Here is a 243793-nt window from a genome sequence, read left to right as displayed (position 1 = left end):
GTTTTTTCTTGTTAATAGCTAAAATTCCACAAATTGGTACATTCCAAGGCCCCCACCCCCCTGCCCCACCACTGTGATTCTTGTATTGCTTTTGGTTGCTTACTAACTACATTCATTCTGGACATCTTAGTCCTCCGTTCCCCTCATGGGGAACCTGTCATGCCTGTGAACTGCCAGCCACTCTCATCTTTCCCAGGGTGGCTGAGACAGTGAGGGTGAGAACGCTGGGCATGGTGCCTAAAATCACCCCTTCCCTGCCCTCTCATGCTGGAGTCAGCCTTGCTTCTCCCCGTTGGCTCGCTGCAGCCTCCTTCAACAGTTGGATTTGGTGTTAATTGCATTGTTCACATTTTCTGGGTCCTTGGGGGAGTGACTGATTTCGTGAGAACCTGCTCTCTCTGCCCGTCAGTGTGACTGACTTTGGGAACAGTGCAGGCAGGGAGGGGAGGTGGAGGCATGGGAGATCTGCAGGGGCTGCTTTGGCCTAGGTGGGCTGATGGGGCATGGGGGTCCTGAGGCCTGGTTCAAGTTCACATGGTGAGCTGATGACAGAAGCAGAGAAGCCAGACCTCTGGGTCCCCATACTCAGCCTTCACTCACAGCAGCTCCCAGGTTCCTTGCAGAGCTTAGGAGCTCAGAGGCCACAGGGTCTCTGGCTGGCTGAGCCTGAGTCATGTGCCCATTCTGCAGAGGGTGAGGAGGAGGAGCTGGATGGGGATGCTGGCTGGGCAGAGGGTCCCAGGTCTGGAACTCAGCACTTACTGTCATCAAGTCTGTGTGACTGGCAGGAAGCACTGTTTCTCTCATAATTGAGCTGGGAGTTCCTGCTGATTACCCCATAAACCCTCCTGGGCTCTGTGCTGGGCCCACCACCTGGAGAGGAGTCAGCTTGGGCCACAATTCCAGGCCCTAGTCTGGGAGGCATAACTCAGGCCCTTGGGGACAGCCCAGGAAGGGAAGGGCTGTAAGGAGGAGAAGAGGCAGGAGCCCATGGTGAGATTGTCCTAGGGAGAAGTCAGTGCTTGGAGTGGTGTCTCAGGCCCAGTTGCATAGATTCATACCTTGGTCTTTTGCCCAAATTTATGTTCCTCTTCAGGAACAAAACTATGTAACCATGCACTGTGGGTGACTGTATTCCTTGGAAGAGTCTTGTAAGTCCACAAGTCACAGACTGCCCTCAGTGTGGAGCTCAGCTGGCTCCCTGCAGCTGGCTGGGGCCCCTCCCAGTGGGCAGTGGAGCTGGGCCTCTCTGGTCCAAGCCCCCTCCCTGCTATGGCAACCATGGGAAAGAACTGGCACAGATTCAAGATGGTGTCCAGTGAGCCTGGAGCCCTCAGGCCTGGCTGGAGGCTGTTGCTCTTTCCTCCTTTCTTTGCCATGGGCCCTGCTTAGCAACCACTCTCCGCCTGACCCTGCCCCAGCACCTGCCCTGACTCACTGCCCAGCTTATTGTCTATCTGTGGCTTGGGGTCATCGCTCAGACTGAGATCTGAGGGGTAGGGCCTGTCCCTGTCAAGGGAACATGGCAGAGGCTGCTCGTCTGTGTGTCTCCAGTCCTCCCAGCCTCCTCCCCTCTTTTCTTTGCAGAACCCATTCCAGGAGAGATGAATGTGGCTCCTTCTCCTCCACCCTCCACAGAGTGGCAGGCAGGGAGGGGAGATGGAGGCATGGGAGATGTGCAGGGGCTGCTTTGGCATGACCCAGGCTCAGTCAGCCAGAGATCGTAATCCTGGCTGGGTGCGGTGGCTCACGCCTGTAATCCCAGCACTTTGGGTGGCCAAGGCAGGCAGATCACCTGAGGTCAGGAGTTCAAGACCAGCCTGGCCAACATGGTGAGACCCCGTCTCTACTAAAAATACAAAAATTTAGCTGGGTGCAGTGACATGTGCCCGTAATCCCAGCTACTCAGGATGCCCGTAATCCCAGCTACTCAGGAGGCTGAGGCAGGGTAATTGCTTGAACCTGGGAGACGGAGGTTGCAGTGAGCCGAGATCGTACCACTGCACTCCAGTGTGGGCGACAGGGTGAGACTTTGACTCAAAAACAAACAAACAACAAACAAACACCAGAGACCCTAATCCCAGCCACAGCCATTCAGAGAGTCAGGGATGAGGACATGTCTGGGCCAGTTTTCTCTGAGACTTGGTATTTGCTCTCTGGAGAGAGAGGATCTCTTTGTTTTGGATTATGAACCAACCAAAGTAGACTTGGGGCTTCCATACTTTTGTTCTGATGGGAGAATGAAGGCACTGTGGTGGACAGCAGAATCCAGAGAGAGATGACATACCTGCCCATATTCCCGGACTTTCTGGATCCAGCCATGCCTGACTTGGACAATTCAGTAAGTATTCTTCCTTGCTCATGAAGATTCAAGTTGGGTTTCTGACTCTTGCAGTTGGATAATGAGGCTCAGAGTGGCAGGGAGTGGAGGGTCCTTTTCAAGGGATGCCCTTCTACTCCACCACACAGTTCAGATGGTGCCAGCCTTGGGGTGGGCTGTGGACCAGGCAGCCACTGGCAGTGGAAGAGAGACAGGCAGCCCCAGGCCCCCAGGAGTCATGCTGGTGAGATGGTCAGTGGTGGCATGGCTGAGGTGGGGACGGCAGGGCCTGAGGACCTGCAACCTTGGATTTCTTGGAGACATGTTGGGCTGGCACAACTGGGCTGCCACCCTGGGGGTAAAGATCTGCCCAGCCCCCAAGCCCAGAGATACCCAGCCTGATCTAGGCAACCAGTCCTGGGCTCCAGAGAGTTCCTCTGGCCCCGAGGGCATGCAATGTGGGGTGAAGCAAAGCAGAGACCAGGACAGAAGATTGACTTCCTCAGACGATGAAGCTTACTGTCTCTCCACCGCTCATGCCAAGAGCCTGGACATGCAGGTGGGCATGGATAGGAACAGCTGAGTGGGAGTGTCAGTGGCACTGGAGTATGCAACACCAAGTGTGTACGTGCACAAGCTCTAAGTGAGAAGGGCACTAGTGTGTGTACACCAAAGCTGTCTGAGCAAATGTCCACGAAACCACAGGAGGTGGAGCTGAGGGATGCTACATGTGAGTGTGTGCCAGGGGTATCTCTAGGAACTTGGTGGGAGGGGCCCCAGTGTGTGTATGTGCATGTGGGCTTGGCCAGTGTGACAATGGATGTTCCTCGTGGTGGCTGTGAACAGCCTTACTCTGTATCAACCCTCCTTCCGCCCTCTTCTGGGCGATGCCTGTTGCTTGTATGTGGCAGCAGCTGCTGGAGCCCTTTGCAGAGACCTGGGACCTCGCCACGCCCATACACGGGGACCCAATGATGGCTCTTGTGGACTATCACGATGGTGTCATTGCCAGCACGGTGACTCCCCTGAAGACTTTTTCTGGCCAGAGGAGCCCATTTGGCCTCCACAAGGGGCAGGAATGAACATTCTCCAAAGGGCAGCCTCCAAAAATGTCTGCTGAGCATCAGGGTACAAATAGCCCATCTCCCCCACCTGAGGGCGGGCGTCACTTTGAGGTGCGTTCTACTCTGTGTCTCAGAGTCACCATTGGGACTGCGCTCAGTGGCCTGCAGTGGTGACCTGCTTGGCGACTCCCTCACTGGCTTCCTTGCCTTTCTTGTTTCCTGCCTCACTCCATCTGGTACTCCTGGGAACACTTCCCTAACTAAACTCTCGCACCCACATCCTCATCCCAGGGTCTGGCCCTGGGGCGCCTGTCTCCATCGTCCTGTGACGCAGCTTCACCTTCTATCTCCTTGGGCCTCTGACGAGCCCAGGTACCTGGGGTGTTCTCCTTGGCCCCTGGCACAGACAGGCGGCATCTCCTTAGGAATGTGCAAAGGACCTTGAATGTGGTGCCATATGTGACACACCACAGCACAGGGCATGTCGTGGATGGAGGAGCAGGAAAAGCCAAGAGCGAGACAGTCCCAAAGGCCTGTGGGATCCTAAGTCTTTGTGGTGGGAGCTGGGTGTCGGTGTGGGGTGGTTTCGGTTGGGGGCAGCACATGGCTGGACACCATCACTATGGAAGTTTCTGCATTCATTCCCAGGAGGTGGAGCCCCAGAGCACTGAGGTGGCACCAGAGCCATGCCTAGTGATGTTCAGAACAGAGGGCATGCAAAATGATTATTTTGCATACAGAGAGGGGGACATAAGTGTCAGGCTTTGTCCAGAGAGAGATGCTGGCGGGGCGGGGGTGAGCCCCAAAAATGGAATACTTGAATGGGTTAAACCTCATAGAACATCTCAAGGGTGGAAGAAAAGCCCAGGATTAAAATGACGGGTTTTGTCTGCAATTATGAGTGTTGGTGGGTATTGTGTTTCAAGGTGAGAGGAGGGGCTTCCTCATTCTTCAGGGCCTGACTTGTTCACTTTGAGCAGTGGCAGCAGCGAGCCGGCAGGTGGCAGTGTGGGCTCAGGGTGGGGGTGATAGGCGCGGCAGAGCCAGCCTTGGCCTGTCCAGCAGGGACGTGGGCTGGAGAACCAGAAGGATGAGCCTATCTCGTGGTCTTTCCCCCCGCTGCACCCTCCTTCAGGATTGCACCCCACTTTCAAGGCACTTGGGGGTCTAGGACTATATTAATGGACTATTCGAATTTTGGATTGCACCCCACTTTCAAGGCACTTGGGGGCATCTAGGACTATGTTAGTGGGCTCTATTGGAGTTCTGGTGGAAGGGAAATGTGACAGAGGAAGGGGCCCAGGCTCTGTCCGCTAAGAGATCAATAGCCCAAGCCATGGTGTTGTGGAGGGCATGGAAAGGAAGAGGGGAATTCCTGCAGAGGGTGAGACAACAGCTCATTTCAGTTTCATTGCCACTTTCCTCTCTTTCCTGGTGGTACAAACCATCAGGGTGCTACAAGCCAACTCCTGTTAGAGTAAAACGTGTAGTCTCTGAAGTTCCTAGAGTCAGGTCCTGAAGTTGATGGCCCATCCTCATGACGTTACACCAGCCATGTCTCAGAGAAATGATGCTAAGTTTCAGTGAGGTTAAAAAAAAAAAAAAAAAAAAGCAACTCCTGTAAGGCACTGACTATCCAAATATCCACATCAACAGGAAAATGACAAGGCTTCAATGGTGCTTAATCTTGAGAGGTAATGAATGGGTAGAGATTGCTAGCCGGAGGTGTATTTTCATTTTGTTGCTATTTAGTGTTTCCTTTTCTTACAAGTTTCAGAAGGTATAAACCCTACTCGGGAGGCTGAGGTGAGAGGATCGCTTGAGACCAGGAGTTTCAACTAGCCTGGGCAACATAGCGAGACCCTGTGTTTACAAAAATTCAAAATCAAAAATTAGCTGGGTATGGTGGTGCATGCCTGTAGTCCCAGCTGCTTAGGAGGCTGAGGTGGGAGGATCACTTGAGCCCAGGAGTTCAAGGCTACAGTGAGCTATGTTCATACCATTGCACTCCAGCGTAGGCGACTGAGTGAGACCCTGTCTGAAGAAAAAAAGAAAAGAAAAAAAGGAACCCTTATGCACTCTCTGAAAGTGTTACTTCTTGCTACATTTTATTGATATGATGTATTTATTTTGAACACAGAAAAGATACATTGTTGCTTATTCATTGCCTAGTCCAGGAACAAGAAAAGCTATTCAGCTCCATCTTTCAAACACTGATGAGTAGGTAGGAATTTTTATCCCTTTTTTTCCCCCAGCACTCTCTGGAATTGCAGAAGCAGGATGTGTTTCTTAAAAGAGTCTCATTCCTGGAGTGCATTTTAAAGGCTATACAGTACAACAGACAGATATTTTTTGCCTAGAAAACAGTACACCACTAAGGTGGTCAGAACTGCTTGTAAACAAGTCCCTCCCCCAGATGGAGTCTGGGGCTCCAGGAGGCTGCACGCAGGATGCTACAGAACTTCTGGGTGGATTCCTTTCAGCTCCGCACCAGAAGAAATGCTATCTCTACAGAAAATAAAATTCAAGATTGCCATCCTTGCCACTCCTCTGCTTAAGAAAGAGATTACTAAATAGTCTTAGCCCTTCATTGGAGGAACGGAAACGTGGGGAAGCAGGATAGGGTGCTGTTTTTTAACGACGAGGGACAAGAGGTGGGAGGGAGGCAGAGTGATGGCCGCTGGCGATGCTAGCAGGGACACTGCTCAGAGATGCTTGGCTGCCACCCTCGGTGGGCTGGGTCTTCAGGAATCACCTCTGTTACCTGCGTGGTCTTTGATGGAAATCGCTGGGGTTTCTTGGTCAAGATCTGAGCCAGCCTTTCTGCAGCCAGGCTGACCCTACAAATCCCCTTCTGTGGCAGCAAGGCCGAGTAGCCTTCTGGTCCTCTTGTGGTGGCAAGGTGGTATTTATGGGGAGCATATCCCCTTCATTTTGTCTCTGCAAACACCCACGTGGGCAAGGCCAGAACACAGCCACTCACCATCCCCAGCTATGAGCAGCCACCTAGAAGGACAGCACCAGCTCCGGGGTCTGGCTCTGACCCATTCGCGTGCAGGCCACAGTGGTCGGCCAGGCAGGGACTGAGGGAGGGGCCACTTCTCTGCCTCAGAGAGGTGCCCAGGCAGCACTGTGGTGAAGCCACCTGGAGAAGGGCAATGGCCTCATCTTCCTTGAAGACCCTTAGTCCTGGGCAGTGGCTGGACTGATGAGGGAACCGCCGCTGCACACCCACGGAGGGCCCTGCCCATCTACCTGGGGCCTGCAGCGTCAGAGATAGCTGTACTAGCACCACCTGACTGAGGGTACTGGGGTTGGGAGGGGGCCTAGTGGGCTGTGAGGGCCTCCAGGTTGCGCCTGAGACCTCAGACCCGGGTCCCCCACCTTGTAAGTGGCAGGGTGGTGATGTTGTGGCTCATCTGCCCTGGAATCGAGAGATAGGCACAGCGCACAACGGAACCTCACTGGGGCCTGTCCCGCCTCCCAGGAGGACAAGCTGGCCCTGGGGTAGGGGTCAGGGCAGGCAGCTGACCTTGGATGGTCCAGCAGTTTCCAGAGGCAGAATAGAATTTGGGTGCAGCTTGCTGGGCGAGGGTAGGGGCAAACGGGCCCGGGAGAGGGAAGAGAAAGTCCCACTTCCTACTTCGCCTCTCTCTCCGCAGCGCTCTCTACAGAGGCACAACAAACAGGCCGGGAGGAGGGACGGGAGGCCAGGACAGGTCCACGTTCCGTGAAACCTTTGCAGGTGGGTTTTGTGTTTGTGGTAGGCCTGTATGTGCGCATGTTCACACATATGTGGAGCACGTCTAGATCTATGTGTGTACATGGGGTATGTCAGTGTAGATGTCTGTGTGTATACAAGTTTGGTCTATGTGTGTGTTATGAGTCACGTGTGCATCTCTGTGTGTGTGTGTGCACGCCTTTGTGTGCCTAAAGAATGTGGTTCAGCCTGTAGGGACCAGCAGGACCCGGCTGGCTGGGTCCCTCACACAATCCTCTCTGGGCCAGAGGCTGGGGCCTGGGTTGGGGTGGGTGAGCCCTGGGAGCCCCTTGGCCCTGGGCCTGGGCCCGGCAGTGGCAGCAGGCCTGATGGGGGGCTGGCCCCGCACACAGCCTCGTAGGGGGGAAGGGTGTCCATGGAGACCGTGTGGAGGCCACCTTGGGCCGGGGTCCTCTGCTCCTGCTGGTGTCGGCCAGGGCTGTGGCCGCTGCCTGAGTCGGAGGTGCCATCCAGCGTGGGGCAGGAATCAGTCAGCGAGTAGGGTGGCGGTGCGTCCGTGGGGACATACAGCTGAGTGGCCCCTGGCCCCACACACTCCTCGTAGCTACGAGAGAAGAGGCTCCCTCAGTGCCCCACCTAGGCCTTAGGGCTGGGTCTCTCCCAAAGGCCTGGGGGTCTATCTGCAGTGACAAGCTGTCCTGGCTGTGGACCAGGGTGGGCCTTGTCCATGCTGGCTCCAATGAAACCCTGCTACTTCCCTCCATCTCCAGAGGGGGACCTCAGAACCCTGGGACCTGGATTTGGGACCTGACTCAGCCCTCATATGCGGTGTGAGCTCAACGCATGAACACTGAGCTGCCTGGGTCTGCGGTGCCTCGCAACAGCAGTGGCCACTGTCTAGGGAGCATCTCCCCGCAGCGCACTGGGTGTGCAGAGGCTGGGTAGGACCAACCTCAGGCTACCAGACACCCTGGTCTCCAGCCACTCCAAAGTTCCCCTTCTCAGTTTAGGAAAGAGTCCCCTGGGCCCCTCTGAACCCACAGATGCAGAGCAAAAGAGCACCCATTGCCCCGAAAGGACTGGCAGCACCACCCCTGCTTGAGCCCCTGGGGCAGGGGTGAAGGTGGAAGGGCAAGGAGGAGGACACGGGCCATTCATCCAGGGCTGGAGGGGTCTCCTAGCAGGGAATGGTGGAGGTCCTGACCCCTTTCCCTCTTCGAGTACTGATGGGTGATCTGCCTGAGCGGGGCTGGCAGGAGAGGAACAAAAGCCCTCCAGAGAAGAGCTCCCCATGGGGAGGGGGCTGCTTGAGGGCCCTGAGGGCAGTTTGGACACAGCCACTCCTGTGGGCATGATCACAGGCACAGGGCCCTCCTGGGCACAAGCTCTACCTGTCCTTTCTCTTCCCACTGCCACTGTCTCTGGGGTCCTCAGGAGCTGAGGGCATAACTCCCTCCTTCCGGCTCCATGACCCCCCACTTCTCTGAGAGGAACCCATCTTGATCCCTAAGGCCAGTCTCTGCCTCAGTGGCTGCAGGTGAGGCCACAGAGACCCCAGGCTCAGCCAGACCCTTGTTGCCTGGGAGGTCTCGGAAGGTGTGTGCGTGTGTGTGTTCATGTGTGCATGTATGTGTGTGTGTGTGTGTGTTTGGAGGGGGAATCACCTCTGTCTTTGTAGTCGTGCCCCCACCTTCCCCACCCCTCTCCACCCCTGCCTCATGCCTACCCAGCCCTGTCCAGGCACTGGACCCAACCAGCCTTGGGGGTGCCTGACCACAATGGAGGCCTGCAGCTGGGGCATCCCCTCGTGTCTGAGGCCAACCCAACCCTCTGCTCTGACTCAGGGAGAAGTCGGCTCCCAGGCACCCCCAGGGCATCTGTGCACCTCCACCTCCATCAGAAGCAGCCCCACCTGTTCCTGTCCTTTAGATGAGCTGCACCAGGCAGAGGCAGCTGGGGATGGGGGAGGTGCCTGTGTCCTCAGGCTATGGCCTCAGGAACCAAGGGCTCAGGTCTAACCCTGAGCCACATCCCCAGATACCCACAGTATCTTCCTTCCCAGGAAAACCCAGGAAGCAGGGTTATTTGTCCTTATTTCATAAACAAAGAAATGGAGCCCCTGAGAGCCACAGTGAAATGCCTGAGAGCATCAACCTGGGCGGCGTCCAGGATGGGCTCAAACCCAGGTGGGTATGACTGGAAAGCCAGGGCAGGGGAAGGGGAGAGGAGGTCAAACCCCACTGTGCCCTCTGTAGCGTGGCACACGCGTGCTCGCCTGCCTCTGGGCCTTTGCTCATCTGTGCCCTCTGCTGGTCACACCCTCCTCTGTATCTCTGAAGGTCCCAGTTCCTCCCAACCCAAGCACCACACACCCTTGACAAAGGCCGATTTCCTGTGTCAGCCCATCCTCCCTGATCCCCTCCCCTCGTCCTCCTCAGCATGATAGTTATCACCTGTGGCCTCGAAATAGTAATGACACCACTGGTGGGAAGAGCCAGTGCCTTGCTGAGCATTTTACTGGCACTTCTGTGTCATTTTCATGAGTATCCTGTGGGGCAGATATTATTATTATTATTTTATTATAATTTTTTTGAGATGAAGTCTCACTCTGTCGCCAAGGCTGGAGTGCAGTGGTGCGATCTCAGCTCACTACAACCTCCGCCTCCCGGGTTCAAGCGATTCTCCTGCCTCAGCCTCCCAAGTAGCTGGGACTACAGGCGCCCACCACCACGCCCGGCGAATTTTTTGTATTTTTAGTAGAGATGGGGTTTCACCGTGTTAGCCAGGATGGTCTTGATCTCCTGACCTCGTGATCCCCCCACCTCAGCCTCCCAAAGGGCTGGGATTACAGGCGTGAGCCCCCACGCCCGGCTGGGGCAGGTATTATTACATGGACATTTCCACAATGGAGAAGCAGGCACAGCGGGATTAAGTAACTTGCTCATGATCATACAAGAAAGAATTTCCAGAGCGAGTGCACCTGGGGCCATCAGATGCCAGCATATGGGCTTGTCCCCTCTTTACCCCCCAGTCCCTGGTGTTATTTATAGAAACACAATACAGTTTTTTTTCCCTAGGGGGAAGTTGATCCCACGGCCACTGAAATAGCCAAATACTCCTCTGGCCTTCCCTCCCACCCTGAGGGAGACACCCAGAGGAGCAGATCCCCAGGGAATTCAGAACAGCTGCCACGGAACCTCCCCTGAAACTGCAAGGGCATTCCCGGCACGCCTACTCAACAGCCTGAGGAGCTGGGCTTGTCTCTTCCTTTCCTAGCACTTCCAGGTGACATCTGCTAAGTCACACTGCCTCAGTGGGACCTACTTGGTCAGGAGTGGGGAGGAGGTGGCCATGCCCACTGAGCAGATGTTTTCTGCATTTATATGACATGGAGAGGTGCCACTCTTTCCCTTGATGGAGTTGGGGGGTCTTTGTGTCCAGGGCCCCATCCTCTGATGCCCCCTTCCCCACGAGGCCTCCTTACCCTGGTGGAGAATCTGGGTACAGCTCCCTGAGCACTGTGGCATCCATGTCCCCGTCAGAGCTGATGTCCAAGGGTGGGGGCCAGTCCTCTGAGGAGCTGCAGGCATAGCGCATCCTGTGGCTTGAGCGGCTGTATGTGTGCTCGTCCGACACTGCAGGGAACAGACCACCGGCCTGGGCCTCAGACCAGGATCCAGGGACAGTCCTCATGGGTCTGTAGGTCTACCTGGGGCCATGGAGGCTCTGATTCCCCACCTGACCACTCCTCTCCTCACCAAGCACAGCTGCCTTCATCCATCAGTGACAGCTCCAGGATGTGGGTGCCATTGTCGTGTTGGGCATGGGGATACAGAGAGGAAGCAGAGCTGGCCCTGTCCTGGCCAGCTTCCAAGGTGGTGGCAGCCTGCTTTGGGGATAACCTGGCACTGGGCAGTGTGTCATGAGCTTTGGTAGAGGTCCTACTGGGACTGTGGGAGTAAAGGCAGGCCTGACCAGTCTGGAAGTCAGGGAGGGCTTCCTGGAGGAGGGGCTGCTACAGCTGAGTCTTGTCTAGGATTTAACCAGGGGAAGAGGGGAAGGCTGGGAGGAGGGAACTGAATAGCTTTCCAAGGAGGGAGATAAGAAAGAAGAGTGTGGTGTGAACAGGGAGCTTTGAGCTGTGGAGTTGGGCTGGGCATGGAAAATGGGGTGGAGAGTAGCAAGGAACGAGGGCTTCAGAGAACTCTGGGATCAGCCCTCCCACACTCACTTCCCTTTAGGTATCTTGGGGAAAAAAAGTGGCTTCTATGATGAGTCTGGCAGCTCCCCACACTGCATTCTCCTCTGCATTTTTTACCATGCACCAGTACATCAAAAGCTCTGAAAAGTCCTGCAGCTAAAAAACACATTTAACTGTGCCTGTCCAGCATTCGACCTCAGAATCTTCCTTTCTTAGACCTAGTAACACTGTTTAGGAAATGCTGCTGGAGCACAATCCTCTCATTCCACAGCTGAGGTTCTGGGAGGCCCGGTGACTTGCTGGAGGACAACACACAGTGAGTGGTTGGGCCAGAGGGCAGCTGGGTGTCTTGGCTCCTCCTTGCTAAGCTCTCTACAGCCCAGTTTCTGACATGTCTCGTCCTGGATGGGAACAGTGGGAGCTGCAAAGGTGGCTGAGACATGAGGTCTCCTCAGTCCAGGGCTCCCAGGTGCCTCCTCCCCTCTGGGGGTGGGGCTTGGCATCAGGGGCGGAGCTATAACCTTTCTCTGCTGTGAGTGGCACAGTTGCCATCCCCATTCTACAGACAAGGAAGCTGATACTCAGGGTCACATACGTGGTGAAGCATGGAGTTGTAATTTATGCACTCTGTATAACCCCAAAGACTGCTCTTCCCATTCCCCTAAACTCTTTTTCCCACTCTTCATATAATAGTGAGTGGAAGAATCCGGATATGAAATTCTATCTGCAGGTACAATTCCAATTCCAGGGTTATATACCGACACCGAGAAAGCTCTCAGAAGAAAATATTCCAAACACGTTGAGGTGGCCCTGTCCAGATGACAGAGGATCATGACCCTTATTTCTTTTTCTTTTTTTCTTTTCTTTTCTTTTTTTGTTTTTTTGAGACGGAGTCTCTCACTGTCGCCCAGGCTGGAGTGCAGTGGCGTGATCTCGGCTCACTGCAAGCTCCGCCTCCGGGGTCCACGCCATTCTCCTGCCTCAGCCTCCCGAGTAGCTGGGACTACAGGCACCCGCCACCACGCCCGGCTCATTTTTTGTATTTTTAGTAGAGACGGGGTTTCACCGTGTTAGCCAGGATGGCCTCAATCTCCTGACCTCGTGATCTGCCCGCCTCGGCCTCCCAAAGTGCTGGGATTACAGGCGTGAGCCACCACGCCTGGCCTATTTCTTTCTTTATATTTCTTTTCTTATATTGTCTATATTTTTAAGGTTTTCTATAATGAACACACATTACTTTTCTACTAGGAGAAATGAAGTCAATAACATATGCTGTAAAAAAGGAGCTGAAATGCCATTTGTTTCTCCTGTTCAGGGCACCAGCTGAGAGACAGAATTTTTGGAAGAACTTAGGGAAGAAACTAAGAAAAGACAACAGCACACAGCAACAAGGTGAGACTGGAAGTTGAACCAGGGCTGCTGGGCTCGGGTGCCAGGTACCCCTTCGCCCCACCAGCCAGCATTGCCAGGGAAGGGTTTTTGGGTTCACGGAGGGTTCCACCTGCAGGGCAGCAGGTGTGCCTGTCACACAGGGATCCCTGGGGAAAGTCAGGGCTGCTTCCTGGACCTGAGAGGAGTGACTGGGTGGGCAGCGCTGAGGGCTGTTAGAGCTGGAGCAAACTGCTATCTACCCTTTCTTCTTGGGCTGCTTTTTCTTGGACTTCCCAGAGGGGAGCATCTTGGGAAAACTGAGGCTGCCCTAAGGTGCTCAGACCCCAAACCTGAGACATCCAGCTGGGCAGAGCTCCTGAGAGACAGCTGGAAAGAAACCCGCACCCTCCACTCCCATTTGAACTTCCCAAATCCCTTCTTTTCCCTTCTCTCCTGACTTCCCTGTCAGCACAGACCCAAATAGTCCAGGACTCCAGAAGCCCTGCTTCCCACCTCACATAAGCTGAAACCTCCTGTTTACCCCCATACCTTGGTTCATTATTTAACATCACTCCAAGTTCACTGCCCCTTGACAGGCTCTGGGAGAGGGAGGAAGAGGAACTGGCACTCATGAGCACCTGCTGTGCTCAATCTCTATGATCTCATCTACCTCACACCCCACTGTGGGAGGAGAGCAGTGGTTACCCCTTCCACCAGATGAAGAGACCGAGAGTGAAGTCACTTGCTCTAAACCTGCAGAAGTGACAGGAGACAGAGTCAGCCACCAGATCTCTCTTAAAGCTCAAGATGGAACAGAATTACAGAATTTTCTTTTCTTTCCTTCTCTCTCCTTTCTTTCTTCTTTCTTTCTCTTTCTTTCTCTCTTTCCTTTCTTTTTCCTTTTTCTTTCTCTCCTTTTCTTCTCTCTCTTCTTTCTTCTCTTCTCTTTCTTCTCTATTTCCCCTCCCTCCCTCCCTCCCTTCCTTCCTTCCTCCCTCTCTCCCTCCCTCTCTCCCTCCCTCTCTCCCTCCCTCTCTCCCTCCCTCTCTCCCTCCTTCTTTCTTCTTCCTCCCCCACCCCCATCTCATTCTCAAAGATCTGTGGCTCCTCTCTGTGTCTGGCTAGACTACAGAAAGGCTCTGTGGGCAGGCAGAGGGCCAACTCTGTCCTGAGGGCTATGGGAAGCCATTGGGAAGTGGTCACAGTCCTGTCACTTTGGTTGCCTTGTGGAGAATGCCTTGGAGGTGCCAAGCTGGTGGCTGGCAGGCAGGGACAGCTGACATTAGTGCAGTGGCCTGGGAGCAGGTTTTCTTGGAGAAAGAGATGATGAAAATAGCTCACATTTATTGAGCATGTATTTACCCATTAGCCAGGTGCTGTGCTAATTTAGTCCTCACAATAATTGTTTGAGGTGGATCCTCTTGCACCAGTTTTATAGACGACTCGCCTGAGGCAAAGAGAGTCTTGGCAGCTTTCCTGAGGATGCGCATAGGAAGTAGGAAATCAGGCCTCTGTGGACACCTGGAGCCTGAGGTGCCTGTGGGGCTTCACAGGGTGATGTCCAGGGGACTTCTGGGCATGCAGTTCTGGAGCTGACCTGCGGGCTGGAGCTAGGTAAGGGAGGATGATGGATGGTGTATGAGGTGGAGCAGGGAGTGGGTGTAGAGAGAGGACCAGGACCAAGGTGTGGGATCTGAGGGACCTTGACCTATAAAGGGACTGAGGAGAGGAATCCGCAGCCAGAGGGATGGGAGAGAGGCCGGAGGGCTTGAGTCACCAGAGCTGGGGGGCTGTGAGTGTGTCTGACAGGTGGAAGGGGCCCAGTGCCAAAGGTTGGGGTTCGCTGGTGCACTGCCCCTCCCTCTTTTATTATTTATTATTTATTATTTATTTTTTTAGAGACAGGGTCTTGCTCTGTTGCTCAGGCTGGAGTGCAGTGGTGTGATCGTAGCTCACTGCAGCCTGAAACCCCTGAGCTCAAGCTATCCTCCCAGCTTGGCCTCCCAAAGTGCTGGGATTACAGGTGTGAGGCACCGCGCCTGGCGGTGCTGCTTTCATGTTCTCCCACAGCTGCTCACAGTGCGTTTCCCTCTTCCCTGGCACCCTCCCAAGGCTCCCGGCAGCCCCTGCGCATCCTCCAGAAGGCCGGGGGAAGGTATGGGGCAACAGCACCTCTGGGCTCCCTGCCGAGGCCCCAGGAGGTGTCAAAGCTGGAGCTGAGAGCAGAAGTGGGGCAGGGAGGCCGGAACCCCACAGGGGTCACCACCACCACAGGCTGCAGTGGGGAAGCCAGGGCCTGACCCCGCTTGGCAGAGCTGTGACCTCAGTCATCCCACCCACCCCAGGGATAGAGCCGAGGCCTCATTCATTGGCACCAGTCCCGAGGCCACCACAGGCTACAGAGGGGCTGGCCTGCCCCTAGGCCCATCTCTTTCCTCTGCGCCAAGGCCAACCCCTCAGCCCTCTCAGCTTGGGAACTACTGTGGGCCCCTAGCGTGCACTCCAAGATAAGTCATTGAACAAGTTGCTTCTTTGTGCCTCAGTTTCCCAGTCTTAATTTTTTTCTTATTTTTTTAGAGACAGGGTCTCTCTCTGCTGTCACCCGGGCTGGCATGCAGTGGTGAGATCATAGCTCACTGAAGCCTTGACCTGGGCTCAAGGGACCCTTCCGACTCAGCCTCCTGAATAGCTGGGACTACAGACATGTGCCACCACACCTGGATAATTTTTACATTTTTTTTTATAGAGATGGGGTCTTGCTGTGTTGCCCAGGCTGGTCTCAAACTCCTGGTCTGAAGTGATCCTCCCACCTCAGCCTCCCAAACTGTTGAAATTACAGGTGTGAGCCATGGCACCCAGCCCAGTTTCCTATTCTTTATTTATTTTTTATTTTTTGAGACAGAGTCTCGTTCTGCCACCCAGGCTGGAGTGCAGTGGCATGATCTCGGCTCACTGTAACCTATGCCTCCCAGGTTCAAGCGATTCTTCTACCTCAGCCTCCTGAGTAGCTGGGATGAGAGGCATGTGCCACCATACCCAGCTAATTTTTGTATTTTTAGTAGAGACAAGGTTTTGCCATGTTGGCCAGGCTGGTCTTAAACTCCTGACTTCAGATGATCCGTCCGCCTCAGCCTCCCAAAGTGCTAGGATTACAGGCATGAGCCACCGCACCTGACTAGTTTCCTAGTCTTTAAAGGGGGCAACTACATCTTTTGCCTTGAGGATAAAATACAGTGGCTCCTACCTTGCCCATGGAGCGCTTCCTCCAGGCCCGAGCCTGTGTGGGGACGAGTCACCTGTGGGCCCTGCTCTCATGGATGCAGCACAATCACCCCATGACCGAGACACTGAGGGAGGCATGGGTGCAATGCCGAGGAGGTACAGAGGAGGGGGACACCCATCCAGCTCTGCCTGGTAGGCGCGAGGAGAGGCCAGACAAGCTCCCATAAGGAGGCAGCCTTTGAGTGGGGCCTGGAAGGCTTTTTTCGGTTTGAGAAGCCCAGGGAATGGCAGTCAGGGCAGAGGGAAGAGCCCAGGCAAAGGGCAGAGGCTGGAAGGAGCATGGACAGGGGATTGGAAAAGAGTGGGAGGAGCTGGGCAAGGGCCAGGCTGTGCGAGGGGCAGGCGGCAGACTGACCATCCTGGGTCTACCCGGCATCCTCCAGGGCTTGGGGTCCTGGGTTTCTCTTGCAGGGGATGGGCATGCTCTGGGCAGGAGCCCTGGACTCTCCAGGCTCAGGTTGGTGATGCAGGGGTGGGACAGGCCCGTCCTGGCCTGGGAGTGCTTCTGGCTTGTCTCCTTGGGGAGTCCCTGGCTTCTGGGGAGACTTGCAGAGACTGGGTGGGCTGAGCTTTCCACATCTGTTTTATTCATGCTGAACTTTCTCTTTGATCCTCATTGTTGGACAGTGAGAACAGTCCACTAGCCTGCTGTGTCTTTCCTCAACCGTGGCCACTTGTCCGACTTATCCCGGGATGTCCCTCTGTGTCTTACACAAGGTCCAGCCTCCTGCTCTTCTGGTTCTCCTAACAGCTTCCCAGGGGAGCGACATCCAGGTCTGAGTGACACCCACTGTGGCCATGTACGTGTCTGCCGGACACTGCCTTGAGCCCACGGGGCGGCTCCCAGGGGCGTCTCCCCGACACCTCCAGCTCCCTTCCCGGGCAGTGCTGTGCAGCGGGCAGCCTGTGGGTGCCAGGTCAGGCTGCCTGGGCTCAAGTCTGGGATCCACCACTTGCTGGCTGGGCGATCCCACTTGGTTACTTAATCACTCCAGCCTCAACTTTTCGATCTGTCAATTGGAATGATGATAAAAGGGAGGACTTTTATCATCTCACTAGGACCATGGTGAGGATTTTGCAGTGAGATTATGTGCACAGACAGCGCCAGGCACCCAGCAAGCACTCCTTACTCACTGGCCATTACTACCAGGTGCCTGTTCACCAGCTCCAGCTACCCATCAGTCCCCTCCTTAACCAGTTAACTCTGAAAAAGGACAGGAAATACCCCAAACCTGGCTAATCAGGGTGTGTCTGGGAGGGGGAGGAGGGGCCCCAAAGGCCAGGGCTGATCGGATCCAATTCAATCTATTTTAAAAATGTTTCCTATCTTTTCCCCAAGCTTTTCCTGCCTTGGAGGGGGAAACGCCTCAGGTCTGGCCATGGCTCTGGCTCCTAGGAGGTTGGCATCACTTCACCCTGCAGTGTGAAGGGTGCCTACTGTTGTTAAGCACCTCCAAGGTCCTGCTTTTCTTTTCCCTATCTGGTGGTGGCCTTGGACCTAGGCAGAGGCCCCTGAAGGCCTGTGGATGGTGATTTGGGAAGGAAGAGTCTGGCTTTTTCCTGCCATTGAAAATCGTCTGAGAATGGAATGCAATTGAATTTTTTCCTGCTGCCTTAGACAGCTGGCCCCTTCCAGGAGTGACACAGTCAGGTGGCTGCGTTCTGTAAAAAGTTCAGGCATTCTAGTCACATGCACAGATTTGGGACTGGTCACCCAAGAATTAGCCACCAACTCTGTTTAAGGGTGATCCCAACAACTGGGAGACCCTCAGATCAGTTCTATTTGCACTCTGCTGACTCTCACCAGGGATAGTTTTATTCACTCATCATTCATTCCGTAAATTCACCCATTCACTTATTCATATATTCACCCCCATCAACCCATCCCACTGCCCACCTATTTATCTTTCCATTCCTCCACTCAACCCTCCCTTCCATCTCTCCACTCAGGCATAACACTCAATCCACCCATCTATCCATCCCTCCATTTTCTCATTCATCCATCCTTTCATCTACCCATTTATCCATTCATACTCTCCACCCATCCATCTCTCCACCCATCCACTGACTCTTCCACTCAACCTCCATCTATCCATCATCTCACTCCTCACCCATCCATTTTCCTACGAGTCCTTCTCCCTTCTCACCCATCCATTCCTCTCTTCATTCATCCACTCATCTCTCCACCCAACCATCCATCCATCCATCCATCCATCCATCCATCCATCCATCCATCCATCGAGACACCAGATGGACCAGCCCTTGGTGCAGCCTGGACCAACAGTGGCAGGGGAGGAGTGACACACTCTCCCTATGACCTTCAGCCTCACTCTGAGTTTCTCTCTTAGCAGTCATCTGGGCCTCTCATGTCACCGAGAACATTATGGTGGGCGCCTGTGAGCTCTTCCTGACCACCCAAGACTTCTAGGATGCTTTCCCGACCACCCTGCTCCACCCAGGGCAGAGTTGCCAACTCCTTGATGCCTCCTGTGTTGCAATCGCAGTCAGATGAGGTCCCAGGGCCCCAGGGTGGGTGGCAGCTCACCGTAGCCGTGCTCGTACTCTCGGTGTCGATGCCGGCGGTGGTGATGGTGGTGGTGGTGGTGGCGGTGGTGGCGGTGGCGGTGCCGCTGAAGCCGGGCCTGCCTGTCCCTGCGGATGCTGCCCACAATGATGGTGATGCAGGAGAGGATGATGACCACACCTATGACGGCACTCGCCACCAGCACGGGGGACACGAGCAGATGGCTGTGCTCCGAGCTCTCTGAGAATGTGGGGTAGAAGTAGCTGGTGCGGTTGTATCGTGCTACTGTGGACAGAGAGAGAGGACACTGAGCTGGAGCCCAGGCCTGCCACACCCCTTCCTTCTCTGCCCCTGCTGCCCTGTGAGCTGTTGCTCCCTAAATAAATGGAGGAGGGTCTGGGCTCAGGCCCACGGACTCTATCCTGGCTGCTCCTGGGAGGGAGAAGGAGAGCAGCACCTCACTCCGCTGCCTGCAGGAGCCTCTGGTAGTGAGGGCTGACTGTCCCTCCTCTCCTCTGAAGCCTCTGCCCACAAGCTGAACTACCTCACAGATAGGAAACGGGAAGCTCAGAGAGGGCAGTGGACTTGCCCAAGGTCACCCAGCAAATTAGTGGTAGAGCTGAGGCTTGAATCCAAGACTCTTAGAGCTAGACAAGTTGAAAGGTCAACATGATTTTACCAGTGTCTTAGGAAGCAGTGGGGGATGCACAGGGGGACAGAGTATGAGTAACGATTCTGCCGGCTTCAGGCAGGCCTGGGGCTGTGGGCTGAAATTGACCCAGATGCGTCAGGGGGTTGGATCAGATGAGAGAAGGTTTCCCAGAAGAGGTAAGGCCAAGGTGATCTTGGAGGGTGAGGATGAGTTAGCTCAGGGAAGGCAGGGAGAGGCATTCCAGGAGGGACAAAGGCACAGAAGGGTGGAGGGGACTTCCAGGGAGGATGTGGTGTGGTGGGAGCAAGGGGAGAGTGCAGGAACCTTCTCCAGGACTAACAGCTGGATCCTTGAGAGCCCTACGGAAAGAAGCTCCTGGGGACGGGTGACTTAGTCCTCTCACCGGAAAAGATGCTGGGGCCTTGGGAGCTGGGGTCCTGGGGAGGGGTCAGAGTCAGCTAGGGGCAGCCATGGGCACCCACTGCCTCACTTGGACAGTCAGCTCCTCATTAGTGAGTGTCTTGGAGTGTCACTGAATTCCCTCCAACTCAGCCCTGCAACTCAGGATGCAACTTTCTCCTTTCACAGATGGGTGGACTGAGACTCAGCGCTGGTAAGTGACTGGCCCATGGTTGCTCAGTTACTCCACAGCAGAGCTAAGCTAGAACCCAGATCTGGCTTCAAAGTCCAGTGCTTGCTCTCTTGCCCTCAGTGCCTCTCCTGCTCTCAGTGCAAACCCTTCCTGAGGCTGCCAGCCGGATCTCTGAACAGCAGTAGGGAGCCAGCTTCAGACATTCAATGAACCACAGGGTCACGGGCAAGCACCAGGAAGGTCAGATCTTTCGTAGGCTCTGTTCTGAGAGGGGTCCCCTTGCACGTTCTCCCAGAGCCCATGTTCAAGCCCCAGCTTTGCATTTGTTACATATGATCATGTCTGGTTTCCAGGGCTTGTGTTTGATCACTCTCTGTGTCCTCAAACTCAACAATGGGGCTGGGCACTCCAAAGTTTCCTAATGCATGTATTGAGTGAGTAGCTCCAGTCTTGAGACCAGATGGGGAAATGGCAGGGAGGCCTTGTGATGCCTCAGGAGAGTGAGGCCTCTGTCTTGGGTGGTAATCAAGGAGAGCGTGGGTGGCCACCTGCCTGAGTAGCTGTAGGAGGGCTTTTTTCCCAGGTGAGGGCCTGGCCATCTACCAATCAGAGGCTTGACACTCAGCTGTGATCGTTTCTCCTTCCCATACCTTTCTAGCACTGACCCCAAAAGCCTCAATCACACTCAACCTAGGACAGGAACAGGTGGTAAAGCACAAACTCGGGACCTTAGCTGGGGCTAGAAACATGCACTTGGGGCAGGTGTGGCCCATGCTGGTGGCTCTTGCAGCCTACTAGCCTTCATCAGGAGGGAGTGAGATGGAGGCTCTAGTGTCTGGGCCAGTGCGTCATCTCACTCTTGAGAGCCAAGCCTTTGCTGAAGTTCACTCTAAGACGCTCCCCTGGAGAGGCACGCACTGGAGTGAGGGAGCGCCCTAAGGCTTTGGTTGGACATGCATGCTTCCTGACCCTCCGATGTGAGAATGTGGGGTGTGGAGACAAGAGTGACTCCCTCTTGGATGCTGATATAGTTTGGCTCTGTGTCCCCATCCAAATCTCACCTTTAATTGTAATCCCTATAATCCCCACGTGTTAAGGGCAGGACCAGGTGGAGGTAATTGAATCTTGGGGGCAGTTTCTCCCATACTGTTCTCGTGATAATGAGTGAGTCTCATGAGATCTGATGGTTTTATAAGTGTCTGGCATTTCCCCTGCTTGTACTCATTTTCTCTCCTACTGCCCCGTGAAGAGGTGCCTTCCGCCATGATTGTCTGTTTCTTGAGGCCTCTCCAGCCATCTGGAACCGTGAGTCAATTAAACCTCTTTTCGTTATAAATTATCCGGCCTCGGGTATTTCTTCATAGCAATGTGAGAATGGAGTAATACAGATGCTAATCTGCCATGTTGACTTCTGATTAGCCCTGGTCCTGTGAAAACCTCCTGATTCTCACTTTATTTACTGTCTTTAGCATAAGAACATGTCAGCCTTGATGTTATTGCACAAATTATAGGTTATGATGCATGTAGCATTCTTGCCTGTTCTGGAGGGCTGCCTTTAATTGTCTTGCATAGAGCATGTATACCCTTTCCCTGTGATATATAAGCCCTGGGTCTGGGGAGCAACAGTGTGGAGATCTACCTGTTTTGCTGCTCTCCAAGACTACACTTCCATCCTTAAGTTCCCCAAATAAATCACTCTGTACTGACAAATTGGATTTGTCTGCCTCACTTTGGTGATAAGTTAAAATGACATCACACTAAAACTTGTGAGATGCAGGCTGGGCGCAGTGGCTCATGCCTGTAATCCCAGCACTTTGGGAGGGTGAGGTGGGTGGATCACTTGAGGTCAGGAGTTTGAGACCCGCCTGACCAAGATGGTGAAATTCCGTCTCTACTAAAAATACAAAAAAATTTACCCGGGCGTGGTGGTGGGTGCTTGTAATCCCAGCTACTTGGGAGCCTGAGGCAGGAGAATCACTTGAACCTGGGAGGCGGAGGTTGCAGTGAGCAAAGATCGTGCCACTGCACTCCAGCCTGGGCAACAAGAGCAAAACTCCATCTCAAAACAAAAACAAAAACAAAACAAAAAACTTGCAGGATGCAGCTAATGCGGTGTTTAGAGGGAAATTTATGTATGTAAATGTCTACATTAAAAATGTAAAAAGATCTCAAATCAACAACCTAACTTTCTACCTTAAGATACTGGGAAGAGAAGAGCAAACTAAAATCTGAAGTGGGCAGAGAGAAGGAAATAATAAAGATTAGAGTGGAAATTAGTGAAATAAAGAATAGAAAAACAATAGAGAAAGCCAATAAAACCAGAAGTGTGTTTTTTTGTTGTTGTTTTTTGTTTGTTTGTTTTTTTTTGAGACAGAGTCTCGCATTGTCTCCCAGGCTGGAGTGCAGCTGCAACCTCTGCCTCCCAGGTTCAAGTGATTCTCCTGCCTCAGCCTCCTGAGTAATTGGGACCATAGGTGTAAGCCACCACGCCCGGCCCAGAAGTTGGTTCTTTAAAAAGATTAACAAATTTGGCCGGCTGCGGTGGCTCACACCTATAATCCCAGCACTTTGGGAGGCCGAGGTGGGTGGATCACTTGAGGCCAGGAGTTCAAGTCCAGCCTGGCCAACATGGTGACACTCCACCTGTACTAAAAATACAAAAAGTTAGCTAGGTGTGGTGGCACACACCTGTGGTCCCAGTTACAGGTGTTACTACAGACCTTACAGAAATAAGAATTTTCGGGAATACTATGAACAACTGTATGCCAACAAACTGGATAACTTGGCTAAAATGTGCAAATTCCAAGAAATACACAAAGGTAAGGAAAAAGACTTAAAAAGAAACAGAAACTCTGGCGAGGCCTATCACAAGCAAAGAGATTGAATTATTAACACGAGAAAGTTCTCAGCTTCTTTTTCCAGAAAGAAAATCCCAGGACCAGATAGCTTCATTGGAGAATTCTACCAAAAGTTTACAGAAGAAATAATAACTTTAATGCATATAGGATTTCAGTTTGGGATGATGAGAAGAGTTCTGGAGATGGATAGTGTTGATGGCTGCATAGCAGTGTGAATGTACTTAATACCAGCAAACTGTATACTTAAAAATGGTTAAAGTGATAAATTTTATGTTATATATATTTTATCACAACAGAAAAAGCTAAAAAGGGAATAATACCAATTTCCATAAACTTTTCTAAAACATAGAAGAGGAGGGAACACTTATCAACTCATTCTATAAGGCCAGCATTACCCTGATACCAAAACTAGACAAAGACATTACAAGAAAAGAAAATTACAGAACAATATCTCCTAGGAATATAGGTGCAAAAATCCCCAACAAAATACTAGCAAATTGGATCCAGTAATGCATAAAAAGGATTATACACTAGGACTAGATACGATTTATCCCAGGAATGAAAGATTGATTTAACATCCAAAAAATCAATTAATGTAATATACTATATCAATAGACTTTAGGACAAAAACCACATGATCAAAACAGATACAGAAAAATATGACAGAATTGAATTCTCCTTCTTGATAAAATCACTCAACAAACTAAAAATAGAAGGGAACTTCCTCAACCTGATAAAGGGCATTTATGAAAGACTCACAGATAACATGGTGCTTCATGATGAAATACTAAAACCTTCTCCCTGTGATCAGGGTCTAGACAAGAATGTCCACTTTTGGTACTGCTATTCAACATTATATCGGAGATTCTAGCCAGGGCAATTTAGGCAAGAAAATGAAATAAAAGGCATCCACATTGTAAAGGAAGAAGTAAAACTACATTTGCAGATGGCATAATCTTGTACATAAAAAATCCTAAGGAATTCATTAAAAAACTATTAGAACTAATAAATTTAGCAAGGTTGCAAGACACAAGGCTGATAGATAAAAATCAATAGTATATTTATATGGTAGCAATGACCAAACCTAAAATGAAATTAAGAATGAAATAGAAGTAAATTTAACTAAAGAAGTACAAAACTTAGGCTGGGCGTGGTGGCGCACACCTGTAATCCTAGCACTTTGGGAGGCTGAGGCGGGTGGATCACCTGAGGTCAGGAGTTTGAAACCAGCCTAGCCAACATGGTAAAATCCGTCTTTACTAAAAATACAAATAAAATTAGCCAGGCGTGGTGCCAGGCACCTGTAATTCCAGCTACTCAGGAGGCTGCGGCAGGGGAATCGTTTGAGCCCGGAAGACGGAGTTTGCAGTGAGCCGAGATCGCGCCACTGCACTCCAGCCTGGGTGACAGAGCGAGACTCTGTCTCAAGAAAAAAAAAAAAAAAGTACAAAACTTATATTCTGAAAACTCCAAAAGATTTTCAAAAGAAATTAAAGACCCAAATAAATAGAAAGACATCCCATGTTCATGTTTCAGAAGACTAAATATTGTTAAGATGACAATACTCCCCAAATTCATCTGAAGATTCAACACAATGCTGATCAAAGTCCCAGCCTTCCTTGCAGAAACCGAAATGATCTTAAGCTGATCTTAAAATTCACGTGAAAATTCAAGGGACCAAACGTAGCTAAAATAACCTCAAAAGAAGAACAAAGTTGGAGGGGACACACTTCCTGATTTCTAAACTTACTATGGAGCTACTATGATCAAGATAGTGTGGTACTAGCATGGAGATAGACATATAAATAAATGGACTAGAATTGAGAGTTGAGAAACAGACCCTCATATTTATGGTCAGTGGATTTTCAGCAAGGGTGCCAAGACAATTAAATGGAAGAAAGAATAGTCTTTTCAACAAATGGTATTAGGACAACTGAATGCTTACATTCAAAAGAATGAAGTTGGATTCCCTATATAATATACAAAAATTAACTGAAAATGGATTAAAGACCTAAATGTATGACCTAAAACTATAAAACTCTTAGATAAAAACATAGGGGTAAGTTGTCATGATTTTGGATTTGGCAAATGATTCTTAGATACGACACCAGAAGCACAAGAAGCAAAAGAAAAATAGATAAACATCAAAATTAAAAACTAGTGCAGCAAAGGACACCTTCAAGAAAGTGAAGAGACAGTCGGTAGAATCGGAGAAGATATTTGTGTATCACTTATCTCATAAGGGACTTTTACCTAGAATACGTAAAGAGCTATTACAACTCAATAATAAAAAGACAACCCAATTAAAAAATTGTCAAAAGATCTGAACAGACATTTCTCCAAAGAAGATACAATTGGCCAGTAAGCACATGAAAAGTTGCCCAACATCATTAACCATCAGAGAAATGCAAATCAAAGCCACAATGAGATACCATTTCACACCCAGTAGGATGGCTATAATCAAAAAGATAGATAATGCCAAGTGTTGGTGAGGATGTGGAGAAATGGAAACCCTTAATAACTGCTGGTGGGAATGTAGAATGGTACAGCTGCTTTGTGAACACAGACTGGCAGTTCTCAAATGGTTAAACATAATTATGACATGATCCAGCACTTGCACTCCTAGGCATATACCCAAGAAAAATGAAAACATAAGTCCACACAAAAATTTGTACATGAATATTCATGAGTATTATTCATGGTAGTCCCGCAAAGTACATGGTGCACAGCTGCCTCTTTCTCATCCTTTAGAGCTTTCCTTAAAAGTCAGCTCCTCAGACAGGTTGCTCCTGATTGACCTCCACCCCACTATATATCATGCCATGTGTTTTCTTTGAACAGCAGTCATCACAATCCCTAAACATCCTGCTTATTTATTTGTTTACTTGTTTATTAAATTGTGATGTCTTTGGATTCCCTGTCCACCTCATTTGATTGTTAGATCTTTGAAGGCAGATATCCCATCTGTCCTGACTTTTTTTTTTTTTTTTTTTGAGACAGTTTTGCTTTTGTTGCCTAGGCTGGAGTGCAATGGCGCGATCTCAGCTCACCGCAACATCTGCCTCCCGGGTTCAAGCAATTCTCCCGCCTCAGCCTCCCAAGTAGCTGGGATTATAGGCATGTACCACCATGCCCAGCTAATTTTGTATTTTTAGCAGAGACAGGGCTTCACCATGCTGGCCAGGCTGGTCTCGAACTCCTGACCTCAGGTGATCCACCCGCCTCGGCCTCCCAAAGTGCTGGGATTACAGGTGTGAGCCACTGCCCCTGGCCTTGTCCTGACTCTTTTATTGCATGAATCTGCAGCGCCCATCAGGTGCTGGGCACATAATAGGTGCTCATTAAATATTTGTTGGGTGACTGAGTGAACTGCAGAGAACTTAGTTGGCTCTGTGTCTGTCTCTTCATTAGTCTAGAATTCAGTTTCTTCTCTATTTTTTGACTGATTGTGACAGCTTGAGTTTTGGATGAAGTGCCAACCTCTAATTTTTATTCCCTTGGCTACTGTAAACTAAAGCTTGTAATTTTTCTTCAAGACTCACAGAGAAAAGGTGGCAAGGTGAGGCTCTCCTCCATCTTTTTCTTGTAGGCAAATGGAGTCAGTTTAATTTGGCTTGTTTGACCTCAACTTAGGAGAAATCTAGTCCTTGTCTGGTGAATCTATAGCGTACCTGCCACCACTTTCTAAGTCTATGCCAATGGCAGACATTACTAATTGACCATGGTTCTCTTTCCAGTTCGGTTCAGAAGGCAGACTCGGCATCCTTCTCAACACAGCACTCCATGCTGTGACTACAACTGGCTAGAGCTGGTTATGAAATGGAGCTTTTGGCTACCACTCATCTAGCATGATCCCGGTTCTCCCTGCTACCACTCCTGAGCCAATGGCCACTCTGATTGCTCTCTGTCATGCGTCCTCTCACCTTCAGAGCCCAGGGCAGGACTTGGGAGTGTTAGGGACACCAGCCCTCCTTAGGGAGGGTAGTGTGAGGGGTTCACACTGCTGTAGAATAGTGGGCTGGCTCCAAGAATCTTGTCCCCGATGGGGCTCTGGAATGTCTTCTGACCCCAGATGTGGGTTGGGACACACTGGTCACCCCATGATCCCCCATGACCCCTGGCCATGGCAGGGTTGCAGGTGCTTAGATTGCAAACCTAGAGTTGGATGTGCGTGCGTTTGTGTGTGTGTGTGTGTGTGTGTGTGTGTGTGTGTGTGTGTGCGCCTGCCTGCCCTGCACAGCACGCAGAACCTGCCTCTGGGACCAGCCCCATGGGGTCACCTTGAAGATGCCTCTCCCTTCACCTGCGTCAGCAGCAGATGAGAGCCTTGCCCTTGTCTAGCAGCACCAAGCTCATTACCAGCTGGGCGGGAGATGGCATCACCCATGCCTGCAAGATGGAGCCAGCTGGTGCAGGCATCTGCCTGCTTGGACGGCTAGGAAATTAATCTCCCAGTCACCACAACCGGCAGAGGTAGGCGCTGCTTTAAATTATGAGGGAAATTCTTCCAATTTCCATAACAAGGGCCTATTTTATCAAAAAGATAAATATGACTGCAGAGAAATAACATGATGACAATCCCCCTTCCCACCCCCGGTCTCCCTGTCCCCCTGTACCAGCTGCAGCAAGGATAGAAGATGAAACAAGCTTTGCCTCCTTCCTGGACTTTATTCCCAAGCAGTTTCTATAAAGGTGCTCATGATCCAGTGGAAACCTCAAAAAAATAGGCTCTTCTCTGAGATACCACCTCCCCCCCAATGCCAGCATGAGTAATTACCATCTCCTGAGCACCTACTGTATTGTATGCCTTACACCATATGTGGTACTTGTCATGCACCACATTATCTCATTTAATCCTCATGATGGTCTATAATGGGATCCCCCAGTTAACAGGTAAGGAAACAGCCTCAGAGAGGTTAAGTAACTTTCCCAAGGTCACACAGCCCCACAGATAGAGACCTGGGTCAGTGAAAAACTGAAGCCCTGTGCTCTTAGCCAATATGCTATTCTGTGGCTACCAGGCACCGTGCACTGGGAGTTCTGGTTTCTTAAATCTTGTGAAGGGAAAATGCTCTTCTCCCCAAAATGATGTTTTGCTTCTTCTGAGCCACTTGATATATAGCCAGAGCCAGCCATGACCTGGGGCTCTTCAGGATGAAGGTGTATCAACAGCTGAACATTGCGATAAGATACCAGGATTCCAGAGATGGGAGCCTGTGTGTCTCAGGAAGAGATGGGCCACAGCAGGCAGGTGCTTGGGGAGAAGCAAATCATCCAGGGATATGTGAGGACCTCCTGTTCTGTATCTGTTCTATCTCTGGGTATGTCCTAGAGATGTTCTAGATTGCAGGTAGGGACGCTTGGGTGATTTTACTGAGGAAGAACAATGATAAAGATAAGATAGCTCTCACTGACAGCACTTACTGTACATCCATCAGGCTCTAAACTCTTTTCATGCATGCTTCTCTCATTTAATCTTCACAGCAGCCCTGAGAGGTGGAGAGTGTCTTTCCTCCATCTTACAGAGAGGGAAGCTGAGCACAGAGCTGGTTAAAGTGGTGAGCCTGGAATGCTCTTTGCAATTCCTGAACTGGCACTCTCCAGCGCTCTGGTTCCACAGGGACTGAGAACGCCAGGAGGGTGGGGCCTGTCTCTCTCTCTCTTGTCACCCCATCTGCCTAGGATACTGGGCAGGGCCAGTGCAGAGAGGAAGCTCAGGAGCCATTTGAATTGGACCAGGGGCAGTCTGTGACTGGTTGCTTGGTGTGCATGGTGTGCCTGAGTGCATCCCAGGGGAGCTGCTCCCAGTCACCTATTGGCCCATCCTTCCGTCCATCACCCACCCAACCCCCACAGCCCAATCTTGGGATCCACAGACATTTACAAGCAGTGGCAGAGTGTCGGAACAGAGTAGGTGCTTTCAGCCAGAAGAGCAAGTCAGGACTTAAAATTAAAGAGTCCTGGTCTGGAATGGGCTGCCCATCAATGATAAATCCGTCTGGCAAATTCCATTATAGGAGAACCTTGGGGCCCTGCTGAGGACTTGATGCATTTGAGGAATCACAAGAGAGGAGGAGGCTGGAGAGAAGCCTGCTGGGGGCTAAGTTTGGAGGGGCTTGCAGGGACCATACCGTGAGGGGTCTTCAAGGTCACATCAAGAGACTGTCCTTTGGGACAGGTGCAGTGGCTCACGCCTGTAATCTCAGCACTTTGGGAGGCTGAGGTGGGTGGACCACCTGAGGTCAGGAGTTTGAGATCAGCTTGGTCAACATGGTGAAAACCTGTCTCTACTAAAAATACAAAAAATTAGCCTTGCGTGGTGGCAGGTGCTTGTAATCCCAGCTACTCGGGAAGCTGAGGCAGGAGAATCGCTTGAACCCAGGAGGCAGAGGTTGCAGTGAGCTGAGATTGTGCCACTGCACTCCAGCCTGGGTGACAGAGTGAAACACCACCTCAAAAGAGAAAAAGAAAAAAAAAAAAGAGAGAGAGAGATTGTCCTTTTCCCCAAGGGCAAAGAGGGGCATGGTCAGAGTGTTTTAGGAGAGCCTCTGGTTGCAGATGGAGGACAGAATGGGCAGAGGCAGGGTTCGGGGCAGGAGACCAGGGAGGAGGCTGCTGCAAGGGTCCCCATGAGCTTGGAACTCAGGCTAGAGGAAGCTGAGCCCACGGCCTCTGCCCTGCACAGAGGTGAGCACAGAGCTGAGCACGGCTTGGATGAGCACACTTGATGCCACAGAATGACACTGCAGGGAGTTCCTTAGCCTCTCCAATTAGTTGTCTTCTGAGCAGGCTTCAGAGACAGCCGTGGTATTATTCCCATTCCACAGATGGGACCCCAAGTCCCCTGACGAGGCAGGAGCGGTGCCTGGGTCCATGGGCCTCTGCTGTGCAAGGCAGAAGCCAGCTCTGGCTCCTCCAGCTTCTAGTCCAGGGCTGGGACTGGGAACTCCATGGAATCAGAAGGTCCTAAGTGCAAAAAGGTCCTTTTGCAGACCTGGATGTGGGAGTGAGTCTGGGGCTTGCTTCCTCTCTGTGTGGATACCATTGTCACTCTCATTTACAGATGAGGACATTTTGTCTTGGTGAGCTAAAGTTATGTGTTCAAGATTGCCCACCTGGTTTTGTGGCAGAGCTGGGGTTTGAACTCAGGTTTATCTGATAATTTATCAAATAGTAGCACAGAGCAGAAGGAGAGAGCAGGATTTTGTGGGGCTGAGGGGTTTGGGGGTGGGGGCCGGAGAACTGGGCTCTGTTCCTCGTTCTGTCATTCACTGTGTGACCTTCGGCATGCCCGTTGCCCTCTCTGAACCTGCTGGCTGTTTGAAGAGGCACTGATTATTCAACTCCCTCCAGGGTGGGAGGGGAGGGGGCCAAAAACTATGAGGGGAGGGAATGAGATCCAGGCCTGTATCAGGTGGCTTAGATCAGGGCTGGCTCCGGTGTGGGGAACCTGGGGAATATTAAGGGCAGGGAAACTGAGGCAGACCATCACTCCCAAGTCCTTGCTGAGTGTAGCATGGAGGCAGCTCCACAGTCATTCTGTCTGGGTTCAGGGAAGTGCTCTTTGCGGCCTGAAGCTACCTGAGCTGCAGTGACAAAGGGAAGGAACAGAGACGCAAAAGTGCTGACTCAGCACCTTCAGGCTGCCAATCCTGCCCACTCTCTCAGAGATGCTGGTTAGAGGGAGAAGGGGGGCCAAGGACTCAGAACTAATGGATGGCTCCTGTCACAAAAATTCCAAAGACATTTGTCACAGGTCCACTTCCCGGGCAAGTCTGGCCTCATCAGTACACTCTTCCTCCACTGCTGAAATGGACAGGGTGAGGCGTGGAGTCATTGGAAGGAGTGTAGGGAACATGACTCAGGCACCATTTTCCCTCTGTTCACCATTGGCTGGTCCCATCCTCTAAGCAGGGACTTCAAGAAGGGCTGGGGGAGGGGACATGGCAGGGCAGGGCTCATTGGTTTGGATACTTCTGAGTCTCCTCTGCTGCTGTTTTTTTTTTGGGGCAACCTTTTAGCTCACTTGCTGATATCTGTCCTCTGGTCACCAGGAGACTGATAGAGGGATGTTGGAGGTCTGGGGACAGGCCAGGGACATCTCAGAGAGGAGGACACAGAAGGGCTGGGTCTCGAAAGATGAACTAAGCATATCAGGATCAGTAAAGGGAGAGAAGAGCATGGGCAGGAACACAGAGGGGTGAGTCTGTAGGATGTCACCTTGATGGCAGCTGAACATTTGGATCATGGGGTGAGGAAAAGGATACTTGGTGTTCAGACTACTTTTTACAATGAGGATGCATCTCTACAAGAAGTCAACTAATGTCTTGTCATGGTCCATGCCACCTGACATTTGTGGCATTGGGAGCGGGGCAGATTACAGTGGACAGGAGACATGGAAGGTGAAGTCATATACCTATTCATCAGTCCCTATTCAACAATCCTCCATCAATTCACCCAGCCAGCAAATCATCCATCCTCTCAGGCATTTACCTATCTATGCATCTACTCAACATCCACTCAATCATTCACTTATCCATCCATCCATTAATCATCCATCCATCCGTCATTCATCCATCCATCCACCCATCCCCTCACCAATACTCACCAAACACTTAATTCATGCCTGGATATATGCTAGACACTGGGAACACAAATATAAATAAGACTAAAGTGGACCTCTCAAACTGGGGAAAGCAAGAGGTCCCACACAGCTGCCCTGGCACTGTTCCCTGCTCCCACCTCTGCTTCCATCTGTTTAATGTGTCAGAGTGAACAGGAGAGCACTTCACTGCCAAATAGAAGCTTTTCAACCATTGTGTTAAAACGTAACTGGAAAAATACAAGTGACCACCCACAAACCCTTAATGGTTCTATAAATGTAAGATGAAAGCAATTCATTCCACTATTAAGATACATTCTGCCACTTAAGTTTATTTAAATAAACTCACTAAGAGTAACGCACATACTCCTCTGTGTATCTAACTGCCTTAAGTTTACCACCTTGTCATCATTCACTAAGGTTTTAACTCCGGCTTAAAGAAGAACTTATTTATTGGCTGAAAAACTCACTGAAACAATTTCACAAATTACTTTTCCCTATTTCTGCAGAGGAAATGGCAAACTGGTTGACATCACAGAACCAAGCCACATTAGAATTAAACATTCCACTTGAACCCACACCAAGCTCTCATTTTCTTGCTAGAATAATGACTGGACTCAACCTGCTCATATTCTCTTCTCTTCCATCACCATCTAGAGTTGGCTCTTGGGCCATTTTCCACAAAGAACCCAGAGGCTTTTATATATATAATATAATGCCAATGGAGTTACTGTGCATGCCTGATAAGTAGGAGACAGTGGAATTGGGTTGAGAAGCAGATTCTTGGGGGGCTGGCTGGGCCCACCTACTGGCTAGGGGATTTGCTCCCACACCCCAGCTTGCATTTTGCTACTCAAAATCATGGCTCAGAAAAATGACCTTTGACTATAATATGGACTTTCCAGTAAGCTAGTGAATAATTGACATGTAAAATGTTAAATTCATGAATGCTGTGAATTTTCATCAGCTATCCCACCCAGGGGAGAGAGAATATTTACAAAGGATTGTGTGAAGGCCATGTCATCCACAGGCTGCTCTGCACAGTAAAGGTTTTAGTCCTTGGAACAAGTTCAACCAGCCTAGAGCTGTGTTCCTAGGCCACAGTGACTGAGCCTCCTTCCCAAGAATGAGCTTCCTGGAGTTGGGCTTTGCCTTATGCTCAGAGCCTGTGTTGAGGGGACTAGCTTAAGAAGTAGCTTTATCACAGCCAGGAGCAGTGGCTCACACCTGTAATCCCAGCACATCGGGAGCCTGAGGTGGGCGGATTGCTTGAGCGCAGGAGCTCAAGACCACCCTGGGCAATATGGTGAAATCCTGACTCTTAAAAAAATACCAAAATTAGTTGGGCATGGTGGCGTGTGCCTGTAGTCCCAGCTAATTGGGAGGCTGAGGTGGGAGGATCACTTGAACTTGGGAGGTCAAGGCTGTGGTAAACTGTGATTGCACTACTGCACTTCAGTTTGGGCAATAGAATAAGACTCTGTTTCAAAAAAAAAAAAAAAGTAGCTTTATTATAAGCGTGTTGCTGCAGGTATTGTCCACTATACCTCTCAGTATCCCTAGGTAAGGCTCCATGTAAGAAATTTCTCCAAGATATGAGGGCCAGGGAAAGCTTTTCTTTCTCCAAAAGAGCTACTTTCTCCTCATAGACCATGAGAATCATGTAACTGATCCACTTTGCTGTTTTGCTTTGGCCTCCAGGAAGCTCAGGGACACTCTGTAGCTCAACTTCAAAAGGAAAGGAAATCAGTCCTTCTTTGGCTCTCTGGTGCTAGTTAGCATCATTCAACACAGCCAATTTACAAATTCCCTCTGTGATTCAGATTTGGGAGAATGAGCCAACTTATGGTATGTGCAGGTCACCATTACATTACTTGCTGTTGTAGCTGTGAATAATCATCCTGATTTGGGGGTGTTACTTGCATTGCTCTAAAAGCTATTGGGAGAGGATGTACCCAGAAGTGGTAAATGCAGTGTTTAAGAGCCTGGCTTAGTGACACTGACCAGGGTATTTAACACCTATGTACCTTAGCTTCCTCATCTGTAAAAGAGTAATGACCACTCAGAGTGTTTCTGTGAGGATTAAGGGAGATAATTTAGCAGTCCATACATGCAACTATAAAGCTGGACAAAACTGTCAAAGTACCATTGCAGTTCCTGGAAATTGATCAAAGGCATACAACGAACTGAGAAGCACTTAGTATGAAAAAGACTGAATGTCAGGTAAGCACAGTGTGAACCTGTAATGTTCTTGCCTATGACTGCCTCCATACCCCTCCCCACCAGCTCTGCTCCCCAGTCTGTGAAAACCAGCAGCTTCCCTGCTACTGTTGGAAAGAGCCCATCCAAATGGATCACACTTTCTTGTTTCTTTGTCTTATAAAGTATGATCCATATTCAGGAAAAAATAAAAATAACAAAATAAAAAACCAAACCCAAAGCAAAAAAAAAAAAAAAAAAAAAAAAAAAAAAAGAAAGAAAGAAAGAAAAGGAAGATGTATGAATGGATTAATAACTCCACTTAAAGGGCAGAGATTGTCAGAGTAAATAAAAAGACAAGACCTACCTGTATGCTGACTGCAAGAAACACACCTGATTCAAAGACACAAATAGTTTGAAAATAAAAGGATGGAAGGAGATATAGCATACAAACAGCTTGAGTGGTTATGCTGATATCAGGCAAAATAGACTTTAAGGCAAGATATATATTTCTAGAGACAAAGACATTTCATAATGACAAAAAAGTCAACATATTAGGAAGACATAAAAACTATATATGTATTATATATGCACTTAACAAGCCCCTCAAAACATGAAGTAAAAACTGGGAGAATTGAAAGAAGATATAGATAATTCAACAATAATAGTGGAGATTTTAATGTCCCAATCTCAATAACTGACAAAGCAATTAGAAACTCAGCCAGGATACAGAAGACTTGAATGACGCTATCAACCAGTGTGACATTCATAGAAGCCTTCACCAACTGAAGATTACGCATTCTTTTCAAGTGCACATGAGACATTCTCCAGGATAGACCACATATGGGCCATAAAACAAGTCTCAATAGATTTAAAGAGATTTAAATCATACAAAATATGTTCTCTGACCACAATGGACTTAGAGATCCAAAATAGAAAACTATCCGGGAAAACCCCAACTACTTAGAAATTAGGCCGGGCGTGGTGAGCTCACGCCTGGAATCCCAGCACTTTGGGAGGCTGAGGCAGGAGGATCATTTGAGGTCAGGAGTTTGAGACCACCCTGGCCAACATGGCAAAACCCTGTCTCTACTAAAAATACAAAAATTAGCCAGGTGTGGTGGCATGTGCTTGTAATCCCAGCTACTTGGGAGGTTGAGGCAGGAGAATCATTTGAACCTGGGAGACAGAGGTTGCAATGAGCTGAGATTGTGCCACTGCACTCCAGCCTGGGCAACAGAGCAAGACTCTGTCCCCCTGACCCCCCCCCCCCAAAAAATTAAACTACATGCTTCTAAATAATCTATAGGGCAAAGAAGAAATCACAATAAAAATAAAAATATATTTTAGGCTAGGCACTGTGGCTCATGCCTGTAATCCCAACACTTTGGGAGGTCAAGGTGGGAGGATTGCCTTAGCCCAGGAGTTTGACACCAGCGTGGGCAACATAGTGAGATCCTGTATATACAAAAAAATAATAAAAAGTTAGCCGGGCATGGTTGTGTGTGCCTATAGTTCCAGCTACTTGGAAGGGTTAAGTGGGAGGATTGCTTGAGCCCAGGAGTTTGAGATCAGCCTGGGCCACATAATGAGACCCTATATCTACAAAAATAATAAAAATTAGCTGGGTATGGTGGTGCATGCCTATAGTCCCAGCTACTTGGGAGGCTGAAGTGGGAGGACTGCTTGAGCCCAGGAGTTCAAGGTTACAGTGAGCTATGATTGCACCACTGCACTCCAGCCTTTTGAAGCCTTTGTCTTCAGAAAACAAAACAATGTGTGTGTGTGTGCATAACAGAATGAAAAAAAACACAACATAGTATCAAAATTTATGGAATTCAGCTAAAGCAATGCTTAGTGGGAAATCCATAGCTTTAAATACTTATATTAGAAAAGAAGAAAGGAAAAGAAGAAAGGCCTCGACTTGAAAACCTAAGCTTTCATGTTAAGAAACTAGAAAAAGAGTAAACAAAACCCAAAGCAAGTAGAGGAAGGAAATAATAAAGATGAGAGCAGAAATCAACGAACTAGAAAACAGAAAAGCAACAGAGAATATCAATGAAACCAAAAGTTGTTTTTTTGAAAAGATAAAATTTACAAATCTTAGCAGCCTTATGAGGTAGGTGCTAGTAATCTGATTTAATAGATGAGGGTACTGAGGCTCAGGAAGGTGAAGTGACTTGCCCAAGATCGCAGACAATTTTTAGTTGGGGGGAGGGAGACAGGATTTGAACCTGGTTCTGACTCCATAGACCAGGGAATAATATGATATCCTCTCTCCATCCTGGGGAGCTGTGTGTCCCTTCCTTACTCTGGGGCCGTACAGTTGGGCATTGGGGTAAGTGAGTCTGCCACGTGAGGTGCCATGAGGATTGGGAAACCCAGCTATGAAGCAAACCATCTCTAAACCCCATCCTCCTTTTCTCTACACTCTGGAATGTCTGTCCTGCAAAAAGCATCTAGAAATTTCCCCAATAAACACTCACCTGACAATGCACTCAGATTCCTGGTCTCCCCACAGATCCCTTCGCCAAACACCCATGAGGGATTCTGGTGCCACCTGACCTCTGTAAATGTCACACTGGATGGGCACGCTTTTGCCAACTCCTTTAGGCCTTTCTGGTGGGACAGCAATTATGGCTCCTTCACCGTTCACCACGCTGCCCAGGCCCAAAGCCAGAGGCCTACAAAAGGCATGGCCCTGTGGTTTTCGATTCTGGAGCACATTAAAGGTGATAGGATTTTGTCCTCTGATCCTCAGAGATTCCTTCATTCCCCAGAATTTACAAGGGCATCTGGAAAACCAGCATCAGGGTAGCAGTGTATTAAAATTAGTATACCAGGGCTTATTCCAGAAATGCAAGGATGATTTAAGATCAGGAAATCTATTAGCATAGTATGTTACTTCAGTAGGCAGGACGAGAGAAACCAGTAGAATAGGAAAAGACAGTTACCTCTTTGCCATGATAGATCCTGATGATCTCAACTGACTGCCAACATCACACTAAACCATGGAGCTTTGGAGTAGTTTCCCAGCATGAGGTTCATGGAATGTGGATTCCAAAAAACATTACGGGGCATTTGGGGAGAAGTTCTTTATCCCCCACTCCCCATCAGATTGCTTTGCAGGCCTGAGCTATTTTGAGAATCAAACCAGTCCCAGTCCCAGGCCTTGTGTTCACCAACGTTCAGTATCCTGAGAAGGTAAGCAGCTCTAGGGTCTCTGGAAAAGGATCACCCTTCAGCCACCTTCCTTGGGCAGCCAAAGTCCCGAGTTCCTTTGCTGGAGCTGACCTGCTTCTTGGACTAGGACAGAACTCTGGTTAAATAAGACACAGACAATCCTGGCTTCAAGTCCTGGCACTGCCTCTTGCTGGCAGTGCCCACTGAGCAAGTCAGATCTCTAAGCCTCTATTGCCTCATCTGTAAAATGGGAGCAGCAATTTCGGCTATGAGCTAATCAAAGCAAACTGCCTAACAGGATGCCTGGCTCATAATAGGTGCCCAATACATGACAATCAAATATTCAAAATTTAAAGACATTCCCTAGACACAGAACTAAATGTGAAAGACAAAAGAGTAAAGCTTGAAGTGGAAAACATCAGAGAACATCTTCATGACCTTGCATTTCTTAAACAGGACACAGAAGATACTAACCATTTAAAAATGGATACATCGGACTATATTAAAATAAAAAAACTTTGGTTGGAGTTTGGGTTGCAAAGTGGTGGAGGGCTGAGGGCCTGCACAGGGACTGAGGCATCCAGGGTCAAGGTCAAGGTCATGGCTGGAACAAGTGAAAGATTTTGAAAGAAGATTCTCTAAATATATTCATCATTTGCAACCTCCCCCAGGACACTGGAGAATGTTTCTCATGGAGGGATCTGTCTGTACTCGTGCCTGGGAGTGGTTAATAGATCCCGAGACAAAAGAGTTCCTTCTTCACGTCTTTATGGAATCATCCATTTTTTCATGATTAGCTTTTCACTCTAATAGGTTTGTTCTTTGCTGGATGCACAAGAGGTAGTTGCACCATCAATTACAGCAGTTCAGTGTCAAACAGTATTAACAGAGTATAATATGTCTGGTGATGATACTGGAAAACTAATTTTGAAACCTAGGCCTTGTGTTCAATGAGGGGGCCTAAAACAGCCTTTCTTCAAATAAGTGATAAGTAAAAAGCCCCCACAGGATTCCTTTTCAGTTCAAAATATGCAAGCCACAGCAGCTGCTGAATGGAAATGTGTGATATTTACCTAGACTGTCTTTTAATGATGACTCATATTATCAGTGCTTTTGATACCTCTGCTCACCTATGCTTCAGTGTAGGTGTCCCTTGAATACTTCTCATCCTGCAAAGATTTTTTCTTTTTCTTTTCTTTCTTTCTTTCTTTTTTTTTTTTTTGAGACAGGGTCTTCTTGCTCTGTCACCCAGGCTGGAGCCTGGAGTACAGTGGCACAATCATAGCTCACTGCCGCCTCGAACTCTTACGCTCAAGCGATCCTCCTGCCTTTGCCTTCCAAATAGCTGGGACTATAGGTGTGTACCACCACACCTGGCTAATCTTAAAATTTTGTTTGTATACACAGGGTCTTGCTATGTTGCCCAAGCTGGTCTCAAACTCCTGGCCTCAAGCGATCCTCCCGTTTCGGACTCCCAAAGTGCTGGGATTACAGGTATGAGCCACCCCATCCAGACCCATCCTGCAAAGATTTTTGCAGTAGTAGAAGTATAGGTCTTGGTTATTGCAGTACACTTAGAAACAGACCCTCATTCAGCCTTTGTATGTTTTTTTCAGTCTGTTCTAAATCAAAGCCAATCAAAGCCAATGTCAGACAAAGGGAAAGTGCTGTGAGCACCTATGTTCTCCTGCATGTGTTTCATCAGCTTGCCATCCCCACGGCTCTCGTAATAAGACAATCGTGTAGAGCTGGGGCTTTCATTCTTGCACAGTGAAAAATAAGCCCCACTGCAGGAGAAACCCTGGATGTGCTAAGATTGAGCTAAAATTGATATTGAAATGATACGTAAACATTTGTTGAGTCAGATACTGAACTTCAGCCACTCTTGTGGTTACACTATTTAGTTCAGTGTTTTTATTTAATGCTTAGGATAATTTCTAGTTTGAAGGAATTTAAAGAGCACTTCCCAGGTTTCTGAATATACAAATTCAGTAATAAATTACATAATGTCTGGGAATTTGATCATCGTATTATTTTAGATAATTGGATCTTACACTTGATAGACATGCCAGCACACTAGTATTGCAGGTGTAATTGATCATCCTACTCCCTCACAAGAATAATATGGGAGCAATGCCACAGTGCTCTATTCTCACTGTTTAGAGTGTGTTGGTGACATATTGTGTGTGTATAATAGCCACACGTATTCATAATAGTCCTTGAACTATTGGGATCACTGCTGATATTTTAAAGCATTGGAGGTACCTTTTATCTTGAAAAAATATAATCTTTTTGAAAAACTTTAAATTGTTTCATTAGTGATTTTTTTTTTTTTTTTTTTTTTTTGAGATGGAGTCTCACTCTGCCACCCAGACTGGAGTGCAGTGGTGCGATACCGGCTCACTGCAACATCTGCCTCCTGGGTTCAACAGATTCTCCTGCCTCAGCCTCCCGCGTAGCTGGGATTACAGGCATGCACCACCATGCCCACCTAATTTTGTATATTTAGTAGAGACGGGGTTTCTCCATGTTAGCCAGGCTGATCTCGAACTCCCGATCTCAGGTGATCTGCCCGCATTGGTCTCCCAAAGTGCTGGGATTACAGGTGTGAGCCACTGCACCCGGCCCATGAGTGATCTTTTAAATTTTAGTTAACTTAAAATCTGAATTGTTTTTTTGAGACAAGGTCTTGCTCTGTTGCCCAGGCTGGAGCGCAGTGGTGCACTCACATGGGTGAATCTCACAACATAATACTGAGCAAAAGTAGCCAGACCTGAAAGAAAACATACAACTCCATATATATAAAATTCAAAAATAAGCAAAACTAATTTACGGTGACAAAAGTCAAGTTAATGTTTACCCTTGACATGGGATAGTGACTGGGAGGACACATCAGGGGAGTTCTAAGATGCAAGTACAGATGTGTTTATCTTCTTTTTTGAGACAGGGTCTCACTCTGTTACCCAGGCTGGAGTACAGTGGCAAGATTGTAGCTCACTGAAGCCTTGAACTCCTGGACACTAGCAATCCTCCTGCCTTAGCCTCCCAAAGTGTTGGGATTACAGGCAGTGAGCCACTGTGCCTGGCCAAGGATGTGTTTCTTTTCTTTCTTTTTCTTTTCTTTTTTTTGAGACAGAGTCTCGTTCTGTTGCCCGAGTGCAGTGGCACGATCTCGGCTCACCGCAACCTCTGCCTCCTGGGTTCAAGAGATTCTCCTGCCTCAGCCTCCCAAGTAGCTGGGACTACAGGCATCCACCACCACACCCAGCTAATTTTTGTATTTTTTAGTAGAGACGAGGTTTTGCCATGTTGGCCAGGCTGGTCTCGAAATCCTGACCTCAGGTGATCTGCCTGCCTCAGCCTCCCAAAGTGCTGGGATTACAAGCGTGAGCCACCGCACCCAGCCGTGTTTTTTGATATGAATGTGTTCAGTTTGTGAACATTCCTTGAGCTTGCACTGATGGTTGGTGCACCTTTCTGTATGTATGCTATATTTAGTGGTATGCTGGCAAACCAGCTTTCAGGAAAAAAAGGAAAAGAAAGGAAGAAAGAAAAAAAGAATCCCTGATTTGTACCGTTTGTCATTTCCCACAGTGTAAACACTCTCACTGTGGTGAATTTCAAGTTACCAGTGGTTTAGCAACTGGCTCATGAAACTCCTGCTTATTTAGCTATTGGCTCTTGTGAGCTGGTATTTCTACTAAAAACAACAACAAACAACAACAACAACAAACCCTAGAGCATCTCTCTAGGAAAGGAATTCTCAGTTCTTGCTGTAGATGTTCAGAGATTCTCCTAGTGTCTTGGGGCCTACAGGGGAGGGATTGCAACAGGCAGGAGGGGAAAGTTTTGCTGGTCTGACTGTCCACTGCCTCCTAAGTGGCAGGTGGGGACTGGGTTGTGACATTTGTCTTTTTAAAGATGTGCCTTGGGTCACAGTTTTACTTTCCAAAGAGGGCTTCCCCTCTGCATCTTCACTGAGAACAGAGCAGCAGGCTCCCTCCTGGGGCATTTTCCACATTTATGTAGAAAGAGCACCTTACGTGGACTCAGGATGGGAGGTTGAAGTTTCAGCCACTAACATACTGTGTGACCTGGTCCCATTCCTTTCTGGACTAAGTTTCCACATCTGTAGTGTGAGACAGTTAGGGTAGAGCCCCAGGGTAAGACTCACAGGCTTGGCAGATGACCTCTTGCAACCAACCTATGAGGTAGGGAGAATCTATTTGCCTGAGTTACCCCATCAGGTGTTGGTGATGGGGTCAGGCACAAGGCTGGCACCTGGCTGGTCCCTGCTGGAACTTGGCAAATGCAGGTGGGCCACCTTGCCAAGCTGCCTCTCAATGCCAACCTGGGGCTGGTAGGGAAGGGAGAGAGAAGATGTGTTCTCTCCCTGGGCAGTCTGGGGAGAATCCTGCAGGGAAGACTGAGTTAGTTCTGCAACAGTCACTGTAGGATAAACACTCTGAAAAAGAAAGAAAAGAACACATGCTCACTGAGCACCCCTGTGTTCACCAAACCCTCATAGTCACATTGGAAACTAGGTCTAACGATCCCATTTTACAGGTGAAAAAACAAAGGCTCAAAAGATTGAAATACGTTTGCTCCAGCGGTTTTCAAACCTGGGTCTCTTAGCTCTTGCTGTTGTTACTGCATGAGGCCACATTCACCTCCAATCCTCTTCCTTAGGCCCATTCCTAGGGGACACAAGTGCCACCCAGGTATGAAGGCACCCGCAAACTCCTGGGCTCAAGTCATCCTCCTACCTCAGCCTCCCGGGTAGCTGGGTCTACAGGCATGTGCCACCATGCTCAGCTAATCTTTAAATTTTTTGTAGAGACAGGGTCTTGGTATGCTGCCCAGGCTGATCTCAAACTCTTGAGCTCAAGTGATCCTCCTGCCTTGGCCTCCCAGGGTGCTGAGACTACAGGTGTGAGCCACCACAGCTGGCTGGGTTCCTCTCTCTTGTCTTTGAAGCATGCAGGCTGCATGCTTCTGCAGTGACACCTGCAGAGGACAACCAGGCTTTCCCAATCACCTGGGCACAGGTCCAGATGCAGAGCTGAGAATCAGGGTAGCTAATTTAGGGTAGCCCTTGGCAGAGAAACAGAAATGTCCTTACTCATTCCTGTTAGTAGGAAAATCCCTCCCCCAATGCACTTGGCTTTGGGGTGCCATGGGTGACGACCCCAGGGGATCTTGCTTTCCCTGGCAAGACTTCTAGATACAGAAATCATTTTGCCCTTCACCAGCCCAAGACTCAGTCTTTTGACCCTTCCCTTCCCCACATTCCCACACTTGCTCCCTGGGTGATCTCATCCCACTTCACAGCACTGAGCGGCATTCACACACTGACAGTCCTCAAATTTACATCCCCAGCTCCAGACTCTTCTCTGAACCCCACATTCATGTACCCAACTGTCTGCCCTGTATCTCCACTCCAACGCCTGCAAAGCGTCTCAGACAAAACATGTCAAAACTCTGCATCTTGACTCACAGTCCCCCACCAAACCTGCCCATAATATTCCCCATCTCAGCAAATGGCAGCTCAGTCCTTCACGTTTCAAGCCCCAAACGCTGTCCTTTTTGACCCCTTCCTTATCCACCCCAAATCCAATGAATTTGGAAATCCTAACAGTTTCACCTTCAAATCTGATCCCATATTGACACTTCCACTATGAACCTCCTGGTCCAAGGTACCATTGTCATCACCTAGACCACTGTCCCCCCCTTTTCTTTTTTAGACAGAGTCTCACTCTAAGAGTCTCACTCTATCACCCAGGCTGGAGATCAGTGGCATGATCTTGGCTCACTGCAGCCTCTGCCTCCCAGGTTCAAGCGATTCTCATGCCTCAGCCTCCCGAGTAGCTGGGATTACAGGCGTGCCCCACCACACCTGGCTAATTTTTGTATTTTTAGTAGAGACGGGGTTTCACTATGTTGGCCAGGCTGGTCTTGAACTCCTGACCTCAGGTGATCCATCGTCCTCGGCCTCCCAAAGTGCTGGGATTACAGGTATGAGCCACCTGGCCTGGACCACTGTCTTAACCTCCTAATTGGTCTACTTGCTTCCAACTGGGTCCTCCTCTAGCCTCTTCTACTACAACCAGGATGATCAGGTCCCTTCTCAGCTCAAACCCCTCCAATGACTACTTGATTAGATGCCAAAGTCCTCCCATGGCTTCCAAGACCCTACATCATCTGGTCCCTACTGCCTCTGGTACCTTTCCTCTCCTCCTCTTCAGGCACCCTGGCCTTCATGCTGTTGATGGATCAAGCCAAACCTGCTCCTGATTCAGAATCCTCTGCCTGGACCCTCTTCATCTAGACACCTGTATGGCTCCCTCTCTTCCCTCTAGCAACTTCTGTTCCAGTGTTACCTTCTTGGCGAGCCTATGCCCTGACCCATCACCTCACTCTGCTTTTTTTTTTTTTTTTTTTTTTTTTGAGACGGAGTCTCACTCTGTTGCCCAGGCTGGAGTGCAGTGGTGTGATCTCGGCTCATTGCAAGCTCCACCTCCCAGGTTCATGCCATTCTCTTGCCTCAGCCTCCTGAGTAGCTGGGACTACAGGCGCCCACCACCACACCTGGCTAATTTTTTGTATTTTTAGTAGAGACAGGGTTTCATCGTGTTAGCCAGGATGGTCTCAATCTCCTGACCTTGTGATCTGCCTGCCTCGGCTTCCAAAAGTGCTGGGATTACAGGTGTGAGCCACCATGCCCGGCCACCTCACTGTGCTTTTTCTGTCTTTGTAGCTCCTCCCCCAATTTGACATATTAGATATTCATTTGTCTGTTTGTGTCTGTCTCTTCTGGCTATGTTGGCACCATAAGAGCTGGGACTTTGCTTTGTTCAAGGCTGTAACCCTGGCACCCAGAAAGATTTCAGCATGTAGCAAATGCTCAATAAATATTTGTTGAACGAATGAATAAATGAATGGAAGAGGATGCCTGATATCAGGGATGACTGTCCACAGTTTACAATAGGAACCATGATGGAGCGGTGCTGCAGATAACCCAGCCTCAGGCTTCATTCTGGCTTGTGGAACCCATGGCCAGCTTGAACTGGAGGGCGGCAATGCTCCCGCCACAGTGCCGGGCATTTGGCACATATTAGCTCAAGCCCCCACCTCCCGCTCATGGCAGGTAATCCTCATGGTAACTCTCACAGCACCGGGATACCCCCATTTTACACCTGGGGGAACTGAGGCTCAGGGAGGTCAGGTAGTACACAAATGACGTGAGCAAGATTCAAACTCAGGTCTGTGTGCTCCAAAACACAGCTCCAGTTACCCTCTCCTGGGCTGTTGGCGAGAAAGACACAGATCAAGTCAGTGTCCTCAAGCCCCAGTTCCCAGAAAGACCTGCCAACAATTGCAAATTTCACAGATGAGTTAGGTCTTTGCCACCCACTCTCTCTGTCTTCCTCCCCTCCATCCTCCCCCTGCACTGTGACCAGCAGGGACCACCGAGGGGACCTGCCTCCAGCCACCTGTGATTGGCTGGCTCCACCTGCAGCCTCAAAGCCCCTCTACAAGCCATGGAGGCTGATGTTCCTCTGGCCTGCAGCCCTCACTTGCCCTTTGTCCTGGAGGGAGGTCAGGAAGGAGGGGCTTGAGACCTCTCTATGAGGAAAGGGAAGGATCAGATTGGGGAAAATCTAAGTTCAGAGAACAAAGGGAGCTCTGGGGAAGAGCTCAGGAAGCCCTTCCTCGGGGCATGGTGGACACAGGGGAAGAGCCACCCAGCCACTATCAGGCAGGGCTGCCACCAGGGACAGTGAGCTCACCACCAGGGGACAGTGAAATGCAAGCACTTTGCCAGCATAGAGTGCTCTGCAACAGTTGGGGCTATTAAGACTGCATTTAGTCCTCCAGCCAGGTTGAATGCCCTCTTGCCAGAGACCTGAATATGATATGATTGTGCACTGAAAATTAAGATGAGCGGGCTGGGTGCAGTGGCTCATGCCTGTAATCCCAGCACTTTGGGAGGCCGAGGCAGGTGGATCACTTGAGGCCAGGAGTTTAAGACCAGCCTGGTCAACATGGTGAAACCCCATCTCTACTAAAAATACAAAAAATTAGCCGGGGGTGGTGATGGGCACCTGTAATCCCAGCTGCTCGGGAGGCTGAGGCAGGAGAATCACTTGAACTGGGGAGGTGGAGCTTGCAGTGAGCTGAGATTGTGCCGCTGCACTCCAGCCTGGGTGACAGAGCAAGAGTTTGTATTAAAAAGAAATTAAGATGAGCTAGCAATAAAATTAAGATGAGCTATCAAATGCTGAGTACTCACTAGGGTCAGACTCTGTGCTAGACCAGAGAACTGTGAGGAGGGGCAGCTAGGATGTTCAGGGGCCATGAAGTCCTGTGGCAGAGTGGATTCCTCACCCCTGCTGTGGCAATGAAGGAGTAGATTTGGCTCCACCCTCGTCCTTTTTCCAGCTGTGGTTTGGCTAAGATTGAGCCCTGGACAAACTCACTTGGGGCCTAGCCCTGACCCCACCATTTTCTAGCTGTGCCATCTAGACTAATTTCTTCATCTCCTTTAGCCTCAGCTTCCTCATGTGTGGAATGGGCACACTGACCCCTCCCTTGCAGGACTTCTTCAAGGAAGCAAGGAGGCCACATAAAGAAATGATCATAAGGCCTTGTAAATCCTTCACCTGTGATATCTTATTTGATCCTCACAGCAACCCTCAGAGACAGAGCACTGGCTGAAGTCACTCCCTCCATCCCCTTGCTCACTCCAAAGTCACACTTCAGCAAAGGATGGATAATGGTTTCATTTCACAGGCTAGAGATCATTGGGCAGTGTCTGCATGTGTTCCAGCTCAGTGGGAAAGAGTGCTACAATTGATTAGTGATGTCTGCTCTGAGCACAGAAGTGGTGAATTTTGCAGTGTGTGCCATCGTTTGCCCTCCTTGCCCTCAAGTCCTTTCTTCTATTGGTAGCTAGGTCTCTGCAGAGATAACTGTCACAATGAGCAGAGCGAAAAACACCAACATCTGGTCTGAACCCCAAATTCATCTCCAAGAGTCCCTATCTCTCTCTATTTCCCCCTCTCCCTCAATACAGACCTGTGTAGGGAGAAGGTAGCCAAAAGGACAAGACTTTCAAATTTCTTGAGCATCTTCTCAGTGCCAGGCACCAAGCTAGACTCTCCGTGTAGCATGTCAATTTCGAGCACCAAACCAAAAGGGTGCTATTGTTATTCCCATTTTATAGATGAGCAAATTGAGGTTTTTAGAAATTAGGCTGCTTGCCCCAGCTGATAAGAAGCAGGGCCAGGTTGCACTGGAACCCACACACTGTATATCATACCATCTCTGAGGGAGACCCAAGCCCACCCAGAGGCCTTGCCTGGCTGTGATTCCTGCCAGCCTGCAGGCAGCCACCATGAGCCCAGCAGAGACAAGCCCCACTTGACTTCTCTGTGGATGATCAGATGCTACCTCCCACTCTTCTTCTTCCTGCTTTGCTACAGACTTAGTCTCTTCTGGGGCCCCCAAACCCCTCCTTCCTTAGATCTGTTCCCAAAGGCCAGAGGGAGGCGGGCTGCCCCATCTTTCAGGGAGCTCCATGGAGCTGCCATCAGCTGGTGGCAGAAAGAGGTTGTGAAGCATCTGCTCTTGGAGCCTGCATCCTGGGGGAGTCCTGGGCCACCTTTCCCAGCTGGGGCCTGATGGAGAAGGCTCCTCCACCTCCAGCCTTCCTGAAGAGCCAGGCTGGTTCTCCTCCTCACTCAATGCTTGAGGCAGGTCCTCTGAAGGCTGGGAAATGGCTCACAGGCTTGGTATTTGCTGGCAGAGAAACTGATCTCCCTCTTGCAGCCACTTGGCCAAAACCCCTCTGGGCTGCCCTGGGTCAGGGTTTGACTGCCTCCCCCTTTCTTGTTTTTGCCTCCTTCCTCTGCCTTGGTCTTCTCATCTGCCAAATTGAAAGGAGGGAGTTAATAAGAGCTGCTGGCACTATCTCCATGAGGGGCAGGGATGAGCTGAAATGCCTGAAAGTAAGATGGCGTTGAGGGGTGGGGAAGTTGGGGTGTGAGCAGTGCCTAGGAGGGGTCAGCCCAGCTTGGCCGATTAATGCCTGCTGGACTCCTGAGGGGCTGATGGACAAGCCTGCTCCCCCAGGGCCTGCAGCCATGGAAGCTGGCAGACCTGGGTTACAGGTGGGCTGGTGCCGCTCACCTTGCCACCCTGCACTTGGTGGGCATAGCTGTTCACTCTCTCCAGACCTCACGTGCACTGACTCCTAGGGGCAGGGTCTTGCTTGGGAAACGTTTGGGCTTGTTTTATCTTCTGCAGACTTTTCTGGCTACTCTTCTAACCTGGCAGGGAGTAGGGGTGGAGAAGCCCAAATGGGAACAAACTGGGACTCCTACTCCAACTTTCCCATTTTGTGGGGGCTTCAGTATCTTCACATGTACCTGGCAAGCTTATTTTGGGGGCTAAGGAAGTTAAAGGAATTCTGTATGTTTCTAAATGCACAACAGCTCCAGATCTGGAATGAGGAATTAAAAACAGCGGTGTGTGTCCATGTGAGTGCCCTCCTGGGATTTCCGGGTTTCCTTCCTGAGTGTTCCTATGTCTGTTTTGGGGGGTCTGGAGCGCTCAGGGTCCAGCATCCCTCCCAGAACCTGTGTGAGGGCCTCTGGTCTGTGAGCCATGGAGGCTGTCCACAAAGCATCTGCTTCATCTCGACTCATTCGCTTGTTCAGTTGCTCAATAAACACTGAGCACCTCCTATGCGCCAGGCACTGAGCACGGTGCTGCGGGCGAACTGGGAACCCAGGAGGCATGGCCCCTGCTTCCTGGATGTTCACTGTCCACCGGTGGCATGAACAAGTGAACACGCAGAAGAGACTTAATGAATGAGCAATTTCTAGATTGATCTGAAGTGGGGGCCAAGATGGGGGCCAGGTCAGAATGATGATCTGTTGAGCCAATTCAGAACCCCAAGGGTCTCCTTGGGCAGCTGGCAGTGATGGATGTATGATAGGAGGGGAACTGAGATTCATTTCCAGATTTCTGACTTGAGTGCCCCAAACCAATACAGCAAAATCAAGCAAAGCTGGCCTAGAGAGGAAGACAAAGAGTTCAGTTTGGGTCAGGTTGAATCTCAGGTCAGGGGTGGGGGCTGCCCAAGGCAGACAGACAGCAGGAGGAAGAAGGAATAGAAAGCCCAGGAAGAAACTAGGGTGGGAGAGACTGTTGGAAGCTACCGGCCTAGAGGCTGCAGCTGAAAGCGGTGAGGCTGAGAAGGTCTGGGGCATACACAGCGAGAAGGGCGGGGGCTGCACTGGAGCCCTGGGGACCCAGCATCCCAGGGCAGGTGCAGGGAGAATCCCTGCTCTTCCACCACTGCTAAAGGAGACCACGAATGGAAGGTCAGATGGTCTGAGAGGCTGGCTGGAGGACACAGGGAGGACTCTGAGTCAGGGAACCCAAAGCAGGAGAAGTCATCACAAACAGAAGCACCCAGCAGGGGCCAGGCACTGTGGCTCACGCCTGTAATCCCAGCTCTTTGGGAGGCCAACGCAGGCAGATCACCTGAAGTCAGGAGTTCGAGACGAGCCTGGTCAAATGATGAAACCCCATCTCTATTAAAAACAAAAAAAACTTAGCCAGGTGTGGTGGTGGGGGCCTGTAGTCCCAGCTACTCGGGAGACTGAGTCAGGAGAATTGCTTGAACCTGGGAGGCGGAGCCTGCAGTGAGCTGAGATCGTGCCACTGCACTCCAGCCTGGGTGGCAGCGTGAAACTCCATCTCAAAAAAAAAAAAAAAAAAAAGTACCCAACAGGGTGAGACGCAGCTGAGAAATGGAAACCATGGAATGGTTTTAACTACACAGAAGTTGATGGGATGTTGGGGTGCGGGTGCACAAGCCAGACTGGACCCAGACTGAAGCTGATTGTGGGTGCTGGAAGGGGACACCAGGTGCTTCTTGGACAAGTTCAGACTGGACAATGTGAGAAGAATTTGGCAGAGACAATGACAGAGTCTCCATGGAGCCTCGCAGCAGTCCTGAGCTCCTGGAATCCACTGGGCTTGGTGGACCCCTTTGTCTCAGAGATATGTCTGGGTCAAAGTCATGGAGGGATCTGGTGGCAGAGTCAGGGGCTTCAGCTTCTCCCTGACCAATGGCCTCTAGCTCCTCCTCCAGGGTGTTTAATTATGTGTTTATTCACTCAACAAACATTGAGTGCCTACTGCATGCTAGGTACTGGGTCTTTGGGGAAGGGGGAATTTCAGAGATGTGCAGGAGCCACTTCTAAATGGCCTCGAATGTCAGTGACCACACCCTGGAGTCCTCAGGAGGTGGATATGCAGAGGGCTGCCCTGCAGGGATGGCCTCTGTTAGTGAGATGGACCCAGCTTCCAACGGCCTGGGGTTCACCCCAAAAGGTTCTGGAAAGCCCTCCGCACTCAGCATCCCCAGCCTTGACTTTTCCCAGGCTTCTCCATGCTGGGCTGCTCCTGCCTGGCCAGAAGATAGGGCCAAGAACGTGACCATCCCAGCGCTCTGCAGGGCAGGTGTCCCTGGGCTCTGGGGTGCCCTGAATAGCAGTCTCCTCTCCTGGCCTGGGACTCGGGCTTTCCTTTCCTGATCATGCCACAGCAACAGTGACAACAGCAACAACAATTTGTTGAGCCTGTGCTATCCATCACTACCCCTCCTCGGGTACCCAGAACAGCCAGGCCGAGCTCCACCACCCTCTGGACACTACTCTTTGAACAATGAACCCCACAGCCAGCTCATCCCCCTGGCGTGCCTGGTGATGATCTCACCCAGGTGGGACATGCCAGTGTCCCCTACCTCCCACTGCAGCTGTCCCTTGATATCCAAATGATTTAACAATCAGGGCTTCGACTTTTGGAAGAGAGGCCCCCACCCCATGATCCATGTAAACAATGGCACAGATTGGAACAGACAATGGCGAGTTGGGGAGGCATTACCCACAGTGAGCAGGGGAGAGGGGAAAGGGTCCCCCTCTGAGGTTAGGGTCTCTGATTTCACAGACTCACAGTCCTGACTTATCAAGGAGAAGGGACAGGGCAGTCCTGCATGTCTCCCCAAATTATAGCGAGTGGTGGTGGTTTGAGGGGGGCTCAGGGAACATCATGGAAGAAAGCAGGTGGCTGCTGTGGGAGAAGTGAAAGGGGCCCTGGGGCAAGGGTGGTGGCACGAGTCGAGCGGGTGGAGACTAGGGGAGAAGTCGAGGGGGCCGCAGTCTTGGACATCAGGGGTACCCCTGGCTGATTCCATCACTTGGACTCAGGGGCCTCAGGGAGCCATGAGAAGACTGCCGACGGGCAAGATCATATACCGGCTTCCGCGAATGAGGAACTTCATGGTGGGGATGCTCGGGATGGGTTTCCTTAGGAGAGTAAACCCCGAGAAGTGTGTTCTGGGGAACACCAATCCCATGAAACATTCTTTGTGGTTAATGTTTGAGAGGAGCAGTGGGTTTTCTCTTACCTATGGGAGCCTCACAACACACATCACCATGTTGTTATTATTTGTTTTCTGAGACAGAGTTTCGCTCTGTCGCCCAGGCTGGAGTGCAATGGTGCGATCTCGGCTCACTGCAACCTCCGCCTCCTGGATTCAAGCGATTCTCCTGCCTCAACTTCCTGAGTAGCTGGGATTACAGGCGCCCACCACCATGCCCAGCTAATGTTTGTATTTTTAGTAGAGATGGGGTTTCACCATGTTGGCCAGGCTGGTCTCGAACTCCTGACCTCAGGTATTCCATCTGTCTCGGCTTCCCAAAGGGCTGGGATTACAGGCATGAGCCACCACGCCGGCCACACATCACCACATTAAAAGCTCAGGAAAGTCTTGCAGGAGCATAATTTTCTTAACATGACTCCCCCAGCATTTTTCCCACTTACTTGGCCATGGAGTCTTTTATTTGTGTGTGGGTGTGTGTCATCCCATTAACATCCCTCAGAGGAACTCCGATCCACACTTCGGGAAGGGCTGATACAGAAGAATGGGCCAAAGTGCGATTTTCAGTTTTCAGGGAGCATCTTGCAGACGTCAGGGGTCTTCCGTGTTGCCCTCTCCCCACCCAGCATGCCACATTAGCCTCTGGTTGGACCCCCGCAGTTCTTTGGCCAAACACCTCAAGCCGTTCTCTGCAGCTCGACTCCAAGCTCTGCCCTTGCCTGGCCCCAAGTGGTGGAAGGATGCGGGGAGGAAACTTACAGGGGCAGGGACTTTTGAAGGACATGTAATCCTTGGAGCAGAACAGCGGAGCCAGCCTGCCCACGGGCACAGCTCTGACTTCTCGCAGGGAAGGCCCCTCCACTCACCTGCGGAGACACAAACAGGCAGGTGTTGGGGGGCCCATGGCGCACCCACAGCCCCTGCAGGCTGGGCGCTCACATCTCCTGAGCTGTCAACCTCTGCGGGAAAGGATGGTCACTTCTTTGAGAGCACGTGCCTAGTCTGGGCAAGGGGCTGGGGGACCTCTGGGCTGTAGAATGGGGAGAGGGACACAGGGGTAGGGCAAGTGTGTGTTGGGGTCCCAGTGGTGGGGGGTGGTGGGGAGGAGATAGCTCTCTTGGGTGGATCTTTGAGTGGGAATTAGGATCCCAGAGTTCTTCTGTCTCATGATGAAAATGTGAGATCCCACTGCTTCGGACAACTTCAACAGACCATGGCATCATGAGCCACTTGGAACTATCAGGGCTGGGAACACTGAGACCTGGAGAGGTGAGGGGCTAGTTCAAGCTCTCACAGCTGGCTTTTGAAGGGTGTTCATTGACACCTAGCCCAAACCATATTATTATTATTATTATTACCCCAACATAAATAAGAGGAGGATGCTCTTTTCATCCCATTTTATAAACAAGGAAGTTGAGGCTCAGTGGTTATGCAGCTTGCCCAAGGGCACACAGCTTCTAACTACTGGCTGAGACTTGAGTCCAGATCAGTTTGACTCCAGAGCCCACACTGTCAGCCAGCACAATTCTTTAGAAGGCATCTGTATATTAAATTACCGATTCAGAAACAAAGGCCTACAGAATGAAAATGCTTCTTTCCCTCTCTCCCCGCCCCCCAGTATGAACCTGATGAACAAGTGGATGTCTAGAGCAGTGAGGGAGGGCCAGGTCACTTTGACTCCAATTTGCAATGGAGAAAACATTTTAAAAAGGTAACTCATGGCTGGGTGCAATGGCTCACACCTGTAATCCCAGCATTTCGGGAGGCTGTGGTGGGAGGATTGCTTGAGTCCAGGAGGTCAAGGCTGCAGTGGGCCATGTTCACACCACTGCACTCCAGCTTGGGTGACAGAGTGAGACCCTCTCTTTAAAAAAAAAAGGGGGCTGGGTGCAGTGGCTCACACCTGTAATCCCAGCACTTTGGGAGGCCGAGGCGGGCAGATCATGAGGTCAGGAGATCGAGACCATCCTGGCTAACGCGGTGAAACCCCGTCTCTACTAAAAAAAAAAAAAAAATACAAAAAATTAGCCGGGCATGGTGGTGGGCACCTGTAGTCCCAGCTACTCAGGAGGCTGAGGCAGGAGAATGGCGTCAACCTGGGAGGCGGAGCTTGCAGTGAGCCGAGATCGTGCCACTGCACTCCAGCCTGGGTGACAGAGCGAGACTCTGTCTCAAAAAAAAAAAAAAAAAAAAAAAAAAGTAGCCCATTCTCCCATGTTGCTGAAGATCTGAATTGGTTCATGTCTCCCAAGGGACATGAGGCTGTAGGAACAGGAGAGAGATAAGGCTTTTATTTCTAGGGAGTATGGTCACTTGCCTTGCAGAAGCAAAACTGCACCTGTGGGCATTGGTGAGCAGAGATCATGAGTGCCAAGCCCTGTGGGCTTTTGTAGGGCAAAGCTGGCAGCCCTAAAGCCAATGGGAAAAGAGTTTGCCCCTGCAGGGTTATGAGGGGGTATATATCCCTCATCCCTAAAGCAAATTGAGGCTTGCCATCCCTGCTTGGGAGGGGCTAAGAAGAATATGAGGACACCAAGGCTCAGAGAGGCAAAACACTGCCAAGAAGTGGCAGAACTGGTATTAGCACTGAAGGATTAGACTTTTGAGCACAGACTCTCCAAAGACAGTTCTCTGATTCACGTTAAATAGAAAAACCAGTTATTTTGGCCAGGCGTGGTGGCTCATGCTTGTAATCCCAGCACTTTGGGAGGCCAAGGCAGGTGGATCATGAGGTCAGGAGATCAAGACCATCCTGGCTAACACAGTGAAACCCCATCTCTACTAAAAATACAAAAAATTAGCCAGGTGTGGTGGCATGTGCCTGTGATCCCAGCTACTCGGGAGGCTGAGGCAGGAGAATCGCTTGAACCTGGGAGGTGGAGGTTGCAGTGAGCTGAGATGGGGCCACTGCACTCCAGCCTGGGTGACAGAGTGAGACTTTATCTCAAAAAACAAAAACAAACCAGTTATTTCTCAGTGCACTTTGGCTGCATTTCCCTACAAGGAAGACTTCTGGGCACTGGGGCCTCCAGCTGTGGCTCACATTCACCAAATACCTGCATGTGCCTAATGTCACCAATGGTATTGCAACAGACTTTTGAGGTGGGGGACGTCATTTCCATTGTGCAGATGAGAGAACAGGCTCAGGGAAATAACCCATCCAAGGTCACAGAGAAGAGATGGAGGAAGAGCTGTGTGCAGAGGGACTCTGTCACCCCCAGTGCCTCTCAGTTACTGCCAGGGACACCCCCAGAGACTGGCTGCCCTGATGCTCTGGCTGGCTTCTTCCTAGACACACTGGGCTGATCATCCTTCTGGGCTGTTCCCTCTCCCTAGCATGCCATTCCTTCCACTTGGCAAACTCCTATGTAGCTGTCAATACCCAGATCAAGACACCTCTTCAGTGAGGTCCTCCTTGACTGGTGGAGACAGAATGATCACTCTGGCTGTGTTTCTGTCACACCTGGGTGCCCTTCCAGGACAACTCTGGATCTAAATTATTCTAGACCAGTAGCTCCTCGAGGGCATGGAGGGTCAGTGTGGCCTCTGCAAACTAGCTCAGGGTTGGGAACTGAGGGGAAGTTCAAAAGTGCATGGAAACGCTAGAGCAAGCCAACCTCAGCCTGATGCAAGCGCACGACTGAGGGGTGGAGGCTGCCTTTCAAAGGTGCTTGGCTTGCTGAAGAGGAGGATCTCTATGCAAAAAGCTGAGATGCTTCCCAGGCATCTTGTCACCGTCGGTGACCACGATGCCAACAGTAACCCGGGCTGCCACTCCCTGCCTCCTGCAATGCCATCAGCACTTTAAACACAGCCTCCCGCTGCAACCTCCTAGCACCCCAGGCTTGCATCCATTGATTCATTTCCCAAGCACCTACGCGGTGTCCCTCAAAACCCTTGGAAAACACATGGAGGGACTTTGGGGGGGTCCTAAAATAGGAGCTGGACTTTCAGCCTGGCTGCCTGTTTCCTTCTCCCTTCCCCCCACTCCAGGATTGCTGCCGGAGGACCCAGAAGAAAACCACTCCCTGGTGGCATCAGACCCTCTGCTAGGGTAGAGCTTTGTTGGGGTCATCAAGACAAAGGAGCTGGGTGTGGGGGCTCCAGGTAAGCAAGTGCCCATCCTGGTGTCCCGCACGCATGTGACTAAAGTTGCTGTGAGGAGACAGCCATGAGGGGCACAGATGGGCTGGGACTGTGGTTCCTTTGCCAGGGGTCGGGGTCGGGATTGGGGTCGGGGTCGGGGGCAGGCCCACCCCAGCTGCTAGGCCAAGCGTGGTCACCTCTTCCCCTGCCCGCCTCTCTTTGAGCCCAGCATGCGAGGCTCGCTCCTGCCAGTGACTCATCTCCGACTGGATTGTCTGGCTGGGAACTCGAGGGCGGGCGGGTGGCACTCCAGGCTTTGAAGTGGCTGAATGGTGTGTGGCAAGTCCACGTCATTCCCACTCCCCTTCATGTCCCCGCTCCGGGAATATCTCTACTCTGGGCTCTGCTGTGACACTCAGAGTTGGGCAGGGGAGCATGTGGCTAAGGGGAGAGAGCCTGGGTCTGCTGACGCGCCAGTGTCAGGGGATCCTCATGGCAGAGGCTTACAGAGCTGGAAGGCCCCAGGAGCGGCCAGCCTCACACCATGGGCGGCAGACAGAGATAGGCTGTGGGGGTGGGCTGGCCTTGTGAAAGAGGCCACAGGATGGCCACCTGTTTACACAGCCTCTGCTCAGTTGCTGCCACATGCTGTCAGCTTACTGGATCCTCAAAACAAATCCCCAATTCACAGATGACAACACTGAGACTCAGAAGAATAAGGGGCCTGATGAGGTGGTGAGCCCCTGCCCCAAGAGGGTTCCTAGGAGGATTTGAAGCAGGATATTGGCTTGCTCAGCTATTCTCTCTTTAGGAAGGTGGAGGGGGCGCCAGGTGAGGGAAACAGGAGGCGGGGAGCATGGGAGGCTGTGACCAGAGGTGATGGGGCCTAAACAAAGGCAACGGTGACTGCAGAGGAGGGGCAGAGGCTGCCATCACTGGTTCAAGTGTTTATTGAAAGTCTCGGCTGAGTGCAGTGGCTCACGCCTGTAATCCCAGCACTTTGAGAGGCCAAAGAGGACGGATTACTTGGAGTTAGGAGTTTGAGACCAGCCTGGCCAACATGGTGAAATCCTATCTCTACTAAAAATACAAAAAAATTAGCTGAGTGTGGTGGTGTGCGCCTGTAGTCCCAGCTACTCAGGAAGCTGAGGCAGGAGAATCACTTGAACCCGGGAGGTGGGGGTTGCAGTGAGCCAAGATTGCACTACTGCACTCCAGCCTGGGCAACAGGCATCTCAAAAAAAATAAAAATATTTTTATAAAAATAATAAAAATAAATAAATAAATAAAATAAAGAAAGAAAGTCCCTGATGCAGCAGGTTTTAGGTGCTGGGGACAGACTGGTGAGCCACACTTTGACAGTCCCTTTCTGACTAGGACTGGAGATGCAATGGTAATGGTGAAGTCTGCAAGCTAACAGTACAGGAAAAACAGAAGCAGTGTGTGCAGGTGGGAATTGCACTGTTAGATGGTTAGATACAGCGGCTGCAGAAAGCCTTGGTGAGAGGGTGCAGGTAAGCAGAGACTGGAGGAAGCAAGCTAGGTGGGCAGATACCTGGGGAGAGAGGATTCTGGGTACAGGTAGCAGAGAGGGCAAAAGACCCTGGGTGGGAACACCCTTGGTGGGTTTTAGGGACAGATGGATCTGATAGAGAGGGTGAGGAAGGAGGAGGAGTGTAAGGTGATTCCCTGTCTGCCTGGGTGACCGGCAGATGGTGGAGATGGGAGAGATGGTGACTCCAGGTCTTGACAGCTCAGACAGTCACTGTGTCCCTGGCGCTCAGCATGGTGCCTGGCACATAGGAAGTGCCCCGTGACTGCTGAGTGAAGGCATGATGCCATGTCACAGGGGTTTCATGGATCTGCGGGTGTGCATGTGATTGTCTAGAGCCAGAAGGAAGTCAGAAATCCCAGGGACTTCGGTCAGTTGCACTGATCTTGAAAGGACTGCATCTGCCTCACCAAGGCAGGGGCTCACTTGTGAAGCTGCAGTTGGGGGTCCTCAGGCAGCAGGCAACACCTTTCTCCTGTCCCAGGAAGGTCTTCATGTGAGGTGAAACCCAGCTAGTAACTTCCCTAATAGAGAACATACCTTGGCCAGTGTGGATAACCTCATGTTTGTCATATGATTGAATAAAGGAATCTATGAATTTAGGAGTGGGGGAGAAAAGTAATGAGAAGCCAGTGGCAAAGAGGTGGGCAGAAGGCACTGAGGTTTGCAAACAGGTAACTTGGTCTTGATACTAGAAAAGGGATCCAGGTGTTTGGCAGCCTTCAAACTGAGGAGGCCTTCTTTGTTTGTTTGTTTTTTCAGAAAAAGTCTCAGTCTGTCACCCAGGCTGGAGTGCAGTGGTGCGATAACAATGAAACCTCGTCTCTACAAAACATACAAAAATTAGCTGGGCATGGTGGTGCGATCCTGTGATCCCAGCTACTTGGGAGACTGAGGCAGGAGAATCGCTTAAACCCAGGAGGCGGAGGTTTCAGTGAGCCGAGATCGTGTCACTGCACTCCAGCCTGGGACAGAGTGAAGCTCTGTCTCAAACAAACAAACAAACAAACAACTAAAAAAATTAATAACATAAAGACTTTCAGTCCAGTCTAAAGATGACTTTCTGGGGAAAAAAAGAAAAAAAAAGTAAAAAAGACTTTCAGTACAATATTAAGGGGGGAAAACCCTGTTATTTTTTAAAACACACACACACACACAACAGTTTGTAGAATTGTGCATATACCATATACCGTGATCCTTATTTTGTAAAAGAAAAAAAAACTAGGGAATATATTAATACATAGCAAAAGATTAGAAAGGACAGAACACAGACAGAAAGAACACTAATGTGTTCACAGTCATTGTGCTCTCTGGGCAATAGTGGGATTAAGGAGGATTTTTATGCTTTTTACATTTTTAATGATTTTACAATTTATTTCTTACAATGAACATGTATGACTTTAATAACAATCTGAAAAATCATTAAAATGAAGACTCAAAAAAACATTTTGTGCTAACAAAATGAAAAGCAATTAAGTGAATAAGTCAGTGATCGTTAATTCATTAGAAGTTGTGGGGTTTTTGTTTGTCTGTTGTCAAGAGCCAGGGTTGCCTAGGCTGGTCTTGAACTCCTGGGCTCAAGAGATCCTGCCTCAGCCTCTGGAGCAGCTGACTACAGGCATGTGCCACCATGCCGGGGTGTTCTCAAGGAAAAATTTTAAGGCTAATCTAATTGTCTTTGAACATGTCATTTGTTATTGGAAAAAATTTTTTTAATTTACTTGTCATTGAACTCACTGATAAGCTTTATTATAATACTAGAAAAATAATATCCATTGTTTTTAACCTTTATCAAATTATCCTTGGCACTTGAGCAAGTCCTACTTGCCAAATATTTGAGGGAATGGTTTCTGCTATTAACTTAACGTTTTATTTTCAATCAATCTATACACTTGGCAAAAATAATAACAATAATAGACCATATGTTGGTAAAACACTTTATAATTTTGGAAGGCACAATAAGTGCTGGGTACTAGTCTAGGCTCTGAGGATATAGTGAACAAAACAGTCAAAAGTCCTTTCTCTTGCAGTGCTCACATTATATTGATGTGGGCATACAATAGACAAATGAATAAGATATATAGATGTTGGAGGTAATAAGTGCTCTAGAGAAAAATGGAGAGAAGAAGGATAGGTAATGAACAGGGAACTGCTCTTTTAAATCAGTTTGATTACTGTTCAAACAGGAAAACAAAATACGAAGGTGTCTAAAAATTCTATAGCCTGTGGACAATTAACATATTCTTTTTCAGTTCTCAGACATAAAATGATTGAAGATGTACATGAAAGAATCATTCTAATAACTGATTACATGTCATCTAAATTACAATGTGATAATTATCAGTTTTACAAACGCATACAATTAGGATGAGTCATAGTGATGTTTTAATTATTCTATACCTGGCAGAATTAGATAGTCCTTAAACGTTTCAAGCCTCAGTGTTCTCATCAATAAAATGGGAACAAGTATAGTTCCTAAATCAGAGAGCTGGTTATCAGAATTCAAAGAGAAAATGCATACGTTTAGGAAACAGCGTGTGCGCAATGCATGTTCACAATGTTGACACCGCAGGCAGAGGTCCACTGGACATGGCTGTGTGCTATCTGTATATGATTTCTTCATCCTCACACTATTCTGGGAGGTGTGTAACATTTATTCCCATTTTCAAGAGGGAACTGAGGCTTTGAAAAATAAGTCACCTTCCCAGAACCACATGCTATAAACCCAGGCGGTCCGGCTCCAAAAAACTGCTCTCAGCCATGACTCTTGTTTGTGCCTGCTTGCTAATGGACTGCAGAAGCCCTCCTGGCCTCAGTTTCTCCCTTTAGGAGGCTGACAGCAGATGCCCCTCACCCTATCCTCTGAGTACTTCCAGGGCAAGAGTTTCAGACAATGGTCCTCTGAGGGTGTCCGGCTGATTATTCCTAAAGCCTGACAGTAAGGCCTGCATCCCCGTCACGTTCCCCACTGGCTGTGTTCCAAATCCTGAGCGAAGCAGGAGACTCAAGCCTAATTAGTTCCTGATTAACTCCTTTGGGAAGATGAGGAGTGAGGATTTTGGAAGACACAGCGACGTGACCCCTAGTGGGTGAATGGGGAAGGGGAGGGGGAAGCTACAGAGGAAGAAGAGGAGAGAGGGAGATTCCGTGTAGGAGGCCCCAGGTGGCAGCTCATCCTGCCTGTCTCACCAGGTGTACCCTGGCACCATGTGGACATGTTTCCTCATCTGAGATTCCTCCCCCATCCCTGTTCTGGGCAGCTGGGCCACAGGTGGCCAGGGACCAACATGGGTGTGAACTGGACCACTGCTTTCTTCCCATCACTCCTGCCCGCCCACCTGCTCCTTGCCACCTCCAGGATCCCAGCATCCTCCCCTATCCCCTGGGCCTATGCCCTGCTCTGCTCTGGGTCTAAGGTCCCAGCCACACAGACTGGAGCAAATCCCTTCCTGGGGACACCCTGCTCTGAAGTTTGAACCTCTCAGTCAATCACTGGCTCCATTTCCTCCCCGACATCCTTCATTTCTGGTGCCTCATGGCCCAGTTGCCTGGACGAATACATCATAGTCTGTGAAGAATCAAGGCTGGGACCCCTCAGACCCCTAGGCTGTCTCCCTGGTGCTTCTTGCTGCCTGTCTGAACCGTCACCATCGGTGTGTCCAAGCCACCTGACAGCCTGATGGCTCCTCAGGGAAAGCAATCCTCCACCCGGGAGAAGAGGGAGGTGTTAAATTCCCTTGTACAGAGCTCGAGCAATGGGTGGGTGCCCCTCTCTGGGGCAGCGGACACCAGCTAAGGGCAAGGAGGAAAAGGGTGCACCTTACAGTCAGATGCAGCCTTTTCACCCTGGAGAGAGATGGGAGGTAGCAGGGGAGAACTGGGCTGGGCGGTAGAGAGCCTTGGAGGAGGGAGCGTCTGAGAAAGGGTGGGCCCTAAGGAGAAAGTTTTGCTTTGCAATTAAATGTCAACAGCTTGGGGAATTCAAAGGCCTCCTTGGAGGGGGCTGGGAGCACCACTTCAGATTCAGAGGCACTCAATCTCAGCATCTACTGGTGCTGGACACCTCATGACACCTGTAGCCCACCACAATTGACCACTGGCTGCGTGCCAGGCACCAGGCTACATACCCCCACCAGCGTCATCTCATTTAATCCTCCCAATTCACCTTCCCCATGTTCCAGATGGGGAAACTAAGGCTCAGAGAGGTTTGTGTCTTGCTTAAGGTTGTACAGCCAGGAAGTTAGCCAAGCCCACCTTCTGGTTCCAAATCCCTTAAACATCCCGCTCACAACAGACTCCTGCTTACTTTCAGATGAGGAAACTGAGGCACAGGGTGGTGAAGTCTCTCGTTCCAGCAGAGCAGTTATGTTTGAGGAGTGAGTCCAGAGCGGCATGCTCTCGGCAGGGGCTCATCGGAAATCGTGGCTCAAGAGCAAGGATCCCTGAACCCCTGCCTCTCACACCAGTTACTTGCGCCCTCCCTTTCCCAGCCTGCGCCCGGCCACCCACGCCGGCACCCGCCCGAGATGGACAGGGCAGTCCCTGGTCCTCACCGCTCTCCAGCCTCCAGACCGCAGAGCCCGATAGGGAAGGAGGAAGGGCAGCGAGAGTCAGCCGGGTGTGGGGTGGGCCCTGCCCCTGGGGAGCGGCGGCAGTGCCACTCAGCGCTGCGCAGCCAGCCTGAGCTGCCGCCTCGCCTCGTACTCAGCCTCGGGTCCCTCTGACAGCGCAAGGGAAAGTCTGCCCCAAAGTGGGAGAAGGTGCGGAGGGCGCGCTCTCTCTCCCACGCTCGGTGCTGAGACAGAGGCACGGAGACAGGGGCATACCCCAGGCGACCTGCTCGTCGAAGGGTCAAACTTCCTAGCTCAAAGGGGTGCGGGTGGGTTCAAACTCCAAACTCCGTGAAGCCCCAGCCCCTTTCCTCTCCCACCCCGGCCGAGAATGCGCCCTAGTTTTCCCTTCTTGGTTGGGTTGTTCAGGGGTCCCCAAAACCGAGGGCAAGCTGCTGGGGAGGCTGTCTTGGGTTCCCCAAATGGGGTTGATGCTCGTCGGGGACTCGAGTCAGGCAGAAAACCTGGATACCTCCCCTTCCCCGAGGCCCGAGGGCGCGATCAGGGTCAGCCTCGGCTCGCGCAGATCCCAGTGGCCAGCCCAGGGTCGAGGGTCCGCGGGAGACCCGGGATCCCGCTCCGTTCCGAGCGCGCTGCGGTTCCGTTCCGGACCGCGCATCCGCCCGCCCCGCGCACCGAGGCTCCGCGCGGCGCGCCCCCGGGTGTGTCGTTCGCCGGTACCACCGCAGAGCGCGGGGGAATGGGGCCGGGACCCCCCGCCCGCCCATCCCCCGCGCCGCCCAGCCCCACGCCCCTTACTCGGCTTGGCTGCAGCGCTCCGCTCCGTGCGCCGCAGTGCCGGCTCCAGCTTCGGCTCCAGCTCCGGTTCCCGCTCCGGCTCCGGCTCCCAGTCCGGTTCCCGCTCGGAGGCCACTGCGCTCGGGCTCGGGCGTCGCGGGGGGCGCGCCGCTACGCTTCGGCCTGCTGGGCGCGCAGGGGCGGGGCGGGGCGGGCCAGGCGGGGCCAGGCGAGCCGGGCCGACCAGCCGCCCGCGATCCCGGGCCGAGGCAGCGGCGGCGGCGGCTTCCCAGGCCCCGGCCCCGGCCCCGGCCCTGGCCCTGCCCTGCCGCAGCCCCGCCCGGCCGCCCGTCGTCCCCGCGCCGCCGCCCACGCCACCGTCACCGGCCCCGGCCCCCCTCGGCGGCGGCGCGGCTCCCGGGCCTCAGCACCGCGGCGCCGCGGCCCGGGTCACTCCGAGATGCGGGGGGGGGGGGGGGGGCGGGGGGCGCGGGTGCGGGGGAGGGCCGAGCCGCGCCCCTTTGCGCACAGCCAGCCCGACACCCACACAGCAGCAGGCGGGGCAGGGCGGCGAGGAGGCCGGGAAATGCGGGAGGCCGACGCTCCAGTCAGACGTGTGAAGAGGACACACAGGCGTGTGTAGGGAATGACACACGGACGCGAGCGGGGAGCCACTGACACGTGCAGAGAAGGGTAGACAAACGAGGTGTCAGGGAAGGACAGCCAGACAGGTTGGACCGAGGCTAGGCTGGGCATTTGAGCAGGGGACCCCTGTCGCGGGCAAAGAGCAAAGTGCGGGATGGAGAGGGGGACCCAGCGTGGCTGGGCCGTTGGCAGGGGCAGGCGAGCCTGGCAGGGCTTCCCGCTCGCGGTTGCTGGCAGGTGAGTTTTGGGATTCCAGCTAGGCCTGGCCCAAACCTTCCTTCGGAGCCACCAGCAGGCCTGTTTCCTTCACCCCGTCACCCTCCCTGTGCCCCCGTTCCCCGCTGCCCAAACGTCAGGGCATAGAGCTCAGCCCTGGCAGGTGGAAGCCGGCCCCGAGGGGATGCCTGGCTCAGGCCGGGGTTCCAGGCTTCCAGGACCTGCTCTGTCCCCACCCTGCTTTGGGGCCTTGGACGAATCGCAGCCCATCTCTCAGGCCTCCCTGTCCTCATTAGGATATTGCTCCCAATGATTGCACCCCTACTGTGTTGGGGTGCTCGCCAGCATGGAGGAGTTATTTATTTAACCTCCGCCACTTGCCTGGGAGCGCCAGGAGGGCAGCGTCTGGGTAGGGCTGCGGGGGTCTGCACAGAGTGGGCACTCAGTGAATTTGCTGCAGGAATTGATGAAATGTGTTGTTGCTGACACTCTCTGAACCACTACTGTTGATGAGGAAACTGGGGCTTAGGAGGCAAGGGGAGTCAAAAGCTGGGTTTGTTTCAAAACCGAAAGCCTTGTCACTGGCGGGAAAGTGGTCCTCAAAAATAAAGCATGGTGACAAAGGGCTGAACATGTTGATGCTAAACCTTGGGGAAGCAGTGAAGCCATGGGGATGTTGTGGAAGGGAAAGTTGGCCAGGGACTGGCCTTGCAGGGAGGATGGGGCAGAGCAGGCTCCAGTGGAGAAAACAAACCTCACTCGACCCCAGCCCTGCCAGTCATCACGTCTTGGGCTTCCCTGGGGCCAGGCAGGGGAAGCTGCGTGGTCTAGGGCTTGGGTGCTTGAGGACATCTCCCAGCCTCCTCTGGTAACTGTTCATTCTGGGCTCTGCTCCCTGCACTATTTACCGCCCCACCCCGCCCCCACTCCCCGCCCTCCTGCAGGCTGGGGCTGTCACGGGGACATCAGCTCTGAGTAAGGGATGAGGCTAGAATAAAGGGAAACAATTCTCAGAGAACCGAGGAAGGGGACCTGAGAGACCCTTTGTCCAACCTCATGCATTTATTTTATGAATGAATAAATGAAGGATCAGAGAAAGGAGGGGATAGGCTAGGGTCAAAGAGGTAGGATTGGAGGCTCTACAACTCCCAAGCTAGGGCTGTGCCCACGGTATAACCTTGATCTCTCTGAGGACACCTGCTGACCCTTCCAGGATGGATATTCTAGTTGTTGAGTGGTTTTGCCTGTAAGCTGCCCCCTTTGGCAAGACTCTGTGTGTGTTTGTGTGTGTGTGTGTGTGTTGTGGGGGTGGGGGGACCAGGGATAAGTGTGTGTGGCACACTTTGAGTGAGTCCTTGCGGAAGGTCCTAGCCCTAAAGAGTTAATTCCCGTCCACTCCCCTATTTGTGCATCACTGGCCTGGCAAATCTGGCTTGCTCCTCAGACTGGAACCAGGACTGTTTTCCAGTGGTGTTGGGTGTAGCTTCAGGGAGCTGGCTTATGACGGCGTGCCCACCAATCTCTGTGTGTCTATGTATCCATCCACAAATATATATTAGTGTAGGGCACTTGGAAAATACAAAAGGAAAAAGAAGAAAAGAAAATCCAGTCATTGTGAATATTGAGCTTTCCTGTTTTCCTTTCTTTTTACTTGTGTAACTCTACAAGAGTCCTTAAATGGAGTGAGCTTGCTGACTGATATCTCCTCTCCTATGTCACACTTTTGGTGGCTACCTAGCATAGGATCAGATGGTTGTATTGCACATATTTTTTTAACCAGTCCCCTATTTCTGAGCGTTTAGTTTGTTTCCATTTTTCATACTTCTAAACAACACTGCAACGGACATCTTCATGGGGAGGCTTGTGCATGCCCATGACTATCCTTTATGTCTCTAGGTATGTCATAGTTTTGAGGCTTTCTTCGTGTAGGGTCAGATTTGCAGAAGGGGCATCTACTGGGTACCAGGGAGGCACAGTGGTGTTTAGTGTTTGCTTGGCCTAGGGATAGGTAGGGATGCTGGAGGGAAGAGTCTGAGGGAAGAGTCTGAGGGAAATCAGGAAGTGAGATCTCAGGACAGTGAGATGCCCAAAGAGTCCCCAAGTGCTGGGCTTTGGGGCTTGCCCTAGAGTGTGCTTCATGTCACCCCAGCCGCTCACAGGGAATCCCAAAAAACGTCTTTTCTGTTTGCAAAGAACAGGATCCATGATGTCATTCATCCCAAACAGAGCCCATGGCATGGAGATGTTGGAAGGGTCTCTTGGGCCTGATCAGCTTGTACCTCCCTACCATCCTTCCTTCTTTGAAATGTCTTTGCTTTACCCCCTTACAAATTACCCAGTCTCATATATTCCTTTATAGCAATGTAAGAACGGCTTAACACAGCCAGGCTGCCCCTTCTGTCTTCCTTTAGGAGGGAAACCTCTCTTCTAGGACCCTGGACTAGGTCTCCAGGAGCTGAAGTATAAAAGACAGCCTTTCCTCTCCTATCTCCAGGGGCCTTTCTGGGGAAACTTATTTCTGGGGCTTCTTGAAGATCTGTATTCAAGGTAGAGCTTATTTCAGGGTAAGTGGCTGAGCGCTGAGCAGGGACTGGGTATAGAACTTTCTGCTCCTGCCCCCAGCCCAGTCCTGACATCTCCTTAGAGAGGCCTGACAATGTGTTAGTTATGCTACATGCAGTATTTAATTCCATCCTCCCAACATCCTGAGGAGGTGGGTAATATTTTCTTTATATTTCACATGCAGCAGTGAGGTTTATGGCACTCAAGTAACTTGCTCAAGGACACATAGCTAATTAGGAGCAGAACCCAGATTTCTACCTAAACCTGCCCCAAACAAGTTAGGCCAACCTGGTGCAACCAGGTGGGTGGTGTTGCCAGTCACCAAGGAACAGAACACTAGAAGGGAATCAAATGTGAGAAAGGAGAATATGAGTTTGATTATACACATGTTCAATTTCAGGAGTCATCGGCAGGCAGCAGAACTCTGAGAGGAGTCCAGGTCACAAAGACAATCTAAGGACTGAACCCTAAGCCTAGGCAGAACTGATTGATCCATCCATCTACCCACCTACCCATCCACTCATCTATCCTCCTATGGGTCCACTTATCCTTTCTCCATCCTCCTATGATCTATCCGTTTATCCAGCCATTCACCCATCTGTCCTCCCACTTATCCACCTAGGCCTCCTCCCATCTTTCAATCCTTCCTTCCTGCCTGCCTTCCTTCCTTCCTTCCTCTCATCTAACCACCTCCCCATCCTCCTACACATGCATTTATTCTTCCTCCCATTCACCCACTCCTCATCTATCCATTCAAACTCCCATCACCCATCCACTTACCCCGTCTGCATCTATCCACCCATATGTCCCATGCATACTTACTGATGCTCACTACAGGCCAAGAACTCTGCTATGAACTGATGAAAAAAAAAAAAGGATGTGGAAAACAAGGTCCCTGCCCTCTAGGAGCTGGCAGTGTGTTAAAAGAAGCAGATTATAAACAAATGATCCCAGAACAATATATTTTCTGTGCCAGATGTGTGCTCAAAGAAAAAACACTTAACTCAATCTGTGGAGGTCAGAAAAGGCCTCTTTGAGGGTGTGTTTCTTGAGTTGAGCTTAAAGTTCAATCAAGATTTCATCAGATGAATGGGATGCAGTGAGTGAGATGTTCCAGGAGAGGGAATAGCTTATGTGTACAATGATGGAATAGGTGTCAAGAGACCAAGGTGATTCCAGGGACACAGGTAACTCAGAACATTGGGAGCAAAGTTGAGTGTGAATGAATGGTGTGTTATGAGGAAAGACAGGAAAGGCAGGTCGTAAAGGCCTTAAATGATAGGGTGAAGGCCTTGGGAACCATATAAGGGCTTTAAGAGGGGTGGCTTGGTCAGGTTGTTATTTTAGAAAGATCTCTCTGCTGCATGGAGGATAAGTTGGGGTATGTGGGTGCAAGGGGGATCAAATGGTCCAGCCTCTGCAGAGTGAGGACTTAGGATTCTCTGGGTCCAGCCTCTTGGGTCAGCCCAGGCCCCCACATTTGGCCTGGACCCAAAACCACTTCCTTTGCCAAGGACGAAGTCAGGACAGCTGGGCTGAGACTGTGGGCATGAGGAAGTTTCCGGGGCTCTCCATTTTCAGTGACATGCAGTACTCCCAGCAAGGGCTTTAGTCTATGGTTGTCCCTCTTCTGATCTGGGATCTAAAGTCCATTGCCACAGACTTTAATCAATTTCTCACTGGATTCTCTGTCAAGGTCACCACAGAGTGTCTCAGTTCCATGCTCCACTTTTCTGCCTCTACAATTTGCAGCCACCAAAACCCATTAATTTCCCATCAGTCATGCCATGATGTTTCTTCTAACCCTATGAAATCTCCACCCTGGTGGTTTGCAAGTGACACCTGATGGTGTATAGCCTAGGGGGAGCTGCTACAGTGAGTCAGACATGACCCCAGCCCTCAAAAAGCTAGCGGCGGGGTTGGGGTGGGGGTGCGGCAGGGAAAGACAGATGTCCTGTTGGCTTGGACCGATGTCCCAAGGAGCACTGGTGTGGGGAAGGGGAGGCTGCTCAGGCTGCAGAGTTGGGTGAGTTTGGGCTCAAGTCTTTGCTCTGCCACACTGAACGTGTGACCTTGGGCAAGTCACTTTACCTCTTCAGAGCCTCCATTTTTTTCATCTGTGGAATGGGAAAAATAATATTGACCTATCTTCGTTTAGATTTATTTATTTTTTAGAGACAGGGTCTTGTGATGTCTTGAACTCCTTGTCTGGTCTTGAACTCCTTGTCTCAAGCAATCCTCGTGCCTCAGCCTCCCAAGTTGCTGGGATTATAGGTGTGAGCCACTGTCCCTGGCTTAGATTTTTATTTTTTGGTAGTAACTAGTAGGAACCAACTTGGGCCATTTTAACAAAACCTGGAGAATTTACTAGAACTCACGTCTGGGTTCTCTGAGGCCTTGGAGTGAGAACCAGAGAAACAGACAGGAACCTAGGTAAGACTCTGCCTCTTGTCTCTGTGCCTCTCTGCTTAATCACTTAATTTTTTTCTCCCTGCAGACCTTCTTTTTCCACTATTTTGTAAAAAAAGCCCTCACTGCAGCTTGAGAATGAGTTTACAGCTCCTCAATTCTAGCCACAGGCAGGACTAACTGGCCATCTTTCAACCACACGTCCAAATTCCCAAGAAAGAATCTAATTGGTGGAACTGCACCCCTGGTCCAATCAACTGTGACCAAAGGGTGGGATCATGTAGCACAAATATGGCAGCCTGTTTTCATGTGCATTCATTATTCTCAGAGAAGGTAGAACTCATGAGCCTGGCAAAAACCCTGAAGATGTTCCCTATGTCCTCACAGGTTTGTTGGTAAGATTAAACAGGATAACGGATGTAAACATTTGGCACAGTGCCTTGTATATACTGAGGGCTCAATAAATGGTAGCTGCTGTTATTCATTCATTGCTCTATTTAATAAGCATTTATTGAGTGCCTGGTTATACTGGATCCTACAGTAAGTCCTGAGGATGAGAAAGACGGGATGACACAGACAGAGCTTGAAAAATGAGAGTAATTCAAGTAAAGCTATTTCAGGGGGTTGTTGTCAGGATCGAATGTAACAATACATGCAAAGTGTTTAGTGCAGTTCCTGACACACAATAACGTCTCAATAAATGTTGCCTACACATGTTGAATGTCTATTTGTACAAGAGCAAAGAAAAAACATTTCTTATGCCTTTTCTATTTGTTTGTTGCTCCCCTGGCCACAGGACTAAGACATCTTTGGTTACAAAAATAGATTTCAGTGTTCAGAATAATGTCAGCTGCCAGACTGACAGTTTTTGGATGTTGCATTTGAGTCTAATTTAAAAGTTTAGAAAAATAATGTTGGCATCTCCTGAACTCAAGCACTTACATGAATTATTAACAAGAGTTAATGCAGATAAAAATACCCACGTGCAACCTGTGATCATCTTTATTTTCCTGACCAAGAATGAATGAACCTGAACATCTACTGGAGAGTAAATTGTGGTACAGTCACAGGATGAGAACATTCCACAGCAATGAAAGTGAACACATTACAACTACAAGCAAACATATGAATAACTTACAGGGTTGAGCTAAAGAAGCCAAATGCTGTATGATTCCATTTATATAAAGTTCCAAAGCAGGAAAAGCAGATCCATGGTATTGGAGCCCAAGCAGTATTTACCTTTGGGGCAAGGTAGTGACTAGAAGTGGGGGACTTGCTGGTAATGCTGTTTCTTGATCTGGGTGCTGGGTACACAGGTGTATTTTATTTGTGAAAATTGACAGAACAGTACACTTCTGTGCATTTTAATGTAAGTATGTTATATTTTAATTTTCTAAAAAGAGTGTCTTATCTTTATGCATTTGCCCAGCCGAGGCAAGAGAGTTAGGCTTCCGGCTTGAAGATGGAGGAGGAATTTGGGGTTCCAGGCAGAAGGGGCAAAGGGAAAGGAACTAATATTTATTCAGCCTATGGGAGAACTTTCTTTCCAGGCTTAGTAACAAAAATAGTTTCATTTCTTCCAAAAACAGTTTTTATTCTTTTTGTTTATTTTAAACTATTGCTTGAATCACTCCCTGATTAAAAAAAAAAAAAAGGAGACGAATGTATGTTTCCTTTGCCTCTGTTTACTCACTTGTTAAAGAAAACATTATACTATGTATGCATTTTTGGAAGAAGATGGTGTATAAATGAACAAAAATGGTGCAAAAAGCATTTGTAGAAAACCTGTGTGTGTGAGAGACATTTCCACAGTTCATTTCAGAGGACAAAGGGGAAAAGGCCATGGTTCAGGAGGGGTAGTGACTGGCCTGGCCCCTAGTAGATACCCAATACTCTTGTGAAGCATTGGCCAGCAGGGGGATAGGGAGGGAACGCAGGGAGTCATGCGAGGCCTCTGCCTCCTTTAAGTTCCAGAAAGCATGGAGATGTTCTGGACTGGCTTGGGCTCTGGGTCTAGAGGATTTGAAGACCTGAGTTCAAATCCCCCTTCTGCCATTTACTTGCTGTGTGTTCTGGAACAAATCATTTGTCCTTCCAGAATGTCATTCCAGCAGACGAGGTCACCCTCATGCATTTCCTGGTACCTGGGTTTTCTTGACAGCATCTCCAGCCTGCGGTCCCTGCTGCTGAAGTGGCCAGTGCAGTGTAACTGGGGACTTTCAACCATGCCAGCCTCCCTCCCTCCCTCCCTCCCTCACCTTCCCTCCCCTCCCTTTCTTCCTTCCTCCCTCCCTCCTTCCCTTCCCCTCACCTTCCCTCCCCTTCTCTCCACACCCCCCTCACCTTCCCTCCCCTCCCCTCCTCCTCCCCCTTCCTCCTTCCCCTTCCCTCCCCTCTGTTTTTGAGACAGAGTCTTGCTCTGTCGGCCATGCTGGAATCCTGGAGTGCAGTGGCGCGATCTGGGCTCACTGCAACTCCACCTCCCGCATTCAAGCCATTCTCCTGCCTCAGCCTCCTGGATAGCTGGGATTACAGGAGCACAGCACTACACCTGGCTAATTTTTGTATTTTTAGTATTTCACTATGTTGGCCAGGGTGCTCTCAAACTCCTGACCTTAAGTGATCCACCCACGTCAGCCTCCCAAAGTGCTGGGATTACAGGCGTGAGCCACCTGCCCGGCTCGTGCCTCTCCTTTCTGTCCTGGTGCTCTCTCCCAGAGTTCCTGGTGACTCTTGGGAACTCAAGAATGTCTCCATGTCACCTGCACACATCCACAACACTCAGAGGAACAGGGAATCCCTGAACCCAATGTGACGGCTGCGGGGAGGGGGCTCCATTTCCCCTTGCATCTGCGTCTCTTAGGCAGGCACCAGGAGGCTGTCTGAGTCTCTCTGCTATTCATTTTGAGCTGGCCATGATGGACCTGAAATGCTGTGGGGAAGTCATTCCAAGGAGAACAGTAATCGTGTCACCTTAAGGCGGTCTAGCACATGAACAAGCAACCCTCCTGGCCTGGAGCAGCTGAGTTTTTGCACACGGGGAAAGGCAGGGTGGCCTGATGGGCGGTGGAGGCTCATGAATTAGGTCCTGTGGGGAAGAAGTTGTTTTCTCAGCCTCTCTGCTTGGATTATTGCTGTGTTCATTTTCACTGTCACACAATGTACATTCTGCCCCCAAAAGCAGGGCACAGACTGGCCTCACTATAACCTCTCCTCAACTCAGACTCTTGAAAAAAAGACACCTCTCCACACTGCAGCCTCTGAGCTTCCTTAAATCAAGCCACACCCTTGCTAGAACCCTTTAGGGACTTTCCATTGCTGCAGAATCAAGTCTATGTGGCCTTGTAGCAAGATAGTCAAGGTCCTTTCTGATCTAGTTCCTGCCCAGTCTCTGGGTTCTATTCTAGCCACTCTCCACCTCAACTCCTGGGCTCTAGCACCTCTAATGCCCATACCCCCTTCTCTGGAGGCTTTTCTGACCTTGACTCCCTGCAGGTTAAATGAGTAGCATCCTCATCTGAGGTCCGATAGCATTTCAAAATGATGGAAATCACATACGATTTTCTTTTGTGTTTGTGCATACTTGCCTCCTTGTTTGTGAGCCTTTGGAGGGCAGAAACTGAGAGTCCTGCCCTCCAAAGGACTGTGGACTTCAATACTGTGTCCCTAGCTTGATGTGTGGTTCAGGGCTCCAGGAACATTTGCTGCAAAAATGGAGCTGGATCATAAAGATATCAGTGATTGTGCTGGAACAGGAGGCTGCCTCCAGAGGTCCTTCAGGTGTGTAGGCCTGTCTGCCCTTGTGCTAAATGGCTCCAACCTGCCTGCATTAATCCTTTCTCTCTTCCTGTCGCTTCCAGCTCTCCTCCTCCTTCCGTTTGAGATATCCAAGCTTCATGGAAGAACTGAAGTTTTCTAGAGAAAACAATATCCGTGATTGCTAAATAAATAAGCCACATTCATGGCCAATTCAGCAAAACCAGGTTTGGTGGGAATGACTTCATTCTTACCAGGATGTTGCTGGCCGCCTGGAAGTCCTTTAAAAGACAAAATAAAACACCCTTTTAAAGATAATTTTAGACTCGCAGAAAAATTACAAAAATATTTTAGAAAGTTCATGCATACCCTTCACCCAGCTTCCCCTAATGTTCACAACTTACGGAACCACGGCACAATGGTCAAAACCAGGAAATTAACACTGGTACAATGCTATTATTGTACCTTATGCAAATTTCACCAGTTTCTCTCTAGTGTTCTTTTTCTGTTTCAGGATCTGATTCAGGATCCCACATTGCTCATAGCTGTTGTGTTTCCTCAGACTCTTCCAATTTGTGGCAGTTCCTGATTCTTTCCTTGCTCTCACGGCCTCTGATGAGTCGTGATCAGTTCCGCAGAAGCTTTCTGTTTCTAGTTCCTGGTTGGCTTCTGGGTGATTGAAGTTCCTGGAGGCCTTCCTATAGGATGGGTTCGGAATGAGTGCTTCTTTTTCTTTCCTCCTCTCGTTCTCCTTTCTTCCCTTGGGATTCTCCAGAGGAAGAGTCAGTTAGAGAGGAATGCATGGTGAGGAGGTGATTAGTGTGTCTTGACCTTGGGTGTTCGTCTCACTGTCAGAGTTCTGGCTCCCATCTGCAGTTGATTATGCAATTAGCCATGCATGTTGACCTCAGGATAGATGTCGACTCCTTCTTGCTCCTCCTTCACTGCCTACCTTTCTCCATTCCTCCCTCTCCCAAAGTCATCTCCTTTGGTTGCAGGTTAGAGGAGGCTTCAAGCCAGTTAGGCCTGGTGTGCACAATTCCTTGGAGTCATGTGCTCTGAAACATCTCTGGCCGGCCTGCTGGGGGACATGGGAAGTGGATTTGGGAAGGGGGTCTGTGTGCTGAGTCTTACGGCCCTGTTGCATGCGCTTATGGGGTCATGTGGCCCATGAGGTTAGGGACAAGTGCAAGGGACTGAGAGAGAAGTCAGCTGTGGTAAAGAAGGTCCATCAGCTGAGTCCCATCACATTCAGAAAGTCATCCTCCAATGAGCCTGGGCCTTTCTGAGGGACAATGGAAGAAGAGGTGAGAACCAATTCAAATTAATTCATTAATTCAATCAAATATTAATTCATCATTAATTTGACTGCAACAAGCCCTGGTTGGTTGTTATTATTATTATTGTTTTTGTTTTTGCTATCATGATTTTGTTGTTGTTAGGTATGCGGAAATAGGATGAATCAGATGCAATCTGTGCCCTCAGGGTGCTCAGAGAGAGACAGACCACAGAGGATCTCAACCATGTGACAAGGGCTCTGTTGGAGGGATATGTTAAGTTTGTGGTAACTGGGAGAGGGAGTGACTTAGTTGTGACAGGGATGGGCAGTGGATGGGGCAGGTGGTGCTAAAGGATTTAGAAGGGTTAGGCAGGCAAGTAGGGAGGGGACTGGTGCTCCAGGAAGAGGGAAGAGCATTTGCAAAGGCCTGGAGTGGAGAGGGCCTGTGGCTGCTTGGAAGAGCTGCAGACTCCCCACTGTCTCACTCCTTTGTTCATTCATCCATCCACTTGCTCTGGGCCAGGCACTGTGCTGGGCACAGGAGCCACTAAGGTGAGGCCAACCTAGCTCTGCCTTAGGGTCTCAAAGTTAGAGCAGGGAGACAGACAATTATTACAAGAGCAGAAATATACATGGATGCCTTGCAGAGGAGGGAGGATGGTACTATGGTCTAAATGTCTCCCCAAATTCATTTGTTGGAACTTAATCCCCATTGTTGTGGCATTAAGAGGTAGGCCTTCTGGAAAGTGATTAACTCAAAAGAGCTCCGCTCTTATGAATGAATTAGTGCTTTATTGAAGGACTGGAAGGAACCAGCTTAGGCCCTTTTTGCATTTTTGCTTTCTGCCATGTGAGGATGCAGCAAGGAGGCCCTCACCAGACACTGAATGCTGTGCCTTGATCTTGTATTTCCCAGCCTCCAGAACGGTGAGGAATACATTTCTGTTGTTTATAAGTTACCCAGTCTATGTTTTGTTATAGCAGCACAAAAGGCCTAAGACAGATGGGCAGGGAAGTCTTCTTAGAGGAGATCTTCAAGGTTTGACTTGAGAAAGAGTTGGGCAAGTGAAGAAGCAGGGATGGCCACTCTTTACAGGGAGAATAGCATGTGCAAAGGCCCAGATCACTTGTTCATTCATTGGTCACTTGTTTATTCACTCACTCATTGTATTCATTTATTCAACAAGTAGGTAGTGAATGCCAGTTATGCAGTTAAGTGTCTATACTATGCACAGAGACTACAAAGTGAATAATTGGGGTGCTCTCAACCTAAGAGTGTTTCAGTCAGCTTAGGCTAAGTTATGTTGTGGTGACAAACAAACCCCAAATATTGGTAGCTTATGACGATGAAGGTTTATTTTTAGCTCATGTTATATGTTCATTGCTGGTGGCACAGAGAAGAGAGATAGTAGAACCATACATTGGTTCTTAAAGTTTCTGCTCTGGGGTGGCATAAGTCTCTTCCACTTACATTTTATTTGACAGGATGAGTCACATGGCCAAGCTTGATGTCAGTGCATCAGGGATACCAATCCTCCCACAGAGAAGGGCAGTGAATATTTTGACCAATAACACACTCTACCATATGTCTGAGTAAAGGCTAATAACTCAGTCTGACTAGAATGTATGGCATGAGGGTGGCTACAAAAATAAAGAGATTAAGAAGTCAAGGAGAAGCTATATCATGTAGGGCCTTGGGTACCAGGCTAAAGAGTTTGGGTTCCATTGATTTTCAATGGAGAGCCACTGAAGATATGAAAAGTTCTGTTGAGTTTTGAGCAAGGGAGAGTAAGATCTTATTTATGCTTTAGAAAAATCATTTCAGTAGCTTCAGGAAAAGGCCTGGGGGTGGGGGGATTGAGGCTAGAAATAAGAAAACCAACTGAAAAGTTGTGGGAATACCATAGCAGAGTGAATGTTCAAACTAAGGTTGGAACAGTAGAGACGGAGAGGGCTTCTAGAGCTGTTAGGAACAGAATCAAGGGAATTTCATTAGTACATTGTTCAACAGGTATTTTAGAAACAAAGAATGAATGAGACCAGGTGTGGTGGCTCATGCCTGTAATCCCAGCACTCTGGGAGACCAAGGCAGGTGGATCACTTGAGGCCAGGAGTTCGAGACTAGCCTGGCCAAACATGGTGAAACCCCGTCTCTACTAAAAATATAAAAATTAGCCAGTCATGGTGGTGCATGCCTGTAATTCCAGCTACTCAGGAGGCTGAGGCGCAAGAATCCCTTGAACCTGGGAGGTGGAGGCTGCAATGAGCCAAGATCACGCTACTGCACTCCAGCCTGGGTGATGGAGTGAGACTCTGTCTCAAAAAAAAAAAAAAAAAAGAATAAATGAATAAGTAACAGAGTGCCCCTGAACCTTGTACATCAATGAAGTGACCAATAAATTGATCCCTTATAAAATGAGACAGACCCTGATCAAATTTTTTTCATTATTTTCAAATTTTGTTGATGACTTTCAAAAGTTTACTTTTAATTTACATATGGTAATTTTTTTTGGAGTACAGCTTTATGATTTTGACAAATGCATGGACTTGTGTAACCACTACCACAATTAAGATATTCAACAGTTCCATCACCCTAAAAGTCTCTCTAATGCAGCTTCTCTTTGTTAGTCCAATCCTCCCTTCTCCCCAACTCTTGGAAACCCTGATATGTTCTCTGTTGCTACAGTTTTGCCTTTGCAGAATATTGTATAAATGGGATCACACAGTATGTAGTCTTTGGAGTCTAACTTCTTTCAAATGGCGTAATGCACTTGAGATTCACCGAAGTTGTTGCATGTATCAATGTTTCTTTCCTTTTTACTGCTCGATAATGTTTCATTTTATGGCTGTGCCAGAGCTGGTTTATTCACTTGTCTTAGTCCATTTGGGCTATATAACAAAATATCATAAACTGTGTGGTTTGTAAACAACAGAAATGTATTTATCTCAGTTCCAGGGGCTGGCAAATCTAAGATAAAGGCATCAGCAGATTTGGTAGATTGAGTGTCTGGTGAGGGTCCACTTATTGGTTCATAGACAGCACCTTCTAGCTATATCTGACATGGTGGATGGGGATCTTCTGGGGCCTCTTTTGTCAGGACACTGTGTTAGTCCATTCTTTTTTTTTTTCTGAGGCGGAGTCTCACTCTGCCACCCAGGCTAGAGTGCAGTGGTGTGATCTCGGCTCACTGCAACCTCTGCTTCCTGGGTTCAAGCAATTCTCCTACCTCAGCCTACTGAGTAGCTGGGATTACAGGCGTGCACCACCATGCCTGCTAAGTTTTGTATTTTAGTAGAGATAGGGTCTCACCATGTTGGCCAGGCTGGTCTTGAACTCCTGGCCTCAAGTGATCCACCCACCTCCCAAACTGCTGGGATTACAGGCGTGAGCCACCGTGCTTGGCCTTTGTCCATTGTTGCATTGCTATAAAGAAATACTTGAGACTGAGTGATTTATAAAGAAAAGAGGTTTTATTGGCTCATAATTCTGCAGACTGTACAGGAAACATGGTGCTGGCATCTCCTCGACTTCTGGGGGGACCTCAGGAAGCTTTTACTCATGGTGGAAGATAAAGCAGGAGAAGGCACATCACATGGCAAAATTGTGTGGGGGGGAATGCCACATACTTTTAAACAACCAGATCTCACATGAACTCAGAGTGAGAGCTCACTTATCACCAAGGGGATGTGCCAAGCCATTAATGAGGGATCCACCTCCATGACCAAACACCTCACACCAGGCCCCACTTCCAGCACTGGAGACTATATTTCAACATGAGATTTGGAAGAGTTACATATTCTAACCATATCAGGCACTGACCCTGTTCCTGAGCGGTCTGACTTCATAATTTAATCCCACCCTAAAGTCCCCACTTCCAAATACCCATGCATTGGGGATTAGGTTTCAACTTATAAATTTTGGAAGGACAGAAACATTCAGACCATAGCACCCCTCACCAGTTGAGGGACATTTTGTTGTTTCTGGTTTTGGTGTTATAACTTTATAAGAAACTGCCAAACTGTTTCGTAAAGTGGTTTTACCATTTTGCATTCCCATTAGCAATGTATGAGTGCTCCAGTGGCTCTGCAGTTGGTATTGTCAGTTTTTTCCCCATTATAGTAGGTACGTAGTGGCATGTCATTGTGGTTTCAATGTGCATTTCCCTGATGAGTAATGATGCTGAGAATCTTATGCTTATTTGCCATCCATATATCTTCTTTATTTATGCTTATTTGACATCCATATAATCTTCTTTAGTGAAGTGTCTGTTCAAATATTTTGCCCATTTTTAACTTGGGTTGCTTATTTTCTTACTGTTGAGTTTGAGAGTACTTCCTATAGTCTGTATATCCTTTGTCAGGCATATGACAGTCCATGGCTTTTCTTTTTGTTCTTATAATTTTAATTTTGCTCTTTTTAGAGCAAAAGTTTCTAGTTTTAATGAAATCCAACTTATAAATTTTTTCTTTTTATGAATTAAATTCTTGATGTAATCTCCAAGAACTCTGCCTAATTGTAGGTCATGAAGATTTTACCTATATTTTATTTTAAAAGTTTAAAAGTTTTTATGTTTTACATTTAGGTCTATGATTCTTTTTGAATTAATTTTTTGTATAAAATGAACATATAGGTCAAACATTTTTTTCCTGCATATGGATGTCTAATTGTTTCCGCATCATTTATTGAAAATTCTGTCCTTTCTCCATTGAATTATTTTTTCGTCTTTGCCAAAATTCAATTGATCTTATTTGTGGATCTATTTCTGAACTCTTTATTATATTCCACATAGATATATAGACAGATAGATATATAGAATGTGTCTCTCCTTTTGCCAGTACCATACTGACTCGATGACTGTAGCTTTATAAGAAGCCTTGGAATCAGATAATGTGAATCCTTTAACTTTTTTCTCCTTTTCTCAAAGCTGTTTGGCTCTTCTACATTCTTTGGATTTTTATGTGAATGTTGGAATCAGCTTGTCAATTTATATAGCCAGTTAGGATTTTGATTGTGATTGGGTTGAATCTATAGATCAATTTGGATAGAATTTACATTTTAATAATTCTGAGACTTCCAATTCATGAACATGGTATATCTCTCCATTTATTTACACTTTCTTTGATTCCTTCATTAGTGTTTTGTAGTTTTCAGCATACAGGTCCTGTACTTACTTTGTTAGATGGTAACCAAGAATTTCATTTTTAAAAGTTGCATCTGTCAATTTTTAACACATTGTCTCTCTTGATCCATCACTCATATATTTGCTAGTGAGTCTTCACTTACTGTAGAATGCTTATTATAAAGAGAATTTTTAAATCTTGCAAAAGACAAAGGATTTCATAAAGTTGACAGGAGCATTATTGGAGAAATACTCAAATTTACGGAGCCAGTGACAAAGGAAGATCCAGATGAGTTGGGCAAATTAACAAAAAGAGTATCGACAAGGCAGATAAAAAATGACTTGAAAGAGGGAATGATTTAAATATCAAAGGATTATGAGAAGCCTTTGGGAAAACTAATGAGCCTGGAATATTTGTATAAAAATTCTCTTGTGTAAATCAAAGATAAAATACAAGTAAGCTACATTATGTTCCTGTATATTTATGTTGGGAAAATATCAACACTTGAATTATCCTTTCTTTAAGAGTTAGAAAATGGTTGCAGTAAAAATCAAAACTTTCTTATATAAAATATGAAAAATTTAGAATAATTTTTGGTTTTATTTTAAAGTCTCAATCAACCCTTACCTTCCAGTAATTATTAGAAAAATCAGGTCACTATTTTAAGTAGATTCATTTCAATTAGCCTTATAGTTCTTACTCCTGCAGCCAGTAGACAAACCCTGGGTTTATTAGCTGATCCAAATGGACACTCAAAAATATGCCAGGCCTTCAGCTTCAGGAATGGCCAGATGCGGAATCCCAGATTTGGTGAGCTGAGAATTCCTGTGTGATGGAAGAACTCTAAGATGACCCCAAATTATCCCCACCGCTGGTACTCCAGCCCTGTGTAATCCCCTCCACTTGAGTGTGGCAGGACTTGGGACTCATTTATAATGAATAGAATAGAAAAGGTGACCAAGGTGACAGGATGTCACTTCAGTGATTGCATTAGATAAGACTGCAATGTCCTCTTGCTAGTGGACTCTCTCTCTCGCAGGCTTTGATGAAGCAGGTGAGCATGTTGGGGAGGCCCTCAGTTCAACGGGCTGCAAGGACTGAATTCATTCAACTCTGTGGTCTTGGAAGTGGGTCCTTCTCTAGTCAAGGCTTGAGATAAGATTTTGTGGATGACACTTTGATTGTAGCTTTCAGAGGGGATCCTGAAGCAGAGAACCCAGCAATGTTATTCCTGGACGCCCAGCCCACAGAAACTATGAAGTGATAAATGCATATTTTTCTAAGCTGTGAAATTTGTTACAGAGCAGTGGATAAGGAATACACCCTGCTGCATTTAGCCATTTAGCCATTCTTACATAAACCCACCGTACATATGATTCATTTAGTTCCAGTATAAACTTCTCACTAAAGACCCTGTATTAGTCCGTTCTCACACTGCTATAAATAACTACTTGATACTGGGTAATTTCTGAAGAAAAGAGGTTTAATTGCCTCACAGTTCCGCAGGCTGTGCAGGAAGCATGGCTGGGGAGTCCTCAGGAAGCTTACAATCATGGCGGAAGGGTGAAGTGGAAGCAAGCACCTTCTTCACATGGCAGAGCGGGAGAGCAAGAGTGAAGGGGGAAGTGCTACACACATTTAAACAACCAGATCTCCTGAGAACTCACTCACTATCATGAGAATAGCAAGGGGGAAATCCACCTCCATGATCCAGTCACCTCCTATCAGGTCCCTCCCCCAACACTGGGAATTACAATTCAACATGAGATTTGGGTGGGGACACAGAGCCAAACCATATCCAAACCCTATTAGACCCACACTTCTTTCCCTCCCTCCTTCCCTTCCTCCCTCCCTCCCTCCCTTCCTTCTTTCTTTTCTTCTGTTAGGAAAGATTATGAAAGACTTTCAAATAGGAAAAAAAAAAAAATTACTGGGTTTTTTGTCTGGTACACTTTTCTAGGTTATTGCCTTTCATCGTCTTTGAGCTATTTTACAACTCTGTAAGTTGAAGAAAACTTAGATTAATGCAAATTATTCTTGCCCATGGGAGTACAAATGATTATGTCCAACGGAATGCAGTCTATCTTTACCCTGTGGATAGACCAGTTTTATTTCTGTATGTAAGTTGATTTCAGCATTCCTTATTGGCTTTATTGTGGGATTCTCTGAATACTCCTTTCAGTGGGTTGTAACATTGGACAGGTTCTATCATAAACTAACGAGTTAAATAAAACCTTTGATACATATTCATTTTACATGAGTAAAGAGTTATGATTTTTACCTTAAAAAACAATCTTTTAACATTTTCTTCCTCCTTCCCTTCCTTCCTTCCTGTTAACATTGAATAATTACTATGTGCCAAATTTGGTTCTATTACCTTTTCAAGATTTATTTCTTTTGACTTTCACAAAAACTTAGAGTAGGCAGTATATTACCTTATTTTATTTACAAATGAGAAAATTGTGACTCAGGGAGGTTAAGAAACTAACTCTGCTTGTAGGAGAGCACTGACTCATCCAGGACTGCTGACTCTGAACCACCTGGCCTGGGACTGAGGAGTTTCCAGGACACAGGACTTTTAGTACTAAAACGACGAGAGTCCTGGGCAAGCCAGGATGAGCCTATCACCCTGCATAGCTCCAGAAAGCCCAGGAAATGGACTCACCATGTTTAGCTTCAGATGTCCTGTCTTATCTCCCAAGCCCTGCCCAGTACATGCTGGTGTTTTGCTTCAGGGCTGTTGTCACCAAGTTCTTAGTGCTGTGTCTGCAAATGTCCCGGATGACTTTCACTCTTCCCTATGCTTTGCAAAATATTGGCTGCTTTATGTAGTGCTCTAGGGAGGGCTGTTCTAGCTCCTGCCCAATGCCCTGTGTCTATAGGCCTTTCCCTGCTCAGCCAGCAAAAGCCAAAGGCAGAGTTCTGTTGCTTCCTTCCCTGTGAAGATTCACTTCCTGCCCAGAGTCTGATCTGAAAACAAAAGACTCTTGTTCAGCACAGCTTCCTGCGTAACAACATTAAACATCCCCTTGGCAACCATTATACAGGAATATTATAAGATAACTGTGCTTTCTATGCCCTAGGCTACAAGACCACATTGCAAAGTTTTGTGAAGTCTCCTTAAGTGTTGGGGCATACACAGATTTCCTAAGCATCCCAAATAAACTCTGGATGGGCTGAGAGAAATAGGCCCCAGCTGTTTCTCTTATCTTTGAGGAAGAGGAATGTTGGATATTTCTATGCACTGCAGAATCCTATGGAAGTCACTTGGCTGAAAAACCGGGTTTCCCTCATCTCAGAGACTGTAACTGCTCTGATCCAGAAAGTGGCTGGAAATTTGCTGTTAACTCCAAAGGTTAACAGGATTAGACTCCCACCGACGAAATTCAAAGAAATGCTTTCAGAAGTAAGCAAACAGACAGACAAAATTAATCAACCCTTTAACAACAGATTTTCTGGATTCAAGGGTGATGACTTCAAAAACAATTCAGTTAATTCTTTTTTTTTTTTTTTGGACAGTCTCACTCTGTCGCCCAGGCTGGAGAGCAGTGGTGCGATCTTGGCTCACTGCAACCTCTGCCTCTGAGGTTCAAGCGATTCTCCTGCCTCAGCCTCCTGAGTAGCTGGGATTATAGGCAGCTGCCACCATGCCCGGCTAATTTTTGTATTTTTAGTAGAGACAGGGTTTCGCTACGTTGGTCAGGCTGGTAATTCTTAAAAGTCTCTGTTGCATTAATAGTGAACTCAACTTTTTTAAAAAACAGAAAGTTTTAGTGTTAAAAAATGATATTTGGGGATAAATTTTGCTTATCAATTCACTGTTTTCCAGTGACAAAAAAGTGCTTAGAAATCAACATTAAGATAACTTTTTTTGATTATAAAAATAATATATACTACTTATAGGAAATTTGCAAAACAGAATAGAGAAGAAAATAAAAATTTTTCATAATTTCATAACCTGAAGATGGATATCTACTAGAAAAAATTGAGATCTGACTGTAAATAATTCATTGGGTTTTGCTTTTTAGCCTTGACCTTGAATTTAGCTCAAGATCACCACGTCCCAACATGACTTTTAATGGTTGCCCGGTAGTGTTTTGTGGATTTGCCATAATTTACCTAACCAATCTCTTATTGTTGGACATTTACATTGTTTCGAATCTTTTGCTTGTAAGTAACACTGAACTTACTGAGGCAGATACACCCAGTGCATCTTAGGTCCCTAGGAGGTCCTTAGCAATCCCTAGAAGGGGGATTGCTGGGTGGTCTGAGGTTTGGATTGTGAACATCAGAGACTCTACCAGTCACCTTGAAGACAGTAGGATTTATTCGAAGGATTCTTGACCTGGGAGGCGCCTGAAACCAGGGCGCTCAGGGACTGCAGCTCCGTTCCTGGCCCAGAGTCAACCTTCCAGGATTGGCTTGGCGAAAGCAGGGCGGGGCCGAGCAGGAGGACGAGGTGTGGACACTGCGGCAGGGCCACCCGGTGCAGGGAGGGATGGTGTGGTGCACTGTGACTCTCACAAATCCAAAGATCCGATGGCCAAGGTCAGCCGCTCTCGGAGAGCCGAGATTCTTGGTGCTGGCTGGGCTGCTGGAGACAGCGGGTACCCCGTTCCTTCGGGAAGGTGGGGGACTAGGTCCCTGGCTCTCTCTACCCCATCAGAGCCTGGTGCGACGGAGGAGCGTAGCGAGAGCCCAGGCAGGTTGTGGGGCCAGACCAGGTTCTCTGTCAAGGTCCAGAACCCCCAGAACCTGCGGTCCATTGATTGCCAGGATGCCCGGCCGCGGAGCTCGCAGACACCGGCCCTGGCTGAGCATTTATTGACACAGCGCGCCCCCTAGTGGTCATTTGCCATTACCAACCCAACAGCCGCGGACGATGCTCCTTGGTTCAGCCTCTAGCCCCCCAGGTCTGGGAAGTCTGTAGATTCGCATTGTCCTGCGACCCAGGAGGCAACGGTTGAGGGTGGTCTAGGGGAATGGGAGAGTGTCTAGGCCCAACTCTGTCCCTAACTTGCCTGTGTGGCTCTGGCCACATCTCATCCCCGTCTGGGTCTCACCTTGGACATCTGTGAAATGAGGAAGGTCATGCTGGCTTCACAGGTTTGGCCTGGGGGAGGGGAAGGGCTCTGAGCCTCTGCTCCCCTTGCCCACTTTCGGTAGGCTTGGGACCCAGGGTTGGCTGGAGCAGGCATGTGCAGTGTGGTGAGAAGATTCCAGGCCACTGGGTTTGGGGTACGATAAAATGTACAAATTCAGAGGCAGGCCCTCCTCCACTACGAAGATCACTCTTCCTACCTTAGGGTAAACAGGTTCCAAGCAGAGGAGGTGACCAGGGTGGCCAAGAGCTCAGAGCCAGGCCCCCTTGAAGGTTGGAGTGACAGAGATTGTCTCATCTGGAGGTGTCTTGGGGATGGGGAGGCTTCTTGGAGAAGAAAGTAGTGAACAGATCTCATGGGCTCCAGGGATTGGACAACCGTGAGTTCAGGGAGCAGGTACTTCAGACAGGTGGGAAAACAGCTTAAAAACCAGCTGGAAGGGGTGACATTGGCAGGAATGGCTGAGTAAGGAGCACTTCTCCCCGAGAAAAGCAATGAGAATACTGGCCAAAATTGTCAAAACCAACTTTTTCAGAACTCTGAAAACTAATTCAATCCAGGGTGTACCTATTTTTTTTTTTTAAAACAGCTAAATATTGGTAAGAACAGTGAGCTTGATGGCATTGTCCTTTTTTTTTTTTTTTTTTTAATAGAGACTAGGTCTCACTATGTTGCCCAGGCTGGTCTCAAACTCCTATATTCAAGCAATCCTCCCTCCTCAGCCTCCTAAAGTGTTGGGATTACAGGCATGAGCCACCACACCTGGCAGAGCTTGATGGCATTTTAACTTGCCCTAGTCCCATCCCCTTCTCCTGAGACCTGTGGTAGCCTTGAACCCAGTAGATTCATAATCATGGTGATAACCAGCAGCCTAGAGACAAACAGATCAGAACAGGGTTGGAGCTTCTGCAAAGTCTAATTCCCAGATAACTGTCATTATTCAACTTGTCTGGTAGTTCCCTGGAAGAAACTCCACTTGCAAGGCTGTGTTCTTTTGATCTGACTTGATACCCATTCAATACACACAGCCTTTTCTCTGAGGTTATTTGTTGAAAGTAATCAGTGGCAATTGTTTAACGTTGCAGCTGCCTGAGGCAGTGATAGTGACTGGGGCAAATAAGAAGCTAAAAAAAATTTTAAAAGGAAAAGTTAAGGAATGAGCTGTCCATAGAGGCTTTGAAAAGCTTTGGCATATTCCTAGGAATCTATAATGTCCCCTTTTCTGTAAGTTCCTCTGATGATGGTGGTGGTGGTGTGTGTGTGCATGTGTGTGTGTATGTGTATTTGTGCATGCATGTGCATGCTTGTATGCATGTTTATATGTTTGTGCATGTGTGTGTGTTTCACAAGTGCTCTCTCAGCTCTAGAAATGGAAGAATCTCAAAGGTTTTCTTTCTCTTTTTTTGAGACAGGATCTCACTCTGTCACCCAGGCTGGAGTGTAGTGGTGCGTTCAGAGCTCAGTGAAGCCTTGATCTCCCAGGCTGAAGTGATTCTCCTATCTCAGCCTCCCAAGTAGCTGGGACCACAGGTGCCTGCCACCATGCCTGGCTAATTAATTTTTTTTTGGTAGAGATAGGGTCTGCCTATGTTGCCCAGGCTAAAGATTTTTCTTTATTTAGGTATAAAAAAATACAGTACTTGTCATGCACCAGTTTGGCCAATATATAGACATTATCTGTAGAGCAATTACTACAATTATAGAAAATAGAAGGTTACAGGAATTATTTTTCCAACTAAAAAACCTGAATTAATATTGTTAGCCTAAATAACAACCTGCTTATTATGCAAAAACCCTTCTTCTATATGTCTGTGAGAGCTAGAAACTTGTAAGTATCATTAGTAAAAAAATCATTATAAGAAGCTAGTTATTGGTTAAAACAAACAAGTCAGTGTTATCTACAATCCCTTGCAGTGTGAGGGGCTTTGCCTAGAGGGAACCTCGGTCCATGATGAAGGGTGAGCTGGGTGTCTCCTTCTCTGCCCCTCTCTGTTGACTGATGCCACTTCTTCAAGGTGTGTTTGCAGTGAAACGTTCCAGTGGAAGATGCATGGGTGACCACAGAGGTTGGGCAGGGCAGGGCCTTGCCTTCTGCAAGGTGTGCCTGAGGGTCAGTTCCCTGAGATGTGACAACAGCGAGGTGTAAAGGCACATGGCTCGGCTCCGTCATGCAGTCATGAGTGGGTTTGGACATTGTCCAGTCTTGCTAAAGGCCACATCTTGGGTTCCTCTAAACCAAGGGATAAGGAGTAGACAGAGAAAAGAAAGAGAGCATGGACTGGCGACCAGGTGAGGCAGAGAAGGGGAGAGGTCTTCTGCTCTGGGAACATCTGCCCCTTCTCAGGCAAAACTGGAGGGGTGCTGAGGAGTCTCAAAGCAAGGTCTCAGCTCTTCCAGGCCTTCTCCAGAGGGGGTGGGTGTGGAGGTGGCCCTCACCCTGTGATCTGTCACTCCTGATCTCCACTGCCCCTCCAGAATGAATTCACAGTTGCTTCAAAGTTTAATAAGCCATTTCCCTGAATGTGGTTCAGTGCTCAGTACAGCACAGTTACTGGCATGGCAGGCCAGTGAGGTCACTTCAGGACCCAAGGTCAGGAGCTGCCATGGGGCCCCTTCCTCCCTCTTGACAGGCTGGAGAGGGGTTGGGGAGTGGTGGGGCACTTGGAGTGGAGTATGGAGTTGGAGCAGGGCTAGGGCTCCCGAGAGAGGGCATGATGGTCAGTCTCCCTTGGGAATGGGCTGCAGAGAATCCTGCCCCACAAGTCAAGCTGTCCAGGCCTTTGCCTCCAGGCAGATAGGCACCAGGACCTCACCAGCCTTACCAGGGCGTTCAGGGACCCTAGAAAAAGACCCTGCAGCAGTTAAACACAGTCTGTTTTGCTTTGCAGCCTTGGGGAGCCAGAGGAAGTCTTTGGGTTAGATGGCGGTCTGTGGGTGACAGGGTTATGTGGATGTCTGAGCCCAGACAGAACACCAGCCTGGATTTGCCAGCATTTGAGAATAGTCATCACTGACATATATTCCTGGATATTTCAGGAACCTGGAGTTTGCTATCCCAAGGCTGATGAGGTCTCTGGGACCCACGAGGAAGGGGTGCTGGGCTGGGGAGTCACTGCCATTTTTGGAGGCTGTGGTGCCTGGCGTCTGACTGGCCTGGGCTGCAGGGGGTTTGGGCCCCCAGGCCCAGAGTGACCTCGGCCGCCTAATACAGCAGCTCCTCCCGGGGGTCCGAGCCATACAGCTCAGCCAGCATCTTAAACCTGGGTCCCCAGTCGTTAAGGAAGTCGTAATCCACGTCAGAGTCGGATGAGTCGGTGCCCAGGGAGCTGAGGGACTCGGCTATGGACTCGGAGCCCTCGTAGCCGTAGATGTGCAGCGTGTCGTAGGGGGGGCCGTCGCCGTCGTGGTCCGCCTCGTCCTTCTTCACCTCGATCATGGCTGCCATCTCCCCGGGCCCTCCGTGTGCCCCAGGCGCGTGCCTCGGTGGCTTCTGCACCTGCGCATAGAGGGAAGGCCGGGCGTCCAGCGCGGGCCGCGGGGGCTTGGCCCCGCCGCGGCGCACCGAGTTGAGCACAGACACATCGTAGCTGGTGGTGTCCATCTCGCCGCCGCCCTCCTCGTCGTAGGTGACGAGCTGCTCGTGGATCTCCGGCACGCTCTTGCCGTGCGCGCGGGCCTGCTTCCGGAGCCGCCGCCGCAGGAAGATGAGCAGGGTGATCACTGCAGCCAGGGAGCCGAGCGGCAGAGTCAGACAAGGCTGGGGGCCTGGGCGGCCCCCCATGCCCCCATCCCCACTGCCCCCTGCAACCCCACCCCCACGCCCTCCCAGCATGCCCATCCCTTTGACCCCCCCTTCCCCTGCAACCCCATCCTTTTGGCCCCCCTTCCCCTGCAACCCCATCCCCGCCGTTCCCCCATACCCCCATCCCCGCCATCCCCCTACACCCCGTCCCTGCCGCTCCCCCGCACACTCATCCCCACCTCGCCCGACACTCCCACCGCTGCCGTTCCCCCACACCCATGGGCAGGTGCGGATGCTCAGCCTGTGGGAATCTCTGAGGGGTGTGGCTATGTGAGGGTCTTGGATCCCTAAGGAGGGGTAGACCTTGAAGTGCAGAGAGCTTCTAAAATTAGGCTCAGGCCTTCTAGCTTTGAGTTACTGAACAAACTACTATATACATAAGTAAAGCTGGGATGCCCTGGAAGGCAGCCCTGCCCCCCAGCCTCAGTTTCCTTGTCTGTAAAATGGAAATGATGACCTCCCTGCTCTGTTTATATTTGGGAGGATGGTTGTGAGGTCAAATGCAATTCTATTTGTGGTGGGGATGCCATCATCATCATTAATTATTAATAAAGGAGAAATCTCTGCTGGAGAAGTCCCAGAAGTGGGGCATACCGAGGCCACTCTCAGGAGGGCTACAGGCAGGAGAGGCCTGGAATCTGTATTGCAGGTGCCCCGTGGCTATATCCAGGCCTTGCCATGAGTGCCAGGGTGATCTCTAATCACCTGAGGGCTTCCTCTGGAGGATCAGCCCCTGCTGCGTCTCATGGCAAGTGAAATGCAGGATACAGTACATCACTGTGCTCCCCCAGTGGGATGATGCTGGGGGGTGGCCCCACGCTGCCTCCCGGCAACCCTATGGGAGGAGGCTCCAGTTCCTCACGATGGGAACATTCCACCTTCGCTGGCCTCCTCCCTTCCCAGCTTCACTCCCCCTCTGCCTTAGGAGGTATCCAGGGAAATAAACCACCTCCCAAATAAGCCACTTCCACCCCAATCCTCATCCCAGGGCTGCTCCCTGGGAAATCCAAACTAAGGCCTACAATGCTCCTAAAATTTCTGAGGCCCAAACAAGAAAAAAAATATGTATGAAGGCCGGAGGAATTCTATAAAAAGAAAGAAAGCACGTGGAGACAATCTAAACTAGAAGTTTTTAAACTTTCCATTTTAGAACTGGATCCTTTTTCCTTTTTCAAAAATAGGTTTTATGTAAATACATGCCCAGAACAATGCCTGGCACACAGTAAATGCTGAAAATATCTAAGTGGAAGGAGTGACTGTTATGTATAAGTTATTTTAAAGTGATACTGGCCTGATGCATGGGGGAGGAGTCCTGAGTCCCACCCCCTCCTCCTCCCTGGCTCATCCCCCACCGTGAGCACCCAGGTGGTTGGAGCTCACATCCTGCATCCTGCACATGAACTGGCTAAGGGCTGCATTGCAGATTGGAGGCAGGGTTGGGCCTGAACCTCTGGCCTCTACTTTTCCTGTGAAGCTTCCCCGCCTCCCAACACCTTCCATCCCCTTCCACCCACTGTGTCTTCTCCCCACCCTGCCCAGCACTGACCTGTGATGGTGAGGATGCAGAGTAAGATGGCTACCACTGCCTGGATGCTCACGCCCACCTGGGCGGCCATATCCTCGCAGAAGGTGAACTCGCCCTGCTCGTTGCACTTGCACACGGCCACGGTCAGCGTGCTGGTGCCCGTGCGACTTGGCATCCCATTGTCTGAGATGACCACGGGTAGGAAGTGGACCTTGGTATGCTCCCGGTCAAACTGCCCATACTTGACTGTGATGTTGGCCGTGTTATCTGGAAACACCAAGGCCTCGGAGTCAGGCTTTGCCATCTGCACAGATGGGGAAACCTGGCTCCTCCAGGAAGCCCTCCCTGACTGCACCAGCCTGCGTGCTCCCTGGGCTGCTTTTCTGCCCTTTGCACCCAGCGCCTCTTGTTTCAGCCATCTGAGTGCAGGTCTGTTCCTCCACAGAGGGGATATTTTGGGGCAGCTGCTTTGACCCAATCTCCAAGAATGCCTTGGTGAAAGAAGGTCAAATCCTTTGCCTTCTGTATTTGTGGGCAACTGATGCCTCTCCCCTTCCTCTTCCCTAACCCCACTCCAGTAACAGGAGGTTTTCTCTTTCAGCTCAATTAATTAATGCTCCGTTTCAAGCTTTGACAAGCAGTGGGGAAAAATAAAGTTTTAAAAAGTCTTTTAGCATTAGGCTAATTTCTAAGGCAGCTTCTGCTCTCTCTGAAAATCCATTGTTACATTGTTGAAAACAGTAAAAACAATGGGCATGTCCCTTGGGGCACAGAGAAAATGATTACATATAGAATTGCGGGTTTCCCAGGCAGTTTGGAACTGGGAAATGCTTTTGTCCAAATATTGGCCCCGCCCACCTTCCCAGATCCAATCAGTGGTTTCCTGTACCCAAGAATCCCCCAGGGAGCTTTTAAAACATGCTGATTTTCAGACCCCTATGCTCACACACACTTCTTATTCAGTGGTTCTGGGCAGAGGCCAGATAATCTGCCTTTTGCAGGGTCCCAGGAGGTTGTAATGTCAACGACCAGAGAAGGATCCAGGAACTCCCTACTCCAGGATTTACTTAGCTACACAGGCTCCACACACTGGATTGAAAAACCCAGGAATCCATCTTTTCGATTTTGAATGAAAGCCAATTATATTTCATTATTCATAATTACATTTCAGCATTAAGTCTATTATATTTCAAAATAAACTATATGTCACTGACACTTATGGGAGAAACTAGAGATTTTGACATGCAGGATGTTCATGATATAAGTGAATTTGACACCAACAGACTTGTCTCCTATTGTATATGGGTGTCTTTGGGGTGGCACTGAATCTTTCTACTGTATTGCAGATCCCCACTCTGAGATGGGACTGAGGTGGACATTGGAGAGGGGGTGACATTTTTGCCACATTATTTACTTCTAATGACAACTGGGTGTTGAATGGTCTGTCATTGACTGTCAACACATCAGGGCCACCTTCTCCATCCCACAGGAGTCTCCTTAAGGACTGGTCTGTGGTTGATCCCTCAAGTCTGCCTCCAACTTTCAGGGACCCCACTCCCCAGTCTTCCTTAAATGTAGTAATGGGCTGCTGCAATACAGCCATCCTCATCCACCATAGTTTTGCCCATTAGGGACAGGCAGGAATTCCATCCCATGCTAGGTGAAGGATCACTCTATTTAAACCCAAGGGGAATTTTCTCTATTTTTTTGAGGAAATTTCAGAGGCCATGGAAGCTTGCCTACTTGTGGCTGGAATGAAGTCAACTCAGCATCATCACTCAAGTCAGCACCTACTCCTCAGAAGCTCTGATTGGCTGCTAATGACATCACACGGGCCACCCTGCTAATCGTGAGTAATCATTGTAGCTGAATTAAAACAAAGCTCACTGGATCCTTGGGATTTAGGATTTCACATTTCCAGTTTTGACTCTTTGGGAATGACCTCAAAGTTCCATGTTTAATGTGCAGTTTTGCTGACCCATAGAGCCTCCAGTATGGGAGGGGACTCCTTGGCTAGTTCTTGAACTGAGCTGACTGCCTGCATCCTCACATCTGTTCTGTACTCCTCCTTGCAGGCGATGTGGACTTGGGAGTTTGGATGGAGTGTCTCTGACCATTGCATAGACCAATTGTACAATGTATGTGGCAGAAATTGTACAAAATATCTAATGATTTGAAAATCCCAGTGGGAGCCTGCCCTCAATTTGTTGGCCTGGTCTTTGACCTTGGTGCCTCAAGACTCAAATAACCTCACCCCGACCCTGTTAGAGCCAACTGACTGCATTTGTTCTTCTTTTGGAGACAGGGTCTCGCTCTGTCGCCCGGGCTGGAGTGCAGTGATGTGATCATAGCTCACTGCAGCCTCAAACTCCTGGGCTCAAGCGATCTTCCTGCCTCAGCCTCCTGAGTAGCTGAGACTACAGGTGTGGGTCATCACGCCCAGCTGAACTGATTACTTTGATGCCTACCGTGATTATCCGTGAGGGTAAAGTTGTTCTCAGTATTCAAGGTGAATTTGAACTTCACGTTTCGTGGTGTTATGTCCTTGTCTATTGCGGAGATCTGCAGGACCAGCTGGAGTGTGGAAGACAGGAGATAGTCAGTGATGGTGGTGGGGTGGTCTGAGGTTTAGCGATGGAGCCTTTGGGTTTAAGTCCTGACCATGGCTGTTTCCCACCTGCAACACTCACCTATTTAGTTCTTCATAAAGCCACTCTTTCTACTTCCCTGCCCCGCCAATCTACTCCCCATATATTCCCTCTGAGCCTCAGTTTCTCCATCTGTAAAATGGGCATAATGTTATTTTCCTCAAGGCTATTGTACAGGGGAACTCCTGTTGACTCTGTTGAGCAGTTCTGTCCCCCAGCCTGCCCCAGGGTGGTGCTGCCTTCCCCTCCCGCCTGAACCAGACTCACCTGGCCATGGGCAGCGTTCTCACACACTTTGGGCTGGTAGGGCTTGGCAAACTCCGGGGCATTGTCATTCTCATCCAAAACTTCAATGTGGACTTGCACAATGGATTCTTTTCCTGTGGGGGTTCCTGCAGGGGAGAAGACTGTCACCATTATGGGCTCAGCTGATGCTGGCCTTGGGGGGTGGAAGATGTGTGGAAGGAGGGCTGCCCTATGGAGGCCACTTTTTGCAGGAGGAGGCTGTGGAACAGAGGCCCAGGATGGTGTTCTGGACAAAAGGAGTTTGGTGGGGGGAGGTGTTAAATCTCATCCATAAGGTTTACTGAGGTATTACTTTGATTATGAGAATCAAAACGGTAAACCACCTAAGTGCATTAAAAAAAATTGTAATTAAATTCCTAAAATTAAAAATTTAATTATTTGATTAAATACATAAAACATAATAAATTAATCATAAAAGAATTGAAAAGGTAAACAACCTAAGTGAGATTGGGTCAGTAAACTAGGCTACTGGAAAAGACTGAAATGGATGGCCACTGACAATGCCTATGTCACTTACATCTTAAACATATAATTAAAAAAAATTTGAAGGCCGGGTGCTGTGGCTCACCCCTGTAATTTCCTACTTTGAAAGGCCTAGAAGGGAGGATTGCTTGGGGCCCAGAGTTGGAGACAAGCCTGTGAAACATGGTGAGACCCCATCTCTACAAAAAAAATTAAGACATTTGCTGGGCAATGTGGTGCACGCCTGTAGTCCCAGCTGCTCAGGAGGCTGAGGTGGGAGGATCATTTGAACTCAGGAATTAGAGGCTGCAGTGAGCTGTGATCGTGCCACTGCACTTCATCCTGGACAACAGAGTGAGACCCTGTTTCTCTCTTAAAAAAAAAATTAGTACCATGAGAAAGTGGTTCTGGAATAAGGTTAAGTAAAGGTTAAGTAAAAATGTGGAATATAATATCTTACACAAACATTACAATCTCATGTAAGTATAAAAATATGTATAAAAATAAAAATACATGAATGTGCTAATAGTAACTGTCTCTGCATGGTGGCATTGGTGGGAGGAGTATTTTCTTCTCTTTTTCTGTATTTTCTGTATTTTAAACCATTTAAATGTAAAGAGTCTATGAATGGGATTATGTGGAGGAGAAAGAAGCAAAGACTGATCTGGCCAAACATGCAGGAGTCCATTACAGTTTGGGGCAGCAGCTGTGCTGGCAGAAGTGAGTCTGGGTGGGCCCGGCAGGCGCCAGGGATCCTTGGCCTAGCGGGCTCCTGGGTAAAGTGGGAGTATTAATAGTTCTCCTGGAGGGTGATTGTGATTTTCTAATATAGATAAAGGATGCAAAACTCCAACTCTTGCCCCTCCCTCTGGCAAAAATTACACAACTTCTAGAGAACCTCACAATCTCAAAGTTGGAAGCTGCTTCACATTTTGAATTCTACCTATTAACTGGTGCATAAACACCCTCCGAAGGAACATTTCCCAAACAGCCATGATACTAAGAATCATGGGACCCTTGTTAAATGCACATCTCTGGCTCACTGGACCAGAACCTGCAGGGTGGAGTAGAGCTTTATGCTTAATAGGTGACTTGGGTGATTCTCGTCACAGAGACATCTGCGCAGCCTGTTTCATGACAGTGGTTTTCAAACTGTGACATGCATGAGATTCCGATTCAGTGTGGGGGTGAGGCCCGAGATGCAACAAGGTCTCAGGGGATGTTGATACTGCTGGGTTCAAGGACCACACTTGGGCATGGAAGCTCTATAGCATCCCAACCAGCGGGTGCTTCAGCAGGCACTTCTAATACGTCTAGAGACCCCAAATTATTGATTATGCCAGTTTTGGAAGAATGAGGGAAAAGGAAAAGAATCCAGGTGCCCTGGCAGATGTGGCCACTCACCAGTGGAATCCAGTTCTTTGGCCTCCACAGTCAGGTTATACCAGGGGTAGACTTCTCTGTCCAGTTCTTTCTCATTGTAAATGTCCCCCTTTTTTGTGACTCGGAAGAATTGGCCCTTGTCACTGGTCCTGCGGATGGAGTATCTGCCCAGGGGAGAGAGTTTCATGGCTTTCCATTGTTCTTTGCTGAGTCTACACTCCTCAGCATGATGGACAAGGCCCTTCTGCATCTGTCCCCTGCATCCCACTCCATGCCCCTCTCTCACTGCTCATTGCACTCTGCCACTCAGACAAGAGCGGACCTACACAGAGGGATTCAGGATAGCAAGATAATGTCTTTGATCTTAGTTACATTGCCATCACTGGACTGGAGGTGGTACCTGAGACCATCAGATGCACTTTCAGAGCTGAACAGGTGACATCACACCATAGCTGGGACTTGTTTTAGTGATTAATGAAAAGATCATTGGGCAAGAGCCAGGAAGGAATACAAAAAGAGCTGGAAGAGATAAGAAGTAATTACAAAGAAATTAACTTTGTGAAATAAAAAACTTAAAAAGTTCTTTCAGAAATCAGGAAAAATCTATGGAAAGATAAATATATATGTTTTGTGTATATAGGAATAATAGTTGCTATTAATGAGGAAAATCCCAGAACAAACAGAACAGAAGAAATAACAAAAAAAAAAAGAAAAAAAAAAAAAGAAAAGAAAACTTTCCTGATCTGAAGAAAGGCTTGAGTCTACAGATTATAAGATGTCATTGACATCAGGCATCATTGAAAAAAACCCCAATATTTAGGCATATCCTGATGACACTTACAAATTTCAAGGCTGTGTGAAGAAACTGAAAAGAGTCCAGACAGAAAGAAATAATTTCCTTATGAAGAAAGAAAAATCAGATTTGCCTCAGATGCCCCCACAAAATTAAATACTAGAATACATTGATAGTATTTTTGAAGGGAAGTGTTTATAATCTGAGGATTATATGAATACATCTAGATGTTATTAGAAGGCAAGGTTGGGCATGGTGGCTCACATCTGTAATTTGAGTGCTTTGGGAGGGGCTGAAGCTGGAGGTTTGCTTGAGGCCAGGAGTTCAAGACCAGCCCAGGTCTCACCAAAAAAAAAAAAAAAAAAAAAAAAAATTAGCCTGGTGTGGTGGTGTGTGCCTGTAGTCCCAGATACTCAGAGGCTGAGGTGGGAGGGTTGCTTCAGCCTAGATGTTCAAGGCTGTAGTGAGCTATGGTTGTGCCACTGCACTCTAGCCTGGGTGACAGAGGAAGAACCTGTCCCCCCCACCCCCCAAAAAAGGCAAAGAACTAAGATATTTGTGTCCTGAATTTTTTTTTGAAAACTTACTGTATCTAACTAAACATTTCAATATAAAGTAAAACCTGGCATGGGAAGAATTAAAACAAAACTATTGATTTGTTTATCATACATAGAAAAGCAACGGGTGTGTGTATGTGTATAATAGTTTTAACTAGAAAATATAGGTCCAAGAAAACATTTTAAATTTTGCAGACAGAAGTAAATCTCAGTGGTAGAAATAAAAATGGATGCACCTCATCCAAATATCTAGGAGAAAAAAAAATAAAGAAACATAGACTGTATAGCAAAGATGAGGAAAAAGAAAAAAGCCATTAAGTTTGATAAATGAGAAATGTAAAACAAGATAAAAGAAGTAACATCAAACATATCAATTATGATGAAAAATGTAAATAGGTTAAACACAAAGCATTTCAGTTTAGATTAAAAAGCAAAGCCAAATGCATTCTTGTTTTCAAGAGACAACTTAATGCCAAATGACCTGGAAAAGTTAAAAGTAAAGGTTGGAAAATTTGCATTAGGCGAATATGAATAACAGGAAAACAGGACTAACAAATGTAACATCAAGAAACAGAATTAAAGGCAAAATATTTAAGCAGAACAAATTGGCTAATTACATTTGGATGAAAGTTACAAACCATAATGAAGGTAAAATAGTTGCAAACCTTTGTTAACTGAATAGAAAAATTTAAATACATAAAGTCAAAACTTAGATATTCTAGGAAGAAGTGGACACAAATACAATTGTATCACATCACAGAACAAGCTAAAGCAAAACAAAAAAAAAACACCCTATGACTTGTAAATGAAAATAATCAAGTCAATCTCTTAAATAAACCCTTGGATCAAAGGAGAAACAAAAATTATAATTACAGGCTATTTAGAAAAGAATGGCAATGAAGAGTAGTCCCAAAACTTAGGATATGAGGCCAAAATGGAAGAACATATTTTGTCCTTAATAAGAAGACTTAATACCCTTGAAACATTAGCTATACCAAAATTAATATATAAACACTAATGTTTATAATATACAAACACTAGAATTCTAATGTTTAAAAAAACCTGGATACAAAATTTTAAATTTCACAAAAGAAAAAATGAGAGTTGACAAAAAGTTATATCAAATAAAAAAGCAACATGGGAAGGACTTTTATGTATATCTAAGATCTAGTGTAAAGCTATATGGTTTGGATCTGTGTCCCCACCGAATCTCATGTCGAAATGTAATCCCCAGTGTTGGAGGTGGGCCCTGGTGGGAGGTGGATAGACCATGGGACAGAGTTCTCATGAATGGGTTAGCACCATCCCCCAGGTTCTATTCTCAAGATAGTGAGTTATCATGAGACCAGGTTGTTGAAAAGTATGTAACAACTCTCTTCCCACTCCTGTTCTGGCCGTGTAAGACGTGCCTGCTTCCCCAGGACTGTAAGTTTCCTGAGGCCTCCCCAGAAGGAGAAGCCACTATACTTCCTGTTAAACCTCTTTTCTTTACAAATTACCCAGTCTTAACTATTTCTTTATAGGAGAATGAACTTATACAAGCTAGTAGAATAAAACAGAATAGCTTTGCTATAGAATGATGGATAGGACAGAGAATTAGAAGTAGATACAGGTATATACAGAAAACTTAGCATATAATGAAGGTGGGAAAACGATGACTTATCATTATAATATTTAGTAAATGGTGCTGGCAAAATCAGCTATGCATCTACAATAAAATAAGATTGAATTGAATTTATACTTACTATTGCATATTATATGGCTCTAAAAAGTATCTGTTGGAACTATATCATTTTTTTCTAAAGATTGTAAAAGAGAAATTTAGTTAAGATGGAGAGCAAATATCGATGAAATGAGCATGGCATGATCCAAAAAAATTTTAAAACAATCAAACATCAAAAGCAAACAGACAACAACAAACCCACCATAAATGCATCCACATGTTTGTGTGGACACGAAAAGAAAGGAGCAATAGGACCAGGTTAGGCCACGAACATGAGTTATCTGAGAGTGGGGGTTATCAGTGTTTTCTTGGTAGATCTCTGTGCTGTTTCACTGTATAAAATGAACACTTCTTACTTTTGTGGTTTGGGAAAGATAGATTCAAGAATACAGTTTTAGTGAAGGGGCCTCTGGTGTGTCGTCTGATTGGTTGCTTTCTTGACTGTCAGATCTTACCACATAGGACTGGTGAGAGCTGTGGTGCAGAGAATAAGCCTTCAAGGCCGGACAGAGGACAAGTAGCTCTGGATGCCCAGGACCATGCTAGGTGGGGGAGCCCGGGCAGGTCAAGATGCCAGGCTGCCAAGTGCAAGAGCTTGGGCTTCTGGTCTTGCCTCTGTCACTTTCCCTGTAAGTGCTAGGAGAAGCCAGTTCCCCTCTCTGAGTCCTGGCCTCAGACCAGCAGGCATAGGAACATCCAGGCCGGATTGTCCTTATCATCCTCATGGACACACGCCCCCTTACCCAATGCTATGCCTAGCCGCATCAGGGTCCATGGCCAGCACTGTGCCAATCAGAGGCTTCTTCTGGTTTTCCTTCAGCTGGAAGTGGTAGAAAGGCTGCTGGAAAATGGGGGGCTCGTCCACATCTGTGATGTTGATAATGACCTGGGCTCTGTTTCCCGCGGGAGGGCTCATGTATCGGAGGTCGATGGTGGGGTCTGTGGCCTCGACGATGAAGCTGTATTGCTGGATGTATTCATAATCCAGAGGCTGCATAAGAAAAAAGGATGGTGAGTGCCTGCTCTGGGCCAAGCATGTGTGTGGCATATGATCTGCACAGCAACCATGCAAGGTAGTACCAGGATGACACCCATTTTATAGATGAGGGGCCCATGGCCTTGACAAGTGATATTTCTGAGGTCATCAAGACAGCGGCTGGGCCTGGTGTCTGTCTTCAGCTGCTCCCCATTTCATCTCAGCAGCCTCATGGCCATACCCACAACCCTGGCTGTGTGCCTGGCCCTATTTCCAGCGTTTGGGACATGGAATGGATCAACTATGGTCCTGCTCTTAAGGGCGTCACTAGTGGTTCTACCCACAGGTCCTTAAGGACAGGCTTTTTCTTTGTTCTTGAGACAGAATATTGCTCTTGGTGCCCAGATTGGAGTGCAATGGCACGATCTCCGCTCACTGCAACTTCCACCTCCCAGGTTCAAGTGATTCTCCTGCCTCAGCCTTCCAAGTAGCTGGGATTACAGGCACCTGCCACCACGCCCGGCTAATTTTGGTATTTTTAGTAGAGATGGGATTTCACCATATTGGCCAGGCTGGTCTCAAACTCCTGACCTCAGGTGATCCACCTGCCTCGGCCTCCCAAAGTGCTGGGATTAGAGGCGTGAACCACCCGGCCCGGCCGGACATGCTTTTTCTTTATGCCTTTGCTCAAGATCCTTCTCCTGCCCTTGCCTGCCTAGAAAACTCCTACTCATCCCTCAGGAAGCCAAGCAGAAGGTAATCAGATGCTCTCTCAGAAACCCCTCCCAGCAGAGGTAATTGCTCCCTGTTCAGAGCTGCTGTGTATCACTTACACCTGGCTGTACTTTTTTTGTTCATGCATATGTCTTCCCCATTCGCTGAGACCTTTGCTGACACTGGAGGCTGTGTCTGCCTCTCCTTGGTGTTTCCAAGCCCCAGCATGGGGCTGGTTCAGAGAAGGACTCAGGCCCAGGACTTGCAATCCTCTGCATGGCCATTCCAGAGGCATTTTTTATGCCCCTCACAGGACCTCTCCCTCCTCTTCCAGATTCAGTTAATCTGGCTTCTCTGGCTGTCAGCAGCATCCAGTGTCAGTGGCCATCCATGTCACCACAATTATTCACTGTTTTCTTCATGCTGATGGATTTCTACTGGCCAGGACACATGGCAGGCCAGAAAGTGCCAGAGAGGTAATAACTCCGGGGGCAGCCCCCAGTCAACACCACAGACAGCGGGTGTATAAATACCCCAGCTCCTTCACCCTCAGCTTCTCCAACTCTGGGATGTGTTCCACACTTACCCCCCAATGGGTCATTGCTCCTGGGGCTTCTTGGGATCACCTCCCAGATAAACAATTTACATCCAGTCATGGCCTTAAGATTTGCTTCCCAAGTAACTTGGCCTAAGACACTGGATCACAGTCTCCATGAACACATGACCACCTTGGAGCTTTGATGGTCCTTTGATGGTCTCTGGCCCAGGAGCAATGCCCAAGCAGGACCTGTGGGTGCCAAGAGCCCCAAGCCTCACGTTTGACATTGTTGCCATTGGCCTACAAACCTTCATGGGCTTGATGATGCCCTCGTTGTGGGCGGGGTTTGTTTCAATGGTGAAAGCGTCCTGGTAGTCGCCCCGCAAGATGCTGTACTTGGTCATCCGGTTCTGGGGCTCATCTGGGTCCTCAACAAACAGAGAGCCCACAGAGGTGCCCACACGGGTGTCTTCAGGCACGACAAATGTGTACTTGGCTGATGCAAACAGAGCACCCCAAAGGGCCTTGGGTTAATGAGATAGACAAGGCGATTGCCTCTTTCAGCTATTCTAACATATTTTGATAAAAGAAATGGGCATAATAAAATAATCATAAATAATAATACCCCTGGGATTCTCAAGGTAAAGAGGTTCTTCCCTATCTGTATGTCCATCCATCCATCCCTCCATCCAATAAATAGCTATTGAGCACCTATTGTATGCCAAGCACTTTGCTAGGGGACCTATCAATGGACAAGAGAGACAAGTCCTGCCTTCAGGGAGCTTATGCCATGTACCAGGAAGCCACTTCAAGACAACTGGCCTGTCTCTAGGGTGGCTGAACAACTGAATGACAGTATCAGCACTGGGAGTTGCAAGTGGAGAGCCATCTGCCCCAGGGCATGGGAAAAGCTCTCATTAGACATTCTTTGTGGGGTGGATCAGTGTGTAGGTGGGGTCAGGGCCCAGCCCTGGCTCTGGATATAGAACTTTGCTGTCCCCATGTTCACTGGCTTGTGGGAATTTCTAGCTGGGACCTGAGTCTCAGGGCTTTGATTTTCCCAAACCCATGGGATCTGGGTGAAACTGCTTGTGTCTCATGGTGGGACACAGTACAGTGGTGGCACCCAGCAGGGAGTGGGATTTCCCTCTGGCCTATGAGGGGATTGTGGCAGGGGGCAGCAGGATGGCCTTGGGAATGTGGTATTGGGATGGAAGCAGGGCCCCTCCCTTCACCCAAAGGACTCCTTTGGGCATTAGGCCTACCCTGGGATAGAGGGAGAGGTAAAGGGATTTGTAACTCTTTTCCCAGAGCCCCAAGTCACTGAGTCTGGGGTATCCCAGCCCCCCTTCCCAGGGCCCTAGAGGAGGGGCTCACTCTGGGTGAAGAAGGGGAAGTTGTCATTGATGTCTTGCAGAGTGACCAGCACGGTGGCCGTGCCCGAGTCCCCCCGGAGGCCCTGGGCATCTCGCGCTTCCACCACGATCTCATACCTGGCCTGCTTCTCTCGGTCCAAGCTTTTCGTTATTGTGATAATACGTCCTGCAAAAAGATTCCCAGCAGGAGCCATGTTACCAGCTTCTAGAAAATACCCATGCCTAGGGCCTGCCCAGAGAGAACCTGACTTAAGAGCTTCCCAGGTGATTCCACTGTGCAACTGGGGCTGAGAACTCTGAGTCTACAACCCACTACCTCCATAGCCTATACTGTGAGGCCAAAGCTGGCCCAATAGTTGGGTTCGGTATTGGTCCTCGCCACCTGAAATATTGTGTTGACAAAGACCATGAGGCCATATCTAGGCTCAGACGGAAAGAGTGCTGTGATAGATTAGTGATGTCTGCCTTGGTGCACTGTAGCATAGTAGTGGCATCTGTGCTATGTATTTGCCATCTCTCTGAAAGACAGTTCCACTGGACTTCTTTCTTGCTCCCAAGAGTCAGCCCTTATATTTTTTGTTAAGTCACCACATAAGCAATTACTATGGGCCTTGCTGCCTTTATACATGATCTAACTCAAACTTTACAGCTACCATACGATATAAATATAAGCATTCCTACCTCCTAGATGAGGGAACTAAGGCTTGCAGAAGTTAGTTGATTTGTCCAAGGTCTCTAGAGGGGGTGAGTGGCAGAGCTGGCTTTGGAAACCAGGTCTGTCTGAACCTGCACCCAGAGCGGCTAGCCAGCATCCTCTGCTGCCCCTTGGCCACTTCTTGGGTAACAAGATCCTGATTTTGTTCCCTGGACTTGAGTCCACGTCTTGGGCACCTGCCTGCTTCCTTCTCCCTTGACCAGCCGCCTTGTCTTTACATATGATACTGACTACTTCCATGGTACAGTGTGGTTCAGTAGCTAGTGACACCTGTGAGACTGGACTTCCCTTAGCACATGCACCTGGAGTATCCACCTCCCCTTGTCCCTCCAAGTCAGTGACTGTCCAGGAGTGTTAGTCACACAGACCAGAATTATCGATGGCAAAATACTCTTTCCCCTTCAGGATTTGGTACATGACAGAGGCGTGGTCTCCCACAGTGGGGTCGTCTGCATCCACTGCTGTCACAGAGATGACCGAGGTCCCTGCAGAGAGAGAATCCTGGGGTTGCTGACTTGTGACTGCAAGGCCCCTTACCCCATTCCTGGAACAGAGCAGATGGGGCTCAGGCTGTGCTCTGTCCCCGCCTCCCCCAGGTCCTGGGAATAAAAGGCTGTTTTGTTTTCTGAGGAGCCTGCATGGGGGCAAAGTGCTGGTGGCAGTGGGGGCCCAGCCAGGTCAACCTTGAAGGGGTCAAAGAGATCAAGTGGTTTGTGTGCTTCCTGGGGAAATGAGGGAGGGGGCGGAGGGTTGGGGTCAGGGAGAGAAACCGAGGACAGCAATGAGCTGCTTCTCCCTCTCCTGGAAAGGTGCCCCCAAAGGGGTGGTGTCATTTCTTGCATCCCCTTGAACTCCAGGATCTCACACTCAACCCAAAGGTCTGGTCCCAGGGCCCTGGCTGGAGACTCTGGACTGAAGAGAGAAGCTCTTTTCTGGCACCCTCTGGAGTCTGAGGGGTACTGAAGAGGTGGAGTAGTAACCTCCTGAGCCCAGAGCCCAGGCTGGTGACATACCTTGGGGCTAGTGCTCTGTCCCCCACACCACTCCTGCATGGCCCCTAGAGATGAATCCTTTTGCCTTAGTGGCAGGCCATGACAGTCTTCACGTGTAAAGGCTACACTCTTGGTGTGCTAGTCCTGACAGTCAGAGGAAGTGAGTGGAGTTTGTTCCAAAGAGTAGTGAGATATGCCTCTGATGGCCAGGGGTGAGTTCATGATCAAAATCAGGGCACAGTCTATGACTAGGGGCAGGACTCAGTCCATGATCAGAATCAGGGCTCAGTCTTAGACTAGGGTCAGGGCTCATTCAATGATCAGGATCAGGGCTTGGTCTATGACTAGGGTCAGGGCTCAGTCCATGATCAGAATCAGGGCTCAGTCTATGACTAGGGGCAGGGCTCAGTCCATGATCAGGATCAGGGCTAAGTTTATGACTAGGGTCAGGGCTCAGTCCACGATCAGGATCAGGGCTTGGTCTGTGACCAGTGTCAGGGTTCAACCCATGATCAGGATCAGGGCTCAGTCCAGGATCAGGATCAGGGCCAAGTTTATGACTGTAGTCAGGGCTCAGTCCATGATTAGGATCAGGGCTTGGTTTATGACTAGGGTCAGAGCTCAGCCTGTGGCCAGATCAGAGCTTGTTAGGAACTAGAGTTTCTTTCAAATCATGTAAAGTGGCAACACAGGCATTGCAATCACTGCCCTGAACTCACTGGATTCCTACCCCAGGCAGTGAAGTGGCTGATGTGAGAGGTGCCCCCAGGCTGGGGATAAGGGAGGGAGGAGGACAGAGTGGGCATGCAACGTACCCACAGCCGACGACTCAGGCACGGACGCATTGAACAACCGATGCGTGAACACAGGCCAGTTGTCGTTCACGTCATGAACTTTGATGGTGAAGCTGGAAGGAGTCTCCAGGTTTTCGCCGGTGTCCTTGTCCACAATGACAGCAGTGAGGTGGTACTCTGAGATATTCTCCCGGTCCAGCCTCTCAATGGCGAACACGTCTCCTGTCTCTGCGTCGACCCGGAAGACCTTGCCCACATATTCTCCTTTGAGCAGGTACTTGGCATTCTTGCGACTCACACTTGACTTGATCTAGAAAAGAAGAGGTGACGTGAGCTGGGAATGGGCGGCGGCGGCTGTGTGTGAGTGTGTGAGTGAGAATGTGTGTACACAAGTGTGCATGTGCATGTGTGTGCATGTGTGTATGTGGTGTGTGTGGTGCTGGCCAGGGTCCCTAAATATGACACTGAGATTTTTTATCAAGAACCTCTGGCAGCCATAAAAAAGAATAAAATCATGTCCTTTGCAGCAACATGGATAGAGCTGCAGGCCGTAATCCTAAATGAACCTAAGCGAACTAACCCAGAAGCAACAAATCCAATACCACATATTCTCACTTATAAGTAGGAGCTAAACAATTGGTACATATGGCCATAAAAATGGAAATAATAGACACTGGAGACTCCAAAAGAGGGGAGGTTGGGATGAGGGCGAGGGTGGACAAATAACCTATTGGCCATAATTCACTATTTGGGTAATGGGTATGCTAGAAGCCCAATCCCCACCAATATGCAATATACATGTAACAAACATGGACATGTACCCCTGAAAATAAAATTTTTAAAAAGCCAAAAAAAAAAAGAACCTCTGACTAGTCACCAATGAGTTGTTCTCATGGTGTGAGTTGCCTGGCAGAGCCCCAGCATGCCTAGAATGGTGCCTGAACAGAGTAGGTGCTTAGAAAACATTTTTTGAGTGGAAAAAATATACCTGGTGCCATTGGAAGGCAAAGGATATTTTTGCCCCATAGAAGTCACTTAACCTCTCTAAGTTTTAGTTGCCTCATTTGTAAAATGGAAATATTGCTTCTGATGTTGCTTTGCTCTGAGGAGTAGAACAGCACTTTTGAAGATGAGTTCTGGGAAACACTGAACTCTTCTGCTGTTCCACACAAAGATGGGGTCCTAGCCAGTGGTGTGCTGGCGCTGGATTGTATCAGCTTGGCTTTCAAGAACCAGCTTAAATTTTCAGGAATATTTGTGAGCTGATTGTTAAATACAGCCATTATTACAAATTAAATTATATGAACTTACAATTAAATAAATCACGAAAAACAATGAATTCTCAGAATTCATCGCTTCCTAATTGTTTTGCTACCTTTGACTGTGTTCTGAGGTTATCTGTGTTTATGGTATCTGTATGATGGAAATGCTACATAATGATGTGCTCATGAGGATCTTCTCCTGTCTTGTCTTGGCCTTCGATGACATCACATTGATAGCTTGAAATGAGACATGGTGAGAATATTTACACCATGGAAATTGGCAAGTGCTACGAATCAGAACTTTTCCCCTGGACAGCCAGTTGTCAAACATTTATCAGCACACCCCTGGGCCCAGTACAGAAAATGGTGCATAAAATATTCTCTTCTTGGAGATTTACAATGTACAGCTCTGCAGAAAAGAACTCCAGTGAGCTTTGTGTAACTCAGGATTTTCCATACTTCTTAGACCACAGAACCATTTTTCTGTGTAACATGTACTGTTCATGTCCCAAGGAGTAAGATTTGGAAAATAATATATGTAAAGCATCTTACACCAAACAGGGTTCTATAAATGCTAGTTAATAATTATCAATAATAGAGCCACAGGTTAGAGGATCTCCATTTAAAGAATCATAGAAACAGAAAATATTAGGAACGGTATAGTTCCTATAGAATAGTATTCTATGCATATACAATGATACTCTCATAGAAGGTTAGTATGTCCCCAAAATAGAATTCTATTCAATTAAAAAATATAACTTGGTGCCTGGGAGGCGCCAGGCCCCCACTAGGAGTACAGAGGGTACAGATCCCATTGTGGCTCTCAGGATCTAGGTTTGCAGCCTCAGAGGCTGGCATGCTGAGGAAGTGCAACATTGCTTTTTTGTTTGTTTGTTTGTTTGTTTTTTGAGACAAGAGTTTAGCTCTGTTGCCCAGGCTGGAGTGCAGTGGCACGATCTTGGCTCACTGCAACCTCCGCCTCCTGTGTTCAAGCGATTATTCTGCCTCAGCCTCCTGAGTAGCTGGGATTATAGGCATGTGCCACCGTGCCTGGCTAATTTTTCTATTTTTAGTAGAGACAGGGTTTCACCATGTTGGCCAGGCTGGTCTCAAACTCCTGACCTCAAGTGATCTGCCTGCCTTGGCCTCCCAAAGTGCTGTGATAACAGGTGTGAGCCACCACGCCCAGCCTCTTTTTTTTTTTTTTTTTTTGAGACAGGGTCTCGCTCTGTAGCCCAGGTTGGAGTACAGTGGCTCAGTGTTGGCTCACTACAACCTCCCCGTCCTGAGCTCAATCAATCCTTCTGCCTCAGCCTCCGGAGTAGCTGGGACTCCAAGTGTGCACCACCAAGCTCGGCTAATTTTTGTATTTTTTTGTAGAGATGGGGTCTCACTATGTTGTCCAGGCTGTTGTCAAACTCCTGGGCTCAAGCAATTCTCCTGCCTTGGCCTCTCAGAATGCTGGGATTACAGGCATGAGCTACTGAGTCTGCCTCACATCATTTAAAGTCAAATAGAGCAAGGGCTTTTGTGTGAAGGCATCTGGTGAGGACTCTTTAGAAAGGCTGGACTCGGGGTGGGGGCATGGTGGCTCATGCCTGTAATCCCAGCACTTTGGGAGTCCAAGGTGGGTGGATCACTTGAGGTCAGAAGTTTGAGACCAGCCTGGCCAACATGGTGAAACCCCATCTCTATTAAAAAAAAAAAAAAATTAGCTGGGTGTGGTGGCACATGCCTGTAGTCTCAGCTACTTGGGAGGCTGAGGGAGGAGGGTCATTTGAGCCTGGGAGGCAGAGGTTGCAGTGAGCCAAGATCACGCCACTGCACTCCAGCCTGGGTGACAGAGCGAGACTCTGACTCAAAAAAAAAAAAAAAAAAAAAAAAAGGCTGGACTCCTCCAGAGAACTCAGAGAGGCTGAGGTCTCAAGAAAGAAGAGGGAGATTCCAGAGGGTATGGCCACATCCCATGAGGTCTGGAAAGTGTCCCCAGGGTTTAGCAGCAGTGCAGTCATTGGAGCCCTCAGTGAGGGCACTGACAGGGGTTGATAGGGTGGGAAGTTAGATGATGCAGCCTAGGGAAGAGTCTAGAAGGGGAGGAAGTGGAGACAGGGAGTGAGGATCGCCCCCTTGGTCGGGCAGGGTGGGAGAGAGGTGGGCAGCAACAAGCATCTTGGAGCAAGGCTGTGGCGTGCAGGGGGCAGGTGGGTTCATGAGGAGGTACTAAGGCCCAGTGGCCAGGATGCATGATGAACAGCTGGACTAGAGGCAAGAAGCCATGCCTCAGCTCTGTAACCTGTGACCTGCGAGGACAGTGGAGACTCAAAGAGAAGGGGACAGTTTGGGGCCCTGTGTGAGTTGCTCAAGGTGAGGATAAGATGGTGGCCTTCCAACTGGGCTCTCGGTGAGTGTGTTAGGACCCACCAGGGCAGGGAGGATGGAGGGAGGAAATCAGCTTGGATCTGTGTGATTGGAGTTCTGCATACAATTTCATGTGAATATCCAGTTTCTGTTTTCCTTCCCTTCAATTTTTCTTCCCTAGACTTTATTTTTTAGAACAGTTCCAGATTTACAGAAAAATTGAGAAACTAGGGCAGAGAGTTTCCAGATGCCTGCTCCTCTTTTTCCCGGAGTATGAACATCTTACATGAATGTGGTGCATTTGTTATAATTAATGGACCAATACGGATGCATTATTATTTACCAGAGGGCATAGTTTATGCAGAGTTCCTTAGTTTTTTTTTACCTAATGTCTTTTTTCTATTCCAGGATCCCACACTGGATACCACATTCCACAGAGATGTCATGTTTCTTTAAGTGCCTCATGGCTGTGATAGTTTCTTAGACTTTCATTGGTTTCTGATGACCTTGACAGGTTTGAGGAGTATGAGTCACGTATTTTGCAGGATGCCCCTCTGTTGGAATTTGTCTGATGTTTCTCTCATGATTAGATGAGGGTTATGGGTTTCTGGGAGCCTCCACTCTCCCTACTCCTGTTTTCTAAGATCACTGTATTTAAACATAACATCTTAATGCCAAAAACCCATATTTGTGGGTTCAGAAGGCGGCTCAGGACTTGCTCCCATTGTCCAGCCAGGTCTGTAAACAAAGGCTCCAGGCTCTGACCTTGATAAACAGGGACTTCCTTCCCTCAGATTACATCCTCAGGAGCCGGAGGTGATCCTTGGAGCCCTGTCCTTGTCTTTTCCAGGCACCTTGTTTCTTCCCAGCGTGACGACCCCTTGTGGTTCCTCGGAGACCCAGCCCCATGCCAGGGGCCAAGTGAATGCTGTTGGCAAATGACAGCAGGCCTGGCGTTCTTCCTGCTGCTAGAGACCCTTGGGCGAGCCCTTGAAAGGTAGCCCCCACTTTCTACGGACTTTCCCTGACTCACTCCATAGATTTTCCTTGAGGTCAGACATTCTTTTTAGAGGCTGATTCAAGGCACAATTATCCCACTGGGAAGGATGCAGGTGGATTGACGACATTTTCCTGTATGACACAGAGCTCGCATTTGTGTTGAGAGTCAGGAATGCTGGTTTTCCTAGGGCGGCATTCTCCTGGGGCTCTGTCCTGGTCTCCTAGTGTGACCCTGGGCAAGTGTCTTCCCCTATGAGTGGCCATGCTGGAGGACTTCAAGATCCCAGTTATTGTTGGGAGCCATGGGCACAGCCAGCTGGTTGTGGGTGGGGCTCCGAGTGGAGATTCCCCAGCTGGCCCCATTCCCATCCAATTTTGTCAGATGCTACACAGATCTTTCCTAATTTCCCAAATGGGAAAATTTCATGGCAGCCATGGTTGGCCCTGCCCTAAACCCTGAACCCTGGGGCCACACCGGCCTTCTCAGTCTGAGCATGGGATGGCCCTATAGCCGGTCCACAGACCAAGGTCTGCTGGGGCATTTCTGGTGCCATGGCCAGACTGGGCCTTCCCATCAAAAGTTCCTCTCCAGCCTGTTTCTCTACAGCCAGAGGGCACCCCCACACCATTTGTGGGGTTCTTTGTCTGACATATGCTGCCCCTCTAGACCAGGATGGGTAAACTGTTTCTGTAAAGGGCAGGGAGCAAATATTTGTAGCCTTATGGTCATTTGGTCTTTGTCACCACCACTCAACTTTGCCATTGTAGCATGAAAGCAGCTGCGGGCAATCTGTAGATGAATGAGTGTGGCTGTGTTCCAATAAAACTTTATTTGCAAGTCCAGGCAGTGGGCTGGATTGGGCCTGCAGGGGGTAGTTTGCTGATCCTTGCTCTAGACCACCCTCTCCATGAGGGTGGGGACCATGTCTGTCTTAGCCCACTGTTGTTATCTTTCTGGCACCCAGTCCGGTGCTTGGAATGGTCCTTCCTTTCTCTAGCACATTGACATGTTCTTTTTTGCACCTGTCATTTAGATTCCAAGAAGCTGACAAAGTGAGATTTTAACGCACTCAAAATAAACTTTCTTCCTCATTGAAAACTCTGAAAGCACACGGTCCATCTACCTGTCATTGTGTGTGAAATTCCACTACTAGGGCCATTCCTTTCAATTAGACTGGATAGCTTTGACATCAATGACAATTTGACATGGTAAGGCAATTCAGCAGTCACTCAGATATGCTCTGAGCTCTAGGAGGATGGGCTTAGGATAGACATGTTTTAAAGGAGGACAAAGTGAGGGTCAGAGTCTGAGGTCCTGCCCTGGAGGGCAGGCTTGGGTCAGGTACCTCATTACGGGTGTTGTGGAATATGGGGAGCTGTGTGGGGTCACAGGGAACCAGGGATAGCCTGAGAGAAGGGGTTTTTGAGGAGGTTCAAAGGCCTAGACTGGAGTTGGCAAAAATATGGCCTGGATGATTAACTTCATCTTCAGCACAATTTTGTGGAAGGCTGCACAGTTCTTTTCCGATCTTTCAAATGGGAAAATTTCACAGCAGGTTTGGCTGGTCCTGTCCTAAACCTTGAACCCCCAGGCCAGGTGAGCCTCATCAGCTTGGGCACTGGATGGCCCTTCTGTTAGTGATATCTAGTTTACAGACCAAGGTCTGGGAGAAATTGAACCATAGAGTTCACCACCACCTCCACCACCATCATCATCACCTCCATTATCACCACTATCAACACTTATCTTTCATCACTACCATCATCACCACCACCATCTCCATCAACACTTATCCTTCACCATTACCACCACCATCATCACCACCATCACAACCACTATCACAACCACCACCTTCCCCTTTACCATCACTACCACCACCACCACCACCTTGTCCTTCCCCATCCTCACCACCATCACCATCACTATCATCATCACTTCCATCATCACCACCATCAACATTTATCTTTCACCATCATCATCATTTATCTTTCATCACCACCATCATCATCACCATTACAACCACCACCTACCCCTTTATCATCACCACCATCACCATGATCACCACCACCACCTACCCCTTTATCATCACCACCATCACCATGATCACCACCACCACCTACCCCTTTATCATCACCACCATCACCATGATCACCACCACCACCTACCCCTTTATCATCACCACCATCACCGTGATCACCACCATCACAACCACTACCCATCCCTTTATTATCACCACCATCACCATGATCACCACCATCACAGCCACCACCACCATCACCACCATCACAACCACCACCTACCCCTTTATCATCACTACCACCACCACCATTCTCACCACTCCCACCACCACCTTGGCCTTTCCCATCCTCACCACCATCACTATCACTACCACCACCATTGCTACCATTACCACCACTACTTCTACCACCACGACCTCTACCACTATTTCTACCACCTTCACCCTTATCATCTCCACTCCTACAACCACCACAATATCTATTACCACCTTTGCCACCATCGCCATCACCACCACCACTTGTCACTATGGGCCAGCTGCTGATGGCTTCTCCTGTCCTGGGGCTTGAGCCTTACCTTGCCTACATGATGGGGCAGTGAGGTGTTTTTCTCTTCATCAATGTGCATCTGGTTCCAAATCCAATCTCTCTTTTGGCGCCGGTGGGTGGGCAGCAGGCTGTGGGTGTCCCGTTGGGCAGGGTTAGCACCTGCTGCTGCCACTGCTGCCACTGCCAGCAGGCCCAGGCAGGCGCCCGATGTGGCGAGGAGCATCATGAGCCTCTGCATCTTCCCAGGAGGAACAGATCTGGGGAAAGAGGAGACACATTCAGACTCTGGCCAGTGACGATGAAAGGAGTACTTAGGCACAGGTATTTTGCATAAGAGCAGCTAGATATAATGCCAAAAGCCTGGGGCAAACACAATCTGCGGGTAATTAACATTATTGTTCCCCCTTTCAGGGAGCAGTCATGCACTCGGATGAAAGGTCGGTTTTAGGACAACATGAGTAAACAAGCGCATTTAAGATAAATTTCCCTACACTTCCTTGTACCTACTCCTCACCCTCTGCCTCAGGGTAGAACAGCTGCCTTCTGCTTATTCTTCCCCGAAGCTATGCAAAACCTTCTGACCTTTCAAGAAGGTTTGCGTCCTTTCCCTAAAATTTCTTCCACCACTCTGACCGATCGCCCATATATGGTGGCCACTGCCTAAGGGTGTGAGCAGCTTCCACAGGGAACCAAACTCCCTTTATCTGTTCACTCCTTCATCCTTCACTGTCTGCTGACACCACAGAACCAGACCCCCTTCATGCCTTGATGAACTCCGAACTGGGGAGGGTGAAAATAGACGTGGAAACCATTTCTACTTGCGAGTCACATGTGCTAGGACGGAAGCAAGTGCAGGGGATATGGGAGCCCAGAGGAGGGCCTGTGGGGAAGGTCTCCAGGAAGAGCGTGTGAGGCTGATGCCAATGGCAGCTCCTAAGTCCCCAGGCATTGGGTGCTCAGGTTATCCTCATTGTTCAAATGAGGAAACTGAGGCACACAGATGTTAAGTTCACATTAGAGTAAGTGGTGGGACTCAGACAGGAACCCAAGTGTCTGATAGCTAATCTTTATCAAGCATTTATTTTTTGCCTGGCACTGTTTCAAGCACTTTATATATCTTATCTATTTAATCTTCCCCATCATCTTCCAGGTTGGTGTAATTATAACCCTCATTTTGCAGAAGAGGAACAGAGAGGTTTCAGAACATTCCTGAAATCACCCAAACTGTAAGGAACACAGCCAGGATTTGAACCAAGGTTGTCTGGCCCGGAAGTTCAAATCCTTTCCTCCTGACTTCCCTTGTCCCAGCAGCTGCCATGGGGTAAGATTTAAAGCCTTCTCTCGGCAAACATCCTCCTGCCTGAAAGCCCCTTTGACAATTTTGCCTTGATTCTGTCTTCAGAAGGCTCTTAGGAAAATCCAACTGTCTTAACCCTGAGGGCCAGCCCTTCACTCCAGATCTTACAGTGAGTGGTCAGCTTTGCTGTCAGAAGAGCAGGGGTGGGTGGGGTGGTGAGTTGAGGGTCTGGGTTCATAGGAATGGCTTCATAATTTGTGTGGCCCAGTGCAAAAGAATTTTAAGAAGGCGACAGAATATTAAACCAAGCATGATGCCCTTTGAAGTGCAAGCCCTGTACAGTTGCACAGGTTGCACACTCTTGAAGGCAGGTCTGTGGGGTAGGGATGTGGATCACCCAGAGATCAAGGCCTGGCTTCATTCTGAATTCCAGGAAATGGGGTTTTCTCTACAGCCCCACGAGGAGTGCAGGCTGTGACCTTGGCCATTAGCATGTTCTCTCAGCCCTGACTCTATCTCTCCACCCTCTGGGGTCCCTGTGTTACTGACCTGCAACTCCTGGGATGATGTAGAGGAAGAACAGGTGGGTGGGAGAGGGAACCAGGACTCACGTATGGAGACAGACAAGGATCTACAAGGTGCTGGATGGGATGGCCTCCTCCCTTGACTGTCCCTGTCTGGCCAGAGGGAGAGGCTGGACTCTGTACATCACAAGAGGTTTGTAAACTCTATTAACATTTCCCCTGATTTGCTGGCGCCAGGCTGACCTCAGGGAGGGCTGAGGGTGTCTGTGCTGGGCCAGCTGACCTCTGGGCCCACGGATTTTAGTATCGACGGCCCCTGCCTTCTGGTTCCTGCCTCTGGCCCTGGAGGAAGTGGACTCCCAGGGTGGGGATAGGCCCCAGAATGCAAGTGCCATATGCCTGGGAGAGGCCCTGACCCCTCTGGGCCTCAGTTTCCTCAGCCATAAATGAGGGGGTCAACCTGGAAGAGACTTGAGGCCCTTGAAGGGATGCTCTAGGCAGGAGGAAGGCGGTGAGGAAAGGCTTGGAGAAGAAAGGGGGCAGGTTAGGAGTCCTGGCCAGGAAGCTGGTCCCTGACTCAGGGGAGGTGGCAGGCATGACCCCTGCCCCAGCCTCACTGGGCCCAGACCCTGTGGCTCATTTCCTTCTTTGTCCAGAAAGGAAGTGCAAGTCTCGATTCTTTCTTCCTGCCTCAAATGAGAAGTGACTCAAAGATGACAAAGTAAAATGGACAGAAGTGAAAACGAGAAATAGGGAGAGGGAGAGTTCTCAGGGCTCTGGGCAGGACAGGGTGAGCGCCCAGGCTCTGAGCTGATAGATAGGTGCTGGGTGCCTACTGCATGATGGGCTCCATGCTAGGCAATGGGGGTGCCGCAGTAAGTAAGACACACTCCCCTGGGGAGCGTGCAGTAATGGGAACAACAGGAAAATAAATAAGTCAATGAGGAAACGTATCAGCTGGCGATCAGAGATGTTCAGGGAATTACAATGGGAGGTGCTGCAGAGAGTGAGGGGGCAGCTGGCTGAGCCTGTGAGGCCAGGAAGGCCTCTGGGAGAGCGGACGTTTCAGCCCACATCTGAGTGCCAGCCACAGGACTGACAGGAGAGGGAAGAGAATTCCAGGCAGAAGTGCCGTTGCTGGTCTCTGGGTACCTCAACATCCGAGCCCACCTCTGTGCAGGCAGTGGTTGGTTTCCTTAAAGGAGCCCACCTCTCTGAAGCAGTCCCTTCATAAAATCTCTTCAATTGGCCTCCCAGGGTTCACTCTGTTTCCTGCTGGGAACCCCATCTCTAATACAGTGAGCGGGAATGTGGTTTTCTCTTTCCTGGGGCCTATTGGGATGGGTTAGTGATCCCTGGGGCTGACCGCAGCCAGCGGTCAGATGGATAAATAGAGTCATGTGCTGCAAAATGACTTTTTGGTCAACAATGGACTGCACATACGAATGTGGTCCCCTAAGGTTTTAATGGAGCTAAAAATTCCTCTGCCCTAGTAACACTGCAGCCATTGTGACGTCACAGCACAAGCCATTACTCGTGTGTTTGGGGTGATGGTAGTGTAGACCAACTTTATAAAAAATGTCATATTAGGTTGGTGCAAAAGTAATTGTGTTTTATTTATTTATTTATTTATTATTTTTTCCTTTGAGACAGAGTTTCGTTCTGGAGTGCAGCGGTGTGATCTCAGCTCACTGCAACCTCCGCCTCCCAGGTTCAAGTCATTCTCCTGGCTCAGCCTCCCAAGTAGCTGGGATTACAGGCGCGTGACACCATGCCCGGCCAATTTTTTTTTTTGTATTTTTAGTAGAGATGGGGTTTCACCTTGTTGGCCAGGTTGGTCTCAAACTCCTGACCTGAGGCGATCCGCCGCGTCAGCCTCCCAAAGTGCTGGGATTGCAGGCGTGAGCCACCGTAGCCGGTGGCTTTTTTTTTTTTAAGACGGCAACAACAGCAATTACTTTTGCACTACCCTAATAGTAAACTAATTTCTTATTGACGAAAGAAAAATATTTTTAAGTAAATTTAGTGAAGCTAAGTGTACGGTGTTTATTAAGTCTACAGTAGGGTACAGTGACGTCCTAGGCCACTCACCACTCACTCCCTGACTCACCCAGACCAATTACTAGTCCTGGAAGCTCCACTCATGGTATGTACCATAGAGACGTGTACCATTTTTTATTTTTTTATTTTTATTTTTATTTTTTACTTTTTTATTTTTTTGAGATTGAGTCTCCCTCTGTCACCCAGGCTGGAGTGTGGTGTGAATGCGGCTCACTGCAGCCTCAAACTCCTGGGCTCAAGCAATCCTCCCACCTCAGCCCCACAAGGAGGTATGTGCCAGCACGTCTGGCTAATTTTTAAATTTTTTTGAAGAGATAGTTGGGGTGGAGGGGTTTGACTATGTCGCCCAAGCTGGTCTTGAACTCCTGCCTCAAGTGATCCTCCTGCATTGGCCTCCCAAAGTGCTGGGATTACAGGCTCCTTTTTTATCTTTTACATGGGAATTTTATTGTATCTTGTCTGTATTTAGATATGTTTAGATACATCAATACTTGCTGTCATGTTAAAATTGGCTACAGCATTCAGTACAGTACCATGCTGCACAGGTATGGAGCCTAAGAGCAATAGACTGTACCGTACAGCCTAGGTGTGCGGCAGGCTATACGATCCAGATTTGTTTGTGTAAGCACACTCTCTGATGTTTGCACAACAGTGAAATCACCTGAACTCGTTTTTCAGAATGTGTCCCAGTCATTAAGATGCACATCACACACCGGGGCCTGTCGTGGGGTGGGGGGAGAGGGGAGGGATAGCATTAGGTGATACACCTAATGTAAATGACGAGTTAATGGGTGCAGCACACCAACATGGCACATGTGTACATATGTAACAAACCTGCACGTTGTGCACATGTACCCTAGAACTTAAAGTATACTAATAAAAAAAATAAATAAAATTAAACAGAGAAAATTTCAGGGTGAAGAGGGTCAGAACTAACACATTCAGAATAAAATGAGGTTCCTTCCTTGATTTGAAAAAAAAAAAAAAAGATGCACGGCTGTACCTACACCAGACTTCAGCAAAGCAGAGTCCACCAATCACAGGCTCGGACCACGTGGCTCCTGGGGGGACATTAACTCCTCAGTGGGCTTTGCCTGGCCCACATAACAAAGTGTTCTCTGAAGGTGCAGAAAAGCCCCTTGGATTCTGTTCTGTGTCCAGCAGGGGCCCTGCTGCTAGCTCTGGAGAGAAGTCCCTTGGAGCACATGGGCCACCCTCAAGCTCCTGCCCTCTGACAGGGCTGGGACTGGCTCTCGCAGCGTCACCCCACAGCACCTGTGTGTCATTTGCCAGGGCAGAGGGAGGTCTGGGTGCTCAGCTCTCATCAGTCAGCTGTTGGTGAGGGGCAGGACCTTGGGTTGGGGGCATTTGGGAGCTGGGGATCACATAATCCCATTTGCACCCCCATGCCAGAGCCTTGAGCACCCTCCCAAGACAGCTCTTTCTCACCTGGGATGGTGGAGGAGGGCTGACATCCCTGAACACTCCCCCGAGGCACACGTTATTTTATTTAAACCTTGCCACAACCCTTCTAGGTAGTTGTCTGTGTTCCCATTTTGCAGGTAAAGAAATGGGGGCTCAGAGAGGTAGCGTAAGTCATCTCAGGTCACATAGCCGGAGGAAGTGGAGCCAGGATTTGAACTTAGGCTGTCTTTCCCCCAAATTAGTGCTTTTTGCATCATGCCACTCTCTCTATCTCTGTGGTGACATTCACATGTAATAATAATGAACTATTCTCAGTGCTTGGTCTTCATCCATGCCAGCGCATTTAATTTTCACACTATCCCCAGGATGTAAGACTTATCATTCCCATTTCACAGATTAGGAAACTGAGGCTCAGAGACAAACAACTCATGAATGGTTGTCACCAGATCGATCTTTTTCTAAATCCTAGGCTCCTTCTATACTCAATCTCAGAGACACCTGTGGGACCTTCCCATCTGAAAAGCCACATTCATTTGTGTCTTTTGCCCTTTAGGTTAGAAATTTGGCCACTAACTTTGGGAAACTGTGGCGGGTGGATCACTTGAGGTCAGGAGTTCGAGACCAGCCTGGGAAACATGGTGAAATCCTGTCTCTACTAAAAAATACAAAAATTAGCCTGGCATGGTGGTGCATGCCTATAGTCCCACCTACTCGGGAGGCTGAGGCACGAGAATCGCTTGAACCTGGGAGGCGGGGGTTGCAGTGAGTTGAGATCCTGCCACTGCACTCCAGCCTGGGCAACAGGTGACAGAGCAAGACTTCATCTCAAAAAAAAAAAAAAAAAAATTGGCTAACCAAAATGGGGGCTGCAGGGAAGGGTCTTCTTGGACAGATGTTCCTCCCCATCATGATGCAGAGGAAACCGGGCCAGTCAGATCTGCTGCAGCCACAGCTGAAAACTGAATTTCTCTTGGCTGCAGCCTCTGGAGATGTGGTCATAGCCCTTTTTTCATTTTAGCCTGTTTCCTTTCGGCAGGTAAGAGTCACATCTCTCGGTCGTTCTCAGCAGTTTCCAGAGAGACTCAAGCTGTTGCCAGGTAGATTTGGGGTACCCCAGACATTCAGAGGGTCTGAGGATTTTGGAAGTGATTTCCATGTTCAGAAATTCCCAGCTGAGCAGCCCAGCAACTGCCTGATCACAGTGGTGAGCAGGGAGGGGCCACGCTTGGCAACTCAGATGTAGGTTCTGAGCACGCCGAGGCCAGGTACCTGCCATGTCCCAGGCATCCAGGATGCTTGTCAATGCTGCTGTCCCCAGAGCCATGTGAGAGGGTTTGGGGGCAGTTCCAAATGGAGGAGGATGGGCCCTCTGTACCCTCCCTCAGTCTGGGGAGGTCTGGAGGACCTAAAATGAGAGGACGGAGTCAGTGGCCCGAATCCCCTGGTGAGTGGGCGTGGAGCCCAGGATAAACAGCAGGGGAGCCTTGGAAAATAAGGGGGACGACTGGGCTCCACCATGCTCCCATGGGAGGTTGGGACCGCAGAGGCCTCTGGGGTCCAGGTCTGTATCTACCGTGGGTGGGGCCACTGGGATCAGAACCTAGACACCTAGGCCAAGCCTGGTGACCAAGGGGTCCTCCGAAGGCTGAGTCACCTGGGCAGCCTGAGAAAAGGTTGGGGCTCCTGCGGCTCTTTCTGCTCCTCTCCAGCTGCCTGTCTGGGTCTGCAGGTGCCTGGTGAGCCTCCAGGCATAGCTCCGGCCCACAGGACGTTATCTCTCTGGGAAGCTCCCCACCCCACCAGGTTTGGTCGCATCCTCCCTGCCCGTGCACTTGCTGTCCTCTCTCCTCTGCCTGGATTTAGGACACATGTCACCACTTCTCTGAAGCTCTCTCTAGAGTCCTGGGGTTATACAGTCATGCAGCAAACATTTATTGAGCATCTACTATGTGCCAGGCACTTAATTCCATGCAGGAATAAACACAGGCTCCACTTCCATGGGAGAGAGGGATGCCGGTCATGTGGTGAAAAATGCAGTTTGAAATTGTGACATGCGCTTTGATGGACAAATCGAGGAGGCTGTGGGAGCATACAGACTGGGGAGGCCCTGATGGGTCTGAGGACCACAGTCCTAGGAGTGAGTCCTGCCTCTCACTGAGGCACTGTGGGACATCACACAAAGCTCCCTTTGGTCCCTTTCCCTTTGTGGGCATCCATCTCTCTGGGGTTCTGCCTCCAAGGGGCCGTGAGATGGGCTCAGCTCTGTGCTGAGTTACAGTGTCAAAAAGAGAGGCTAGGGATACAAGAGAAGAGGAAGGGAAGGGAAGGGTGGGGAGGGGAAGGGCTAGAGCTGCTCTTCTTGGGACTGCCTGGGACCCCTGGCTTTGTAGCTAAATAAGACATAGGAAGTCTGGACCCAGCTGGGGGCCCCTCAGTGGGCTGGTCCAGCCCCTGAGCACCAGGAAGACACCCTGCCCCTCGACCTGACCAGAGCCCCACTCAAGCCTTAGATTCCAGGGGCCAAGTCTGGGCTTTGCAGTATAGGGGGTTTTCAATAGGCTGGAGGGCCTCAGGGGTGGGGCAGAGGAAGGCTCCAGGTCCAGGACACACACATGACATCTGCAGGCCTCATGGACCTGTGACACCCTCAAACATGCCTTCACAAGTGCACACCCCTGACCACAGGCACCTGCCCAGGCCAACTCCTGCAGGGCTCCTCTTTGCAGGCCTGGCTGCTCTCCTCCCTGACCCCCAGCACACCCGCTTTCAGCTAGGATCCCAGCCCAGCCTCCTGCAGGCTCTGGACTCCAGCCCAGAGGCCTGGGGTCAGGGATGAGGGGCAGGGCGCTGGGAGGAGCCGGCCTAGAACATGCAGGAGGTGTGCCTGCTGGAGTGGGGGCACTGAAGACCCAGCTCTGTGTGTGGCCCTGGGCAGCTCTCCCCACCGCCTTCCTATTCCACAGCTCAAATCTCAGTCCAGGATGGGGCTGGGACCCAGTGACCCCCAAACTCTGTGGGGACTCTCAAATGGTCTACTTGAGCTCAGGCATTTAAAGCTGCGTATTGGCGGCCACAGACTTTGGGAGGATGAAGGGTGAGGCCCTGGGAGCTCGGGAATGGGGTTTGGCCAGGCAGCTATGACCTGGCCCCTTCTGCTTCCTCCTGGTTTGTGGCTCAGTTTGGCCCTGGGATAGGCTCCTGTGGGTTCCAGACCTGTTCCTCTCCCTGCAGGTTCTGCCAACAGCCTCCCCACTCCCTGCAGGAGGAAGTCTAGCTCCTCAGCCAGCCCTTAAGGCCTAGCATGGTTGTCCCCTGCCCACCCTGCCAGCTCTCCTCTCCTCCACTTCCCTGCCCCTTCCAGCCTCGAGGAGAGCTAGGAGTTTCTGAAATGCACAATGCCCTTCCTCTCAGCAGCAGGCTTTTTGCCCAGGCTGTTCCTTCTGCCTGGAATGCCCTTCTTTGCTGTGTTTCCTGGGTTAACGCTTCACTTCTTCTCAAGGCCCACACTGCCTACTCCATGAGGTCTTCTGATTGCCACCTGCCACCAGCACAGCCTCTGCCTCCTGGTCTATCTGCCCAGGCAGGTTCTGGGCCTAAGAGTTCACTTCATGCCATACCTGGGTGCATGAACTCAAGGCCCTAGACCTGGATGTGCTGCCTGTCAGCCTGGTGCCAGCTCCAGTTCTGGTCTTGCCACCCACTCCTTCCCCACTCACAGGATTTAGAAACAAATCTGTATGTTTTCAGACAACACGTAGGGTGGTCAGAGTAGGTACAATTGTTGGTATAACTTAAAGAAGCTCCTCCTTGTTCCCAAATAGCTCCTCTGATGGCTCATGGGATAGGCTGCCATGGGACTGCCCAAAAGACCACCGATAGGATTTTGATCCTTTACTGACAACAAAATTATCCTTCTTAAGAGTCCCTGACCAAGCGTGGTGGCTCACACCTGTAAATCCCAGCACTTTGGGAGGCCGAGACCAGTGGATCACCTGAGGTCAGGAGTTCGAAACCAGCCTGGCCAACATGGTGAAACCCCGTGTCTACTAAAAATACAAAATTAGCTAGGCATGGTAGCACATGCCTGTAATCCTAGCTACTTGGGAGATTGAGGCAGGAGAATCGCTTGAATCTGGGAGGTAGAGGTTGCAGTGAGCCAAGATTGCGCCATTGCACTCCAGCCTGGACAACAAGAGCAAAGCTCTGTCTCAAAAACAAAAAACAAACGAACAAAAAAAGAGTCTCCAATGAATATGCAAACACCCCTGATCAGGGCACCTCTTAAGACAGGGCTGGCAAAACAGAACTCAGCTTGCCACATGTCCCTTTCCACACCTATGGCAGACATCACGAATCAATCACTCAAAGACTGTATTGAGGACCCTCATAGACTGTATTGAGGATTCAGGGGCTGAGTTAAAGTTCATTCCCACTGAATGAAGGTAGAGGGTACCAACTGGCCAGACCTATTTTGTGATGTGAAACAAATTTGTGCTGGAATCTCTGGGCTCCGGGTCATCTAGTCTATCCCCTTGCCTTCTAAAGGGACAGCTCCAAACTTCAAGGAGAGAACACCCATGCTAAGGAGGCTTCCAGACTCCTCTGGGCTTCCTGACTTTGTCTGGGACTGTCAGGGCAGTGCGGGGAACAGAATGAGGCCCTTGCACCTGCCTATTTGAACCTGCCCAGCTGCTCGGGAGCTGTGTGACCTTGGGTTCATCTCTTGCTTGCTGAGCCTCAGCTTCCTTATCTGTAATGGAGGCAACAATAGCTGCCTCCCTGGGCAGGAGGATTAAATGAGATCATGGGTGCAAAGCCTGGCACACAGTAGGTGCTCAGTAAGGGTGCAGGTGTCTTGACTCCTATCTACCCGCCCTCTCCAGCCTGGTGGGTGTGGCTTTGACTGGCCAACTTATGCTTGACCTCATTTCCCGGCTTACTCTGGGCCCACCTCCTACTCTTTCTGTTCCTCTGCAGAAGGAAATCTTATTCACCACCAGCCCGGCCTGCCCCTGGGTCCCACTTCCTCCTCCTTCTAGTATCTGGACGTGCCAGGATCTGACTGTTTTGCTATGGTCCAAGGTAGACAACCTGGAAATCCCTGAATTAGTTTAGGGACCATCCCCTACTCTCAAGAGATGGGAAGACTGAGGTGCAGGCTGCAGAGGGGCTGCCCAAGGCCTCCTAGCATCTGGGATTCCCACTCTTCCTCCAGCAAGCCCTCCATGATTTACCCACTTAACACCAGCTTGAACCTGGATCAGGACAGACTTTTTAGTATCTCCTCAGCCAGAGGTGAAGCTCCTGAGGCCCTGCCTCCTAGAACATTCCTTCCCCTGGTATCACTGGGCTCCTGGCTTGTCCCTGTGCCTACCTCTGTGGCCTGGACTGCTCTGCTTTCCCCCTCTCTGAGCTTCACTGTGGAGTGTGGCATGGACTGTGGGTCAGAAGGGACCGCACTCACACCCTGCTTCTACCTTGCGTTGGTTGTGTGACCTTGGACTGGCTGCACAGCTTACCTCATTCCTTGATGGTCCCATCTGTCAAATGGGAATTCTCATAGTCACTTCAGTGTGACTGAGGGGGTGCAGGGAGAGGATGCAGGGAACAGTCATGGGTCCATGTGGGCAAAATGGGCCTAAGATTCTTCCTGGGACGGTGTCCCCTCTGTCCCCTGGGTGTCCCCAAGTCAGCAGTGAATCATCCAACTTTGCAGAAAATGTGTGGCCCCCTCTGGCTTCCTGCCCTCATGTCCGGCCCTTGTTTGGCAACACAATAGCTCGGGCTGAGGTTGCAGGCGGGCAGCTTAACCCCTTCCAGGCCAGTATACACCTCCCCTACCCCTCACCACCATAAGCTGAAATTGGTAGGGCTGCTCAGGGGCTCAGCAGCTCTTGGGCCCCTTGGTGGATACCTGCTGCTCTCTAGGGCAGGCAGAGGAGAGTCCCAGGCTTCCCACCACCTGAGGATGGACCAGGGCTTCTGGCCCTGGCTCCAGTGGCCTGTGGCAAAAGAGCCTTCCAGGTACACCCTCGACTCCTCAAAGCTGCCTCCCTGGGAATGCCCTTCCTCTCTTGTCAGAATCCTATCTGCCCATCACACATGAGAAACGTCCACGCTGGGGAGGGAGCCTGACATGGAGCAGGGGCCCAGAGGTGCTCGCGATGTCCTCTCACTTGCACCCCCTTCCTCGTACCTGCTGGGCACCTGGGGACCCCTCCATGATGGGGTTTGACCATACCTCAAGGGTCAAAATCTTTATGACATTCACAGCCAGGATCGGCTCTGTGCTAGCTGGTAAATCCAGCCACTGTTCCTTAAAGATCTCATGTTATGTGCCATTCCCAGCACCAGGGATGTAGCTCACCTCACTCAATTGACTGAGGAAACACTGTTTCCCCATTTCACAGACGAGACACTTGAGACCTGGGGAGAGCTGGGGCTTTGGAGTACGAGATCCTGGTTCAAATGCCCACACCAGCTCATATGTTTCCAAAGCTCAGTTGCTTTCACTGAGATGTAAAGAAAGAATGTATCTACCTTGTGGAGTTGTTAATGGTAAAATAATGAGCCCCACACCATCCCTTGTTCCCCACTGTGGTTTGGAAACTCTGGGTAACTTTCCCAAGATCACCCCAGAGCAAATGGGAGAGCTGGGATCTGTACCCAGGGCAGCTGTCTCCAGGCCAGGCTCTTGGCCCAGACCTCCTGCTTCTGGGGGACTTCCTGGGCTGTGGGGGCCTTGGGGCTCTTATGCTCTAGCCTTTGAAAGGGTGCTGGCGGGAGGAATGGTGGACCACTGTCCAGACTACAGCTCCCTTGACACATAGTGGGCCCCGATGGTGTTTGGGCAGGGAAAGGCCCAGAGGGAAAGGCAAGACCTCAAGTGCCCAGAGCCAAGCCTCAGCTTGCCTATCCTGAAATGGGGGCACTGGCTGACCGAGAGGGGCCAAGGCTCGGAGCTCCCTTTTCAGGGCCCCTCCCCAGATCCCAGCATAGAGCTTTAGTGGCGTATGGGTAGGGACTGAGGAGGCTGGTGTCAGGCCTTGGTAAATCCTCTCCAGTAAGGGTAAGGGCACCGAGGGGAGGCCAAGGCCTGGGTGCCAGTCCTCTGCCCCGGCATGCTGGGCAACTGGGGCAGAATCCTACCCTCTCTGAGCCTGGCACTGATGAAGGCCAGTGGGCCTTTTTGAGTTGGAGAATACACTTCTGGGAGAGCCAAGCCCTTGCCCTGCCCCCCTCAGCCCCGAGATGCCCATTTGTGCCCTTGGCACTACCTCTGGGTGCACCTTCCCCGACCCTGCTCTGAGCCACGAGGAGGCCCAGCGTGCCCTCGAGGAGCCTCTCTGTCATGGGAGTGGGACGATGCCCATTCTACAGATGGGGAAGCTGAGGACCCTCCCATCTTGGGCGCAGGGTGGCGGGTTTGGGGTGGAGGGGAGTGTGGGAGCCCCCACTCACCGTGCCTGTGGGCTGAGGGATGTTTCTGTTCCGTTGAACTGCCTGTCCGTCCAGGGCTGAGCGTGAGTGGAGCTCTGTGGAGCCTGTCAGCCGACCGTCTCTGGAGGGGAGCCACACCCCGCTGGCGAGGGAGGCCTGGCTGCCTCCCCTTCAGGTTTTCCAGCTGGCCCTGGCCCACTTCCCCCCGGGATGGTTTCCTGTTATTGTTCCTTTGTGAGGGCTGGGCTGGCTGCAGATAGGCAGGCCCCGCGGTGGGCGGCTGCCTCGGCCCCGGATGGCTGTTTCCACAGAGGGCTGGCACTGGACCCTGCCTGGGGCACCCCACTTGAACCCCTACTCCCGGCCTCAGCTCTGGGACTCTGAACCCAGCACCTGCAAAGAGCCTGGCTGTGGGGACCCTTGGCTGCAGCATCACATTTAACCCTCCTTGGAATGCTACAGGCAGGTGTCGTCACCCCCATTTTATAGCCCGGGAAGCTGAGGCTCAGCCGGTTTAAGGTGCTTGTCCACCCAGCTGGGGTATAACAGAGCCAAAAATCTAGCTGGGGTCAGCCTAGCCCCAGAGCTTGATTTTCTGTGGTGATCCCATGATGTCTTTGTGGGAATGGACTTTAAAGGTGATAGGGAGGCTTCAGGAGATGGGAAAGGGACAACAGCTCTTGGCTCTGGAGGACCAGGTTGGCTTCTCCTGGTCGGAGCGGGCATGGACTCCAGCTCTAAGGCGCCAGCCTCGCTCTGTAGGGGATGTTTGCATTTAGGGATATTGGGTGGAGTCAAGTGACCCAGCTCTGCTTCTGATGTGACCTCTGGCCCGTTGTGTCATCCTGGAGCCACAGTTTCCTCATCTGTAAAATGGGGATAATCACAGCCTCATCCTCACAAGGCTTTTGACATAAGCGAGAATCAAAGAGGGGCGTGGAAGACAGTGACGCTGAGGCTGGATCAGAGCCCAGAAGAACCAAGAGGCTGGGGGGAAGGGAGGGGCCAAGATTCTGCTGACCAGGAGAGACATAGGAGGAGCTTCTAAAAACTACAGAGGACTGGGCTTACCCCAGATCAACTGATTTGGAATCTCCCAGGGCAGATCCTGGGAATCTGTCCTTTGAAGATTTGCTTCTGTTTTTCCATGGGTGAATGGTTGGGAAGTCCCAAACTTGTTTTATATAGCTGGGCAAGCAGAGACCCTGAGAAAGAGAGGGCCCAGGGCCGTTTAGTAAATCAGAGCACGAGATGGGGAGTGAGATGGAAGGATATTTTTGGAGGAGGAGGGGATAGTGATTCCTCTGTCTCAGGCAGGTTGAGTTTGAGATGCTCGTTAGATACCCAGGTGGAGGTGTCAGGCTGGTGGGGGAGACAGGGGTGAGTCCAGCCTGGAGTCGAGGTTTGGAACCCATCAGCTTATGGCTGGCATCTGAGGCCATGGGCATGGATGAGCTTGGAGGGAGGGAGGACTCGGACCCTCTGACATTTGGGGATCCATTAGAAGATGGTCCCACGATGAAGGAGGAATGCCAGGAGAGGGCAGAGGAGGAGGGCAGGGGAGTAGTCAGTGGGTCAGCCTGGGGAGCATGAGGGCTGAGACTTGACTTTGGATTTGGAAGATGAGGTCATCAATGACTGTGACCAGAACAGGTTAAACAGGAAAAGGTAGACAAGACAGATTGGAGGGGCTAGAGAAAGGGGGACGGGGACGTGGAGTCACGTGTGACTGTAGCTCCTTCCCCAAGTCTTACAGTGAATGGGAGCAGAGAAGTGGGAGGGTTTTTTTTTTTTTTTTTTTTTAACTATGGCAGCACGCTCATGTCCCCAGGGAGCATCCAGCAGACGGGAAGACAGATGATGCTGGAGACTGAGGAGCGACCTGCTGGAAGGAGAACAGTCCTTGGGGCGGAATTCTGAGTGGGATCCAACACATTCAACAGCCGATTGTGGAATGAACAAACAACAGCTCAGCGCTTCCTTCTCCAACGGGATTAACTCTGCTTTCTCCTGCCCAGAGGGTGGGTTGGCCGCAGAGGAGCCAGGACAGTGCTCTGTCCCCTGTGTTCCAGTCCACATCCCCCTCACCCCCGCCTGTCCTCATAGTCTACGTGCCCATGGGGACACACTGGCCTGCGCATTGCTTCCTGCTGGGTCTCAAGACTCGGGGCTGTGGCAGATGGGGATGGGGCCTGTCCTGGCACCATCTGCCAATTCCCTTTGTACTCCCAGTCCATGAGGAAGTTGACTCTGTCCTGAAAACGACTGTTCCTGTGGTCCATAAACAAAGGAATGGTGAGCCAGGCATGAGCTGTGGGCCCCAGGGTGGGGCTGGGGGTCACCATAGCAGAGGTAGCTGAGACTGTGGGAGGGAGGCTGGTGCCTCCTTGGTCCCCCTGAGGATTTCATGCCTGATTTCTGGCACTGCCCAGCCTCTGCTCCAACCTCTCTGGAGGCAAAGGAGGTAACAGGAGGGCACAAGGCCAGGAAGTGCCATTGGGAGCAAGGAAGGCGGCCGGTGGGCTAGCAGGAAATGGGATGGTCTGTGAGACCAGATTAGTAGCAGAGGAGGAAGCAACAGTGGAGGCAGTGGGGGTGGGATGGCGGGTGGGACGACAAGGCCTGGGGACGCCCACCTGGCCTCTGCCAGGAGGAAGCCTGACCCGACAGGGAGCGCTGCTCGGGGAGGTACAGGTGTGGGGGTTGCAGACCCAGGTTTGGATCCTAGCATGACCCGTTGCTGCCTGCATGACCTGGGCAGCCGACTTGCCTCTCTGAGCTTCTTTCCTCACCTGTGAAATGAGTTATCTGTTCAGACTTTGCAGGCTGTTTGGAAGATGAAATGAGACAATGAAAATAAATGACAGGACCAGCAAGGCTTATCGAGTGGCTGTTTCTCAAAGTGTGGTCTTCAAACCATCCATTCTGGGACAGGGGGAGTGAATATGCAGATTTCTTGGGCCCCACTCCAGGCTGATGGGGTCAGAATGGCTGGTGATAGAATCCCAGGACTTATGTGTTTGTAGCTCCCCAGGAAACGTGTTTGTGTTGTTACATTTGAGGACCACAGCCTTTGTGTCTGCTGCTAATGCACTAAGCTCTCCTTGGGACTCCTCATTCAAACCTCAGGACAACCCTGTGGGGGTGGTACTACTGTTAGGCCCATTTTACAGATGGGAAAACAGAGGCTGGGAGTGAAAGCCTTTCTGAGATCAGAGTTTGTCAGTGGTGGGGCGGAAATTCCGAGCCACGCTTCTGTTTCCAGAGCCCAGCTCCTTACCCAGGGAGCTTTCCTGCCCTGCTGTAATTGAGTCGGGACACAGCAGGGGTTCCCCAAATGAGACTTCCTTTTCCTTCCTCCCCACAGCGTGAGACACCCAAGGATGGGGCAAGAAAACGATGCCATCAGCTTGGCAGGGGCGGTCATGGTGAAGCCCTGCAGCCTCGCGCCTCAGGACTTTGCCCATGCTGTTCCACCTTGTGTGTTTCCTTCTCTCTCCTTCCTCGCCTGCGCGCAGAGCCCCGGCAGAGCCACCCAGATCTCATTGTCTCTACGCTCCACTCCCTCTTCTGAGTTCCCAGGGCACTTTATACAGACCTCATTCACAACCCTCCTCTCCTTTCCCACCGGGATTGTGTCCTATTTGGATGCTTATCCCCAGCACCTGGTAATAGGTGAGTGCTCCCCAAATGTGAACTTGAAACTGTGCACTCGTTAGAACCGGCAGTCAGCCCACTGCTCCCCGGGTCAGAGAGACTGGGGGGAGAGTCGAGTGTTTTGTGTTCCAAGGCAGGTGATGGTCTGATGGCAGAGGGCTTGATGAGCCCATCTGCTCAGTTACGGGCAAAGGAAAAACCCTTTTGCCCAGCTGGCTGTGCTGTGCTGAGGGGCGGACACACCTCCAGGGAACATAAAATAGGGCTCACCTGAGGTAGCCTCAGAAGGGGCTCAGAAGGAGGAAGAGCAGGAAGGAGGAGCAGGGAGGGGTCTCATCCTCAGCTGTGATTCTACAAGGAACAGAAAGCTTGTGATGAGAGCTGCAGGCCCAGCTGAGAACTCCTCCGAGCAGGAACTGGGCTGGGCTCACTTTGGGGTGCCTGGATCTGAGCTCAAGGTGGCCGTCAGGCAGGGATGAAGAGCCCACCGTTTGAATGAATGAATGAATGAATGCGTGAATAGTGAATGAACGAGCGGATGAAACACTGGTATGTTGAGGCAGACACGAGGTGCGGGGCTGGGTGTGTGCCTGTGTTCTGTGGTATATTCTGATGGACAGTGGGTCCTTTTTCCTAAGGCTTCAAGGAGTCACCAAATCAGTCAATCAGTCAATCAATCAATCAATCAACCAGTCTCGCCATCCTGGTTGGTGCCCAGTTCTGCGCCAGGCTGGGAATGGGCATCCAGGGTATTAAAAGAGGCAGTTCCGCTACAAGCTCTGAGGCTGGGCTGGAGTTAAAGTCACCAGCACTATCTGAGCCCCTCCTATGTGTCATCCCTGTTTCAGGCTCGGTCTCTTATTTCTAATACTTCACGGGGTCCTTGAGAGAGGGTTGAGGAGCCGCCTGTTTTACAGAATTCAGTAACAAGCCCAGTGTGGCACTGCCCGGTTCACACCAGGCTTATGTGTGTCTGCTGAACCTTGCTGAATACTCGAGATCCAGTCTGAGGCTTCCCTCCTTTGAGCCTTGCCCATGCTGTCCTCCCCCATGCTTTCCTTCCTCCTTCTGCAACCCAAATCTCCCAGCCCATCAGTGCTCAGATCAAACATGCCGGCCCCCATGCAGCTTCCAGACTCCTATTCTGACAAGCATCTTATCCCCGCGAAGCTTTTGCCGCACTCTGTCTGTCTATGCATTCCATCTCCATTTTCTCATGTAATGATGCTTTGCAATAGCCCTGAAAGATGTAAGTGCTATTTGTATTCCCATTTCCCTGATGAAAGAGCTGAGGCTCAGAGAGGCTGAGTAACTTGCTCAAGGTCACACAGTGTCTGAGTAGCAGAGCCAGGATTTCAACCCTTATATTCCTGTTTATATCCTAGTTTAATGCTCACTTTATAGCACTACCCTTCTTCTGATAACTTGCCATTGTTCACCAATGTTTTATGTTCCTTTGTTATTTAAAAAATACATTTGGTGCTCAGGCTTTTCCTAGCCCTGTGCTAGGCATGGAGACGTGGAGGTGACTTGGGCTGGGTCCTTGTCTTTGATGTGCCCCAGTCTGGTGGGAGAGACAGACACCAAGACATGCATGAACCACACTGGGTGGGGCTGGGTTGGTGACAGAGGTGTGCACCCTGAGATGAGGGTGCCCGAAGGAGGTGGCCTGGGAGCTGCCGGAGGTCTGGGTCCCCAAGCTGATCTGAAAGAATGAGCAGGAGGTCACCAAAGGCGGAGCATGGGAAGGGCTCTGCAGACAGCAGAATTGGCAGGGTCAAAGGCAAGGAGGCCTCTTACGGAAGGAGAAGACATTCCAAGGGGTAGGGGAGCACTGAGGTGCTGAGAGGGGAAGAGGGACTGGCTGGGGAGGAGGCCAGGTGGTAGAGGGCCTGTCACACCACACTGAGGAGCTCAGGCAGGGCACCGCTGGGGGCCTCATGTAGGCCAGGGACCCAGGGATCCCTGGATTTTAGGAGAGGCGCCCCCTGTCCAGTGCACCGTGTCCCCATGCAGCTGCCTGCTGGCGGGGCCACCTCCTGTGGGCTGTGGTCAGGCCAGGGAGAGGCCACTGGCTGGGGAACCGCAAGTGATGGCGGCTCAGGATGCAGCCACTGGAGCTGGGTGAGGAAAGGGCTAAGTGCAGCCTCTCTTTGGCCAGGAAAGGCCGATTGAACGGGGTTTGAATTCCCGACAGTGAGAACAATACCTTGCCGCAGCCGCTGGGAGGGAGGAGGCTGCCCAGAGCACTTCCCCAGATGTTTCTCACTTTTCTCTCACAACATCCTGAAAAGGCTGTTACGGAAGTGGGGCTCCCAGGGGTGGAGAGAAAGTGGTGCCCTGTGGTTACATGCTGGGGCACATCTGCTACTTATGGTCTGGCTGATCCTGGACCAGCCACATGGCCTTTGGTGCCTCAGTTTTCCCTTCTGTAAAATGGGAATGATGGCGTGCCTTCCTCCCAGGGTTGCTGAAAGGACTAACTGAGAAGATGCATGTAAAGTGCATAGAATAGTCTCTGGTATACAGTAGGTGCTCAATGCATGTTTGTCATGACAGTGATGCCACAGACACGTTAATGGTGGGGGCACCTGTGAGTGTGTGAGGACGACCGTGTATACATGTGAGTGTGTTAGCATGGGCATGGCATGTGCACGGTGTTTGGCAACCATGTGGCTACACATAAATATGTAAGAACACGCATGGAGTGTGTAAGGCGTCCACATGGATGTGACCACATGTGCTGTGTTCGTGGTGCATGAGTGGGCTGAGAGGTGCAGTCAGGTTGAGGCCTTGGGCAGCATCCTCCTCCTCCGTTGTCTGGAGCCATTGGTCACCCCACTGCCCAAGCCTTCTGTGTATCCATCACCTGCAGAAGCCCAGAGAGGGCAAGGCCTTCCTTGGGGTGGCCCAGTGAGCCAGGCAGGGCAGGGTGGGACCAAGGGCCCTGCCTTGTTGTCTGGAGGGCAGGCCTGAGTCTGGAGGAAACCTTGTCCAGCGGAAGCCAGGGCTTCCTGTTTCTAGACCCTACATTCCTTGTGCTCTCCACGGAAGCGTCCTGGAAAACAATAGTTTGGAGGCTGCACCATCTGTGGGGCAGGAAGGTGGATCAATCCCTCCCACCTCTTGATGGGGCAAGCAGACACGGCTCTGGCACCAGCCCTCAGCTGGGCAGTGTGGCAGCAGGCCCAGAACCAGGCAAGCCCAGGCCATCTGCCTCCTGCCTGTCTGGGTGTCTTCTCCAGGCCATCTCCACACCCCTCAGTGCACACTGCACTCTGTGGCCTGAGACGAGTCCCCTGGGCAAAATCCAGCTAGGGGAGGAGGCGTCTGAGCTGGTCCCAGGGAAGGAAGCTGCTAGGAAAAACTCAAGGCTGATTGGATGGGACTGACTGCACAGGCTGGTGGAGACCTCGAGGATCCTCCAGCTTCACCCACCTGCCATGCCACTGAGAACCAAGAGCGAATAAAGAGAGGTTCCGACCAGCCAAAAGAAGGAATCTTTCCAGCCTCTGTGCTAAAGCTCAGAGACATGCCTGTTAACTCTTGGTTTATGTACAGTCCTAACAAGTCAGGTTCTCCAGGGCAGAGGGGCACAGTGGTAAGAGCAGTGGGCTTGGAACCGGAAGCCCCAGTTTTCTGATCCCATGCTCTGCTGCTGACTGCTCACCAGTGCTTTTTGTCTCAGTTTTCTCCTTTGTGAAAAGGTCGTACCTTGCCATGTTCTGCTGAACTCACAGGCAGCCGGAGTGGGTCACATGAGTAACATTTCTCCAAGTGCTTTGTAAACTTGGATGCCTCTTCCATTCTGAGAGAGGGCACAGAAGCTCTGGGCTCCACCCCTGCGTCTTGCCCCATGCAGCGCTTCCATTCGGCTGTTCCTAAGTTGTATCCTTTGTAATACGTGAGTAATCAAAAGTAAAGCCCTTTTCTGGGTTCTATGAGTCATTCTAACAAATTATCGAATCCGAAGGAGGGCTGTGGGCAACCCCCGAAGTTGTAGTTGGGCAGGCAGAAGCGTGGCTCACTTGGGGACCCTGCTTGTGGCTAGTGTCTAAGCCTTTATTAACCTGTGAAGTCTGCACTAACTCTGGGTAGTTAGGGTCAGAAATGGCTTGAATTGTTGGAAACCCAAGTGGTATTGGAGAACTAGACAATTTGTTGTTGTTAGGAAAAAACCCACACAGCTTCCTTTGCGTCAGGCATGGAGCCTAGTCGTTTTTTGTTTTTTTTTTTTGCTGAGCAGTTGTTGAGGGTGATAGGGTCTTGCTCTGCTGCCCAGGCTGGAGTGCAGTGGCGCAATCATGGGTCACTGCAGCCTCAACCTCCTGGGCTCAAGTGATCCTCCTGCCTCAGCCTCCTGAGTAGCTGGGACTACGGGCACGTACCACCAAGCCCGGATAATTAAAAAAAATTTTTTTGTAGAGATGGGGCCTCACTGTGTTGCCCAGACTGGTCTTGAACTCCTGGACTCAAGCAACCTAGTGTTCTATATGCATCAGCTTACCCACTCTCTCTCTTTCTTTGCAAGACAGTGGTTCTCAAAGTGTGGCCTCAACCAGCAGCATCAGCAAATCCTGGGGTACCACCCCAGACCTGCCGAATCAGAAGATCTGGGGGTGGGACCCAGCAATCTGTGTTACTAAGAGATTCCAGTGATTCTGATGCATGCCCAAGCTTGAGAACCGCTGCCCTGGAGCAGAGATCCTCACTTCAGGCTGTGCCCTGGAACTGCCTGGCCAGCTCCCCTCCCCACATCCAAGTAGTATCTGGGGAAGGCACATGTAGAGATTCTGATTTAATTGGCCTGGTGGGGGCTGGACTTCACTATTTTATTTTTTTTGAGACAGAGTCTTGCTCTGTCGCCCAGGCTGGAGTGCAGTGGCACGATCTCGGCTCACTGCAACCTCTGCCTCCCAGGTTCAAGCGATTCTCCTGCCTCAGCCTCCCGAGTAGCTGGGCTTACAGGTGTGCACCACCACACCCTGCTAATTTTTTGTATTTTTAGTAGAGACGGGGGTCTCACTATGCTGGCCAGGCTGGTCTCGAACTCCTGACCTCAAGTGATCCCACCCACCTTGGCCTCCCAAAGTGCTGGGATTACAGGCGTGAGCCACTGTACCTGGCTGACTTCACTATTTTGTAAAGCTCCCCAGGAGGTTAATATGCTCCCAGGTCTTCCAGCATTACCTTAGGAGGTAGCTACCTCTCTTAGCTCCATTTTGCAGGTGCATAGGTTCTGGGAGATTAAAGGGCGTGCCCAAGTTATATAGCCATGTAAAGGGATGGGGAATTCTAAATCCCTGCCTTTCCACTTCCCCTCCTTCCTCCCATTCATTGCTTTTTGCTTTATTTAGAACTGTGTGGTTTCCCAAGCAACTTTCTTTGGAAAATTAAACAATTCCTGATGTCGCCATCTAGTGGCTAGCGATGAGAACAGATGAGCCTCTTCTGGACTTGGCAAGACGGGGCTCCCGGAGAACACACGTGGGAAGAGGAAAGGCCATCATTCATAGTTGCTCAGGCAGATGCTTTTGGGACACTTGGGTTCATTTTCCCAAAAGGTGTCCTTTCAGAAGGACAGTGGAATGAAGATGGGTTTCGTGTTTAAGAGCTATTGGGAGTTCACTCATGAACCCCAGGAGAAGCATGAGGTGTGGTCCCCAGGCAGGGGGAGGCACAGAGGGATCCGGGATGAGGGGGATTCACCTGGGCAGGAGAGCTTGACCTTCCTGCAGGGGCTGGCTGACCTTTGCTTGGGCACTGATTCATTCCACCATCAGCCACTGTGGGCCAGGCCCGAGGCTGCACTCGCCTTCAGACATCAGGGGAGAAGCACAGAATATTCCAGGTGCTCAGTCCTTCGTGATCCAAGCTGGTCTGTTCTTGGCCATGGGCAGAAGCTCCCGTGGAGGCTGATGGGGCGAGGAGAGGGTCTTGCTTCCAACTGGGGGACCTGAGGTGGCTGTGGGGGAGGGGGACAGCTTCTTGGAGCCTGTGCCCAGGGTCTAAATAGGAGCCCACAGGTATGACTCAAATCCAATGGCTGCTCCCCACCCTGCTGGCTCTTGTGGGGCCAGACAAGAGGCGCCAGAGGATGTCTCAGGACTGATGTGCTTGGGGTTCTCACCATGGCAGGGCATGGAGAGAAGTAAAGCTGTCTGAGAAAGGAGGGAGTGACTGACTACGCTCAGGGCACTCACAGGGTGGAATTCTTTTGTAAAAATAAATCTCAGTGGACAAAAGAGATTTAAGGGCTTGTACTATTGGAAGGTAAAGCCTCTAGCCTGGAAGCTTACCATTAGATGTCGTGTCTTTGCTTCTTCATGTAAACGCTGTTTTAGCATCTGTTGTGTATCAATCTCATCTGATTGCAGCCTCTTTTATTCCCAAACACATACTCACATCTCATGGGAGGCAAAAATTTCCAAGGAATACAGTTTGGGACACATTGGCCCCAAGGGAGGTCTCCAGTGGTATGCCACAAGATTCTATTCCAGGCCCATCTAGACCAGCATTCTTTTAAAAAATTAATGAATGAATTAATTATTGAGACAGTCTTGCAATGTCACCCAGGCTGGAGTGCAGCGGTGTGATCATGGCTCACTGCAGCCTCAACCTCCTGGGCTTATGGCAGCCTTGACCTCTCAGGATCAAGCTGTTGTCCCACTTCAGCCTCCTGAGTAGCTGGTACGAGAGGTGTGCACCACCATGCTCAGCTAACTCTTAAATTTTTTGTAGAGACAGGGTCCCTCTATGTTGCCCAGGCTAGTCTCAAACTCCTGACCTCAGCTGATTCTCCCACCCCAGCTTCCTAGTGTTGAGATTACAGGTGTAAGCCATTGTGCCTGGTCTGGACCAGCATTCTTTATCATCAACTTAGATGAAGACGATTGTCTACTGATCCAATCAATGGGCTCTTTAAACCCTGATGGGATGGAGGATGGGCTGGACAACAGGGTCAGGATCCAGAGGTCTTGTCAGGGTGAGGAAATGATTCAAAATATCAATAGGAAACATTACAAGGATGAGTTGAGGGCCCTGTATTTGGGATTGGAAAAAAAAAGTCAAAAGCAGCTGCCCAAAGATGGGAGACAAATATGAGAGAAACTGAGGACCACTTGGTCAATGGTTGGGATAATAATAGTATTAATAAAATAATGATAGCTGACATGGACGACCTTATTTGACCTTCACAACAATGCATGAAATAGGTATTATTATTGATCCCTATTTGACAGATGGGAAAATTGAGGCTCCTAGAGGCTAAATAACTCAGAACCTCCCTCAGGGCCTGCTGGTACCATGTTCATTCCTTTCAGGGCAAGCAGAGAATGTACAGGAAACAACTATGGGAAAGTTTAACCTAAAATAGAACAGGGTTGGGCGCGGTGGCTTATGCCTGTCATCCCAGCACTTTGGGAGGCCGAGGTGGGCGGATCACCTGAGGTCAGCAGTCCGAGACCAGCCTGGCCAACATGGTGAAACCGCATCTCTACTAAAAATACAAAAATGAACCAGGTGTGGTGGCAGGCACCTGTAATCCCAGCCACTCGGGAGGCAGAGGCAGGAGATTTGCTTGAACCTGGGAGATGGAGGTTGCAGTGAGCTGAGATCACACCACTGCACTCCAGCCTGGGTGACTGAGCGAGACTCTGTCTCAAAAAAAAAAAAAAAAAAAAAGAGAAAGAAAAAGAAAAAAAAGTAGAATAGGAAGCCATGGAGGTAGTGAGCTCCCCAACCTTAGGGGATGTTCAAGTGTAGGCTGGAAAACACTGGCAGTGCTGTTGTGGTAAGGATGTCAGCAACAGATAGGGTCTAGAAAAAAATAATATTTAAGGTCCCTCTTTCCTCTGCAATTCTATAATTCTGCTCTAGCAATTTATTTCTTTAAAGTCAAGTTTATGATAAGGGAGGACTATATTTTTTCCACGTGGAATGTATGCATTATTTATAATACTTTGGGGTTTCTTCTATGACAAATATGCTCACTATATTTCTGAGTTCTAGGACTTGTGACAAATTTTACATGACCATTTAGGGTTTACATTTTCAGCTGATTATTAAGACATTTATAGTTTTTGCACATTTATATTTATGACATTGGGTTGGTCATATTTATGATGTACTGGACGCCTAGTCATTGGTCAGGAAGCCCGGCTGAATATCTTAACATTGTTTCTGCGGGAAAACGTGTCTTGCTTTATGGTAATTCATTTTATGATGTGGATTCAGAAACTCAGCGAATTTACTCTGGGAGAAAAAACTCAACAGCTACGCAATCTGGGGAAGTCTCATAGATTTAGAGGCAGATGACCTCGAGTTAGCTATGTGGCTTGGGTGAGTTTCTCAACACTTCTGTGCCTCAGTTTCTGTACTTAGTAATCTGAGCTAGGGAGTGGGAGGGAGGACACACCTCCCCAACATTGCCGAGGTGGTGGTTTCTGTTTTGCTCTTACTTGGCACATGGGTGGGACTCAGCCCTGAATCTTCCCTCTCTCTTGTCCTCCTTGGATTTGCTGGTGGTACCTTGGGAACCATGTGCCTTGAAGGCTGCTTTCCCGGAGGGGCTCCAGCTTTTGGGAGGATTCCTAGGAATCCTTCCCAGGAATCTTGCCAGGCAGCATGTTTTCAGCACTTTAGAATTTTGCTCTGGGCTCCAAACTAAACTTGTTTCACCTTAAATAAAAGAAATCAATCCTCACAGCTGAGCTGTGCTACGACATTGATTTAGCATACATTTTGACATAGCCTGGCTAATAAATAAGCAGAAAGGCAATAAACATTAGGGAGAATTATCTGTTAGGGAATTGGGGTGGGCAGCTGGGGAATGGAGTGGTGGTGGTGAATTCCCCCCTGCCCTCCGCCTCCTTCTCTGCTTTCATCCTGAGACCCTCATCAATTGTGGGGTGAGCAGCAGCAGCAACAGCAGCAGCAGCAGCAGAGATTCCAGTGGCGCTGCCTTGGCAGGTGGTGGATTTGGGGAAGTGGAGAGGGTCTGGCAGCCTCCCTCAGTGGGACTCTTGGTTCTCAGACCTGGCTGGCAGAGCGAGGAGACCTGCCTCTCTCTGGCCTTTGGTGCCCACCTGTGAATCCCAGCCCCTGAGCTGTGTGATCATGGGTATGTGAATTCACCTCTCTGAGCCTTGGTTTTCTCACCTGGAAAACTGGGAACACTTTCGGCAGGCACTGAGTGAGATGCAGGGACAATGTTATCCATAGTCAGCATGTTAATACATGTCAGCCATGGCTGTCCCACCATGGAGGTTAACGAAGAAGCTGTCTGCCAGATGTCCAGCACCTAGTAGGCACACTGTAAGCAGCCAGTGTTACTATTCTGGGAGGTGGGTTAATCAGCTTTTGGGGGCCCTGCCCTCAAGTCTTGGGTCCTTCCCCTTCCTCACCATGCTTGTGTCCTGCTGTGCCCCTGGGAACATCTATTGTCACTTTCCCAATTCCCAGGCTCAGAGTTCAGTTGACTTCTACTGGACGTACTCCCTCCCCAGCGCCCCCCGCCACTGTTGGCCTCTCTGGGCTCTGTGGGCACACTGGGGTCTCCAGCTTCTCTTCTTGCGTAATTGCATTTGATTTTCATAGTGTGTTAGTGACTTAGTTACTGGTTAACAGGAACCTCAAATAAATAACTCTCTGCCCCATCTGCTTGCTGGTAGGTGATGAGGAAGAAACAAATGTGAATTTGAAAAGTGATACGTTTCCCCCAACATGATTTCTGTCTCCGGTCATAAATGTCAGATAAATGAATCTGTTTTGTGAAGAATTAGCATATTGGTTCAGGGAAGCATCTGCTGGGCTGTGAATCACGAAGCCTTGGAACACTCCCTGGCTCTCCCCTGCTTGCTGCGCGGTGCCTGCAGGCGCTGCCTCCCTGCTTGAGTACTGGGAGCCTTGGCAGAAGGGAATGGGGCAACCTCTGCCATCCAGCACTTCCCCTCTCCACCAAACCCAGGCCCTCCCAGGTGCTGTGCCTGTTGGTGCAGATGACTTTGGTCCCCCAGTGTGACCTTCCCCAGAACCCTGACCACAGCCACCCACCCCACCCCTGGCTTCAGAACAAGGCAAGGTGAAGCTGGCATTTTAGCTCCATGGTTCCTGGCTGTGTGATGTTGGGTGAATTGCTGCCACTCTCTGAGCCTCAGTTTTCTCAGCTATAAAGGGGAATAGTAATGCCCAGGACCAATGTATCCATTTTAGGCACAGGAAACACAGTTCCTAGGACCCAAGCTACTTTTAAGGGATGCGGTTGGCAGAATAATGGCCCGTGAAGAGGTCCGCATCTCAGTCTCTGGAAACTGACAATGTTATGCCACATGGCAAATGGGAATGAAGGCTGTATGTGGAATTAAGGTTGCTGATTAGATGAGCTTAAATAGAGGGATTTTCCTGGGATGCCCAATGTGATTACAAGGGTCCTAGAATGTGGAAGAGGGAGACGGAGACTGAGTATCAAAGTAATGTAAGAATGTAATGTAATGTAAGTAATGTGTAAGAAGAGGGAGGTAAGAATGTGTGTAATGTAAAGAGGGAGGTAAGAATTTGTGTAATGTAAGTAATGTGTAGGAAGAGGGAGGAGGGGTCCACAAGCCAAGGAATGTGGCAGGAAAAGGCAAGGAAGTGGATTCTCCCATAGAGCATCCTGAAAGGCACGCAGCCCTGCCAACACCTTGGTTTTAGCCTAGGGACACCCATTGCGGACTTCTCACCTCCAGAATTATGAAGTCATACATCTGCATTGTTTTAAGCCACTAAATTTATGGTAGCTTGTCATAGCAGCAAGAAGAAACTAATACAGGCTGGGTGCAGTGGCAAACAGCAGGACCTTGGGAGCCTGAGGCAGTAGGATCACTTGAGGCCAGGTCCAGCATGGGCAACATAGTGAGACCCCATCTCTAAAAAAGCTTTAAACAATTAGCCCAACAGGATGGCATGTGCCTGTAGTCCCAGCTACTAGATAGGCTGAGGCAGGAGGATCACTTGAGCCCAGGAGTTCGAGGTTACAGTGAGCTATGATTGTGTCACTGCACTCCAGCCTGGGCAACATTGCGAGACTCTGTCTCTAAAAAACAAAAATATAAATAAAAACTGAAAAAAAAAAAAAGAAAGTGAATACAGGGACATACAAAAATATTCTAATTTGTTTTAAAATCAGAAGAAAAAAATAAATATAAGCCAGGCTTAGTTGTATATGTGTTTATACCAAAAAGCATAAAGTATAATCTTTATTTTTAATTTAATTTAATATTTTTGAGATGGAGTCTCTCTTTGTCTCCCATGCTGGAGTGCAGTGGTGCGGTCTCAGCTCGCTGCAACCTCCGCCTCCCAGGTTCAAGTGAGTCTCCTGCCTCAGCCTCCCCAGTAGATGGGATTATAGGTGCATGCCATCATGCCAAGCTAAGTTTTGTCTTTTTAGTAGAGATGGGTTTCACCATGTTAGCCAGGCTGGTCTTGAACTCCTGACCTCAAGTGATCCACCCGCCTGGGCTTCCTAAAGTGCTGGGATTACTGGTGTGAGCTACTGCGCTCAGCAGATAAAGTATAATCTTTGTTTTATGGAGGAAGGGGCCCACAAAGGCAAAAGTGCCGAGGGCTCATGGTCCATGCAGCCATCATGCATCTTGCCTTGCAACCCGCAATGGGCTTAAAGGAGAGGGTGTTGGCAAGGCACCTGCTAGGATGCACGGATCACACACCAGGAGTCAGAAATGGGGGCAGCTGTTGTTTTGTGTTGTGGTCAGTTTCCCTTCCAAGTACTAAGGCTCCCCGTTGGGGGAATGCCTTGACCTAAAGCTTTGCACCCCACTGCTGGGACCCTTTATCTCCTGGCAGGACCTAACTGACCCAAAGTTCAGGTGGGGGGCCAACCCTGGCTTGCTGTGTGCCTACTGGGGGGGCCTTCCTCCTGGTCCCCCTTGCCTGCATCCATTGCTGAGTGTCCCACAATAACACAATTGGCTGAGCACCTACTCTGTTCTTGGACTGGAGGGTGGGAGCCTGAAATCTCATCCAGTGCTCCCTCTGGAATAGTAGCATCTTTGATTTTTCAAAGCCACACAGTGAGGCAGATACTGATCCACCATCCCACCAGAGTCTGTGTGACTCCATCCCACTCAGCAGGGCTCCTCTGTCTCCTGATGGCGAGAGTCACCTAGGAACTTGTAAAAAACACAGTGCTGCAGCCCCAGCCAGCCCCGATGAACCTGAACCTCCTGGGAGGGGCTGCGAAGCTGCCATATGGTTACCGGGGCTCCAGGTGAGTTCTGTCCTCAGTAGGGAAGACCCTACTGCACCCTACTTTACAGGGTGCATGCTCACTTGCAACAAGGGAAGGGGACAAACAGAGAGCATGAACATGTGAACTTGGTATGTTCTATGTGCCAGGTGTGGGGCTGGGGAGGGCTACCTTGTGTTACCACGGCCATCTTTCTAGGTGAAAAACAACCCCATTTTAGAGATGGGAAGACTGAGGCTCAGGGAGGCAGCATGAAAACACTGAACCATGGAGGTTGAGGCAGGGTTAGGTGGAGTGCAGAGTCTTGGGGTTGCTGGAGCTGAACCAGGGCATGCGGCCACTCTGCAGAAGTGGTGGCTCGAGCCAGGGTATCCCCTGGCTCAGTTTCTCTTCCTGACCCTGACACTGATGCTTGGTGTAACTTTGAGTCCATCCTTTCTTCTCTGGACCACATTCCCTTGTATTATGAAGCCATTTGGCTTGGTGGTAAGATTTCCCACCTCCGGAACCTTGTATGTGCTGTTCCCTCCGCCTGCAATGCTCTTCTCCCCACTTCTTTTTAAAATGACTTTGACTGACAAATCATAATTATATACATTTATGGAGTACAGTGTGATGTTTTCATACATGTATACAATGTGAAATAATTAAATCAAGTGAATTAACATATCCCTCACTTCATTTGCCTTTTTTTTTTTTTGTGGTGAGATGTTTGAAACTTACTCTCTTAATTATTGAAATACAGTCACAAGTCACCTAACGACAGGGTGACATTCTGAGAAGTGCATTGTTAGGTAATTTCATTGTTGTGTGAACATCATGGAGTGAACTCACACAAACCTAGATGATACAGCCTACTACACACTTAGGCTATATGGTAGAGCCTATTGCTCCTAGACTACAAACCTGTACAACATGCTTCTGTAGTGAATGGTAAGTATTTGTAAATCTAAACATATCTAAACATAGGAAAGGTACAGTAAAAATACGGTATAAAAGATAAAAAATAGTACACCTATATACAGCAGCTCCATTACAATCTTTTGGGACCCCCATCATATATGTGGTCCACTGCTGACCAAAATGTTGTTATTCACATGACCGTATATGACATATATGATTGACAAGAGCCACCCTGTTGTGCAGTAGATCTCAAAACTTATTCCTCCTCTCTCTGTGACACTTTGTATTTTTGATTTTTTTTTGAGATGGAGTTTCCCTCTTGTTGCCCAGGCTGGAGTGCAATGGTGTGATCTTGGCTCACTGCAACCTCCGCCTTGTGGGTTCAAGCAATTCTCCTGCCTCAAACTCCTGAGTAGCTGGGATTACAGGCATGCACCACCACACCCACCTGATTTTTGGATTTTTAGTAGAGACGGGGTTTCACCATGTTGGCCAGGCTGGTCTTGAACTCCTGACCTCAGGTGATGCACCTACCTCGGCCTCCCAAAGTTCTGGGATTACAGGCGTGAGCCACCAAACCCAGCTGACACTTTGTAACTTTTAATCAACAGCTCCACATTCCCTCCTCCAACTCTCCCCACTAGCCCCTGGTAACCACTATTCTATTCTCTACTTCTGTGAATTCAACTTTTTTTTAGATTCCACATGTAGGTGAGATCATGTGGAATTTGTCTTTCAGAGCTTGGCTTATTTCACTTAGCATAATGTCCTCCAGGTTCATCTACATTGCCGGAAATGACAGGATTTTCTGCTTTTTAAAGGCTGAATAGTGTTCCATTTGTGTATGTATGTCACATTTTCTTTATTCATTCATCCATTGATGGGCACTTAGGTTGATTCTGTATATTGGCTGTTGTAATAATGCTGTAATGAACACAGGACTGCAGGTATCCCTTTAACGATTTTATTTCAGTTCCTCTGGGTATATATGGAGAAGCGAGATTGTTGGATCATATGGTAGTTCTCGTTTTAGTTTTTCGAGGGACCCCCATACTGTTTTCTATGATGGCTGTGCCAATTTACATTCCCATCAACAGTGCACAAGGCTTCCCCTTTCTGCACATCCTCGCCAACGCTTGTCTTTTATTTTCGTGTTAATGGCCATTCTAACAGGTGAGAGGGGTGGCATCTCATTGTGGTTTTAATTTGCATTTCCCTAATGATTAGTGATGCTGAGTATTTTTCACGAACCTGTTGGCATTTGTACGTCTTCTTTTGAGAAATGTCTGTTCAGCTTCCCCACTTCTTGTGCGGCCAGCTCCTTCTCACTCTTCGGGTTTCTGCTCCAATGTGCTTTCCTCTTCTGCCTTCCCAACCAGACCTTACCCTGCCCCGCTCAGCCCCCTTCTCAGCCTCTGGTTTGGCCTTCGGAGCGCTTACCACCATTTGTAGTTCTGCTTGTGTCTGCCTCTGTGTTTCCTGCCTGTCTCCTATCTGGGTTGTGAGCCCCACAAGGTCAGGAACCCTGCATCTGCTTTACTATCTTTGGTGTCCAGTGCCCAGCCCTGCCTCAGGCCCACGGTGGGTTGAATAAATGAGTAAATGAATGAATGAATGAATCAATGAGTGTTGTCTGTGCCAGTTGGCAAGACACTTGGTCTGGCCCCACTGGGGGAGACGTGATCTGGGCTACCCAGGGGTCCTTGCTCCTTCATTGGACATGGCTCCTGGAAGCAGCACAGCCCTCTGGGGTGGGACACCCCAGCCGAAAGCAGGTGGGGGGAAATGGGGGAAAGCAGGTAGGGGACAATGGATCTCCTGGGCAGCTCAATGGAAGGGTTAGAGTGACAAGAGTGTGGGTGGGAGAGTAACATCTCCTTGAGGCCCCATGTATTGGGCATCCTTCTGAGGTCTTGCCCATGCATAAGCTCATGCTCCCCACTTTCTCACTTGTCCTTCTTATCCATTCAGCAACAGTTCCTGAGACGTTTTGCTTCTAATATCTCTTGAGCCCTGCCTCCCTCTTCATTCACTGCCTCCACTCTCCTAGCTATAGCCTCTCTCTATGGAATGAGCCACTGCAGGGGCCAAGCTTAGCTGCCCTCCAACTCCCCACCTCCAGTCCAGACTCCAGCCTGGTTGTTATGGTGATCTGTCCCCTATGCAAATCTGGGGACATCACTTCTTCTTTTTCCTTCCTTCCTTCCTTCCTTCCTTCCTTCCTTCCTTCCTTCCTTCCTTCCTTCCTTCCTCCCTTCCTCCCTCCCTCCCTCCCTCCCTCCCTCTCTCTCTCTCTCTCTCTTTCTTTCTTTTGACGGAGTCTACCTCTGTCGCCCAGGCTGGAGTGCAGTGGTGCAATTTCCGCTCACTGCAACCTCCGCCTCCCAGGTCCAAGCGATTCTCCTGCCTCAGCTTCCCAAGTAGTGGGGACTACAGGTCTGTGCCATCATGCCTGGCTAATATTTGTATTCTTAGTAGAGATGGGGTTTCACCACGTTGGCCAGGCTGGTCTCGAACTCCTGACCTCAGGTGACCCGCCTGCCTTGGTCTCCCAAAGTGCTAGGATTACAAGTGTGAGCCACTGCACCCAGCCTGGACACATCACTTCCAACACCCTTCCACGAGTGGAAGCCTTTCTCCACTGCCTTCAGGACCAACGAGTACCCACCTCCTTGTGAGCCCAGTACCCAGCAGATGGTGGATTAGTACTTGTTGAATGAATGAGTGTGGAGATCTCAATGGGCCTTGCCTGCAGTCTGCATTTGCATCCGCCCCCCAGAAAGAACAAACTGAGTAAATTCTGGAAATCTGTGTCCCTCTCCCACTTCATGTATCAGAGAATGGCATGATGAGGAGGCAGAAAGGAAGCTGAGAGGCTGTCAAGGCCAAGAGACTGATTTTACAAATGGGTCAACCAAGGCTCGGAGGTGGGTGTGACTGTCCCGAGTCAGGAGCAGAGCTGGGAGGGAGCACTGGGATGGGTGTCAAGAGACTGGATTCTAGTTCTGGCTTTCACACCGACTGGCTGTGCAACTCTGCGAGGAAGATCACTGCCCATTCTGGGCTCAGCCTTCACATCTGCAAAATGGAGCAGCTGAGCTTCGCGATGCCCTCCCTTCAGCTCTGACAGTCTGAGATGTGGGGACTGCATAGAATATCCTTACCTCCTGTGTGTTTTCTGGGTGCTGAGAATGTCCCGGGTATTCTCAGAGTCTAACCACGGGACTGGATATTCTTCCAGAGAACCTAGGTATTTTCGGCTTTCTTCCCCCACATGAGGAGTGGTCAGGAAGGATCAGAGGGAGGACCCTGCCCCACCTGTCTCTCCTCACTGTGGGTTTCTACTCAGGCCCCACAGCACAGCCCCATCAGGGCTCTCTGGAGGGGCTGGGGGAGTGGAGCACCTTTTTGACTGCTGTTGTCTAGGAGGTTTGAACTGAGACTGGGTGTGCTGTGGAGGACTTGTGTTTTACCTGGGGCGGCCAGGAGGTGGCTCTGGTATCTGCTTTGTCTGTCCAGGGCTCTGGACAGAGGGATGTGTTTGTTTCCTGGGATGCCATCATTGCTGTCCTCCACCCAGACTGTCCCCTGTGGGCCACCTTTTAGCACCTGTCTCTTGTTGCCTCATCATTCTGCTGGCACATGTGTTCACTGGCTTTCAGTCAGTCTGTGAGGCTGCTTGTGTGCCTCTGAACAGCCTTCATGGGTGCTTGTCTTTGGAGCTTGGAGATTTATTAGAGCTAAAACTGGAAGGCCACAACTTCAGAGAAACCTCTTTTCATTAATTAAGTTGGGGGACACTCCTGGCTGTCTTCATGAAAGGCTTTGGTTGTGGGCATTGTTCATCTGTATTAACGAACCTGTGTGTCCTTGCTTTTAAAAAAATTCTTCTTTTCTTTTTAGAGACAGAGTGTCACCGTGTTGGCCGGTCTGGTCTCAAACTCCTGGCCTCAAGTGATCCTCCTGCCTTGGTTTCTGCCAAGTGCTGGGATTACAGGTGTGAGCCATCGCACCTGGCCCCTGTGTGTCCTTAAGTGTGTTTATCTTTTATATGTGTGAGTGTGTGCCAGCCAGATGTGTGCCCCTGAGCATAAACATGTGTTTACATGTTTGTTGCATCAAGAAGTTTCTTCCAGGCTATGTTTTTTTTTTTTGTTGTTGTTGTTTTAAAAGGATCCCTCCTGCTCCCTTCTCTGTCCATTCTGGGCTTTTGGCTGACAAGAGCTAGTGGCCCATGGAAATGCTCCTCCTGTGGATGGAAAAGAAGAGTGCAGGCCACACCTTGGATCCTTATTCTGCCTTTGACCTTGGTATGGTTGTGGGCAGAACGGCATCTCAGCACTTGCCATGTGACAAGCCATCGGGGCAGGGGCCTGAAGAGGGGTCGAGCTATGCTTGGGAGGAGTAGGACAAGGGATCTTTCCTCATGCTGTGGAGTGATGAAGAACTCGAAAGTGATGGCGAATGCTTATGGGCCAGACATGGGTTCACATCTGTTTCAGCATGTGTTAGCTTTGTGGATTTTAGGAAAATCATGCTCTGAGCCTCGGGCTGGATCATCTGGGTAATGGCTAGGAGTATGATGCTTCATCGTAAATCCGATAATGGGAAGCTGCTGCAGTGGAACTGTCCCCAACATTTTTGGCACCAGGGACTGGTTTCATGGAAGGCAATTTTCCCATGAACAGTGGAGGGGTGTTTTCGGGATGAAACTGTTCCACCTCAGATCATCAGGCATTAGATTCTCATAAGGAGCGCACAACCTAGAGCTGTCGAATGTGCAGTTCACGATAGGGTTCGCGCTCCTACGAGAATCTAATGCTGCCACTGATCTGACGGGAGGCGGAGCTCGGGTGGTAATACTCACTTGCCCGCTGCTCACCTCCTGCTGTGCAGCCGGGTTCCTAACAGGCTACAGACCCATACCTTGTCCATAGCCCAAGGGTTGGGGACCTCTGCCATAGATGCTTCTGTGATGATGTACGTGTTCTGTATCTGTAATGGTCAATATGGTAGCCACTACCTGCATGTGGCTACTGAACACTTGGAGCGTGCTAGTGTGACTGAAGAACTGAAATTTCAGGTTTATTTAATTTTAATTACTTTAAATTTAAATTCAAACGGCTACATAATGACTAATGGCTACTATATCGGATCCACCACTAGATGGCAGCACTGGAGAATGTCAAGCAATGAAAGTGGCACAATCTAATTTAGTGTGAAATAAAGTGTGGGCAACTCTTTTCCCCCAAATATATTCTTTTCTTTTGGTCCATGAACTTCAAGCCTTGGAGTGACTGACCTTTTTTACAGGAACACTAGAAGGCAGCAATGGCCAATCTCTTAATGCCCAAGGCACAGTGTTTCTTAAATCCCCTGGCGATGTTTTGCTTGGCTGATGCCTAGCAAGGCTGGGGGGAATGGCTGGGAAACTGGCTTTGCCGAGCTCTGTCCTCTGCCAGAGCTGGAGGAAGGTGGGGTTATGGATGCTCTTCAAGGAAAGCCAAGTCAGCTTGTCACTTGCCCTCTGGCTCTGGGCTGCTCAATCTGCTTCCTGCTGAAACCAAGTTCAGTAGAAATAGATGGAGGACAAAAGATAGCCTTCAAGCTAGAGTCAAGAGACCTGAATCTGAAGCCCATCTTGGCTGCTTGCCTGCTATGGGATCTCGGGCAAGTTGCTTGGCATCTGTTGGCCTCACCTTCCTCACCTGTGACTCGCCATCGCTGTGATGAGGACAATGATGCCATCTCTACTGACCCGGTACGAGGAGCTGCATCCATACTGCCTCATCATCTCCTTTTGGCTATTTGATGGGGTCTGGATGACAAAACCTCCAATTTGTAGTTAAGGCTACTTAGTCCCTGCCAGATGAGGGGATGAGAAGATTTACCTGGATCAAAAAGCTGGTGAGTAGCAGAGTCAGGACTCAAACCCACATCTAACTCCAAAGTCTGTGCTCTTTCCACCTTATCAAGCCAGCTGGCGTGGATGCTCTCTCCCTCAGACTGTGGGGACGGAGGGGATGATGACCGTGAGGAAGTGGAAGAGGAGGAGGGGAGCAGGGGTACATGACTTGAGTTTCTTCCAGTCACAAATAACTGCTGGACAGCCCTGCCCAGGGACCTGAACCTGAGGGCCTCAAAGTCCTCATCTGAAAATTGGGCACAATTCCACAGTCGGCTTCCAAAGCTTGCTATGAAGATGAAATGGGATTTTGATTGTGAAAGTGCCTTGCACAGTGGGCCATCGATCAATATTTATAAAGCAATACGTGTTCAGATAAAGGAGGCTTATGGGGCCAGTGAAGTGGCCTGGAGAAGGTGGTCCCACAGCCTGGGAAGTCCAGAGAGGAAGGGAGGGGAACTTGGGCTGGGAAATGGGGTGAGAAAAGACTCAGGGTCAGGGGAATTCACGGTCTCTGGCAGAGAAGATACTCCTGGCAGAAGCCAGGAGGCAGTGTTGGAAGCGCTCAGTGTGTATTTTGCTTTGTGTGTTCTGAGGCTCTAGCCCCTTACTGGGGGAGGGGAGGGCCCAGCACACAAATCGCAGGTGGCGACCATAGTTTTTTTCCGCTCCAGTTTTAGGGAACCATCGATGATTCACACACACCGATTCACACACACCACTGGGGGAGACGGCTCTGGTCCCTTCGGCATCTCCTAGGCTCTGTTCCGGGACGTGGGGTCTTTGTCCACTTCTGAGGGTGGCAGATGTTTCTGGTCCTCCTCCTATGGCTCAGTCTTTTTACTGCCTCACCCACCGTTCCTGGGTTCCCACTCTCCTGCATTGAGCCCCTGCTGGGGGTTTTCCATTGTTCTCCTTCTGGAAGGTGGTGGGGAAGCTTTGAAGGCAGAGGAGGAGAGGCAGAAGGAGTTTCCAGGCACGATATCCGAACATCCATCCATGTAACCCTCACACCACAGAGGTGAACTTCCTGACAGCGTGCGACACAGGCCTCATTGTGCCCCCCTTCCCCTTGAATTATAGTAAAAAATGTCCCTCTCTTTGCGATGTTAACCTTTGGGGTGGGGACAGGAGTGGGCAATGCCAGTCTGCAGGAAGAGGAACGGGGAGGTGGCGGGAGGGGGGCACTCCTTCCACCAGAAAGGAATTTGTCAAGGAGGATGGGGAGAAGACCTTGACCAACTGTTCTGGGAAGTGGGGGCCCCTCCAGGCCTCGAAGGAGCCCGTGTTCCCCCAGGAAAGGCAGCTCCAGCTTACCACCCTCTCCTCGGCTTTAGATTTTGGTGCTTGCTGAGGCTTCCTGGTGTCCGCCTTGCCTGACACATGCCCCACAGAGGAGAGTTCACACACGCAGCATCAACGGGAGCTTAGGGACAATCCCATTTCTTCCTTCCTTGCAGGGAAACTGCAGCCCAGAGGGTCAGGGACCACCCTCCCTGCTGCCCCCTGCTGGCAGCTGCACAGCTGAGTTGTTCCCATTGCTGTCCTTGTGTTCCCACTCCTGTCCCACCCATCCAGGTGTCTGTGGGGTCTTCTGCTGGGGACTCTTAGGTGCCACCCCCTGTGCTAAAGAAACTACCCTGGGGGACCAGGGTGAGTCCAGAGAGGTTGTGTAGACTTGCCCGGGGTCACACAGCCTGAAAGTCATCAGCTGTGGGCTTGGTGCTGGGGTCGGGGACTTGCTTTGCTCCATCCTTGTCCCACTCCTAGGTGGAATCGGTGAGCCAGTCCCTTGCTGTCTGATATGGTTTGGTTCTGTGTCCCCACCCAAGTCTCATCTTGAATTGTAATCCACAAGCGTCGAGGGGACCTGGTGGGAGGTGATTGGATCATGGGGGCAGTTTCCCCCAGCTGTTCTTGTGATAGTGAGTTCTCAGGAGCTCTGATGGTTTTATAAGGGGCTCTTCCCTCTTCACTCTCACTCGCTCTCCTGCTGCCTTGTGAAAAAGGTGCCTGCTTCCCTTTCTGCCATGACTGTAAGTTTCTGAGGCCTCCCCAGCCATGTGGAACTGTGAGTCAATTAAACCTCTTTTGTTTATAAATTACCCAGTCTGGGGTAGTATCTTTATAGCAGTGTGAAAACGGACTAATACACTCTCCGTAAGGCTCCACAGCACCCACTCCCCAGCTGATGGAGTTTCCATTCGCCTTGCTTCTCTTTGCGTAGAAAGTAAACAAAATTGTTTGGGGAACATGGATTCTGGGCTTTATGCCTTCAATTCCTCCCTCTGAAAAACATATTCTTGCCTAATAATTTGAAGAAGAAAAACAGCCACTGAGAAGTGTTTCTTTCCAAGAAATGATATTTTTCTTCATGCTCCTTTTTTTTTTTTTTTTTTTTTTTTAATGTAGGAGGGTGAGAGCTGGGAATTAATCTGTACTCAGAAAAGATGAGAAACAGGCTCTGCTGTCTCCTGGACCACACTCAGGTATGACCTTGGACCAGGGAACAGAGCGCCAGGGGTTTCTTTAGCACCTGCCATTGACTGATTGGGATTGATTGATTCATTCAAGTATTTACTGAGTGTCACTCATGCGTCTGCCAGGTGGCATGGCAGATGCAATGAGGAGCCTAATACAGTCACAATCTCTGCTAGGACATCTTCTATGGAAAAGTCAGAGTTGTCTTTTTCCAATCCATTTCGCACTTTTGCCAGAGGGATCTTTGTAGAACACAAATCTAATTACATCATTCTGTTGCTTAAAATCCTCCAGTGCCTCCCCAGTGACTTAGGTCGTGGGAGCTACAAACTCCTCCCAGAGCCTGTGACCTACCTTCCTCTCCCCTCTTCATCTCATCTCCCCCTCTACCTCCAACTTCCCTATCCAGAATGTTCTACTCTGTTTGACCCAGGACTATCTATGCTGGAGAATCCGAGATTTCTACACCAGCTCTTTTCTATAGAAATACAGTGCATGCCACCTGTTTAACATTTTCTAGTAGGTAAAAAGAAACAGGTGAAATCAACATTGATAATATTTATTTAACTCAATCTATCAAAAATGTTATCAAATCAGGCTGGGTGCAGTAGCTCACGCCTGTAATCCCAGCACTTTGGGAGGCTGAGGCGGGAGGATTGCTTGAGTCTAGGAGTTCCAGACCAGCCTGGCCAACATGGTGAAACCCTGTCTCTACTAAAAATACAAAAACTAGCCAGGCATGGTGGCACACGCCTGCAGTCCCAGCTACTTGGGAGGCTGAGGCAGGAGAATCACTTAAAGTTGGGAGGCGGAGGTTGTAGTGAGCTGAGATCGCACTACTGTACTCCAGCCTGAGTGACAGAGCGAGACTGTCTAAAAATATATACATGTATATATATACATATGTGTGTGTGTATATATATGTGTATATATATAATCAAATCAACATGTAATTAATAAAAAATTATCAGTGAGTTTTTTTTTACACTGTGACATTGAAATTTGGCGTATATTTTGTACTTACAGGACATCTCAATTCAGATGTTAACATTTTGCTGGAAATACCTGATTAGCATTTAGATTTCATAAAGTATGAATTGAATTAAAATAAAAACAAAACATTTAGTTCTTTAGTTTCACTAGCCACTTAGCAAGTGCTTAATTGTCATATGTGACTGGTAGCTACCATTTTTATCCAGCATGTTCTACGTCAGGGTTTTCAACAGTGATGCTATTGAGTTTTTGGATGGATAATTCTTTATTGGAGGTGGGGGTGGCTGTCCTGTGTATCGTAGGATATGTAGATAGTAACATCCTCGGCCTTCACCCACTAGAGGACAGTGCATCCACCCAGCTGTGACAATAAAAAAGACTCCATAGGCTGGGCGTGGTGGCTCATGCCTGTAATCCCAGCACTTTGAGAGGCCAAGGTGGGCGGGTCACCTGAAGTCAGGAGTTCGAGACTAGCCTGGCCAACATGGTGAAACCCTGTCTCTACTAAAAATACAAAAATTAGCCGGGCGTAGTGGTGGGTACTTGTAATTCCAGCTACTGGTGAGGCTGAGGCAGGAGAATCACTTAAACCGGGGAGGAGGAGGTTGCAGTGAGCCGAGATGGCACCACTGCATTCCAGCCTGGGCAACAAAGTGAGACTCCCTCTCAAAAACAAAAAACAAACAAACAAAAAGAAAAACACTCCATATATTGACAAATGTCTCTAGGGGGAGACAACATACACTGTTCGATTTAGAACGCTCCAGGTTGGCTAATTGAGTATGAGCTAAAGTCTGCAAGCTAGGACTACTCATGCTGTCAAATCCAGGATAGTTCAACCTGTCCAGTTTGGGTTTGTCCATTTTGGTCAACCCACGGCCTACACTGTTCTATATAGGGCTACTCACACTGCCTGGTCTGGGGTGATCTACACCAGAATTCATGAATTGGTGCCCCCAAGAACAGAACCAGGCCTACAGATTGGTTTTGTGTGGCTTACACGATGTTAAGAATATTTGAGTTAATCGTCAGCATTTTAAAATCAGATGTTGCATACCAATCTGGATTTCGAGTTTATCTGGAAAGCTCTGGTCTCCCTGAGACCCCATTCCCATTTAGTAAGTATCAGAACTGTGTTCTGATTCACAGGGTGAACACAGCATGGAGAGAGCACGGCTGATGAGAACTCATGTGCTACTGTATGGACAGTGCCAAGCCACGAGGCATCTATCCCATGACCCAGACACCCCCCGCCAGGCCTCACCTCCAACACTGGGGATCATATCTCAACATGAGATTTGGAGGGGACAACTGGGGAAGCATCTGTCTCCACCCAACTCACTCATACTAGTGACACCCACCTGAGCCCCCGGCATTAGAGTCTGTGATCCCAGGTCTGCCCTGACCCGCACGCCTGTGCACTGGTGGATCCAGGCTGGCCTTGGAGTGGGATCTCAAGGAGGCCTGCACATTAGAATCACCTGTTCAGCTTTAGAAACATACAGATACCCAGGCCCATCTCAGACTTTCTGAAGTAGAAATAGGGGAGCATGTGTATTTTAAAAAGTTTCACAGTCGAGTCCGTCACTCAGTAAGGTGGCACCCTTACAAAAATCACTTGTTGGGCCACCCCATGCAGATCGCGCATAGCAGAGTCAGCTCTCTGGAGTAATCTTGGGTCTCCAGCAGGGCTTTCTGGCTGCTCTTAGGCTACTGGCATCATTGTCCAGCAAGGTGGCCCTTGAGCTTGGATGTGACTTTGCTGATGCAAAGGACTACAGAGGCCACCGTGGGTGGATTGAATTGGGTCCTCTCTTCTGAATGTGGCATGTCTCTGAATCCTGCTCTAGCTGCACAGTCTGTATCTTTTGGGGGTTCATGGGTCAGGAGGCAGATTTGGATCTTGGCTGATACACTTTGGATGTCCCCTCCAAATCTCATGTTGAGATGTAATCCCTAGTGTTGGAGGTGGGGTCTGGGGGGAGGTGTTTGGGTCATGGCTTGGCACTGTCCTCACGGTAGTGGGTGAGTTCTTATGAGATCCGGTTGTTTAAAGTATGTGGCACCTCCCCCACTCTCCCTCTTTCTCCCGCTCTGGCCATGTGATGTGCCTGCTCCCACTTTGCCTTCTGCCATGAGTAAAAGCTTCCTGAGGCCTCCCCAGACGCTAAGCAGATGCCAGCACCATGCCTCCTGTACAGCCTGCAGAATCATGAGCCACTTAAACCTCTTCTGTTTGTAAATCACCCAGTCTCAATTGTTTCTTTATAGCAATGCAAGGACAGCCTAACATACCAGCTGTGGTAGATACTGGGGAGCTCTGCCCATTTCCCCTCTTTAGGGCTCATGCACCCATCCCTCAGCTGCCAAGGATATCAGTTCACAATGGCATTGCTTACTGGACATTGCACTCAGCTGTGCGAGCTTCCTTGCTCCTCCTAGATGACAGCCTGTGGCTAAGGAGTGGCCAACACAGGTGATATCAAGGCCAGCCTCCTTGCTTCCATTTGGAGGCTTCCTAGCTCCTGTGGGAATGGCTCAGACCTCAGCTGCTGCTGCATTGTGGGTCAGCTCCTCCCTCCACCCAGCTCTGCCCCTCTCACTTCCTCACAGGTGTGTCTTCCAGGAACACTCCCTGATAAACCTCCTGCGTGCAATTATCCCTCCCAGGGCCACTTTCCAAGGAGCCCACTGAAAGTTAACCATCTTCTTGCAGTTCTTCGCTAAGATCCGGCATCTTTTCAGCACCAAGAAAATTTTCTTAGAACATCTGGGCCCTTTTATGGCTGAAAATTCCATAGAAAAACAGGCTCTCCAGCTGTGATTTGTGGCTGAGCGTCTGCTGTTTGCTGAGCAAGTCCCTGGATAATTTGGATACTGTTGTGGCCACCTCAGATGTTGATATAAAACAAGGAGAGGCAGTGAGAAGTACATTCTGTTTAAGTAATCAAACCAAATCCAAACGCGTGTACACCACAGCTGCTTCGGAGGAAACTGCTCCAGCTCCCTGGTCTCCTCCAACCGGGGGCCTTCTGCCTTTTCCAAATGGGTGTTTGTCTTCCAGCTTTCATCTGGAAGTGCAAAACTCAGGTTGCTTTCTCCTATTTGACGAGCCCACACCAGAAAGTCCTGCCTTATGGCCAGGAGAGCCCTTTACTTTCTCCTCCATACCCATCACCCGAATAATGTTACCACAACACTGGCTGGCTCGGCCAATCCTCTGCTTGAGGGCTCCTGTGGGTTCCCCATCACCTTCCAAATCAAATTCAAGTTCTTTGGTCTGGGATCTGGGGCTGGCCATGGTCACTTTGTGATTCTCCAGCTTCCACTCAAGGCAGTTCTTAAGTCCTCCAAGCTCCAGCCACACCGAACCCCCTACATTTTTCTTGAACATCCTCTGCTTGTTTGTGTCTAGGTGTCAATAGATGTGCCATTTCCTCTGCCTAGAAATCCCTCTGCTCTTTGTGTGACTGGAGAACTTCTACCCGTCTGTCAAGGCCCTCCTTGAACGTCACCTCCTCTGGGAAGCCTATCCTCACTGCTCCAGTCAGACTCAATCTCCACTCCCTCTGGGCTTCCACTGCATCCAAAGCCCCTTCTTAGCATGACACTAGTCTCATGCCTTTGATGTCTGCTTTTTGATGGGGGATGAGGGGCATATGTCCAAGCTGACCAGTGGTAAGAGTCAGGGGTACATGGTCAGTCCTTTACTCCTTGACTGGGAGTGGGCCCATATCACAATGGAGAGAGACACTTCCTTTAAAAGCTTGGCATTTGAAGTTTTGAATGAGAAACTTAAACTCCATCCCAGGCACCTCTGACTAAGAGCTGTCCCCAGTGTCTGTTCCACTCTGGTCTAAATTCCACTCTTCTGTTTGTCCCAGGTGTTCTTGCTCTGAAACAGTGTCGAGCTCTTAACAGTAGAGATCATCCTGAGATCCCATATTTAAAAAAAATTGAAAAATTCTGGAAGAAAATTCCACATTTCCTACTTTTCCCCCAGTCTCTCCTAGAGAGCTTCAGGGCAGCGAGGTGCAGAGAAGCCCCCAAATCTTTCCTTGCTTCTCTACTTTCCAGGGACTTGGAGGCATGCAGTCCAGTGATGTTCCCTCCATCCCATTCTAGAAGCTTCCCAAAGTTTCTACCTCTGAGACAAATTTGGACCCAGACATCTTTGCTTCCAAGGCATAGAGGACATCCTGTGGTTTCTAACTTCAGTTTTACCTGCTAACTTTCTATTTAACAGACACTTAAATAATGCTTTTCTGAATACTTTATATTGTCACTTACTGTTCTTGCTGGGGAAGCTGACTCTGAGTCAAGGATTAGAGTAGAGGATGTTTATGAAGGAGGGGAGGTGTCTGTGGATCAACACTTGGAGAAGAAGGAGTAGGAAGCAGGATGGGGCAGAGGGAGAAGTTGAGCTGTGATGCAGTCCCAATGAAGAGCTCGGCCAGCCCCATGGGAAGCTCTGGAGCTGGGATGTCCCGAGTTGGGACAAGGGGGACAGGCCTTTACATCCCTATGTTGATCAGTCATTGATGCAAGCCACCCTAGCAGGAGGTATAATTTTGGGCAGGGCAGTCTGCAGCTGAGACAGCCCCCAAAGAGAGCGGACAGCTGAAGGCTGTCTTTGGCAGCACGCCCAGCAGCTGGGAGAAGAAAGCTTTGTTTCTGAAGTGGGAGTCACATTACAGCGTCCACCACCCGCATATGATCTCATTCAATTCTCAGAACGATCTAACAAAATTATTATTATTATCATCCCCATTTTACAAATGAGGAAACTGAGGCTCAGAGAAATTAACATACTTTGCTCAAGTGCTTGCTGCTAGTGCATGGCAGAGCTAGAATTCCAACCCGGGCAGGCTGGCCTCAACATTTTTGCCCCCAACCCATGTTTATCTTACGTGAGTTGCCCTGAGAGCCGCCCCCATCCCCACCCAAACAAGGTCATGACTTCTAGAAAAGGGGCCCTGGGAGTGTTTTCTAGTAGCTATGTAGAATTAAAAATTATAAACCCTAAACACTTTTAAATCAGACTTGATTAAAATTAAGTGGAGACCAGAGGCTTTCAGCTTTGGTAGCAGGTGCCTTGAGAGGGCACAAGCACTTTTGAGAATGCAAAACCCTGGATTAGCCATTAGCCTCTATTTAGATAGATGAGAGAAGTGCAGCAAATATTTACATACCTGTTACCATGAAATTCAAGTTAAATCTGTATTTACGCTATGTCTTGTCATCGTAGAGTTGATTTTCTGTCCCAGCATATTTCCTAAGGGGACAGGGAACTTTCCTGAAATATTGAAAGGTTTATTTTTAATAGTTCCAAGAACTGTAGAGTTTTACATTTGAGACTGTGAATATTTGTTATAGGAAACTAAATTTGTTAGAATGTTTGTAGAAAACTGTGTTTATTTACTTAAAGTTGTAAACTACGATTTTTATAAGAGGTTGACTTTACTTAGTAACTGTGAAAATGAGCCCATTGTAGACCTCAGGGACTCGTTTCTAATGAGCCCAGCCAACACAAAAGACTGTGCTCATTCTCAGTTAGGAATACAAATAAAGGCATTTATCCCTGTAGAATGATTATTTTGCAAGAAAAATAAATAAGTGACTCAAATAAACAAAAAACCTTAAAACACTACACAGAGCCTTGATTTTTTTGGAAAACCTGTTAGAGGTAGTCAGGATGGTGCTAAATCTACCCTCTGTAATTGGGGGTCTTTCTTTTTTTTTTTTTTGAGACGGAGTTTCACTCTTGTTGCCCAGGCTGGAGTGCAATGGTGCAATCTTGGCTCACTGCAACCTCTGCCTCCCGGGTTCAAGAGATTCTCCTGCCTCAGCCTCCTGAGTAGCTGGGATTACAGGTGCCTGCCACCACGCCCAGCTAATTTTTGTATTTTTAGTAGAGATGGGGTTTCACCATGTTGGCCAGACTGGTCTTGAACTCTTGACCTCAGGTGATCCACCTGCCTCAGCCTCCCAAAGTGCTGGGATTATAGGCGTGAGCCACCGAGCTCAGCCAGGGTCTGTCTCTGTGACTCCTGCTGGGTCGTGAACTGCAAGTGCTAAGCTCAATCCCAGGGGCTTCGTCAGTTCTGTTATTAAGGTGATCTGGTCTGGAGGTGTTTTGCACTAAATTATGAGGCAATCCCCACCACCCCCAAAAAGATAGGTTGGAGTCCTAACCCACAGCACCCCAGAATATGATTTTATTTGGAGATTGAGTTTTTGCAGAGGTAATCAATTTAAAATGAGGTCATTAGGGTGGGCCCTAATCCAATCCAACTGGTGTCCTTATAAAAAGAGACAATTTGGACACAGAGACAGACAGGTATAGTGGGAGATGATGTGAGGAGACACAGGGAGTAGATGTCGCTCTATAAGCCAAGGAGAGAGGCCCAGAACAGTTCCTCCCCTCCCAGCCCTGAGAAGGGGTTTCACCATGTTGGCCAGGTTGGTTTCGAACTCCTGACCTCAAGTGATCTGCGTGCCTCAGCCTCCCAAAGTGCTGGGATTATAGGCATGAGCCACCATGCCTGGCCCTGATTCCCTCATTTTAATGCTCTGGGTTTGCCAGGTTACCTCGTTCTTCTCCCTGTCACAAAGGGACAGAAGCAGCTTCCTGATGAGGGTTGAAGCTGCCGCAATAACTTTCTGGAAAACCATCAAACTCTCCCTCCCCACCCTGTTCTCTCACAGTTCAGAGGTGGTACCAACCCTGGGCTGATCAAAGTCAGTGCCCTGTGCTTGTTCATGTGCTTGAGCTGTCGCTGCTCTCTTGTCGCTCACTTCTGCTCCTATCATCTGCGTGCTTGCTGGTCCCAGTGTCTGTCTGTTCTAGGCTGCAAATGCCTCACCCCTCATCCTTTTCACTTCCACTGACCATTGGCCTCAGCACCAGCCCCACATGCCTATCCAAATATTCCCCATCACCTTGCATCTTTGCCACAAAGACAGGTGGTTACAGCGTCAGCACCACGGTAGGGAAGCTCTGGCTCCCGTCTATCTGTCGGAGCCGAGATTCATTTTTCCTTTCTAGGTTCTTGGTCTTTCCTGGGTATCATTTTTAAAGTGGAAATTGGCACCAGGTTGATGAAAGCAAATCTGGAAAGTGAGAAAAGAAATTTATTTTCCACTGGTGAGCCAGGGAAATGCTTTAAATACAAGCTGTGGGTGCAATTGCAAAGTTGGGCATTGTGAGGGAGTGCTCTCTGCATGTGTGGCACATTGTAAATAAATTCCAGTCCATAGCTTTCATCGTGTTATTATGGATGGGTGTGTGTATGTGCCGGTATCGATCTATCTATGGAAAGGTGTGTGTGTGTGTGTGCCCAGGTGTGGGTTTGTGTGTGTGAGGATGTGCATGCTGTGTATATAGAGTAGGTATGACTTATACATGAGTGTGCATGAGTGTTTGTGAGTGTGAGCATGTGTGTGAGGGTGCTGGGTTTGCAGCACGCAAGAGAAGGAGCCAGAGAGAGACTAATTTGGATGCAAGACCCTGGAGGAGGCAGCCTGAGGGACGAACATCCAGCATCTTCCACCAAACGCTGCCCAAGTCAGTTGGATGCCAGGTCTGTGTTTAGGGCGGATGTGCTCACATCCCCAGCTCCCTCGGTGAGTGTCTGTCCTGCTGGCCTGGGCTCAGGCACGCTGTCTCCGCTGAGAGCTTAGCAGCACAAATGGTGTCCCTCTGCCAGCAGCCTGGCTGCAAAGGCCCCCTCCACTTGGCACACTCCATTCTAAGAGGTCAAGGGCACTCAGCCCAGGCACACCAGCCAGCTCCTGCTAGAGGCCCAGACCACACCTACCTGGCACCTGAGCCTGTTCTGGACATGGCCCAAGAATGGCCCTTAGCTCTGTCACCACTGGGTGACTCTGATAACTGGCCGTAAGTTTAATTTAACAAAGCAATATACTGGGCACCCCTCTCGGGTCCCCTCTCTCTCTGGCCCTTTGGTTTAGGGAGGGAAGACATGTGATAGCCTTCCCCTGCTGCTTTGCTTGTAGTAAGTGCTCAGGAAAGGTTGCTGATGCTGCTGATGGGGTGATGGGGATGGGTGAGGGGACCCTGCTTTCCTTTCTGGCTTTCAGATCTTCATTTTGTACTCCTGGCTCTGCTCTCTCCCTGGCTTCAGTGTTCCTCTCTTGCCAGATGAGAAACTCCAACCCCCAACTCTGCAGCAACCCACCAGCTAAGTCAGTCTCTACCCCCACCCAGGAGGGGACGTGTCTTAGTCCGTTCAGGCTGTTATAACAGAATACCATAGAGTGGAGGCTCAGACACAACAGAAACTTATTTCTCACAGTTTGGGAGGCTGGAAGCTCAAGATCAAAGTGCAGGCAGATTCAGCATCGGGTGAGGGTCTGCTTCCTGGTTCATAGACAGCTGTCTTTGCTCTGTGTTCTCACATGGCAGAAGAGGTGAGGCAGCTCTCTGAGGTCTCCTTTATAAGGGCACTAATCCCATTCATGCAGGCTCCCCTCCCATGACCTGATCACCTCCCAAAGTTCCCATCTCCAAATACCATCACACTGGGGGTTAGGATTCAACTTAAGAATTTTGGGGGGATGCAAACATTCAGTCTGTGTTAGTCTATTCTTACACTGCTAATAAAGACATACCTGAGACTGGGTAATTTATAAAGGAAAAGAGGTTCAATGGAATCACAGTTCCACATGGCTGGGGAGGCCTCATGATCATGGCAGAAGGCAAAGGAGGAGCAAAGGCATGTCTTACATGGCAGCAGGCAAGAGAGTGTGTGCAGGGGAACTGTCCTTTATAAAACCATCATCTTGTGAGACTTATTCACTATCACGAGAACAGCATGGGAAAAACCCGCCCCCATGATTTAATCACCTCCCACCAGGTTCCTCCATGACACATAGGGATTATGGGAGCTACAATTCAAGATGAGATTTGGGTGGAGACACAGCCAAACCATATCACAGTCTGTGGCAGGGAGGCCTAGACAGGCTTTGGTAAATTGCATTGTGTGTTGAGTCTTGCCTCACTTAGAAGTATCAGCCCTCCAGGCTAGGGAGTCAGCCTGTCTCCCTTGCTTCCTGCCAGTCCCTTTCCTGAAAGAGACCCAAAGGGGAGACCTAGGCAGATGACAACCTAGGAGGTGGCTCAGTGACTCTGCTCAGTAGATTCGAGCACCAAGTGGGACTGAGGGGTTTGGGTGCATTTTCCAGGAGACGGAGTGGAGTGAGAAAGGCAGGAGACCAAGGAGCAGGGCTCAGGGATGCTCCATCAAGGGCAGAGCTGAGGGGCCTGGGGTGCTAGTGACCCCACAGAAATGCTTTCCCAACTATGTGCTCAGGTTCCCCGGACCTGTGACTGCTTGGCCCTGGGCAGGTGCAGCACCCAGAGTACCCTTCTTATTCTGCATATCCTCCTGACCTTCGAGAGCTGGCAGCCACCTGCCCCTGTCATCAGACCCCTTCATCTTTGTCTTTCCTGCAGTGCCGAGCCCAAATCTAGGCATAAGTTGGGACTGAATATCTGTCCTCCCCCTACTTCTATCTTGCCCTCATCTTTTGTCATTTTCAAGTGCCTTTTGGACACTAACCCTTGTTCATAAATAGTTGATTCCCCCTTCCCCATTATTTCTCCCTCTTTTAAAATAGTTTACTTTTTAGAGGGCAAACCCAGGGGCCAGGCAGTGGAAACTTGGGGAATTCCATGTGAGTTGTGCATAGGATTGCCAGATTAAATACAGGACACCCCAATTGCCTCTGAATTTCAAATAAATAACAGATACTTTTTAAGTTACAATATGTGCCATGTAATATTTGGGACATATTTTTGTGGACTGAATTGTGTCTTCCCCAGAAGATATGTTCAAGCCCTAACCCTTGAACTGCTTTTTTGTTTTGAGACAGAGCCTCACTCTGTTGCCCAGGCTGGAGTAAAGTGGTATGATTTCGACTCACTGCAACCTCTGCCTCCCGGGTTCAGGCAATTCTCCTGCCTCAGCCTCCTGAGTAGCTGGGATTACAGGTACATGCCACCACACACACCTGCCTAACTTTTGTATTTTTAGTAGAGATGGGGTTTCATCATGTTGGCCAACCTGGTCTCAAACTCCTGACCTTGAGTAATCCACCCGCCTCGGCCTCCGAAAGTGCTGGGATTACAGGCATGAGCCACTGCGCCCGGCTGACCCTTGAACCTCTGAATATGACCTTGTATGAAAATGGGATCTTTGCAGATTTAATTAAATTAGGGTGAGGTCATACCGGAGTAGGGTGGACTAAATCCAATATGACTGGTGTCCTTAAAAGAAGAGGAAGGCCGGGCATGGTGGCTCATCCCTGTAATCCCAGCACTTCGGGAGGCTGAGGTGGGCAGATCACTTGAGGTCAGGAGTTTGAGACCAGCCTGGCCAACATGGTGAAACCCCGTCTCTACTAAAAAAATATGAAAATTAGCTGGGTGTGGTGGCAGGCACCTGTAATCCCAGCTACTCGGGAGGCTGAGGCAGCAGAATTGCTTGAACCCAGTAGATGCAGGTTGCAGTGAGCCGAGATAGTGCCACTGCACTCCAGCCTGAGTGATAGAATGAGACTCTGTCTCAAGAAAAAACAAAAAAAAAAAAAGAAGAAGAGGTAAAGAGACACACAGAGAGGAAAGACAGCAGACCCAGGGACATGTGATGACACACAGATGTGCAGGGAGAACGCCACTAGTCCCCCTCCCCAGTGGGACCCAAAGGGAGAGCTAGACAGGTGACGATCTAATGGATGTGGCTCAGTGGAGGCAGAGAATGGAGTAATGCAATGTCCAGGATGACCACAATGGCAGGGGCTAAGAGTGCGCCGTGGGGCAGGTTCTTCCCTGGAGCTCCAGAGGGGAGCGTGGCTCTGTGGACACCTTGATTCGGACATCCTATATTTGTATTTGTGGGCTCTGGCAGCCCTTCTGAGGCAGGTCAGCTGGGTTTGCTCCTCTGCAAGGTTGTCAAAGATGTGCTAACTGGCCTCACCCTCACGCTGGTGTGAGCATTCCCGAGGTCCTGGGCATGGCTGGCGTCTGGAGGTGAGGCAGAGTATTTTGTGAGGACCTCCTGCTCAGTTCTGGTAGCACCTCCACACCACCCCAATTTCTTTATTAAAGATGGAAGAATTGACCTTATAACCTCTTCTCAGCTCAGTGGCCTGGGAAGGCAAGGTCTGCTTGCAGCTTGGCCTGTGTGGCTGGGGAAGGTTGGAGAACCTCTTTGGCCTCCCTGTTTGTGAGTGAGTTAATGGGACTGCATCTGGGTGCTGGTGGCTCTGGGGTGGTGCTTGGAGCTCTGGCAGGGCTACTAACTTTCCATGTGTCCTCAGGCAAGCCCCTTTTCTTCCCTCCCTCAGTTTCCCTATCTGTAAAAGGAGAGAGCTGGATCTACTCCAGGGTTTTTTTTTTTTTGAGACAGAGTCTCACTCTGTCACCCAGTCTGGAGTGCAGTGCAGTGGCATGATCTTGGCTCACTGCCACCTCCGCCTCCCAGGTTCAAGAGATTCTCCTGCCTTAGCCTCCCGAGTAGCTGGGATTACAGGCATGTACCATCATGCCAAGCTAATTTTTGTCTGTTTAGTAGAGAATGGGTTTCACCATGTTGGCCAGGCTTGTCTCAAACTCCTGACCTCAGATGATCTGCCTGCCTCAGCCTCCCAAAGTGCTGGGATTACAGGCGTGAGCCACTGCGCCCAGCCTACTCCAGGGGTCTTTATCAACCCCTCCTCCCTGACCTGCCTATGACACCTGCCAAAGCCTCTGTTTCTAGGGCGAGATGAACTTCCATTTAAAACCCTGATTTGAAGCCGATTCCACCAGAAATAGACACAACTTGCAGACCTTACCTGTCTGTGACTGGAAGGGTTCACACACCCCCAGAGGGCCCGTTCTGCTCCCAGAGCCAGCTTCCTGCCCCACCCTGGTCCTGCCACGGGTCTCCTCTCTCCTTCAGAAGAGAGTTGAAGGGCAGGGCACAGCCGTGTGGCAGGCAGAGGCAGAGAGGCCTTTGCTCCTGATGAGGTCTTGGAATGACCAGTGGGTGGCCATCTGGCGGGAGGTCTGGATGAGGGCCACATCCGCCTGGCTGGTGGCTGCCTTTGGTGATGGGATGGCCTCCAGTGAGGTCTGTGGATAGGGACGAGGTTTCAGCAAGAGGGGTGGCTCGGTGCGTGGCCGGGTTGGGGCAATGGTTATTCACTACGGAATCTGAGCCGGTGTAAATGGGGCAATTTGCTGGTGGTTAGTTTAAAAAAGGACTATGTCTGTGTACGAATGAGATGAAAACCGTTCTCTGCCAAAATCTTAAACACAAAATGCCTAAATGACTGCTGTAACGACATCAGCTGCGCTGTGTGGTGGGAAGAGCCCTAGCTGGGACACCAGAAGGGACTCAGGCTTCTCATCCTAGGTGTGCCCCAAGTGCTGTGTGACTTAAGCAAGTGTCAGCCCCACTGACCTCAGTTTTCCTGGTAAAGTGGTGAAGCTGACAACCACCCCTCAGGATCACTGTGGCCTCTAGGGATCTCAGTGAAGGTAAAGCCCCCAGACCAGTGCCTGCCACCCAATGGGTGCCCTCTCTGCCTTCATTCAGCAGAGACTCAGCTGGGCCTGGGCCTGGGACACAGGAGGGAAACACTCCCTCCTGTCCTCTGGAAGCTCACGGCCTACACAGGAATCCAGCCTGGTGCTAAGACCAGTATGGTCAGGGCTGGAGAAGGAGGTACTCCTGGGGGTCTGAGGCATGTCAGAGGTTCTGGGTGGGTGGCAGGGGTGAGGGTGGAGTCAGGGCTGGGTCCCGGACATCCACCAGTGACTAAAGCTGAGCCTGCAAAGGGGGCTGTCTAAGGAAGGCCTCAGGAAGGGGCATTGAAACTTCTGATGGTTTCCTTTGAAGCAGGGACATTTCCCTCAAAGCTTTTCTGGGCAGAGTAGAGAACAAAGGCGTCTGCTATTTACCTGGAGTGGAGATGGGAGGGAAGGGTGACCCCCTCCCCAGCTCTGGGGCTACAGACTTGCCTATTGACACTTCCCAGTCAGGCCCCGTTCCTCTCCCTCCCCGCAGAGTGGTTCAGCGGGCACAGGGCTGACCAGCCCACCCTGTCCCCCTCGGCATCACCCCACCTCGCTCTCTTGACAGCTGCCTCCTCTGCTCTGCGTGGCCTCTGCCCAGGCCCAAGATGTGTGGTGATTGGATGTGAAGTTCCCTGGGCCGAGCAGATTACATGCACAGGAGGAGCCCGGTGCTATCGGGGACAGCAGTGCATGAGGTCACCGTCCCTCGCTGTCCCCCCACCCCCCACAGGCGATGGACTGATTGGGCTTGACATGTTCATTTGCTGCCTGGTAAAAGTCCATTTGCTGGGCCCGAGCTGGCGCTGGCGGGGTGGGTTTGAAGCAGCTGCAGCAGCTGCTTAGCATGCAGTGTAAATATTAGTCTCTCCCAGAAAGAGGCTCGATGCAATTGTCTTTGGCCGATGGATGTGACCGGGCTGTTTGCCTGCATTCCATTCTGGCCCGCCTGGCTCAGCAGACCCTTCCAGAACCCTGGAGGGCTGAGTGTGGGCCAGCCTGGGTCCAACTTGGGATCCGGCTCCCAGGATACTGGTGGGGAAGTATTCCACTCGTGGGCAGAGGAGGGAGAGGTGTGTGGAGCACACCTGATGTTCATGTGTGGGGAGGCCCTGGATCCGTCATTTCATTCTTGTATCAGCTTCCTCACCTGCAAACCAAGAGCTGTGACCCTCCCGGCTCTGCTTCTAACCCAGCTCCTCTGTCTGTCTGCTCATTCTAGCCTGGTTCACAGTCATGGCCTGGCTGTGCACACCCTGTGCCTTTCTGCCCATTCCCTGCCCTGGAGTTCCCAGACCTAGGTGTGAGCCCCGACCTCAACCTTTCCACCCTTCAGTGCACATTACCCTTTGCCCGGCTTCTTGCTGGTGCTGGGGCTGTGCTGACAGGCAAAATGGTCAAGGTGATGATGTGCAGGAAGAACTAAACAAAATGATTTTAGTTTCAGGTGCTGTGACAAGGAGGGACTGGGGGGCTCCAGTAACTTCTGTGCTCATGTCCCTGAGAGGAGGGGACACTTCTGAGCTGAGACCTGGGCCTCTGTGACCCTCAGTTTCCTAATCTGTAACATGGTGATGGGGACCCCTGACCCCCCTGTTGTAATGCATAAGTGAGACTGTGTGTGCAAAGGAGCTGGCACACGGTGGAGCTGGGCCCCAGGGCATCTGAACAATCCCCACCTTCCTGCAGTCTGAATGTTCACACTGGTGACCACGGGGCCTCTACTGTCCTCAGATCAGGGCTTCCCAAACTTCTATGTGAATGAAAATTGTCTGCGGGCCTTGTTAAAATACAGATTCCCAGGCCTGCCTCCACTCCCAGTGATTCAGCAGGGCTCGGGCAGGACCCTGAAATCTGCATTTTCATAGGCACCAACGGTGGCATGGGTGGCACATGAAGCACAGTCTGAGGATCCTGGTTTAGACATCCCTGCAGAGATCCAGTATCCCTCCCTTAGCCCCTCAAGACTTCACTCAATCAACTAGTGGGGCGGCAGCCTTGGAGAACAGTTTCCCCAGCCCCAGCAGATCTGGGAAAGCAGCTCTGACCTGAGGACCTGTCTGGTCTCAGTCCTGGGCAGGGCTTGCCTGCTGGACCATGTGAAATGCTGTTTTGAAATAACCAGCTGCTCAGAATCCCTAAGTGTCCTGAATTGATTAATACGCAGAACGTCTTCTGAGAGTCTGATGGGGAATGTGAAGTATCGCTGCTGGCCCTGGAGTCATGCTGTGGGGGGAAGTAGATGCTGGGCCCAACCAGCCAAAGGGCTTGCTTCATCAACAGGGGAGGAAAATGAGTCCCACCGAGGTGTTGGGGTGGGGAGGGGGGCTGTGGGCTGTGATACTCACCAGGACCCTTTGAGGTGAGCATTGTTAATGTCTCCATTATGTAAATGAGGACATGGGGTGGGGCATATCTAGGATGTGTTTTGTCCACTCTGAGAGGTCCAGAGGCTCGGCCAGGGGTCCTTCCCCCCGACCCCCTACCATTTCCCTCGGCCTTCCTGGTCTGAAGCTCTCTCACAGCCGAGGTGGGGCGTAAGTCACCCAAGTTCTTCCCATGTGAATGGCATCTAATCAGCATGTATCAGGCATGGTAATGTAATAACAGCTGCTAATTATATATCCCACTATTACTCCGCTGCCAGTTGTGGGAATTGAAGCCAGATGATCTGGGACCAGGAGAACTACCCCCTTTCCCCTGCTATATGTTATTTTATTCATGGGGCTGCTATTTTTTTTTTTTAATTGCAGAATTTGGTCCTATCTGAAATTTGTTCTTCCTGCATAAGCCTGGGCCAGCCCCACCCAGCCAACTGCCAAATCTGCTACAGCCTGGCCCTGGGAAAAAGACAGGAGCCCACCATGGTCCTTGTTTGGGGGGCTACCAGCCAGTGCCAAGGAGGGGTTGACTCACAGGCAGTCAGGGCCATCTGCCTGGGCTCCCTCCTCCCTGGCTGTGGCTGGCGGCTGGAGTCTATTTTCTCCACCATCGCCACCCACTGGTGATTCGCTGTGAATGGCCCAAGGCTACAGCCCGCATCCTCAACCCCAGCCAGGATCTGCTTAGACAGCAGCAGGGTGAAGGCAGAGTTCCCCCTCCCCCAGCCGCCAGACGAATTACCCCAGTCTGGGCAGCCCCTGGCTCTGCCTCCCCTGCTCCCACCTCCACCTCTTCCTAAAGCCTCTAGGCCTCAGTTTCCCCATTTACAGAATGGAGACACTAACAACACTCACCTCAAAGGGCCCTGATGAGGTTCTCAAGCCTGGGTGCACATTGAGAATCATCAGGGTGATTAAGGCAGGTACTGAGCTTGGGTCTATCCCGAGTCCCTCCTGGATCAATTTCATCAGAATTTCTGGTGTGAGAGATCTGAATATCAGCACTTAAAAAAAAAAAAAAAAAAAAGGCGGCCGGGCGTGGGGCTCATAGGTGGGCGGATCACCTGAGGTTGGGAGTTTGAGACCAGCCTGGCCAACATGAAGAAACCCTGTCTCTACTAAAAATACAAAATTAGCAGGGCATGGTCCCGGGCGCCTGTAATTCCAGCTACTGGGGAGGCTGAGGCAGGAGAATCACTTGAACCTGGGAGACGGAGGTTGCGGTGAGCTAAGAGTGCGCCATTGCACTCCAGCTTGGGCAACAAGGGCAAAACTCTGTCTCAAAAAAAAAAAAAAAAAAAAAAAAGAAAGCTCCAGGCGAGTCCAGTGTGCAGCTGGGAATGAGAACTGCTCCTGTGCGGAAGCTTCTGTGACACGGTCTGCTCGTGGCAGAATTCAACAAATGAGAGCTCTTTCTTCCTTATTGTTTATTGTGTTACAAGTATTAGTATTAGTAAAAGTATTAGATTCTAAGCCACTCATTTGAAACCAGTGGACTAAGAGTTTTATTAATTTTAAAAAATCCTTCTGGGCGTGGCAGTTCACGCCTGTAATCTCAGCACTTTGGGAGGCCAAGTCAGGTGGATCATGAGGTTAGGAGATTGAGACCATCCTGGCTAACATGGTGAAACCCTGTCTCTACTAAAAATACAAAAAATTAGCCGGGCGTGGTGGCGGGTGCCTGTAGTCCCAGCTACTCGGGAGGCTGAGGCAGGAGAATTGCTTGAACCTGGGAGGCAGAGGTTGCAGTGAGCCAAGATCGCGCCACTGCACTCCAGCCTGGGTGACAGAGCAAGACTCGGTCTCAAAAAAAAAAAAAAAAAAAAAAAATCCTTAAATCAATCAATCAATAAATATGCCTGTGTAGAGGCATATGAGTAAGGAAAAGCAGGTCAGCTTTGCCATGTCCAGGAAAGAGAAGCAGGGGAGGGAGGGAAGAACACTCTGGAAAGGTAGAGGCAAGAGGACAGATATAGCCCGTGGGAGGAAATTCCCAGGACTGGAAAGGACATAGGGTTTTGGGTGCCCTGCTCATTGGGTTTTGGGGGAGGGGGAGCAGGACCTAAGAGGTACTGGCTTTGTGGAGCCCCTAGGAAGCTAATGATCCTGGGCAAAGGGGATCCCTGACCCAGCCCCACTGGGAATAAGGGGCTTGAACAGCAGGCAATGAACTCAAGGTAAACAGAGCAACCTGAGAACCGGAGGCGCTACCACCCAGATTGCACCTAAGGGTGCATCCCACCCCATCCCAAGAAGTTGAGATGAAATTTCTCACCACTTTGAGATGCAGGGCCTAGAGATGAGATTAACTGGCTATTAAACAAGTAACATGGCATTTCTGGCACGGCAATGAGGTGGCGTGAAGTTCACACCCGTAACTCCTACAAGACAAAGCAGAACAGAGTTAACCACAAACTGTGGCCCCTGAGCCGTGGTAGCACCCAGCAAAGTGGCCTGGGGCCCCTGTCTGGAGGCAGTTGAGCTGGAAGGGGGCAGGACACTCAGCGTCTCATCCCTAAAGGCGGACTTTTAGAAAGAGGCCGTGGGGGCTGTAGTCAGAAGGCCCTGCAGGGGTACTGGAAGTGGCCCCAGAGGGAGAGAGAAGGTGGGTCCCTGTGCCGAAAGGGCAGGATGGGGTGCACTTCCCAAACCGAGATGGGCATTTAGGATGACCTGGGGAGACTTGTTGAAAATACAGATTCCTAGGCAGCACCTAAATTTGGATACAGCTGGTCTGGGGCCTGGGAATCTGCATTGTCAGCAAGCTGCCTGAAGAGTAGAATGCTCACCCAGGCTTGAGTATCATGAAGGCTGGGGAGAGGCAGGAGCCAGGGCTGCCCTGAGTAAATGTGGAGACTCCCAGCCTCCCCTACTACTCCTACCACCCCCTCCCTTCCCCATCATTCCCTGCCCCGTGGGTCACAGGGCTATTCCTGTACCCCCTGGGAGCGCTTGGCAAACACCCTTCCTGCTCTCTGAGCCTCCTGTGGCTCTCCTGTGGGTGTCCCCTTCCCAGGCTGGGGCCAGTTTACCCAGGGGAGGACCAGGCTCTGCAAAGGGTATATGTGTGTGCTGAAGCCACATTTGCTTGAAATTAGCTTTTCTTTTTGAGTGCATTTCATTCTCCTAATGCTCAAATACGACACACCGCTGTGCCATTCTGTTTGCAGATCATTTTTCTCTCTGATGAGCAAACACCAAGTAAATGAATAGAGGGGAAAGAAAGTGATACATTTACAGAAATAAGGAAGTGAAGATTTCAGTCAGGCACAGTGGCTCACACCTGTAATCCCAGCTACTTGGGAGGCTGAGGCAGGAGGATTGTTTGAGCCTAGGAGGTTGAGGCTTCAGTGAACTATGATCGTGCTGCTGCACTCCAGCCTGGGCAAGATAGTGAGACCCTGTGTCTTTAAAAAAAGCCCCCCCCAAAAAAATAAAAAAAAAGGAAAGAAATGAAAATTTCAAACCTGGTGCAGGCTCAGGGGCAGTGCTCACACGGCCCATCCCACTGCCTTGAGGGTAGGGCCACTCTCTCTAGTCTGGTCTAGTCTTGTCTACTGGTCTAGTCTGGTTACAGGAGAAGTGGCTGCTCAGGGCGGGTGGGATGCAGGGCTTTTTCTGATGCTCAGCATCATCCTAACCAAACCAGTCCTCTCCACCATCAGCTTCTTGAACCACTTGTCTTGTTCTTGTACGTGACATCCGCACCTTCACCATCACCTGCTCTACATCCTTCCATAGCTCCCCATTTCCCCATTGCCCTGGGACCAGAGGCCATATGGCGTGACCTTCAGGAACTCTGCATCCACTCTCCCTTCCCAAGTCCTTCGCTCTCCAAGTGCTCGATGTAGAATTTGTTGAGTGTGTGAATGAATCACCTCCACATGTCTTGGATGGACCCATTTTCCCGGCCCCTTTGCTCTTGCAGTTTGCTCTGCCCCGAGCACCTCTGCCTTCATGTGCACAGTGCATCTGCTTCCCCAGCTGAAATGCTTCCTCCTGCACCCAGCCTTCTCCCAAGCTGGAAGTAACCCCTTCTTCTTGTGAGCTCCCACTGCAGTTTGTCTTGAATCCTGAGCACTTTTCACAGCCTTCTCTCTTTTACCTTTGCCCATTTCCATATCTGTTTTTTTCCTGGCTATTCACCTCCCTGTGTCTAGCATGGTGCCCAGTACATTGTAGGTGACCTGTGCACAGAAGGTGTTCTGCTCTCAGCTGCAGAGGCCGTGATGGAGAACATACATACCTTTTGAGACCTTAGGGGGAACCTGGCATCTTCCTGCAGGACAGCAGCCTCATGGCCTCAGGTAGTAAAATAAAAAATGCGGCCTCTCTTTTAAATGGTGCCCAACCCAAGTTTCTGTCCCTAAGAAGTGGGATCTTGCTGGGTCACCACTGGAACCCAGCTAGGCATTGATCTGTACAATAAAGTTTCCAGGCTGTGTTCCTGGAAATTGGGGTTGAGAGATTAGATGCAACATCATTTAGTTGTGGGGAGACAGAAGTCCCCGTAAAGGGTGCAAGAAACTCCTTAGGAAGGGTACTGCATTGTAAGAACATGGGCTTCACTGTAGTAAGCCATCCCTTGGTTCATAGCTTAGGTCTGCTGTTAACTGGCTGTGTGACTTCAGACAAATTCCTTAACCCCTCTGAACCTTAGTTTCCTGGTTTGGGAAATTATGTTAATGGTATCTTTAGAGTCTTTGGGAATATTGGGGATAATATCTATAAAGTACCTGGCACCTCATTGGGAGCTTGATAAATAATGGCTTGTATGATTATCATTATCATCATTAGCAGCCTTGATTTTTCTTTCTTTTTTATTTTTTTTTGTAGTCATTGTTGTTCCCTCCAGCTGTTGGTGCCTGTGCTGGGATCACCCAAGGCTGTGAGTCAGCCTGGAAGAGCTATTTTGTAATTAGGTTGACAGATGCAGGGTGCAGTGGAACCCCTGCCGGAGATCACAAATTAATTAGTGTCATTTGTGGAGAAGGGGCCCCGGAACAGGCTTGGTGGGGACCAGCCAGGCTCATGGGTGTCTTATTGTGGTCCTCGTGGCTCTACAGAGGGGTGATCCCTGCTAACATCGGCAGAGGTGGGTGCCTCTAGGGTCTGTAAGGAACCCAGAGCCACGGAGGGTGCCCCTGCACATATGGCAGGTGGGGTGGGCTCGGTCACACCCCCTGGGCTCTGTTCCAGGGAGGCTGTGGAGCGACAGCTTCTTCACCTGCACAGTGATGTGTGGCCTGTGCCCATGCCTCAGTTTCCACACACAGCCCTCCATCTACTTTCCAAGTCTGTCTGTCCCCTGGCTTAGTTGGAGTTGGGCTGCCTGCTCTAGCTACCAAGCACTCCCACAGCAAATCACTGGGCAGCAACCGTCCATCTCCTTCTTGCCGCCCCCAGCAGCTCAGAAATCATGACTTGTTCATAAATGACAATGTCAACCCCTATTTATGTCTGGAGCCATGGAGGCACACAGGGCTCCCAGCACCAGTTTTTCCCAAGGATTCTGGCCTCACTTCACCCTCAGGGCAGTGAGCGGGCTGGCGGCACAGCTTCCTGGTTCAGCTCTGCCTTCTGCGCCATGCCCTTGGGGCCATCCTCGCCTATGCTTCACTCCACTTGCTCCATGGCAGGACCATGGGGAAGCTAATTTTACTCAATCAACATTTATTTCATGCTTTGCCAAGTCTCAGGCTGCTGAGCTGCTCTTACCACACATTAACTATCTCACTTAATAGGTGTGGTGCAGCCAGGTAAGAACCATTAGTATTCCCATTTTATAGACAAGGATATAGAGTCTCAGAGATGATCTGGGTCACAAAACTGGTAAGAGGTAGCTAGCCTTTGAACCCAGATGGTCAGACTGTATGGTCTTTTAAAAAAATTTTTATTGAGGGATAATTAAAATATAGCAAGATACACAGATCTTAGGTGTTCAGTTCAATGACTGTTGACAAATGCATCCCCCCGTGTAACCACCCCTCCGAGCAAGATACAGAGAACCTCCATAATTCCTCGTGGCTCTTCTCAGTCACTTCCTACTGCACGCTTGGAGTGGAGGCACCTGTTCTGATTTCCATCACCAATATGTAAACCTGTGTTTTTTTTTTTTTTTTTTTTTTTTTTTTTTGAGACAGGGTCTTGCTCTGTTGCTCAGGCTGGAGTGCAGTGGCATGAACATGGCTCACTGCAGCCTCAACCTCCTGGGCTCAAGTGATCCCCTGTGCTCAGCCTCCTGAGTAGCTGGGACTACAGGTATGTGCCACCATGCCTAACTACTTTTTGTAGAGACAGGGTCTCATCATGTTGCCCAGGCTGGTCTCGAACTCCTGAGCTCAAGTGATCCTCCCGCCTCAGCCTCCCAAAGTGCTGAGATTACAGATGTAAATCTCACTGCGCCCAGCCTGTAAGCTCTGTTCTTCAATTTTGTATAAATGGTATTATATATTGGAATTATGTATATAACAATAAATACTGTTTCTTTCACTCTGAACAATGTTTTTGAGGTTCATCCATATTGTCGCATTACATGCGTAATTATGACAGTAGTTCATTACTTTCATTGCTGATTAATTTTTCATTGCATAGATGGACAGCACACTTTGTTTCCCCTTCACTTACTGATGGACTCTTGGGTTATTTGCCTTGTTGGGCTCTAATGAATAAGCTTCTCCAAACACTCATGTACAAGGCTCTGTGTGGGCAAATGTCTTCATTTCTCTTGGGTTGATAATTGGGGTGGAATTGTTGGGTTGCAGGTGGCTGTATGTTTAACTTTATAACTGCCAAACATTTTCTGAAGTGGTGCACCATTTTACACTCCCACTAGTAATATGGAGAGTTCTAATTGCTCCACATCCTTGCCAAGCTTTGGTGTTAGTCTTTTGTATTTTAGCCACTCTGGGGTATGAGTAGTAGTATCTCATTTTGCTTTTATTGTGCATTTCTGTGATGACTAATGATCTTGAGCTTATTTTTCACATAATTCTAGGTCATTCACATATTTTCTTTTGTGATGTGTCTGTTCCAATCTTTTTCCCACTTAAAATATTGGGTTGGTTGTCTTTTTATTATTGATTTGTAGGGGTTCTTTATATATTCTAGATATGAAAATTTTCTCCCTAGTCTGCGGACTGTTTATGGATTTTTCTTAAAGGTGTCAGTGCTGAGCAGAAGTTGACTGCTGCCCCCTGACTTTTGGTTATCAATGATTCCTGGGTGTGTGAAATTGGAGACTGTAACTGGCCTGCACGATGTCAAGAATACAGCTGGACCTCAGAAGGGGCTCATGTTCTTTGTCCTTCCTTCTGCTGCCAAGGTCTCCCCAGATCACTGTCTCTAAGTGGAGTGGATGTCCTCGCCTCTCCATCCGTCCACCCACCCACGTGTGGTGCTTGAGCATCCAGCTTATCATGGGCCTCTGGCACCACACTCCTTAGAATGCCCACCTCATGGAAACAATTCAAATGGGCAGCTCTCTGTTGCCACCTCCAGTGCCACTGACTTCATCCAGACCCTCCCCACATCTTCCCTTCTTGGACCACTGCAACGCCCTCTTCCTGCTCACTCAATCAACACAATTCTTTCAGTGTCAATCACTGTCCAGGCCAGATTAGGGTCCCAGAATATAGCACTTGCTCAAGCACTGCCCTGCTCTCCAGGAGCTCACAGACCAGGGGAAACGCATGCACACCAATGTTGAGAATACAGAGGTGAGAGCGAAGTACAGAGATGGATGCACTAGGTGTTGAGGAGAGTGGCCAGGAGAAGAGAACCCTCTTCTGTGCCTGGAGGTTAGTGGGGAGGGGACCCCATGGAAGCCTTCTCAGGGGAAAAACCCCTGAGCCAGAGTTTGCAAGCTGAATAGCTTTTTCCCAGCAGACAGCTTCACGGAAAGGAAGTGCATTGTAAAGAGAGGGAAGCCTGCGTGTAAATGTCTGGAGTGGTGACAGTGGACAATGTCGCAGGGAAGGGCACATTGACTGGCATGACTAGTGGGTGGAAGGGTGCAGGGCGGAGGTGAGCTTGGAGAGGCTGAGAAGGTGAGATCATAAGACACCTGGTATGTGAGGTCAGAAACTTGGGTTTTATCCTGAAAGCAAGAGGAGCTTTTGGAGGACTTGAGGATGGGGAGTGCAAGGTATTAAGTGCTCAGAACCCACCTGTGGCAGTTGTTAAGAGGGTGGATGAGGGTGGGTTTCTTTAGAATGAGGCCTATGGGGTGCTTTTCCAGTAGTAGCTGGTCCAGTCCTTACCCAAGGCAGGCAGAGGGTACGGCAAAGAGGGGCTGTCTGCATCTCCTCCCTCACCCAGGGCAGCTGCTGAGAGATCACCGGCCATGAGTAAGAACACAGTCATAGTCACGATCACAATCACCATCTGCATGGGGCAAACTGGTGAGCTTCATGGAGAGACACATTGCGCCCTTCAGATGGCAACAAGTGGGACCCATGTCTGATGGGAACAGATGTGGTTGTGCATTGGCTGTGGTGAGCGGCTTTGGGATGAACCAGGGGCAAGGCTGGTGAGGTTGGAGGTAGAAGAGTGGACACTGCCTGTTTGGCACCTGGGAGTCGTGTGTGGTCAGATAGACATGGGTTTGCTTCTGCCTCTGCAACTTCGCTCTTTGAATAAATTCCTTAATGTCTCCATGCCACAGTCTCCTCATCTCTCACATAGGGTTCCTAAAAGCCTCTGTCACTGGAGTTTTGGGGGGCTTAAATGCCACAATGCATGTAAAGAAAGCGCTTGGCATGCAATCATGCCCCATGTATTCAGGATTCTGGGCCGTCTACCGAATCACCTCTAAAGCTTCTTATTGCTACTGCTGGCCTGGCCCTGCCTCTGGAAGCAGCCCAGCTGTTGGGCCCCCAGTTAGTGTAAGGCACAGATGTGGGAGCTGTTTTCCAGGAAAACCCACCACCAGTGCCCGGGCGCCTCCTCCCTCAATCTGCAGCAGCAGCAGCAGCAGCAGGGTCCTGAGAAGGGCCTTGGCGAGGGTTATTTGTGCCTCTTCAGCAAAGGCCTTCCTGCTGCTGCTCTAGTTCAATGAAGATCACCCTCTGGCAGGTTTTCTGGGCTGTGCACAGGCAGTTAAGGAGCTGAAACTCCAAAGGCAATTTCTCCTCAAGGAGCTGTTTTGTGGGTGGTTCACTCTGCACCACTGCCATGGAGATGTTCCCTGCCCCAAGTCCGGCACAATTCACTGAGCCCAGGGCTCACTGGGCTGCCTGGGAGCTCCTCAACCAGGAAGGAGTGGGCCTGGCTCCGACAGAGAGGATGGGGCAAGGTCCTGACTATATTTCCTGCCCTGCCTGCAGGGACTTGGGGGAAATTCAAGGGAGGCTCAGGCCCTTGAATAGCAGTACCAAAATTGCCCTCAAAAACACTGTTTCTAGGTCAGGCGTGGTGGCTTATGCCTGTAATCCCAGCATTTTGGGAGGCCAAGGTGGGTGGACCACGAGGTCAAGAGATCGAGACCATCCTGGCGAACATAGTGAAACCCCGTCTCTACTAAAAATACAAAAATTAGCTGGGCATGGTGGAGTGCGCCTGTAATCCCAGCTACTGGGGAGGCTGAGGCAGGAGAATGGCTTGAACCTGGGAGGCAGAGGTTGCAGTGAGCTGAGATTGCGCTACTGCACTCCAGCCTGGAGACACAGTGAGACTGTCTCAAAAAACAAAACAAAACAAAACAAACACTGTTTCTAAAAACCAGACAACTTTCCCTCTTACCTCCATGGCAAAAGGAGATGGCAAATGCTGCTAAATGCCTTAATAAGCGGCTGCTATTGGTTCAATGATGGCCATTAAGAACTATCAATTGTTTAGATACAGGAATATGGAGAAAAGTCTTGTAAGAAGCACTTTTAAAGCCCACTTTGTGTCAATAGTAGGGTTGTTAATTTCCAGCTTCCAGATCATATCGAAAGCATTGGTTATTAAAGTTCTTTGGGGGAAAAGGTCATTCATAAACATTCAGATTCTGAGTTAATGAATTTTCCATGGGTGTCTGTACAGACCCTCCCTCTGTCACTGCCTGCCGTGGGCTGTCTCAGGCTGGGGACTGGTCCAGGAGCAGTGCCCGGAGGTCCTGGCTGGCTGGACTTGACCTTCTTTCTCCTTCTCTGGCCAGAGGCCTCTCTTCCTGCTTTCAAGAAATGACTCCATACTGGCTGGGTGCTACTGCCCTTGATGGCCACTAGGGGGAACCAAGGTTCTCGGCAAAGGCTTCTCTCCCACAGCGTGAAACCCAAGGGGATTGTTCTGCATCAATGACTTTTCCCTCCCAGATTCTGAAAGAGGTGCTGAAACGGGAACCCAGTGGCTGGCTACTGGCCTGGTAGAGGTGGATAGTACTGAAGAAGCCCAATCTACTTCTTAAAGCACAGTTATTATTTTTTTCTTTTTTTGAGACGGGGCTCTCACTTTGTCACTCTGGCTGGAGTGCAGTGGTACAATCATAGCTTGTTGCAGCCTTAAACTCTTGGGCTCAAGTGATACTCCCGCCTCAGCCTCCTGAGGAGCTGGGACTATAGGCACGCACCACCATGCCCAGATAATTTTTTAATATTTTTGTGGAGATGAGGGTCTCACCATGTTGCCCAGGCTGGTTTCAAAAGTGGTGGGATTACAGGGGTGAACCACTTTATTTGGCCACAGTCAGATGGTACACAACCGACTTTAGTGTTATTATTTTTCTAAATTTGAGACAGAGTCTCACTCTATTGCCCCGTCTGGAGTGAAGTGGTGCAACCTTGGCTCACTGCAACCTCCGCCTCCTGGGTTCAAGCGATTCTCATGCTTCAGCCTTCCAAGTAGCTGGGATTATAGGCGTGCGCCACCACACCCAGCTAGTTGTTGTATTTTTGGTAGAGACACGGTTTCGCCATGTTGGCCAGGCTGGTCTTAAACTCATGGCCTCATGTGATCCGCCCACCTTGGCTTCCCAAAGTGCTGGGATTACAGTTGTGAGCCACTGTGCCCGGCCCACAACTATCTTTAAAATGACCGTTTCCAGGAATCCTTCTAGAGGAGTTCCCATGTCCACCTGTGACCCCTGCCCCAGGTCCTGGTCATTGTCTCTCCAGCAAGAAGGCAGCCGAGGGCTATATTCTGTGGCATCCTCCTCTTCTTCCTCTTCTTTACCCTGCTCTTAACACTTCTCACACCTTCATTTTATTAAACAACTCTGATCTGCAGGGAACTGTACACTCAGTGCTGTGGGCATGGCACTGGGGGAACTGGAGGCTGATGGGGGAGAAAGAAGTACAAGAAATGACTCCTGCATTCAAGTGCTTTTCACCCAGTTTGGAGATGTAGGAATTTGATTCAAGTCATTGAACATTTGCTGAGGGCCCATTTGAGAAACAGTGGAATATTGGGAAAGAAAACAGATTTGGCAACTGACTTTCAACCTCAGCTTCATCTGGAGGGCCAGTGTGACACTGTGTTACTGAAACCTGCTGGCTCTCTATTTCCTCATTTGCAAAATGGGGCCAGGCATCCCTAAGTGATCCACAGCCCTGTATCAACAGTCACCAGGGGATGGAAGAGAGAGGCTTTCTTTTCTTTTCTTTTTTATTCAGAGACAGGATCTTTCTCTGTCACCTAGGCTGGAGTACGGTGGCACAATCACGGCTCACTGCAGCCTGGAACTTCTTGGCTCAAGCAATCCTCCCATCTCAGCCTCCTGAGTAGCTGGGACTCCAGGCGAAAGCCACCATGCCTGGCTTATTTTTTAATTTTTTGTAGAGATGGGGTCTCATCATGTTGCCCAGACTGGTCTTGAACTCCTGGCTTCAAGTGATCCTCCTGCCTTGGGAGAGAGGCTTTCTTAACCTCTAGGTAAGCGTCACCTCCTTTGTGAACCTCTCCAATCCCTTTCCCTGCAAGTTAAGCAATAATTTCCTTGTCTGTCTTCCAAACGTTTGTTGTAGCCCAGTTAGAGCTGTCTGGGGTGCACTGCCATTATTTGTCATTGAACTGAGAACTCCATCAGAGCAGGGATGGTGGAGATGCCTGATTCCTGCCTAACTGGCTCACAGCCTGGCACTTTTCAGGGAATATCAGCAGATGCTGGGGTGAAGGGAGAGGTAGAAACAGCTTCCTTCTTTCCTGTGTGGGCCCCTTTGCAGACGGTGGTGCCATTCAGATGTGTGGGGACTCAGGGTGTGATATTCAGGTGTGTGCGTGGACACTGGTTGTGGTCTTGGGCCTTGGGGTCACTTTGAGGGAGAGCCTGACTATCGAGCACTTGGCCATAGGGCCTGGGCAGTAGACACATGGCGTTGAACCCTGGAATTCCAGGACAGGATGGAGAAACATTTTCCACTGGTGGCCAAATGGCACTGTAGGTGGATGAGTCCTGGGGGATGCTATTAGGAGTCTAGGCACGGTGCTTACAGTGCTGGGTCACAGGTGAGAAAGAGATCCCTCTGGCATCTCCATCAATCCTGTCTTTTTTTTTTTTTTTTTTTTTGAGATAGAGTTTTGCTCTTGTTGCCTAGTCTGGAGTGCAATGGTGTGATCTCGGCTCACTGCAGCCTCTGCCTCCCAGGTTCAAGCAATTCTCCTGCGTCAGCCTCCAGAGTAGCTGGGATTACAGGCGCTCACCACCACACCTGGCTAATTTTTTTTTTGTATTTTTAGTAGAGACAGGGTTTCCCCATGTTGGTCAGCCTGGTCCCAAACTCCTGGCTTCAGGTGATCCGCTTGCCTCAGCCTCCCACAGTTTTGGGATGACAGGCGTGAGCCACCGTGCCCAGCCAATCTGTGAAGGAGGGGTTCGGTGCCAGGGGACCCTCTGGCTCTTACTTCCTTTTGAATGCAGATCAGAGTGAGCAGGACCAGGGCGCGCCTTCGGCAGGCGACAGTGTTCACTGGCAACTTGTGCTCCCTGTTTTCTTTCCGGCTTACTTTTGACAATAGATAGTATTTTTACACATTCCATAGTGATACACTTGTCTCATTTAAATAAATGTATTTAAGTTAAAAAATAAAGGGAGTTTGGGCCAGGCGCGGGGGCTCACACCTGTAATCCCAGCACTTTGGGAGGCTGAGGCGGGCGGATCATGAGGTCAGGAGATTGAGACCATCCTAGCTAACACGGTGAAACCCCGTCTCTATTAAAAATACAAAAAAAAAAAAAAAAAAAAAAAAAAAAATTAGCCGGGTGTGGTGATGGGCTCCTGTAGTTCCAGCTACTCGGGAGGCTGAGGCAGGAGAATGGCGTGAACCTGGGAGGCGGAGCTTGCGGTGAGCCGAGATTGCGCCACTGCACTCCAGCCTGGGTGACAGAGCGAGACTCCATCTCAAAAAAAAAAAAAAAAAAAAAAAAAAGGGGAGTTTGTTTAAAGAAAAACATTAAGTAAACAACACCACAGGTCTACCATAAATATAGCAAAAATCCTGATGCTTGTACAAGGCGGGTTGAGAGCACAGGCTTGGGAGGTCCTGCTCTGACTCTTCCAGCGATATGACCTAGGGCTTCTCTGCACCTCAGTTTCCCCATCTGTAAACAGGGCTAATAATACCTTCTCAGGAGGGTTGTCATGTGGAGCAGAGGAGGTAATGAATGCAAAGTATTTAGCACAGGGGCAGGCACACAATAGGTGCTTGAGGATTGTGCATTGTCAAAAGTGTTATTTTGCAGCAGGGATGGATGGGGCCTGTAGAATGCGAGATGCTGTCTTTACTCCACCCTGCAGAGACAGGGAGCATGGCTCCTGGGGATGGAGGGTGGGAGGAAGCAGGACCCCTGAGGAATGGTCAGGCTGGACCTGGGAACCCCGGGTACTTCCTGTAGGCCAAGGAAGGAGAGTCCATCCCACTCGCTAGGCCTGGGCAGGAAGCCAGGGGCTCTGTGCAGGGTTTCTCCTTTGGGTTGCAGAGCTTTCCCACTGTGTTCTGCCACTCCAATTCCCCTTCTTTCAAGATTTAATTCAGTGTTTCAAATGTTCTTAATAAGGTCCTGGCAATGTTAGCTTTGGAGGTTCCTAGCCTGGAAGGCCACATTTTCTACTGAAGTTCGATATTAACACACCAGTGAGAACAGCTTCAGCTGATGAGAATTACAACTATTCTCCAACTCTCAGACAAGATGAGTGTGCTTGAAAAATATTAAAGAGCTTTCCCTCCCTCCTCCCCTCCCTCCTCCCTCCCTCCCTTCCTTCCTTCCTTCCTCTTTTCTTTCCTTCATTCCTTCCTTCCTGAATTTATTGAAGGTATACTGGGTACTAGTATTGTGGTCTTTGCTAAAACCAGGAGTTCCTTCTTCTCTGGCATATGCTGAATTTCAGTTCTTTAAACACAAGCGAAAGGCAGAAATTGCAGGGCCCCTGTCACTTGGATCAGTCAAAGAATTCTTCTCTTGTTCACTTGTTTCAAGTATTTACATATGATTCAGGTCACACACTCACACACGTCGCTTTGAGGCATCTGTCTGTGCAGATTAATCTTCTTGGCCTGTTTGCTTAGTTTTTCCATATTCAGTCGGGAGAAACCAAACACCCAGGGCACAGGTTTGGGCACATTTGCTGGGCCCTGTGACCCTGCCAGGAGCTAGTGTACCCCTGCAGAGCCAGTCTTTTCCCCTTCCCATGGGCAGCCACCAACAGCCCATCCACTGCAGCCAGCAGATTCCTTACAGTTCTCCCCACTTCCCAGCGATTCTCCTCTCCAAGCCTCTGTGCAGGCTGCTCCCCTTTCCTGGAGTGCCATCTTTTGTCCTGTTCATTCTCTGAGACACTCCATGTCCTTCCTCCCCTGTGAAGACTTCCTGAGACCTTCCAACCCTTCCCTGCTCTGAGATCCTACAGAATCCACAGTCCAGACCACACCATGCACCCAGTGGCCCTGTATCATCTGAGTTCCCACACAGTCTCGTTCCTGCCTCCCCAGTGTCGGGGCAGGCTCCTGGGGACCAGGCCTTAGGCTTAGAGCTGATATTTGTGGAGCTCCTCTTATGCATGAAGCTCAGCGCTTCCCATCCTTGAGCTCAAAACTACCCTGTGGAGGCAGATGCTGCATTGACCTCATTTCAGGCACAAGAAATAATGAGGCATCCTTATGGTCACGCAGTAGGAAGAAATAGAATAAAGATTTGAATACAGGTGGTCTGGCTCCAGAGCCCTGAAACACTCCTCTCTGTTTCCCCTGGCCCTTCCCTACAGCACAGGGCTAGGTTCATTGGGGAGCTGAAGAAGGAGGTGGTCCCCGGGAACCTAGGCCTGCCTGGGTGATGGATGGAGTGCAGAAAGGTGCCTGGTGGGCATTAAGCAAGATTAGCCGTGCCTAGACTGGAGCTGCCGCTGCTGCATGATATTGGTGGGGTCTCTGTGCAAAGCCCCCTCTGATTTCCTGAACACTCACTTCTGTCCCTGGAATGCTGTCGCTCTAGTTTTAATTCAAAGCATTTACTTATTTTGCATTGCTTTACTCCCTAAAGGATTTGAGGCAACCTACAAGAAAACATTCAATAAACTCATAATAAAATATAAATAAGAACAACAAGGGAAGGTGCTGTTCACATCACGACACTCGTTTCTTGCATCTGACGGCCCTTCGTGGACCAGGCTATCCTCCCTTCTCCGATCCTCACATTCAGAAAGGTCTTGCCTGTCACACGTTTTAAGTAAAAACACACAGTGCTTTGCGACTTCTGGGGTTTAAATGTGAAGATGCAAGGCTTCTCTCAGGCTTCCATGTGCATATATGATCAGATTTGCTTCCCAATCAAAGTCGCTAATTTGAAAGGTACAGGTCACAGTCAGCTTGCTCTGGTCCTCTCATCTCCCCTTCTTGATCAGCCTCCTTATGCTGCCCTCTTGTCATAACCCGGTGCTTTCCAGCCATGATGAAAATGTTATAAAAGGGGCAATGTCTCAGCTCGCCCGGATGGAGCAGTGGCAGATGCTGTGAGAGTCAAGGGTGCCCGACTTCCTGGACTGCCGGGTCACAGGGGCGCCGGTCCACCCCAGGTTCCTGCAGATACTGCAGAACTGTCTGCTGCTTCAGTGCGCTTTCCTCGCCTCCAGGAAGTATTATTACGGTGTTGAATCCGTGAGCCCAAGGTCCGGTGGAGCCAGGGAATGTGTTTGTGAGGAGGTTGAGTTGTGTTTGCTGGGAAGCCATGGGGCTTGGAGCCACGAGGGAAGCTGGCACATGTGAGGTTCGTGGAAGCTGGCACATGTGAGGTTGAAGGACAGCATGGTAGTGGCCCTGGGGATGCTTTTCCTCATTCTGCCTGGATCAGTTCATTAAATGATCAGCAGCCCTCTTTCAGGAGGCCATGTGACTAGTATATATGACTATGTCTATGTTGGAGCTCAAGATTACGCACCAGCAGGCTCCGGTTCTCAGACATAAGAAAACCATTTTGATAGCCATGTTCCCTGTCATTCCATGCAGAAGGTGGAAAACTGGGTTGGAAAATTCTAAGGGAGGAGTCTTGGAAAAGGTCGAGATCAAATCCCAGCTTTGCTCTTGGCTGGCTCTGTGGCCTTGGACAGGTAGCTGCCCCCTGAGCACCCAGAGCAGGACTCACGATACTTGCCAGGCAGAGATATTTGAGGATGACCAGAGAGGAGGTTTGCAAAAGGCCTGGTGCCAGTAGGAGCCTTGCACTTGTTGGTTCCATTTCTTCTTGCTTGGAAGATGGGGGTCTTCTTTTTGTCTGTTTGTACTGCTGTAACAAAATACCTTCGACTGGGTAATTTATAAGCAGCAGAAATTTATTTTCTCACAGTTCTGGAGGCTGGGGGGCTGAAGTCAAGGCGTCTGGACATTAGGTGTTTGATGAGGACTCGGTCTCTGCTTCCAACATGGTGCCCTGTTGCTGCATCCTCCAGAGGGGATGAATGCTATGCCCTCCTATACAGTGGAAGGGTCAAAGAGTTGGAAAGGGAGGAAGCGCTCCAAAGCTTCTTTTCTAAGGCCACTGATGCCATTCATGAGAACTCTGCCCTCATGGCTTAATTCCCTTCTACAGACTCCACCTCTTAATGTTACCATATTGGTGATTAACTTTCAACACGTGCACTATGGGGGTCATTCAGACAATAGCAGATCTGGGTAAGATGATCTTTGAGGAGTCCTCCTGTTTCAGGGCTGTAGGGCATGGACGGCGCTAAGCTTGGTATGCTTTGAGGAGTCTGCATTGAAGAGGTTCCTGCCCTTCAGAAGCCCAGCTTTTACCGGGTGTGGACAGACATATAAGTAAGTGATCATGACAATGGAGCTGTGACTAGGGAAGTGCTGGGCCCGGGGGAGTCTGACAGGATGCACTGGAACAGCCTGGGGATGGAGGGTGGCAGAGGTGGTTAAAGACAGGTGGGAGTCAGCCAGGTGAAGCGGACAGGGGAGTGGGCATCCCAGTGACCTGAAATGGCCTGAGCAAAAGCTGGGAGGAGTGAGACTGCTTGGTATGGTGCGGAATGCAAGGATTTCTGTGGTTCTGGAGCAGGACATGTTCTGAATCAGACATTTGCAGATAAGGGCAAAGTCATGTAGGGGCCTTGGACCAAATCAAGGGGCTTGGGCCTTGACTCTCCTCAAGCTCTTTTCTGTCCCAACCAGTCCAGCCCTTCTCCAATCTTAGGTCAGGACTATGGGTTAGGAGACCCAGAGGATTTAAAATGTGAGTCTTTAATGGCTGGTGGGGCTGCTCATTGTCCTAATCCACAGATGGGCTCCTATCATGCCCCACACCCAAGACCCTTCCATGGCTCCACACTGCCATCCTGATCTAGTTCAGGATGGTCTTCAAAGCCTTGTGTGATCTGATCATACTCCACCCCTAGGCCTCACCTGTCTTCACTCCCCTTCCAAACTTCTCTTCCCTCTCACCTCACTCGTGTTCTCCTCTCCCCACTCCCCTTTGCTTGATTCACTTCTGCTCATCCTTTGGGGCTCTGTTCAGGCTTTGCTTCCTCCAGGAAGTCCTCCCTGACTCCCTCTGAATCCTGTGGGGCTCTGTTCAGGCTTTGCTTCCTCCAGGAAGTCCTCCCTGACTCCCTCTGAATCCCGTGGTCCCTGTGCCTCCCCATCTTAGCACATTTCACACTGGACAAACTGGCTCCCTGGCTAGGCTGTCAGCAACTCAGGGGCAGGGGCAGAGGCAGAGGCAGGTCTTTCCTTTTTCCGCTGTACACTGGACCCTGGCAGTGTCTGCACTTAGTAGGTGCTCACTCATCACTTCTGCATGAATAAATGATTGAGTGAATCAATGAAGGCCTTTTATTTCCTCCTGACAATCTGTTCACTTCCCAGACCCCTGCTGGGGGGCCTGCACACACCCATTGTTACTTTAGAGACCCTGGAACTAAGATTTTACTGCTTAGCTTCATCACGTATTTTTACTCTATGTGTCCCTGTTTCTGGCCTTTCTATTCCGCCACCTGGTGCACAAAGGCACTCCACTTTTCTATATTTCTGAGCCCACCCACTCTGTTTCTGATGCTCAAGACCCTTGGATTCATCAAAAGGAGGACTTTTAATCTTCCTGGGCATAGCCATTTCAGAAACGTATTTCAAAGCTGCTTGAAAGCGAGAGGCTGCGGCTTTGATGTCTCTGTTAGCTTCTCTGCAGGGGGACAGGCTGGCTCACTGAGATCACCAGGGGCCTGAGGATGGGGAGAGAATGCCCTGTGGGATTCTGAAAAGGCATGGAGGGCAGTGGGTCCATCGGCTGGAACTGGAACTGACAAGGTGATGTCCCCGCACCCAGGCTCCCTCCCCTGCCTGCCTTGGCCAGCAGGGTCTCCACTCAGGAGTGAATATTGTGGTTTCTGCATAGACCCCATCTTCGAGGCCTTAGCACCCATTCCCCAGGTGCTGGGAATACCTTCATCCTTCACTGGAAATTGCCCTTGGCGGAAGGAAACGGCTTCATCCAAGGTGAAGTCCTTTCCCATAGCTGATGACTGGCTGATGGAATGGGGCAGTTATAAAGACTTGGCCCCCCTGGCCTCAATTTCAGACAACTCTGAGGGGTCAGCTTGGATACAGAGCTCTCCTGGGATCAGCTGAAGCCTTCAGCACCAGCACATTATGGTCACCTTTGCCCAGCCCCACTGGCCTCCCTCCTTTTCAGGGTACATCTCCCGGGACCATGCAGTGGCAATGAACACTCTACACGAGGCTCTCCATCCCTGTCCTAGTTCCTGCAGGGCCTGGGGTGCATTTCCATTGCAGCCTGGGGCACAGGCTGATCCTTCTTCAAGACCACCACTAGTAGGAGTCCCCAGAGTCCTGGGATTTTGCCTGAGAAAGGAACACACACAAGAAACAGTAGCCAAAGGGAAGTCAGACAGGCTTGGGCAGGCCTGGGACGGGCATTGGGTATAGGCTGGATGTGGGAGGCAGCATGGCTGCCAGGCCTAAAGGAAGCTTCCTATATCCCATTGATGAATCCAGGATGTCCACATCTGTAGAAAGGGCCCCAAGAGTCACATGAATGAGTGTGGCCAACCTGCGTCTTCTCATTCACGCCTGGACATAGGGAGCACAGGAGAGTGAGCCTTGTATGACACAAAGTGTATTGGTCCATTCTCGCATGGCTATAAAGAACTACCTGAGACTGGGTAATTTATAAGGAAAGAGGTTTAATTGGCTCACAGTTCTGCAGGCTATACAGGAAGCATGACTGGGGAGGCCTCAGGAAACTTACAGTCATGGCAGAAGAGTGAAGGGGAAGCAAGCACTTTCTTCACATGGTGGAGCAGGAGAGAGAGGGAGAGAAGGGGGAATGTTACACGCTTGTAAACAACCAGATCCCATGAGAACTCAGTAACTCACTCACTGTCACAACAACAGCAAGGGGAAAATCCACCCCTGTGATCCAATCACCTCCCATCAGGTCTGTACCCCAACATTGGGAATTACAATTTTTCTTTTTTTTTGAGATGGAGCCTCACTCTGTCACTTAGGCTGGAGTGCAGTGGCGCAATCTCACTGCAACCTCCGCCTCCTGAGTTCAAGCAATTCTCGTGCCTTAGCCTTCCGAGCAGCTGAGATTACAGGTGTGTGCAATCACGCCTGGCTAATTTTTGTATTTTTAGTAGAGACGGGGTTTCACCATGTTGGCCAGGCTGGTCTTGAACTCCTGACCTCAAGTGATCCACCCGCCTCAGCCTCCCAAAATGCCGGGATTACAGGCATGAGCCATCATGCCCGGCCGGGAACTACAATTTGACTTGAGATTTGGGTGGGAACACGGAGCCAAGCCATATCACAGAGCGACCCTGCTGCTGGCAACATCTCAGGGTTGATCGCTCATATGGCCATGCCCTCCTTCCCTGGCGGAGCAACTGTGAGGGCATGGAGGTGAGTGAAGGGCAGAAACATGGGGAGTGGGGCTCCTCCCAACACATGCCCTTGACTCTGCAGCTGAAGGTGAGCCTCCTCTCTCTACTGCCATACCTGGCTGACCAGCGGGGGGGCAGAAGAAGGGCCACCTGTTACCCAACTTGGAGACCCTCCACTGGGGCCATCCTTTCCCCACCCAGCCAGAGCAGAGCCCTGGCAATTTGTGGCACCTGGTAGAAGGGAGGGTGATGGACATGTGCCAGCTCTGCCTGCTCATTAGCATCGCACTGGGCTTTGCACATGAAGTCCCTGCACCCTCTCCACAGTTCTCTGGGAGGTGCTGATCATGCCCGATTTACAGATGAAGAAATGAGGGACAGAGGGTTTGAATAACATGCCCAGTGTCCCAGGGGGTGCAGGGCAGAGCCAGGGTTAAAACCCAGACCCCTGACGTGCAGCCCTGCTCTTCCCTTCACATATCTCAGCAGATTCGAAATTCAACAGTTACCAAATGGGGAGTCAGGACCCAAACCTCAGGAGAGGGTCTCTCAGCCTCCATTTGCATGATAATGAGCATCGCAGAGATTTACCGAGGGTCTGAAATGTGCTCCATGATGCGTTTGGTGCATCACTCCTGTCTCATCTTCACTGTGATCTCCTGTGCGGTGTGTGTTATGACCGCCTTCATTTTAGGAATGAGCAAATTCTCCCTCCTGCAGTTCCCTACCATCCTGGCCTGGGGTCCCCATGGAGCTTGGAGCCCCGCCCTCCCAGCTCCTGAGGACCCCATAGCCAGCAAGGAGAGGCAGAACCACATGCCGGGATTTCTGGCAAGATCCAGGGAGATGAAGTTGGAGCTTTCGGGAGAGGGCAATTCATTCATTATTGACCAGCATTTCCATGTAGTCAGCTCCTGCTCGGGGCTGGGCTGTTTCCCATCCTTTTCCCCTGATGGGAATCTGGGAGTGGTGCCAGAGGCTGAGCAGAAGTGGGAAGCGGGGGACTTGGAGCCACCACTGGCTGTGTGGATTCGTTTCTGGAGCCAGTAACTGGGGACTCCTGATCTCGGCCCAGTGCCCCTGTGAGTTGCTCCCAGGGAGAGTCAGCAGCACTTTCAGTTTCTTTGCAGCATAGCTTGGTGTGGCATCCTCTGGAGACCTCTGAACTGCATTATGTGTCTGACCTGAGGGCTAGCAAACAGCAAGACACCCCAAAATGAGCATCCTCGTCACGGTAGAGTGGAAAGGGGACAGCCTCCATGATCAGGTGGTCCTGGTTCCAAGCCTGGCTCTGTCCCTTGCAAGCTGTGTGACTTTGGGAAGTCATGGCATCTCTCTGGGCCTTACTTTCATCATCTGGTAAAACTGGAGGTACTCCTGCTTGGGCACAGAAGTCACTGTGAGGCTTATGTGAAACAGTGCACAGAGGAGGGCTTAGCATGGTGCCTGAGACAGAGCAGATTTTCAGCAATGGATTTCCTGCCTTCAGGAAAGTGCCACACCCACAGACCCTGCTGTATAGTGAGCTCTTGCTAACCTCCGATGGCAACTGCATCCCTGAGCCTGACGGCTTTTCTGGAACCACGGAAGACCCCCTCATCACCTTTCCCAGCCTTACAGGGGAGCATCCCCAACCAGAGACTGTGGTGTATAAATTCCTTCGTTCCGTCCCTTCAATAATGCAGTCATTCTGAGGTAGGTTTTGCACCATTTCCAGAGTTTCCTGAAATAATCTGTATTCATTTTCTATTGCTGCTGTAACATATTATGACAAACGTGGTGACTTAAAACAGTACACATTTACTACCTTGCAGTTGTTGATGTCAGAAGTCTAAAATAGACTTCTTTTTTTTTTTTTTTTTGAGACAGGAGTCTTGATCTGTCGCCCAGGCTGGAGTGCAGTGGTGCGATCTCAGCTCACTGCAACCCCCGCTTCCCGGTTCAAGCTATTCTTCTGCCTCAGCCTCCCAAGAAGCTGGGATTACAGGCACACACCGCCACATCCGGCTAACTTTTGTATTTTTAGTAGAGACAGTGTTTCACCATGTTGGCCAGGCTGGTCTCCAACTCCTGGCCTCAAGTGAGTCGCCCTCATCGGCCTCCCAGTATGCTGGGATTACTGGTGTGAGCCACCATGCCCGGCCCTGAAATAGGTCTTTGGGAGGCTCCAGGGCAGAATCCATTTCCTCGCCTTCTTTAGCTTCTGAGGCTGCCTTCATTCCTTGGCTTGTGGCCTCTACTTCCATCTTCAAAGCCAGCAGTGGCCATTGAGTCTTTCTCACATCACAGCACTCAAACTCTTCTTCTTCCACATGGAAGGAGCCTTGTGATTAGCTTGGTCCTATCTGGGTGATGCAGGATAATTTCCCCATCTGGAGATCAGCTGATTAGCAACCTTTATTTCATCTTCAGTCTTAATTCCCCTTTGCTGTGTAATGTAATGTATTCATAGGTCCTGGGGATTCACAGCTATCTCTGGGGTCCTTGCTCTGCCTACTGCATCATCCAGGTGGTTTAACAGCTCACCTTTGTGGCTGCCTCCCCTTTCACCGTGTCCCTTCCCCAGTTCCCTGCTGGTAGTTCCTGAATCTCCTAAGTGAACTCTTTGTACTTTAGTCATTGTCTCAGGGTCTTCTTCTGGGGGGAATCGAAACCAATGTGTTCAGCAATCCTTTAAAATTAAAGACACAGGGCAAAGGTAAAGTCAACCTGGGCTGCAGAGACTCAAGACTGAAAGTGATGAGTTTTGGTGATATGGTACAGAGGAAGATGAGTTTGGTGATGCAGTGAGGGGCAGATGTGGTGGCCATGCCTGCAATCTTAGTGCTTAGAGAGGCTGAGGCTGGAGAATCACTCAAGGCCAGAAGTTGGAGGCCAGCCTGGGCAACATAGCAAGACCCCTATCTCTACAAAAAGTAAAAAATTAGCTGGAATGGTGGTGAGCATTTGTAGTCCCAGCTACTTGAGAGGCTCACTTGAGCTCAGGAGTCTGAGGTTACAGTGAGCTATGATCATACCACTGCACTCCAGCCTGGGTGACAGAGCGAGACCTTGGACATGGCCTCTGCTGGTGTCCTGTGGGCTGTCAGCAGTCTCTCCATCTTGCAGATGGATGCAACAAGGTGGAGGCAACAGCTAATCTCCACTCCTATGCCTCTCTCTACCCCCAGGACTCTCTGCCTCTGCCAGGTAACAGGTGTCACAGCACAAATGAATGACTCATTCTCCTCACTTAGCAAATTTCAATTTTAAGTAATTGCTTGAATCAAAGTTATTTATTGGATCTTTCAGAATTAAAGCTGGTTTTGATTAGTCTCCATCACTAGTAAAATGGAAAATATGCTTCCCATTAGGTGCGGATTTTCCTCAATCATGGCCTGGTTGACAATGAACACTGAACTTGGAGCACACCATTCTGAACCTTCCCATCAGGACCTCTCCTTTTCTCCCATCCAAGTACTAACCAGGCCCGACCCTGCTTAGCTTCTGAGATCAGACGAGATCGGGCACATTCAGGGTGGTATGGCCGTAGAGAGGACCTCTCCTTTTCTGTCTTCAAAAGACTTTTTCATGATCACAGCCCTTGCTATGGCCAGGCACCCAGTGGACACTCAATAGCTGATTAGAAAATTCCTTCTGACCATTTAAAAATAAAATCTAGAGTATGCATAAGAGCATCAAGTCAAAAATAGCAACTCTCATATATCCACTGAAAAATATGTTAAAATTTATCATATTTGCCCTGAACTGCTCAGATATTATGTGACTACAGTGCTCCATAGCCCATGACAAAATTCAGAATACAACGGATGAATTTCAGGTCTCCATCTCTCTCTAAATCCTAATCCTCTTCCTTTCTTCCCAGTGGTATCCTCTATAATGAGTTGGGTGTATTCTGTTCTTCAAAAAATAAAAGCCTTTCACATATCCATAGGAAATAATAGTATCCCTATGTGTATTTTAACTTTCATAAATGGTATTATGCTATTTATATCATTCTGCAACTTGCTTTATTTCACTGAACAATGTGATTTTTAGGCCTGTGTCCAAACTGGCCATTTTGGTTCATTTCTTTTAACTGCTTTGTTTCATATTAAAAAAAAAAAATCTGTCCTATTCATGGACATGTAGTTTACTTCCAATTTCTTTCTGCTGCAGAAAACAATGTTGCAATGTCATCCTTATACATAGGTCCTTATGCACACACATGCAGGGGTCTGTAGGAAAGACCCCTTCCAGGGAAAGCACAAGACAATGGCCAGGCGATATTATTTTCAGCTTCAGTGGAAACCACTATTCAACGTGACTGTGCCAATTACACCCTCAACAGCAGTCTGTGAGAATCATGTTTTCCCTACATTGTCACCAGCACTTGATAGCATCTGACTTTTTCACTTTTGCCAGCCTGAGGACATGCCACGGCCAGTTTTTAAACCAGTTAAGTCGCTGAAAGGCTCACCACTTTTTTCCTCTTAATCCAGAAGACAGAAAACAAAGCACCTATTTTACACATTGGGTTCTGTCACCTAAGTCTCCCCTCATCTGCTTATGGGTAGGGGACTGGCTGGCTGGGTGGGCACCAGGCAAGGGATAGGTGTCAGTGTGAGATGTGGTGGGTTGGGACACAGGAGATGGTGAGGGTAGGTGAGGAGAAGGGAAGTGGGGAGGCCAGGATGAAGGCCTGGGGACAGGGCTGGGCTTGTATTTGATGCCACAGCACCACAAATCCTGAGCTGGGAAGGTAGTGCAGTGATACTGGAGGGGCTTGGCTGGAATGGCCACTGTTTCTGAAGTGGGACAGATGCCTGGGCTGGCTTGGCTCTGCAGGCCAGGAGCAAGGTAGATAATGAGTAAAGGTGGGTGAAGAGGAGGCGAGCCTTCAGATGTACCCTGTTGGTTGTGGCTGGAGCAAAGGCAATGGGGATGGTTTGTGTGGGGCTTCAGAAAAACTAGACACGTGTATTTGATGGTGGATAGGTGTGGCTCATCAATATGAAGGGGGAACCCTTAAACGAGGACTCCCTGATGGGACTGATACCCTCCATCCTCCACCCTTGTTGGGGACTCCTGGGCCCGGAGCAGCCATGGAGGGGCCAGACACCAGGCCACAGTGTCTAGTGCTGGAGGCCATGGTAAAATCAAAGGCTCCAGATACCTCTCAAGAAGAGGCATGTGTTGCCCCTGGTGACTGTTTCAGGGGTGCTATGGTTTGAATGTTTGCCCTCTTCAAAACTCATGTTGAAACTTAATCCCCAATGTGGCAGCATTGAGAGAGGGGGTCTTTAAGAGGTGATCGGGTCACGAAGCATCTGCCCTCAGGAATAGATTAATGCCACTTGTGGATTAATGTGTTATCATGGGAGTGGGACTGGTGGCTTTATAAGAAGAGAGACCTGAGCTGACATGTCCAGCCCCCTTGCAATGTGATATCCTGTACTGCTTCAGGACTCTGCCGAGGGTCCCCACCAGCAAGAAGGCTCTCAACAGATTTACCCCTTCAACCTTGGACTTTCCAGCCTCCAGACTGTAAGAAACAAATTCCTTTTTTTAATAAATGACCAAGTCTCAGGTATTCAGTAGTAGCAACAGAGGATGGACTAAGACAAGGGGAAACTTTCAGGTAGAAGAGCTTCCTATTTGAGAGGAGAGTTTTGGGATCTTCCATTTGATCCTGTTTCTGCAGTGAGTTGGAGGACAGGATTGGATGAGAGCAGGCTGGGGTGAAGGGCAGTGCTGCATATCAACCAGCCACATCACTCCTGTAACAGGAAGTCTCACGCTATACCCACTTCCTCTCCCTTCCTTCCTGGTGGCTCTGGTCTAGCCCCTGGTTTAATCCTAGGGTTGGGGCTAGGGGAGGTTGGCTGCATGCACAATGGTGGTGACATGTTTCCTTTGCTCAAGAGCTGAGTAAGCTCTTAAAGAAGGAGCATGGGTTCAGCAGGCAGAAAACAGGGAAGAAGGAGTTCTGGGCAGAGGGAACAGTATGTGCAATACATGGAGGTGTGAGAGAGTTTGGCATATTGAGAGAATAGTGCATAGTTTGCATGCCAGAAATGTACATGGTGGCAGAGGATTGTGGGTTGGGGGAAGCAATGATCAATGGGGCTAGATGAGTAGTCTAGAGTAGTAGTCTAGAGAGTAGTCTAGAGAGTAGTAGATCAATGGGGCTAGATGAGTAGTCTAGAGTAGTAGTCTAGAGAGTAGTCTAGAGAGTAGTAGATCAATGGGGCTAGATGAGGACAACTTAGGCATGACCTTATCAGCCATATTGAGTTTGATTTTTATTCTGAAAACAATAGGAAGCCTCTAAAAGTCGTTAAGCAGGGGAAGATGCAATTCGATTAGCAGTTTCAACAGAGATTGGAAAAGGAGAGAATTGTTTACTGATGATGATAATTACTTGGCTAATATTACTTGAGCACTTAAATTTTGCCCAAGTGATTTACATACATTATCTTAATGTTACAACCTGTCTTATAAGAAAGATGTACCAGTCAGCTATTTGCACAATAATGCTGTATAACAAACAACTACATAATTCCTACAACAGTCAGCATTAATTTCTAGCTCACACACCTGTAGACTGCCTGGGGCAGCTCTGCTTCTGGGTATAGGTCAGTAGGTCTGCTGAGGTCTCTGTTCAACACATCTCATCCTGGGGCCCTGCTAGGCGGGGCAGTGGCTTTCCAGGGTATGTCCTCTTTGTGGCAATCATAAAAGCCTGAGAAGGCAAGCCCACACCCATAAGCACATTTCAAGCTTCTGCTGGTATCATTTCCACTAATATTCCCTTGGCCAAAGCAAGTCACATGACCCACTGTGAGGCCGTGGCAATGATGGGAGAGGCCCACTAAGAGTTGGAGCCAGTAGTTCAATCATCCACAAAGGTGTTTATTATTATCTCCATTTACAGAGGAGAGCAAAAGAGAGGATGATTTGCTTGAGGTTGTGCAATGAGCTAGGATTTGCTCCTGGGTGTCTCTGCTTCTTGAGATTCTTGGCTTTTGCTCTGCTGTTTTGTAGAGTTACATCTTGGCTATCAGGCCATTCCCTAGGCATAGGCCTTCCCTGCTGCCATGCCTGCCAGTGAGGAAAGCCTTTTCTTCTGCCAAACAGTCTCCTAATCCTCTCTAATGAGGGTGCTGGAGAGCTTGGGATAAAAGGCTCTCTTGGGCTGCTATCAGGAGGTTAAACCCACCCCAGACGTGGGTCCCCAAACCAGTCCCACTCACTGTCTGGAGCTGAGGCCCTGGATACCACCCCACCTGAGCACTTCCTCCTGGGAATGAATTAGGCTATTGATCCTGGGTGGGTGGGAGCCCTGCATGGGGCCATTCAGAGGAGCAGTGCTGGGACCATGCTATTTAAGAAATGCTTGGCTAGTCAGCTGCTGTGGCTCTTCCTCAAAACCACTCTGAGTCAATCAGTTGAGAGGGGATTTTTTTTTTTCATAGCCATGGGATGTTGGAGTATTTTGAAAAGAGCAAGCACTCATATTTGTGATAAGCCTCGCTGAGGTGGAATAGCTCATTTTATAGATGTCTGCCTTTGAGATATTATTTACTTAGTTAAAAAACAGTCACAACAAATGCTGGGTACAGTCCTGGTTTTGTCCCTTGCAAGTTACAGATGGATCAGCTTAGAGGTTTTGGAACATGAGGACATAGAAGAGAACTGGACTCATGGTGATCAGTTTTGAATGGGGCTATGATGTGGCTGGGGGAAGCAACTCTGGACATTAGCCATCAGAAATGAGTCTGGGATCACCCGGGGGGTCTTAGGAGCACCCGGGGATGGGGTGGGGTAGGAGGGACTTTACCCCACCCATTCTACAAGCCCTGCGTCGGGAGGAACCGTTCTCATCCTCTGGGTGATGTCAGAGGCCATTTTAGTTTGCAGGTTTTTGTTTTCAAAACACACCGTAGAGTCATCCTGAAGAACAGATTTCTGTTTAACATGAGGCTGGGGAAATGGATCTTGTTTATTAAAACATACACACACAGCAAAACCTGCTTGACTCTGTATAACCAGAATCAGCCTGGAGGCAAGGGTGAACCCGAGGAGATTTTATTTTATTTGTAGAAGGAAACAGGTTTTCTACCTGTTACTTGGCTTCAGGGGCAGATATCCCAAAGAATGACTGAGTCCCAGGAGAGGAGGATGCTGTCTAGAAGGGCGCAGGAGGAAGAGGGAGGAAACTGAGGAGTGTGGAGCCTCCACTCCTTTCCTGATGCTTAGACCCTCCCATTCTCCGAGGGCCAGGCCCCAGACGTGCTGTTCTCTGTGCCTGGCACTTTGCAGGTGCTCAGTAAGTGCTCTGTAAATAGTTGAATGAATGATCTCATTCAATCCCCTAGCAGCCTTCTCTAGTAGGTATGAATATCCCCCTTTGGTAAAATCCTCGACTTTCTCCTGCCATCCCAGCCTCCCAGGTGCATCCATTTGCATGCTTGCAGCTATCCCCTGATTTCTCTGGCTTTTTGGCTTCACCTGCTATTGTAAGAGCTTCAGGTCTTACCTGGGGGTTTCTGGAGTCCTGAGAGCACCCCAGGGGAGTCCCCCTTTGCCCTCTCATGGCATCCTCCACCTTCTCCTGCTCCTACTCCCCTGGTTGGTGTCCACGGGTTGCAACATCCCAGGGGGTCACCCAGGAATGTGGTGGCCACACTTGGAGCTCTCACCAAGTGTTTACCCGGGTGCTCACCGTGAAGACCCCAGCCTCTGAGTCTTATATGCACCCTAACTACGCCATGTAACACGCTGAAATCAGAATGCCTTGTTGCTGTTTGGTGTTAGGATTTGTCACCTGGGCTCGGGTCCAGGCTCACTTGCACCACCTGAGCCTAGGGTTCCCACAGGGGAACTCCTTCAGCAGGAAGGAAGGCAGGCTCCAAACATGCTTCTGGTTCATTCAGGGCTCGGTAAGTGTTAGTTTTCCCTCCCCCTTCCCTTCTCCTCTCTTAACTGGACTTTATTGGTCTGGGAGGCTGGAAGCTGAGCACCCTCAAGATGAGGCTGGAGGTTTCTCAGGCCAGGAGGGTCCCAAGAATGGGAGACCTGTGCTGAGCCTGCAGGTGGAGGCCAAGAGGCCCTGCCTTAGGGAGAAGGTGGGCTGTAGGGGCCCGAAGCCAGGCATGGACTGAGTTCCTAGGGACCGGATCAGCCAGTCTGTCCAGGCTCTCCTGCCTCTTCCTCTCAGGCAGGAGGTCAGATGGCCTGAGGCCCGAAGAGCAGCCATGGACAGAAGATGTATGAATGAATGAAAGAATGAATGGGCCTCAAGACAGGGAAGGAGCAAGGAAGCAGAAATTCACCAGAGGCCCCTGCTTCTGAGCTCCAGCTCTCATTCTAGGACCTGTCTGCTCCTCCATTGCAACCTCTGATGCTCCATAAATGGTTCAGGGTTTGGTGGTGAGTCTATTTCTGAGCCCTGTACTGTCCACCCTCATTGCGGCCTCCCACATTACTGGATGTGCTGCCTGAGCCCTTATGCCCAGTGCAAAGTTGACCTGGTCTCAGCCAGGCCATGTCAGCTGAGTGGGATGGCTGAGTCTCCCATTCCTCCCCTCTTCTCTGCAAGGCTGCAGCTCCCTCCTGTCCCATGGCCCTTCCTTGGGATGTCCTTGGGACCCCCTCACCCTCCAGTTTGAAACACACTCATGGCATCGTCTTCAAAGTTTCCACACTCTACTGGCAGCATCCTCTGTACTGAACTGAGGCAAGAGTTCAATTTCCATTTTAGAAAAATCATATTAGAAACTTTATATCATGTTTGCCTCTTCCGCTTATCTGTGAACAATTTTTCTGTATTTTGACAGTGAATTTCTCTGTGCATTTAAAGAAATTACTAACTCAAGCAAAAATATATAGAAGAGAAATTAAATTTCACTGATTTCTGTCATCGGGGCAATGCCTCAGATTCCTCATTCAGTCTGGAAAGACACGGAATCTTGATTACCCACAGAACTGGGTCAACGTGCTATAAATGTCAGAACAGTTCTCATCACCTGCAAGTTCATGTTAGGTGTCATAGTCAAACAGTTGTCACGCCAGCCCCAGCCCCAGCACCCTCAGGGTTCATGATGATGATTCTGATAGTTAATGATGTCCTCACGACCAGGGAGGTGCTATTCCCACTTCACAGATGACAAAACCAAGGCTCAGAGAGGTTTAGCAACTGGTCTGAGTGAATTTGAGCTTGAGCTTAGGTCTGTTTGTTTTAACAATAATAGCAAGGTGTTTTTCCAGCCTTTTGATTTATGTAGCACCTACCTCCACTCTACCTGTTCCAGTCAGTATTGCAGTATAACAAATTGCAGCCACACATAGCAGCTTCAAATAATCATTTAATTTGGCTCCTAAATTCTGTGGTCAGGAATTCTTCAGAAGCACAGCAGGGATCACTGGTCTCTGTTCTGTGATGTCTGGGGTTCAGAATCACCTGGAGGTGCATTCATTCATTCATTCATTCATTCATTCATATGTTTGATATCTGAGCTGGGGTGCCTAGAAGACTACAGCTGCCAACAGAACCACATGCCCATGGCTTCTCCATGTGCTTGGTTTACTCCCAGTCAAGCAGTCTCTGGAGTAGTTGAACCTTTTATAGGGCAGCTCTGAGCTCCAACAAGCTGGGTATTCTGGAGAATAAGGTGAAAGAAAGTTGCACAGCCTTTAATGATCCAGTCTTGGAAGTCGCATGGTGTCACTTCGGCTATATTCTATTGCTGAGGCAGTCACATGCCAACTTAGATCCAAGGCAAGGTGATGTGGACCCCACCCCTTGCTGGGGGGAGTTCAAGGCCACATTGTAGAAGAGAATTTGGGAGACGAGAATACAGTTATGGTTGTTGGGAAACACAATCTGCCACTCTGTTAAGACCCACGTTGTGAAAATGAATCAATCCACTGCCCATAAATAGGTTCTGTAAATGGGCCGCACTTTATCAATATAAATGCAGCCCTAGTAACATAGTCCGATCAGGGGATAGGAAGGGTGGAACGCTCCAATATTAATTGTCCTTTCTGCCAGCAGGTCAGGCTTTCACACGGAGCTCAGAGGAATACAGAATAGTCCTGTCCTTCGTGTTCAAGCAATGTCTTCCAGCATGGGTCTTTTGATTTTGGCTCTTGGGGCAATGTTCCCGTGTGACTGTGGCTCCTGTGGTCACTTGGACATGAATTTTGAATTCTGTTTCTTGTCTCCCCTGCCCCAAGGCTCCTTGGTAGCCTGTCCCTGTGGGTTCCTGTCTTAATCAGGCCAGCCTGGTGTAGGTCTGAAGCATGCAGTCCCCTCTGGCTCCTCTCTGCAGGACAGAGAGTGGGGCGGAGGGACTCTGGGTTGGTTGGCTCTTTGACTGGACAAACACTGGCCTTGTCTTATCGTATCTGTGATGCTGAAAGGGTATCTGTCCCCTTTGCTGCCTTGAACAAATGCGTCCTCCTGTCACTGCAGCCTTTGGAAGGTTCATATCCCAGGAGGGAGGCTAGCGTGGAGGAGGGAAGGAAAGACAGCTCCATTTCATTAGAAAGGGTCTTCCTTCCTTTTTCTTTTTCTTTTAAACTGTTTCCCTAGTGTCCTGATTCAAACCCAGAAGAGACGGGAAGGTATTTCCCTATCAGATCAGATAAAATGGGGAGAAATGGATCAGTATGATCGTTTTTCACTTGTTGGTGCCAAGTGTCTATTTGAAAACTCCTTCTACACCCAGTCAGGACATTACTCTTCCTTGCCTCCATCCTGGGAAGGCAGTCCCTGGAGTGGGAGTTGACAAGGCAGTGGTTTCATTGCAAGCCACTGCTGCATCCACATCCTGTCCACATCCACGGAGAACTTCCTTCCCTCCCCCATCTTCCTCTGCTTTCATGGATCCGGGTGGGGGCTTTGCTCATTTCAGTCCGAGCCACTCTCCGTCCAATCCACTGGGGGTGGGGGTGGTGATGGGGCAAGAACAGGGTGCTGCCCCAGCCCCAAGACCTCTCCCATCTCCAGGGACAACTGGTAGGCAATGTCAGTGAGGTGACAAGTCCTGTAATGCAGGGGAACTCAGGGGGACCCAGAGGAGGGGCACTGACCTTGCCTCTAAGGGTAGTTCAGAGGAGGGACAGCCTGAGCGGGAAGGAGCTTTGAGGGTGTTCAAGGTGAAGAAGGTGGTGAAGCACAGCAAGGTGTATCTGTGTGAGCTGCTCTCATCCCTGTTAAGGAGACAGCTTTCACCCTGTGGTGTCTGCCTGTCTGGTGTGCTCTAAGGAGAGATGGGCCTTTCTAGTTGGCTTCTCTGCTTTATTTATGAAGAACAAGATGGGAAAGAGAGGCAGAAGTGGAGGGAGAGAGGAAAAAAATGTGTGCATAGGGAGGTAATGACAGGATTTGGCATAGTTAGGGGGTATCAGGGAACCAGGGAGAGAGTTGAGGGTCAGGAATTATAAAGTCCCGAGCAGCTCCAGGGTTGGAGAGAATGGGAGGAGAGCAGAAAGGGGATGTTAGGAAACATCAGACCAGGGGCAGTTATGATTACAAACCTCTTAAGAGTCTGTGAGAGGTGCAAGTAAAGATTTGAATTCCTTCAAAATCAGTTTTTGCTCGCAAGAGTTTTGCAGCAGGAGTTGCTGCAGGAGAGGATGAGCCGTGCAGTAAGGTGCAAGTGGAGGCTGGAAAGAACCCACACATACAGGACCCGACGGGCCATTTGATCAGTCTGAGTTTCAGCAGGAAGGCAGTGGGGAGCCACTCATGGGTCATGTGGGACAGTGATGTGAGCCTTCAGGTCCAAGGCTCCTCTGGTTGCAGCATGGATATTGGATTAGAGCAATGGGGCTGGAGACAGGAGGCCTGGGAGGAGACTGAGGCAACATTCTGATAGGATAAGGAATCCTGATTTATGACCCTGGGGAAGGGAGGTGAGAATGGCCAAGGGAGAGACAGGGAGCTGAATGGGCAGGATGATTGAGAGGAGGAGGGGGGAGATGGAGAAGAAGAAGCTAGGGATGCCGCCGGGTCTAGATGGATTATCAAGAGGGTTAAACGAGGTCGAGTGCGGTGGCTCACGTCTGTAATCCCAGCACTTTGAGAGGCCGAGGCGGGCGGATCACTTGAGGCCAGGAGTTGGGGACCAGCATGGTGAAGCCCTGTCTCTACTAAAAATACAAAAATTAGCCCTGCATGGTGACACATGCCTATGGTTCCAGCTACTTGGGCAGCTGAAGCAGGAGAATCACTGGAACCTGAGGGATGGAGGTTGAAGTGAGCCGAGATCGTGCCATTGCACTCCAGCAAAACTCTGTCTCCAGAAGAAAAAAAAAAAAAAAAAAGAAAGAAAAGAAAAGAAAAATGAGAACTACATTTCCTAACTAGTAGAGAGTGGTGACTAACTAGATGAGTGTGTGACTAATTGTGGAGCTCTGTCCCCATCACGAGGCATGAGCTCCCCAAGGGCAGGGACTGTATCTACGTTGTCCATTGCCCTGTGCTCCACGTGAGGCAGGGGCTCAGTAAGTATTTTTTTAAAATTGGAATTTCATTAACTGTGTATCGCAAGTTGGACAGAACTGACGTATTTGTCATATTAAGTCTTTCCATGCAGGAACTGGTATGTTTTTCCACTTGTTGAGTTTTCATGTAGCCCTTCACAAGGTTTTATGGTTCTCATCATATAGGCCAGGTATCTTTTTACTACATTTGTTTCAAAATATTTTAAAGTTTTTGTACTATTCTAAGTGGATTGTCTTTTTATTTCAAATTCTACTTGATTGTGTCTAGTATAGAGCTAGACCATTGCTTTTTGGTTTTTCTTGTTTTATTTTGTTAAAAATTGATATATAATAGATGTGTATATTTTCAGGGTACATGTGAAAATTTGATACCTTTGTATCATCAAATTAGGGTAATTGGGATATCCACTACTGTAAATATTCATCTTTAGGCCAGGAATGTTTGAACTATTCTCTTCTAGTTATTTTGAAATGTACAATCAATTAATTCTAGCCATAGTCATCCTACTGATCTACTGAACGCCAGGTCTTATTCCTTCTAGCTGTATATTTGTACCCATTAATCAGTATCTCTTCATTCCCCTCCCCTGCTATATTTCTTGGCCTCTGATAACCACCAGTCTACTCTCTATGTTCGTGAGATCCACTCTGTAGCTCCCACATATGAGTGAGAACATGCAGTATTTGTCTGTCTGTGCTTGGCCTATTTCACTTACTGTAATGACCTCCAGTTCCATTCACATTGCAGCAAATGACAGGATTTCATTATTTTTATGGCTGAATAATATCCCATAGTGTGTGTGTGTGTGTGTGTGTGTATATATATATATATATATAAAATTACATTTTATTCATCCATCCATTCATCCACCCATCCATCCATCCATTGATGGACACTTAGGTTGATTCCATATTTTGGCTATTGTGAATGCACTACAATTAATGCAGGAATGCAGCTATAGCTTCAGTATACTGATTTCCTTTCTTTTGGATGTCAACCCAGTAGTGGAATTGTTGGATCTTACAGTAGTTCTATTTTGGTATTTCTTGAATGAAAGAACAAATGAATGAATAAGAGCCCTGGACATTTCCTTTGCTGCCCTCTGCCTGTCTTGGCCAGAAGATGGTGCTTTTCCCAGACAGAGCCCTCATCTTGGGGAGAGGGGATTGGTCCACCAAAACTTGCTTCCGGGATCCATTTTCCCATTGGACAAACTTCGTGGCTCAGAATGTTGGCAGGAGTGCAATACCTTTGAATGTCTGTTCCCTTAGTAAAAGCAGTACAGGGAGTGGCTGGCTGGTCTGGGAGGCAGTGTGTGGGTCTGTGTGTGCACCTGTGTGCATGCGTCCTGCAGGTGGATGGACAGGAAGGCAGATTTTCTCCAGATAAAAGACTCATGGGTTTGAGTATTTTGGCTCTTTAGAGCATCACATTTTGGGGTCCTGAGGGGAGATGGGCCCCTGCATTGTGGATTTTGGGGGCCTTTGGTCAAGGTCAGCCACCCCAATAACTCCTCCCTAGAGCTGGCTTCACCTCCTGGCAGAATGTGGGTGGCCTCTCTCTGGCTTCATCAGGCCAGGGCAGGAAATTCTCTGCTTGAAGACAGCACAGGGTCATTCTCCTCATTTCTGAGGTCCTGTTCACTCCAAGAAAGCTGTGTTTGGGGGCTCTGGTCACAGAAACTTCACACTCCACGAGGTGGGCAGCTGAGCCTCATGGCAGCTTTGGTGGTGTTTAGACGACCCCTGGGACATCACTTCTTACCCTCCCTGCAGCCTCTCCCACCCCTGGCCACCGCTTATTTTGGAAACGGTTAGCACAGGGTTTCTCCACCTCAGCTCATCTTGGGCCAGATCGTTCTTTGTTGTGGAGGTTGCCTTGTGCATTGCAGGATGTTTCATAGCACCCTGGCCCCTACTCACTAAATGCCAACAGACATCTCCCCCATCCCCAGTTGTGACAAACAAAAATGTCTCCAGACATTGCTAAATAACCCCTGGGGAGTAAAACTGCTTCCAGTTGAGAACCACTGGGTCAGAGGAATAAAGAGACTTCAGGGTGTAGTGTCTGCTCCCTGAGTGGTCCCACATGCTGTGTCCTGCGAGATGTCAACAGGAGTCCAAAGAACAGTCTGTGAGCTGTGAACTGTGTTTCTGCTCTACTGCAGCATGAGAAATGGGTTGGTTCAGGAGCTCATTCTCCTTGTCTTGAGGGCTACTGGCCTGTGGTCTCTTCTTTGTTCCTCCCACCAACCCACAGGCACCAGGCAGCTTCCCAGAGAAGACACAAGCCTCAGCAACATGATGGGCCCTGGGAAGACTTCCTGCTGGGGACCCATGCTGGCAACCCAAGTCAGACAGGCAGGCCTGGGAGTGGGGCTGTTTTCTCGCTCTGGGCCGGTTGCTGGGGCAGCTGGTCTCCATGATGGCCCTGGTGCCTCCTGATACCGCCATCCTGTGTGGTCTCCTCCGCATTGAACCAGGGCTGGTCTGCGTGAGCAACAGGGTGGTGGCAGGAGTGATGCATGAAATCTGACACTAGGCCAGAAAGGGCATTGCGGCATCTGCTTCCTCCTCTTAGATCACTTGCTTGGGGGTGGGGAGACCGCCCCCCCACCAGGGAGAAGCCACGCGATGGGGATACCCAGGCAGCCCTGTGGAGAGGCCCGTGTGGCAGGGAACTGAGGCCTCCCACCAATGGCCAGCACTGACCTGACAAGCATGGGAATGAGGCACCCTGGAAGTGGACCTTCGAGCCCCATGAAGCCTTCAGATGACTGCAGGTCTGGATTTCATCCTGGGGGCAGCCTCACAAGAGACTTTAAGCCAGGACTCCCAGCTAAGTCACTTCTGCGTTCATGACCCACAAACTGTGAGAGATAATCATTTACTGTTATGTGAAGCCACTAAGTTTTGGGGCAGGAATTTTATATGCAGCATTGAGTAATGAGTTCAACTGCCATCATCACAATGTCCAAAGGGCCCTTGGAACTGCTTGCTACCTGGGAAAGACTTCCCTGCTATGTGGAAGTCCTCAACTCCCTGATGGTTCCTGTGTAACACCATCAAATATCCCCCAACCCACACCATCATCACAATGTCCAAAGGGCCCTTGGAACTCAGGTTCTGATGAAGATGATGGAAAGATTAATTAGTAACAACTGAACCCACATGAGCTCCTGGGGACTGAGAATAGTGAATATGTCCTTCAGTTCTGAGGTTTGCCCCTTGTCACCCCTCTTTTTTTGTTTTTTGAGACGGAGTCTTGCTCTGTTGCCCAGACTGGAGTACAGTGGCACGATCTCGGCCCACTGCAACCTCTGCCTCCTGGGTTCTAGCAATTCTCCTTTCTCAGCCTCCAGAGTAGCTGGGACTACAGGCGCCCACCACCATGCCTGGCTAATTTTTGTATTTTTAGTAGAGATGGGTTTTCACCCTACTGGTCAGGCTGGTCTTGAACTCCTGATCTCAGGTGATCCACCTGCCTCGGCCTCCCAAAGTGCTGGGATTACAGGCGTGAGCCACCAGGCCTGGACATTGTCACCCCTCTTAAGGACCTGGTGCTGAGGCTGAGGGAGAGATTTCTTTGGCTTTCTCATACCACTTTCCTGCCCTTACCTCCTAGATGTGCAGAGAGCCTGGAAATGTAACCTACACTCCTGTCTTAGGAGTCAGGCTGGGGCCACATGTGGGCTCACAGAAATCTGACACTAGGCCAGAAAGGGCATTGCAGCATTTACTTCCTCCTCTTAGATGGCTTGCTTGGGGGTGGGGGCATGCCAGACTCCCTTAGGGGGAAGCCACATGGTGGGGATACCCAGGCAGCCCTGTGGAGAGGCCCACATGGCAGGGAACTGAGGCCTCCCACCAATGGCCAGCACTGACCTGACGAGTGTGGGAATGAGGCACCCTCGAAGCTGACGCTCAAGCTCCAGTGAAACCTTCAGATGACTGCAGCTTCGGATTTCATCCTGAGGGGATGAAATTAGTGTGATTAGTGATTTGATACCGAGGGCATGTAATTAGTGTGATTTTGAGCATTTTTATATGGTTATTGATCACTTGCATATCATCTTTGGAGAACTGTCAACTGAAGTCCCTTGTTCATTTTAAAATCAAGTTATTTTAATTTTTGTTGTTGAGTCATAGAAGAAAAGCTCTGGTGACTGTATTTTGAATCACTTGGGGTCAGTGGAGACAGGAAATGTCACAGAGTGAAGGGGCAGTCATGGGGCCGAGGGGGATGCAGGGGCAGGTCCTGGGAGCACAGCGGAGGCATGGAGGGAGGGGTGCCGTGCTGAGTGTTGGTGGACAGAGCCTTAGATGAAGTCAAGCTGTCAGGTGGCCTCCACTTCCCACATGTGGGTGCATTGCAAGGCTAGCTTCCCTGAATCTGGGCCTTTTAGACCAAGTACAGGCAGGGCATTCTCAATCTCTTCACCTGCAATTTGTTGATGGAAAATCCCCCAAGTACAGAACCTCTGGCAATAGCATTCTTACAGATTTGGCTACTGCTGTTCCTAATTGGTTACTGCAATTATCAGTGCACACTTTGGAAGTTGCCTACTGGCTGTTTTGTCAGGGGGATGGCTTCACTCCTCTGCATCTCTGTGCTGTTTCTTTCTGTTCCATCCGCATGATCATTGTTCTGTGTTCTAATAATGAGAGATGTTTTCATAAGCTCCCTTTTCTCTTTCTCTCTCTCTGACAGGGAAAAATAACTTCTAGAGTTGCTTGCTGCCTGGAAAAGAGTTCCCTGCTATGCAGAAGTCCTTGATTCCCTGATGGTTCCCGGGTAACACCATTAAATATCCCCTATACCATGGCATCTGCGGGTTGATAGTATAACCTTTCATGCTCATTACACACAGTGAAGTGACTGATGCTGGGATGTTGGGAACAGCAGGGTTAGAAGGAGAGGCACAGATAGGAAGTCAGGATTTGATTGGGTCTTCCACCCTCCACTCACCATGTTGTGGGCAGGACTAGAGTGACTGGTATTGCTAGCGACGCAAGGGAGCCAAAGTTGAGCTTCTGTGCCTTCCTCTACTTCCCATTGCCTGCCAGGGGTGATGCTCCCGGAGCACACATTTCTTTGTTTCACCTGCTAGTTTAGAAACCTTCTGTGGCCGCCCTTGGCCACTCCTTAGCCAGCCGACATTCACACCTTTCTCCACCTGACCCTAGCTCTCCTTCCCAGCAGCATCTCCCCTCATGGCCCTGAGGTTCTGCGGTACGGACAGACTACCTGTTGCCTGAACACATCATGTGCTTACCCACCTCAGCACCTTTACTCAGCATCTGCTCGGTCCTCACCCTGAGACATCCCACACGCCCCCCACACCCTCTCCACACCCACCCTGCGGCCACCTGATGCTGTCCCCATGCCCTCCTCACACCCTCCCCATACCCCCCTCACACCAGTCCCAGGCAGGAGCCTCTCTCACCTGGATCTAAGGATAGTCCAGGGATTTCTCTCTTTCTCTTTAAAATTGTAGTAAGAAAAAAACCCAAAACACGTAACAGAAAATGTACTCTTTTAATCACTGTTAAGTGTATGGTTCAGTAGTGTTAAGTATATTCACATTGTTATACAGCAAATCTCCAGAACTTTTCAATCTTGGGAAACTGAAACTCTATACTCATTAAACAAGAACTCCCCACTTCCTCCTTCTACTCAGTCCTGGCATCCACCATTCCACTCTCTGTTTCTATGAGTTTGACTATCTTAGATTCATCATATAAATAGTATCAGGTAATATTTGTTCTTGTGCGTCTGGCTTATTTCACTTAACATAATATCATCAAGGTTCACCCATGGTGTAGCATGTGATAGGATTTCCTTCCTTTTTAAGAATGAATACTATTCCATTGTATGTGTATATACCACATTTTGTTTACCCATTCTTCTGTCAATGGACATTTGAATTGCTTCTACCTCTTGGCTATTGTGAATAGTGCTACTATGAACGTGGGTGTGCAAATATCTCTTTGAGAGCCTGCTTTCAATTCTTTTGGATATCCAGAAATGGAATTGCTGGGACATATGGTAGTTTTATTTTTAATTTTTTGACAAACCAACATACTATTTTCCATAGTGGTTGCGCCATTTTACAATCCCACCAACAATGCACTGGGGTTCCATTTGATCTACATCCTTGCCAGCACTACTTTTTGCTGTTTGTTTTTCTTTTGTAGCCATCCTAAGGGGTATGAAGTGATATTTCATTGTGGTTTTGATATGCATTTCTCTAATAATTACTGTGATTTTGAGCATTTTTATATGCTTATTGATCACTTGCATATCATCTTTGGAGAAATGTTAACTGAAGTCCCTTGTTCATTTTAAAATCAAGTTATTTTATTTTTTGTTGCTGAGTCATATAATTTTTTCACATATTCTGGGTATCAAGACCTTATAATGTACGTGATTTGTGAATATTTTCTCCCATTTCATTATTTGTCTTTTCATTCTGATTGTGTTATTTGATGGATGAAGCTTTTAAAGTTTGGTGTAGTCCCATTTATCTATTTTTACTTTTGTTGCCTTTTGTGCTTTTGATGTCATATCCAAGAATCACTGCCAAATCCAATGTCAAGAAGCTTTTCCCCAACGTTTTCCTCTAGGAGTTTCCTCTAGGATAGTTTTGGGTCCTAGGTTCAGGTCTTCAATCCATTTGAATTAATTTTTGTATATAGTGTAAGATAAGTATATTATTAGCCTGCTCAGGCTGCCATGACGGAATACCACAGACGGGATGACTAAATAAGAGACAATTATTTTCTCACCCTTCTGAAGGCTGGGAGTCCAAATTAAGATGCCAGTAGGGTTGGTTTCTGTTGAGACTTCTCTTCCTGGCTTGCAGATAGCCTCCTCTTTGCTATGCCCTTATGTGGCATTTTCTCTGTCCGCATGGGGGGAGAGAGAGAGAGAGAGAGAGAGGAGAGAGAGAGAGAGAGAGAGAGGAGAGAGAGAGAGAGAGAGGGGGGCAGATAGAGATTGAGGTGGGGGGATATCCTGTTGTCTTTTCCTCTTCTTATAAGTCTTATAAGACACCAGTCCTATTAGACTAAGGCCCTAATTTAACCTTATTTACTTCTTTAGAGGCCTGATATGGTTTGGCTGTGTCCCCACCCAAATCTCATCTTGAATTGTAGCTCCCATAATCCCGACATGTTGTGGGAGGGACCCGGTGGACAATAATTGAATCATGGGAGTGATTTCCCCCATATTCTTCTCATGGTAGTGAATAAATCTCACAAGATCTGATGGGTTTATAAGGAGTTTCCCTTTTCATCTGGCTCTCATTCTCTTTTGTTTGCTGCCATGTAAGATGTGTCTTTCACCTTTCGCCTTCTGCCATGATTGTGAGGCCTCCCCAGCCAAGTGGAACTGTGAGTCCATTAAACCTCTTTTTCTTTATAAACTGCCCAGTCTTGGGTATGTCTTTATCAGCAGGGTGAAAATGGACTAATACAAGGCCCTATCTCCAGACATAATCATATTTGGAATTAGGGCCTTAACATATGAATTTGGGGGGAACACAATTCAGTCCATAATATTAAGGCTCCAATTTTATTCTTTTGCATGTGGATATCCAGTTTACCCAACACCATTTGTTGAAGAGACTGCCCCTTTAAGTGGTCTTGGTACCCTTATCAAAGATCGTTTAACCGTATATGTGAGGGGTTATTTCTTATCTCGTTATTCTGTTCCATTAGTCTTTATATCTGTCTTTATGCCAGTACCAAGCTGTTTTGATTAGCTCTCTAATAAGTTTTGAAGTCAGGAAGTGTGAGATCTCCAACTTTACTCTGTTTTTTTTTTTTCCCCAAGATTATTTTGGCTATTCAGAGTTCTTGAGAGGCCACATGAATTTTATATTCTTTAAAATGCCATTGAGATTTTGATAAGGATTGTGTTGAGTCTTTAAGTCACTTTGGGTAGTTCTGACATCATAATAATACTAAGTCTTTCAATCCACTAACATGGGATGTCTTTATATTTTCATATGGCTTCATGCCACTGTCTGGTGTCCTTTCTTTCAAGTTGAGGAACTCCCTTTAGCATTTCTCCTAGGACAGGTCTAATGGTAATGAATGCTCCCAGTTTTTGTGTATCTGGGACAGTCTTAATTTCTCTTTTTTTATAATTTCAATTTTTATTTTAGATTCAGGGGTACATGTGCAGGTTTGTGACATGGATATATTGCTTGATGCTGAGGTTTGGGGTGTGACTGATTCTGTCACCCAGGTGGTGAGCATAGTACCCAACAGGTAGTTTTTCAGCCCTTTCCCCAAACCCTCCCTCCCTGCTCTAGTAGCCTCCAGTATCTGTTGTTCTCATCTTTATGGCCATGTGTACCTAATGCTTAGCTCCAACTTATAAGTGAGAAGATGCAGTATTTGGTTTTCTGTTCCTGTGTTAATTCACTTAGAATAAGATCCTCCAGTGGCATCTGTATTGCTGGAAAGGACATTATTTTGTTCCTTTTAATGGCTATGTGGTATTCTGTGGTGTATATGTATCGCAATTTCTTTTTAAAAAATTTTTAAATTAATTTTTTATTTCCATAGGTTTTTGAGGAACAGGTGGCATTTGGTTACATGAGTAAGTTCTTTAGTGTTACCCAATTTTCTTTATCTAATTCACCGTTAGATATCTAAAGGATTATCTAATCCACCATTATAGTTTGAGGTCTTACATTCAAATCTTTAATCCATTTTGAGTTAATTTTTGTATATAGTGAAGGGTGGGCACCTAGGTCGATTGCATGTCTTTTCTATTGTGAATAGTGCTGCAATAAACATGTAAGTGCATGTGTCTTTTTGGTAGAACTATTTGTTTTCCTTGGGTGTATATCCAGTAATGGGATTGCTGGATCAAATGGTAGTTCTGTTTTAAATTCTTTGAGAAATCTCCAAACTGCTTTCCACAGTGGCTGAACTAATTTATATTCCCACTAACATTGTATAAAGTGTCCCCTTTTATCTGCAGCCTGGACATTATCATATCTTTAATAATAGCCATTCTGACTTGTGTGAGATAGTATCTTATTATGGTTTTGATTTGCGTTTCTCTGATAATCTTAAGAGATGATGAGCATTTGTCAGTGATGTTGAGCATTTTTTCTTATGTTTGTTTGCTGCTTGTATGTTTTCTTTTGAGAAGTGTCTGTTCATGTCCTCTGCCTACTTTCTAATGGGGTTGTTTTTTGCTTGTTGAATTTTTTGAGTTCCTTATAGATTCTGCATATTAGACCTTTGTCAGATGTGTAGCTTATGGATATTGTCTCCCATTCTGTAGGTTGTCTGTTTCCTCTGTTCATAGTTTCTTTTGCTGTGCAGAAGCTCTTTAGTTTGATTAGGTCTCACTTGCCAATTTTTGTTTTTGTTGCAATTGCTTTTGAAGGCTTACTCATAAATTCTTTCCCAAGGCTGATGTCCAGAATGGCATTTCCTAGATTTTCTTCTAGGAGTCTTATAATTTGAGGTCTTACATTCAAATCTTTAATCCATTTTGAGTTAATTTTTGTATATGGTGAAAGGTAGGGATCCAGTTTCATTTTTCTGCATATGGCTAGTCAGCTATCTTAGCACTATTTATTGAATAGGGAGTCCTTTCTCCATTGCTTATTTTTTTTTATCACTTTTGTCAAAGATCAGATGGCTGTAGGTGTGTGGTTTTATTTCTGGGTTCTTTATTCTGGTCCATTGGTCTATGTGTTTGTTTTTATACCAGTACCATGCAGTTTTGGTTACTGTAGCCGTATAGTATAGTTTGAAGTCAGGTAATCTGATGCCTCTGACTTTGTTCTTTCTGCTTAGGATTGCTTTGGCTATTTGGGCTCCTTTTTGGTTCCATATGAACTTTACAATAGTTTTTCTAATTCTGTAAAGAATGGCATCAGTAATTTGATAGGAATAGCATTGAATCTGTAGATTGCTTTGGGCAGTATGGCCATTTTAATAATATTGTTTCTTCCACTCCATGAGCCTAGAATGTTTTTCCATTTGTTTGTGTCATCTGTGATTTCTTTTAGCAGTGTTTGATAGTTCTCCTTGTAGGGATCTTTCACCTCCTTGGTTCGATGTATTTCTAGGTATTTTTTTGTGTGGCTACTGTAAATGGAACTGCATCCTTGATTTTGCTCTCAGCTTGAATGTTATTAGTGTATAGAAATGCTACTTATTTTTATATATTGATTTCCCATTCTGAAATTTTACTGAAGTTGTTGATCACTTTTAGGAGACTGTCAGCAGAGTCTTTAGAGTTTTCTATATATAGAATCATATCATCAGCAAGGAGAAATAATTTGACTTCTTCTTTTCCTATTTGTATGCCTTTTAAATTTTTTTTCTCTTGCCTGATTGCTCTGGTTAGGCCTTCCAGTACTATGTTGAACAGGAATAGTGAGAGTGGGCATCCTTGTCTTGTTCCTGTTCTCAAGGGAAGTGTTTCCAGCTTTTGCCTGTTCAGTATGACGTTTGTTGGTCATTGATGGCTCTTACTATTTTGAGATATGTTCCTTTGATACCTAGTTTGTTGAAGGTTTTTATCAACAAACTAAGCAGCAAACTAGGGATTTTATTGAAAGCTTTTTTCCACATCTATTGAGATGATCATATGGTTTTCATTTTTAATTGTGTTGTGAATCACATTTATTGATTTGCATATGTTGAACCAACTATTGGTTCAAAGGTTTGTTCAAAGGCTGATTCAAAGGCTTTATTCCTGGGATGCAATATATGTTATATATATATATATATATATATATATATATATGCACTATATGCATCCCAGGAATAAAGCCTAGTTGATTGTGGTGAGTTAACTTTTTGATGTGCTGCTGGATTTGATTTGTTAGTATTTTGTTGAGGATTTTTGCATCTATCTTCATCAGGGATATTGGCCTGTAGTTTTCTTTGTTTATTGTGTCTTTGCCAGGTTTTGATATCAGGGTGATGCCGGCTTTGGAAAATGAGTTAGGGAGGAGTCCCTCCTCCTTGATTTTTTGGGATAGTTTCAGCAAAATTGATACCAAGAATTCTTTTTATGTCTGGCAGAATTTGTCTGTGAATACATCTGGTTCGGGACTTATTTCAGTTGGTAAGTTTAAAAAAATTATTATCACAGGTTGAATTTTGGACCTTGATATTGGTCTGTTCAGGGTTTCAATTTCTTCCTGATTCAATCTCGGGAGATCATACGGTATTTTCTTAAAGTGGTTGATTTTACAGTATTTTCCATGTGCAGATGAGAAGAATGTCCATTACGTGGTTGACGGGTGGAGTAGTCTTTAGATGTCTATTAAGTACAATTGGTCAAGTGTCAAATTTAAGTCCAGAATTTCTTTGTTAGTTTTCTGCCTCAGTGGTCTGTCTAACATGGTCAATAGGCTGTTGAAATTTCTCACTATTATTGTGTGGCCATTTAAGTCTTTTTGTAGGTCTAGCAGTACTTTTTTTTATGAATCTGAGTGCTGCAATGTTGGGTGTATGTATATTTAGGATAGTTAAGTCTTCTTGTTGAACTGAGCCCTTTATCAACATGTAATGCTCCTTGTTTGTCCCTTTTTTTTTTTTTAACTATTATTGGCTTAAAGTCTATATTATCTGATATAAAAATAGCAACCCCTGCTTTTTTTTAAATTTTCCATTTGTATGATAGATCTTTCGCTGATCCTTTACTTTGAACCTATAGGTGTCATTCCATGTGAGGTGGGTCTCTTGAAGACAGTAGACAGATGGGTCTTTTTTTTTTTTTTATCCAGCTTCTCACTCCGTGCCTTTTAAGTGGGGGGATTTAGACCATTTACATTCAAGGTTAATATTGATATGTGAAGTTTTGATCCTATTGTGAAGTTGTTAGCTGGTTGCTTTGTAGTTTCTATTGTGTGGTTGCTTTGTAGGGTCTGTGGGGTGTATACTTAAGTGTATTTTTGGGGTAGCACAAAAACATTTCATTTCCATGTTTAGAACTCCCTTAAGGATCTCTTGTAAGGCTGGTCTAATGGTAATGAATTACATTAGCACTTGCTTGTCTGCAAAGGATTTTATTTGTCCTTCACTTGTGATGCTAAGTTTGGCAGGATATGAAATTCTTGGTTGAAATTTCTTTTGTTTAAGAATACTGAAAACAGGCCCCCAATCTCTCCTGGCTTGTAAGGTTTCTGCTGAAAAGTCTGATGTTAGCCTGATGGGGATCCCTTTTGTATGTGATCTGACCTTTTTCTTTAGCTGCCTTTAAGATTTTTTGTTTAGCCTTGACCTTGGACAGCCTAGTGATATATGCCTTGGTGATATTTGTTTTGTATAATATCTCACATGTGTTCTTTGGATTTCTTGTAACTGGATATCCACCTCTCTAGCAAGACTAGGGAAATTTTCTTTAGTTATTCCCTCAAATAATTTTTCCAGGTTGTTTACTTTTCTCCTTCTCTCTCAGGAATGCCAGTAATTTATAGATTTGATGGCTTTACATGATCTTATATTTCTCAACGACTTTTAAAATTCTTTTTTCCTTATTTTTGTTTGGCTGGGTTAGTTCAAAAGACTGGTCTTCAAGCTCTGAAATTCTTTCTTCTGCTTGGTCTATTCTATTGATAAAGTTTTCAATTGTATTTTCAAATTCTTTACATGAGTTTTTCAATTCTAGAACCTCTGATTTCTTTTTAAAGCATTTAAATCTTCCTTCATTTCCTGGATTGTTCTAGAAGTTTATTTGTGTTGATTTTCAACCCTGTCTTGGATCTCATTGAGCTTCCTTGCAATCCATGCTTTAAATTCTTTATCTGTCATTTCTGAGTTTCCATTTTGGTTAGGAACCATTGCTGGAGAGCTAGTGTGATGGTGGTATCACTACATTCAGAATTTTTATGGTGCCAGAATTCTAGTACTGGCTCCTTCTCATCTGGAGGCATTGGCACTTCTAATTTTTGTAGTTATTTTCATGTGGATAAAACTTTTTTCTTTCTTTCCTTACAATTTTTTTTTCTTTTCCCTTTTCCACCTCCCTAGGGGGTGTGACTGTAGAGAATGTTGAGTAGGGTCTTTTGGCTTTGCTTCTATAACTATAAGCACTTCTGCTAGCAGGTTTTATATTGGGCTGTGTGGTTTGACTTACAAATCAGTAGATGGAGCTTATGGGTAAGAGCTGGCTGTGGCCAGTGCAGCCAGGTATATACTTGATCCTGGTTTACTGTGAGAAGCTCTCTGTTGCCTCAGGTAATGGGCTGATTCATGGAGTGCACAATGGCCTGAGCTCCCTGCTCAGGCCTAGAGGTTGGGGCCAAGATGATGAGCGTCAGACTGGGCAGGTCCATCTACACGTCCCCAAGTGGCAAGCATAAGCACAAGTGCTGAGGGAAAATCCAGTGAGTGCCCACCAAGCACCCTAAGGTATGACTAGGCATGCATCTGGGAAACTTCCTCAGCCCCAATTCTCTGTATGGGAAGGGGAGCAGCCTACACTTCTAATCCAGGACAGTGGGTGCCCAGATGCCTGGAAATCTGCCTTGGCATGGAGAGGAGAAGGCCCTGCTCTGCCACAGTCTCTGCACAGGAAGGGTGGGGGCAGTTCAGGCTGCTGGTCCATGTGACTGAGTGCTCTGAATGCCTGGGGTTCTTCTGCCTGGGTGTGGAGTGGAGAGGGCCTTGTGCAAGAAGGGTGGGGCAGCTCAGGTTGCCAATCCAGATAAACAGGTGCTCCAAATGCCTGCAGATCTGACTGGGTTTGGAGCATAGAGGGTCAAGCTGCACCACAATCTCTGCATAGGAAGGGTGGGGCAACTCAGGCTGCTGAGCCAGGTGAACGAGTGCTCTGAATGCCTGGAGATCTGCCCAGTCGTGAAGCAGAGAGGGCCTCCTGGTACCAGGATCTCTGCACAGGAAGGATGGGGTAACTCGGGCGGCTAGTCTGTGGGAGCAGACGCTCTGAATGCCTAGAGAACAGCCTGGGTGTGGAGAAGAGAGGGTCCTAGTGCACACAGTCCATTCCCAAGAAGGGTGGGGCAGCTCAGGCTGCTGGTCCAGGCAAGTGGGTGCTCTTAATGCCTGGCGCTCTACCGGGAGGTAGAGCAGAGAGGGCCCCACTGCACCATGATCCCAGGGAGCAGGCTGCGGCACCCAGAAGTGACACATGCAGACCAGACTGGTTCCAGGTTGCCAAGCTGGCCCTGGCTGCAGTTCTCATCACCCAGAAGAAACCATGCTGTAGTAGCTCTCCTCCCTCCCCAGGTCTGCAATGGAGAAAAGCACAATTCCAATGCTTACTGTTGAGGTGCTTTCCACAGTTCTGGCCATGGAGGCCTGTACCCTGGTCCAGAGCAAGTGCTCCAATCTCTGGCCTGAGACTAAAATGCCTGTGCAGCCACACGCCAGGCTGCCAAAGAGTAACTGACTTTGTATACACTCATATTGAAAATGGCACCCTGCTCTCAGTTCCAGGTCTGGGAAAATGCCTGCAGCTTTTCCAGGTACCTTTCTCTCTCAGCATCTCCAAGCCTCTCCCTGAGTTGGCTCCAGGGCTTGGAAGAAACAAAGCGCTTTCCCTTGGCTTGGATTGCTGTGTTCCCCAGAGGAAAAGTGAATCACAAAAGGAGGCTCTCTGCCCCACTCAGGCACTGGGGCTTTACTCACTTTCATCATTGAGACGCAATCACAGGGGCTGTTTGCCCACCTTCTCGTCCCCAGGATTTAGGGTGTCCTTCATGATTCCAGTGGATTCCCAGGTTTTTTTTTCTTGAATTAAAGCTCAGAGTTGATCTTTATGTAGTATTTTGCTATTTTCAAGTTTTTGAAGCATACTGAAAGCCTCTACTTCACCACCTTGAAAAGGCAAAACTGGAGGCTTTCAGTGTGCTTCAAAAACTTGGAAATAGCAAAATACTACATAAAGATCAACTCTGAGCTTTAATTCAAGAAAAAAAAAAAAAACAAAACTGTTTCATTTTTAAAGGATAGTTTTTCCAGTTTTAGTATTCTTGATTGATAGCTTTTTTCTTTCAGCACTCTGAGTACATCATTCCACTGCCTTATGGCTAAAAGATTTTTGCTGAGAAACCTCCTGATAATCTTATAGAAGCCTCTTTGTCTGTGATGAAGCACTTTTACTACTTTCAAGGCTTTCTCTTTGTCTTTTGACAGTTTGATTATAATGTGTCACAGTTTGGGCCTCTTTGATTTTATACCAGTTGGAATTCATTGAACTTGGACTTCTATTTTCATTTGTTTCCTCTGATTTGGGAAGTTTTTGGCCATTTCCTCAAATAAGGTCTCTGCCCCTTTCTCTCCTACTTCTAGGATTTCCATAGTGTATAAAAGGGTCTGCTTGATGACGTCCCATAAGTCCCTTAGGGCCTTTTCAGTTTTCTTAATTATTTTTTCTTTGTGCTCTTCTGACTCGATTCAAATGAACGATCTTCAAATTTGCGAGTTCTTTCTTCTGCCTAAGTCTGCTTTGAACAGCTGTAGTGAATTTTTCAACTTAGTTATTGTATTTTTTAGCTCTAGAATTTCTGTTTCTTTAGTTTATTTCTGTTGACATTCTCATTGGACTCATCCAGCATTTTCCTGATTTCACTTAGTTGTCTCTCTGTGTTCTCTTTTAGCTCACTAAGCATCTTCAACACAGTTGTTTTGAATTCTTTGTGAGAAAGTTCAGCAATTTGCATTTCTTTAGGCTTGGTTACTGGAGTTTTATTTTGTTCATTTGATTGGGCCATGTTTACCTGTTTATTTGTACGCCTTGTGATCTTTTGTTGAGATTTTGGCATTTGAAAAAACAACCACCTCTCCCAGTCTTTATGAATTGGCCTCACGCACGGGGAGACTTTTACCAATCAGCCTGGCAAAAGGTTCTGGGACATCTCAAATCTTTTCTGGGGATGTGTCTTCTCTGGCCTTGTGCATGCCTGTTTAACCGTCTCGAATTCCCTAGTCTATTTCTTCTCAAGAGACATAATCTCTTGCTCCTCCTGCTGTCTTCCTGTGGAACCGCATAATCTCTGCAGCTGTAACGTTCCTTGGAGCTTGCCTGTTTCCAGTGGCTTCTGTGCTGCCATTCCTGTCTGTGCTCTGAGTCAGGCAAGACAGAAGTCAGTCTCTCAGGCAGCCCCCAGACAAGCCAGAACATTGGCTGCACAAGTCAATGTTTGGTTTTCAACCCGAGGGAGTAGTTCTGGTATGGGAGGTTTTCTCATGGTTGTGCCACGTTACACTGGGCCCAGGAATCTCTTATCAAATCCTTTACCACTTTGTGACATCGTAAAATAGTGGCAGTATTTTTCTTTAGTCAAAAGTCAACCAAATATATGCTGCTTCAGCAGCTGGGTTGTAACCTCTAAAGAAGGAGGTTCCAATGATATCAAGGGAGGAAGAAGGAAATAGCAATTCTTTTCCAACTCCAGCTCCGTCTGTTTCAGTCTCTGCACCAGGCACTTTACTCACGTGGTCTTTTTTACATCTTGTAAAGCAGGTGGTGTTATCCTCATTATGCAGATGAGGAGCCTGAGGGCTGGGGAGGGTATGTGACTTTCTATGTTCTTAGCAGTAGAAGCTGGATTTGAACCCAGGTCTGCCTAACAGCAAAGTTGGTAAAATACCTGAGACTGGGTAATTTATAAAGAAAAGAGGTTTAATTGGCTTATGGTTCTGCAGACTCTACAGGAAGCATAGTGGCTTCTGCTTTTGAGGAGGCCTCAGGAAGCTTCCAATCATGGCAGAAGGCAAAGGGGGAGCAGGTGTCCTACATAGCAGGGGCAGGAGCAAGAGAGAGAGACAGTGAAAGGGGAGGTGCCACACACTTAAATAACCAGATCTCATGAGAACTCACTATCATGAGAACCGCACCTAGAGGGTGGTGCTGCACCATTCATGAGAAACCCACCACCATGATGCAGTCACCTCCCACCAGACCCCGCCTCCAACACAGGGGATTACAATTTGACATGAACTTTGGCCAGGGACACAGATCCAAACCATATCAGTCTTTTTTCCATGACACTGAGCAAAAGGACCCCATCTTGGTCATATGTGTCCCTCACCCACCCCCAATGTGCCCAGCAGAGTTCAGCAAGTGTTTATTGCACGAATGAGGCTAGAGATGCAACCAAGGAGACGCAGAGGAAACCAGCCTTGCCCCGCCACCTGCCCCCGCTTCCTTGCCTGTATGTCTGTTGACTTTTGCTTTCCCTCGGTTTATGCTCTACGGGCCTGGGGGGTTTCTGAGCCTGGGCAAAACTCACTGAGGAAGGGAAAAAAATCTGCTCACCAGGTCACACAGCACATTTAAACAGATTAGGCAAAACCTCTCCCTTTCTCAAGACACTTCCATATATGGAAAATTATTGTAATGTACTGATTTTCTTAGCATGAGTCTCTTTACTGCCATCTTCTGGAAGTTTATGACAATATACACATTTATGATTATGATGGATAGCAGGCAGTCCTTTGCACCCTAGGTGTGACACTCTTGTGCCACTTCTCTGTGGTGGCCATTCAGGGAGATGAATCTGGAACCTTCTGAAGCCTAGGAGAAGAGGTTTATGGATTCTATTTTTCTGTTTGGATTTGTTACCCTGGTCCTGCCCATTGTACATCTCTGTCTGGGCTTCTTCGTGTTCACTACGCCCGCCCATACCTGATCTTGCCCTGGGGCCTGTAAGGAGTCTTGTGTAAATGCAAGCCATTGCAGGAGTGAAGGCTTAACATCCCATGAACTCCTTTAGTTTTCTGCCTCAGTTTCCTTGCTGGGCTGACAGCTCCGCCACCTGACCTAGCTTTGACCAGCCCTGGGACCTTGGCCACTGGAGGGTGCTATTAGCTGGGTTATTGCTGGGATAAACTTGACCACTGGACCTCACTGGCTGGGAACCTTTGAATGTCTTCTATTGGACTGTTAGTCATTCTCCTTTGGGGCTTACAAGGTTCACTCACTCAGTCACTCACTAATTCAATTCATGAGTTCAGCAGGTAATGACTAAGTCCCCACACCATGCCAGTACTGTGCTAGGCACTGGGGGATCAATGGTGAGAAAAACAAGCAAACAAGCACATGGGATGCAGCAGACACCTCTGGCACCCTGCTCATCACATTCCTTGGCCAGCTGTGATTTCAGTGCCAGCGACAGTGGCCGGTGGCCGTTTCCCTGACAGCTCAGAAAGCTTGCCTTGCTCTTACAGCATCCACTTCATGTATGGGACAGATGCCTGTTGGTTTTCTGCCTCAGGGTCTTCTCCAGCATTGTGGGAACACTCTTAGCCCATGCAAGCCTGGCGGTGTGAAGGCACGAGTTAAAATGTACCCAGGATTTGTTTTAATCAGTATGGTCAGACACGCAGGCAGGGAGATGATTGTCATAAAGGAAGAAGTTTATACTAAGTACTCTAGAAATGGGAGGCACTGCACACTGCTACCTGGAACACATGGGAAGCGCCGGGGTTGGTCAGAAGGCAGAAGAGGGAGAGGGGAGAGCAAGGCTCAGAACCTTTGTTGAGGATTTCTTGGGAAGGTGTGGGCAAGGCAGGGTAGGTAGACTGAGTTAGCTTAGGATGGATAGTGTGAATAACTGTGGAGGGCTCTGGGCTTTCAAGGTCATTCCTAGTTGTCTGGTTCTTGGCCCTGTAGTGATTTAGGGCAGAGAGAATATTGACTTGGCAGTTGGACGGTTGGGGGTGTGGGCTCTGGAACGATTGCTTTGTACATCAAAGGTGCAGTCACAGGGGAGTCCTTTGCTGTCTCTAGGAATTAGCTAGCTCTGGGAGGGGCAGTCTCTCCAGGATCAAGGCCCCAAATGCCGGAGCATCAGGAATACAGAAAATAAGAAAATGCAGTCAATACAGGGCATGAATCTTGCCCAGGGCAGCTCTCAGCCAATGAGGGCTGGGAGCTGGTGGATGAATGCTCCAGGCTCTTGGCCTTTAGGGGACTGATTCTGGGGACTTCATGCTGCTTGTCAGGAGGTCCCAGCTGCACTGAGCCTCTGTTGCCCAAAGCATTGATGACCGCAACACAACTTTTAATGATCTTACTCCTCCCTATGCCATTTTCCCTCAATCCTTCACTCTTGCTGTCTGGGAACCTCTCCCAAATAAACAACCTGCACTCCAGTCTTATCTCAGGCTGTGCCTTCTGGGAACCCCACATAAGCCACCTGACCCCTGCTGCCTTAGAGCTTTACACTAGGCTCGGGAAAAGCTTCCTGGAGAAGAAACCATTTTTCTTGCTGCTGAAGAAAGACTCATTGTGTCATGGGTGAAAGGGGTAGGGGGAGAGCAGTCGAGGCAGAGCGAGCCACACATGCAAAGGGCCTGAGGCTGGTGGGAGGAGCATGGCCTGTTCCAGGAAGGTGTCAGGGGCTCCCCAGACCCCCGTCCCCACAGATCCAAGTTCCCAGCATGCCTTGCACCAAGGTCCAGCCATTTACAAAGAAAGAGCGAGTCCATCTGAATGTTGACACATTCAGCGGCTCAGGTAATGTGTTTATTTTTATTTTTATTTTTGAGACAGAGTCTTGCTTTATCACCCAGGCTGGAATGTAGTAGCACCATGTTGGCTCACTGCAACCTCTGCCTCCCGGGTTGAAGCAATTCTCATGCCTAAGCCTCCCAGAAAGCTGGGACTACAGGCATGCACCACCACGTCCGGCTAATTTTTGTATTTTTAGTAGAGATGAGGTTTTAACATGTTGGCCAGGCTGGTCTCGAACTCCTGGCCTCAAGCAACCTGCCTGTCATGGATTGGACATGTGAGTCACCAAGCCTGGCCTCAGGTAATGTGTTTTAATAAGCAGCTGTTTGGCGTCCTTCTCCAGGGTAGTGGTAATGGCAGGGAACAATGAGACTGATGGGGTGTGTGTGAATGGCACCCTTCTTGCCTTTCTCCATCCCAAGGTTTTATCAAGATTCATCCCTCTCTTGGTCCTGGGGTTGCAGGGCCTGACCGGCACAGAGGAATCTCTGTGTAGTTTCCAATACCACTCATTCACAAAGGGGAAACTGAATCCCGTGTTAATCTTTCCACTTCAAAGATGATTCCAGGTGAGTGTGGGAGCCCAGTCTCAGAGACGCCCCTCTCCTTCTGGCTCTGGTTCCCCTCCCTCCCCTGTAGCCTGCCCACTGAACTGGGCCTCTGGGCTCAGCTCTGCAGTCTGCAGGCCACCAGGAGGAGGTGCGCAGAGATCTGGACGGGTTTACAACAGCTTGACTGGAAAACTTGGGGATTTCAGATCTCAGCTAAGAGGAAGTCTCTGGAATGCACAGACCCTAGCCCCCTTGTGTTTGGGGCCAGGCACAAAAATCAGGAGTTCAGTGAAGTTTCTGTCCTTGCATTTCTTCCAAGGGTGGGGCTCGAGAGAAGGGAGGGCCAGAGCTGAATCTGAAGCCACAGTGAGTCACTGTGCCATGGGCATCTTCTGAGGCTTGGAGAAGTCACCTAGACAGGCATAAGCTCCATGATGCATTCTTCTCCAAAACCTGCTTACCTCTACCCTGGTGGACCCATCCCCAGGCCAGCAGAGATAGAGAGGCCTGGGTATATGGGATGGGGTGGGGCGGGCAGAACTCCTCTCCCTCCATTCAGCTGCCCAAACCTTGGCCTGGGCAGCTCCCTGTGTGTGAGCCCAGTCTGGAGCTCCCCGCCTCACTGCCTCATCCTGATGCCAGGCTCTGGAAAGGAGCTGGGAGACTTCTAATAAGGCTTCCTAGACCCCTCACACAAAATGGAGGCAGACGCGCTCCAGCACTGCCTTGTCTTAGAAGTAAATTTTCTCTTTCTGCCCCCTCTCATTCCTTTTCTCCCCTTTTCTCTTTTGCAATCAAGGCTGCCTGGGTTAAAATCCTAGCTTCCCCTCTACCTGTGTGGTTTTGGGTGAGTTCCTTAATCTCTCTCTGTGTCTCAGTTACCTCGCCCAGGAAGGGATAATAATCGGTCTGATGTGAGGACTAACGCCTGAGAAGTGCTTAGATCCAGGGAAGCCAGGATGGGAAGGTGTGAGCTGTTACTAGGGTGGGCAGTGCAGACGGCAGGGGCTGTCCTTTTGGAATCCGAAATTTCACACAGAAAAAGGACATGGCTTCCGCTGCCTGAGTTTGAACTAAAGTCCGATGAGGAGAGGGGTCACACTGGAATTGCTACTTACACATTTAGGGGAAGATAAGTGTCTATCCTCTTTAGGCGGTGGGGTGACAGCAGCGGGCACCCTGCTGTCCGCTTTTAAATACATACAGATGGGATACCTCGTTTGCCCAGGCCAGACGCCAGGTGGCAGCCATTTCGGAGCGCTAGGGACGGGGCGGGCTGTCTGGGAACCCGGGGGCCACGCAGGGGGCAGGCAACCTTCTGCTCCAGGAAGGCGTGGAGACGCGGCCGCTGCGTGCAGGACTCCCGTAGCCGCCAGGGGGCGCTGTGGCCACGCGGCCGCCGCCGGCCTCCCAGCGAACCCGGACCCTGCGCTGCGCTCCGGGTTCGGCGCTGCCACCCCCAGCCCAGCACTGGCGGCCCGCTCACAGGCCCCGCGGGGAGCACCCGGTCTCCTGCCGAGCGCGGGGACCCAGCTGAGATCCGCTGCCCCTCTGGCCTCAGTTTGCGCTTCTGCAAAGTGGCACCGCCTGCCGCCCGCGTGGCAGCTCCTCAGCTCAAGGCCTTCAGGTTTCTCTTCTCAGTCACTGGGCCCTGAACTCGGTGCCGCACTCAGCCAGATCCCGGCTGAGATCCCTCTGATCTCAGCACCAGAGAAGGCTGCTTTCCTCCCTCCCTCCTTCATTTTCTCCCCTTCCTCTCCCTCCATTTTTCCTTTCTTCCACCCTCTCCTTTCTCTCTTCGTTTCCCTCTCCTCTGCTTCTCCCTCCCTCCCTACTATCCTCCCTTCCTTCTTTTCTTCCTTTCTTCCTCCCTTCCTTTCTTTCTCCCTCCCTCCCTCCTTCCTGGGGCCTTACCTCCCCCCTCCCTCTCTCTCTCCCTCCCCTCCCTCCTCGTCTCTCTTCTTCCCTCCCTCCCTCCTTCCTGCTTTCCGTTCTTCCTGGGGCTCTCCCTCCCCCTGCTTCCCTGTCTCCCTCCCTTCCTCTTCTCTCCCTCCCTCCCTCTCTCTAACTGCTGGTTTAGCAGAGGACTCTTGGTTTGATTCCGGGTCTCCCCTCCGCAGAGGGGACCTGCTTTCCTGTGCAGTGCAGGGTCTATCCTGCTGCCCCCAGCCCCCTCCCTCCCTCCCTCCCTCCCTCCAGGCACCTTTGACTTGATTGTTGGAACCCTGAACTCATCTTGGGCCGCAGGTCGCAAGTTGGACAAACTTGTTCTAGTGTGCTGTCAAGAATGAGAGGGTCATTTCCAACTGGAGGGTGACAGATCACACAGAAATTCGGGCCTCTCCGTAACCCGAGTCCTGAGCAGGGAGTACCCTCTGGAAATACCAGCTAACACCATGTCTCCATGAAACTGACCAAGGAGTGAAAATCATTTCTTTCTGAAAGGGACGCTACACATTCATCCTTTTAAAGGCAGGGATAAAATATGGAAAGGGCCTAAAAGTGTTGCATCTCTCTCCCTCCTTGACCCCAGCCTCCCAGTTCCTCTTCCTGCAGGCGGCAATTGGTACAAGCTTCCTACATAGCTTTCCAGATACTCTGTGCAGAGAAAAACGTGTCAGGCCATATGTCTCCTTTAGAAAATATAGCACCGTAGACAGGCTGCTCTATACCTTGCTTTTGACTTAAAATATATTTTAAAAATGTATCTTAGAGACTGTTCAATATCACAATATGAGGTTGATCTATCTCTAGCTGAGTGGTGAAGAGGATGTCTCTGGGAGCACTACCTGAGCTTGAACTTGGGTCCTTCTCTTCCTGGCTGGTGACCCTGAGCAAATTACCTAACCCTTCTGTGCTTCTGTTTCCTCATTAAAAATACTAATACTATGTATTTCTTGAGGTCATTGTGAGCATTCAAGGACATAAACATTCTGCACAGGGCCTGGCACATGGCACATGCTCAATAAATGTTGGTTATTAGGATCCCACCTTGTTTACTTTATTTTTTCTTTTTGTTTTGAGACGGAGTCTCACTCTTGTTGCCCAGGCTGGAGTGCAGTGGCGTGATCTCGGCTCACTGCAACCTCTGCCTCCCCAGCTGAAGTGATTCTCCTGCCTCAGCCTCCCAAGTAGCTGGGATTACAGACACCCACCACCATGCCCGGCTAATTTTTGTATTTTTAGTAGAGACGGGGTTTCACCATATTGGTCAGGTTGGCCTCGAACTCCTCACCTTAGGTGATCTGCCTGCCTCAGCCTCCCAAAGTGCTGGGATTACAGGCGTGAGCCACCATGCTCCGCCATTTAATTTTTAAAAATCATGATTTAAACAGGAAATACTGTGCCCTGTAGTGACAGTTGCAAATGTAAGCTTTGGAGACCATCCTATATGCTGGCTTCACCACTTGCCAGCTGTGTGTCTTTGAACAAGTCGTTTTTCAACCTCTCAGGGCCTCTGCCTAACCCATCTATAAAATAGGGATCATGAGTCTAATCACTTGTAAGGTTGTTGGCAGGTCAGATGAGGTAATAGATACAAAGACACTTGGAGCAGTGCCTGGCATGTGAGGAAGATGACGGCAGTATTAGAAATAACAGCAGTTAAATCCTCCAAGCACTCACCACGGGCCGGATACGGGAAGCATATGACTTTGCTCGGGCCTCCAGTACCTGTTGCATCTTTCTTGCAACTTTATCAAGCTCTCCCATGTACCTGGGAATATGTTCTATGCCTCTCTATGAAAGGGGCTACTGTATTATCTCCATTTTAGAGAAAAAGAAACTGAGGTTCAGAGATGTTGAGTAACTTGCATAAGGTCACACGTGCTCATAGAAGTCCAATGTATTATGTGTCTGATTCCAGACCTGGAGATTATGTCTTTTGCACTCGCTGGGGCTTACGAGAGGGCCTACTCCTGCACTCTCTCCTTCCCCTGTCCCATTCCCTGTCCTTCTTTCCCTGCTTCCCTCTTCCCCATGCACCCTTCCTTCTCTGCTCTTCCTCATCTCTTCCCCCTCCTCCTTCCCTCCTTTTCCTTTTGTTCTCTTCTCCCTCTCCTCTTCTGCTGCGTTGCTCTCTTCTAACTCTCATTCCTTCTGTCCCCCTCCCCTTGGCCAGAGTCCAGACTCAAGAGCTGATATCTTGTTGCCTTCGGGGGGACCCAGGCAGAAATACAAGAGCAGCTGCCCTTCCCCTCAAAGGACTGACCTACCCCAGGCCCTGCCAGACCAGCCCAGCAGGCAGTGTGTGTGTATGTGTGTTTGTGGGTCAACCCGCATATATGTCAGCCTGTGTGAGACTTGTGTGTCTACGATTGTGCCCAGTTTCTCCATGGGTATGAATGGTTGTGTGTGTGGTTGTGTGTGTGTGTGGGGGGCGGGGGGGGTAACAGGTCACGAGGTCCTGACCTGCCTCAGCCAGGGCCCCACCTGTGCACAGTGGGAGCGACTTTCAGCATCTGTGCCCCACCCTGACCACCCCAGATGGGGCTGACCGGCTGGGTCCTGGCCACCCAGTTGTCTGGAGCCTGAGGAAACTGGGCTCAGTCTCAGGCCTCAGGCTGGAATCACGCAGACCTGCATTTCCCACTGGTCCAGTTGCTTCTTGAAGATTTCTGAGCTCGTTGGGCTTATCCAGAAGTGGGCTGGTAACATCTGCTCAACAGGACCCTTGCAGGGGTCCTAGGAGAGAAGGTGTGTAGGAAGGTATGTGGCTTGTGGTTTCTGCCTGGCCACCTTACGAGGATCCAGATGCAGGGAAGAAACCACAGCTCTGTGGTCTCAGAGGTCTCTGCCTGTTCAGACCCACGGTCCATGCCTGGCTGCAACGTGGACACATACGCTCCCCCACAGTCCAGGAAAACCCGGTCCCTAAGCTGGGCGAATTCTTCCTGTGGGGATCAGAGCCAGTGAGCATGCCTGGACAGCATGTGGGATGGGGTGTGAGTGCTCAGGGTCAGCCCCGCAGAGCCCCGAACGAATAGCCCGATCTTTCTGGAGCGTTTCCTGATGGGGTTTGCGAGGAATGTCTGCTGGGAGGTGAGTGGGGGTCCTGAGAGCCTGCTGGCCCCGAGGCTGAGCTGTCACTGCTGGGCTCTCCAGTGGTGGCCGCCAGGGCAGTTCCTGGCCGGCCCACTGCATGCACATCTGGATGCAATTGTCTGCAGCTGCTGGGGCGAGGCGTAGGCTGCGGTCAGGGCTGGATGCTATACTTGGAGAGACCTCACGGGGTGGGGGTGGGGTCTGATTGCTCAGAGACTGAGCCGCCTACTCAGAACAGGGAAGGAAGACCAAGGAGAAACAAAAGAAAGGAAGATGGATGGGGCGGTGGTGATGGGGGCCAGGAATGTCTTTTTGTTCTGAAGAACATTCTGGCTTTTCCCAACAAATCACAAAATCCAAACGGGGAAGCTGTTTTAACTCTAGTCACACCCATGTCTAAATCAAGCAAACATACCACACACACATGTTTTTGTTTCTAAACTCATCAAAGGAACTTCAGGCCTGTACAGGGTCCTAAAAATACATACTGAAAACTGCTCGTATTCCAGCCTCTCCTCTGCTTTTTTTTTTTCACGACTGAAAAATTTCCGGCAATTTTTGACATCCCTTGCTCTGACCTCAAGCAGCAACAGGCTTTATCTGATAGTGTCAGTGTTCAAATTCATTGAAGGCTGGGGGGGGGTCCAGCAGGGGAGAGGACAGGGGGTCTGTGGGGTGAAATGGATTGTTCTCTGGTCACAGAGGATGGCAGAACCATCCAATTCCACCCCCCTTTTTTTTTTTTTGAGATGGTGTCTCCCTCTGTCATTCAGGCTGGCGTGCAGTGGTGGGTCTTGGCTCACTGCAACCTCCGCCTCCTGGGTTCAAGTGATTTTCCTGCCTAGCCTCCCGAGTAGCTGGGATTACAGACACCTGCAACCACACCCGGCTAATTTTTGTATTTTTAGTAGAGACGGGGTTTGACCATGTTGTCCAGGCTAGTCTGAAATTCTGACCTCAAGTGATCCACCGGCCTCGGCCGCCCTAAGTGCTGGGATTATAGGTGTGAGACACTGCGCCCGGCCCCACCTCATCTTACAGCTGGAGAAAATTAGCCCAGATAGGACTGGTGACCTGCCTCAAGATACTCAGCCAAGATTCACCCCGAAGTGACCCAGTGCAGTGGGCTCTGGGCTCAGCTGTGTCCAGTAGTTTGTGTTACAACCTCTACAACTTACTTCCACATCAGAAATATGTCTGATTTGTGATGGAGGAACTCGGAGGCATGACAGTGGGACGTACCCTGTGCGGCTGGCAGAGAGCAGGCCTGGCTCAGCACTCCAGAACAGGGCCTCGCAACTTCCTTTCCTGCTATGTGTTGTTGGGGATAACTCACCTGGCCCCTCAGCTCCCCATTTGGAAATAATAATAGTAGTAATGATATTAACATTTGTCATTGAATGAGCACTTACTATGTGCACTTCTCCCATTTCATCCCAGCTGACCTCGCAACCCTTTCAGGTGGGTACAGCTATATTAGCTTGACTCTGCAGACGAAGCAACTGAGGCTCAGGCAGTTTAAGTGGCTTGTCTAAGACAGGGAGGCTGTGGTTGAACCCAGGCTTCTACCCTTCTCACTGAGTGCTATGCCCCCTGCCCCACAGGCTTGAGGTGAAGGCTCATGGAGACCTTGGATGGACAAGATGAAAAGGCCTGTGCTCCCTGTTCCAACAACCAGTGGGGCCTGGTAGTGACAGGGGCACAGATGACCCTGGGTAGAAATCCCCTCTCTTTGTGCTTCCTCCATAAGCCCTCCCTTCTCCCCTGGAGTCCCATGGCCTCTGCAGCTGGCCTGGCCCCTCATGCTTTCCGGAGCCCATCAGCATTCCAGAGCCTTGCAGTGTGGGTACTTTAGCGCCCAGTCAGGAAGCAGTGAGGCCCACGGGCAGTCTTATCCCGTGTTCTGCCATCCCCTACCATGGCCTGGACCGCCAACCGCTCATGTCTCTGCCAAGGCAGAATTAGGATGCGTAGCTCCTGCAGAGAGGGCGGATTTAACCAAGGCTCCCGCTGGCTGTCCTGCCCGGGCCCTTCCAAGTGGCTGACAGGAGGTCGAGGAGAGAGAACCCATGGCCGGTGTCCACGACATTCCGGACAACAAGGACATCGTCTCTGGGCTGACTGCTTGCTCCCCCATACTGGGAGTAGCTGGAGGCCGGCAGGCACCATGCTGTCCTCCAGGCTGGCTCAGAGTGAGCGCTTCATAAATGTCACTGACTAAGTGAGCGGGGAAGGTGGGGGGACTTCAGGAACACTCTTTCCTGGACAGGGAGCTTGGTGGGAGCTGTGAGGATTGCTCTGTGCCCACTAATGGGGACTGCTTCCTGCTGGTGACAGCTGGCATTTTTGTGGTTTATTATACTAGGTTTTTGGAAAATGTTCCGTTCCCTGGACTGGACATTTATCTATTATAGATAAGATAAGGGGAATCAAGTTAGAGAAGGTTACGTGACAGTAATTGGAGGGGGCTCAGCCCCTCTACGGAGCAGCTGGGTGATTTCTGCAGTATCTTTTGTTCTGTGGCACTTGATGAACAGCAATTGGAGTGATTTGCAGGTTTGCTTTCTGTGTGGCAGGGTAGAGTGGCCCATGGGGTGGGATTCTGGGCTTTGGTTGTGGTGAGGTGACACTTGTGGGTGGAATGCTGGGGCTGGTGAGGGTGGGACCCCTCTGCCCAGAGAATCCCAGGCCACTGGCTTCTCCCCTAGCACCCCTTGATGCCCAGCTCCAGAGTGCTGGGCAGGGCTGGGCTGGGCATGTGGCATTGGCAGTGAACTTGGGCTGGGCTGCATTTTGGCTCCAGGTTCCTTACTCTGTTTATAATGGGAAGCATAGAGGTGGGGCCATCCCACCTCTGTTCTAGGACTGCAGACTCTCCCGTCCCACTCCCTTGTAATACTGCCCCTGGTCTCTTCCTCTCCGGTATGGCGGGGAAGCCGGGCAGTCTGGCCTGGTTCCACAAGGTTTCATGTCAGGAATCTGGGGACATCATGGACTTAGGACAGGCATGAGAAAGAGGCCTGGGGCTTAAGAGTTTAGTACCAGAGGCTAAAGAAGTCTGGAGCCCCTTGAAGGAAATCCCAGCTCAATAGACACGCGGTTTTTATCTGTTTCTCCTTTAATGAGATGCTCATTCACAAGGCAAATGTTTGCGCCAGAGGCATTGAAGCAAGAAACTAGGGGCGTACAGGATATTCAGGTTTGCCCTTCCAGATCATTCTCCATGCCACTGTGTGCCGGGAGCTGCAGGCCATTGTCTGCAACACCTGGGTTCTCATCCTCTGGTCTCTGGGTCAGCTTCATGGGTGGGAGGTGGCAGCAGGAGGTTTCTTCCCTGCCCCTTCATGCTGAACTGTGGGTTAACAGTGCCTCCTGAGATAGCTCCAGCTCCCTCCAGGGTCCCTATTCCCCCCCCATCTCTGGAGGCTGAGGGGTGGAAACTGCTTTTGGCCTTTGGAGATCTACCTCCCCTTGTGGGTTTGCTTTAAGCCTTCTGTAAACACTCTTCAGTGGGTTGAATAGTGACCTCCAGAAAGTATGCCCACATTCTAAGCCCCAGAACCTATGAATGTGACCTTATTTAGCCAAAGAATCTTTGCATTTGTAATTAAGTTTAGAGATCTGAAGATGAGATCATCCTGGATTATCTAGGTGGGCCCTAAGTTATAAGACAAATGTCCGTGTAAGAGACAGATGAGAAGACACAGAGACACAGGGGAGGCCACCATGTGGAGACAGAGGCAGAGATTGGAGGGAGGCAGCCACGAGCCACAGAACGCCTGGAGCCGCCTGAAGCTGGAAGAGGCGAGGAGGGATTCTCCCCTGGAGGCTTCCTGGCGATCAGGGTCCTGCCCCACACATGGATTTCAGACATCTGGCCTCTAGAACTGTGAGCTCATACATTTCTGTTGTTTTAAGCCACTAAGTGTGTGGTGATTTGTTATGACATCTCCAGAAACAGATACAGACAGGTCCCTCCATTGAACTCTCCCCAGTCACCCTATCCAGGTGTGCCAGGAGCCAGGCTGATGGGGAAGGGTGCCATCCAGAGTACATTTAAGGGCTGGGGAGTGCCCAGCACCATGTGTCCAAGTCCCCAGGAGAGGGCCTTGAGCACAGGCCCAGGGATTTTGTGGTGAAAACAGCAACCATAACAGCTGAGGCAGGTGCTAGGAGGCTGTGCCCTCATCCCCTAGGCCCACCTGATGCTACCTGCAGTTGCTGTGGAAAGTTCCAGAACACTGATGACTTCCCATCCGGGGCACCCGCTCTCTCAGGTAGGGTGTCCTCTACCTGTTAGAGCAGCTTAGCCCATACAGGGGAGAAGGCTGAGGGTACTGGGGGTCACTGTCCCAGGAGCAAGTGACCCTTCACAGGTGGGAGTGTCCCTTCATGGGGCAGTTCAGAGCTTTGTGTGACACTGTGTCTTGAACATCCCCAGCAGGAGTGAGCCCAGTTGCCCACTGTGATGACTCCTACAGGAACACCCCCCACCTCATTAGCTTTCTTCACTTCCCTGATCACTTCCTCGCTCCCTCACCATATTCTGGCTTCACCTCTCAATTAACTACTTGCACCAAATCTTTGTCTCAGGGGCTGCTTTTCATGAAACTGAAACTAAATCAAGAGCTTGCAATGCCCATGCATTCACAAGGCACCCCCTTCCCATGCAATTGTGTGCCACTTTCTTTAACAGCCCATGGGGTTGGTACTTCTATTATTTCCATTTTGCAGAGGGGGTTACCCAGACACTCCAAGACCAAGTGACTTGCCCAAGGTCACAAACCAGGCTCCCAGCCCAGATGGAGTCTGATTTCAGAGCTGGCTTTCACTATGACTTTGTCCCAGGATGGGCTGGTAAGTGTTCAGAGGGGAGGAGTGGGTCTCACATTTATGAGCATTTATGGTGTGCGAGCGCTGTGCTAGGCACTTTGTGAATAGCAAGTCACTAAATCCTCTCAAAACCTTGTGAAGTGGAACTGGCATTGTTCCCATTCAAAAGATGAGAAAACAGACACTTCTAGAGCTTAAGAAACTTGTTCCTGGCCACCCAACTAGTAGGTAGGTGCCAGAGCTGGGATCTGGGATCAGACCCTTCTGCTTCCACCTGCTGGCCCCTTTCAGAGGTTAAGGCTGTCTTCTTAGTGCCCCAGGGACTGGTCATTGAACATTTATTTTAAGCTTAATTAGGCAACTGCATCTCATGAGAACACATAGCCACAGAGTTCTGCCTAGTTGGTAGAGAGGTCTTGGGTGGTTTGACTTGAATCTTAGCCCCTGTGCATATGCAGAATTCCCATGGGTGAGTCCTGAGAGCAAGTGGCTCAAAGAGACTGACAGTTAACCCCAGGGTTGCTGAAACCCGGATATTGAACGGGGTCTTTCATAAGCAATCTCAGAAGTGGATGACAAATGCTCAGCCATATAAAAGCTGGCCAGACGCAGCATTAAATCCAGTCCCCATGTATTCTCCTTTCACTCCTCCCCAGCGTCCACACCTTTTCTAGAATCTTCTATCCTGCTTTTTACCTTCACCTGTCCTTCTCTTTGGACTCAAGTACATCTCCACATCATCCCTCCACTCTGTGCGGAGGGCAGGGCAAGGACCTTTATCCTCCTACTGCAGAAGGAAACCAAGGACTACAGGGTCATCCTGGGGCATCCTTGCCCGTGGTGGCAGGTGAGGGTGATGCAGCTCTTCCTGGCCTCTGTGCTCATGGCTTGTGCATGCCTTCCTCCTCCTGCAGGAGGTGAGACTCTGCCATGCTAGAGAAATGCTCAGAGAGATGGTGTCAGGCTGTGGCTGGGGAGCCTGGAGACCCATTTGAGGTGATCAGGAGATGTGTAAGGTCAAGTGACTAATCCTGTGATTTCTCCAAGATCAGATGCACATTCCGTGGAAACAGATGTGCTCGATGGCAGCATCAGAAGGGAATCGATGTGCGGGGAGCTAGGATTAGATGATGTTAAGCTGAGGATTTTATAGTCTGTTTTTCTTCTAGGAGAGTCAACAATAGGCCGGGGTTGTTTCATCTTCCTGAATAAGCAAGCAGGTGGGTTTCAGAAACAGCAGCCACGGCCCAACTGTGAGTGTGCGTATGTGTGCTTGTGTTGGGGAAGGTGTGTGTGCACAGGTAGGTGGATGTGCATGTATGTATGTCTGTAAGTCTGTGTAAAGGTGTGTGCAAATGTGTGAACACTTATGCGTGTGCTGTGTGCATGTGTGTGGCCGTGCATGTGTATATGTGTGCTTGTGAGTGGTTTTGGGTGTGTGCATGAACATTTGTATGTTTACAGGTGTACATGTACATGTGTGTGCACATGTGTATCTCAGTGAGTATGTGTATGAGCATACCTGTGTGAGTGGGTGTGTTTCTGTGTGTGTGGGTGTAAATATGCATGGGAAAGGGTGTATATATGTGTGTATATAAGTGTGTGTGTACAGAAAAGAGAGAGAGAATGAAGCTGGGATCCAGGTTCTTTTCAAGACTCTTAGAATAAATGCTTGAGGTGATGGATACCCCATTTACCCTGATGTGATTATTGCGCACTGTATGCCTGTATCAAAATATCTCATGTAACTTATAAATATATACACCTACTATGTACCCACAGGAATTAAAAATAAAAAAAAATTAACAAAAAGACTGTTAGAGGCTGGGCACGGCAGCTCATGCCTTGAATCCTAGACAGCACTTTGGGAGGCTGAGGTGGGCGGATTGCTTGAGGTCAGGAATTTGAGACCAGCATGGCCAACATGGTGAAACCCCATCTCTACTAAAATGCAAAAATTAGCTAGGCATGGTGGTGCACGCCTGTAATCCCAGCTACTTGGGAGACTGAGCAGGAGAATCACTTGAACCTGGGAGGCGGAGGTTGCAGTGAGCTGAAATGATGCCACTGCACTCCAGCCTGGGTGACAGAGCAAGACTTTGTCTCAAAAAAAAAAAGACTGTTAAAAAACATGCTATAGCCCTTAGAGACACATGGGGTCTCCAGAAGAGCCATAGAATGGTGTTGAGGAACCCCCAGGCCCATGGCCCTGACCATGAGTGGGTGACTGGGTAGCTCATCTTGTGAACACTCCACCCTCTCGCCTCTGCTGGCACAGTCATGGTGTGGGGTTCTTGGGGCCAGTGTGGATGGACAGTCTTTGAGTTCCTCAGGGCCTGGATGCAAATTCTAGCTCTTCCTTCTCCCTGTGGGGCCTTGGGGTAAATTAGCATCCTCCCCAAGCTTCTGTTTCCTGCCCTGTGAAATGACATAATGAGAAGCCCCCATAGGTTGTTGGGAGACCCAGAGGAGACCTGGGTAGGAGAATGCTCTGGCACTCGAGCACTGGGGGCTTCCATCCCTCCTTCCCTGCTCTAGCTGGGGCGGGGCAGCTGCTCCTGGGCTCTGGGGCTGCCCATGGAGGTTGGGCCCTGTAGAATGTCAGTGTGAAGACATCTGGGGAGCACATCAACTCTTCTACCCAAACAGTCAGGCTATGGCTTGGACCCCATGGGGCCCAGATGTGTCCACGAATATCACTCAAAGTGCACTTCTACCAGGACAAGCCGTTAGAAACAGAACCTTCCTCAAACAGCCATCTTGGTGTGGGTCCCGGGGACAGGTGGCTGTTGAGAGCTCTAGCAGGGCTGAGACTGTCTCACAGGCCATGCAAAGCTGCTTAATGACCCTCTATCTGGTGTTGCGGCCAAAGCAAGGACTCCAGAGCCAGAGAAACCAGGTTGAACTCTTGGCTTGGCCACTTCCCAGCTGTGTGACCTGGGGCAAGCTGCTTGACCTTTCTGGGCCCTGGTTCCTCACCTGCAAATACTCACTGCCTTGCTGACCTGCCTGGCTCAGGGGAAGCTGCTTCAGAGAGAGCTTTAAGGACTCTGTATTCATTTCCTATGGCTGCTGTGGCTTAAAACAGCACCGACTTCTTATCTTACAGATCTGGAGGTCAGAAGTCTGACATGGGCCTCCCAGGCCTAAAATTGCATCGGTCGGCTGCGTTCCTTTCTGGAAGCTCTGGGGGAACACCGTTTTCCTAGTTTTTCCATCTGCTCTAGGCTGCCCATGCTCCTTGACTTCGGATCCCTTCTCTTTTCAAAGTGCATCACCACTACCTCTGGTTCTTCCATCATATCTCCTTTTCTGACGCTGGCCTTCCTGCCTTCTTCTTCTAAGGGTGCTTGTGATCACATGGGACCCACATGGACAATCCCAGATAATCTCTCATCTGGAGATCCTTAACTTTTTTTTTTTTTTTTTTTTTTGAGATGGAGTCTCACTCTGTCTCCCAGGCTGGAGTGCAGTGGCGCCATCTCGGCTCACTGCAACCTCCGCCTCCCGAGTTCAATAATTCTCCTGCCTCAGCCCCCTGAGTAGCTGGGATTACAGGCACCCACCACCATGCCCAGCTAATTTTTGTATTTTTAGTAGAGACGGGGGTTTGCCATGTTGGCCAGGGTGGTCTTGAACTCCTGAACTAAGGTGACCCACCCGCCTTGGCCTCCCAAAGTGCTGGGATTATAGGCGTGAGCCACTGTGCTAGGCTGAGATCCTTAACTTAATCACATTGCAGAGTTCCTTTTTACCATGTAAGGTCACCAGTTCGGCCGTTCTTGCATTGCTATAAAGAAATACCTGAGACTGGGTAATTTATAAGAAAATAAGTTTAATTGGCTCATTGTTCTACAGGCTGAACAGGAAGCATGGTGCTGACCTCTGCTTCGGGGGAGGCCTCAAAAAGCTTACAATCATGGAAAAGGTGAAGGGCAGGGGCAGGAGCAAGTAGGGGGTGGTGGTGGTGGCAGGGAGGTGCCACATACTTTTTTTTTGAGACGGAGTCTTGCTCTGTCACCCAGGCTGGAGTGCAGTGGTACATTCTCGGCTTACTGCAACCTCCATCTCGCAGGTTCAAGCAATTCACCTGCCTTAGCCTCCCGAGTAGCTGGGACTACAGGCATGTGCCACCATGCCTGGCTAATTTTTGTATTTTTAGTAGAGATGGGGTTTTGCCATGTTGGCCAGGCTGGTCTCGAACTCCTGACCTCAGGTGATCTGCCCATCTTGACCTCCCAAAGTGCTGGGATTACAGGCGTGAGGCACTGGGCCCAGCTGGTGCCACATACTTTTAAATGACCAGATCTGATGAGAACTCACTCACTATGGCAAGGACAGCATCAAGCCATGAGGGGTCCACTCCCATGATCCAGTCACCTCCCACCACCTCCCACCTCCAACACTAAGGATTACGATTAACATGAGATTTGGGAAGAGACAAATATGCAAACTCTATCAGTCACTTTAACAGTTTCCTGGGATGAAGATGTCTTTAGGAGGCCACTACTCCCCACTACCACAGTGTCCCCAAAATGAGAAGAAGCTTTGCAATTGGCGGGGAGGAGAAAGGTAGTGCAGGTGTCCCCAGCGTCCCAGCAGAGCAACTATCCAGTCATCACCCACTGTCTCAGTCATTCCACAAACATCTATTGAGTGCCAGCTGTATGCCAGACTGATCCCTGCCCTCAGGAAGTTTATGCACTGGTTAGGGAGGCAGATAACAAACATGAAATACATAATATTGCAGGTGCTGACAAGTTCTTTGGAGAAAAGTCAAGTAAAGCAAAAGGAGGGCAAGAGGTGTGGTGAGGGCTGCCTGGGATAGGGTGGGTCTGGAAGCCTCTTGGGAAGGTGATGTTTGGGCAGGGCCTGACATTAAGCAAAGGGAGGAGCCAGCCAGCTGGAAGGGCGTGGCCAGTGTGGATTGAATTGTGTCCCCCATAAAGATATGCTTAAGTCCTAATTCCTGGGCCTGTGAACATGATCCTATTAGAAATAGGGTCTTTAGCCAGGTGCAGTGACTCATGCCTGTAGTCCCTGGTAATCAGGAGGCTGAGGCTTGAAAATCACTTGAGCCCAGGAGTTTGAGGCTGCAGTGAGCTGAGATCGTGCCACTGCACTTCAGCCTGGGTGAGAGAGCCAGATTCTGACTCTAAAGAAAAATAAAATAAAAAAAGATACAAGTTCTTTGCAGCTATAATTAAGATATAAGGTGATAGGATGACGCCTAAATCCAATTATTAATAAAGCCTGGAGTTGGTCTTCCTGCTATAGAGCAGACAAACAGTTCACCTGGGGCTGCCAAAGTGATCAGCACAGCCTCTTCCCATCCTTGTTGATACAAATAAAATAAACAGGAGCAGCTGCCATTTTTTGTTCATTCATTGCCTGGCATGTTGCAAGCATTGTCTCATTTATTCTCACACAGCTCTGGGAGGTGATTATTGTTAGTGTTCCATTTCACAGATGAGAAAATTGAGGGTTGAAGACTAAGCGATGACAACTGCCTACACACACTCAGCTATTGAATTGGGTTTTTGAGACTTAACCCCAAATCTCTTTGCATCCAAGGGCTCACTCTTAACCGGAGCAGCTTGAGGTCAGGGACCATCCTTTTTTTTTTTCCTCTAATGTCTCCATGCATCTAGCAAAACGTCTTGCACATCACAGTCAGCTAAAACATATTGATTTTTTTCTTCTGTTAATGATCTCTTAAGTCTTGACAAGAGAGTTCAGTTCAATCAGAACTTTTGACAAATCCCAAACCAATTTTCCCTACTACGTTGATTTATTTATTCTGTTAACATTTGTGGAGAGTCCCTGAGCACCTGGAACATGCTGCAGGGTTAGTGTCTTGGTTCTATCCTGAATAGATGAATTATAGCTACAGTTTTGAAAAGCGATTATTTTCACTGGTATTTGGATAAAATACCCTAAGTAGTCTGTGGCTGCCCTCAAGGGAGCCAAGTAGCGGCAGCTGGAAACCTGGCCTCCTGACTGGAAGTCACAGGTTGATCCCTGTTCACTTGTGGCCTTGGAGCCTTCGGCTCTGCAGGGCTTTTGGGCAACTGGGATCTCCCAAGTGTTGCCTGCCCCTCCCGCTGGGTGAAAACCTGCAATGCACCTCCTGGCCTCCAGAATGTGCCACTGGTCCTGGTGTTTCTCGAGGTTTGGTCCCAGAAGCCTTTCTTCCAGATACTTTGCAGAGCTGTTTCTGTCTCTTTCTCTCTCTCTCTCTCTCTTTTTTTTTCTGCCTTTTGCCATTGTCATTGCTGCTGACAAGTCCCAAGAGCAATTTGGGATGGCCATGTTTTGGTGTCTTCAGCGACCTCAGTCCCCTGGGAGAAGTTATTCCCCTGCATCTCAGCTGATGGTTGGGAAATGGATGGTTTGTCTGTGTCAGGAGGTGTGGGCAGAAAAGACATGGTTGTTGGTGCGGAGTGCAGAGAGACGGGGTGGAAGAGTTTCACTGGAGTAGCTAAAGAGAAGACAAGTTGACTAAAATGACAGCTATCATTACTGCCCATCTGCTTGGCATGTATGCAAAAATAATAATAACATTGAAACAACTACTTGATAATGCCCAGGCTGCAGGGTCTCTCCCCATCCAGTGATATAGAAACGGTGCAGATTGCTCCAAAGAGCAATTTAGCACCATGCATTGAGCTTTAAACAAGCTCCTATCGTTAGATCTAGCAATTGCTTTTCTAGGATGAAAGTCAGTTAAATCACAGATGTGAAAAGATTTATGCTGAGGTTATTTATCATTGGATATAGTAGCAAAACTTTGGAAAGACTCCTAGTGTCCAACCATTGGGAAGTGGTTAAATAACTTCTGTCCATCCATTCGTTCAATGGAATGGTATGCAGCCATTTAAAATGGTGCTCGTGTGCATTTTTGCTGCCATGGAAACATAATAATCATGGTAATAGTGTTTATAATGTGCCAGACACTGCTCTAAGACTTCACAAGGAATAACTCAGTTATTCCTCCCAGCAACCTTGTGGTGCAGATGCAATATCAGAATAATCCCCAAGTTACAGATGGAGAAGCAGCAGCCAGTAAGGCAATGAGCCAGGACTTATAGCCCACATGGCATTGAGTGTTTCCTAACTGTTTACCACTCTGCCTCTCACTGTGACCACAGAGATGGAAAAATCAAAGACATGAAACTGCATGTCCAGCTTATCCCAGTTTTGCTGGGAAAGATGTTTATTATGCTTAGAAGAAAGACTAGAGAGGAAAACATCTGCGATGTTGGTAGCTCTGAGTGGTAGGATTAGGAGTAGTTCTCCTCTATTTTTGGATTTTCTAGATTCTTTACAACAATTGCTGTATTAGCTTTATAATAAAAATAGAGAAAGTGAAGGGGGGAGGACTTACAGTTGCTGAGATGTTGAACTTCACTGTCTACTACCTGTGTGACCTTAGGAGAGTTACTTTACCTCTCCGAACTACACTTACTTAGCTGGTAATTGGGAACCACCTAGTTTTTAGGATTGTTGTGAGGATAAGAAACTCTATAGGGATGGTCCTGAGCATGTTTGTGGTTAGGTCTATTTCTTGCCTTTCCCTGACTCTGGTCTGTAGGACAGGGGAATGGGATGATCCCCAGAGGCTCCTGTGTCAGCTGGCTTCCAGCTGGGCTCAGCCAGTGGGAAGCACTCTTAGGAGATTGCCAGGTAGGAGGAAGAGAGAAGCCAGCATTTTCCTCCCCCTGTCTCTGCCTCCAGTGTGTTCTCAGGCAGTGGTTGTATCTCCTCCGTGGTTTTGTGTTTTCAGCTCCTGCCACAGAAGTCCTCTCAGGTTCCAGCCTCCATTGGGTGATCCCAGCTCTGGGCTCCAGGAACCCCACTTCTTCCCTCTGTGCCTCCAGCCTAGAGGTGGGAGTTTCCTGCTATTTCCAACTTTTGGATTGCATCGCTGTCCCCTGGTACTCTTCTATTACTTGTTCAATTAGTCTGGGTTCTCCGAAGAAACAGAACCAATAGGAGATACACACACACATAGGTGCACACACACATGCAAACATAGAGTTGGCTCACACAATTATGGATGCTGAGAAGACCCAGGATCTGTGGTTGCCAAACTGGAAACCCAAGAGAGCTTGTGGTGTATTCCCTGGTTGAGTCCCAAGGCTTGAGAACCAGGATTACTAATGGTGTCAGTTACAGCCTGAGTCCAAGTCCAGAGGCAGGAGGCTGGTGTTCCAGCTAGAAAACGTTAGGCAGAGACAGCAAATTCTCCCTCATGCCACCTTTTTGTTCTAGTCAGGCCTTCATTGGGTTGGATGGGAACTACTCACATGGGGGAGGGCAATTTGCTTTACCCAGTCTATGGATTCAAGTGCTAAACTCATCCAGAAACACCCTCACAGACACACCCAGAATAACTTTTAACCAAATATCTGGGCACCCTGTGGCTCAGTCAAGTTGGCACAAAATTAGCCATTTTACTTGTATAACCAGTTCTCTACATTAATTCAATTTAAGTGATTTCTGTTTCCCTGGTTGGGCCTTAACTGATACAGAGATGAAAAAAGGTTTGGTTTTGACCTTGGTATTCAGCTTTGAATGGCTGAACAGCCAAATGCCTAGTTCAGTGTCATTTCCGGGATCTGTAAGGTTGTGAGTCATCAATGATTGAGTGATCATTTATATAACAATAAGTAATGATATGAGATGGTATATTTTTGGATTCATTGTTACTATCTAAATATCCACTTTCAAATATAGGTAAGCGTTCTGAAAGTATTCTAGAGTGATTTTTTTTGGGGGAGAGGGGGTAGAAACAGGGTCTTGCCATGTTGCCCAAGCTGGTCCTCAACTCCTGGAGTCAGTGATCCTCCCACTTCAGCCTCCAGAAATGCTGGGATTTCAGGTGTGAGCCACTGTGCCCAGTCGATTTTTTTTTTTGTTTTAAAATTTTATCAATTGTTGGAAGTATAAATTGTTGTGAGAGTCAAGTGTTGCAATAATTAATTTTGATTATGAGAGTTAATTCGATTTACTAAATCATCTTAAATTTTTTCAATTGACAAATAAATAGGGGGACAGAGTTACAATTAATATAAATATTGAGAGTATTAGCTAGATAGCTTTAGGAAGAATATTATTTCCTTTCTGAGCCAAGCAATGCTTATAAAATTTAAATAATAATACAGAACAGAATAATCGAAATTAGATTATATCACAATTACAATATTTGTAGAACCTGCATTCATAATATTCAACAAAATAAACTTTAATAACTGCTTTTAATTTTTAGTTATATAATTCTATCTAGGAATTCTATCTAGGTCATGAGGATTTCAAGAAAATATTAGGGTTTTTTTTATATACTGAGAGAATGAATTAGAAATGGAATGTCACCTTTGCTACCTCAAAATAGGAGGAAAAATTCTGAAGTTATGTATGATGTTCATGATAAAACTGATTCAGATGTAATATAAGAATATAGGTATAAGGAAAAAAAGAAAATCCTAGAGAAAGATGAAGCAAGCCTCAAATATCTTGCTTTTCTCTTGACTTCAGTAGAGAGAGAGAGCATTTATTTAACATCACAAATTTGGCCGGGTACAGTGGCTCATGCCTGTAATCCCAGCACTTTGGGAGGCCGAGAGGGGCTGATCACTTGAGGTCAGGAGTTCGAGACCAGCTTGGCCAGCATGGTGAAACCCTATCTCTGCTAAAAATACAAAAATTAGCCAGATGTGGTGATGGGTGCTAATAGTCCAGCTACTCAGGAGGCTGAGGCAAAAGAACCACTTGATCCAGGGAGGTGGAGTTTGCAGTGAGCCAAGATTGTGCCACTGCTCTCCAGCCTGGGCAACAGAGTGAAACTCTGTTAAAAAACAAACACACACAAAAAAACCACCACCACCACCAAAAAACAAACACAAATTTAGCTAAGAGGCCATAGGGCCACCCAGTCACTGACAGTTCTGAGAAATTTTTGTTTCTGCCCGAAGACATTGAATGTTCAAAATGTGACTACTTAAATGTGAATAAAAAATAGTAAGATTAAGGAATTTCTAAAACGAAATGACAGCATTGTTCCTGTCTAGATTTGTGACCCCCTCCCAACCCGCCAGTCGCAGCTTTGCTTCCTTCTAGTTTGAAAGCATCCCCAGAGACAGCCCTCTCCCTCGCCCCTCCCTGTCCCTGCCTTTGCTGGGTGCAGATCCTCTGGATCTGGAAGCAGCATCAGAATCTGAGCATCCCGAGTTGCTTAGCAGCAGCTGGAAGAGATATGAGACCCCAGCACGGACCAAGGCCTTCTGAGGCTTGGACAAATGCTTCCAAAACAAACTGTGAAGTCTTTATTTATTGGATGACTTTATTTGTTGCTTCCTAGGTGCCAAATATCTCACTACATATCTTTCCCCCATTATCTAATCCTACCACCCAGCAATCCATGAGATCATCCCTCTCTGCATTCCCATTTTACAAATGAGAAAACAGGCTCATACAGGCAAAGTAATTTGCCCCAGGCCGCCTGGCCTGTTGGTGGCAGAACCAAGACTTGAACCCTGGCCCTTCTGACTGCAGAACACATCCACTTAACTGCCCTGGTAGCATGCCTTCTCCCAGAATATTCCAGACCGTGCAACCCAGCGTTGCCATTTTGCTGACAGAGAAAAGGAGAGGCATAGTTTCAAGGTCCCCACCCAGAAGGTCAGCGGCATTGTTGGTTTGAATTTCAAGTCTGAGCCTGGGGCATGCAGACCAAAGCCAAGTGCAGGGGAACAATATCTGCTTTGTGCATTCTCCATCCCTGGAAGCATCAGGCATGGGGTCCGTTGGGATAGATCCTGCAGGCTTTAGGGAGTTCTCCACCAGGGAAATAGTTACAGAAAAACAATCCATTTGGTGCCAGTTGGAGAGGAAAATGCTGGTTGCTTTTTAATTTACCTTGTGAAATAGCTGCTGCTGGGAGGCAGCTATGGCCACGAGATCACGGGGCTAAGAGCCAGGCACTTTGGTGCTGGATCCCTCCTCTGGATAACATGGGGTGTTTGAGAACACTGTCTGGATGTTTCCTGTTGACACAACTTTGTAAAACTCTCTGAGCATCGTCAAGCACATTCAGGAGCCGGAGCTTTTTGCTTCAAGGCATGTTAATTACTCAGTGAACTGGCAGTGCAGTGGGAGAGGCAGGGTGGGGCTAAGGGGACATCAGCAGTCTGGCTGGAATGAAATGGCCCAGATGTTGTTGCTGCCCCTAGCCGTGCTCTGATACGTCCGGCAAACATTCCAGGGCCAGTGCTGTCCAATGGAAACATAAAGTGAGCCATATATATAATTTTGAATTTTTTAGCAGCCACATTAAAAAAGAGAAGGAAACTGGTAGAATTCATTTAAAAATATATTTCATTTCATGTAATATATTCAAAATAGTATCATTTCAACATGCAATCAGTATAAAAACTATTTTTTTTTTTTTTTGAGATGGGATCTTGCTCTGTCACCCAGGCTGGAGGGCAGTGGCGTGATCTCAGCTCACTGCAGCCTCCAACTCCCGGGCTCAAGCGATCCTCCCACCTCAGCCTCCTGAAGAGCTGGGACTACAGGCTCAAGCCACCATACCTGGCTAATTTTTATTTTTTTTATTTTTTGTGGAGACAGAGTCTAACTATGTTGCCCAGGCTGGTCTCAAACTCCTGGCCTCAAGTAATCCTCCTGCCTTGGCCTTCCAAAGTGCTGGGATTACAGGCATGAACCACTGTGCCTGGCCTGTAAAGCTATTAATGAGTATTTTATATTCTTTTTATGGCACTCAATCTTGGACATCCAGTGTGCATTTTATACCTACAGCATGTTTCAGTGTGGACTAGCCACATTTCAAGTGCTCAGTGCTACAGGTGGTATTGCTTCTCTGCCTGTGGTGCAGCTCTTGCCATCCCTCTCTGCTGCTCAAAGACCTTCTGTGGCTCCCAACTTGCCTAACCTATTGGAGTCAGTCATATACTGCAGTGATTTGTATTTCAGACTTCCTCTCTCTCCACCACCAAGAAAGGTGGGTACCTTTAAGGAAGAAAAAGAGTTTTTATTATGGTGTCTATTAGGGGCATTTATTATGTATCTACTGTGGGTGCAAAGGGAAGGCTTTCCGGCTTTGCCCTCAGAAGATTTGCTGAAAAATCAACTCACAAAAAGGCAGATTACTAAGAGAAAAGGCAAACAAATTTATGACTACTGTGCACACAGTGAGAATCCCAGTGATTGCTCAGTGGGATACAGATGCTTATATACCCTGCTTTCTTAGGGGAAAGGGAGATGGGGAAGTGTGGGTGATTTTAGGGGGATAGTAAATGATTTTTCTGAGAATTCAGTGGGCTTGAAGAACATACAATAGCCTGCGGCAAAATCGGTTGGGTCCGCAGAGCAAACAATGGTTTGTGACCAAAGTCTGTCTAGTAGGTGTGTAGACAGTCTTCGGTTTTCCTTCCTGTGATATGGGTTCATTTAGTGAAATTTCAGGGAAGGGATCAGAGGTAATTGTTTTCTTCTTTGGGCAAATAAGGGAGCTTCAGCCTGTGCTGTAGGAGAGGTAGAGAATTTAGAGACAGGAAGGTTGGGGAGGAAAAACAATTGCTGTCCTTCGTGGGTCCATCCTGTCTTTATGCAGATCAGGAAAAGTCTCTTCTAGCATTTGTCTCTTTTAGCAAAAGTCTGTTCTAGCATCTGAAGGCCTTCTAAGGACCTTCAGTACAAAACACGCATTATCCCAGGGAGCAGTATTTTGGGGTGAAACTCTTCACACTCCTTTACTACTATGTCCTAGTTTTAAGTCCCTTGAGCTAATTGTGTTTTCCACAATAAATCTTACTGCGACACATGCCTACATAAGACATTGCGTTAGGTGCTTTAAGTAATTTTCCTTTTTTTGAGATGGAGTCTCTCTCTGTTGCTTAGGCTGGAGTGTAGTGGCGTGATCTTTGCTCACTGCAATCCTGGGTTCAAGAGATTCTCCTATGTCAGCCTCCCTAGTAGCTGGGATTACAGGTGTGTGCCACCATGTCGGGCAAATTTTTCTTTTTTCTTTTCTTTTCTTTTTTTTTCAGCAGAAATGAGTTTTCAACTATGTTGCCAGGCTGGTCTTGAATACCTGACCTCAAGTGATCTGCCCACCTTGGCCTCCCAAAATGCTGGGATTACAGGTGTTAGCCACCACACCCGGCAGCTTTGTGTAATTTTCTAATTAAATTATCAGTACAACTCCATGAGGTAGGTATTTAATTTCCATTTTACAAATGGAAAATGGAGGCTAAGAGAGCTAAGTTGAATCCAGATCTGTGGGACTCTAAGTTGCTCTTTTAGCGATGTTGTGCTGAGCCCGGACAGGTTTGGATTCTCAGAAAACATGTATTAACTGTCCTGACTGAGACAACAGTTTCTTGCCTCTTTCTTGGGATGAACAGCAGACGCGTGGAGGCGGCAGAAGGGGCTGGGATGTCTACTGACATGTGTGTTTTTCTTGGTCATCAGGATGCAATATCAGCTTAGGCCCAGGAGTGCTGAGAGCAGCCTCTTTGGGAACTGGGTTGAGCACAGCCAGTGCTCTCAGCAGCCAGGCAACAAATTGGAAAGCCTCAGTCTGTGCCTGATAAATGCCCATGGGTGGGTTTCCCCTCCCCTCCCGGCATCAGGCTGATAACTGGCGCTCTGCCCCTCCGGCTTCCCGAGACACTGCTATTTACGCGATGCATGATTCACACTCATTTATTGCCAGAGAGTACGATGCTTTGCCTTGGTACTTTATTGAGAGCACAATAAAAATAAAGATGAGCTACTAACAAAATGTCAAAAGAAAATGTCAATTAGTATCACCAAAAAGAAAAAAAAAAGAGAGGCTGATGTTATAGTACATCCTCTCAGTGAATTCCCTCTAATTAGTCAAATAAATATGCAGTCCTCCCACTTGGGTGTGTGTTTGTTTGCTTTAAAACATTGTAATTACATCCTCCGCTTTGGAAACTTCTGGGAACCGGAACCTCCACACATGGGCTTTAGCTAGGACGATGTGAGCCAGCACTTTGGCTGGGATGAAACTCCATGCCTGTGTAAGTTACTGGGCTAAGCATTCAGAAGCAGGCTGTGTCTCACCCTGCCGTCACTCAAACTCCCACTGTGGCTCCCTAAGGCTGTGACATCAACACCAATTCCACTTCATACAATGCAAGGGAACTGGGCAGGGAGAGGTGAGTTCTGCATGATCTTGAGACAACCTCTAACCCCTCCACGCCTCTGTTTCCTCTTTGATGAAAGAAAGCAGTTCTAGCTGCTCCCAGCCATGAGGCAATCATGATTTCCATGGCCAACAACTGGCTCTCCCCATCCTTCCAACTTATCCATATTTCCCTCTTCCTGCAAGAAAACATTAGAACTTCAGTTGATATTTAGTTTATATTGACTTCTTCTATTTTTGTATATATTTAATGTATATAAATCTATGCTAGGAATAGAGAACATGTATATGACAAAGAAATACATACGTTAGTGTTGTCTCCTGAAAAAACTTTTTATTAAAAAATCTGTGTTATTTAAGGCCGGATATGGTGGTTCATGCCTGTAATCCCAGCACTTTGGGAGGCAGAGGTGGGTAGATCATTTGAGGTCAGGAGTTTGAGACCAGCCTGGTCTCTACTAAAAATACAAAAATTAGTTGAGTGTGGTGGCACACACCTGTAATCCCAGCTATTCAGGAGGCTGAGGCAGGAGAACCACTTGAACCTGGAAGGTGAAGGTTGCAGTGAGCCGAGATCAGGCCACTGCACTCCAGCCTGGGTGACAGAGTGAGACCCAGTCTCAGAAAAAAAAAAAAAATCTGTGTGATTAAAAAAGAGACAACTAGTTTACAGAACAAGGGCTCTCTCTCTATATATTTATTATTATTATTTTTTGAGATAGAGTTTCGCTCTTCTTGCCTGGGCTGGATTGGAGTGGTGCGATCTTGGCTCACTACAACCTCTGTCTCCCAAGTTCAAACAATTCTCCTGCCTCAGCCTCCTGAGTAGCTGGGATTACAGGCACCCACCACCACACCTGGGTAATTTTTTATTTTTAGCAGAGATGGGGTTTCACCAAATTGGCCAGGCTGGTCTGGAACCCCTGACCTCAGCCTCCTGAGTAGCTGGGATTACAGGCACCCACCACCACACCTGGGTAATTTTTTATTTTTAGCAGAGATGGGGTTTCACCAAATTGGCCAGGCTGGTCTGGAACTCCTGACCTCAGGTGATCCACCCACCTCGGCCTCTCAAAGTGCTGGGATTACAGGCATGAGACACTGTGCCCAGCCACAAGAACAATATAGATGAAATAAACTGGAGTGAGAAGACTGGCCTTAGGGTCCTAGTCGTTCCTCCGGCCAAGTGCAAGGCTTAGGCAATGTTTGACCTTCCTTGTCCTAAAATGGGGTTAATCTTGTCTGGATGTTCTGTTTTAAGGTTATTCTGAGAGCTGATTGACATATGCATGGGGAGATGTTTTATAAACTGCATTCTCTACAAACTGAAGGGGCAAATATGATGGATTCCAAAGCTCTGCAAGGTAGGAATTATTATCCTGTGAACAGCTCAGGAGGCAGCTTTGAAGAGGTGAGGTCTTGCTCAAGGTCTCACAGTGAGGGTGGGTTGGTGTCCAGGTGTGAGTCCAAAGCTCATGAACTTTGCACTGTGTCAGACCCTTTGCCATCTGCAGTCTGATCTTCAGCACTCGTGCCTTATCCTGTGAGTCGGCTTGCCAATTTTCCCCGTATCTTGTTGCTGGCCTAGGAGAGATTTGCTCATTTAAGATGCCATTGACCTTATCTAATAAAAAGAATCAGGAACCAAGGAGTCTGTTTAATTCATTATTAAAGATCATTTCCTGTTATTATCTTCCCTATAGCAAAATGAGCTGTTAACTCTCCTGTTAGCATAACCCAGCCAGTATTACTAGGAAATTAGGAAAAAATCAGTTTAATGATATGTGCACTGAGCCCAGGGAATTCCCCATCTTTGGCGCATATTAACATTATGCCTTAGAAGTCGAGGAAATGTTCTGTTAAGTGGAAAAAGAGTTGCAGAAATTTTACTTTTAAAAGTCAAGTAAAAAGTTACTTTTTTTTTTTCCCAAGTCAAATTAATTTTTGTCTCAGGGCAAGAAAAAGTAAATTAAAAATCACATGCTGCCGCTTCCTCACAGGCCCCATTTCCTCCTGGGTTTCTGTCCCTCTTGGCTGGAGTTTTGGGTTTCTCTGGCCCAGTTTGGGCCTCGGGGGACACCAGGCTTCAAGGGTTTCTGCTCCCGGGAACCTCTGGCCATGGCAGGGTGGGGCAGCCTGCTCGTCTTCTACCTGTCTTCCCTTTCAGGTACTTCCCTTACTCCCGGGCAGTTGTGGGGGTGAGGAGGGAGCAAGGACTGAGACCCCGATGATTCAGGAAGGTCCTGTGTTGCATGATGTGGAGTGTGGTTGGCCCCTGGACAAGGGGTTGCTGGGACACCGATCACCCCTCCCTCCACTGGGCATTAACATATCAGCTGGCCAGGGGCTGGTGGCAGACTTTAGCAGCCTCCACCAGACTCCCACAAAGGGCAGAAATCGTGCTGGTGTGACTGTAAATGAGGTGCCTAGTTATGAGTGGGTACCCAGGAAGTGAGGAGCTCTGGACAAAAGGAGCAGGCAGTGAGCAGGTGTTTCATGGTCAGGGGAATATAGCACTTTAGAGCCCTGTGCTCACGTGTCTGAACCCATAGGGGTGCCTGGGTATATGTGGGGGGAGACACAGCAGCCTGGCGTGGTCAATGAGTCATTGGGCTTGGAGTCCACAGACATGTGGTGGAATCCTAGCTCCTTGTGGCCTCGAGAAAAATCACAAAACTGCTTTGGGCCTCCATATTTTCAGCTGGAAGAGAGACATTCGCCAACCCTTGCAGGTTGTTGTTTTACAAACTGCATTCTCTACATAATGAAGGGCGCAAATATGTGGTGAAGGTGGCAGGTGATAACATTTCTGGAGGCTTCACCAGCATGGAACTCCGAGATCTCAGAACAGGCTGAGGGGACAGTGCTTGGCCAGGATCACAGGAAAGGGGAGGCACTTGCGGAGTCCCTTCTGTGTGCCTGAAACCCTGTTAGGCTTACAACACATTCGTTACAGGCTTATGGGTTCTTGCAACTCAGGGGATCTTGGGAAACCCAGTCAGGTGATCAACTCATCCCAGTTTGTCCAGAATTTTCCTGATTTTATTAATATTAATAATAATAATTAATAGCACTGTAAGTACCATGACCTGGGAAACTTCCCATTTCTTGGCAAAGTGGTCACTTTGCTGGTCATCCTATAAATCTTTCTTGTTTTAAAGACTAGAGTCAGGGCAGAGACTATCTGGCCCAAAGTTATATGGTTAGGGACCACCTGACCTGTTTTTGATGTGAACCATGCTTTCTGGGCAAAGACAGAATCCAGCTCACCTCCCACCAGCTCAAGCAGGACCCACACACCACATACATGCATCCAAAGAGATGAAGTTTCCTTGGGCTCATTTCACCTGTTGGTATCTGACTTACAATTGTTTTCTGTTAACTCCATTATCTTTAATTTGCAAGAATG

The 243793-nt window shown here is 49.0% G+C and overlaps 3 protein-coding genes, 1 long non-coding RNA gene and 1 pseudogene across 4 annotated transcripts; 2 read left to right on the top strand and 3 right to left on the bottom strand.

Moving 5' to 3' along the window:
- Positions 1-3053: 3053 nt before the first annotated feature.
- On the top strand, positions 3054-3830 carry LOC104002648 (uncharacterized). Its single transcript, XM_063797234.1, is given in 3 exon segments — positions 3054-3357; positions 3360-3655; positions 3658-3830. Coding segments are annotated over 3 exon segments (603 nt in total). The 5' UTR covers positions 3054-3140; the 3' UTR covers positions 3748-3830.
- A 1637-nt stretch (positions 3831-5467) lies between these two features.
- Positions 5468-61169, bottom strand: BEAN1 (brain expressed associated with NEDD4 1). Its single transcript, XM_016929969.3, has 5 exons — positions 61033-61169; positions 50785-50891; positions 18505-18768; positions 10590-10740; positions 5468-7709 (listed from the first exon to the last, which is right to left on the bottom strand). The coding sequence occupies exons 2-5, from the start codon at positions 50807-50809 to the stop codon at positions 7370-7372; spliced, it is 780 nt and encodes a 259-aa protein (XP_016785458.2). The 5' UTR covers positions 50810-50891; positions 61033-61169; the 3' UTR covers positions 5468-7369.
- LOC107968679 (nuclear envelope phosphatase-regulatory subunit 1-like) lies at positions 37126-37624 on the top strand (annotated as a pseudogene).
- A 14158-nt stretch (positions 61170-75327) lies between the features above and the next one.
- On the bottom strand, positions 75328-79966 carry LOC134808821 (uncharacterized). Its single transcript, XR_010152638.1, has 2 exons — positions 79665-79966; positions 75328-78201 (listed from the first exon to the last, which is right to left on the bottom strand). It is a non-coding gene; the product is annotated as an uncharacterized LOC134808821 (long non-coding RNA).
- A 3725-nt stretch (positions 79967-83691) lies between these two features.
- Positions 83692-121480, bottom strand: CDH5 (cadherin 5). Its single transcript, XM_523383.7, has 12 exons — positions 121358-121480; positions 108618-108846; positions 101427-101715; positions 99988-100104; positions 98906-99070; positions 97837-98024; positions 96044-96291; positions 92249-92391; positions 90344-90468; positions 89897-90002; positions 87450-87695; positions 83692-85821 (listed from the first exon to the last, which is right to left on the bottom strand). The coding sequence occupies exons 2-12, from the start codon at positions 108825-108827 to the stop codon at positions 85304-85306; spliced, it is 2355 nt and encodes a 784-aa protein (XP_523383.3). The 5' UTR covers positions 108828-108846; positions 121358-121480; the 3' UTR covers positions 83692-85303.
- Positions 121481-243793: the final 122313 nt, after the last annotated feature.

This window comes from Pan troglodytes, chromosome 18 (assembly GCF_028858775.2).
Source record: "Pan troglodytes isolate AG18354 chromosome 18, NHGRI_mPanTro3-v2.0_pri, whole genome shotgun sequence".
Taxonomy (NCBI): Eukaryota; Metazoa; Chordata; class Mammalia; order Primates; family Hominidae; genus Pan; species Pan troglodytes.
This window is presented reverse-complemented; position numbering and strand designations above follow the sequence as displayed.

Coding starts and splice junctions, on each gene's coding strand:
- BEAN1 (XM_016929969.3), bottom strand. CDS start 50,809: ATGTCCTTCAAAAGTCCCTGCCCCT. Junction 10,741..18,504: donor AGAGTACGAGCACGGCTACG/GTGAGCTGCCAC, acceptor TGTTCCCTGCAG/TGTCGGACGAGCACACATAC. Junction 7,710..10,589: donor TACCCAGATTCTCCACCAGG/GTAAGGAGGCCT, acceptor CTTCTCTCGTAG/CTACGAGGAGTGTGTGGGGC.
- CDH5 (XM_523383.7), bottom strand. CDS start 108,827: ATGCAGAGGCTCATGATGCTCCTCGCCACATCGGGCGCCTGCCTGGGC. Junction 101,716..108,617: donor TGCCCCATCATGTAGGCAAG/GTAAGGCTCAAG, acceptor CTTCTTTTCTAG/ATCAAGTCAAGTGTGAGTCG. Junction 90,003..90,343: donor AGAACGCTGCCCATGGCCAG/GTGAGTCTGGTT, acceptor TCCACACTCCAG/CTGGTCCTGCAGATCTCCGC.